This window comes from Aspergillus brunneoviolaceus, assembly GCF_003184695.1.
Source record: "Aspergillus brunneoviolaceus CBS 621.78 unplaced genomic scaffold BO95scaffold_15, whole genome shotgun sequence".
Classification (NCBI taxonomy): Eukaryota; Fungi; Ascomycota; class Eurotiomycetes; order Eurotiales; family Aspergillaceae; genus Aspergillus; species Aspergillus brunneoviolaceus.
The window spans coordinates 1-217,398 of NW_020290745.1; the positions used below are offsets into that span (position 1 = coordinate 1).

General features: G+C 31.1%; 44 protein-coding genes across 44 annotated transcripts; 24 read left to right on the forward strand and 20 right to left on the reverse strand.

The window, feature by feature from the left end:
* Positions 1 to 9,660: 9,660 nt before the first annotated feature.
* Positions 9,661 to 12,473, reverse strand: BO95DRAFT_451108 (tryptophanyl-tRNA synthetase; the record flags this gene model as incomplete). The annotated part of the gene is made up of 9 exons (XM_025588062.1): positions 9,661 to 10,109; positions 10,186 to 10,304; positions 10,352 to 10,467; positions 10,558 to 10,638; positions 10,697 to 10,994; positions 11,275 to 11,276; positions 11,612 to 11,772; positions 11,837 to 12,261; positions 12,451 to 12,473. 9 exons carry the CDS (start codon positions 12,471 to 12,473, stop codon positions 9,661 to 9,663), a joined length of 1,674 nt encoding a protein of 557 aa, XP_025444850.1.
* Positions 12,474 to 13,661: 1,188 nt separating this feature from the next.
* Positions 13,662 to 16,927, forward strand: BO95DRAFT_490655 (ras-domain-containing protein; the record flags this gene model as incomplete). Its single annotated transcript, XM_025590622.1, has 5 exons — positions 13,662 to 15,224; positions 15,279 to 15,516; positions 16,271 to 16,365; positions 16,418 to 16,546; positions 16,602 to 16,927. 5 exons carry the CDS (start codon positions 13,662 to 13,664, stop codon positions 16,839 to 16,841), a joined length of 2,265 nt encoding a protein of 754 aa, XP_025444851.1. The 3' UTR covers positions 16,842 to 16,927.
* A 338-nt stretch (positions 16,928 to 17,265) lies between these two features.
* Positions 17,266 to 19,445, forward strand: BO95DRAFT_440373 (serine--tRNA ligase SES1). The gene is made up of 7 exons (XM_025585947.1): positions 17,266 to 17,528; positions 17,598 to 17,668; positions 17,745 to 17,906; positions 17,964 to 18,385; positions 18,433 to 18,523; positions 18,577 to 18,945; positions 18,996 to 19,445. The coding sequence occupies exons 1-7, from the start codon at positions 17,396 to 17,398 to the stop codon at positions 19,170 to 19,172; spliced, it is 1,425 nt and encodes a 474-aa protein (XP_025444852.1). The 5' UTR covers positions 17,266 to 17,395; the 3' UTR covers positions 19,173 to 19,445.
* A 195-nt stretch (positions 19,446 to 19,640) lies between these two features.
* Positions 19,641 to 21,944, forward strand: BO95DRAFT_383902 (D-3-phosphoglycerate dehydrogenase). Its single transcript, XM_025583437.1, has 7 exons — positions 19,641 to 20,059; positions 20,129 to 20,436; positions 20,484 to 21,073; positions 21,141 to 21,183; positions 21,240 to 21,298; positions 21,352 to 21,433; positions 21,536 to 21,944. Exons 1-7 carry the CDS (start codon positions 19,788 to 19,790, stop codon positions 21,562 to 21,564), a joined length of 1,383 nt encoding a protein of 460 aa, XP_025444853.1. The 5' UTR covers positions 19,641 to 19,787; the 3' UTR covers positions 21,565 to 21,944.
* A 66-nt stretch (positions 21,945 to 22,010) lies between these two features.
* Positions 22,011 to 24,367, reverse strand: BO95DRAFT_408317 (CDC2/CDK family serine/threonine-protein kinase; the record flags this gene model as incomplete). Its single annotated transcript, XM_025584100.1, has 8 exons — positions 23,911 to 24,367; positions 23,775 to 23,856; positions 23,625 to 23,721; positions 23,420 to 23,574; positions 23,342 to 23,369; positions 23,073 to 23,286; positions 22,822 to 23,016; positions 22,011 to 22,758 (listed from the first exon to the last, which is right to left on the reverse strand). The coding sequence occupies exons 1-8, from the start codon at positions 24,018 to 24,020 to the stop codon at positions 22,011 to 22,013; spliced, it is 1,629 nt and encodes a 542-aa protein (XP_025444854.1). The 5' UTR covers positions 24,021 to 24,367.
* A 174-nt stretch (positions 24,368 to 24,541) lies between these two features.
* On the forward strand, positions 24,542 to 25,301 carry BO95DRAFT_471744 (uncharacterized protein). Its single transcript, XM_025589611.1, has 3 exons — positions 24,542 to 24,568; positions 24,626 to 24,717; positions 24,782 to 25,301. The coding sequence occupies exons 2-3, from the start codon at positions 24,628 to 24,630 to the stop codon at positions 24,845 to 24,847; spliced, it is 156 nt and encodes a 51-aa protein (XP_025444855.1). The 5' UTR covers positions 24,542 to 24,568; positions 24,626 to 24,627; the 3' UTR covers positions 24,848 to 25,301.
* Positions 25,080 to 30,376, reverse strand: BO95DRAFT_480185 (putative P-type ATPase; the record flags this gene model as incomplete). The annotated part of the gene is made up of 20 exons (XM_025590133.1): positions 30,028 to 30,376; positions 29,936 to 29,975; positions 29,363 to 29,887; positions 28,969 to 29,310; positions 28,786 to 28,920; positions 28,667 to 28,733; positions 28,470 to 28,601; positions 27,873 to 28,419; positions 27,715 to 27,822; positions 27,351 to 27,660; positions 27,137 to 27,290; positions 26,752 to 27,084; positions 26,609 to 26,691; positions 26,428 to 26,562; positions 26,119 to 26,351; positions 25,941 to 26,064; positions 25,639 to 25,892; positions 25,515 to 25,569; positions 25,424 to 25,494; positions 25,080 to 25,308 (listed from the first exon to the last, which is right to left on the reverse strand). Exons 1-20 carry the CDS (start codon positions 30,108 to 30,110, stop codon positions 25,080 to 25,082), a joined length of 3,960 nt encoding a protein of 1,319 aa, XP_025444856.1. The 5' UTR covers positions 30,111 to 30,376.
* Positions 30,377 to 30,405: 29 nt separating this feature from the next.
* BO95DRAFT_54571 (uncharacterized protein) lies at positions 30,406 to 31,086 on the forward strand. Its single transcript, XM_025592052.1, has one exon. The coding sequence runs from the start codon at positions 30,494 to 30,496 to the stop codon at positions 30,866 to 30,868; it is 375 nt and encodes a 124-aa protein (XP_025444857.1). The 5' UTR covers positions 30,406 to 30,493; the 3' UTR covers positions 30,869 to 31,086.
* A 360-nt stretch (positions 31,087 to 31,446) lies between these two features.
* Positions 31,447 to 33,175, forward strand: nap1 (histone chaperone NAP1). Its single transcript, XM_025585948.1, has 4 exons — positions 31,447 to 31,526; positions 31,591 to 32,298; positions 32,346 to 32,683; positions 32,744 to 33,175. Exons 2-4 carry the CDS (start codon positions 31,650 to 31,652, stop codon positions 32,792 to 32,794), a joined length of 1,038 nt encoding a protein of 345 aa, XP_025444858.1. The 5' UTR covers positions 31,447 to 31,526; positions 31,591 to 31,649; the 3' UTR covers positions 32,795 to 33,175.
* A 727-nt stretch (positions 33,176 to 33,902) lies between these two features.
* On the forward strand, positions 33,903 to 38,975 carry BO95DRAFT_356893 (type V myosin; the record flags this gene model as incomplete). The annotated part of the gene is made up of 7 exons (XM_025582327.1): positions 33,903 to 34,037; positions 34,105 to 34,237; positions 34,289 to 34,478; positions 34,533 to 38,394; positions 38,448 to 38,521; positions 38,591 to 38,805; positions 38,860 to 38,975. 7 exons carry the CDS (start codon positions 33,903 to 33,905, stop codon positions 38,973 to 38,975), a joined length of 4,725 nt encoding a protein of 1,574 aa, XP_025444859.1.
* A 364-nt stretch (positions 38,976 to 39,339) lies between these two features.
* BO95DRAFT_440381 (non-canonical purine NTP pyrophosphatase) lies at positions 39,340 to 40,505 on the forward strand. The gene is made up of 6 exons (XM_025585949.1): positions 39,340 to 39,664; positions 39,743 to 39,816; positions 39,873 to 40,017; positions 40,072 to 40,108; positions 40,177 to 40,238; positions 40,297 to 40,505. Exons 1-6 carry the CDS (start codon positions 39,491 to 39,493, stop codon positions 40,363 to 40,365), a joined length of 561 nt encoding a protein of 186 aa, XP_025444860.1. The 5' UTR covers positions 39,340 to 39,490; the 3' UTR covers positions 40,366 to 40,505.
* BO95DRAFT_408333 (nucleoside triphosphates FAP7) lies at positions 40,045 to 41,226 on the reverse strand. Its single transcript, XM_025584101.1, has 3 exons — positions 40,959 to 41,226; positions 40,716 to 40,864; positions 40,045 to 40,637 (listed from the first exon to the last, which is right to left on the reverse strand). Exons 1-3 carry the CDS (start codon positions 41,139 to 41,141, stop codon positions 40,436 to 40,438), a joined length of 534 nt encoding a protein of 177 aa, XP_025444861.1. The 5' UTR covers positions 41,142 to 41,226; the 3' UTR covers positions 40,045 to 40,435.
* A 127-nt stretch (positions 41,227 to 41,353) lies between these two features.
* BO95DRAFT_408337 (C78 family peptidase) lies at positions 41,354 to 43,740 on the reverse strand. Its single transcript, XM_025584102.1, has 6 exons — positions 42,881 to 43,740; positions 42,320 to 42,787; positions 42,220 to 42,251; positions 42,008 to 42,162; positions 41,733 to 41,937; positions 41,354 to 41,674 (listed from the first exon to the last, which is right to left on the reverse strand). Exons 1-6 carry the CDS (start codon positions 43,361 to 43,363, stop codon positions 41,650 to 41,652), a joined length of 1,368 nt encoding a protein of 455 aa, XP_025444862.1. The 5' UTR covers positions 43,364 to 43,740; the 3' UTR covers positions 41,354 to 41,649.
* A 608-nt stretch (positions 43,741 to 44,348) lies between these two features.
* On the forward strand, positions 44,349 to 46,694 carry BO95DRAFT_440384 (aspartate kinase). Its single transcript, XM_025585950.1, has 4 exons — positions 44,349 to 44,594; positions 44,666 to 44,746; positions 44,872 to 46,121; positions 46,180 to 46,694. The coding sequence occupies exons 1-4, from the start codon at positions 44,446 to 44,448 to the stop codon at positions 46,275 to 46,277; spliced, it is 1,578 nt and encodes a 525-aa protein (XP_025444863.1). The 5' UTR covers positions 44,349 to 44,445; the 3' UTR covers positions 46,278 to 46,694.
* A 1,735-nt stretch (positions 46,695 to 48,429) lies between these two features.
* BO95DRAFT_54907 (forkhead box transcription factor) lies at positions 48,430 to 51,223 on the forward strand. Its single transcript, XM_025592053.1, has one exon. It carries the CDS (start codon positions 48,703 to 48,705, stop codon positions 50,860 to 50,862), a length of 2,160 nt encoding a protein of 719 aa, XP_025444864.1. The 5' UTR covers positions 48,430 to 48,702; the 3' UTR covers positions 50,863 to 51,223.
* A 93-nt stretch (positions 51,224 to 51,316) lies between these two features.
* Positions 51,317 to 52,338, reverse strand: BO95DRAFT_408345 (BUD31 family protein). Its single transcript, XM_025584103.1, has 3 exons — positions 52,051 to 52,338; positions 51,812 to 51,942; positions 51,317 to 51,728 (listed from the first exon to the last, which is right to left on the reverse strand). Exons 1-3 carry the CDS (start codon positions 52,220 to 52,222, stop codon positions 51,585 to 51,587), a joined length of 447 nt encoding a protein of 148 aa, XP_025444865.1. The 5' UTR covers positions 52,223 to 52,338; the 3' UTR covers positions 51,317 to 51,584.
* A 120-nt stretch (positions 52,339 to 52,458) lies between these two features.
* Positions 52,459 to 53,229, forward strand: BO95DRAFT_471751 (Tim10/DDP family zinc finger protein). The gene is made up of 2 exons (XM_025589612.1): positions 52,459 to 52,670; positions 52,755 to 53,229. The coding sequence occupies exons 1-2, from the start codon at positions 52,565 to 52,567 to the stop codon at positions 52,919 to 52,921; spliced, it is 273 nt and encodes a 90-aa protein (XP_025444866.1). The 5' UTR covers positions 52,459 to 52,564; the 3' UTR covers positions 52,922 to 53,229.
* A 13-nt stretch (positions 53,230 to 53,242) lies between these two features.
* BO95DRAFT_512370 (60S ribosomal protein uL23) lies at positions 53,243 to 54,285 on the reverse strand (the record flags this gene model as incomplete). Its single annotated transcript, XM_025591513.1, has 4 exons — positions 53,243 to 53,508; positions 53,566 to 53,852; positions 53,917 to 53,978; positions 54,258 to 54,285. 4 exons carry the CDS (start codon positions 54,283 to 54,285, stop codon positions 53,421 to 53,423), a joined length of 465 nt encoding a protein of 154 aa, XP_025444867.1. The 3' UTR covers positions 53,243 to 53,420.
* Positions 54,286 to 54,545: 260 nt separating this feature from the next.
* On the forward strand, positions 54,546 to 55,981 carry BO95DRAFT_440387 (25S rRNA (adenine2142-N1)-methyltransferase). The gene has a single exon (XM_025585951.1). It carries the CDS (start codon positions 54,658 to 54,660, stop codon positions 55,519 to 55,521), a length of 864 nt encoding a protein of 287 aa, XP_025444868.1. The 5' UTR covers positions 54,546 to 54,657; the 3' UTR covers positions 55,522 to 55,981.
* BO95DRAFT_451125 (putative transporter) lies at positions 55,600 to 57,783 on the reverse strand (the record flags this gene model as incomplete). The annotated part of the gene is made up of 6 exons (XM_025588063.1): positions 55,600 to 55,981; positions 56,054 to 56,220; positions 56,294 to 56,391; positions 56,447 to 56,575; positions 56,630 to 57,570; positions 57,632 to 57,783. 6 exons carry the CDS (start codon positions 57,781 to 57,783, stop codon positions 55,600 to 55,602), a joined length of 1,869 nt encoding a protein of 622 aa, XP_025444869.1.
* A 1,383-nt stretch (positions 57,784 to 59,166) lies between these two features.
* Positions 59,167 to 61,282, forward strand: BO95DRAFT_440389 (translation termination factor eRF1). Its single transcript, XM_025585952.1, has 6 exons — positions 59,167 to 59,227; positions 59,380 to 59,558; positions 59,620 to 59,669; positions 59,732 to 60,860; positions 60,916 to 61,088; positions 61,142 to 61,282. Exons 2-5 carry the CDS (start codon positions 59,438 to 59,440, stop codon positions 60,918 to 60,920), a joined length of 1,305 nt encoding a protein of 434 aa, XP_025444870.1. The 5' UTR covers positions 59,167 to 59,227; positions 59,380 to 59,437; the 3' UTR covers positions 60,921 to 61,088; positions 61,142 to 61,282.
* Positions 61,283 to 61,419: 137 nt separating this feature from the next.
* BO95DRAFT_440391 (prephenate dehydratase PHA2) lies at positions 61,420 to 62,588 on the reverse strand. The gene is made up of 3 exons (XM_025585953.1): positions 62,513 to 62,588; positions 61,551 to 62,447; positions 61,420 to 61,494 (listed from the first exon to the last, which is right to left on the reverse strand). Exons 1-2 carry the CDS (start codon positions 62,567 to 62,569, stop codon positions 61,551 to 61,553), a joined length of 954 nt encoding a protein of 317 aa, XP_025444871.1. The 5' UTR covers positions 62,570 to 62,588; the 3' UTR covers positions 61,420 to 61,494.
* A 220-nt stretch (positions 62,589 to 62,808) lies between these two features.
* BO95DRAFT_357016 (uncharacterized protein) lies at positions 62,809 to 63,933 on the forward strand (the record flags this gene model as incomplete). The annotated part of the gene is made up of 2 exons (XM_025582333.1): positions 62,809 to 63,487; positions 63,554 to 63,933. 2 exons carry the CDS (start codon positions 62,809 to 62,811, stop codon positions 63,931 to 63,933), a joined length of 1,059 nt encoding a protein of 352 aa, XP_025444872.1.
* Positions 63,934 to 80,658: 16,725 nt separating this feature from the next.
* BO95DRAFT_357079 (uncharacterized protein) lies at positions 80,659 to 80,835 on the forward strand (the record flags this gene model as incomplete). The annotated part of the gene is made up of 1 exon (XM_025582335.1): positions 80,659 to 80,835. A coding segment is annotated over one exon (177 nt), but the record flags the coding sequence as incomplete, so codon positions are not given.
* An 8,511-nt stretch (positions 80,836 to 89,346) lies between these two features.
* BO95DRAFT_356944 (uncharacterized protein) lies at positions 89,347 to 89,529 on the forward strand (the record flags this gene model as incomplete). The annotated part of the gene is made up of 1 exon (XM_025582330.1): positions 89,347 to 89,529. A coding segment is annotated over one exon (183 nt), but the record flags the coding sequence as incomplete, so codon positions are not given.
* Positions 89,530 to 95,570: 6,041 nt separating this feature from the next.
* Positions 95,571 to 96,980, forward strand: BO95DRAFT_440394 (uncharacterized protein). The gene is made up of 4 exons (XM_025585954.1): positions 95,571 to 95,604; positions 95,655 to 95,752; positions 96,172 to 96,214; positions 96,268 to 96,980. Coding segments are annotated over exons 1-4 (558 nt in total). The 5' UTR covers positions 95,571 to 95,603; the 3' UTR covers positions 96,684 to 96,980.
* A 176-nt stretch (positions 96,981 to 97,156) lies between these two features.
* On the forward strand, positions 97,157 to 99,161 carry cbf5 (pseudouridine synthase CBF5). Its single transcript, XM_025585955.1, has 5 exons — positions 97,157 to 97,372; positions 97,438 to 97,594; positions 97,657 to 98,288; positions 98,342 to 98,568; positions 98,625 to 99,161. The coding sequence occupies exons 1-5, from the start codon at positions 97,261 to 97,263 to the stop codon at positions 98,940 to 98,942; spliced, it is 1,446 nt and encodes a 481-aa protein (XP_025444876.1). The 5' UTR covers positions 97,157 to 97,260; the 3' UTR covers positions 98,943 to 99,161.
* A 279-nt stretch (positions 99,162 to 99,440) lies between these two features.
* Positions 99,441 to 100,848, forward strand: BO95DRAFT_356939 (FYV10 family protein; the record flags this gene model as incomplete). Its single annotated transcript, XM_025582329.1, has 4 exons — positions 99,441 to 99,494; positions 99,559 to 100,098; positions 100,166 to 100,360; positions 100,417 to 100,848. 4 exons carry the CDS (start codon positions 99,441 to 99,443, stop codon positions 100,846 to 100,848), a joined length of 1,221 nt encoding a protein of 406 aa, XP_025444877.1.
* On the reverse strand, positions 100,813 to 102,506 carry BO95DRAFT_383965 (25S rRNA (uracil2634-N3)-methyltransferase; the record flags this gene model as incomplete). Its single annotated transcript, XM_025583438.1, has 2 exons — positions 100,813 to 101,957; positions 102,323 to 102,506. The coding sequence occupies 2 exons, from the start codon at positions 102,504 to 102,506 to the stop codon at positions 100,975 to 100,977; spliced, it is 1,167 nt and encodes a 388-aa protein (XP_025444878.1). The 3' UTR covers positions 100,813 to 100,974.
* An 866-nt stretch (positions 102,507 to 103,372) lies between these two features.
* gmtA (GDP-mannose transporter) lies at positions 103,373 to 104,947 on the reverse strand. The gene is made up of 4 exons (XM_025592056.1): positions 104,619 to 104,947; positions 104,438 to 104,525; positions 104,000 to 104,371; positions 103,373 to 103,937 (listed from the first exon to the last, which is right to left on the reverse strand). Exons 1-4 carry the CDS (start codon positions 104,859 to 104,861, stop codon positions 103,495 to 103,497), a joined length of 1,146 nt encoding a protein of 381 aa, XP_025444879.1. The 5' UTR covers positions 104,862 to 104,947; the 3' UTR covers positions 103,373 to 103,494.
* A 424-nt stretch (positions 104,948 to 105,371) lies between these two features.
* BO95DRAFT_440401 (thioredoxin domain-containing protein) lies at positions 105,372 to 106,481 on the forward strand. The gene has a single exon (XM_025585956.1). It carries the CDS (start codon positions 105,539 to 105,541, stop codon positions 106,253 to 106,255), a length of 717 nt encoding a protein of 238 aa, XP_025444880.1. The 5' UTR covers positions 105,372 to 105,538; the 3' UTR covers positions 106,256 to 106,481.
* A 226-nt stretch (positions 106,482 to 106,707) lies between these two features.
* On the reverse strand, positions 106,708 to 107,148 carry BO95DRAFT_55480 (uncharacterized protein). The gene has a single exon (XM_025592057.1). The coding sequence runs from the start codon at positions 107,062 to 107,064 to the stop codon at positions 106,741 to 106,743; it is 324 nt and encodes a 107-aa protein (XP_025444881.1). The 5' UTR covers positions 107,065 to 107,148; the 3' UTR covers positions 106,708 to 106,740.
* BO95DRAFT_440403 (SMI1/KNR4 family protein) lies at positions 106,822 to 108,881 on the reverse strand (the record flags this gene model as incomplete). The annotated part of the gene is made up of 2 exons (XM_025585957.1): positions 106,822 to 108,775; positions 108,871 to 108,881. 2 exons carry the CDS (start codon positions 108,879 to 108,881, stop codon positions 107,233 to 107,235), a joined length of 1,554 nt encoding a protein of 517 aa, XP_025444882.1. The 3' UTR covers positions 106,822 to 107,232.
* A 3,118-nt stretch (positions 108,882 to 111,999) lies between these two features.
* Positions 112,000 to 114,126, reverse strand: BO95DRAFT_55528 (proline-rich nuclear receptor coactivator motif-containing protein). The gene has a single exon (XM_025592059.1). It carries the CDS (start codon positions 113,688 to 113,690, stop codon positions 112,293 to 112,295), a length of 1,398 nt encoding a protein of 465 aa, XP_025444883.1. The 5' UTR covers positions 113,691 to 114,126; the 3' UTR covers positions 112,000 to 112,292.
* A 483-nt stretch (positions 114,127 to 114,609) lies between these two features.
* Positions 114,610 to 115,545, forward strand: BO95DRAFT_440405 (SCF ubiquitin ligase complex subunit HRT1). The gene is made up of 4 exons (XM_025585958.1): positions 114,610 to 114,749; positions 114,812 to 114,890; positions 114,952 to 115,022; positions 115,086 to 115,545. Exons 1-4 carry the CDS (start codon positions 114,636 to 114,638, stop codon positions 115,182 to 115,184), a joined length of 363 nt encoding a protein of 120 aa, XP_025444884.1. The 5' UTR covers positions 114,610 to 114,635; the 3' UTR covers positions 115,185 to 115,545.
* BO95DRAFT_408396 (signal peptidase complex subunit 1) lies at positions 115,410 to 115,896 on the reverse strand (the record flags this gene model as incomplete). Its single annotated transcript, XM_025584104.1, has 3 exons — positions 115,818 to 115,896; positions 115,691 to 115,750; positions 115,410 to 115,616 (listed from the first exon to the last, which is right to left on the reverse strand). Exons 1-3 carry the CDS (start codon positions 115,863 to 115,865, stop codon positions 115,410 to 115,412), a joined length of 315 nt encoding a protein of 104 aa, XP_025444885.1. The 5' UTR covers positions 115,866 to 115,896.
* Positions 115,897 to 116,221: 325 nt separating this feature from the next.
* On the reverse strand, positions 116,222 to 117,803 carry BO95DRAFT_471766 (homoserine kinase). The gene is made up of 3 exons (XM_025589613.1): positions 117,204 to 117,803; positions 116,824 to 117,122; positions 116,222 to 116,735 (listed from the first exon to the last, which is right to left on the reverse strand). The coding sequence occupies exons 1-3, from the start codon at positions 117,631 to 117,633 to the stop codon at positions 116,394 to 116,396; spliced, it is 1,071 nt and encodes a 356-aa protein (XP_025444886.1). The 5' UTR covers positions 117,634 to 117,803; the 3' UTR covers positions 116,222 to 116,393.
* Positions 117,804 to 119,991: 2,188 nt separating this feature from the next.
* On the forward strand, positions 119,992 to 124,559 carry BO95DRAFT_451139 (magnesium transporter CorA family protein; the record flags this gene model as incomplete). The annotated part of the gene is made up of 5 exons (XM_025588064.1): positions 119,992 to 121,400; positions 121,480 to 122,006; positions 122,392 to 122,434; positions 122,815 to 123,824; positions 123,886 to 124,559. The coding sequence occupies 5 exons, from the start codon at positions 119,992 to 119,994 to the stop codon at positions 124,557 to 124,559; spliced, it is 3,663 nt and encodes a 1,220-aa protein (XP_025444887.1).
* A 311-nt stretch (positions 124,560 to 124,870) lies between these two features.
* BO95DRAFT_440412 (splicing factor ESS-2 family protein) lies at positions 124,871 to 126,777 on the reverse strand. Its single transcript, XM_025585959.1, has one exon. The coding sequence runs from the start codon at positions 126,674 to 126,676 to the stop codon at positions 125,243 to 125,245; it is 1,434 nt and encodes a 477-aa protein (XP_025444888.1). The 5' UTR covers positions 126,677 to 126,777; the 3' UTR covers positions 124,871 to 125,242.
* Positions 126,778 to 127,593: 816 nt separating this feature from the next.
* Positions 127,594 to 129,921, reverse strand: BO95DRAFT_357040 (uncharacterized protein; the record flags this gene model as incomplete). The annotated part of the gene is made up of 2 exons (XM_025582334.1): positions 127,594 to 129,548; positions 129,657 to 129,921. 2 exons carry the CDS (start codon positions 129,919 to 129,921, stop codon positions 127,594 to 127,596), a joined length of 2,220 nt encoding a protein of 739 aa, XP_025444889.1.
* Positions 129,922 to 134,717: 4,796 nt separating this feature from the next.
* Positions 134,718 to 138,739, reverse strand: BO95DRAFT_408414 (putative RNA polymerase II transcription elongation factor (Ctr9); the record flags this gene model as incomplete). The annotated part of the gene is made up of 3 exons (XM_025584105.1): positions 137,607 to 138,739; positions 134,892 to 137,540; positions 134,718 to 134,825 (listed from the first exon to the last, which is right to left on the reverse strand). Exons 1-3 carry the CDS (start codon positions 138,459 to 138,461, stop codon positions 134,718 to 134,720), a joined length of 3,612 nt encoding a protein of 1,203 aa, XP_025444890.1. The 5' UTR covers positions 138,462 to 138,739.
* Positions 138,740 to 138,933: 194 nt separating this feature from the next.
* BO95DRAFT_440417 (lysophospholipid acyltransferase family protein) lies at positions 138,934 to 140,753 on the reverse strand. Its single transcript, XM_025585960.1, has 2 exons — positions 139,588 to 140,753; positions 138,934 to 139,523 (listed from the first exon to the last, which is right to left on the reverse strand). The coding sequence occupies exons 1-2, from the start codon at positions 140,331 to 140,333 to the stop codon at positions 139,133 to 139,135; spliced, it is 1,137 nt and encodes a 378-aa protein (XP_025444891.1). The 5' UTR covers positions 140,334 to 140,753; the 3' UTR covers positions 138,934 to 139,132.
* An 18,354-nt stretch (positions 140,754 to 159,107) lies between these two features.
* Positions 159,108 to 159,317, forward strand: BO95DRAFT_357118 (uncharacterized protein; the record flags this gene model as incomplete). The annotated part of the gene is made up of 1 exon (XM_025582337.1): positions 159,108 to 159,317. A coding segment is annotated over one exon (210 nt), but the record flags the coding sequence as incomplete, so codon positions are not given.
* Positions 159,318 to 167,571: 8,254 nt separating this feature from the next.
* Positions 167,572 to 169,432, forward strand: BO95DRAFT_408420 (NADH kinase POS5). The gene is made up of 4 exons (XM_025584106.1): positions 167,572 to 167,772; positions 167,831 to 168,016; positions 168,076 to 168,190; positions 168,270 to 169,432. Exons 2-4 carry the CDS (start codon positions 167,869 to 167,871, stop codon positions 169,339 to 169,341), a joined length of 1,335 nt encoding a protein of 444 aa, XP_025444893.1. The 5' UTR covers positions 167,572 to 167,772; positions 167,831 to 167,868; the 3' UTR covers positions 169,342 to 169,432.
* Positions 169,433 to 217,398: the final 47,966 nt, after the last annotated feature.

A 217,398-nucleotide genomic window follows, 5' to 3' on the forward strand; every position in this document is an offset into this window, starting at 1 on the left:
TAAATTAAATAAATTAAATAAATTAAATAAATTAAATAAATTAAATAAATTAAATAAATTAAATAAATTAAATAAATTAAATAAATTAAATAGATAGAATAAATAAAATAAATAAAATAAAAATATTAAATTTATATTATAAAAATATATTTTTTTATAGAACCAAGCTTTATTAGAATATAAATTATAATTTATGAAAATAATAATAATAAAAGTTTTTAACTATTTAATAGATATTTTGAAAATATTAAACTAGTTTAATAATTAGATTTAAATATTTAATTTATTTTATAATATATATTAGTTAGAAATAACTATATTTTTTATAATTTTTTATTTTTCTAATATATTAATCTTTATATAAGATAATAAAGATCAATACTAGTCTAAAATTAATTTTTTATTAGCTAAAATAAATAAACTAATACTAAATATAGAATATATTTTTATATTAGAAAATAAAGCTAGTCGGTAAATATATAAATTAATAATTTTTTTAATCTTATATAATTTTAAAATATTTCAATTAAGTTTCCTATTAGATTTTAATATTTTAATATAATAAATGTTTAGCTATATTTTTTATTTTTTTGTGAATTTTTTATAAATTTATATTGGTAGTTTATTTATTTTATATATTAAATTTAAATGATAAATATTTTTATTTTAATAAATTTAATAATAATTTTTATTTTTATAATAAATTAATTTATATTTTTAATAATTAAACTCTTTAGAATTATTATAAATTTAAAATTTATATAAAAATAAAAGCTGTAGTTTATAAAAAATAAAACAATTTTAATAATATTAAAATAAATTATATTTAAAATAAATTTAGTTAGAAGAAGCTACTAGCTTTAATTATTTTCTAAATAATTGATATAAATATAAAAATATTATTCAAATATTATATTAATTTTTTTAGTTTAATTATTAGTTTTAGAATAATATACTATAAAGAACTTACTAGTAATATCTAATTATTATATTAAATATTTCTAAAATTTAAAAATAAAGTGGTATTTTTTATTTAAAAAAATAAATTAAAATAAATTATATAATTTTTATATAAATTGAATATATATAATTATAACAGCAGCGATATTAATAATAAAATTATATAATAATAAATATTTTATTTTTATTAAATAGTCAATAATTAGTAAAAAAAATTATAATTTCAGTTTTTAAATAAATATATAATAAAATTTATAAATATATTTTATTATACTTATTTCAATACTAGTAAAAGTTTTAAGATTTTTTATTTTATTTTTTTTTTTTAGAATTGTTTTTTAATAAATATAATAGTTTTTTATTTATTATTTTATATATTAATAAATTTTAAATTAATAATATTCTCGGACTAGTAGCTTATAAATATAAACTTTTTTAAAATATTTAAAAATAGATTTACTATGAACTAGGTATATTAACTTAGTTTTAATCTATTTATTATTTAATATTTATAATTAGTTTTTATAGAATAAAAAGTTTTTTTTTATATAATATTAATAATATGTTTAAATAATAATTCTTATTAAGAGCTAGAATTTTTAATATTTTTTTAATTTATTTATCTTTTTTGTAAACTTTATAAAAGAATTTTTATATTTTAAACAAAAATTATAAGTTTTATTTATTTTTAAAAAAAGAATTTTTTTTAAATATATATAATAAATACTAGCTTTATTTTAAATATATTTTTATTTTTTTTAAATTATTCTTTTTTATTATTTTTATTTTTTAATAAGATCGGGGGGTATTAATAAATAAATAAAATTAATATTTTTTTTATTTTAAAATTATTTAATTTATTATAATAAATATTTTTTTGAAAGATTTTTTAATCTTTTAATTAGATTATTAGATTTAATATTATATTTTCTAAATCTATAAATAATTTTAAAATTAAAATATAATAAATATTTTAATTATTAATTTTATTAGCGGTTTAACAGCTTAATAAATATTAAATATTCTAAATTATAATAATTAATAATAATCAAAATTAAAAATAAGATTTTTTCTAGCTTAGATTATTATTTTTTAAAATAATAAATAATAATAAGTAGTTTTTTATTATAAACTTTATAATTATATTCAGTAGGTATACATTTTTTAAAGAAATATATAATTAAATATAAGATTTTATTATTTTTATATTAAAACAGTACTTTTTTTTAAAATATAATTAAAAATATTAATTTTTAAAATAAGATTATAAGTCTAATTCAATAATTATAAAACCAGTTCTTTAATAAAAATATTTTTAAATATATTAAATATTTTCTAACACTTATAAAATTAAATAAATAAAATATTTTTCTTATTAAATATACAAGTAGGATAGTTAATTTTAGAAAATTATAAATAAATTAATAATAAAAATTATTAAAATTTAAAAAAACCTATATATTATTTATATAAATTAAAATAAATTATTTAATTATAATTTTAATTTTTTTAAATTGATATATATTTTATTACAGCTTATAATTAGACTTAAAAACTTAATTTTAAGTATAATAAACTTATACTTAAATAATTTAATATAAAGTTTTATTTTTTTAATTTTTATAAAATTTAGTAAATATATTTAGAGTATTTTTTATAATTATAACTGCGAATTAAAATATATTAAAATAGTTTTTTAAAATATTATTAATATATTACTAGAATATAATAGAAATTTTGATAAATTCACATAATATTATAAATATCTTATATAATTTTAAATAAATTTAGGATATAATGAAATATTTCTAATTATTTTTAATTTTAGCATCATTAAAAGTACTAATAATATTGATTTTTATAAAATATTTTATTTTTTTTAGATTATTTAGAATTTTTTTATAAGTAAGAACGGGTATCTATTTTTGACAAAAATAATATTTAAAATATAATAATTAATATAAAATCTTAAATCTTTTTTAGACTTTTTTATAGATAGTATTAGAAAAATAACTAATAATAAATTTAAATAAACAATTTTTTTTTAGATTTTTTAAAAGCTATTTTTTAAGACTTATAATGTATTTTAAAATATTTTATATAAAAAACTAAACAGTAGGTCTTTTCTGTTTTTTAAAATAATAATATAATTATATTTTTAATATAAAAATAGCTTTTTAATTTTTTAAAAAAAATATATTTTTAGAATTTAGAAAATTTTTAAATAAAATTAGTTTTTTTAATTATAAATATCAAATAATTATGATATATATATATAATATATACAGCTTACAAAATTAAATAAATATTTTTTATTAGAATTTCTAAAACTGTAATATTCTTAGAATAGATTTTTATTAATATATTATATGATATTTTAATTTTTTAGAATTTTAATAAAATATTATAATAGTTCTAGTAATATTAGTCAATAAATTAAATTATATATATAAACTAATCAATATAAAAATTATAAATCTTTAGCTATAAAAAATAAAAATAATTAAATAATAAATAAAATAAGTAGTTAAAAGAAAATATTTTTTTATATAGTTATAGATTTTTCGAATTATTTATATATAATAAATAAAAAAGTCTAATTTTTTTATTAGTTATTAAATCCTATAATTACTTTATGATTTTTAGAAAATATAATAATAATTAATAAATCTTTATTTATCTTTAATTTATTATTTTTAAAATAAAATATTTAATCTTAATTATAATATAAACTAAGACTATTATATTCCCGGGATTTAAAATAATAAGAATAATTATTAAATTAGTTTTTTCAAGTTTTTTTTAATAGGAATTTTTTTAAATATAGTTTTTAAAATAATATATAATTATATTAAAAAGTCGGTTTATTAGTAGTCCAAAATAAATTTATTTTTTTAACTATCTATTAAAGTCGGGTAAATATAAATATTTAAATTATAATAAAAAATAAAATTAAAAAATTTATAAAATTTATAAATAAATTTAATTACTAAAAACAGATTTTATAAGATAATAAGAAAACAAGAAATATTTTAGCAATAAATAAATATAAAAATTCAAAAATAATAAATATAATATAAAAATTAAAAAATAAAAAATATATAAATATTATTTATAATATTTTAATATCAGACTTAAAGCAGTTTTTAATAAGATAATAATTTAATTTATAATAGAAATACTTTTTATAATTATAATAATTAGTTTTTTAACAGAAAAACTAGTAGTATATAATAAATAAACTTATTAAATTATATTGAAAAATAATAAATCTTTTTATATAATTATTATTCCGGGATTTATACTAGTTTTTGAAATTATAAAATATAATATTAAAAAAGATCTCTAAAAATAGTTATAAACTTTAATATTATATTATAAAGCGTAATTATTTCAAGTTTAAAAAAAATAAACTAAATTATAGTAGTTTTTTATAAAAAAAATATTAATTAAAAATATATTCTTAAGATTATAATTAATATACTTTTTAAATATAAAAAAATATTTAAATATATATATATTTTTAATTAAATATTTAAGTTTAATAAAAAATACTGCAAAGTTGCGGGGTTTTATTTCAATTAATATAATTTATTATATATAGTTTTAGTATAATTAAAATTATTCAACAAATAATTCAATAAATATAAAACATTAATAAAATTATTTAAAATATATTTTCTATTTTTAATATAAAATTATATTTAAATATATAATATTTTATCTAAGCAGCTAGTTATGTATAATTTTTAGATAATAATAATAGAATATTAATCAATATTTATATTTATTTTTTTCTAAATTTAGGAGATAAATTGGCGAAAATTAAAATAATTATTTTTAAATGTATTAAAATTAAATAAATATTTAAAAAAATAATAATAAAAAATTTAAACTTAATTAATATACTTATTTTTATTAAAATAGTTATAATATTTTTAATAATAAATATAAATTCTAAAATACATATATAAATATTTATTATAAAAATAATAATCTAAATTGCTTTAATATATTTATTTAAAACTTAGTTTTCTTTTAGAAAACTATTTTATAGATAATAATTATTTTAATTTTACTAGAATTATTTAACTTAAAAGTTAGAAATATGTTTTAAATAATTAATTTATTCTAGATTTTTACAGTGCAGGTATAAACTTAATTATAATAATAATACTATTTTTTTAAATATTTATTAATATATCGGATAAATTCTGTTAGATTATTTAGTATAATTAAAAATTATAGAATTATTAATATCTTATTAGAACTGCTATTTCTAAAAATAAAAATTATATAATATTAAAAAATAGTCTAATATCTGATTTTTAATCTAATTAAATAATAAAAATAACAGCTCTAGCTGAATAATTTTTCACTTACTCTATTATTTTATTTTTTATATATAATATTTTAAGTTTCTTATTTTTTTACATAACTAGATTTAGAATATCTAATAATAGTTTATTTTAATATAATAGTTTTAGTAGTAGTAGTTAAAATCTTAATAAAATCTTTTACTATTATATTAATATTAACTAGTTTAATTAATTAGTTAATTATTAGCTGTAGCTATTAGTTAATCAATTAATTTATTTTTATAAATTTATTAATTAATATTAATCTAGTTCTAATATTTTATTACAGAAGTAGATACTAGACTAAAATCTAATATTATATATATTAATATATAGTTTATTTTTATTTACTAGTTTTTATAAGAAAAATAATAACGAAAATATTTTTTAAGTTATTATATAATTTATATTAAGTTAATAATAGTATAAATATTTTTTTATATAACTACTTTCTCCGGCAGAAATAGTTCTAGATTTTTATTAAAATAAATATTAAGCAGCTGGTTGGCTGTATTATCAATATAACTATATTATAACAAATTTTATAGTAAATAATATAAATTAAAATTATTAAATTTATATATTTCTCTAGTTTTTATAGAACTGTTGTAAATAATTTAAATATTAGATTTTTTTATGAAGATTTTTATTTTTAGACTTAAATATTAGCTTAGACTTATTAATTTTATATTAATTATTATTTTTATTAGATTAGTATACATTATAAATATAAATATAGTTTTTTTTAGGATTTATAATATAAAATATTAAAAAACCTTAATTAGTATTAGACTGTTTATATTTTTAGATTAATATATTTATTTATAAAAAATCAAACCCGCGAAGCAAGTTTTATATTTAATATTAATTTTATAATTCAATAAAAATACTTTTTTAAATTCAAAAATACATAGTTAACTAGCTACTATAACAGTTTATTTAAAACTTTTAAATAATAATAAGTTTTATATTCTATATCTTTTTTATTAAAGAGATATATTATAATAATTATAGATTTTTAATAATTTACTTATACAATTTTAAGTTATTTTAAAAAACTATTTATTATAGATAATTATAATATAATTAGTAATATCTCAAATAAAAATAAATAATATTATAATAATATAATAATATTAAAATAGATTGTAAATATTAGTAAAATAATTATACTATAAGCTATAAATAATATCTACTAAAAATATTATAAAATCTCTTAATAAAAAACTACTTATCTTTTATATTTATTAGTATAAAAATATAATATCTTCTAAATAATATTTATCTAAGAATATTAAAATTATAAGTAATTAAAATAAATAATTTATATTATCTAAAAAAAATAAGAATACTTAAGATTTTTATTTGTATATATAATAAAAATATAATATTTAATAATAAACCTGTAGTATATAATAGTATATTTTTATTATTATATTCATAAATTTTTAATAAAATAAAATAAAATAGCTATTTATTATTATTACTTTTTTAGTTATAGTAAAAATATAATATTCTATTTTATAGGCTTTTTTAATATTAGTAAACTTTATTATAAATATAAAAACAAAATTACTAATAAACTGGTAGAATACTAAATTCTAAATATTTTTATATTTAGTATTCTAAAAACATACAGTCTAGTATAAAACTTTTATAAAATCAAATATATTTTCTAATATTTTTATTACTGTTTAATTAATAATTAGCTATATCTAAATACTAGAATAAAAAATATACTAAAATATAATTAGATTTTCATATGATATATTACTAATATTTTATTAAAAAAATAATATTAAAACAGTAATTAGATTTAAGTTATATATTAAATTCTATAATATAGTTCTTTACCAAAGTTCTAAAATATTTTAGATAGAATATAATAATAAAATAAAAAAGAATTTCTATTAAAGAACAGTAAATAGATTTTAAAAATACTTTAATTTATTAATAAAACTATAGTTATTCATTAGCATCCAAGTAGTATCTAATATAGATTTATATTTACTATTCTAATAGTAGAAATAGGACAGAAATCAAATCAAAATAAATAGAATATTTAAATAAAATAATATTTTGAATAGTTTAGATTATAAAAGAAAAAAGAATAAGTAGTATAAACTAGATAAAATAGTATTAGTATAAAATAAAAGATATAAAATAGGTTACTAATTTAATAGAAATAAAGAATAATATATATAGATTTGATAATCGATTTGGCGAATCAGAATAGAATTAAAAATATTAAGTAATTTATAATTATAAAAACAGATATAATAGATAGAATACAGAAATCTTATAATCAGTAGATGTTTAATATTGAAAAATTAATATAGTAAGTTTAATATTTAATAAAATAGAAATAGTCTAAAAAGATGAGAATATAATAATTAAACCGGTAAGAATCTTAGAGATATATAATATAATATTTTAAATAACCTGACATACTATCATATATAAAAGAATAGTTGATTTTATGAATATATAATTAATTAATGAAAATAAAAAGATAAGAATTAGATAAGCCGAAGTTCTTTTACTTAGACAGTGATTAAGGCGGTCTGTAGATAGGACAGCAGAATAATTAATATGGCCTATATGCCACAAATATTAACTTTGTGATATTAATTTAGCCCCGCTTATACTATATATATAGATTTAAAACCAAAACTTAAAACAAAAATTACTAAATTTAACAGTTTTGAAAAAACTATATATAGAACTATTTATAGTTTTTTGTGATATTTATACTAACACTGATATTTCTATTAATATCAATAAAATTTCTAAAATAGATAAAATTTTGTATTTAATAAATATAAACTTATAAAAGTTCTTATTAGTATCCAAGTCTAGGATTCTTCTACTAATATACTTAAAATATTATAAGATAAAACATAAGCTGTTAATAATATTAAATAAAAAAATTTATATACTTTTCAATATTATAAAAGATAATCTTTTATTAAAACTTTTTTTATCAGTACTGGTATCAACCAAGAGCTACTGTTTAAAAATCTATCACTATATTTAATAAAATTAAAATATTACGAATTTCTATTTATATGTATTCTTTTATATATATTTCTAATATTTTTTATATATATATTTTAATTATACTAACTTTACTAATAACTATTTATATCATTTTTATATATATCTATATAGATTACTCTTTATATTTATATTATTCTCATTTATTTATAAATCTTAGATATTTCAAAATCTTTTTATTATTTTATACTTTCTTTTTTTGCTTGTCTTATATTTATATATATCTTATCTATAAGCCGGAAAAATATTAGCTATTCTAAATAGATATTCTATTATTATTAATTAATTATATCTCTGCTACTTCAGACAATTTTTAATATATTATATATAGTATAAAGAGAAAGAATAAACGAATATTAATTATCTATTGATAAGTCTCATCTTAACTGCCTTCTACAGCAGTCAACATTTACCATCTACTGTAGCTCCGGCTACTTTCTCATAAAATCTAAATAGAAATAGAAAATCAATTAATAGATTTATTATAACTTAAGTATTCGTGCTTTAGCCTGTCACACAGACTAATAACCAGACGCCAGTCTGCTCCATAACAAGAAACCGGCAGTTTGCTAAGAGCGGTATCACAGAGTTGGCAACATTTAAGTAGCTTCTACTTTTTTAAGAATAGATTATTATTATATAGTAATATCTCATAATATCTGCTGTAGAAAATCTATAAATAAGATTATTAAATGAAATATATTATGAGCTATTAACCACACACTTTAAATAAATAAAAATCTTAAAACTTGATTAAATAACAATATTATTAATATATATAAAATAAAAATATCTAATAATATCTAAATAACTATATAATCTGAAAATATAAAAATTATAAAAAAACTACTATAAAAATTATCTTTACTATTATTACCTATTAACCGACTATAACAGTATATATTTACAGATTTTTATTTACTATTTCAAAATATTTAAAAACGCAATATAATATATGCAATAATAGACTAGTTTATTAGATAAATAATATTATATATAATATACCTTTCTTATTTATTAAATTTATTTATATTTTAAATAATGTCTTCAGATATTATTATTTCTAACAGAAAATCTTAGTTTACTTTAAAATTCTAAACAAAATTTTATTGTATTTTTTTTCAAATTAAGTTAAACTCCTCTAAATATACTTTCTTCATTTATGTAATCCTCAGATAATATCTCATACTAAGAATGGAAAACACAGAATTTCTCTATACATGTATATATACACAGCGGCATAGTGTTCCCCGCCTTTGACGGAGCCATTCGGAACAATAGCTTTTCATAGACCTATTACATTCCTGACATGGCTCATAGTCTGTTCGGCATTGGTCCTGGCTGTATGCTTTCCCTGTTCAGCGACAGCATCTAGATACCCGCCCTTGTCCGCAATTAGTTGTAAGTATCTTTCCCTGATAGGCGCAAGCTTGCTCGAGATCTGATTTGCTAGGGTTTCCTTCAGAGCCCTGAGACTAGAAAATCGGTGCTCCGAGACTAAATCCTCGCATGTTCTTCCGTCAAAATGACTAAGAAGCTCTAAGAGATTCGACACACCGGGCCTGCCAATGGGGTCGTACGTTACGCCTGCTTCCGAATCCGTGAGCGCAACCTTGATCTTCTTACGAATTTCCTCAGAGGAGTCGGTGAGAAGAATTCTGGATCGTGGGTCACTATGAGACTTGGACATCTTAAGATTAGGCTCTTTGAGAGACATCACTCGCCTAGCGGGTGCTACAGGGCATTCCATAGTCAGTAATCTTTCTCTGCCGTGGTAACACTTTCATTAGGGAAACCAAAAGCGCCTTACATATAAGAGCCTCCGGAACTGGAAAAACCTGACCATATCGATGGTTAAAACTATTCGCAATATTCCGAGAGAATTCGAGATGTTGCCTTTGATCCTCTCCAACTGGAACGTGGGTAGCTCTAATCGGAATTAGCCAAGATCTGCGGGGTGTTGAATAGCACCAGACCTGTGAACAAGTATGTCCGCTGCTTGGAGAACAGGGTATGAAAAAAGGCCAAGCCGTAACTCGGATCTTGCTGCTTGGCTTTCGAGAGTCGCCTCGTCGGGTAACTGAAGCTTGCTCTTTTCGGTGTTAATGCTGATGCCTCAACGAAAGTTCTTTGCTGCAATGCCTGCAACCCATAGTCTCCGTCTTCCATCATGATTACTCACTTTCCATTGAGTCATTCGAGATAGGTATCCCATAGATGCTATCGTGCATAAGATCCAGAACAGCTCAGCATGTGATTGAACCTGACGGTGGGTTAGTGGACAAGAAAGACATTCAACTGATAAGAGCAGCACAGCGTACGGCGGATTGATAGAAGAGCGTGGAGCGGTTTGGATCTAAGCCCACGGCAATCAACGCGGCGAGCATTTGTTTCCTCCAGCTCCTCAATTGGCAGCGTTCTTGGGGCACTGTGAGCGCATGTAAATCCACGATAGAGAATACAAGTCTTGTCCCATCGCTCGCGGTGTCTTGCAATCGAACCCATTCCTTCAAAGCACCCAAGTAATTACCCAAGTGAGGCACACCTGTAGGCTGGATACCAGAAAAAATCGTGCGGGGTGCATCGGAAGCGCGTTTTGTAGTACAGATGCTAAATGATCTGTTAAGGTGACAGCTTTTCAGCTTTTCGTATCTGATGGGGATCCTGATGGGTCGTCCAGTGCAAACCCGGTGCTCGTTGGCAGCCAATCTGAGATTCTTATTAAGGCAAGAGCTTATATTATACATGTTGTATCAACACCACCTTGTCAAGGCGAGTTGCATATAGACATGGGTTTACATAGCATCGCCCGGGAGCCGCGGAATATACCCGGCTGTTCATCACGTGATTAGAAGTAACTGGTGTCATGTAAAAAGATTTCATTGTATAGGAGCACCACCCCTTGATAGCCCGTGTATTCCGATCCGTGTATTGCGATCAGGCCTTGAACTATCTAGACAAAGGCCACTAAAGGAAACACGGACACGGGGCTACATGAGATGATTGAAGGCCGGGGATCCATCGCAGTGGTTGTCATGTTGGGATTGTATTCTTATTTGCATTTGCGAAAGCTGTTGAGAACCATGCCGAGACAGAATGGTGTGTGATGGTGAGGACTGCAAATTTCTCCCAAGGTCGCTGAGCAGAAGTATCAAAGATTCCATGGCCCGGTAATACAGATCAAAGAAGGCAGCAGCTTGTGTGGAAGTAGCCTTGACGGGTCAGCGCCTGCCGACCTCTGATAAGGGGCTCTTCAGTGTGACCAGGTGGTCTTTGTTCAGAATTTCAACAAGAGAATCGTCCGATTTTGTATCTTGTCTTTGACCGAATTGTGAAAGGAGTCCTTCAAGTGACTTTTCGGTTTCTGGACCCGCTCTGTCCAAGTTCTCGACGACATCTTAGGTACGAACAAATGGTCAGCTCTTACTAATGGTGAAATGCAGTAGAAGGCTTAGACATACCGAGACTGTCGTATTCCCACATGTTTGCTTTCATACCCACTCCATGAAATGCATATTTCCTCAAAAAAGCCAGCCACGCCTGGACAGTCTGTGGATTCCCATCTTTGACCTGAATCAGCCGACGCAGGGTTATACGCTCAAAGTTCTCTTGGCTCTTCTTGTGAACAAAATTGCTTCGGGGCACAGTCCATCTTTCGACAATGCGTGGTAAAGGTACAGGCCCAGAGACCGGAAGACCTAAGTAATATGCAGCTCGTATAGCGAAATCCGAAAAGAATTCAACATTTCGAACGCTGTATGATCTCAACTGTAGATCACACACTGGAAGACCATATTCAGCCTTTCTACGAAGCGGCCGTAGATATACGGCTTGAACGCTTCGGGGCAGCCGTGCCTTGCCACTTAAACTCTCAAGACGCTGCACCCTGTAGATATAGTTAGTCCGTTATTCGATCGACAATTTGCGTTCGAGTGAAAGTCCAACCAATCTTTGGCTTGCAACTGAGGCGATGTAGATGGCTCTGTCGAGTGACCAGAACTAGACTGAAGTAAGCCAAAGAAGCTCGGAAGCGCGGGGAGTGAGTTATAGCCGCTGACATTCGTTCGTCCTTGACCAGACTGGAGGTGCGAGATACATCGGCGCTGGGTGGATTATTTCTTTCCAGCCCAGTCAAGGAGCTAGAGTGGCGAGTTAATATAAGAGGCTAATTATGCTGGTGTCAATAAGTGCTGTTCTTTTGACAGTGTGGCATTGGAGAGTCACCTGTAGTCGCTGGCCTACCCGTGAGAGCAGCCGCGGAGAGAATGTTAGAGACATGAGTACAGCGGTAAACGGTGACACTGGTACATTGAAATCATAAGACGATGCTGTTAAAAAGAGCGATGCATCGGTAATATGCTGGGTTTTCCAGGTCCGGTGCCTTCCCCAAAGGCGGTCGTACTTAAGCTGTCTCCCATTGGCTGTGGATTGACCGCTTTCCATGAGCCGTCCCGGGTGTTGGCTGATGAATCAAGTACGGGGCATGATGCAGCCAAAGATGATCTTACCTGCGCGAGGTAGCCTTATTTCTGTGAATGCACTTCTACTCATTCGGGCTGAGTCAACGCTACTAATCCAACCCCAGGTATTTGAACGCTTTCTGTTGCTCGAACCATGTGAGGAAGTCCTCCCTGGCAACTCTGATGTGCCCGGCTTCTGTTTCAAGACGCAGCTGTTCATTGCTGATCACAACGAAACCTGCTCAAGTACTCGAATGAAGTAGCCAGGCCGAAAATCGCTCAGATGTCTGAGAGAGCACTCCGCCAAAGCAAGTCTAAGGCGCTCCGCCAGTCGGCTAGAAAATGTGCGCCATCTTTCGAGGCTGGGAGTTCATCGAAAACCCACGATGCCAGGAATCAGAGCATTGCGCAAGCGAATAATTCTCTGGAAGCGGCACCAAACAGCAAAAGGACGCGGGCGCATAAGCCCATGCAGCAGAAGAGACAAAGGCTTACCGCCCCAGAGCAGTTGACCTCAATTCAAAGTGCTGGGAACGTTTGTGGTAGTTATGACGCCCGACAGGTTGGTATGGCATGCTCGAATGAGCGTCGCGCTCAGTCGTGCTCGGCCTTCTCTGATGCCAGTGCTGCTGTGGTCGGGAACGAAAAGAATGACAGTCACCATCGCTCTTCCAGCATATCGTCCCTCGTGGCAGGTAGTTCTATTCCTCTGTCTCTGGCGTCGGCTGCTCAAATCGAGTCTGAACGCGAAGCCTCAGTTCACTCGCTAAGCAGATCGCCAATCTCAAGTCATCTCTCACAAATTAGGGACAGACCTGAGAGAAATATGCCGACAGTTCCGTATCAGCAACGAGTGAGGTCAACGCGAAGAAGGCTTGTTGATTCCTTAAGTGCGGCAGAGGAGTCAGTCCTGAATGAGGTATCCGCCTCCGACTCTGAAACCTGTGGCGCAAATACATCTTCCGTGCTAGGAATCCCCCAATCAGAGGCTGGAGCTTTGCAGCTGGACCAATTTCGGGATAAGCAAGGTCCCGTCAAGTCCTCAAGCAATGACAGGGAGGCAGGAACATTGGTTTCAAGCACTCTTTTACGTTCCAGGATAACGTACGCTCGCCAACGCTCGTTCTTAGGAAGTACCTTGAGCACCTCTGACTCTGAGTTACATGGCGCTTCCGCTTCAACTTTGGACGGTGTTGAAGCTAGTGGTTCATCTGCCTCACTCAAACATCGCAGTACACCTTTGTTGTCTGCCGATGGCGAGGAACACGGCAGGCCTGTCCGTAGCATCCATGAGCTGAGGCAGGCTGGGGACAATGCTCGCTTCCAAGAGTCGGTTGAAGCACTATTCGATGATTTTGAAGACCCGGGCAACCCCGTTTCCGAGAGATGCAATGGGCTCATTCAGCTGTGTTCGAAGCTACTCGAACCCGACTTCATGCGTCGATTCTTGGAATATGGCTTCGATGAACGACTAGCTAAAAGCACGGTGAGCGATTTAGACATTATCTCATCTTGTCTAGCACTGTGTGCCTATAGATTGGTCTGTCTCAAAGGGGTTTATTCGTACTCAAATTTGGGAACATTTTGGACAACTCTTGTCGACAAATCTTCATTATTTCTATCAGTGAAAGACGATATAATGTCCTTGGCAGGCAATCCACGATTGCATGTGTCAAGAGCCGTGCGAGCGTCACTCAGGGATCTCATCCCACGATTGACAGCTTCGATGTTCTCAGAAAGCCCGACACTGAGACTTTCTCCACGGCTAGCCATTCTTTCCTGCATCAGCATTTGCTTGACAGCATTCCAAGACAAGTCTCAACCTATACAGCCGATTTCCCGGTCTTTGCTAGATAACCTTATTGGGCTCCTGCCTCCGAACAATGGTAAAGCCACAGCATACCCTCTGTCCTACGACGATTTTCAAACAAAGACAATGACTCTCCTTGTTCTGGAGAGTTACCTAATGCTTCCAGCGACATCAGGCTACGAGTACAATGGTCCTTTCCACAAATTTGTCCTGATGCATGATGACTTCATTCGTCCTGCCCAGGATGACCAAGGCCGACGAATCTTGACGTTATATTTGAGGGTCGTACTAAACCTCACCAACAATGATCCTCTGGCGTGCGAGCAATATGCCGCACCTGAAATAATCACCGGATTTGTTCGACTCATCACAACTGAGCTTTCAGATGCGTCTGCTATCGTCGGCTTCGGCGAGCACGAGTCATTCAACCTCGTCATCTTGGCTCTAGGTGTTCTTATAAACCTGGCAGAACAAAGTGAGAGTTGCAGAGCCTCCTTTCTTGTGCCAACACATGCCTCGCATCCACCCCTTGGGACACTTGTACATCAGTTTTCTCTCAGCATTGACCTCATCAACCATGTAAGTGTTGAAAGTACGCTAGCCAGTAGAGATCACCGCTCATCTAATCACCAGGCAAATTCCCTTTCCGAGTCACATAATAATGTTGCTGTCGGGTACTTGTCAATACTGCTAGCTCTTCTCTGTCTACTTAAGGAAGCATACTTTCGAATTCAGGAATTGCTCATGGAATGTGGTAAGGGGATCGCCTCGGTCATTTCAACAGCGAAAGAATTCTTGCTATATCATCAGAAAGTCGAAAGGGACTCACGACTCGGCGAATTCCAAAATCGCGACAACACATCCACGGCACGTTTGACACATATCATAGAGCAGATAAGCCAACCGTAGAACAAACCCGTTACCATGGTGACAATACCTTCATCCACCATAGCTAGGTGCGGTTTTAGCACCAGGGTCTCGAATGGTGTACAATTTTATTTTATGATAGAGTACTTGCTCGGTACCATAATCATCTCAGGCATAATAATCACTAGGCATGGAAAAGTCTTCAAACATGGCATTATTTTCTGCAGCCAAAACAACAAATCTGGTACTGTAACAGTTAAATGATAATCGATAAGGCGATAAGTTTAACCCAATGCGCTAAATGCCCTTCCCGTCCTGACATAATAGGTATGTGCAGCCGTTTGATTTGTTTGCCACTCTCGGCTGGAGTTCTAATGTCCCGAATTCCATCTTTATGATGAGGGCTGCTGAGACTATAGGGACTTATAGTTTCTTTCCTCATACTAATCCGTTTTGACTATTGCGGGGAATCTGCCACTGCGCTACGCTCCAGAAAGAATCTGTACCGCCCAAAGGTCTTTCTGCGTCAGTATACATCCTGCCTATAAGCGTTAATCTGTACTGCTATTTAAGAGGAAGATGCCCAGTGCTCCGAAGCAGCGGAAGATAGCTATTGTTGGCAGTCGGTCTGTTGGTAAGCATCTGCTATTATTCTTTAATTTCTACTATAATCGCCCCCCAAACTGACCTGTGGTGAACTTGTGACTGTTTAGGTAAATCTTCTCTTACAGTTCGGTTCGTTGAACATCATTTCGTAGAAAGCTACTATCCGACGATTGAAAACACGTTCAGCCGCATTATCAAATATAACGGTCAGGACTACGCAACTGAAATTGTTGACACAGCTGGTCAAGTAAGAAAGACCCATGTAATCTTACTCAATGGCGTGGCTAATCCTGCGATAGGATGAATATAGCATACTGAATTCAAAGCACTTTATTGGCATCCATGGATACATAATTGTCTACTCGGTGTCATCCCATCAATCATTCGATATGGTCAGAGTCATTCGAGATAAGATACTAAATCATTTGGTACTACCCTAGAACCTATTCACTGCAGCTCCATTATACTGATGCAATAACACAGGGTGCTGACCACGTGCCCCTTGTTATTGTTGGAAATAAGAGTGACCTCAAGTCAGAACAGCGTCAGGTGTCCTTGGATGAAGGGCGGCAACTGGGCGAAGAATTTAACTGTGCATTCACTGAGGCCAGTGCTCGACTCGATTACAATGTTGCAAAAGCCTTTGACTTGATGATCGGCGAGATTGAAAGGTCCCAGAACCCATCTCAACCTGCAGGAGGGAACAAATGTTCCGTAATGTGATCCTTCTAAAATCACTAGGTATCACTCGATGGGTAATGTGTCTGGGTGGGGTGAAGATCTGTTCAAATATGCCTAGTCACCTACAAAGCCTCCCTTTGTTCTATGTATGGCGTGTCCTTGGTTTTTTTACTATCTTACATGTTAATCATTTTAAATGAATCTGACAATACTTCAGCATAATACAACAACTCTGCTATAATGACTAGACTTCAAAAAGGTATATGTGAATACTGCATTCCATCTATATAAGCCAAGCATAATCAGCTCGAACATCTGCTCTGCAGTAGAAACTGGGAGCAGGTGGCACTCGGGGAGGGAATGGTGAACGAACTCGGCCTGAAATCAATTTGATGCTATACCCGAATAGTCAGGCCACCTAGAATTTTGCCCCTCATCCTACACGGCAAGAAAGTTCAGCCTTTTTCAAATACCCCTCTTTGTTAGTGTTCGACCACTTTACCATTCACAGATCAGATATACTTTCTCACAATCGAGTCTGTAAATTTTTACGTATACTTGAGCATACTGGACCATTTTCAACATACCGCTCAAAAATGCTTGACCTTGCTGATTTTATCACCGAACGCGGTGGTAACCCGAACAGAATTAAGGACAGCCAGCGCAAAAGATATGCACCCGAACATGTTGTCGATGAAGTCCTCGACCTATATGAAGAGGCAAGAAGAGGTATATTGACACAAATTATCATTTCACCGTGCAATTGGAACTTCTAACTAAGATTACCCCCGCCTACAGCACGCTATGAAGTCATGCAGATCAATTCCCAGCTCAACGCGCTCCAGAAAGAGATCGGAAAGATGAAGAAGGTCGGACTTATCAGTCAATTCCATCATTATCTCCAAATGAAATATCTATATCTAATCAGTGCGAATCATCAAACAGAACAAGGAAGATGCAGGCTCCTTGATGGAACAAAAGGCTGGTCTTGAGCAGCGTAAAAAAGATGCCGAGGAACTTGCCGTCCAGAAAGAATCGCAGAGGGACAAGAAAATCCGAACAATTGGCAACATCGTGCATGATTCAGTTCCCGTTAGCAACAACGAGGTTTGTGTTATCTGTATATCGATGTATCGATAAAATTGAGACTGACTCGCCTACTAGGATGACAACGTTGTGGTCAAATCTTGGGTGCCAGAAAACGTGAAGGTAGAGAAGCGCGATTGTCTGTCTCATCACGAGGTGCTTACACGTCTTGACGGTTTCGACCCGGAGCGTGGTGTCAAGATCGTAGGCCACCGTGGGTACTGCTTGACGGGATATGGTCTCTTCTTAAACCTTGCGCTCATCAACTACGGACTTGAGTTTCTCTGGGGAAAAGGCTATAAACCAAACCAGCCTCCCCAGTTCATGCTCAAGGATATGATGGCGAAGACCGCGCAGCTCGAGCAATTTGATGAGGAGCTTTACAAAGTCACAGAAAGTGAAGACAAGTCCACTGATAAATATCTAATTGCCACTTCGGAGCAGCCTTTGTCAGCATTGCATGATGGGGAGTGGCTTCAGGACAAAGACCTTCCGATCAAGTCAGTACTATGCCAACATGTCCGCATATTATACTAATGGTTCTCAGGTATGCCGGGTATAGCACATGTTACCGCAAGGAAGCAGGCGCGCATGGGAAAGATGCGTGGGGTATTTTCCGAGTTCATCAATTCGAGAAGGTGAGAAATCTGTGATAAGCAACATTGATTGACCAGCACTAATTTTAGCATAGATCGAACAATTCGTTCTCACAAAACCGGAAGACTCTTGGCAGGCTTTTGAAGAGATGATGGCTACATCGGAGGAGTTCTATCAGTCCCTTGGGCTGCCATATCAGGTGGTAGCAATTGTCTCTGGGGCATTGAACAACGCTGCTGCAAAGAAGTACGACTTAGAAGCCTGGTTTCCTTTCCAAGGGGAGTATAAAGAATTGGTTTCCTGCTCCAACTGCACTGATTACCAATCGAGGGCGCTCGAGATTCGTTATGGCATTAAGAAAGCCACCGATGTTAAGAAGTCCTATGTTCATGCTTTGAATGCTACTCTTTGTGCCACTGAACGAACACTTTGCTGTGTTCTCGAGAACTACCAGACCGAAGATGTACGTTGTGATCTGCTCTATACCGTGACCTTCTAGCTAACTATACATAGGGTATCGTTGTCCCGGAACCTCTTAGGAAATATATCCCAGGAATGCCCGACTTTCTTCCATTTACAAAGGCACTTCCTAAGGACAGTACCTCTCAGAAGTCCAAGGCCAAGCAGGCTTCGAAGAGCGCGATTAAAGCGGAAGATGCTTCCGAGAAGTTGCAAAACCTCCAGCTCTGAGTGCTTTCGTCCGGAAAATCTCACTACCTATTCAGATCAAGAAATGATCTTCCTGCCGCCCCAATGCACATGATCGTGGCTAATCCTTAACTTTCAATGTCATAGATATGGAGCTTGAGATGGTTTGGTCTTACACTGGCGGTAGAGCTTGCCTCTAGAATTCGTCTTGCTTTCATTGATTATTTGTGCAATGCTTGACTCCACTTATACATAAGTATACTTCGTAATAGCTTGGCTTGTCTCTGCACAAGCTCTATGCTCCGGTCATACAGGGCTATATTCTGGGTTCTCTATAGAGCTGCAAGTGTTCAGCCTCCGTAGGCAGCAAAGTAGTAGTATGCAATATAATGAGTAGTAGTTTGGTGTACTTCAGGGGGTACTGGAGAAGGAAGGAGCCGGCCCCGCTCTTACCCCTCCAATACGTACTTCTTGTTTGCAGCGATGACTCAAACATTCAATTGCAGATGTGGAACATTGCTAACAGTCCGGTTCCGGAGAACTTAAAAAAGTCGGCTACTTTCCCTTCCCTTTTCTATACCATTAATTGATAGATTTTTTTTCTCGCCTATATTCTTGCTCGGTACCTTCCATTGACGGATAAATCCAGAAGCAATAATGGCAGCATCAGCAAGGGACATCAACCTCTCCACGTCTCCTACGGCCTCATTCCAATCTGCACCGTCGAGCCATGGAGGATCAGCTCTGGGAAGCCGCACCATCCCACTTGCTAATGCGAAACACCTGAAGCCATTCGCCACTGAGGATATCAAAGTACTACTCCTGGAGAATGTCAATCAGACGGGCAGGGATATTCTCACAAAACAGGGCTACCAGGTTGAATTCCTCAAATCATCGCTCCCAGAGGATCAGCTTATCGAGAAAATCCGGTCGGTTTTCCACGGTATATCTGTGCCATCTTGTGAGATTTATAGCTGACCTAATGATAAAATTCGAAGTGATGTACATGTCATTGGAATTAGGTCCAAGACGAAACTCAGCGCTCGTGTCTTGAAGGAAGCCCGGAACCTTATTGTTATTGGCTGTTTCTGCATTGGGACCAACCAGGTTGACCTTCAGTATGCAGCTGAGCATGGCATTGCTGTCTTCAATTCCCCTTTCAGCAACTCCAGAAGTGTTGCTGAGTTGGTGATCGCCGAGATCATTGTTCTTGCCCGTCAACTTGGCGATCGGTCAAATGAAATGCACAATGGTACCTGGAACAAAGTGAGCAACAAATGCTGGGAAATCCGTGGGAAAACACTCGGTATGCTCTCTCGCCCGAGATAGTAGAAGCCGACTGACTCAACTTAGGAATCATCGGTTATGGTCACATCGGCGCTCAGCTTTCAGTTCTAGCCGAGGCCATGGGAATGTCGGTCATATTCTATGATGTAGTGAACTTGATGGCACTCGGTACAGCGCGGCAAGTGCCTACCCTTGAAGGACTCCTTGCACAAGCCGACTTTGTTACCTGTCATGTCCCCGAGCTTCCGGAAACCAAGAACATGATCGGGCACCAGCAGTTTGAACAAATGAAGACGGGCAGCTATCTCATAAATGCTAGCCGCGGGAGTGTCGTTGATATTCCAGCACTTATCCATTCCATGCGATCTGGTAAGATTGCAGGAGCCGCGCTTGATGTCTATCCTAATGAGCCGGCTGGCAATGGTGACTATTTCAATAACGACCTCAATACATGGGGAGCAGACCTTCGTAGTCTCAAAAACCTGATCTTGACCCCGCATATTGGAGGCAGCACTGAAGAAGCACAGCGTGCAATCGGCGTTGAAGTTGCGGAGGCATTGGTGAGGTACGTCAATGAAGGTACAACGCTCGGCGCCGTCAACCTCCCAGAAGTTGCCCTTCGATCATTGACCATGGATGAATCAAATCATGCTCGGGTAAGGCACTTCGTGACCTATGAGTTTATACCCACAATTAAGTATATGTCTAACGTATGGCATACAGGTCATTTTCATTCACCAGAATGTTCCTGGTGTGCTGCGAAAAGGTACTAGATATGCGACCCGTGGTTTCTTGAATGTCTAGGTTGCTGACGCTCAACAGTCAACGAAATTCTCGGGGATCACAACGTTGATAAGCAAATGACCGACAGCAGAGGTGATGTATGTTCACCTCGATCAGTTTGTTTTCAAATCCCTCGACTGACTGAGTGCAGGTGGCCTACTTGATGGCTGATATTAGCGACGTCGACAACTCTACAATCAAAGACTTGTATGAGAGACTTGAGAGCCTTGGATGTACGTATCATTTTGCTCCATGATGTGTTTTTTTCTTCCTCTCAACCGTGTAACCGTCATCGCTAACCATGGCCTTCATTGATCGCTCTTCTGTTTCTTTAGCCCGAATTATGACTCGCATCTTGTATTAAGAAAGCCAGGGTTAAAAAGCACGAGGCTGCTTGTTGCGCCGAACTTGTCGACGCGATCTATCAAGGCTGATTTTGCGTCGGTGCTCTTTCAACAGCAGTATTATACAGAGTGGGGACGAGAAAGCCATGTAAATCACTTCCCACAGTCAATTAGCATGCGTTCATTTGGAGCCTATGCCTCAATGGACTTTCATAGGGGGTCATTTACTAGGCTTCATTCTGAAGCTCGCGCAGCTACTCTGCAACTATTGGCAAAATGTTCAACACCGCCTCACAATTTGATGTATCAACCAGAATTTCCAGTGAGCTTATATATACGTTAGCTTCAGTATATAATGCTTTATTTAAGTTCATACTTCATTAGCCGGAAAACTTTGGGGGTGGATATGCTTTCAATGTTATTTTCAAGTTGGTGTATACACAAACTCATATTTATCGAGAACAGATCATCTGCGATAGAAAGCTCTATCCGTGTCACGGGCACCATCTCTCGCAAAGGGACTCCGGCTCCTTTTTCTGGATAGACTCTCACGTGATTGATCATGCCTATCAGTACTAAGGTTGATGTTGTTATCCCTTTCACGAGAATAATCAACTGCATTTGTGTTAACATGAGCATGGACGTGTGAATCCACATAGATTTCGGGTCGCCCACCTGCACGGTTATAATCTCTTTCGCGTCCAATTCTGCCCATGTTACCAGAGTGCCATTGATGTGCCGATGCAGGAGGTTTGGGGGGTAAGCCACCTCTACGCCAAGGACCTGAATGTGACTCCTCATCCAGCCTAGCTTGTGATGTGTGCGATTCGGCGAGTCGATTGTCGGAAGAACGAGCCTGAGAATGTCCATGGCCCGCACTGGGATGCGGCCTGCTCGAACGGACGGCACTAGGGAGACGGCTACTCTTAGTCTCGGCAACAGGCGGTCTGATACCAGATGCAGTAGTCCAGCTTCCATTTGTGGCCATTGCTATGGAACCTCCAGTGGGTGCAGGAGGCATAACGGCTCTGTTGCTCCGAAATCTTCTTCTGTCAAGTTCGTGAGAATCTTCGAACGATGGCAGCTCACCGGGACGTGCAGGTAGTGGTGGATCAGCAAAATAGGGATGATTTAATGCATCAATGGCATTAATTCTCTTCTTCCAATCAAGCCTCAGAAGCTCCCTCAATAAGGAGACCGCATTGGAGCTTTGACTATGTGGATGTTAGAACCTTGTGGTTGATAGTTCATGTTGAAAAGAAAGGAAACACCCATACTCTCTGAAAACCTCAGACAACCTCCCGGGTCTGTTTCCAAAGCTCTTTACACCATCACATCCAGGAAGCAAAGACCATCCTGGCATTGTCTCTTCGGTAGGTGAGCCGACTAAATTGAAGATAAGGTGAGCTTGGTTGAGATCACTGTTGCCAGCGAGAATCGGTTTCCCTTTGAACATTTCGCCGAAGACACAACTGGCCGCTGTCAGAAAGGTGTTTGACTCATCACGGCAAGTAGAGCGTGCTCTCACCCGACACCCCACATATCAATTGCTGTAGTGTAACGCCGAAGTTGAAGAAGAAGCTCCGGAGGGCGGTACCAGCGAGTCACAACAAGAGTGGTGTAATCTCTTTTTGCTTCTCCGCCACCTTTCCCGGGTTGAGGAGGAGGTTCCTCATATGGGCGAGCCAGACCAAAATCAGCAATTTGAAGAACACCCTTATTGCTGATGAGTAAATTGGCCGCTATGTTACTATTAGCCACCCACGTCCATTCCTGTTCGAACATGGCGAATCTAACCTTTCATGTCGCGGTGCAAGATAGAGTTCTGGAGCAGGTTAGAATCATGACTTTGACCACTGGATAATTCGATTGTACCGCGTGCAGATATTTAAGCCCTTCCAGAAGTTGTAACATATAGCACTTGATCTGGGCTTCAGTAAAACGGACACTCGGATTCTCTAGCAGCCCTGAGAGATCGTGTTCCATGTATGGGGTGACCATATACATGCTTGGCTTCTTTCGGCCTTCCCCTGGAGAATAATCAGTGCGAGCGGATTTTCTATTAATTGCTTTGGCCTACCTTTGCTGCGTTCCACGGCCATCTCTCTGAGGTGTAAGATATTAGTGTGAGACAACATTTTGAGGAGCTTGATCTCACGGAGAGCGGTTATGGGGAACTTCGAAAGGGTAAGTGAGCTTGGTCATATCGCCTAAGACAGTCATTCCTTACCCCATCTCTCTCATTGTGCATAAGGATCTTCTTTAGCGCGACAATGGTATTATCTCTCTTCGACCTGGCTTTGTATACCTCCCTGTCCGGGTCTCAATATGCGACACGAATAAAACAGGCTGCTACCGGTACATACCCGAAGGTACCTTCACCTAATTTGCCCAAGAACTCAAAGTCCCGTATATTGGTACATCCACGAAACCTGGGGCTCCCATTCCCCTGTCTCTCAAGAGAGGTTGCAGCCATTCTCGAGAACAGCTACCCTGATCGACAGCAAGAGAACGGGCCCTAAAATGCGATAAGCCCAGTGCTTGTCTCTTCCTTGGAAACATTCGAAGGTTTGAGTCGACAGATGAGACTTCATGTGTGTGACATGCAAAAGTAAGGGCCTTATGACACTTTGATAGTGGCGATGTGTGTGGTATCGGAGCACGGTATCGGACTTTTAAGCCGGGTAAATTAGAAGAAGCACTCTAATGGAAACTAGACGGTATGAAGGACTTGACGTCAACATGACAAGTTACGCATAGATTTGACTGCCAGAGATGTAAATACCGAGCATTGCGAAAGATCAATAAGTGCTTGTCCTTAATATTGCAGGTCTGACCCTCGGCGGAGTGCCTGGCGCCCGCAAACATTTCAAAGTGTCCTGAGTCACATGACACATGCGTTCCCGTGACGTTCGAAGTGCAGACATCATAGGCATCTTCGGAAGACTCACTCTATCTATCGTGCACTTTCCGGCATAAACTGGGGAGATTGTCCATCACGCTTAACTCCGAGTCAACCAGAAAGTATCTTGTCGTGGAACCCCATAAATTTCACTCAACAAGCTAACGTATGCAATATAGACATGGCGTCAAGTCATCCTATCCATGTTCATCCCGCACGACCTCTGTATCGCTTTACGGCTACGGCGTTGGGAGCTAGCATGTGGTTTTTCGTAAGTGAATTCATGATTCTCATCGTCCTCAGAAAGTCACTAATAATATCCTCCATCATTATAGTTAATGTACAGAGCCAAGAAAGATGGACCCGCCCTTTTAGGCTGGAAGCACCCTTGGGATCATTGAGGGCGCAATGGGCTACTGTATCAACCACTTCGCTGAGAGACAAATACAAATATGAGCCGAACGGACATATCTTGAGATGTATAGTCGAAGAAATGACTGGACCAGCCAAGCGGACTTGTGGCCTCCAATGTCTCAACTCTGGAATCGAGACAAGTTACAGGCTTATTGGAAGCTGCAATAGCTCTTTCTCTTTCTATTCATCAACTTGGACCATTGCCCAGAGAGAAGCGATCTAATTTCGCATTTCCTCGAGTAGCATCTTGTATCGACGGCGTTTCTTCGACTGACCTGGTCGTAGTTTTTGACGTAACTTCCCCACCTTGCGAGCAAGGTTGGGAAAAATTCTTCTTTCTGCCGTCCAAGCAATTAGGAAGCTTCCGCTAACAACTGCGAGCAACTGCCAAGCAAAGTAGTCTGGGAGAGACGTCAATTGCATGACACGTCTGAGCCACTGAGTCGGTCTGAAAAGCATGTAGCATGAAAAGAGTAGAGTCATTAGGACCATGATCAGGTATGGTTCTAAGGATAATCAGCTTCTATCTCCTAAAGTGTTGACAGTCTTTGAATGAGACTAACTGTTTGAAATCATCGGCTTGCGAAATGGCGGTCCGGCGCTGAGCACGACGCTCGACAATATGTATTGGAAGCTAGAGACCAGGAAAAGTACAGTATTTGCAGAATTCTCAATGTTATCCTCTAAGCCCGCGCGGGGAGGGTTGAACCTGGGAAGTGGATCAGCAAATCTTCGGTACATGCATTACTTCGAGAAAAGCATGAATTTCGACGCGTACCAGGGTTGCAGCTGGACATATTTGTATGCCACAAGCTGCGTAGCTACACAAAGGGTAATCTGACCGAGCAATGGAATCAGAACTTTGCGTGAGACGAGGTCGGCGGTAGGCCGCTTGCGAGAAAGTATAGGATGGGGGTCAGTCCATCCCACTTGAATTTCATCAGTATTTGCTTTGATATTGTAGGCGAAATGCAACTTACTAAAGATCGCAATCGGTAGGATCAGAAAAAGATCAATGAAGAGGAACTTATGCTAGTCAGTGACGATACTCGCATGGTCGTTATGGTGTGAAACATGTACCTGGAAATCACCAAGATTTGACGCTGACGCATACAACATGCTCACAGTCGCAAACTGTATGGCCGAGTAAAGACTCATGTACTTGAAGCAACAGAAGCTGGTAACCAAGGCACCTCTTCCTTCCCTAGAAATAGATTTAGCAGCGAGCTCCCTCGACACTAGGCAACATGTTCTTTACCTAATAAGCGTGGGTACACATGAGATATCGAATTGGCGACTGGTGAACGGGGCAGCAACAGAGGCTTCAGCATCGGATAATGATATACCAACGTCAGCAGCTTTCAACGCGCCGCAATCGTTCGCGCCGTCGCCACAGAATCCACAACAGTAGTCGAGGGACTGCAGCTTTTCAACCAGTTCATGCTTCTCATCTGGCGACATTCTTGCGAATACGCTGCCACGCACGAGCATCTATAAGTATGTTTGTTAGACCCGAATTATAGCAGATGCCACTGCCGGCACTAGTCGTCGCTTTATTTACACATACTCTGTTCAGAATTGTTTCGCTGCCGAAGTCAATTGCCCATCGGAAAACTTCGCCACTGACAGCAAGAGAGTAATTATTTAGGTTGGAAACATTGCCAGGAACCGAAAGGTCAATGCTTGCTGCGTTTACATGGGGCTTTCTAAATCAGCGAGAGCCACCAAACAAGACACTTGAGTCATACCATAAGTGTAGTCGAGTCGAGCCTGATTGCTGGGTCATCGACGCTTTCCCAACAAAGCGAAGCACCCGTATCATGTCCATGCCCTATGAGTAGAGTTAGTAGAAATGTACTTAGACAGATCAATCGCAGCAGGAAGAGCTAACCTTGCGAAAAATGAGGAACAAAACAATGTTCATTGCTACTGACCAACCCGCACTCACGAGCTACACTAACTGCCGTGAGTATGTTATCACCTGTACACATGACGTTGCGTATGCCTGCTTGATTAAGTTCAGTTATAGTCCCCGCAGTCTTTGGCTTAAGCTTATTCTCAAATATAATGAACCCGAGAAATTCAAGATCACACTCAGCATCATGACGAGTCATTTTCTGAATCTTCATCCAGCTTAGCTTTGGCGCATGCTTGGCAGCACAGGCAATAACGCGATAGCCTTTGTGTGTATAGTAGCTCAAAAGCTCGTCATAATCACGGGGCACTAGGGAGTTACTTTTAGTAGTGTTTACAATAGAGTGGATTGGGACACTGACAGCTTCCTGGGCGACATATAGCCTTAACACTTTCTGGAGCACCTTTTACGAAAGTGCTTGCTCCAGAATCACCAAATCGGCGTACAATAACACTTGCACGACGCAGCTCTGAGACAAATTCAAAGTTGCGCAATATGCCCAGCTCTACATGTGCCTGTTGACTATCAGCATCCTGCTTTAGTGAGTCGGAACATTATATGAGATGTTGCCATACATGTGGGCCCTGCTCCTGGTGGGAACCAGCAAGGGTGTCAGTGGGCTCTGGAGGTTTTGCGATAGATGGCATGATTCTCTCAGAGTCTGACTGCTCAACATGACTTCCTCCCTCTATAAAAGACCATCCAGTGAACTGAAACATTTTGACATCGAGAGGATCACCCAATAATTCACCATCGACCACTCTCAGAGAGTGGCATGTTGCCATGGTGTAGAGGATATTATCGTGACGAGTGTCCCTCTGTATAGTAGTTCTGTCCGCCAGGGGTGCGGTGTCGAAATAAATGGTAGAAATCAATCCGGAGAAGCTACAGCATAGTCAATAGACGCACAAAGGACAAGTAAATATGTATTTCCCAAACCTCTCATTTTTGTCGGCGATCCGAATCCCGAGTACGTCTAGTCCGTCCTCAGTGAGTGTTCCAGTTTTATCAAAACAGATTATATCTAGCTTTCCGCCCACATTGACCCTAAACAATATTAAACCAAGTCCTCAAGACTATAATCTCAGACTTCTCACCTCTGTGGACTGATGCAGAATATCTTATGATTCTTCAGTCTTGAAAGAGCAAAATTCGTTCCTATACTCAATGTAGCAGGTAGCGCTGGAGGCACGACTATTGTGATCAGATCCAGTGCTCGGACAATAATGAATTGCCAAGGAAGCTTGTCTGTGTTAGCAACGATAAGTTCGGTAGTACAGTTGGATGCCCTTACTCCTAAGCGGATGAAGTTCACAAAAGAAGCAATGAACCCTAGAATAGCGATGATACCCATAACTGAGATATACCGGAATGAATCCCGATAAAACTTGAAGCCCGAGGGCTTAGGAAAGAGCATTGACCGGATAAGGGCGCCTTTAGTTGTGAGAAACCCAGTCCTCACAACAACTGCTAATGCTATAGCTTCATCATCATCAACATTCTGTGGGCGCCGTGCCCTTATTACCTTCGTACCACTAAAAAGAAAGTGCTTTGCAAGGTTGGGATTGATAGAAGGGCCAGTTAGGTTTAGATACTTCAGTGCATCATCCGTAAGAGGAAGTTTGGTGACTGGGACAGATTCACCTGTTATTCATTAGTCCATCTTCTCAAGAAGGCAGACATGTCTTTCAGACCTGTCAGCATGCTTTCGTTGACTATGCAGTCACCAGACAACAGTATACAGTCACAAGGAACTTGCGTGAGGGACGGATCCGAGAATTCGTAGACATCGCCGGGGACAAGCTCTCGGGATGGAATAGATCTCCCTGTAAGTTAAGACATGAGCATATTTCTGGCACGTGGAAGATGAGCCACACATGGCTCCACCTACAGAATCCATTGCGAAGAACACGGGTGTCGCATTCAAATAGTGATAGCTCTCTTAAACGATTCATTGTCTGAAGGAAAATAAGCACCTTTGAAGATAGCGACAGGCCCACGGAAACGCACCGCTTTTGTTTCAATGACAGTAGCACCAATGCTAATGAGTGAAATGAGAAATATGCATACAGCATAATAGTAATATTCATCGAGCGACCAAAGTACAAGGCTTGCCAGCTGGAAGATATAGAATGGGTGAAAAGCCTACAAAGTCAGGGATCGAAGTGGAAAAGCTCAGGGTTCCACACTTACCTCATCCATAAGCAGTTGAAACGCAGGCTTCTGCTGAATGTCAATGAGATTTTTTCCGAATATTTGTTCGCGATCGTCACGATCATCGGCATCCAGCCCGAGTCTCATTCCTTTCACATTTGTCCATAGGGGATCTTTCCACCCATTCACCAGGCAGAATTTATCCTCGAGCGGATTATAAAAGAAGCGAAGATATCTGTAATCGATGCGTTTCAATTGGGCAATGGTGGGGTCATTATCTTCGTCGTATGAATGGCAGTCAGGATCGGCGAAAATCGTAGACAGAGGGCGCCCATAATCTTGACTGTCGACTTGTTGTACTTGAAATCGATTCCATTGATCCTGACACTAGATCAGCAACAGATAGATAGATCTCGGAGGTAAAGCTTCCTACCTCAATCGCAACCCATTTACAAGCACAAAGAGGGGCTGGTTTACCTAGCAGACGGACGCGCCATTTGGGGAACCATCGAAAGAGCAGGTAAGCGAACCCGAACGACAATGCACACAATATGTAATAGAGTACAAGACCAGTGATGCTTGTCGAAAACCCCGCAATCACAATGGTAAGATCTTCTGAGATGATGTGGACTTTCTGGCTTGTTATACTTTCGCCTGTCCAGTTTTGTGCGTACGATGCAACAGATAATGACCGCCGTAGCAGGGGATCTTCAACTGAGCCTCTTGAATAAGATTGGCGCTTAGAGGACCGTATCGATGGATTTGTGTCATTTAAGCCATTCACGGACACATCGTCCATGTCGCTCTCGACGTCCAATGCATCCTCGGGTGGCCACAATGTGTGATCCTCATCGTCGTGAAAATATGTAAAGCTAGTGGTAGAGTCTTTCCGATCTCGACGGTGAGAGAATGAGACAACGCTTGATGGTATACTCTCTGATATTGGACCATCATAAACCTAGTTGGGTCAGTGATACGTAGCGAAACAGTTTCCCTCGCGACATACCTCACTACGAGCCATTTCAACCTCGGATACAATGCTATAGCTAGAAGACCGTTAGCAAGGGAAAAGAGACGATTGAGTCTGGTGTCAAGGACCTGCTTCTCATAGAATTGCGCCGGTTTTCTGCACCGGGCAAATAGACCTCGGATGGCTGCGACTGCCCTTGACGATCCTCCATGTTTATTGATGCGCCCTGCTGCTCTGCTTCTCGGTACTCAATTTGGGGGGGAGGGGGCTGTTTGTCTCGGTGATAGTGTCTGCGAGGCTTGTGATGACAGCGAGCAACACGGAGAATATGTCAACCTAATTCATACCGACAGTTGGTTGGCTGATTGTTCTGGTGGCTACTGAGGGTCTATCTGGTGGTCTATGTGGTGTTGGAACAGGAAAAAGCTGCTTTAGTCATTAAGCGCGTGTTGGATTAAGTCATAGCCCAGCAGTAGTAGAGTCAACGGGGTCTTCCGGAGATAGTTAAGTTCCCTAACTTATTTAGGTACGTAGGCTAAGTTTTTACGTTACTGTACTGTAAGTACTCCGTACTAATGAAAAACATCAATACACATGCTTGTTGCTCAAAACTTCCCTGATAAAGACCACTGCTTAAACTGCAGAACGCCAGACCTACCTTCATCGCTGGCGCTGCCCATGTGTCTCCAAAGAGTCTCTTTTATATCTATGGGCAGAAGGTGGTCTACCAGAATAGCAACAAAACCGAACATGAAAAGGGAGAAAAAGACAGTCGGAGGAGAAGGAGAAGGAGAAGCAGGAGAGAGAGGAGAGAGAGAAGGAGAGAGAGAGGGAGAGAAAAAGATTCTTATGTGTAGCAGAAGTTGTAGAGATCGGCTGGAATTGTTTTTCTGTCTGGCAGTGATACCTACCATAATTTATACCCTAGCACCCCTTAGAAAAAGGCTTCGACGCAATTTTTGTTTTTAGGAATGCCGGAAGGCTAATCTGGATTACTGTTTTCTGTATGAAGGTCAACGTGTTACGGGCACTATTATAGACAAATCAATTATAAAGAACATATAGAAAGTATGTAGAAAGTAAAGTCCAACAAATTACCCGGTACGATCTGCTCTAATTAGCAGCAAATTAGATTTGTGGTTGATCAAGAGTTCCCGTGTAGTTAATGCTAGAGGCGAGAAGATACGTAGTAGAAGTCAGTAACTAACATTTATTGTTGGGAGTACCGAGCAGTCCTCAACAGCCTTCGTCCCGCCAAGCCCCTCGGCCCAAGGGCGCTAATAATCCCACCAAGCCAGTATTCCAGACCTCGCAAAACTTGGGTGTATCAAAATCTTCCTCCACACTCGCCTTTACACACCCTTAAGCCAACTCAGCTTTGTACTCCCCAAAATAGTTTCCTCTGCTTGTCAGATCACGATGTCTGAACCCATCAGGAACAAGAAAGCGGATATTCCGATCGCGCCGTAAGTTTTTTTGACCGTCTAACTGAATCTCAAATTTGCCGCATGCTAGGATTCGATTTCTGATAATACCTGACACCATAGGACACCTCAAAACACTCCAGCTAATAACGCTCCTATCTCTTCCCATGCCCAGCAACCTGGAATTGCCAGCATTAAAGAAGGTAACTGAATGCATGGACTGTCGCCTTCCTTGGTGATTCATCAGACGCTTATTTATCTCCATAGAGTCCCTTGACCATGCTACGGCCGCTTCTCTTTTCGCACGCAATCCGGGTCTAGTCTCCATGATTCAAGGGAAGCTGGGCTCTCTTGTCGGCCGCTCTTCAGGCTACATCGAGTCCCTACCCGTATCCGTTCGCCGGCGAGTTGCTGGACTGAAGGGTATCCAGAAGGAGCATGCTAAGCTGGAGGCTCAGTTCCAGGAAGAAGTGTTGGAACTCGAGAAGAAGTATTTTGCGAAATTCACTCCTCTTTACCAGAGACGTGCTACAATAGTCAATGGTGATACGGAGCCCACTGACTCGGAAGTTGCGAATGGCCGCGACGAGGAGGAAGACGCTGAGGCCGAAGGCGAGGCTAGCAAAGATGAAGCCGATGATTCAACAACAGCTGGAATTCCTGAGTTCTGGCTATCGGCCATGAAGAATCAAATTTCCCTTGCGGACATGATCACTGAACGCGACGAAGAGGCCCTGAAGTATCTCACCGACATCCGGATGGAGTATCTTGATCGCCCTGGATTCCGACTTATCTTCGAGTTTTCTAAGAATCCCTTCTTTTCGAACCAATCCATCTCGAAAACCTATTACTACAAGGAAGAGAATGGGTACGGAGGTGATTTCATTTATGATCATGCGGAAGGCACCAAGATCGACTGGAAAGCGGACAAGGATCTTACCGTACGGATCGAGAGCAAGAAACAGAGAAACAAGAGTATGTCACCACGTGCTGAAATCTCAACTTGTTACTAAAATCTCCAGATACCAAACAAACCCGTGTTGTCAAGATAACTGTTCCCACGGAGTCTTTCTTCAATTTCTTCTCACCCCCACAGCCCCCCACCGATGATGACGATACTGTCGCCACTGATATCGAGGAGCGTCTCGAACTTGACTATCAACTTGGAGAAGATATCAAGGAGAAGCTTATCCCCAGAGCAATTGATTGGTTCACCGGGGAGGCTCTTCAATTCGAGGAACTAGGTGACGACATGGACGAGGATGAATTTGATTTGGAGGATGATGAAGACGATGAAGACGATGACGATGACGATGACAGGGATACTGACCGTGATGTCGATGAAGACTCAGATGAAGAGGTATGACTGATTCAGATCATTGACCATTAACGCATGTTCATATGCTGACACTGTGGGTAGGACGGTACTTCTAAGCCGAAGAAGGAGGCAGCAGAATGCAAACAAAGCTGAGCAGGGCGGCTTGATCTGACGCAGCCATAAGAAGTGTATCTCAGTCACGACCGGACCTATATGCGCTTGGTTGTCTCAGCCGATTCCTTCTACGCCCGTGCGCCTTTTGTTCGATTTCTAATATTGCCTCAAATTGTCTCTCCTATCATATGCCTCTTACTCCTAATCTCTTTTTATGTTCATGCACTAGCAATGTTCTCAGATACAAACATCTTAAAGTCTTAAGTTTCACGGGTCTGCGCCGACGCATGGATCTTCGTTAGCGAATCTCTTGATAATCTTTCCCCTTTAAATTAGGATACTTGCCTCTGTCAATTCCCAGGTTGCTTGGGCAGTCAGAGCTTACTTTCATTCCTGGTGTCTAATTAATTGTTTCCATGATATTGCGAAAATAACCAGCAGTAGCGGAAGAAAGACTTGCCGGAGAAGCTCATTATCAAAAAAGCTCTTTTCTTTGGAACGGAGGTGTTGGGTGGAAGCCATGTTCAGTTCGAGGGGGGTCATCGCAATATCTGTTCACCACACCGCTAATTGCAATAATGGTCGATGTTGTACGTAAGACGGAAATTAGTCGCAGCCATGCTCAATGCACAAGATTGAAACATCATGCTTAGATCAGAACATGCACCTAAGGTTCAGTTCACGGGATAATACGTCATTTCTCTTCACTTTATTCTTAGAGGCGAACAAAAATAGTAGATGTGTATCAACGAAGGCCTTTCGTTAATGATGATGACCCTTGGCATTGGCTTTGACAACTGTGGAGAGTGTCTCGATAAGTGGCGCGGCCGTCCAGGCCCGCCTCAGGGGCTGCGGCTCGCGGCTCGCGGCTCGGGCTCGGTAACGCCAGCTGTTAGCCAGTTCAATAATTTCTCCCTGGAGGAGAGCATGAAGACTGTCTTCTTTCTCAAACAAACCTCCTACGATCTTCCGTGTGTCAAGGCTATGATTCTCTGACGTCTGGATTGAACTCGATTATCTCCGTTTTTTGTTTTTCGCTAGATGCATGCGACATCGGCCATCCATACAAGATTGTCGAAAGTCTTACACTGGTTTTCTGGCCCAATCTTGTTCAGGATATCGTCTTGAGTGTCAGCAAAGTTGTTAAATGGCTCACAACTACGAGGTGGGCACGAGGGCCTGGCATCCCGATCCGACCGAGGGCTGGATCGCGTCTGAGGTGAAGGAGAAACATGTAGATGGAGACAAGGTGCAACTCATCTTTTCCACAGAAAATGGAGAGGTACGTTACCATTGTTCGCATCTTTGCGAGTCATCAATGCGGGCGGCTAAATTCTCTCTGGGTTTAGACAAAAACCTTCGAAACCAGTCAAGCTGAATTGCAGATTGACAACAACCCGAACTTGCCTCCGTTGATGAACCCTGCCATGCTGGAGGCCAGTGAGGATCTCACAAATTTGTCGCACCTGAATGAGCCTGCTGGTAGGTATCAATCTTGCAGCCATAGCGCAATGGTAACTGAAATCCGTGAAGTCCTCCAGGCTATAAAATTACGTTATGCACAGAAAGAGATTTATACCTACAGTGGTATCGTCCTTATTGCTACGAATCCCTTCGCCCGGGTCGACTCCCTCTATGTTCCGCAAATGGTGCAAGTATACGCTGGCAAACACCGAGCATCTCAAGCACCTCACCTGTTTGCCATCGCCGAAGAAGCATTTGCGTAAGAGCCGATCCTTCGTTCGATCTGTCTCCCCAGCTCACATAATCTGCGCAGCGATATGCTACGAGATGGTAAGAACCAGACCATTGTCGTTTCTGGAGAGTCAGGGGCCGGAAAAACCGTCAGTGCAAAGTATATCATGCGATATTTTGCAACCCGCGAGTCCTCCGATCAGCCTGGCAAGTACACCACAAGTCGGGCCGATGCAATCAGTGAGACCGAAGAGCAGATCCTAGCCACCAATCCTGTCATGGAGGCTTTTGGAAACGCCAAAACAACACGCAACGATAATTCTTCGCGCTTCGGAAAGTACATCGAAATCATGTTCGATGACAAGACCAATATCATAGGTGCGAAAATCAGGACTTATCTCCTGGAAAGATCTCGCCTGGTGTTCCAACCTCTCAAAGAGCGGAATTACCACATCTTCTACCAGTTGGTAGCCGGCGCAACGGATATAGAGAAGCAGGACCTTGGTTTGACTTCGATTGAAGATTTCGATTACCTTAGTCAGGGCGGGACGCCGACGATTGATGGCGTTGACGATCGCACAGAGTTTGCTGCGACCAAAAAATCCCTGAGTACCATTGGCGTGCCTGAGAAGACTCAAGTGGAGATCTTTCGGGTCCTGGCAGCCTTGCTTCATCTCGGAAACGTCAAAATTACTTCCACAAGGACTGACTCCAACTTATCATCTTCGGAGCCTTCTCTTATGCGAGCCTGCGATATGCTGGGAATCGATGCCATCGAGTTTGCAAAATGGATAGTGAAAAAGCAGCTGATCACGAGGGGCGAAAAGATCACGTCTAATCTCACACAACAGCAAGCAATCGTCGTGAGGGACTCTGTTGCCAAGTTCATTTACTCGAGTTTGTTCGACTGGCTTGTTGATAAAATCAACCGTGGTTTGGCTACTGACAATATCTTGAGCAACTTCAAGTCCTTCATAGGCGTCCTGGATATTTACGGATTTGAACACTTCGCAAAGAACTCCTTCGAGCAGTTCTGCATCAACTACGCCAACGAGAAATTACAGCAGGAATTCAACCAGCACGTCTTCAAACTTGAGCAAGAAGAATACATACGCGAACAGATAGATTGGACATTCATTGACTTCTCAGATAACCAGCCTTGTATTGATTTGATTGAAGCGAAACTGGGTATTTTGTCTCTTCTGGACGAAGAGTCTCGACTACCCATGGGCTCAGATGAACAATTTGTGACGAAACTTCATCTTAATTTCGCCGCGGACAAACAGAAATTTTATAAAAAACCACGTTTTGGCAAATCTGCGTTCACGATCTGCCATTATGCTGTTGATGTAACATATGAATCCGACGGGTTCATAGAGAAGAACAGGGATACTGTGCCTGATGAGCACATGGAAATTCTGCGCAGCTCATCTAATGAGTTTGTGAAAGAAATTCTTGATACCGCTGCCGCTGTTCGCGAGAAGGATTCAGCTTCTATCTCTTCCAAGCCTGTTGCTGCGCCTGGGCGCAAGATTGGAGTTGCTGTCAACCGCAAGCCTACTCTTGGTGGTATCTTCAAGTCGTCATTGATTGAGCTTATGAACACGATCAACTCGACAGATGTTCACTACATCCGCTGTATCAAACCGAATGAGGCCAAAGAACCCTGGAAGTTTGAAGGTCCAATGGTTCTCAGTCAATTGAGAGCTTGCGGTGTGCTTGAAACTGTCCGCATCAGTACAGCAGGATACCCAACACGCTGGACTTACGAAGAATTTGCTATAAGATACTACATGCTTTGCCATTCGTCGCAATGGACGTCGGAGATTAGAGATATGTGTCATGCCATTCTACAGAAGGCTCTTGGTGACGGCACTCAGAAAAAGCAAGACAAGTATCAGCTAGGCCTGACAAAAATTTTTTTCCGCGCTGGTATGCTTGCTTTTCTTGAAAACCTCCGCACATCCAGGCTCAATGAATGCGCAATAATGATCCAGAAGAACCTGCGATGTAAGTACTACCGGCGCAGGTATCTTGAGGCTCGTGCCTCTATCCTTACAACTCAAGCTCTGGCGAGGGGCTTTCTTGCGAGACAGCATGCGGCTGAGATACGCAAGGTCAAAGCAGCTACAACCATCCAACGGGTGTGGAGAGGGCACCGGGAAAGGAGGAACTACACTCGGATTCGCGCCAATTTCGTACTTTTCCAGTCAGTCGCAAAAGGATTTCTCTGCCGACAAAACATCCTGGATACAATACATGGCAACGCAGCGAAAGTAATACAACGATCATGGCGTTCTTGGTGTCAGTTACGCGCGTGGAGGCAGTACCGCCGGAATGTTATCATCATTCAAAATCTCTGGAGAGGCAAGCAGGCCAGGAAGCAATACAAGAAGCTTCGGGAAGATGCAAGAGATCTGAAACAAATCTCCTACAAACTCGAGAACAAAGTGGTAGAATTGACTCAGTATCTTGAATCACTGAAGCGTGAGAACAAGGCTCTGAACTCACAATTGGAGAATTATGAGACTCAACTGAAATCTTGGAGAAGCCGTCACAATGTCCTTGAAAACCGTTCTAGAGAGCTACAGGCCGAGGCCAATCAAGCTGGCATCACTGCTGCTCGATTGACCGCTTTGGAAGACGAAATGAACCGGTTGCAGCAAAATCATAATGATGCGCAGGCAACAGTCAAGAGACTTCAGGAGGAGGAAAGGATATCACGAGAGTCAATACGTTCTGCAAACCAAGAGCTGGAGCGACTACAGCAGCTGAATAGTGAAGCAGAGGACGAGAAAGCTTCGCTTCGTCAACAAATTGTGGAACTCGAGGAACAGCTCGAGATTGCAAAACGAACCGTTCCCATAAATGGCTTGAGTGGTGATCAACCGAACGGTGGGCCAACCCCACCTCCTGCGACCGGCTTGATCAACCTGGTGTCCTCGAAAAAGCCCAAGCCTAAGCGACGCAGCGCTGGTGCTGAACGGATTGACACCGATCGTTTCAGTGGAGCTTACAACCCGAGACCAGTCTCCATGGCTATCCCGAGTTCTGCAATGGGACGTCAGCCATTCACTGGCAATACATTCTCTCCAGGACTGGATTCTGTTGAGGTAGAGCTTGAGAATCTACTATCTGAGGAAGATGAACTCAATGAAGAAGTGACGATGGGCCTGATTCGCAACTTGAAAATCCCACTACCCAGTTCTACACCGCCTCCTACAGAGAAGGAGGTTCTTTTCCCGGCATACCTTATCAATCTTGTAACCTCAGAAATGTGGAACAACGGATTTGTGAAAGAATCGGAGCGCTTTTTGGCCAATGTCATGCAGTCTATACAGCAGGAGGTCATGCAGCATGACGGCGACGATGCTGTTAATCCTGGGGCTTTCTGGCTCTCTAATGTACACGAGATGCTCTCGTTCGTGTTTTTGGCCGAAGATTGGTACGAAGCCCAGAAGACCGATAATTTCGAGTATGACCGCTTGCTGGAGATCGTCAAACACGACCTAGAGAGCCTAGAGTTCAATATCTATCATACCTGGATGAAAGTGCTGAAGAAGAAGCTCTTCAAGATGATCGTACCGGCGATCATCGAATCCCAATCACTTCCGGGTTTTGTCACAAGCGAGACAAACCGATTCCTTGGCAAGCTTCTTCCATCTAACAACAATCCTGCGTATAGTATGGATAATCTCCTCAGTCTCCTGAACAATGTCTACAAAGCGATGAAAGCTTTCTATCTTGAGGAGTCTATCATCACTCAAACGGTGACCGAACTTCTTCGACTCGTGGGTGTTACCGCTTTCAATGATCTTCTTATGCGAAGAAACTTTTTGTCTTGGAAACGTGGGCTACAGATCAACTACAACATTACTCGCATTGAGGAATGGTGTAAGAGCCACGATATGCCTGAAGGAACACTGCAGTTGGAACATCTAATGGTAAGCATGTCTGGCCACTATTCGATATGAGAGGATACTAACCCAATCCAAAGCAAGCAACCAAGCTCCTACAGTTGAAAAAGGCCACCCTGAATGACATAGAGATCATACAAGACATCTGTTGGATGTAAGAACATATTTCCAGTCTTCGCCTTGCTACGCCGAATTCACATGACGCTGACCACTATATATCAAGGCTGTCTCCAAATCAGATACAGAAGTTACTGAATCAATATCTTGTTGCTGACTACGAACAGCCTATCAATGGCGAAATTATGAAAGCGGTTGCGTCTCGTGTCACCGAGAAGAGCGATGTGCTTCTTCTTACTCCCGTTGACATGGAAGACAGTGGCCCGTATGAAATCGCAGAGCCTCGTGTCATCACAGCCTTGGAGACATACACACCGTCCTGTAAGTGAGATTCGAAGGCTGTGGCCGCCGTAAGCCTCACTGACATTTTCAAAGGGCTACAAACACCGCGACTGAAACGGCTTGCCGAAATAGTATCAGCACAGGCAATGGCTCAACAGGAAAGGTTGGATATGACAGAAACGAGCGATGGAGCGATCCCTGGCAAATAACTTGTACATTGGAAATAGCCCTATCACATCACAATGGCCACCTGGTGAAAACTTCAGGGACTAGCAGCTCTGATTACCCGCTCTTTGATTCAGCAAAAGTGCACCATCATCTTTCGTCGATTTTATCTCAAAGCCGATCATCAAGTGCTTTCCCTGCCTTTCTCTCTCACATTCCAAATTTCTCTTCATTATATATTACCATTGCATCAACAATACTGTTATCGATCGAGCAATCAAGATTCTGGTATGCAGATTTGCTCAAGCCGCGAATATTCACCCACCAAGGGACGCTCGGACTTCCGGGCTGACTTCTGGGCATACTTGGGGTTTGGAGCGCAGTAGTACTTGTGGGGTTGTGGAGAAAAGAATTCGTACGTACCCGTCGGCGCTGACCAACATTTTGACAACACTACATTTCTTCCATGTTTCCATGTTCTAGTCGCCAATCTCAACCCAAGAGTCGTCTCACAGTTGATCAAACTAGCCACATTTTTTTCATTGGGAGCATCGCAAACATGGCGCCTCTAAAACAGTTGAATTTCATCACGGGCAACAAGAACAAGTTGGCTGAAGTGAGGGCTATCCTAGGCAGTATAATCCATGTCGATAGCCAAGCGATTGAAGTGCCCGAAATTCAGGGCACAGTCGAAGAAATTGCCAAGGACAAATGTAGACGTGCTGCAGAAGCGGTAAGCAGCGATCTTCTGATAAGTCCGAGGGTGAAAAGATATTAAAACAAGGTTGTTCCTGCTAACGTGATCGAGCAGGTTAGAGGTCCAGTCTTGACGGAAGACACGGCTCTGGAGTTCCATGCGCTGAAAGGTCTACCTGGCCCATACATGTAATGTCTTCAGTGCCTGAAAAGGCTTAAGCGTGACATGCTGATGTATGACCAAGCAAATCGTTTCTTGACGCCCTGGGCCACGAAGGGTTGAACCGAATGCTTGACTCATTCGATATAAAAACAGCAGAGGCCGTCTGTACCTTTGCGTTCTCTGAAGGCCCTGGGTCGGAACCTATCTTATTTCAGGGTAGAACCGAGGTAGGATTGACTAAAACATGCCATCGGGATCTGCAACTGACGCCAGCTGTGAAGGGCGCTATTGTCCGCCCAAGAGGCCCCGCAAACTTTGGTAGGTGTACACAGGGACAGACAGTCTTTAATCTAATCACTTGTGATTAATTCATGCTTCTTTTCTAGGTTGGGATCCGATCTTCGAATACCAAGGCAAAACGTATGCCGAGATGGATAAAGACGAAAAGGTACCCTACGGAATTCCCTCCCCTCCTTTTACTTCATTGGTCGCTAAATCTTGGTTAGAATCAAATCTCCCACAGATACAAAGCTCTAGTCAAACTGCAAGCCTGGCTAACCCGTGAAAGATCCTGATCTGATTCTTCCCAGCTGTGATGGAGCCTGCTTGAGGCGATTGAATTTGACTTTAACATGTCAGTAGTAGTCAGTCTGTATTTAGTGCCTGGCTGCTCTTCCAGGACTCTATCCAGCCAGAGATTCGTGCGCAATTGGATTCTACATCGTCATCCTTTTCACTATTTAACTCAACCACAATCTCTTCGTCGAATGATTCGCGGGCTTCCTCGAGAAGAACACCGAATATTTCCGCATCCAAATTTTCTTGCAGCTTTGCTTGCTTGTAGCCCCTGTGAAAAAATCGAATCATAGTCAGAAACTAGGCTTTCTGTATAAACGAGTTATTGAAGTCTAAGGTTTGGAGGTACCTCGATGTTAGACGGTCATATAGAATGGACGTGGATGGGCAACGTAGAACCACCACGAGATCAACCCAGGACTTGGGGAAAAGATCACAGGCATGCCAATCGATCAAGTAGCCACCTCTCAGCAGTTCCTCTTCGACAGCATCCAGAAGCTGAAATTAAGATTGCTTAGTATGCCGCCAAGTATTGAACAGGCGTGAGATCATAAAAAGGACACAAGATATCGGGAACCTATATTGGACGCACTTTGTCTTCATCAACAACCCAGGTTTGCAATTCCTGGTCGTAGGTGTCGTAACAGCCCCGGTCTTTCGCGATCTGATTGATCGAAAGATGTCGCAAACCAGTCTCCTCGGCCAGCTGTGCACAGTGAACAGTTTTACCTACACCAGGCGTCCCTGTAATGACTATGTTCGGAGTTGTTCGCATGCTGAAACCTCGCTGTGCAGGTTTTAGCACTGAAGCCTGCTGCGGTGGTTGATAGTCATCGCAAGGCGAAATTTCTGGTGGCGGCTCAATTGGTTACTTTGCCTTGCGTCGCGGGGCACAATCGGAACAACCCACCAACCGATTTTAGCCGGGGGGTTCCAAACCGCCGGGTATGTAGTACTCTGTACGGAGTACTTGACAGTATTGCACCGGGGTGTAAACATCCTATTACACTACCATGTGCGGCAGCTTGACTAATGTAATCATCTAGGAAAGAATGCTATCTGGTTTTAGAGATATTCGGTAGTCATGCTTCAAGTAACCGACAGGGTTGTAACGCATCACTGCTAGGGCGATTCAACCGTCTCTGCTGCCCCATTCTCTACGGGCGGAGCTACGCTTCAGAGAAGGTGAGACCGTGCTAGCTAAACCATTGATAATCTGTGATTGAACAGTCAACTCAGATTCGAGACCATCTCTATAGACCTCCGTGGTATATGGCGACCCTTTAAATTTGGCAGGTGACTTGGAGTCTAGGAGAACAAAACTGTTAGTTGGCATTTGTACCGATGGTAGAATGCTGTGACTTACTTGAGAAGTTCGAATGCGGTATATTTTTGTAGGTATGCCGTCCCTCGCCTGTATCCTTTGAGAATCCTGGCAGGGTCGGGGTTCAACCCTGGAGTGTCTTTTAGTCGCCTTATTGCAGGGGGCGCTTTGAACATCGGGTCGAAAACCAATAAGTTTGCGCTTCCATTATCACGAATTTCGAACCCAACAATTGTCATAGAGTGTCCTATATAGGGGCTCTCGCATGTCAGCTCTTGCGCTTGGGACGGAGAATAAAAGGCGGGGGTTGTCCAAACCCTGGTGCTGAAAATAGATGGGTGGTAAGTCGGTAGAAATGACCTTGTCTTCCCTCTCCAGGTTGCGTGAGTCCCGGAAATAGGAAGCAACGTTCATGAACAATGCATCATGGGCTCGCATGCTCTCCGTGGGTCCAATGCTGTTGGCTACGCAGCTATAACTAGTCAGTTTCTTGTATCTGAGGCGTTGGTGAGATGGGCTGACAACTTACAGTATTCCGAGACTTGAAAACAGCGCTTGAGCCTGTGCAATAAAACATCAACCGGACTTTCTTCTTCCCGGATGTGGGAGCTGAAGCAGAAACGTATTACCTCAGGTGTGCCAATATATTTTCTGGTCCCCCGAATGCCACCAGTTTCAATTCTTCCTACACTGTTGAATCCCTTGTCCCATGCATTCTCAATCATATCCTGGAGCTGAAGGATTGTAGGCAGTTCCCCAGAGAAGCACTCATACCCTAGTAATCGAGCGTTTTTGATATAAGTGATTAGCATCTGGATATTCCTGTAGCCACAGAAGCCGCCTTCCCTAGGAATTTTTGAGATTTGGTGTACCATGGAGCTACAGAAGAAGGCACGCTGGACAGATTTATCACGATCACATAACCGGGCAAGCACAGAGATCACGTCCGTCAACTCGTTCTCAAAGGTTTCCGCCTTTCGAAGTGCACCGTTAGAAGAAAGGGTGTTGGTCAAAATCGGCTTGGGACCTTTTTCAAGCACTCTTCGCAACCACGCGGGCATTCGCTTTTCATTCGCATGGGGCCCTAATTCTGACCGCTATAGAATGGTCAGCGAGATACACCGCCCGTGAGACAGATGATCTGTCTCTAAGTATAAAATAATAAAGTAGAGAGCTGATAGGTTCAATACCCCAAGTCGTTTGATGCCTCCAGTAAGAACACAGTTCTCCAGTCCAGCTGACACTGTGAGTGGTTCGGATCCTTTGAGAGAAAGCTTTGGGAGCGATGAAGTGCCAATGCATTGTTTGTGAGTAGTTCTAGCAGGCTCTGACAGTTCATTTGGCGGGCGAGTCGAGTCCTCCTCAAGGGCGATTTCTTCCGCAGCGTGTAGATCAAGGTGAGACGGCAACTCCGCTTCCATAACCGTCTCACCACAGCCGCAAGGGCAGTCGATGTACCCATCGGGTTGGCCGTCTTGAAAGCCCGGCAACGAGAATTGTTGCCGATGTTGCATCACGAGATGATGGTCTGCATACTGACGGTTCGCTCTATTACTAGCTCGTATGTCATTATCGGGGTGGCAAGATTCCACATGTTCCATAACAAAATTGCTGTCGGCATCAGAGAAGGGACAAAAGGGGCATGTCGGATCGCCATCAGTTGGGTGATCCATAGAGAGTCGAATTTCATGGAATAACACTGAAGAGGCGTTTGGCGTTTAGTCAAGGGAATCAAAATTAGGCCAAGGGCAATCTCCTAGCGAACGAGAACCGGAGAGTAATGTTACGCGTTATTAACTAAAGTTACAATTGCTGTCTGTGGGGCCCCGAGCGAACACTGATAAATATGAATTAAATACGGAATCTCGACAGGCTTGAAGCCCAGTGCCCGGCGTCCGACGTCCGGCGTCCACATGCGCAAGATTATGAGACTGGTGAGGGACGACTACCTAGAGAGGTGTGGCGGATACGGAAAATTATCATTGGCAACCAAGATTTTCCAACCTGAGTCTTCGAGATTCACATTCAATTACGATTCCACGTGACATCACCCGCAAATCTAGGTGGGTCTGAGATATACTGGTACAGTACACAGTACTCCGTAGTATACTTCTGACCTAAAGGCGAGTAGCTTGATTAGATGACTAGCCTGAGGGGTCCGAAAAGTAAACAAAGCTTCTGATGCATATACTGTTTGATTGATGCTAGTGCATCAAAGAGGGATTTGGAGACACGGTCAGAGCCAGTAAGTGACCGTGAGCTATTGTTTGGGACGATAGTCAATTCGAGGCTCAGAAAGACCTAAGTACATCCAGAGAACTGACAGAATACATTTGTAGCACTACATTTTAGTGAGGCAGATGACTGAGTCAGTTGGCTCTCTCTGTATACGTGGTTGATTGTCTACCTAGCCGTAGTTGAAGTTGAGTTACTTACTCATAGTCAAGTTGGTTGACTTATAACTTAGTCCACTGAGTAGTTAGTTATAGTTAACTAAGTAAGCTCAAATGCCATGACTAATAAACATACTAAGCAATCAGACTTTTTCCCTCCGATATCGTGATCCGCACAATGGAAGGCGGAACAGCAAAAGGTAAAGAATGATTCGCTCACCTTTGTCAATGCTCTGCTCCGCTTTCGCAGACCCCGCCAGGTGCACATAAAAATGGCTGTCCCGCAACCGGAGCCGATCGCAAGGGCATGTTACTGACTTCTTGATTGCGAAGACCCCAAACCTGTTCTCCTAGTTTTCAGTATGAATGAACCGCTAGTCCTCGAGCAAGAGTCCTCATCCATGGTCAATATCGGCCTCCAGGGCTCTTCTGGCAGCAATTGGGTCGTGCAGAAGTTTGGTGGTACGAGCGTCGGCAAGTTCGCCTTGAATATTATCGACCAGGTCGTTCTGTAAGTGGCCTCAATCTCCTCCTGCCCAGTACAGAGCCCACCATAGAGATTGATTAACCTCTTATATCCAGTCCAAGTCTTTCCGAGCATCGTGTTGCTGTAGTTTGCTCAGCGCGAAGCAGCTCGACCAAAGCTGCCGGTACCACCAACCGGTGAGTCATATTCCTCCCTGAGCAGCGATGGCAACCGCAATTGCCCAAAGTCTCCCATCGTTGTGCCCCCGGGGCAGTCCTCAAGTCTCACCAAGCCAGAGTCTAATCAAGTACTTCATTGTCAGGTTACTCCGAGCAGCGCGGGATGCGGAAGACGCTCTATCTCAGCAATATGCCTCTCTTGTAGAGGCCGTTCGGTTGGAACATATTCAGGTAGTCGGAGATCAAATCCAGTCAAATACACTCAAGTTACGGCTGGTTTCTGAGATCAATGCGGAATGCGACCGAGTACTCAAGGTGTTGGAGGCTGCGCAAACACTTGGTGAGATTAGCGCAAGGTGCATCGACAAGGTGATTAGCACCGGGGAGAAGTTAAGTTGCAGACTTATGGCTGCTTTTCTCGAAGATAGGGGCGTCAAGTCGCAATATGTGGACCTGGCCGAGATTATCAATTTCCCCGTTTCGAGCCAGGGCCTTGACCAAGAATTCTATAATAACCTAGCTGCTGCTCTCGGAAGAAAGATCGAAAGTTGTGAAGATAGGGTCCCTGTCGTTACCGGATTCTTTGGGACTGTACCTGGCGGTCTTCTTGATCAGATTGGACGGGGCTACACTGATCTTTGTGCTGCTCTTGTCGCTGTGGGCATAAACGCGAAGGAATTGCAGGTCTGGAAAGAAGTTGATGGCATCTTCACAGCCGACCCACGGAAGGTGCCAACCGCACGCCTGCTTTCTGCCATCACACCGGCTGAGGCAGCCGAGTTAACGTTCTATGGCTCGGAAGTGATTCACCCTTTTACCATGGAGCAAGTCATCCGTGCCAAAATCCCTATTCGCATAAAGAACGTCATGAACCCGCGGGGAGACGGTACTGTTATATTTCCCGACTCTTCCAGCGAGCTGGAGAAGACGACCCCCGGCCATGATCCAAGACTGTTTCGTACCCGCAGTCCCAGTCTTATGCAGCGGCCGAAGCGCCCCACGGCCGTGACAATCAAACACAAGATCCTCGTCATTAATGTACATTCGAACAAACGATCACTCTCTCATGGTTTCTTCGCAGGAATATTCTCTGTGCTTGATCGATGGAGGCTTTCTATCGATTTGATTTCGACGAGCGAGGTGCATGTTTCAATGGCCCTTCATTCCGAGATGCCCTTGCTGAATGGGACTGGGAGAGACGAATATCAGATCATAGACGATGACCTGAAGGGAGCCATCCAGGACCTTCAGAAGTATGGAACCGTCGATATCATACCAGAGATGGCAATTCTCAGTCTTGTGGGAAAGCAAATGAAAAACATGATTGGAGTTGCGGGACGGATGTTTTCGACTCTGGGCGAAAACAATGTTAATATCGAGATGATTTCTCAAGGTAAGTATCCTTAGACACTTTGCTACTGTCCAATAACTAATCAACACTGTGTCTCAAGGTGCAAGCGAGATCAATATTTCTTGCGTCATTGAGGAGAGAGACGCCGATCGCGCTTTAAACATAATTCACACCAGCATGTTCACCTTTTTAGACTAGACCAAAGCTTTGACGTATGTCTTTCTTCACTTGCTTCATTTGTACTTTCTGTAAAGTGCATCCTGGTCTCTGGCAGTATAAGATATCCTTTGCAAATTTCGGTTCGTGAAAAGCTCGATTCTGGTCCACGCTGATCCTACTCCCAAGTCATGGCTGTTATCTGGGCCCCGACTTGCTTGTTGTTGCTGATTGCGTGTGAATGTTATTGGTCACCTTGTTATCTTGGTTGCGTTTCTCCTCTGCGATCCCTCGATTCATGATGCTTTCCCCCGCCCCCTCTCATACTAGTCCTGTGTTCCTTGCCTTTGTGGTGTGCATGTGTCGGCGCTATGTATTACAAGAGTCTTTTCGGATGATCATGTTTCTACTGCATCTTGTCAAAACAGGACCGACAGAACCTTTAGATGATTACTAAATAGAACTATCATGTTTGTTTTCTTGTCTACTATAACATAGACTGAAGCTTGAAAGATGCGCCAGAGGTCTGTAGGTGTTCTGCTATAGAGCGGGATAAGTGCTCCATTGCCTATAAAACGTACGCACGGGGGGAAGGTCATTGAAATAACTCAGTGCGAATGAATTAAGAAACCATAGCCAACGGCGTAAGCGACTCATTACACACAGCAGTATATATGTACATCTCACTAAATGAACCCAGAGACGGCTGGCCTCGGGTTGATGAAGATCTCAAACTGCAAAATTAATAAATGAAGAAGTCTGGTTCCTCAATAATGCGCCCTTACAGATGCATCGCCCTTGCACCCAAGGACTTAGGTGCAAGAAACACTCCCACAAATGCAGTAATATAGATCAGCCCAAGTGCGGAAGTGGAAGCACAGGGTGTTTTCATAGGACCACTCGTACACACAGGTCCATATATACATAAATACCTTACCTTAAAGAGATCGACTGGAGTCATACAAGTATAAGTAAAGAAGGGATGGGACGCCGCTGGATCAAATCTTTAACACAACCATACTCATGCATGAGTACTGCAGACTGTACGTACGACACAGAACATCCTTACGTAGTCATGCAGGTACTGACCAAATTTCACATCTGAGCCAAGGCTAATCAATGTATCCGTACATGCCTCATGATGGGGCACATTGCTCGCGAGGGTCTACTAGTAGTTACTGTCTACTGTAAAGTTTTACAGTACTGTATGTAATGAATGTATTCCCACTATAAGGTCCGGGCGTTTGGTACTTATCATGTACAGTAACTATGTAGCAAAAGATGTGGTACGTATACAATGTGAGTACGGACCGGACCTTGTGGGGGAGCATAGTATAGAGCAGTACGAAAATGTAGCAGGGCACAGTGCTAGTAGGTATATAATAAGTAATATGAGTACTCCGTACTCCGCACTCCGTAACTATAGCTTAAAACCTCAATTCAAATTCACTGGCAGTGGTCTATATTACTCTAATGACCTAATCGATTGAACTTAAGTGCAAGCGGGTGGCCCACCCCATCACGATCTGCCGATTGCACAGCAAGTGATTGGAGGAGAGCTTGCTCCCTTCTGGCGGCAATGGAGCAAGGAGACCAATCAGTAATGTCCAATCCGTACATGTCTTGAGCGCCAAATTCAATGTGTATCGTCATGTGTGACAATACTGGAGCGCTGGATCCGGGTTATGAACATGTTCTCCGCTGGAAGAGACGCGTCTTCATCACGCGTCAAAACCATACCATACTACCTGACAGGACGCGCAGACTCCCTATCAACAGGTTTGGAGTCATGCTTGTCCTTCTTCCCTTTCATTCTTCAATCTGCTAAGAATTGCTATTCTCCAAATAACTCGCGCATATTCCACTTCCCCCCCCCCCACCTTGCCTGGAGGGACCTACCTTACCAGGCAAAGGCATCTTGAACTTAGAGGTGAGAGCCGCTTTCCCGGGTACCTCCTCTTTTTCGATTTCCTACCGACCTAGTCTTCGTCACCTTGCAATATCTTCGAACCTACGAATTAAGTATCCTCCGCGTCGCTCTCATCCTTGCAGCATCTGGATCATTCACAAAGTAGAACAACAAGTGAAAAGGCATATTTTATTACTTGAGGCTATTGTGAAGCCAAAATATCAGTCACAATCGCGTTTACCCTTCTCGCTGCACCTGATTTGTGCTTGATTATCGCCATATGCTACCTCTACTCCATGAGGTGGCCTGACTGTTAAGTCTCTTAGCACGGATCTTCTCATCCTTCTTCAAGGCGTATGGGCGACGCCCTTGTCTTCTAGGCTTCATTTGGTCGCGATACAACTTGAATGTTAATTGCTTCCGTTATCGGTGCCCTATCGAAGCCCGACGTCTCTGATTCAAGTCCGTCACCATTAATTTATTCTCAGAGACGGCAACGTTTTTGGTGCTCATCAAGCTCCCATTCATTCTCCATAAAAAGTCGCGCTGGCCGCAAATATGAGCTCAACACACTCAGTGTCGACTGTTTCGGGGCCCTCACCACCCCTTCATGGCAGGGTCGTGTCCAAGCCACATCCTCACCTGGAGCCATCGCCTCTACCATTGCAGCCTGTTGAGAATGTTACCTCAACTCAAGTTCGTGAACTGTGTCCGATTCCTCCTGGCTCACGAAGATTGTCACCGACGAAAGCGTATCGAGGATCAGCTGCTTCAATCTCAGGCCGAGGGAAGTTGGGATTTGTCCCGATCACAGCTCCCCCTCCGCCAGCCTTCACGACCGATTCACCCACAAAGCGACCATCTGTTCCAGCGTTCAGTCTGATAACTGCTACTTCATCAATGCCGCAATCTGCCCTTTTCACAACCTTCCCATCAGTCAACCCTGGTAAACGGTCACATAAGGAAACTCATATATTAGATGATACTCCCAGTGACAGTTTTGCTGACTTCCCTGAGCCTACTTCAATGTCCAAGCATCCTACGAAAAGAACACTTTTAGACGCCGCCCCACTTAAGGAACGGGCAGCCAAAAAAATGAAGCGTGAAGACATTACTGCGATGCGACTCCCAGAACCATACGAGATGCCACTGATCGAAGATGACGGCACAAAACCACCGTACAGCTATGCAACCCTGATTGGAATGTCTATTTTACGTGCTCCTAACAGGAAGCTGACCCTTGCACAAATATACAAGTGGATATCTGACGCTTTCTCATACTACAAGAATAGTGATCCTGGATGGCAGAACAGCATTCGCCACAATCTCAGCCTTAACAAAGCATTCATTAAACAGGAGCGACCGAAAGATGATCCAGGCAAAGGCAATTATTGGGCTATAGAGCCTGGCATGGAGGCGCAATTTCTCAAAGACAAGCCCCTGCGCCGAGCGACAATGTCAAGTCTCCCGCTCCCGGCAGCTCCTTTTAGGGATCCGGCTTCCTCCCAGAGCTCAAGTACAACCACATGGGCTGTTCCACCACCGACATTTACTACAACAGCGAAACCCTCGAAGACTGTGGATCTGTCATCTGACGCAACGCTTCCTGCTTCTGACCCCGCTCTCCAAGATGATACAGGCGACGAAAGTGTGAATTGCAATGTTTTGCAGCCTCCAGCTCCTCGTTCTTCTCCTCCCCAACCAATCCACTCGTCACCTCCTGTTATAGCACCTCGCTACTCCCGCCAAGGAACCCCTCCAACTCCTTCCCTTCACAATACATCTTCCAGCATTGTTCACATCAACAGCAAGCGCAAATCGCATGCTATGAATGATAGCGGTTACTTCTCGTCCTTGGAATCTTCTGCCATGCGACCAAACAAGGCCGGGCATATCCTGACCTCGGATTTGGAAATCGATCCCCCTCGCATCAAACGCGGTCGCGCAGAAGAAGAGATTGCCCGCATTCGAAGCTCGTCACATGACGTAAGCCCCGGTCATTGCGCATCGATGAAAGAGCCAGGGGTCATCGTGAATTCCTCTCCACTACGCGGTGAATATGTCAGCATGCTACCTCCTCCAATTACGCCCTTAATCAAGTTCAAGAAACCAGCAAAACCGCCGCCGTCCGTGTCGCCGAACACTAACCTTCGTAACCATCGAAAGAAAATTCAGCAGATGGTGAATTCTCCCATCAAACATCTGGGACTGACGGATGAGGACCTTCCATGGAGTCCTGCCTTCAACATTCAAGACGAGAGCTTTACACCAAGTGACAGTCCAAATACGAGCTTCGATGTTTTTGCAGATCCTGCTACAGACAACTTATCAAATGCGGCATATGGGTCTCCTGAGAAACGCTCGGCGAAGCGTACCCGAGTTAATCCTGGGGGATCCAGCAGTAGTATACTGGCTGATATTACAGCGGTGAGTGTTAACACTCGCATTGGTGTGCCGTCGATTCCCTCCAACAAAAAAAGTCTTCTCTTCCCTGACTCCCCGTCCAAAGCCCCAGAATCAGGGCGCTACATCGACGCCACTCATGATGATTTCTTCGCATTCCATCTTTTCGATGAGAGTCCAGGAGAGGTTGATGGCGTCGACCTCTTGCAGGGATTTCAAAAAATTGGGGATGCAAGCAAGGAAGAGACTTCGCGTCTAAAATCATATGCACCGAGGCCGCAGTTCAATCATCGCAGCAACACGTCCTTGTTTTGATCTTGCACAAGATAGGCTTATATTGGAGAGTCGCCGAGTTAAAAAAAAAAGTGCAATAGGCTCCAACTATGCCAAATTGCGTTGTATGTCACTATTCCAACGATGCGCGCCATCTAACCACTTTGGCTGAGATATTGTCATCCTACGGATGATGATATATTACGCGGACTAGGAACCAAAGTCTCCCTCCTTTATTGTTCTGATTCTGTTGATTTATCTATCCATGATTAAATCGGTGTTTCTGGCGTTCTTCGGACAAAGGGGATAATCATTGCGGCTGAGATGACCTTCTTATGACCTTTACGATGACATCTGATCAGATGTACATGAGCAACATTTTGTTTCACGAACTTTGAGGGTATTATTCTGATTTTGTATGTAAACAACACAAGTCAGTCTGTGGTTCCCAGTTAACGGTCATAATAATTATCCTACTCTATTGAAATTCTTGAACGTCTTGGATTTGGGTATCATAACGGTCGTAGCAGAGCCAACCAAACAAGGAAACAATGCCAAAATACAGCATCGATGACTTCCTTCAGGTCCAGGCATATTAGACAGGAAAAGAGGAAAGACTACATCTCTAAAGACAGGCAACATATTAAACCCGCCCAAACGCCGTATATGAGGCCCGTCCTGTCAGATTATTACCGCTTTAAATAAGTGGTTCGGAGCCGCACGCGCGAAGATTGTTGTCCGACAATTGCCCCGCTGCCATAAGTCTAGTCACTGCTTGCACAGCCTCGACAGCCACAGCTTACACATTGAATCGTTTGGTCTTCCTTTAGTTGCGCTTTCGGTACCCGACAAATGCAGGTTGCATTGAAATTCGTTTCTTTTGTCTGTATGCAGCGGAGGCAACAGAGCTTAACCATACCAAGTCAGCAATGTGAACATGTTATTGCGATGCAAGCCGCATCGAAGGTAATAGGAAATATTAGGGAAAGACCTTTTCGTAGCCTTGCTTTTTCCACTTGGCAATCAAGTTTGAATCGGCATAGTTATTCTTGAGAAGCCACTCGTAGAGTTGTTTCGATATTGCTTCCTTCTCATAATACAGGTCGTATATATATCGAGATCCTAGGTTCATATCACTTAGCCACTAAAGATATATGTCGATTGCGGTCTTGAAGGCCGACTAATGCGAGGAGCTGTAAGTGGGGATAGCAGGACAAGGGGAATGCGCACTTTGATGACTTATCTGAAATATAGGCCACAGCATCTCATGCTTCTTCTTCCCGTCGTGTGATGCATTTTCTGCATCTTTCATCTTGTTGCTGAATTCGAGTAAGGTATCTTCAATATCATCGAAACCCGCCGGAGGTGGCTTGCGGGTACGTGAAGTTCGAATAGGAGGCATACTGGGAGGCACGGCGCAAATGCAGAAAGAGGCGGAGGTGTAAGAGATTGGTATATTACGTAGGACAAGATAAGTAGATGATGTTCGACTTGTCGCGAAATTGCAGAGACAAGCCAACAGATGATTGATGCCTCGAACGGTCATAAGAAACGGTAGTCCTTTTTGCCATCTCACACCGCCATGTGACAGGTTCGAGGAAATGCTTGTGCGGGCTGACTTTGGTTACCAGGAAGAAAAGAGCCCAACCACCCGGTTAGACACCAGCTTCCCGGCACACATCTTCTTCCCAACAATTCTTTCCTCCTATCCTGTTGTCTCTGGCCAAGATAAAAAAAATCCACCATGGATACTCAAACGCAACTCGACATCGCCAAGCTCAATGATGCCGACAGAAAAGAATTGACCCAGTACCTCGCAAACGAGGCACAGAAATCCAACATCCAGCAAAGTAAGTTGAACAGGGAATAGCCATAGTGAACTGAGCGAGCGGGCTTTTTGAAGAATGTCGACTGATTGTCATTACTTCTGCAAGCTGTTCATGGCCTGGCCGATATCTGTTGGAAAAAGTGCATCACCGGAAAGATCTCGTCGGGCCGCCTTGATCACTCCGAGGAAGCCTGTGCGCAGAATTGCGTGGAACGATGGATGGATACGAACTTTGCTGTCTTGAAGCACCTCGAAACCCTGCGAGGACAATGAAAGCTTTGTGTTCGGTATACTAATGTATACAACTGCCTTTCGAGCTCGCTCCATCTAGACAATATTGGTCTGCTGTGTTGGTTTTCCCAATTCTCCACTCACTTGGATCGAGACCTTTCTTTGACAGGAATCCAAAATTGCTATATCCAGGCCACACCAAGGAATTGAAAGCCTCAAGTAGACCTATATACACGCATATCGTACTCCACCAATCCCATGAATTAGTCCTGGACCCGAGAAGCGCCATGCATCTCATGTTCACATCCACCGGAATTTTACATTTAAAGGCTTCTCCACTAAGACGCGGGAGAGTATAACGGGGTATCATCCTGTGTCATCTATACTTGATTACTATATCATGGGTTCGGGTAATGCTTTTCATTTTTTGATTTGATCATTGCATCCTCGTCGAAGCACAGGCAGTTAACTGTATATTTGATATTGATGAACCACCGCACAAAACTAAAAGAAAAACCCGTCCAGTCCCAGACAAACCCATCTAGACGATAGCAAGCTTGGTGGCAGCAATGTCCAGAGCGTCGACGTCGGGAGTAAGACGGGCGTAAGCCTTCTTGGAGCCGTCGGGTCTGGAGAAGTTAGATTTGTCACCGGTCATCTCTTCAAGTGCAGAGCGATTCACATACCTGACAAGAGTGTTGACCTTGACGGTATCGACGTCGTACAGCTGCTTGAGAGCAAGCTTGATCTGACGCTTGTTGGCCTTGACGTCCACGATGAACACAAGGGTGTTGTTCTCCTCGATCTTCTTCATGGCGCTCTCCGTGTTGAGGGGGAAGAGAACGACCTTGTGGGCATCGAGGCGGGGCGCGTGGGGGATCGACTTGCGAGGGTACTTGGGCGACCGGGAAAGCTGAAGGGTCTTGGGGCGGTGGAAGGTGGTCGAGGTGCGGACCTTGCGAGCCTTGTGCGCCTGGAAATCGAAAACGTTCAGCATCAACCAGATCATAGGTGGCTCGGGTGTCAAGGGAACATACACCTGCACCCTTCAGAACTGCCTTGGCAGCAGCACCAGCCTTGCTGCTGGGCTTGGTCTTGCCTGTACAATTCCACATGTCAGTCGCTGTGGTTCACTAAGAAAAATTGTTCATTTCGACGGCCGGCCCGCGAGACAGTCAAAACAGATGGCGCGAGTGCCAAATCAACGCTGAGTTCAATTTCGCCATGTTGCTCCTGCTTTGCTGTGCTGGGATGAAAATCACGTCGATTCCACAAAATTCCACCGGAATGTATCACTCGATGCGCGCAAATTCGGGTTTCGGAATAGGAGAATCCGCAGACTCAAACATCATGGGGTAGTCGCACGAAATTAACCTACCTTGCTTGTTTTCCACCTTAGGGGCCATGGCTGTCGTCCGGCGCTGTCGTGGTGATTGTCGCAGTGTCGAGAGTCGAATTATTTGGAAGGTATTCGCTTAGCGAAAACCCTACGGATGCTGTGTGGGTCACCTGACCTTCCCGTTCTCCAGGCTGCTCAAATATCTTGGCGTCCTCTGAAACAGGCTAGACTTAGCTTTATAACTGTCTCTATTATCACGTGTGATTTGAGTGGCGAAGTTTACTGGTCTGGCCGACTCGCTCCGGCTCGATTAAATTCTACGTATCATGCTTCTACCTAAGCCAGGGCGTTAAGCGGTCAAGTTCTCCTACGTAGGCATCGCGTTCGCTCGTGTATTGCTGTGGGATTCGAAGCGGAAATAGCGAAGCACCCTACCGCCATGATAGACTCCAAAAGACAAAGGCTCAAAAGGCCCACTCTTCTTTCTCGGACTCGCCCACCAACAATCAAGCCAGGCCACGCAAGCCTCTCGTCAAAAGCGACCCGAAACCTCATTCGCTCACATCACAGACTACTCAAAGCACGAACGCAGGCTTCGCAGACCGGCGATGCAGCCTCAGTGGCTAAAATTGATGCCCAGATCGAAGAAAACGGTGGTTTGGAAAGCTACCAACTTGCGAGCAAGCTGGGCCAGTCGTCCACTCGCGGTGGTGATTCCAGCAAACTTCTGGTTGACTGGCTAGCCCCACGACTACAGCCACTGGAAGGCAAACATTACAAATATCGTGTGCTCGAAGTTGGAGCGCTTAGCACCAAAAATGCCTGTTCCTTGAACCAATCGCTTGAAGTCACTAGGATCGATCTGAATTCCCAGGAGGCAGGCATTTCGAAGCAAGATTTTATGGAAAGGCCTCTTCCAGAACACGTGGGCGACCAATTTCATGTTATCAGTCTCTCTCTAGTCCTCAACTATGTACCGGATGCCCTCGTCAGAGGTGAAATGTTGAAGCGCTGCACATCTTTTCTGGTCAAATCGCCACCATCTGGTCTTTGTCAAGATGCATGCTCTTGCTTGTTTCTCGTTCTGCCAGCCGCCTGCGTTTATAATTCTCGCTACCTTACGGAAGCCCGGCTGTACGATATAATGTCAAGCATGGGGTTTATTCTGTCAAACAGCAAGAAAACTCATAAACTTATCTACCAACTCTGGGAATATACTGGTAATTCCAACCCCAGGTCTTTCGCCAAGGAAATGCTGAATCCTGGCAAGGTCAGGAACAATTTCGCCATCATTGTCAAATGACACATCCGTGGCATAAGGCATTAACGCAGAAGAATAAGGCATTAACGCAGAAGAATAAGGCATTCAGTGTCCGGAGCCTCACAATGCAGAAATGGTTTCCTGCGGTATAAAGGACCAGGCAGTCCCAATGAGCGCTAGTATCGAAGAAATGACTAGCAAAGACCAGTTCAGTAGTCGCTCTCGTGGGCTAATCTCTTTGCCGAAGATCTTCAAGTGAAATGCCAGCGGCAGGATAATGCATATTGTGAAGCACAGAGCCGAACCCATCAGCGCCATAATTCTGTCGAATGACGGGAAGAGAACTGCCATGCAAACAATAAGGACGATCACCGCTATACGTATCGCGGCTTTCGAAGCCTCGCGCAGCACAGATTTCATCGCTCCATGCTGGCTTGATTGTCCTTCCGGACGCGGAACAAGTCCACAAAGAACCTCGATGGTAGCCACGAGAGGCCGGCAGCTGCAACGCGTCAATCGAAAGAGCCCTTCTGCGAGGCGCGAAAAGAGTAAGCTAGATATGCTCAACACTTACTTTAAGGGTACCTTAGTAATTGGAATCGTCGCGATAAATACTATCATGCAAATAGATAAGGCACGTGGGAACTCATTTGTCAACAGAATGTTGGCAGTAATCTCATCCCGGACTGTGTCACCAAACATAAGCCAGCCCACAATGGCCATCGCACAATCGAGGGAATACTACAGCGAAACACGGTTGTTAGTTCCAAAAGAGCTTTCAATATTCTTCCCTTATTAATTGTCGTTAGCTTACCGTGAAGGAATACGTCACCACGAGACTCTTGCCGTACTTCTGCGGGTGTCTCATGTCCCGGTAGATATTTGGAAAGACACCATGACCGCCCCACGGTGCTATGAACCATTAGTTGCTCCCATGCATGTTCTAAATGCTCAAAACCAGACTTACACATTATCAGGCCAAAGCTGAGAGGAAGGGTTGCCCACTTATCCGGCAGCAGTGAAGTCCGGGCTGGTTGGAGCAGGGAACCCGGCGCTGTTGCTTTCAGCACCCCATCAATGCATATGATCAAGACAACTGCTCGTGAGGTCAGTATGATATGTCATAAACCTATCAAGGTAGTAGACGTACTAGATGTGCAAGACAGAATGCCAAGAATACTTGTCACACTGAGAAGCCGCAAGGGTAAGAAGTTTAGAGGGATAAGCATGAGCCCACAAATAAATTTCCAATGGAGAATGCTGAGACCTGGCACTAGAGCTTGCAGGCTATCTGCAAAGAGTACAACAAGGGCAACACAAGCCCCTATGAGCTCCAAGCAGAACAACAGACTCGTGACTAAGCGCGCGTGATACCCAAAACTGATATACGCTAGATCAGCGTAAGTGACAAGACTTCGGTCAACATCCAAGCACTTTGCCAGGATTTTCGCTGTATATGCTGTGGTAAATGCTGCGAAAAGTAAGAACGTCAGTCCTATAAGCCAACCCGCTTGTTTCATTGCCAACGGTAGGCTTAGAAGACCGATGCCGATTAATACGTTTACGGAATTGAAAATAGTTTGCGGAACAGTAGATTGCCCAACAACCACACATTCGCGCGTACCATTGTTGTGTTGGACTTGCTTGACAAGTAGTGACGCCCCTTCGGGTTCCACTGCGGTATCACCGCGACTTTTTTGTTCCCTGTGAAGTTGGGCTGCATTCCTTCGCGCTGTTTGACTGATTCGCGAAGAAATTGTACCGTAGGATGTCCCAAGCAAGGGCTCACATCTGTCTGGACTCGTGCTCGGAACCCCCGAATAGACCTGTGTAGCAGTACTGCGGTTTTCCGCACCCCCGTCCGAGCTCAGTAAAGGCCGTGTAGAGCTCACCTCATGGTCGCGCTGATCGTACGACCTGGGAAGACTTGATCGTATAGCATCCCACTCTTCGTCTGCGTCAGCTGTCACGAAGGAGGGGCGACGAGGTAGAACCTCGGGGAAGCATGCGGCTCGCTGCCATGACCGTGCGAAGTTGTCGATGCTATTGACTCCGCCGGCTTGCCGAAAACGCGCGGAGAAGGAGGCCGATCTGGGTTGCTCATTTTAGAGGCTGTTGTTGGCCACCGTAGGAAGCGGGAGCCAAAGTTTACCTTGACCTGGGCATAAAACCCTCATCTTCCGGAGAGCTGCTGAAGCTATCGGTCTCAGATGGTGACGTTGAGGTTGACCTGCCATGAGCAGTGGGCCAATGGTGGCTCGAATCTCCAACCTCATCGTAATCCAACAAAGCGGGTTGTGACATTTTATTCTCGTATGCACTTCAACTTGGATTCTCGTGCTAGTCAGCAAGGTGATATCAGTGCGCTGTAACGGCAATTGCTGGACAGGAGCGTGAAGGAGGCGTGATAGAATATTGATGGCCGTCCAAGTCGGGACCAAGAGCGGCGAACAACGATATGGAAGTGACAAGCCAAAGAGGTGGAGGAAAGAGAGAAGGAAAAGTAGAACGGAAGCAGTGCCCACAGACGCCTTGACTTGTTTGGGTGGAGTGACTTAGTCGGGGCCGATGACTACTTATCAAGACGAGAACAAGGAAGGTGGGAGACCATTCTAGAGTCTGTGTACACAAGCCAGGGTCGTGACCCTCTTATACGCACAATCGTTGAAGCTCATATCGAAATCGACGCAGTCTGGGACTGATAAGCATCAGGCTAGAACCTTTTGCTCAAGCAAGGAAATGGCAAGTCAAATGAATGAGAAATACTCATTGATCAGAGAGAGCTCCTACCGGGGCTTGGGTGACGGAAGTGGAGAGTGGATTGGACGGACACCGGCTATCATGATGATAACAGCAATACTAGTCTAGTCCGTTTAGTCCAGAGTACCTTATCAATATTGATCGTCAGAAGCTGGTGGCTATACTGATACGTAAGCCCACAGAGTCATTTGTTGACTACTAGGTAGTTAGTCCGTCCGAAAAAGAGCGCGACTTGCACACCGCAGGTAATGGATATTCTTGTCCTTGCTCCGTACTTTCCTTAAGATTCTAGTTAAAAGGTACAGTACCTGGTCCCTAGGGGCCTCTCCCATGGAATCGACTTGGCCTGGTTCAATTTATCATTCAGACACCCCAACTTGCTTCTTTGGCCCAGTGGACGGACTACTGCTGCTGCCACTTAACTACTACTACGATGACGACGACGACGACGACGACTACATGACCTTTTCGTTTGTGTTTGAAGACTTTCGCTCCGATCCACGCAAATCCAAAATCCAGTAGATACCTACCTAGGCCTTGCACCTATTCCTACAATGTTGGCTGTGCCCCCACTAAGTTCGTGCATTGTACTGTACAGTACGGTGCATGCCACCCCCTCTGTAAGAGTCAAAGAGGTCTGTCTAGACACTCTTCAAATTGCTGCAAATCCACAAGCTCCAGGGGTTAGCATAAGGTATAGACACTCTCTCAGTTAAGTTCAAATCGGGACAGGTTGTCTTTGCCGCACTATGAAGGGTAATACACGGCGCAGTGCCTACCATATCCTCATGAAGAAGTTCGTGGCTACTGCCAGTGTACTGTTATGTACAATACATACATGCACTCCTTGTGGGAAATAGACGCTTATGTCATCGCCAACAGGCGACTTGCCGACCCATTTCAATCCATTCCCGCCCCCTCCACGGTGCCTGATGAAATTTGCTTAACACCCCGCTGGACTCGGAAGGCACATAGACCAGCTTTAGAGGTACGTATGCGCTTTTTAACCCCTCCCATCCTTTCGCCGGCCGCTTTTAAACCTCACACCCCCGGAATTTGCCTGCTCGCAATCTCCTTTTTCTTCACTTTATTCTGTCCCTATCTTAATCCCGCGATCAGCTTCGCTGATAGTACAATCAGCATTCACCAGCTTTGCCTCAACCTTTTCCTGGACGTGTACTACTGTCGCCTCGCCAACATGAGTGCGGCTCAGCCGAACGAAGCGGAGAAGAACATTGAGATATGGAAGGTTAAGAAGCTCATCAAGCGCCTGGAGATGGCTCGAGGGAATGGAACCTCGATGATCTCTCTAATTATTCGTATGTCCTCCATTTTGGATACTTGACCGTGGTTGCCACACTAACTCCAAGCCGCTCGCAGCCCCGAAGGATCAGATCTCTAGAGCCGCGAAGATGTTGGCCGAAGAATTTGTGAGAGAAGAACTTAATAGGCGATTTGATATGGTGTAGTGCTAATGCGGTACGTCTTGCAGGGCACTGCTTCAAACATCAAATCCCGCGTCAATCGACTTTCTGTCCTTTCCGCCATTACATCCACTCAGCAGCGTCTCAAGCTGTACAACAAAGTTCCTCCCAATGGCTTGGTCGTCTACTGCGGTGAAATTATCACATCTGAGGGCAAGGAGCGCAAAATTAACATTGACTTTGAGCCTTTCAAGCCGATCAATACTTCGCTTTACCTCTGTGACAACAAATTTCACACGGAAGCGCTCAGTGAGCTGTTGGAGTCGGATCAGAAGTTCGGTTTCATTGTCATGGATGGAAACGGCGCGCTTTTTGGCACACTAAGCGGCAATACCCGAGAAATCCTCCAGAAGCTGAGCGTCGATCTGCCAAAGAAGCACGGCCGTGGTGGTCAGTCAGCCTTGCGTTTTGCTCGTCTTCGTGAGGAGAAGCGTCACAATTATGTGCGCAAGATCGCCGAGTTGGCCGTGCAGAACTATATCACCAATGACAAGGTCAATGTTGCTGGCTTGATCTTGGCTGGTTCGGCTGACTTCAAGAACGATTTGAATCAATCTGATATGTTCGACCAGCGATTACAAGCCAAGGTCATCAAGGTTGTTGACGTTTCGTACGGTGGTGAGAACGGCTTCAACCAGGCTATAGAACTTGCCGCAGAGACTTTGAGCAACGTCAAATTCGTCCAGGAAAAGAAGCTTATTGGAAAGTACTTCGAGGAGATCAGCCAGGACACCGGGAAGGTCTGCTACGGTATCGATGACACTCTTAAAGCCCTGGAACTCGGCGCAGCGGAAACCCTCATTGTGTATGAGAATCTCGATATCACTCGATGGGTTCTCAAAAGTTCTAGCGGCTCGGACGTTGTTGTCCATACCTCGAAGGCCCAGGAAGCCAATCGTGAGATGTTCACTGATAAGGAGACTGGGACTGAGATGGAAGTCAGTGAGCAAACTTCATTCCTTGAATGGCTCGCGGAAAATTACAAGGACTTCGGTGCAGCCCTTGAGTTCGTCTCCGATAAATCAACCGAAGGAAATCAATTCGTGAAGGGCTTCGGTGGAATTGGCGCGATGCTTCGATACAAGGTCAACTTCGAACAACTTGCTGATTTTGAAGATGAGGATGAATTCTACGATGGTTTGTATACTACGCCTATTACTCGGTTCACGTTACTAATGCCTTCCCACTACAGATTGACGGTTTAGCAACCTCGCAGAGAGCGAGGATGCACGCCCAGAAGCTCTCGAACCTGATCTTCTGACGGCTCGCCCCGTGATTCGTGAAGGCGGCTCCCACGGCAACCGCATGGCTCTAGTAGCATTTACCATGACATTGCCTGTGCAAGTATCTTGAAGCTGCCCATAGGTATGTTTCGTCATCTCTTAAACATAAATAGTCTTTGACACTTTGATCGTCAGCAGGGCCATCCAAGCTCCGCATTACAACAACCCATGTTATTCGGGCAGTCTTCGATGCCGCCAGGCCTGACCACTGGAAAACAATGATGGCTGTCCTATCGCCTCTGGCGATGCTCACCGATGACTGCCGAGCTTATAACTGATGGGCTTGTGCGTTTAGACTGTTGCTTTCTATGTATCGGAGTTGCTCTCATTTATACTTATACTCTACTTTTTTTCACTTTACTATCTCGTGAACCCTACATTCCAGAAATTTAGGAATCATGCTATTATCATACCTGCCTAGCACGTCCTAATGTGATTTGGCTTGATAACTATCATTGCAAAATAAGGTCTCCCCGTGGATAAGAATACTGCAAAGATGTTACTAGGCTGGGCCCACTTGGAAAGACAAACCTCAATATCTTACCTATACTGCTTCATCTTCGAAGCTTGGTACAAGCTGGTCTGTCCAGGTGCCCAGGTATCGGCAGTATTCGGTGACTTGTTTTAATCCATGTAGTATTCCTGAGACTGCGTCTGCGTTCAGACTGGTAGGGGTCAAGTGTCCTTCAACCAGAAACATATATTTCCAAGCCTTGACCTGGCTAGGTCGTGAATTGATGCTTGTCAAGTTCATACCATGGGTCTTGAATATCAGAAGAGCATCTGCCAAAGCGCCTGCGCGGTCCTGGGGCACCATAAACGAAATCAATGTCTTCTTCTGTGCCGTACCACTAGGCGTCCCAGAGACCTTGATATGCTCGAAATCCACAGCAGCGGGGCGATCGGCCTGTGCTTTCATAAGCACCAGAAAGCGTGTGGTGTTGTTTGCATTATCCTCGATATTTTCTGCAAGAATATCGAGACCATGATATTCTGCGGCAAAGCGACTGGCTATCGCAGCAGTCGGCTCACTTCTGTCTTTCGAGACAATTTCCGCCCCTTTAGAAGTGGACGACACATCCTGTCGTTCAACACCTTTAAGATTCTTCTCAAGAAAGACATCGCACTGACCCCAAGCCTGCGGGTGGGTGTACAGTCTGCTGATGGAGCCATAGTCCTGCTGGTCTGGAAGAAAGTCACCTTTGCGAGTCAACAGACAGTGATGAATGGTCAAATAATGCTCCCCGCACACTTTCACATTGCCATAAAGACCATTGGGATCTGCTAGAAGGTCTAGCGTCTGGACGACAGATCCATTAGTAGAGTTTTCGCAAGGGATGATGGCGTAGTCTGCTTTCTCTTCCTGCACCGCGGCAAAAGCATCCGCGAACGACACGCACGGTAGCAGATCGGCCGAGGATCCAAAGGTTTCAACAGCAGCCTAAAGTCTCCGATACTTAGAACAGCACTCAAATGGGGAGTGGGGTAATAGCTGGTGCTTCTGACCTGATGGGAGAAGGAGGCTATAGGGCCCAGGAACGTGACTCTGATAGGCTGCTCCATTGCTCCGGTTGCTGTGCTTTGAGTTGTATGATTCGGGGGCCTTCTGCCAAGCAGCGCTGGACTTCTGCAGCGGCGGCTGACATAACATGTCTAGGTTAAGTAACTAACATAGTTAACTCCGTAACTGAGCTTGACTCAACTATTCATTAAACCGACAGGCCCTCCGCCCTCTCGAAACCTTTTTTTTCTCCCGTTTCCTCTCCGTTTACCCACGCATGCTGGGTCTGGTGACGCCCTCGATGAGGAGGCACCTCCTCCGCTTCGGAAAGCAAGGACCGCCCGCAGCAACTTGTCGACAGCACTCCTCATTGAGCGAGCGTCTGCATCGGAAACTGACTGCGCATTCATTGCCCCTCACATTTGATTATATTCACCCTCAGCAATCCTTCCTCCTGAATCGGACATTGGTCGATCTCCTTCCCCAGTCAGGCGCGCCGTCGGAGGTTTTCCCTTCCATCAGAAGCCCAATCCGCCTGCCTCCTGGCCATCATCTTGTCTATTTCCCTCCCCAGGTCTCTTTGTCCCAGCTATTGCCGGATGGCACAGACTTCCTGCATTCTCCAGGATATCCTTTTACCAGGCGATTATGGGCTGGCGGTAGTGTCCAGTTCGCAGCTACGGGTGGTTTACTCCTCGATGGCTGCCGGGCTGTCTGCATTGAAACAATTCGAGATGTACTTGTGAGAGGCCAAACTGGTGAGGAGAAAGTGATTGTCAGGATAGAAAGACGAATCGGTAAAATTCGAGAGGGAGAAAATCATAGCCAGATTCGTGATCGAATCTGGAAAGTGGAGGAGGCTGATCTAGGCCATTCTTCCATAATTGAGCATCGGCACCTGATCTTCATGCGCGATAGGACGCCAGAGCAGCTTATTGGTGACAGGGTCAATTTCCAAGAACCTTCCAGAACCATAAAATGTGCGCGAGGAACCGATAATGCGCTAATGCCTTGCCCCTGCTGACAGTGTTTCTCGTGGCTCGAAGCCCCTACAGGTTCTCACTTCCGCCATTCCCTGATACCAAGTCGAGCACTGCTTTTTCGTTTCTCGGCGCTCACTTTCAATGCCCACTCAATACATCTCGATCAGACGTACACCCGGGATCAAGAGGGCTACAAGGATTTGCTTGTTCATGGGCCTTTGACATTAATGTTACTCCTCTCAGTCGCCCAGATTCATATGTCTGACCTGGGTTTCGCCATCAGGGAAATTAATTACAGGAATCTTGCTCCTCTTTTTGTTGGGGAGGAACTAACTATTTGTGGTAAACCCAAGGCAGGGAGCCATGGAGTCTGGGACATGTGGATTGAGGACAGAGACGGAGGACTAGCCGTGCGGGGCACTGTTCAAGGCAGTCCTTTGTAGCCGATGTGGTAGCATCTTCACCTGCTCTGGCTATCTCACGTTATCATCGCTTGCCCAGACACTCATGAAGTAACTAATGTATCTTAAGGCAGAAGCAGCTTCAAATCTGACCATAGCAGGCTTACCGAGGCAATTTATGGTCGCCCTCGGTCGACTGTTCAATGTCGAAGGTCAGCTCTTGTAAATTGGCTAGTATCGATTTCTTCTTGTTTCAGGTATCACGACCAACTTCGAAGTGGCTTTCCCTCAACTTGATATTCAGTGAACCTATTTCTGTCGGGCCTTTCATAATAGGACTCATGGATCGAAGCCAGAGATCGTGCCTGGGGGTGAAGTGTAACAGAACATTTGGGATCTATGAGTGTTTACCTTTATCAGGGCTCCTCTCCAATGCCTCAGGGAAAATGATGGTTAAGTGTGTCCTTGACACATATCAAGAACGATGTCTGGAACTTGGCATGCATTGAGACCTGGGCAACGCTGCCGTCACTAGCATTACCTCGCTATTAAGCGCCCCATGTGACTATTTAAAGTGTAATTAGTGGCAACCTCCTATATATATCCTAATGGATTTTATGCTACGCTTGAGTTATCTCTTCCTCTGCAGTAGACCTGGCAACGAAAATACGACGTGCTTGGGTCAAAATTCTAGGCAGCCTAATTGTGTAACCTTGATATTATCTCTGACCAGATGTCGAGCTATCTGCTAGTTCAACTACTCTCTCCTCTCTTCCATGTGTCTTTTCTCTTTCTCCTTCCCTTCCATATGTAGACGATGGGGTTTTGTACAGTTCACACCCTTACCGCCTACCATACAAGGCCGATATGCCGCCCTTCGCACGTACCGCACCGCCGCAGCCTATCAACACATTCAATGATCCGATAGCTTAATAGCAATCGACACCGGTATATCTACAGAGATATGTTCTAAAAGTTATTAAACTGTGCTAATTATCTTAATATAAACTGGGTGTAATAATATCTTATATAATATAAAACAAAGCAGATTTATAATTTATAATATACTTTTAAAAAAACTTCTTAAAAGTATTAATAAAGAATTAGAAAATTTTAATTATAATTAGTTATTTAGATTCTATTTATCAGCAGAAATAGTATTAATATATTAATAAAAATCCCCGGAATACCGCTAAAATACTAAAAAATTATAAGATTTTTTTATCTAATAGACTTTTTTTTATTTAAAATATAGTTATTTTATAGTCTAATATTATAAAGCAGCTTAAATAAACCTACTAATAAAATAATCAGAATCTAAAAAAGTTTTATTTTTATTTAAATATTTTAAAGTATTACTTCGAATCCAAATAAAATAATAAATATATATTAATTCTTTTTTTAAAACTGGTACTAGAACTTAACTAATATATTTATAAATATATACTAAAACTATCAGATTTCCGGAAAAATAGTATCTTTTATTATTTATTATTAGAATATATTAAACTAAAAAAGAAAACAAGATCTAAAAGTATAAGAATACTATTTAAATAAGATTTTTAGAGAATCTAGACTTTTATAGTCTAATAATAAGCTTTTTTTATTAAAATTTTCTTAAAATAAAAGAAAGTAGAAAAAAAAATTCTTTATTATTATAAATATAATAATAAATATTATTTAACCAACCGATACTCTTATAAAAATAAAAATAAAATTAATTAAAATTAATAAAAAAAATAATAATTAAAATAGTCTTTATATTTTTAATAAATTAATTTAAAATAAAGATTACTACTTGCTTTAATATATTTATTTATTTTAAAAATATACTTAAAATCTACGCAGACTTGGATTTGTATATTAAAATTAATTTTATTAATTATTAATTTATTTAATAATTTTATTTAAATATAGTTTATTTTATAGTCCTACTAATTACTATAATTAATTATTTTATTATAAATATTTATAATATATAAAAAATTTCTATTACTGATATTAATTTAAGAGAAATTATATAATTATTTATAAAATATTATATAGTTATTAATTATAATCTAGATCTTTCTAAAAATTCTATTTTATTTTTAATAATTATTTTAAAAAATCTATATATTTATCTATCTATATAAAATTAATAATAGTAGTATAAAACCTAAATATTAAAAATTTTATTTTTTTATAAATTTATAAAAGCTTGCTAAAATCTTATTTATATTTATATTATAGTTAAACTTTTAAAAAATATCTAGTTATTTAGAAATAAAATCTTCTTAAATTATTTATAAATTAGACTTAATAAAATTATATTCTTTTTTAAGCTTTAAGATTTTATAAATATATTTTTTTTTAGTTATTTTTAATAATTTTTTTATAGATCCTCGGACCATACTATTAATCTAAAAAATAATAAAATTCTATTATATAAATCTATTTATTTTTTATTTTAAGTTAAGCTCTAATCCCTTTATTATTATATTAATAAAAATATTTAATTAAAAAAAAATTAATTTTTTAAAAGTTCTAAAAAAGCCTTTATTCTTTTTATATTAAAGAAAAATAAAGACTTCTAATTATATATAGATTATAGAAAACTTAATAAGATTTTAATTAAAAATTATTATCTTTTATTTTTAATTTTAAAAATTTTAGACAGAATTATAGAAGCTAAATATTTCTTAAAATTAAATATTTAAAATATATATTATTAAATTTGTATTAAATAGATAAATAAATAAAAAATAGTTTTTTAAATCTATTATAGATATTTTAAATATTTAATTATATTTTTTAAATTAATTAATATTCTGGTTATATTTTAAAACTATATTTATTTAGTTTTCTATAATATATTAAATATTTTTTATATTATTTATTTAAATAATATTCTTATTTTTTTAAATAACCGTTTTTCTTATAATCTTTATTTATATTAAATATTAGAATACTTATAAAAAACAGATCTTTATATTATATTAAGATTATATTAGATTTTTAAAATATATTATATTTTTATATTTTATATTAATAGATCTCTGATAGATATCTAATATTTTTATATAACTAATATTAATTATATATTATAAGAATAAAGTATTCTTGAGATTCTATAATTTTTATTAATATTTTATTAAGAATTATTTTTAATTATATTAGTACTAATTTTTCTTTTAAAAGATACCCAAAATAGAAAAAGCCTGGAAAAATAGTATTAACTAGTAAAAAAATAATAGTATTTTAATATCTTTTTTATAGTTTTAAAACTATACTTTTATTAAGATATTTTAATTCTTAATAAAAAATCCGGATAAAAATAGATATTTTTTAATAGAATATAATAGAAATATTATTCCAGCCGGATAACTATAAAATATATTATTTTATTATATTTTAATTAAAAAAGTTTAATAGTATTAAAATTTATTATTTAATCTTAGATTAAAAACTTTTTTTTATTATTTATTTATTTAAATATTAGTATTAATATCTTAAGAAACTATTATATATTATTAAAGTTTTTTTAAATTATTAAAATTTTAAGACTTTTATAAAACAGCTGAAGCTAAACAATTATTAGACTTAATAATATATATATTTTAATAATTATAATTTTATTATTTAATATTAGTCCGGTAGATATAATTTTATTAATCTATTATTCAAAATAAAAAAAGACTTAAAAGTTCTATTTAATATAAAGATTTTAAAATTAATATAATATTAAATAGCTGATAAATTCTTAATAAAATCTTAGCTAGTTTCTATAAAATCCTAGTTTAAATATAATAAGATATTTTTATAGAAAAGTTTTCAACTTAATATTTATATAGTATTAAGCTTCTAATAAGATTAAAAAAACTAAAAAGCTAGTATAGAAACAGCTAATTAAATTATTAGAATAAAAATATTCTATAATCTATATATTAATATATTAGTAGTATTCCGAGTATATAAATATAAAAATTTATTATATTCTAAAATTATTAGAGTAAGCTTATTTTATAATAAATATATTAATATATTAATAATATTCTAAATATATAAAAATAAAAACTTATTTTATTTTAAGATTAATAAAAGGTTATATTTTCTAATTAGAAAAATCTAAAATGAAGATATAAGAATATATTATTAAAAACTTAATATTTCAAAAAATAATTCTAAGTCTAAATATTAGAAAATTAATAAGAATAATTTTATTATATATAAATACCGCTTATATATTTCTATAGAAGAAAGTTATTAGTAATATTTATTAAGTTTTTATTATAATAATAGGCTAGCAGGCTATTTTAAATAATTAAAAATAAAAATCTTTTTTAAAAAAAAAATTTTATTACATAAATTTTTATAAAAATATAATTATTTATATTTAAAAAATGTTTTATATATTAAAAAGTTATATTTATTAGATATAAATTATATAATAAGCTTAAATTACTGCTAATTTTTAGCTAATTTTTTATTAAACTATTTATAGACTTTATTATAAATCTATTTTCTATTATAATAAAAAACAATATTTTAGATATAATTTTTATTATTATTAATAGATTTATAAAATTATATTAATTTTTATTTATTTTATACATTATAACTGCTTCAGAACTTGCTGAACTTTTTTATAGAAAGATTAGACTTTAGTTTAGACTATTTTAAAATATAATCTTAAATAAAGATTTTTTTTATTAATAAATTTTAGTCCCAAGTTGCCTACTATATTTAAATTAAATTTTATTTATTAACAATATTTTAATTTTAATTTAATAATTAAATTAAAAAAATAAATTAGACTCTTAAATAATATTTTTAATATTTTATTAATAAAAATTAATTAAACTAGCTTATTATATTATTTTTTATTTAATTATTTATAATAATATTCTGAATTTAACTACTAGTTACTTTTTTTTAAGACTTTTTTAGATTATTTATTTAATTTTTATTTTTATACTAAGATTAGTATTTTTTAAAAAAAAGTTTCTATAGCTAAAAATTAAATTAATAAGCTAGTTATATTATAAAGAAAGTTATAAAATTACTAGCAAAAAGCTAATAAAATATAAAAAAATATTATAATAAAAAATACCAGCTAATAACTTCTAAAAAAAATCTAATAAAATTGTTTACTAAAAATTTAAAAATTAAAATCTTTTTTTAGAAACTAGTTGCTTAATATATTAGATTTTTAAAGATTTTAACAGCTATTAAAAAAATAGATATATTAAATTTTTTTATTTAACTGCTATACTTAAATTTATAATATTTTTTTATATATTATTATTAAAATAATAAGAATTTAATATAAATTTATAAAACTAGCTCTATTTTTAAATTTAAAGAAGAAAGAGGAGTTTAAAATTAAAAATACTAAAAATAAATAAACTTTTAATAATAAACAGTATTTTCTAGTTAAATAAACAGACTAACTAAATAAAAATAATAAAGAAATTTTAGAAAGATTTATAAATAATATTTAACAAGCTATTTAAAGCTATAAAAAATAAAAAAAATTAAAACAATAGAAAATATTTTATTTTTAAATATAAGAAAAATAACTAAATCTATATTAAATTATTATATTAGATATATTTAAAGTTTAATACTAAAATATATAATTAAAATAAAAAACTTTTATAAATAAGCTAGATTTTTATTAAAAAATTATTAGACTAATCCGGCTAATTAGTACTATTTTTATAAAAAATAAATAATAAAAAATTAGAACTATTTTATTTTTTAAATATAAAAGTCCTAGAGCAAGATCTTATTATTATATATAATATATATTTTATAGCAGATCTTCTTAGAAATATTTATTTAATTTTAATTTATAAAAAAATCTATTATTTTTAGATATTAAATAGAGTATAATCGGATTATCTATAAGAAAGTAACAGCCTATAATAAAAAAATAATAATAAATTAGATTAAACTAATAAATTATCTTACAAATTAATAAAAAATTAATAAAAAAATATATAATAATCTTAGATTTATTAGTACTAATTAGTTTATACTTATAGTAGTAGACCAGCTTGATTATTTTAAAACTAATAATTAAAATTAGAATTAAATAATTAATTAAAATATAAAGTATTAGATTCTAATCCAGATTCTAATTAAAAATAATATAATTAATAAAAAACTTCTAATTCTGATTAAAAATCCGTAAGAATTTAAAAATATTTTTTAATATATTAACTAAAATCTAGTTTTTATTAATCTAATAAATCTATTAAAAAACTATTAAAATATATTTAATAATAAATCTGATTTTTGTTAGAATACTATTTATATATTATAAATATTATAATATTAAAAATATAACTAGATATAAAATTTTTTATATTAATAATATTAAATTTTTTAATACTAGTTCTTAAGTAATATAAATTAAAAAAAATCTTAGATATAATAAATATATCAGCTAAATAACAGTAAATAGTTATTAATATTATATTAAAAAATAGTAGAAATAAAAATCTTAAAAAAATAAATTAACAGACAGATACTAAATAAATATTAAAAATAAGAATAAAAATAATAAAAAAAATATAAATAAAAAGATTTAATAGAAAATTAAGATATAAAAATAAATAAAAATATATTAATTTTTTTTAATTTATATATATACTTTATATCGGATTTTAATTAGATTATTAATAAAATACATATTTTATTTACTATTCTAGAACCTTTTATTTATATAATATATAGTTTATTAAATAATTCTTTTATTATTTGTTGGGCTTCGCGGCCTTAAGAAACAATGATTTATAGATAGATAGTTGTTCTCTTTATTTTAGCTATCTTAATATATATATAAAATTGCCTTTCCGAAGCAGTAAGAAAAGACAGTATTTAAGCTAAAAAAAACTTAAAATATTAAAAATAATACTGTTTTTATTTTATAAGTAAGATACACGCACCAAGTAAAAAACTAAAAAATAAAAATAAAATTTAATATTATAAAAAAAATAGATATAAAAAATAAAAAAAAAGAGTTTATTTACTAAATACTAAAAATTAAATTAATATATATTTACAAGCCGATATAAGAAATTAAAGATTTATTTAATATATAGAAGTTACTAAATATTTAATAGTCTTTATAGAATAGATTTATCTAAAGACTATTTCTCTAGTAGCTTTTTATAAAAATTAATAGTCTTCTATAGAAAAAACTATTTTTTAATATTAAAAAGAATATTCTGTTTATATATTAAGAATATAAAATTAATATTTTTTTTATACTGTGAAGATAGGCCTCTAATATAGTTATATAAAATTTCTAGATTTTATCGGTAATTAAGTATAGAAATGTTATACAATACCTACTACTACAGCAGCCTATATCTACTATTATAGCAGCTGCTTCAGGGTTGATATAGATTTATTAAAATTCTAATCCGAATATCTATATTATTATATTATTTATTTCTTCTTTTTATATAATATATTATTCTAAGATTTTTTAGAGAAGAAGATTTCTTAAGAATTAGTTTTAAAATTAATAAAAGATTATTTTTAATTATTTTACTTGCTTTATCTAACCAGTGTGTTTACTATATTAAATAATTTCTAATAATTTCTAATTCTCTTTTTTTAGTTATTTAAAGAAAAATAATATATTATCTAATAAATCTTTATTAGAATTATCTTAAGATACTTTATTTATTTTTAGATTATATTATCTAATCCAGGTAGATATTTAAAAAATATAAGCTACTATTTATTAATTAAAATAATTAAAATAATTAAAAGAATAGATTGAAATATTATAAATAGAATATAAAAATATTAAATTTTTAATAGAATTATAATAATACTGTACTAGCTCGATCTTATTTTCTAAATAAAAAAAAATTAAATTTAAAAAAATCTTTATTTTTTTTCTTTGGTTTAGTTTATAATAAAGAATAAAATAGATTTATAATTTATTATATACTTTTAAAAAAGCTTCTCGGAAGTATTAAATAGAAAATTAAAAAATTCTAATTATAATTAGTTATTTAGATTTTATCTATCGGCAGAGATAGTGTTATATAATACCTACCGCTACAGCAGCCCATATCTACCACTATGGCAGCCGCTTCGGGGTCGATATAGATTTATTAAAATTTTAATCCGAATATTTATATTATTATATTACTTATTTCTATTTTTTATATAATATATTATTCTAAGATTCTTTAGAAAAGAAGATTTTTTAAAAATTAGTTTTAAAATTAATAAAAAATTATTTTTAACTATCTTACTTATTTTAATTAACTAATATATCTACTATATTAAATAATTTTTAATAATTTCTAATTCTTCTTATTTTTAGTTATTTAAGAAAAAGTAATATATTATTTAATAAATTTTTATTAGAATTATTTTAAAATACTTTGTCTGTTTCTAAATTATATTATTTAATTTAGACAGATATTTAAAAAGTATAAGCTATTATTTATTAATTAAAATAGTTAAAATAATTAAAAAAATAGATTTAAATATTATAAACAGAATATAAAAATATTAAATTTTTAATAAAATTTTAATAATACTATACTAGCTCGATCTTATCTTCTAAATAAAAAAAAATTAAACTTAAGAAAATCTTTATTTTTTTTCTTTAATTTAGTTTATAATAAAGAACAGAATAGATTTATAATCTATTATATATTTTTAAAGAAATTTTTCGAAAATATTGAACAGAAAATTAAAAAATTCTAGCTATAGTTAATTATTTAGACTTTGTTTATTAGTAGAGATAGTACCGATATATTAATAAAAAATTCTTAAAAAACTATTAAAATACTAAGAAATTATAGAATTATTTTATTTCATAAATTTTTTTTATTCGAAATATAATTATTTTATAGTTTAATATTATAAAACAGCTTAAACAGACCTATTAGTAAATTAATTAAAATTTAAAAAAGTTTTATTCTTATTTAAATATTTTAAAGTGTTATTTTAAATCAAAATAAAATAATAAATATATATTAATCTTCTTTTTAAAACTGGCACCGGAACTTAATTAATATATTTATAAATATATATTAAAACTACTAGACTTCTAAGAAAAAATAGTATTTATTATTATTTATTATTAGAATATATTAAACTAAAAGAGAAAACAAGATCTAAAAAACTAAAAATATTATTTAAATAAGATTTTTAAAAAATCTGGATTTTTATAGTCTAGTAATAAGTTTTTTTTATTTAAATTTTTTTAAAATAAAAAAATTAAAAAGAGGAAACTCTTTACTATTATAAATATAATAGTAAAGATTATTCAGTTAACTAATATTTTTATAAAAATAAAAATAAAACTAAACCAGAATTAATAAAAAAAAATAATAGTTAAAAAAGCTCTTATATTTTTAATAAACTAGTCTAAAATAGAGACTACTATTTACTTTAATATATCTATTTATTTTAAAAATATACTTAAAATCTATATAGATTTAGATTTATATACTAAAATTAATTTTATTAGTTATTAATTTATTTAATAATTTTACTTAAATATAACCTATTTTATAGTTTTACTGATTACTATAATGAATTATTTTACTATAAATATTTATAGTATATAGAAAATTCTTATTATTACTAATAATTTAAGAAAAATTATATAATTATTTATAAAATATTATATAATTATTAATTATAATCTAGATTTTTTTAAAAATCCTATTTTACTTTTAATAATTATTTTAGAAGATTTATATATTTATTTATTTATATAAAATTAATAGTAGTAGTATAAGACTTAAATATTAAAAATCTTATTTTTTTATAAATTTATAAAAATTTACTGAAATCTTATCTATATTTATACTATTATTAAACTTTTAAAAAATATCTGGCTATTAGAAGATAAAGTCTTTTTAAATTATTTATAAATTAAATCTAATAAGATTATATTATTTTTTAAGCTTTAAGATTTTATAAATATATTTTTTTTAGTTATTTTTAATAATTTTCTTTTTATAGACCCTCGGACTATATTTGTCATAGATAACCCCTGGAACTATGGCGGGTTGCTAACGGTCTATTTACGCATCTCCTATGTAACAGTTATAACATTAATAACTCCGATTCTTTTTAGTATTTAACTCCTAGAATCTTGCTAGACCTTCGGAAAGTAAGAATTAGTTTTAAAATTAATAGACTGCTACTATTCTATATCTAACTAACTTTTTTTTTTTATAATTCTAATCCTTCTTCTTTAGTAATTTATAGAATATAGTATATTATTATAATTTTTATATTTTAATAGCAGTTTCGAGTTAGAAACTTTTTCTACTGCTGATAGTTTATTATTTTTACTATTAGATTCTTCGATAAAGAACCTTACTGCAGTCAGAGATACTATTAATTAGCTATAAGATTACTAGTAGTTAAAAAAACAAGTTACTAAACTATAACAGAAAATCTAATATAATAATATCGAATTAATACCGACTTGGCAACAGAAAACTTTCTCTTTTTTAAGTAAATCTAAAATAAATATTAAAATTAAAGATATTCCGCAATTTAAACTTTTCTTTAATATTTAAAAATACCAGGAATAGTTCTATAATTTAGATTATAATTTTTAGGGGATATTATCTAAGTTTTATAATAATTACTATAAGATTCTCGAGACTATAAGCCATATAAGCGCGACTTGTTGGTAGAAATAGTACTATTATTTTAAAAAATTATTATTAAAATAAAAAAAAAATATTAGCTATTTATAATCTGTTTTTACTAAATAAATATTTTTTTTTATTTGAAATACTGCTATTTTTAAGTCTGATATAATAAACCAGCTAGAACAAGCTCGGCAGCAAAATAATTAAGATTCTTATAAATTTTATATTTATTTTAATATTTTAGAATAATATTTTTCTAGAGCTACTAAAAAGAAATATAGCTATACTTTTTTTATAAAATTACTTTCTGATTTTAGTTACTATATTAAAGAATATATATACTAACTGCCTGAGGAATAAAACAAGATAATATTTTTTATTACTTATTATTAGAATCTATATATATAAAAATAAAAATATAAATAGAAATCTAATAGATCTAATATATTATAAAAACAGTTATAATTCTATAAGAATACTTAATCTTTTAATTTTAAAACTAATTATTCTAATCCAGTCAGAAAAGTTTTATAATATTTTTTATATAATAATACTAAGTATCTTACTAACTAATATTCTTAAAAAAAAATTAGCTTAAATTCAAGAACTGCAAGCTAGGAAAAATAATATAAAAAAATAGAATAGATTAAGACCAATTCTTTTATCTTAGTTCTATATTATAAAATAGAAACAGCTGATAAGATGTTAATATTAATATAAATATTTAATATTGGGAAAATCTATACAGATATTAATAGTTGTGCGGTATATAATCTGATTAGTATTAAATTTATATAATAATATTTTTTTTTAAAATTTTAGAAATTCTTACTACGGCTTGAAGCTATTAATTATATTTTTATTACCAGCTATAGAATATAGAATATTTCTTTAGATATTACTAATTTAAGAGAAGTATAATAGTATTTTATTAAACTATATATTATTATTATTTAAAATACTTTAATCTTATTTTCTATAACTATTCTGCTTAACTATAAAATTTATTTGTCTTTCTAAAACAAGCAATAATAGTTTAAATTTAGTTAAATCTAGGAATTAAGTTCTTGAAAATTTATTAAGGCTTGCTAAAATTGCGCTTATGTTTATATAATTATTAAAATTCTAAAGAAACTGTGGCTTTTAGATAATAATAAAAAATTAGAATACTATTAAAATAATTCTATTCTGCTAGAACTAATTAAATTTGCCGATATCTTCTCTTCTAATTAATCTAAAATTTTTTTTAAATATTATAATAAGAATTATACTATCGATCTTTTTAAAAGCGAATTATTTTTATTTAGGCTTATTTATCTTTTTTTAAAAAAAGAATTTTTAGTACTTAAAAATTATATTAACAAAAATACTGTTAATAAAAGAATATATTTATTTAAAAGTTTTATAGGGACCCCTATTCTCTTTATATTTAAAAAAATAGAAGTTTACAGCTATATATGAATTATTATAAATTTAATAAAATTATAATAAAAAATTGATATTTATTATTTTTAATCTTTGAAATCCTCGACCGATTAGCTGAATATAAATATTTTAGTAAAATTAATATTTAGAATATTTATTATTGTATTTATATTAAGAAAAAAGATAAATAGAAGACTATATTTTATATATATTATAGTTACTTTAAGTATATAATAATACTGTTTAGCTTAACTAATATATCTGCTTCTTTTTAAAACTATATATATTTTATATTATATAATATTCTTAATATCGTTTATATTATATATTTAAATAATATTCTTATTTTTTTAATAATAAGATATAAATACGTCGAATATATTAAGAAAGTACTAATATAATTATAAGAAGCTAATCTATATATTAAACTATCTAAATACTTCTTCTTTTAACAATAAGTTGAATTTTTTAAATATATTATTTTTTTTACAGATATTATAATAGATTCTGATCGAGTTAAAACTATTGTTTTATAGCCGTTATCTGCTATTTATTATAATATTTAGATCTTTTTAGGATTTTGTAACTTTTACCGCAGATTTATTTATAACTTTTTTTTACTAGTACTATTTTTAACAAATCTTCTAAAAAAAAGTTAAAATAGCAAGAAACTAGAAATATATTATTTATTTCTAGACGAAAGACTGGTATTTTACCGATTTATTAATATATTTCAGACTATTTTTCTTTTTTATTTTTTTAATTTAATTTAATCTATTCGGATCGAAACCGATATTTATAATAAAGAAATAGTAGATATTTTAATCTAACCAGAACTAATAGAATAATACTATATAGTTATTATTTGGTTAAGAAAATTCTTAAATACAGAACTTAACTGGAGTACTCTGAATTAAGAATTTTTTACTATTATCTATTTTTTTAAATATTAGTATTAATATCTCAATAGGGCTTAGTATTTTATTAAAGTTCTATCTGATTATATAAATCTTAGATTATTTATAAATTAATCCTGGCTTAATAGACGTTAAGTATATTAGTATATGATTTTGATTTCTTTTAATTTTATAATTAAATATTAATTAGATAAGAGCAATCCTGCTGATATTTTATTTAGATTATTCAAGCTAGTAAAAAGTTTTTATAATAATAATATTATATAAATACTCTGTGACTGGTTAATATTTATTTTAATAATATCTAAGATCTCGGCAGTAACTAAAATTAGAAAATTCTAGTTTAGATATAATAAGATATTTTTATAAAAGAGATCTAAATCTAATATTTATATAATATTAAGTAGGTCTACGGGCGCTGCCGGTATAGAATCGGCTGACTAGACTATAGTTTATATAATAAACTATAAATAATCTACTAGTATTACAGCTATAAAAAGTATAAGTAAAACTAAAAAGATTTATAAATCTGTTTATAATAATAATCTAAGAAATTTAATTAAAACTCTTTAGAATTAAGATTCTAAATTCTAGAAAAAAAAAATAAACTATTTAAATATTAGAAAATTATAACAGATGGATTATTATATTTTAAAAATAGATTTTATATATTAGAAGTAAAAAGCCTATATTAAAAGCTACTGTAATAATACTATAATAATCTGTTAGCAGATTACTTTAAATAAAATAAAACTAAACAACTTTTCTGCAGAAAGTTTTATTAGATTAGTTTTTAAAATAATATAGAAAACTATATAGTAATATGCTCTATCTGCTAATACTAAACCCTAGCTAGGTATTAACTATATAAAGAACTCGAAAGTCTATCGATTCTATTAAGATTATAAACCGAAATTACTATAGATTTTATTACAGGACTACCCGAATTATACTACTAGGATTATTAGGTAGATTTGATATTAGTAATTATTAATTGTTTTATAAAAATAAACTATTTTATAGCAGTATTATATATAATTCGAGCAGGAAAACTGGCCGAACTATTTTATTAAGAAATTAAACTAAAATATAGAGTCTTTTATAATATAATTATAGATAGAGACTTTATATTTATAAATTAATTTTAATCTAATTTTTATTACTAAACTAAGATTAAAAAATAATTATCGACTGTGTTTCACCCGTAAACCAACAGCTAAATAAAAAGAGCTAATTAAGTTCTCGAATATTATTTATATTACTTTATAATTAAGTATTAAAACTACTAGATAAATTTACTAAATAAGGCAGAATTTATATATAATAATTATCTAAATATTTCTATAAAAATAATTTTTTTTAAAGCTCTAATAGATTATTCTTCTAAGTTTAGACTTCAGATTAAAAATAATTCTATAAAAGTAGGGGTATTATTAATATTAAAAAGACTAGAAAAGCTAAATACTTTATAAAAAAAACTAAAAAAAAACTGGCGAAAAATAAATAAAAACTAATTAACTTACTATAATAGTTATTATAATACTCTATCTTTTAAGCAAGATAATAAAATAATCTATATTTTTAAATAAGAAGATTTAATCAAGCTATCTACTATAAATATTAAATTTAAGAAAATCTCTTAAAAATTAGTCTTAAAATTCGTAGAGTTCTTTAGAATTCTAAAAACTATAGAAAAACAAGTATTTTACCTATATCTTCTTAATAAATATATTTAATTATATAATATCTTTTATATTACTCTGCTAGAATTTTAAAAAGTTAGAAAAAATATTCCCGAAACTTTACTAATACCAGATCTAGATAATAATAAGAAGTGGAAGGTAGAGCAGATACTAAATAGTCTATATTATTAAAAGAACTAATTCTATCTAGTAAAATAGCAGGAATAGTTTTTTAAATATAATTAATAGTTACCGGTAGAAAATTTAATAAATATTTAATAAAAAGTCTATAAATTTAATAATCGGATTGTAGCTTTTTATTCTGTAATATATAGATTAAAATTAATATACAGCAGAAATAATAATAAAACAACTATAAGATATATATAATATATATATAATTTATAATAAAAAAATATAAGTTTGTTGTATTATATGCCTGTTTTATTTATATCTACGCGTATAAACTATAGAAAAAATAATATTAAAAAAAACCCGGATTATATATATTCAGCGGGACTATCAAAATTAAAAAATAATTAAATAAAAATTACTAGTAGAAGGTATTACTGTGTAAAAAATAAATATAAAATATTAATAAAACTATAAACTATAGATAATATTAATAGAAAAAATATTCTTAATATTAGTAATATACCAGTTTTTATTATTATTTCTATTGGTATAAAAATATATAATCTTATAGATTATATTATTCAGACAAAAAACAGCTGTATAATACTAAAATAGATAGCTAGTATTATTAAACAAAAAATAAAAATATTTATATAAGTCTTTGGTTTAAACAGTAAGAGTATAATACTCCGCGATAAAACTATAATAAACAGCTAGATTTTTCTATTAGAAAGTTAATATAATTTTTATAGATAGTTAATATTATTTATAATTATAGCTTTTTTAATAACAGCTGTTATACCGTGCTTAATGCAGTAGGTTTTTTTCGCGTTAGAAAACTAAGCGGCGAGATTAGCGGTTAAAAAACCGAAAAAAATACAAAGAATAGAATCATATTTTTTTTCTATTTTTACCGCCTAAAAAAAGCTTAACTAGTAGAGAATTAGTAATAAATTACTAGTATTATCCAGTATTCCCGACGCCGTCTAATATATGTTTAGCTGGGATTTAAAAGTTTAAATAGAGAGAAACTTATAAGAATATAATTTTTTTTTAACTAGCGCACTGTTGATATTTTACTAATAAAATAATATTAAAAATATACCAGGGCTTAAACTTTTTACTAGAACTATATTTGTAGTTTTTTATACTAGTCTAAAGATATTTCAGGCAAAAAAAATATCGAAAAAAAATAAAATTTTAGTTAAAAAACAATAATTCGCTGTAGAAGATATAATATTATAGTATAAATACTACAGTTACTTGTTAGTATTTTAGTAATACTAAAAAAAATATAAAATATAAATATTATATATATATATTAGAACAAATAAATAAACGCAGAAATAGTAAAAAAATACGAATTTTTTGATATAAAATAAATAATGCTGATAATGTCGAGGATGTTGAAAAAGATATATAGAAGTATATTCATATTATTAATATTATTATTAAAAAATCATAGTGTTTTTAAAGCAGAATAGTATTATTTATAATATATATTTCGAACGGGACTAGCCTGTGACTTTCTGCTATCTACTACTATACTTTTAAAAATAGTTAGCTCCCGTGTTAAAACGGTAGTATTATATTATTATTATACTGCTGAGAACAGCCGCATATAAGAAAAAGCCTAATTATTATAGATAATTTCTAGAACTATAGCAGATTACTAATAGTCTATTTATATATTTTTTATATAACAGTTATGACGTTAATAACTCTAATCTTTTTTAGTATTTAACTCTTAGAACCTTGCTAGACCTTCGGAAAGTAAGGATTAGTTTTGAAATCAATAGACTGCTACTATTCTATACCTAACTGACCTTTTCCCTTTACAATATTATTAATCTAAAAAATAATAAAATTTTATTATATAAATTTATTTATTTTTTATCTTAAGTTAAGTTCTAATATTTTTATTATTATATTAATAAAAATATTTAATTAGAATAAATTTAATTTTTTAAAAGTTCTGCAGAAACTTCTATTTTTTTTATATTAAAAAAGAATAAAAATCTCCGATTATATATAGATTATAAAAAACTTAATAAGATTTTAATTAAAAATTACTATTTTTTATTTTTAATTTTAGAAATTTTAAATAAAATTATAAGAACTAAATATTTTTTTAAACTAGATATTTAGAATATATATTACTAAATTTATATTAAATAGAAAAATAAATAAAAAATAGTTTTTAAAATCTATTATAAATATTTTAAATATTTAATTATATTTTTTAAATTAACTAATACTCCGGCTATTTTTTAAAACTATGTTTATTTAGCTTTTTATAATATTTTAAATATTTTTTATATTATTTATTTAAATAATATTTTTATTTTTTTAAAGAACCGTCCTTTTTATACTTTTTATTTATATTAAGTATTAAAATATTTATAAAAAGCAGATCTTTATATTAAGCTATTAAAATATATTTTTTATTAAAATTATATTAAATTTTTAGAATATATTATATTCTTATATAATATATTAATAAATTTCTAATAAATATCTAATATTTTTATATAGCTGATATTAACTATATATTATAAGATTTAAATATTCTTAGAATTTTATAATTTTTATTAATATTATATTAAAAATTATTTCTTAATTATATTACTACTAATTTTTCTTTAAAAAATATCCAGAATAGAAAGAAGCCTGAAAGAATAATATTAACTAATAAAAAAATAATAATATTCTAATAGTTTTTTTATAATTTTTAAACTATATTTTTATTAAGATATTTTAATTTTTAATAAAAAATCCGGATAAAAATAAATATTTTTTAATAAAATATACTAGAAATATTATTCCAGCCAGATAACTATAAAATATATTATTTTATTATATTTTAATTAAAAAAGTTTAATAGTATTAAAACTTATTATTTAATTTTAGACTAAAAGCTTTTTACTATTATTTATTTGTTTAAATATTAGTATTAATATTTTAAAAAATTATTATATTTTATTAAAGTTTTTTTAGACTATTAAAATCTCTAGATTTTTATAAAATAATTAAAGCTAAATAGCTGTTGGGCTTAATAATATATATATTTTAATAATTATAATTTTATTATTTAATATTAATTTAATAAATATAATTCTGCTAATCTACTGTTAAAAATAAAAAAAACTTAAAAGTTCTGTTTAATATAAAAATTCTAAAGTTAATATAATATTAAATAGCTAATAAATTTCTTATAAAATTATAGCTAGTCTTAAAAAAGTTTTAAATTCTATATCTGCTAGTATATATTAAGTTTATTAAAATCTAAATATAATTAAACCAGTATAAAAACAGTTAATTAAATTATTAAAATAAAAATATTTTATAATTTATATATTAATATATTAGTAGTATTTTAAGTATATAAATATAAAAACTTATTATATTTTAAAATTATTCAAATAAGCTTATTTTATAATAAATATATTAGTATATTAATAGTATTTTAAATATATAAAAATAAAAACTTATTTTATTTTAAAATTAATAAAAAATTATATATTCTAATTAAAAGAATCTAAAATAAAAATATAGAAATATATTATTAAAAACTTACTATTTTAGAAGATAATCCTAGACTAAAATATTAAAAATTAATAAGAATACTCTTATTATATATAAATATTATTTATATATTTTTATAAAATAAAGTCTTTAGTAATATTTATTAAATCTTTATTATAATAATCGGCTAGTAGACTATTTTAGGTAATTAAAAATAAAAGCTTTTTTTAAAAGAAAGTTTTATTAGATAAATCTTAATAAAAATATGATTATTTATATCAGAAAATATTCTATATATTAAAAACTTATATTTATTAAATATAAACTATACAGTAAGCTTAAATTACTATTAATTTCTAGCTAATTTTTTATTAAATTATTTATAGATTTTATTATAAATCTGTTTTCTATTATAATAAAAAATAGTATTTTAGATTTAATTTTTATTATTATTAATAAATTTATAAAATAGTATTAATTTTTATTTATTTTATATATTATAACTACTTTAAAACTTGCTGAACTTTTTTATAAAAAAAATTAAACTTTAGTTTAAACTATTATAAAATATAATTTTAAATAAAGATTTTTTTTTACTAGTAAATTTTAGTCCCGAATTATTTATTATATTTAAATTAAATTTTATTTATTAATAGTATTTCGATTTTAAATTAATAATTAAATTAAAAAAATAAATTAGATTCTTAAATAATATCTTTAATATTTTATTAATAAAAATTATCTAAACTAGTCTATTTTATTATTTTTTATTTAATTTACTTATAATAATACTCTAAATTTAACTACTAGTTATTTTTTTTTAAAAATTCTTTTAGATTATTTATCTGACTTTTATCTATATATTAAGATTAATATTTTTTAAAAAGAAATCTCTACAGCTAAAAATTAAATTAATAAGCTAGTTATATTATAGAAAAATCTATAAAATTACTAGTAAAAAACTAATAAAGTAATAAAAAAATACTATAATAAAAAATACTAGCTAATAATTTTTAAAAAAAAATCTTATAAAACTATTTATTAAAAATTTAAAAATTAAGACTTTATTTCGAAAGCTAGTTTCTTAATATATTAAATTTCTAAAAATTCTAACAGTTATTAAAAAATAAATATATTAAATTTTTCTGTCTGACTATTATAGTCGAATTTATAATATTTTTTATATATTATTATTAAAATAATAAAAATCTAGTATAGATTTATAAAACCAACTCTATCTTTAAGACTTAAAAAAAAAGTTTAAAATTAAAAATATTAAAAATAAACAGACTTTTAATAATAAGTAGTATTTTCTAGTTAAATAAATAAACTAACTAAGTAAATATAATAAATAGATTTTAGAAAAATCTATAAATAATATTCAGCAAGCTATTTAAAACTATAAAAAATAAAAAAAAATTAAAACAATAAAAAATATCTTATTTTTAAATATAAAAAAGATAATTAAATCTATATTAAATTACTATATTAGATATATTTAAAGATTAATACTAAAATATATAATTAAAATAAAAAGTTTCTATAAATAAACTAGATTTTTATTAAAAAACTACTAAACTAATCTAATTAATTAATATTATTTTTATAGAAGATAAACAGCGAAAAATTAGAATTATTTTATTTTTTAAATATAGAAATTCTAAAAAAAGGTCTTGTTATTATATATAATATATATTTTATAATAAACTTTTTTAAAAAATATCTACTTAGTTCTAATTTATAAAAAAACCTGTTATTTCTAGATATTAAATAAAGTATAATTAGATTGTCTGTAATAAAATAACAGCCTATAATAAAAAAATAATAAAAAATTAGATTAAACTAGTAAATTAATTTATAAATTAATAAAAAATTAATAAAAAAATATACAGTAATCTTAGATTTATTAATATTAATTAGTTTATATTTATAATAGTAGATTAACTTAACTATTTTAAAACTAATAATTAAAACCAGAATTAAGTAATTAATTTAAATATAAAATATTAAATTCTAATTCAGATTCTAGTTAAAAATAGTATAGTTAATAAAAAACTTTTAACTTTAGTTTAAAATTTATAAGAACTTAAAAATATTTTCTAGTATATTAATTAAAGTCTAGTTTTTATTAATTTAAAAAATCTACTAAAAAGCTGTCGAAATATATTTAATAATAAATCTAATTTTTATTAAAACATTATTTATATACTATAAATATTATAGTATTAAAAATATAACTAGATCTAAAATTTTTTATATTAATAATATTATAATTCTTAATACTAGTTCTTAAGTAATATAAATAAAAAAAGATTTTAAATATAATAGATATATCAGCCAAATAATAGTAAGTAATTATTAATATTATATTAAAAAATAGCAGAAATAAGAATTTTAAGAAAATAAATTAATAAATAAAATATAAAATAAATAATAAAAATAAAAGTAAAAACAACAAAAAAAAATATAAAAAAAATTTAGTAGAAAATTAAGATATAAAAATAAATAAAAATATATTAATTTTTTTTATTTATATATATACTTTATATTAGATTCTGATTAGATTAATAATAAAATATATACTTTATTTATTATTTTAAAATCTTTTATCTATAAAATATATAGTTTATTAAATAATTTTTTTATTATTATAGTACCGAACTTTATTATTTAAAGAATATTACTAACAGAAATATCTAATTAGAATAAATAATAAAGCTATTTATAATTATATTATTATATTAAATAGTTTAGTTTGGCGGAAAAGTATAATTATTATATAATATTTATTATTATAGTAGTTTATAATTATTATTATAGCAGCTGTGGAAGCCGTTCAAATGATCGAAATCAATCCATTTAGTGCTAAGATACAAGAATTTCAAGCATAAGGAAAAAAAAAGAGGAAGGGAAAAAAGAAACACAAGCCCGTAGCTTATCTGTTGCAGGGCAGCTCGGAAAACAAATAAAATAAATACTATAAAGACAATAAGCAGACTAACTGGATTTGCTGGGTTTTTAGGGTTAAATAGGTCAATTAAATAAATTGGGTCGATGGGGTATTCGGGGTGCTTAGGGTCAGTTGGATATGCTAGGTGTACTGGGTTAACAAGGTATACTAGGTGTTGTCTTCACACAGCTATTTTAGGATTAATATAGATTTATTAAAATTTTAATTTAGATATTTATATTATTATATTATTGATTTCTTTTTTTATATAATATATTATTCTGAGATTTTTTAGAAAAGAAGATTTCTTAAGAATTAGTCTTAAAATTAATAAAAGACTGCTTTTAATTATTTTGCTTGTCTTGTCTAACCAGTATGTCTACTATATTAAGTAGTTCCTAACAATATTATTCGGAAGTACTTATAATACTTATATATAATTAGTTATATAAAGATAAAATTAAAAATTATGGTTGGTTGTATAATCTATAATAATTCAGCTTAGCAAAAAAAATACTTAATAATAGCGTCAAAGAGACGTCTCCGGTAATATAAAAAGTGGTTAGAAGTAAGTAATAAGATATATAAAAAATTAATAAATAGAATAATTAAAAAATTAATAAATAAGAATATAGTAAAATATATAAGATTAATAAATAAAAGATTAAAAAAAATATATTAGTAGTATTATAAATATTCTACTAATAAAATATTTATTTAAAATAAATAAACCAATATAAAGCACTTTTTTGGTAATATTTAATTAAATAAATAATTTTTAGATAGACCGAGAATTATAGCAAAATATACTACTAATATTAGATTTTAAGATCTTAAAAAATAATAATTTATAAATAAATAATTATTTTCTTTATTTTAGCTATCTTAATATATATATAAGATCGCCTTTCCGAAGCAGTAAGAAAGGGCAGTATCCAAGCCGAGAAAAAAGGCTCGAGGTGTCGAAGGCAATATTAATACAGTACCGAACTCTACTATTTAAAAAATATTACTAGTAGGAATATTTAATTAAAATAAATAATAAAGCTATTTATAGCTATATTATTATATTAAATAATTCAGCTTAATAAAAAAATATAATTATTATATAATATCTACTATTATAATAATTTATATCTACTATTATAATAATCTATTCTAGAATTAATATAGATTTATTAAATTTTTAATCTAAATATTTATATTATTATATTACTTATCTCTTTTTTTTGTATAATATATTATTCTAATAATTTTTAGAAAAAAAGATTTTTTAAAGATTAGTTTTAAAATTAATAAAAAACTATTTTTTAACTATTATACTTGTCTTGCCTGTGAAGGCAACACCCAGTACATCTTGTTAACCCAGTATATCTAGTATATCTAACTGATCCTAAGCACTCCGAATACCCTATTAACCCGATTTATCTAATTAATCTATTTAATCCCGAAAACCCAGCAAACCTAGTTAGTCTGCTTACTATTTTTATAATATTTATTTTATTTATTTTTTAAGCTGCCCCGTAATAGATAAGCCATAAGCTTATATTTTTTTTTTTCTTTTTTTTTCTTTTATGCTTAAAATTCTTATATCTTAATATTAAATAGATTAATTTTAATTATTTAAACAGCTTTTATATAATTTTAAATATTTTTGTAATTTTTGTTTCTTTTCAAGTCTCTTGATAAAACTTATAGTTAATTTAATATATAAATAACTATATACAGACTCGGAAACTCTTTCTGTATACATATTATTAATAATAATAAATAATTTTAGAAAACTATAATTATAATTCTTATAATAAAGAAATAGATTTAACTTAATTTTATTAATTCTTTTATTACTGTGGCTGTAGGCTGCACGGTAACTAACTAAATAAAAAAAAAACTAAACTATTATTACAGCTGGAGACTGTATAATAACTAAAAAATTAAAAAAATATATTATAATAGCTTACAACACGCAGGAACCGAAAATAACCAAGTAAAATAGTAAAAAACTAATATTATTAATAAATAATATCTAAAAAATTTTAAAAAAAAATATATCCCGTAAAAAATTTAATAAATTTTATAAAAAAAATCTAAAATATATTTTTAAGATAATACTACAGATCTATAATAAATTTAAAAAATAGATTAAAAGCCTGTCTAATAAAATAAATATTTTAAAAAAAAAATTAGTATAGGCTGAAATAGATAAGAAAATCTTAATTTAGAATTTAGATACTATAAAATCAAAAAAAGATTATATTATTACATAAAAAAATACTACTCTAGTAATATATAAAAATATAAATCAGATATTTATAAATAGCTGAAAAATACTGAAGATTCCCGATCTTTTTATATTTAGTAATAAAAAAAATATTATTTTTAATAATTAAAAGCTTGTGATAAAATAGAAGCTTAAAACTAATATTAATTATTTTAAAAATCTAGCTATTTAAAAAATATATATAACTAGCTGTTGTAAAAAAAATATTAAATAATATTTATTATTTTAACTAAGAATAGAAGCTAACTATTTATTTAAAAATATATTTAATATTTTTATATATTTTACTAATATTTATATTAATCTGAACCGACAGCAAAACATCTGCTTAAAATATATATAACTTAAAATAAATTCTAGCTAAAAGTTTTATAATTTTTATATCTAATTCTGCTATCTAGCAGAAAAAGCAGATATTAATATTAATTTTTAAAAGTTTAATCTTTATTAGAAGCTATCTTCTAAGCTTAAAAAACTAATTTTAGTCGAATTTTATAAATTAAATATTAATTTTAAGTAGTTTATTACTATCTATACCAATATATTAAAAAGTATAAATAAAAATATAAAGTATTATCAACTAATTTTTTTTTAGTATGAAAAATTAGTATAACTATTAATAATCTATTTATTTAAGTTAAAAAAGACACGAAAGAAATCTCTAGATTCTATATAAATAATAAAATATAAGTAGTACTGTTTGCTGAAGAAAAATATTTTTATTATAAAAAATAAAAATATTTAAATTATAATTATTCTAAAAAGAAGCCTTAGATTTAGTTAATCAAAGAAAATATTATTAATAATTCAGAAAAAAACTTTGTTTAGAAAAAGTCTTTTTTTTAGACGAACTTAGTATTAACTATAGATATATTAATTTAAGAAAGTTATTAGAAAATCCGGAAAATAGCTTTATAATTTAGATTTTTATTTTGAATAATATTATAGTAGTATCTGTAAAAATATTAATAAATATTAAAATAAATATTTTTATTTATATTAATATAAATTATATTATATAAATAAAAAAATTTCTAGAAACCACTGCAGCCAGACTTAAGAAATCAAAAAATATTATTAGATTTAATAAAAAGACCGCTATATCTCTTACTTATATAATTTAATTCAATCTGATAATAGACGGATGGTTATTTAAAAAAATATTATTTCTAATTCTAAATCTTAAATCCTATAATATAATATTTCGTAAGATATAATTAGGCGAACAGAACCTATTTTTAAATTATAAAAATAAGTATTTAATATAATTTTAAAATCTTTTTTTATAGAAATAAGTTAAGACTAAATTTTTAAAAACTGTTTTTTTTTAACTAATTAGTAATTAGAAGATAAATTAAGATTATTAAAAAAATATAAAAAAGCAAAACTATAAGATAAATAAAAAAAACAAAAAATAACTAGTTTAAATTCTAAAATAAAGTACTTTTTAAATCTATAAAAAAATATAATAAAATTATTATAATATATAAATCAAAAACTTAAGAAAAAATCTATAAATAATCAGATTCTAAATAGACCGAAAATTATTTTAAATATAACCCTATAATCCTTTTCTACCAAAATTAAAATTATATTAATAAAAATAGTTGAATTTTACAGATATTTAAAGAGATTAAAGATATTTATTATATTATTTATAAAAATTAAAAAAGCTATTAATAATAAGATCTGAAAAAAAAATCCAGCAAGTAAACTAGAAAAAATTAAAAAAATCTTATCTAAATAATATTATAATCTAGCTAATATATTTTTAAAATAAGCCTTAGACATCTTGCTTTTAAACTGTATATATAATTATAAAATTTATTTAAAAAATAATATTCTAATTAGAATCTTTTTTTTATACTAAATAACTATAAAGAAATTAGAAGCAGCTTAAATCTATATTAAAAAAAATCTAAGTAAAAAGTTTATAGTTTCTAGTTCTACTTTTTTTATATCTCCAATTCTTATAGCTAAAAAATTTAAAGAAGAATTAAAACTATATATAAACTATCAAAAACTTAATATTTTAATAAAAAAGAATCTATATCCACTTCTGCTAATTAATAAAATTCTAAACTAACTAAAAATAGTAAAAATCTTTATTAAATTTAATATTAGATAAGAATTTTATTAAATTAGAATATATATAGATTTTGAGAACTTAACTATTTTTTAAATCTATTATAGTATATATAAATATAAGATTTTTTCTTTTAGATTAATAAATAAACCTGCTGCTTTTTAAAGATTTATAAATAAAATATTAAATAATTATTTTAATCTGTTTATAATAGTATATATAAATAATATTTTAATATACAGTTAAAATCTAGCAGAATATAAATTATATATATAATATATTTTTTAAAAACTATAAAAAGCAGGACTGTAAGCTGCTATTTATAAATATAAGTTTTATATTATAAAAACCAAGTTCTTAAAATTTATAGTTTTTATAAAGAAAATTAGTATAGATTTAGAAAAGACTTTTATTATATAAGATTAGACTATTTCTATAATAATTAAAGAAGTTTAATTATTTCTAAAATTTTGTAACTTTTATTAATAATTTATTAAGACTTATAATCGGATTATTAAATTTCTAATTCTATTAATTTATTAGAATATTTTTTTTATATAAAATAGTAACTGCTAAATAGTATTTAAATTATTAAAATAATTTTTTATATTTATACCGGTGTTAAAATATTATAAGCCTTTAAAATCTATTTAAATAGAAATAAATATCTCAGATAAAATAGTTACTAAAATATTAATATAAAAAAATAAAAACTAGTAATATTCTATTATATTTTTTTCAAAAACTATAGTACCAGCTGAACGAAACTATAATATTTATAATAAAAAACTTTTTATAATAGTTTGTTTTTTTAAAGTATAAAGAATAGAATTAAAAAAACTATTTAATATAAAATAATTTAAGATTCTTACTGACTACTAAGTTCTTAAATATTTTATAACCATAAAAAAACTAAATATATAGTAAGTAAAATAAACCAAATTTTTATTCTATTTCTATTTTTAAATCTATTATTAATTAGAAAAAAAAATATTCTAGCCGACGCTTTAATCTGCTAAAACCAAGAAAATATTATTTTAAATAAATAAAAACAAATCCTGCTATAACTAGAATAATTAGATTTAAATATCTATTTAGATAATATCGCACGCCTGGCACCTTTAAAAAAATAATATAAATTATTAATTAGATTTTAAAAATAAATTATATTTTTATTAATTCTGCAGAAGCCTAATATTTTTTTTTAATCTAAAAAGTAATTATAAATTATATAATAGTTTACTGTTAAACAAGTTTCGACTAATAGTTTTAAATATAAATAATATAAAAATATAACTTCTAAATAAAATATATTAATAACTGTTAATAGTTTATTTAGAATAGATAAAAATCCTTAAACTTATAAAATAATAATATTATTAGAATATATAGAACAAAGATATATATAGATATCTAAATAACTATATAATATATAATAGAAAAAACTACTGAAGAGATCTTTTTCCCGGACTATTAAATTTATTACTGATATTTAATTAATTATAGTAATATATTTTAATAGACTTCTACTTTCTTTTAATAAATAGGTATAAATATAATATAGTATATATAGTTATAAACCGGTTTAATAAACAGATAGTTTTAATTTCTTATATAAAAATAATTATTATAAAGAAAATAGCGGTATTATTTCTTAAATATATTTATATATAAATAGAATCTTTTAATATAATTATATTAGATTATAAATCCTAATTCGTCTCTAAATTCTAAATAGAACTATATAGAATCTTATAAATTAAACTTAAGTTTTCGACAGTATACTATTTATAAATAAACAGCTAAACAAAAAATATAAATTAATATCTAGTTTAAAAACATATTTTTTTTATAAATTATTTTTAAAATAATTAATCAAATATATTACTAATAATAGACTTCGCCGCTGCTTATTTATTATATATCTTTTTAGAAATCTTATTTTTTTAAGCTAAATATAGCTATAAACTATAACTTTTATTTAACTAAATAAAATTATTAAAAAAAAAGTTAGAAATTAAAGCTATTAAAACAGCCTGTTAAACTACTCTTTAATTATAAAAAATATAAAACTTCGTAAAAAAATATAGTCTAAATATAAAAATAGTAAATATTTAATATTAACTATTACCGGAAAAACACAGCTTTTTAAAAAAAAAAAAAGTATTCGTGGACTATATAAATTAAAATTAAAACCAGCTATTAAAAAAGTTGGTAGATAAGTAGTATAAATCTTATAAGATTTTAAATAAAGTTAAAAATATATACTGTTTAGATCTTTTATTCTCAGTCTGTATTTATTCTGTTTTTTATTTTAAAAAATTATATTATACAGCTATGCTAGAATCTATACCGAAACAGATTTTAGACTAAATAATTCTAATAATAGTTTAAAAAAAACCGAGTATAAAATTAACAAGATCTTAGTATTATAAATTTACTGAAAATATTTATTTTATTAGATTATCTAAAAAAACTATAATACTACAGATAATATTTAGTATTTAGTTAAAAACTTTTATAACGCGGTTAATTTTCTAAAAAACTTTTATAATATATATTCTAAATATTTAGATTCTTCGAAATATTTTTAAGCTTAGTTTACTACTATAAAAGCCGACGATCTGTTAACAGACTATTTAAATAATAATTTTTTAAGTATAATAAAAACTTCTACTAAAATTACTAGACGCCCAGAAAGAAGACTAAAAAAATATCTATTATTTATAGACAGTTAAAACTAAAAAGAAGAATTATATAAAAATAATATCTAGTATATCTTATTAATCTAATATATTTAGTATATTCAACTAACTTTAAGCACCCCGAATATTCTATTAACCCAATTTATTTAATTAATCTATTTAATCCCGAAAATCTAACAAACCTAGTTAGTTTATTTACTGTCTTTGTAGTATTTATTTTATTTATTTTCCGAGCTATTTTATAATAAATAAGCTACGGGCTTATATTTTTTTTTTCTTTCTTTTCTTCTTTTTCTTATGCTTAAAATTCTTATATCTTAGCACCAAATAGATTGATTTCGATCATTTAAACGGCTTCCACATTGCCTAACCAGTGTGTCTACTGTGTCAAGTAGTTTCTAACATTAATATATATATTCTTATATATAATAATTTAAGTTAAAAAATAACTTAATAAAAAAATTTTATTTTATTTTTTTTAATAGCTCTAGGAAAATATTATTTTAAAATATTAAAATAAGTATAAAACTTATATAGATCTTAATTATCTTTTTATTAGATTTTTTCCAACTGGCTGATAACATCAGATTTAAAAATAATAATATTTTAAATTAAAAATAAAATCTATTTTAAAAATACAGGCTATAAATAGCTAATATTTTTTTATTTAAACAGCAGTTTATTAAAATATTAATATTATTTTTACTAATAAATTATACTTATATAACTTATAGCTTTAAAAATTTTATAATAATTAATATTAAATTTAGCAGATATTCTTTAAAAATTATAATCCAAATTATAAAACTATTCTTATTAATTCTAAATATTAAAAAAAGTTTAAACTGTAGAATATTCTTGATTTTAATAATTATTTTGGAATTATATAAAAAATATAAAAATTTCTGCTGGTAATCTAATATTAGTTTAATATTATTTTACTAAATCTTTTTTATAATTCGGCAGCTTGGTACTATAAATACTAATAATTTTAGAAATAACTAATAATATTTTTAACTATAGTAAGATCTTTTAAGAAAAAATCTAAGATTATAAAAAATAAAAATTCTTTAGAAATAAAAAAACTTTTCGGTTTTAAATTGCTATTTTAATATAATTATTAAAATAATATACTATATTCTATAGGTAACTAAAAAAAATTAAAATTATTAAGAAAAAAAGATTAGTTAGATATAGAATAATAACAGTCTAATAAATTTAAAACTAATTTTCATTCTTCTATAGTCTAGCAAAAAAAAGAATTTAATATATAAAAGGAATTAGAATTATTAATATTATAACTACTATATAGGGAAGATATAAGAGACTTATAGGCGGCCAACTAGGGTGTTGAGAGTTATCCGTGACAAATATACTTAGCCTCCCAGCCTCCCAGGTTCTCTATTAAATAAACAATTTCTTTATCTAATCAATCCTCGCTTGCAGCGATTATTCACATTAAATATAGTAACTACTACTAAATTAAGTCTAGTTAAAATATTTTAAAAAAGTTTTATTTATTTAAATATTAATATTATAAAGCTATTTTTAAGCAGTATAACTTATAATATATTATATTAATAAGTTAATATATATTATTTAACTAAGAAAATTAGTATAGTTTAATCATTTTTGGAATATATTTTTATATTATTATTAGAATTTATCCTAAAATACAAGTTCCTATAGAAAGATTCTTCTTATATTAAGATTATATTAGAGATTCTAGAACTATAAAAAGCTGAAAATATAGAAATATATTCTAAAAGTTATTAAATTATACTAATCTTTTTAACTGAAATATATATATAAACTTATTAATATAATATATTATAAATTATATTATTTGAATATAACTTTATAATACTAATATTTAAATAAATAAAACTTTTTAATATATTCTAAACTAGATTTAATCTAATAATAGTTATTATACTTAATTTTATAAATTATATTTTTTAGAGTAATATTTACTATATCTAGCTTTATAATTTATTTTTTTAGACTATATTTATATTATATAAAATATTATTATACCCAGTTTATATCAAGATAATTATTATAGTTTAATAACTTTTGGGATATACCTCCGTGCTGCTCTTAGGGTTCTTTATTGAGGATTTTTCTTATCCTTTTTATTAGAATTGACAAGATCTGTATTGATATTAGAGTATTTTATTCTGTACTAGAATATTACTATCCAGAGAATAAAAGATTTATGAGGCTTACCGCCTACTATTGAGAGTTTAGTTACATACTTACAGCCGGTGTCAATAGCAGTTATCCGATAATCCCCCGCTTACACTTGTAACTTGGAATTAATTAGACTACTGTGTAATACGGAATACAGTGGGAAGAAAGCAGGTAAATTACTATGAAGTACGCGGCATGGTTGCAGGTCGGCTGTACTGTTTTTTCGGTTCACGTGGAACGAAAACTGCTTAATAAGCAGCCTGGTCACATGATTTCCAAGCGACCCTGTCATCTATATAAACAGAAAATTTTATTTCACGCCATCCTTTTCAATACTCTACTTCTAAGTAATTTTTCTAAATTATTTTTTAAATAGTCAGAAGATATTTTAGAAAAATTACTTAGAAATAAGAGTATTTAAGAATGTAAGAGGAATTTGAATTTTAATAATAAAAAACAGTAATTCATAGGGTTGTGTAGAACGTTTCTACTTATATAAAGGGCTTGACATCACGTGCCGCGGGAACGTTCCACCTGAGCCTAAAAAAACGTTCAGATGACCTGTGTTCACGTACGCGGCGGAGTAACTTAATTTTTCAAGCTGACAAAGCAGAGTGTTGCAAACTACATTCGCAGGTCCAACTGATCTCGTTTACCGGAACGGAAAATTACTCACCGAGCCAAGCTAACAAGTTCCACACAACAACTCTCCCCTTCATTTCAGCTACCTATAAGAACCCCTTCTTAACCTAATTGCGGTCTGTTTCCTTTCCTACATGACAGTTGATACAGTGTCAAACAGAAGACATTTTTATGTGAATGTTAAGAATAGCGCCTTGCAAAACACAAAGAAATATCTGCGGCTGTCTAGTCCCAGACTGAATGACTACATTATGGATCAATTTTGGTCTGCACCTCCTGTCATAAGGTATGTCCCAAGTGAATCTGGGGTTTATACTCACCTTGTAGCCCTGGACAAGAACTAATAATGCAACCAGGACTCTCTCTGCACTTACATTTGCACAGTCTGCTTTGATACATGGTGGATTATTAAATGGCTATTATTGCCTGTTCGAGTCCCGCCTTGTATTCAAATTTCTCCCAGAGATCTGGAGACTCTTCACCTCATTCATGATCACGCGACCACGCCTTTCCCTATTCCTGGATGTTTACTTCAGTACGGTGCCGTCCTGGATCGGACTCAAAGGCGTGCTAACATGCCGTTAGTGTACACTTACGGTAGCTCCCTGGAAACTAGATCACCTAGGTTGTCCGGTCCAGGTGACTTCTTCGTGTATACGATCTTTGTAGCCTCCGTCATAATGGTAAGTCAAGGGCGTCAGTTGTTTTTGTCAAGATGGCTTGTCCACTTGCTGCCTTCCGGATTTTCCGGGCCTCTCAAACCACCCTGCTCTTTCCCAATCTTCACCATCCCCAAACCAAAAACAAACCTCGCATATCTGCCCGCCCAGCGCATTCTAGCTGAAGCGGTTCCTGGAAACGAGGAAGATCACCCCTGCATCCGTATAGTGCCTACCTCATCGATCCTTTCAGGGCTATATTTGTTGCAGGCATGGTGGGACGACCAGTGAGATAGCTAGCGTGATGCAATGGTTTACGCTGGTGGTTATGGTGCCCTACATTCTGCTATATACCTTATTAAAATTTTTGTTCACCAGATTTTGTTTCTTCGTTCCGCTTTATGTAGCCACATCAATTATCCTCCTGTACTAACAAGCCCAAGCTCACTGCAGGCTGCTTGTTGGGAAGCGTAACTTTTACCTCTGGTGAGCCCGTTGTAGCACCGAGCATGCGTGTATCTACTGATCATACTTCCTAGCTCTGATCATGGCCTTCGTTTACACCTTTTCCCAGGAAAATCGTGGTAGAAAGGCGACATTCTTTGTGGTCCAGATACCGGTGGAATTTCTGCCTTGGGCGATGCTTGCATTCACCTTGGTCACTATTGGATGGCCAGCCGTTCTAAGCGATGGCACGGGCATAGTCGCTGCGCATCTGTATGATTTCCTTACCCGTATCTATCCGGCGTTTGGAGGTGGACAAAACTACCTTGTTACGCCGGCATTCATCAGGAGATTCTTTTCCGATCTCACGCCCCGTGGCGATAACCGTACCTACGGTACTGCTTTTCGGCCAGCGGATCAGACCCAGGCCGCCGCTTCTGAAAGCTGGACTTCTGCGTTCCAGGGGCCATGGAATCGAAGAGGTCCGGGCAGACGACTTGGAAGTGACTGAGACGAGGTCGTAACTACCTAGGAGGGTGCAGAAGCAGAAAAGGGAACATGCAGCAACGGTATGCTAGCAGCAGGAGTTAAGAGTACCCTGAAATACAAGGAGCCGTTCACAAAGGGTTCGCAGTTGCTGCGGCTGGGATTGATTCCTGAAGAGAAAGAAAGGCGCTCGTCAAGCAGGTCTGGGGCGGCCAAGCGACACATAATCGCTAGCATGCTACTTATTCTTTAGCTGTGAGGATTAGCAGTCGGGAGCGTACTGTACGGTAATATTTAATATTGTCTTGGAACTCCATCAGAGACAATATTAATATTTATTATCAAAGAAATTCCACCTACGAGCCTGTTGTATCATGGAGAAAAGTCTAGGTCACGGGACATCGAGCCGGAGGGCGAAATTTCTGCGCTAACGGTATTGGTCGCTCCAGCCTTTGCCGCACTTCTAAAAATTCCTAGACTTTCTTCCTCGCTAGTGCCAGAGCAAAAACCTTAGCTCGGGAAGTGCAATTTTTCCTGCGCCATCTTCCCAACGCGCGCACTTACTTGGCTATCTCAAAACCCTTCAGGCCAGACTGTTCACAATGGCGGTTACAGTGGCTAAGGACGAGATGGACTACACGATTAAGCCAGAGGCTAGTGCCTCCAACATCGATACCTCGGAGTGGCCGCTTCTACTGAAGAATTATGACAAGCGTACGTTCACTTCAAACTTGTGAATATCCAGTCCTATGTAGCCCGTGCTGATTTTGCCATGTCAGTTCTTGTCAGAACCGGTCACTTCACCCCAATTCCTGCAGGCTGCTCTCCTCTCAAGCGTGACCTAAAGTCGTACATCAATTCCGGTGTTATTAACCTCGACAAGCCTTCCAACCCTTCTAGTCATGAGGTTGTTGCTTGGATGAAGCGGATCTTAAGGTATTACTACTCGCCTTGCATGACCAGTCGATTCCAAGATACTGAGACTTTTTATTACAAAGAGCGGAGAAAACTGGCCACAGCGGAACTCTCGATCCTAAGGTCACCGGTTGCTTGATCGTCTGTATTGACCGTGCCACTCGCTTGGTCAAGTCCCAGCAAGGTGCAGGAAAGGAATATGTCTGTGTAATTCGTCTTCACGATAAAATCCCTGGCGGCGAGGCCCAGTTCAAGAGGGCACTCGAGACGTTGACTGGCGCACTTTTCCAGCGCCCACCTTTGATTTCTGCTGTCAAGCGTCAACTCCGCATTCGAACAATCCATGAGAGCAAGCTTTATGAGTTCGATAACGATAGACACCTTGGTGTCTTCTGGGTCAGCTGTGAGGCTGGAACATACATCCGGACCCTTTGTGTCCACCTCGGTCTCCTTCTTGGGGTCGGAGCACACATGCAGGAGCTACGGCGTGTGCGCAGTGGTGCCATGGATGAGAACAGCGGTATGGTGACTTTGCACGATGTCCTAGACGCGCAGTGGATGTATGACAATCAGCGCGATGAGTCTTATCTGCGCAGGGTTATCAGGCCTCTTGAGACTCTCCTTACGACATACAAGCGTATCGTTGTCAAAGACAGTGCCGTCAATGCTGTCTGCTATGGCGCTAAGCTCATGATTCCTGGCCTCCTTCGCTTTGGTAAGTGGAGCCTAACGCAATCACGAGTGCAGCAGTGGCTAATGTCCGCAAAGAGGCCGGTATCGATGTCAACGAGGAGGTAGTACTCATGACTACCAAGGGTGAGGCCATCGCTATTGGTATTGCTCAAATGTCTACTGTTGAGTTGTCTACCTGCGATCACGGTGTCGTGGCCAAGGTCAAGCGGTGCATCATGGAGCGCGACCTTTACCCTCGCAGATGGGGTCTGGGACCTGTGGCTCTGGAAAAGAAGAAGCTTAAGTCAGCTGGAAAGCTGGACGTAAGTCTACGATGCCTAATTCACCAATTATTTGACTGTTCTGACTTGGCATGTAGAAATATGGTCGTGCCAACGAGGCTACCCCCGCCAAGTGGAAGAGTGACTATAAAGACTATAGTGCCCCCGAGGAAACCGTCAGTCAGCCTGCCACTGAGTCCGCCATAAATGAGAATGCGGCTTCTGCCGAAGAGCCATCATCTTCCCAGACGAAGATGGAGGTTGATGAAGACAATGACGAAGAGAAGAAACGCAAACGGCATGAGGGTGAGACTGCTGAGGAACGCGCTGAGCGTAAGCGCAAGAAGAAGGAGAAGAAGGAGAAGAAGGATCGAAGAAAGTCCAAGTCGAAGGAAGAGAGTGATGACAGTGACTAGTCACCTCCGGGAATTACATGGGCCTGACTTGAGAGCAAAAGTTTTCCGGATGAGAATTCCCCTTCTGTTCGGAGCCTCCTCTAGGCAGGAATCCTGTAACATACTTGTTTCTTTGTATCGGAGTCCTGGGTTTGAAAAGGTTATCGATCATCAAATACATGTTTATTTGTCTTAGTTATATGACCTAGGTTTTCTTTCAGTTATAGCATCTCATTGAAGAACATTACTTCATTTTAGTTATGCCGACTTGGTTTTGCGAAAGGGTATCGTGACTTGGGCGGTGTCTCTGCCTTTCCCCACGGCCGCCCCTCTCATACCACTTTGAGGACTTTCTCTACCACCCACTCCTATTGTCTCCAGCTTCCTTTGATCACCCCCTCTCCCTTCTTCTTCTTTTTCTTCTTCTTTTTCTCGGGGACCAAAAACAAGCGAGGTTCTATAACACGTGTCTGAAGTAGCAAAGACTTCCTTCGTCTCTGGTGCGGCCTCTGCGACGTCATGGCGGCGGAGCTTACTTCAACCCGGCTCAATGCGGAGAATCATTTGCTCTTGGTAACTGACAGTCGTCTACAATTTGCCAGTGCCGTCTTGGTTTTAACATCTCTTTATGTCACAGGACCAATCCCTCCTTCGTCTTCCCCATGAACTTGCACGTCGAAACTTTAAGTCTTTTCAACGGCTCGTTGAACGGGAGAGGGAACTTGTTCTTCCCGGACTCAAAGAAATCGCTAATGCCTCAATGTCGAATTCCCGAGCGCCCGACCAAGCCATCGCTGCCCTCGACGCTATGATATCCCGGATGCAAGGAATGAAGCGCAAGATGGAGAATCTGCACCAGGAAGAGAAAAGTATTCATGAGCAGTCCCGAAAACGCATTCAGCACCTTGAAAGTCTTCAGCAAATCCCGAGTTTGGCAGACGTCAAGTACGACCAGTGGTCGCGAGTCAGGTTGAATAGGCTCATTGTCGATCACATGCTGCGCTCTGGCTATATAGAAAGTGCACGTCAGCTAGCTCATGAGAAGGGAATTGAGGGTCTAGTGGATCTTAACGTGTTTGTACAGTGTCAACGTATTGCTGATAGCCTGCGTCAAGGTGAGACAAAGGATGCTCTCCAATGGTGCGGTGAAAACAAGGCGGCATTGAAGAAGAGCCAGGTTTGTGGACATGTCTCATTTTCACTCTTGTGCTCATATGACTCGAAGGGTTAACATCAAATCATAGTATAATCTCGAATTTGAACTCCGACTGCAACAATACATTGAATTGATCAGGAGTGGGGACAGGAAAAGATATGTTGAGGCAATGATGCATGCTAAGAAGTACCTCGCCCCGTATATAGAGACGCAATCCGCCGACATACACAGGGCCGCAGGACTACTTGCTTTTCCGCAAGATACTAAAGCTGAACCTTATAAGGTAAAGAAAGAGCTCGTTATCAGCGAAACACGGTCGCTCAACTAACAAATGTGAAGTCTTTATACTCTCTTGATAGATGGAGCCGTCTTTCCGAGCTATTCATTCGCACTCATCATCAGCTATTGTCACTATCATCCCGCCCTCTGCTTCATATTGCACTATCAGCAGGCTTATCAGCTTTAAAGACGCCCTCGTGTCACTCAGCCTACACTTCTTCAAGTTCCAATTCTCTCTCTACTACAACATCCGTCTGCCCCATTTGCTCTACCGAGCTCAACGAACTTGCCCGTAATATGCCTTATGCTCACCATACGAAGAGCTACGTCGAAAGCGATCCGATAGTTCTACCCAACGGCAGAATTTATGGCCAGCAGCGGCTGATAGATTTGAGCAAGAATGTCGGTTGTGTTGACTCGGGAAAGGTCAAAGATCCAACCACCGGCGAGATTTTTGATGAAGGTGAAATGAAGAAGGTATACATTATGTGAAGACATCAATGCTCGATGCCGGATTCTTCAAATGATCGAAGCTCTTCTTGACATTCCCGTGTGATCTTCTCGACTCGATTCATTCGTATACATATCTAGGTTTAGTTATGGGATTTGGTCGTGTTCTTAATCACTGTCACTATCGAAAGCTTCTCTCGTTCGTTTTTTCCTCGCGCCATGATTAGCTTTGGTCGATAGTGCATTCTTCCCAGGCACTGGTTGGTCATCTCTCCTAAGCTCGAATACATATGTTCTTGCATCCCTATCCTCACCTCGCCATCCGCCTCTGCCTCCACGTTTCCCCTCGATCTCGCCCAGTGTCCGTGCATGCGAATAGCCTTGATAGCAAGCCCACGGGAACTTGAAGCTCGTGACCACTCGCAGGCCAGCATGCCGCGCAAGATCCTTGATGTTCCACAAGGTATAGGGTTCCCCCTCGAATATGGTCACCAGAATTCGACCCGGACCAGACGTATGCTGGTCTTCAGCCTGGCCGGCGGCCGTTATTGAACGTAATGGCTTATTAATTTCGGCGACATCGTCGTCATCATTCTGGCTGGTCTCCGAATCTGAACCTTCATAGTCCTCCCACTCATAACTTTCATCGTCATCCACCAGCCCTGTACTGGGCGATAGCAATGGGATGCAGGCCTTGAAGAAAGCTACCAAGAGTTCTTGGTTGGCACGAACCTGTCGATTGACATCGGTGGAGAGACCGCCGACGTGGGGAAAATTGAAGGAGATGATATCCCATTGCCCACCATCCGGGGCGGAAGCGAGAGCTACATTTCTCGCTTGTTGCCATGCCGGACGCCGACGCTCTCGCCGAGACCAGCCATTGCGAACGTCTCTGCCGCCACCCGCAGGGAGACCCAGTTTCCGAGCATCGACGGAGAACAGGACCTTGGGAAGCTGACGTTTTGGACCAAGCGATGGGTTCTTGTCTTCACTCAAGCTAGCTGGGTTGCTGAATGTTGTGAGAATGTCGTGGATATTGAGATCCACCTGGGGGTATTTGCGCTGAAGAGTCTCCTTGGAGTCATAACAAGTAGCCAGGACAGCCTTGCAGCGATACTGACGGATCAGGGAGCGGGCAAAGGAAAAGTCGCCTAGAGAATTTTGATTAATATTTCCTGGAAGTAGATCAGGTGATGCCATGGCGAACAATGGGGAATTCCTGCCGCTTATAACCTGGAACCATACAGTCCATGATAGCAAGCATGTTTCAAGGACAAAGTAGCGCGAAAGTATTCTCGGGCGTGTCAAATCACACTGCCCGCCTCAACCCTCCTTCGTGCCAGGTCATCAAGACGTTGCGGCCTAGCAAAAAAAAGATGCATTCCTGCAACGCCAGCTGTTTAAGCCTTGGAGACACTGGCATAATAGCAAGCAGGCAGCCTTAAGAATGGTCAAGGAAGGAAGGATATGGTGCAAGAGCAATGCGAGATGAACTAGCTGCAAACAACGAACTCACCTTCCCCGACCAACAAGATGCGATCTTTTTTCCCAAAGGGAACGATGGGTCGCCGATGCTGTTTTGGCTGTTGCGAGGTGATCACTCCTGTTATAATCTTTGAATCCTTGCCATCATGCTTAATTGCGGGGGGACCAAGAGGAGGAGTCGTTGTCGTCGTGGACAGTCGAGAAAATGTGTGCATTTTCCGGTGCTTTTTGGGCTGATGGGCTGCTGCCCCCGCGGCAACACCGGAGCCTTTCTGGAGGCGGCCCTTCTTGGCTTTGCCCATTGATTATCCAAACCAATAGAACAGAGAAAAAAAGAGAAAACGAAAGAAAGGCGAGGGAGACACAGAGAAAGACAGGGCTAGGTAGCCACAGAATGTAAAGTAGGGCAATTGATGAATTGATTCGCCGCTCTTGGTCAAGTCGGGATGTGGTTGACTATCAGGAGGTTAGGTATTTTATTGCCTGTATTTATGGTATAGCCACCGCCGTGTAAGTTTGACTGATCTTTCCCCCCCCCTCAAACATGCATTTCTATACCAGGTGAGAAACATAAAAAGTCCCCTATTATCCAAGGTAGAACATTTAGCATGCGACATCGACTCTTCCGACAGCTATACTATTTACCAGGATCTATGACTTTATTAAAATGTGATATAGGACTTTCATATATACAGACTCAAGACACTAAGACACATTGGTTCATTCACCCCCACCCCATGCTGCCTTCGCTTCCCATGGTGGACTTCGTGAAATGAACCCGTGTCAAAGGAAAAGACACGCCTTTAGCCATGCCCCATGCGGATGGAGGAGGAAATTCCGAGAGAAACGGAGATACAACACACTGGTCAAGAAAATGTTGTCGCATCCCCTGCGCACCCTGAAGGTGAAAATGTAAATGCTGGGGATGCCGACTAAAAGTCGAAGAATATTATGCAGCATAGAAATGAAGTTGAAGTGACTGAGTCAAGACGAAAAGGGGCTTTGAAGATGTAAAACGCAACAATGAGCCTTGAGGGCCTCTTGCACCCACTGAATTAGCATGATTTCCTTGTTTCACTCAGTCTAATGATTTGTACACGCTGCACTGTGGAAGTATCACACAAACAGAGCACCGGTCCCGGTGGTCAGCTTGGCAACTCTATCCTAGAGCCAGAACGTTTGTGCTAACAAGCGTAACTCTATTTAAGACCGCAACGAATCTCTCATGCTCTGACTGCTGGCGCTCACGGGAGGATTAGCGGTGGGCAAAACGCCCGTTTTGGGCTTGGCATTCTGCTTGATTTTGGCAATGGCATAGACAATACCACTGACGAAGCCCACGACAATAGCTGAAACACTGGGAAACGTGACTGGTGCATCGAAGAAGATCAATCCAGAAACCGCAATGGGCAGCTTGTTGAGAGCGCCGACCATGGAGTACGTCGTGGAAGAAGTCACACGAACGCACCATGCAGATGTGTATGAAATGAAGACCGTAGACAAGCCCGAGAGAATCATAGCGAAGATAATACTGTTACGGTCGACAGGGGGGAAATTGCGGTTGACGTTCATAGATGACCAATCCTCTAGCAAGCCGGAAAGTACGATCAACACAGGAATGGAGAGAAGGTTGTTATAGAACATGGCTAGAAAGGTACGTCAGAAACAGGGCGGATGCGAGATCATGATCGGAGGGGAAACGACTGACTATCAAAGTCTTTGAAATTTGTGAGCTTGATCCGTTTTCGCATGCCCAATACGTAGGAAGAAGTGCAGAGGCAGTTGATCAGCATCCAGATGTAGCCGGCATTCAATGTCGAAACCGTAGTGGTCGCGTCGGAGCTGCTTTCGACAGCGTGTTTGATGTCTGCCCACGCAGCAATGAGTGAGCTCAAAACCATCAGGCCGAAGGAGAACAGCGTGAGCCCGGTGACAGAGCCACCGAACCACAGAACTTCACCATAGGCGATAAGGATGATGGTCAAATTTTTGAAAATGGTGTATACTGGAATTGAAAGAAACTGGAGCGCCTTAGAGCCCGTGTAGATCATGCCGATCAACAACAGGGTAATTGGGAACCCTAAGTATGATCGAGAATCAGTCAGCATCTGCTTCAACGGGTAGGGCTGCCTTTGGAACTGCATACACTTCCTGGCCTCATCCGCGCTAAAATCACGGTAAGTGATTATGCCGCAGGCTTTGCACGTCTGAATTGCGACGATGCAAACGACGGACTGGGGACAGATAAAGACAACTGCGGTCAGCATCTTCGTACACGCGCTTCGCGCAAATTTGAGTTTCTGGTGCTCAATGCTGCATCGACGTACCTGGATACAGAGGAGGAAGAAATTGAGATTGAAGTCCGTGCCGGAGAGGACATATTTATTCATCACTGTCATCAGGATGGACGATCCGCAGTAAGCTAATACTGGCAGTATTGGATTATTTTGCAAAGAGTTGGATGGGGCGCTCCTTGGCTGAGGCGGCGGCGGCGCCTCGAAACCCTTGTTGCCTTGATCCAGTTTGTCCATCTCAATCGTATAGTCATCTGTCCTCTTTCCGTCGGCCATTTTGTTGACTTGAGACGGAGGGGATTGGCGAGAGCACAATTGGAGAGAGGATGTTCAAATGGGATTCAGATAGTCGCAGTTTGCGGAGTGAGCGACAAGGTGTCGATAGGAGTTGTTTCAAGGAACAAAAAGTCCTTGTAACAACCTTAAAATCAAAGATACAGACAAGTCCCTCAGGTGAATGGCTCTGAACGGAGGAGCAAGAGAAGGCGCAAAAGTAATGATAAGAGAAAGAGAATGGAAAGAGGTTTTGGGGGGGGGCGGGGGAATAAGAGTGGTAATGGTGAGAAGATGGGAGGAATTTGATAAAGGCTGCAGGGTGAAGGAGTGAGGAAGAGTCGGGAAGTGTTGTTCAGCAAAACTCTTGACTGGCTGCAGTGCAGGTGGCAGAGGCCGATCTCTGGTTCCGGATGCGGCAATCTCAATTGGTATTGAAAAGTAATAATAATTTACCAGCTTATGTACATATAACATACAATTACGGTAATACTCCGAATACAAATACAGTCCCCCACAACGGACAATACACGAGCAAACACAGACAATCTTCCTCCCTTCAGTTCGCTTCCTCTCTCCGCTGAACACCTCCAGTATCTCGCCTTGTCTTTTTGTTATTCCCAGCAAGGATACCAATTACATACGCAGATTCGTCAACATTCGCCAAAACGCTCATCTCCATGGCCCATCATCTTACCAGAGACCGGGATGAATCCGACGACGATGCCCTTCTTGAAGCTTTGGAGAACGAAGACGATTCATCGTACCGCGCGCATCGAATCGAACAGCTCAATGCTGAGTTTACTGCAGCCCAGAACGACGCGGCCCGCAGCACCGCAGCTCCTATTGGAACAGTCGTTGAGGATAACCTCTATCCCATTCTAAGAACCGACCAATTACTTCTGGATTTCACAACACAAACCCACCGATGTGTCATTCACTTCGCACACCCAGATTTCGCGCGTTGCAGCACCATGGACGAGCACATCCGGGCGCTGGCTTCTCAGCACCACGAAGTACGCTTTGCGCGGGTTGACGTGCGGGACACCCCGTTTGTTGTAGAAAAGCTCAAGATTCGTGTCCTTCCCTGTGTCATAGGTTTCAAAGATGGGGTAGCGGTCGAACGTGTGGTGGGATTCGAGGGCCTTGGATCAGGTGGGCGCGATGGGACAGACGGGTTCAGCACGGCAACGCTAGAGAAACGACTTCTTTGGAAAGGAATTCTCACCCAAGAGAAAATCAAGGCCACGGGTGACACCTCAGACCAGTCTGACGAAGACAGCGACAACGACAACAATGGGCGAGGGTATGGAAGGCAACGGGCCATCCGGAGCGGTAACGTACATCAACGCCGCCTTGCTGGCGGTGAGGATGGTGAGGATGATGATTGGGATTAGCATTGAATTCGCCTCCAAAATAGGGCCTGGGCGTAATCACCAACGCAAGGTGACTGAGAGTTGAACAAGATGAACCCTTTCCGACCCCAGAAAGCATAATGATGGAAGCAATAGGCCCTTGCATAGTTGACGGATTTGAGTATCCCGAACCATGAACTGTGGTGCTGGGATGCCCGTGTCTGTGAGCATTTGGTGAACAGATGCGCTTTAATCGCAAGTTTCTGCGTCACGCACTAAGCTATAGGACCTTTTATTTTCGCGTGATCAATCAAATGATGGCCAAGCTCATCTATGGTTGTCGCCGCTACAAGCAAAAGTGCTTTCACCCGATGGCTCGAAACATTGAATCAAACGAGCCACGTGTGATCGATGCAAAGTTCGTGTCGGGAAAAAACAAAGATGTTAGCCACCTGCCTTAGTCATTTTGCGCATTTTCATCACGATGGGACGGATGGTCGCTGCAGGCGATCCGACTCTTGGCAGATTTACCATTGAACACTTCCTTGAGTGTTCATGGCCAGGAACCGAGCGATTGAAATAGAAGAATGACTGGATATGACTCGCCGGAAGTGGTCGGATACCGCATCATTGTCAAGTAAGATTACATACAAACATCGTAAAGGCATATAACAGAGAAGAAAAGGCGACGAAAGGATCCACAGACAACTGCCTAAGCAATGACGATCAACAGAAAATGCTGGGACAGCAAATGAGGTAGAGTAAGAAACAAAAGCCAAAGCCATTGGGGCCATGAAGGACAAAGTGAGAAGTTTATACAATGGACTCAGATAATAAATTAATATCCCCATCGCTGGCCAATGGGCCGAGGAGAAAATGGCATGCTCGACAATCGAACAAAAGATCAACCTTCATTAATACTGCGAAAGTATAAAATGCTCATAGTCAGAGCGAAGGCATGATAAGGGAAACGGATTGGCAGAAATACAAAGAACAAAACAGCGCTGCAGAAACGATGTCTAGATAGCTACATTTTTCATCTCGCCTAAGACCTCAGGGTTCAACCCGGCAGCGGGAGGTTGGTCTGACAGTCCCTTGTCTGTTTCTGAAAGTCCATGCTCAGGCTCGGCTCCCAGTGCTTCGTCATTCTCTTTCCCAGATATTTGGGGCGTAGCAATCTCCATCAAATCCTCGGTCTGTTCATCTTTGAATGCAAGTTCTGAGTTACTAGCATCCGCTGTGGTGTGAACAGGACTTGTGGCCTCTTCCGTGACGCGAGCCAGGGGACTTGAGATGCCAAACTGAGTCTTTGGGCTTTGAGTAGAACCACGATTTGAGAAGCGATGCGGCGACCTGCCTCGTTCTTCACTCGGGGTGGGGCTGCCATAGGGGGATGCTTGGCCAGATTTGCCTCCTGTAGTCAGTCCCAAGCCGCTGGGAGTCTTGCGGCGAGGTGGTTTTCGACCATACTTTTGATCAGTTCTCCAGCGTAAAATCTCGAGATAAGGGGGTTCGACATTCTGCGCCTTGAATTCGAGAAGCTTGAGCTCATTGGTTTCTTCGTCCACGTGAACCTTGCCGCCGCAAATATCATCGGCAAACATGGCCAGAAATGCGGCCCAAGACCGAGCGACCACATATTTGCAATCATAGTCACGGCCAAATAGGATGACCTGCCCCCACTTCCCAGCAGGCCCGGGGGCCAGATCAATCGCAATGTGATTGCCGCCCCAGTCGCGAGCCAGAGGAATCCACGCAGGATGAGCATACGCCTTTTGAACAGCATTCGGGGGCTGCGAGTCCTGACGCTCGAGAAGATCCTGTCTCCACATGGGATTTGACGCTTGCGTGGGCGGAACGGCCGAAGACGAGCTGACGACTGCTTTCGGGACCGAGTTCATCATCGAGCTGCTCAAGAATTCTTCATTGACTGTCCTCCAGTTCTTCCATTCCTGGACGATTTCCTCACAGTCAAGGAGCATACATCCGAAGATGATGCCAGTAGGCAAACCCGGGCGCTCCTGCCCATCGTGCATCATCAACGACTCCCGAACCTCTAGTGGCAAGCTACAATCTAGTTCGTGCTCCAATTCGTTGATATCATTCTGTGTACAGCCCTCACACAAGTTATCGAAAAGCTCCTCGTAATTGTGTTCCAGCCATCTGTCAATTTTTCTCCACGAGTGACCAACCGGGGGTGGAGGCGGGGCGCCGTCGTGAAAGCTTTGCATCTGGATCTCCGGAACTCCTTCCACACCGGGGTCGGTTGACTGCCGCTTTTGTGATGACAATGAACGCATACCAGGCGAATAAGGGCGATTCGGAGACCCCGTACCCGTAGGAGATCCAGACCAGCCATTCGAGCCTTTCTGCTGGTCGTCATCGTAAGGGGCAGTTAAATCTGGGCGCGATTCGATAGCACTTGTTGCAATGGACGTGAGTGGCTCGTGTCGGCTTTGACTGAGAGGTACATGTTTGCCTGATCGATAAGGTGAGTCGTGGGATGCATGGCGATCATAGGAAGTCATGGTATGCCAAAAGGAACGCCATGCTGAACCGATGCTATCTAAGCGGTTAGATGGTCTGACAGCAGTAAAGTCGATAAGAGATATGGTTTCGTGTGTTTCTGTCAACCACAAAGAATATAAAGCACTTACGCATTCGCCATTGTGAGAGGCGGGTGGGGAAGGGAGGAAGATGTAACAAGAAGCCGAGTTGCGTGTCCGAACGGATGTTTCTTCGTTGCCTAGATCAGGAACAGCGGAAGGTGACCATTGGCTCTGTGTCTGAGGTTGATGCAGGAAACCGAAGTCTGTCGTGTTGTTCAAGGACTTGAGTTGCAAGATATGTTCAAATGGTGGAGGTGAGTGACGAAATAGAGTGATTGACGGATGAGAGAAAATCGCGTGTTGTAATGGGAAGCTCTTTTCGGGTCGGGGGCAGGGGACGAAAAGGGATGTGGAAGGGGGAGGGTGGGAAAGAGGAAGAGGAAATGTGAGTGTGAGTGTGAATATGAGTGTGAGTGTGTGAATAATTAAGATGAGGAGACGGAGGGAGGGAGGGAAGAAAGAGAAGAGAAGTGGACGGAGTGGGAGGGGAAGGCGGCAAGGAAGGGGGAAGAGGGGCGGAGAGAGGGAGGGAGAGTAGTCAGAGTGTACAAGTAGAATTGCAGAAGAAAAGAAGAGAAGATCTCAAAAGAACAAATCAATCATGAAAAATAGACCTGACCAGTAAGGATTAGGAGATCGGAGAATTGAGAGGAGAACCAACCCAATAAAAATAATAATAAAAATCGATTCAAGAGCCTATTCCAGTGAGCAATGCTTAATATCAGTATTGGAAAGAAGCAACTGAATCCATGGATAAGTACAGAGTAAACTGGGGATGGATGAAGAAAGAGGGAGGGAAGGAGGCAAGAAGAGGAAAGTAAATAGCAACTAAGATAATCGATTAGCTCTGACTTACTCCGTACAGAGTATTTATTTAGTATCGTCTGAGATCTGATTTATATATAACTGCTGTATTCCGTAACTTAGTGATGACTTTGATCATTAGTACCCATTTTATTCATCCTGTTCACCAGGGATATTGTGAGATAGTCTGTGTGCTTACTGCAGTACAGGTAGTCAACTGCTAACTTGCTTAATATGTATCTAAGATGATCACTCTGTACGGAGTAGTGAGCAGAGATTGCCCCTGGAATTGCGGCGGCATCTGGAACCAGGGAAGGAAGGGGAGACTGCTGAAGTTGGCTGGCCGGATTTCCTGCCTTTACTATCTGAAATTGGGGGGCTATCCTATTGTACTATACAGTACAGTACAGTATACCTGCTATAGCTCTCTCTCTTCTTCATCAAACTGCCTAGAAATTCTCTTGAATGCACGTTCTGCGCAAGGGAAGCTCGGGTTCTAAAGAGCGCCACTGCATTCCTGCGCTCTTGTACAAGTATCATAGCTGAATCCGGATATGAGGAACTTGCTATGTAGACACGGTACTTACAGCTAACTGGTACTTACGGAGTGCTCATACCTGGTACACAGCACATAAAGTACCTAGTAGTTAGTTATATCATCAAACCCCTTTAATGCAAATAATTGATACTGACACCAGCAGTCTTTCCCGTACAACCGGTAATGGTATTAGAGATATTTATGTTTTTGGTAGAATTTTTCCTATGTTAGGAGCTACTGGGATTCTTCAGGGCTGATTATATTGACTAGGGAATCTTTTTCTATTCCCTTTATTATGGTTAAGGGGTCTATATTCATATCAATCTCATTTAGAATAACCACATCATGGATTCTATATATACACTAACATAAAGGAGAAGGAGCTGAGAAAGCTCTACCGCTTACTTCATAGGGTCCAACACTGGTTGCATTAGAAATACAACAGGTGTCAATATCAATTTCCCCTAAAGCGGTAATCGAACTCAAGTCCCTACATACCATAAAGGTATAATACGATACAGCACCTATACAAATGAGTACAAACAGTCCCGGCTGACTCATTATTATTATTCTTATGTCCTCCCCAAAATAGTACTGATACAGAGAAGTAACCTACATGCTCCATCTTCATCTTCATCAACTCTTTTTGTGTCTGGCCGCGTAATTTTTCAGTGCAAAGTGGAGCAGAAGCCGAGTGGGTCGTCGGGAACTACTCCGTACGTACCATTTCGCCGTTAGGCTTGGCTTCGTTGTTGTGGCGGCTTCTGTCCGCGTTCTGGACTCTCCTCCAGTCAGGTTAACTAATTAGATGCAGTGGATGACAACCTTGAGGTCATTGGGTGTAATTACGCAGGTACGGACTCTCTAATACCTACTAGGTAGCTATCTTTAGTCTATCGCTACTCCTTGACCTTGTCCTTTCACATTCTCCGCCGGGCAGGGTTAGAGTTTATACATACTCACATATATACATACTCACATATATTCATATGTAAATATATATATATATATATATATATAAAATAGAACATGTCCACGTTTCCTTCCAAATTCCTTTCTGAGTTATCTGCCTCGCTAAGCAGCCAGTGTCCATGAATACTGTCATCTGTTCTGAGTCTTCTTGGTAAGCTCGCCTGATGCCTATGCAACAAGCAGCAAGGGGTGGGGGGTGGCTCCCCCCTCAGCCATGACCCATAGCAACATCACTTATATGTGTCATCACTCATGTATCACGACACGGAGAGTGTTTGAAAATCCCATGATAAACAGCCGGCACATGATCGTGTGCAGAGAGAGCCACATCAGATAACGGGAGGCATGGACGGTGATGAACGTAAATACAGATTAGTGTGTGTCGAGAAATATAGAAGCATAGGAATGATAGAGATTCTGAAGGTTATGCGGGGTCGTGTGTACCAGCAACAACTGCTCCAAAACTGCCCTTAATGAAGATTGCCTCAGCTTCATGACGAGTAATCTAGCCAGAAAGCATTGTGCCACACAATCCCGACATGATATAGGGTGGCCAGAGAATGCGACCATCAGGGCAACACATGAATTGAAAGATGGCCCCCACGACAAGATGTGAGCAAAAGAAACATGACCCAGTGGAAGTACTATAATAACAACAATGAAGTATACCACGCGGTCATCAAGCCTTGCCGGTTCGACACCCAGAGAAAAATACTCGAAAGGCAACCAGACTCCAGGTTTGATGCAAATGGGGTATAACTGATCCCAGCGAGAGTCATAATCCCAGCCATCCACAACATAAAGTTACCAACATGAGCTGCGGTGAATATCAACAAGGAAGGGCGGACTGGTGGGGATAAAGCCAAAACGAAAACCCTTAAGGAACGAGAAACAAGACAAGCAGGGAAGAATAGCTACTGAGCCAGATAGAAAACCGGGAAGGTTGAAGACATGTCAATCAAGTCCGAATGAAAGACATGCAATGATGCGAACACGGCTATTAGTATCGGCCTGGATGCGCTCAGAAGCTGGAGTTGAGCTCAAATCAATCATTGAACAGATGGTACTTAAGATCCGAAGCATCAAAATAAGAATTGATCGGGAACAAATATCAGCACAAGAGTAAAGGCTAGCATTCTGTGACATGTAGATGCAGTCAGGCGAATGAGCTTTGAATGCCACCAGCTGAAACACCGGAGGGCGCATCGAGTTTCAATATACGTCGCAAATCATCCTCCATCTTCTTAGTATCGACAGATTGCGCAGCCGGACTAACCGAAATGGCACGTGACACGGGAGAGTGCTGAGGTGGGGGATAGTACATTGGGTATTGTACGTATTTAGACGGAGACCTTGGCTGCCCGTAGGTATGCGCTTCTCCAGGAACAGTCGGTCTATTCCCAACTTTTGTCGAGAGAACCTCCTTTCGAAGAGGCGAGTATGGGGGCTGGGCTTGGTGAAAAGCGTGGTGTTGCGTGTATGGTATTGGCGAATACGAACCGATGCCAGAAACGGGTTGTTGGTGCTCGGTAGACATAGAATGCGAGTAAGAAGCAGGTGGCCCAGAAGTTGCTCTTAGGGGAGTCGCAAAGTGAGGCACACTATGGTTGGCAGAGGAATGCCCACTGAAGCTTCCATGTTGTTTCTGGGCCGTAACCGAGGCTGAGGACGGTCTCTGAGGGCGAGGGTTGAGCAGCAGGCTCTTCAAAGCCTCTGTCTTAACCTGTCGTTCATTTTCGTCCAGGTGGTCTGTTGACGGAGAGGGTGAACTGGCTGACCGCAGAGCATTCATGCGATCCTTGTAGGATGCAGCGAATGAGGTCCCGATGAGCGATTGACTGCTTTCGGGACCATCCACATCGGCCGTGAAGAGTCCATCGCTAGCGCCAGCGCCGATGGTACTGCGGTTGCAAAGAGCTTTTAAATCGGTTTGTGGGGATGATATTCTCATGATCGACTCCGGGCTATGCGGCTGCTGAGTATTTCGAGCTTCAACTGCAGCTTTGAAGAGAAAATCGAGTGGTGTGGGTTTGCGTCCTTCGTCCTCATAGACCGGACGCACTCTAGATTTGGAGGGCGTACTTTCTGATTCTGGACTGGTATCGAGATTGTCGTTGTCGGCTTCTAGTCCCGAAGAAATGTCCGACTCAGGCAACGACTTGGAAAAAAAGCTTGGTATTGGAAGAGCGGACGGCGCTGGCGATGCATGAAAAGTAGGACCTGCATAATGCGAGCTGTCCTTTGCTTGTGGGGTGGAAAGATTGTGTGAGTGCGATGAGGTATGCCGATGCTCGTTGCTAGAAACAGGAGAGGCCCTTGATGCATCGCGAGGTTTTCTGTTGGTCCGCGCAGGCTTCTTCTTAGACGCACTAGGGTTATAGTTGAAAGAAGAGTCCGTGGCAGTTCCGCCAGGACTCTGATTCCGCGGTGGCGACGAGGGCGGGGTTGCCAGTAAGGTGACCTTCTGAGACAGCGGGGTGGTATTTCTTTTCGAATTCCGACGGTTGTTTCGAGGACCCTTTGGCGTTGGAGGAGTAGGTGATTGGGTTGACATTGTGAAAGGCCTTCGAAGATAGACACAGCTTCGGAAGCGGATATGAGAAAACAAGCGCGAGAGCCAAGTCAGAATAATTAGGCGAGAAATTCGCTGTATTACGCAGTGTGCCCAGCAGCCTGTGCTGGAGAACCCGACACTACAATCTCAAGAGACGACGAAGTGACAATTGCGCAGTGCGATGGTGAGGTGTAGCCCAACCAGTTGGCCTTGGATCGGAGGGTGTGCACGGGGAATATATGCAAGCTTCTGTGTACAAGATCAAGTGTGGAATGAGTAAGAGGATGGTAAAAGAGGAAGTAAGCCAGGGATCCTAGACATGCTCACATTTACACGAGCGATGAAAGACAGAGTAAAGAAAGCAGGCTGGGAAACATTGTAGGAAGTCGTTGAAGCTGGGTTGGGTTCGAAGTGGTTGTTGGACCATGGGAAGGGCGGGAAGAAGAAAGGCTGGGGGTGGGAGGAGCGGGGGTGAACAGTGATGACTCAGCATCCGCCGCCCACCTTGGCTCACTGCGTACAGTAAAGTCGGTCGAGGATCAGGTAGCAAGCAGTTGTTTTCAGTCAGTTACAGTGCGGTTGATACCTTTCCTCTCCCCTTCGAGTCCACAACTTGGTAATCACGAACTATAAGAAGATTTGACGGTTCTCGCAGAAGTGTGAGAAGTGTGTTTACTTGCGTACGTCCTAGTAATCAAGGTGTCTCGCGCTAATTGCCCTGCCTACACTGTACCGTACGTACACCGCAACAAGTTATCAGTTAAACTGACAGGACCTAGTCTAACTAATCAAGGTACCGCCTGCTCTATCAACCGAAACCTACGTAATCCTCCAAGCTGCGCGCCCCTCTTCCGAGCCTCCGCAACTAGAGAAGGCATCATCTGGCCTTCGCCTACAACCCCGCGCTCACTGAACATATAAGGAACGACCCCAACACAAGTGAAAATGGCGGACGTGGAAATGAAAGAGGCGACCACTTCTGGCGCCTCTAAGGCGAAGGAGATGTCCAATGCCACAGATGCCTCCAGTGATGGCAAGAAAAAGTTCGAGGTCAAGAAGGTATAGCCACTTGAAGCCGTTCTCCTATCTGCACATCGGAAATAACACAAGTATTGCTCTAGTGGAACGCTGTGGCTCTGTGGGCTTGGGACATTGTTGTCGACAACTGTGCGATTTGCCGCAACCATATCATGGATTTATGTACGGCTGTCATTCTCCTTTAAACCTGATGCCTGACGTGTCTGACGTGTTATATTTGCAGGCATCGAATGCCAGGCAAATCAAGGTTCATCTACGACGGAAGAGTGTACAGTAGCCTGGGGCATCTGTAATGTGAGCTTATCCTCTCCCCGTTTTTTGTGTACAGAGCACTGATACGGAATTACTCCTGCCAAGCACGCCTTCCACTTCCACTGTATCTCACGATGGCTGAAAACTCGCCAAGTCTGTCCCTTAGACAACAGAGACTGGGAGTTTCAAAAGTATGGTCGGTAGACTCGTATCTGCTGCGATTGGGTCTAGACAGCAGGCTGGCCATGGCTTCACTCGTACATTCTCTAACTGAGTATGATCGGACTGGGAGGGATTGGGTGGCGTTGAGCGGTTTCTTTTGCATTCCGAGCAGTGACTTTCAAATTATTCATACAGATCTAGGCTGTTTGTGAGGGACGCGGACAACCGTGATCGAATCAGGCTCAGAATGAATTGTAAAGTCCACAGCTAAATCTCATGCAACTTTACACCATCTACCATGACCCCTGCAACTCCCATATCTGCCGACGTCGGTGCCAGCCATTTTTCAGGCCTCTTGTTGTACATAGGCCAAGGCGGGATCACCATCAAGCCAGTTGCTACTGTACCCGCGAGTCCAACCCAGAGGGTTAGATGAATGTCTTGCTGAATGTATCCCACAAGGAAAGCAATAGCCTTTCAAGAATACTCGTAAGCGGCCCATGGGACAGACACAGCGACATTGGTGAATCCAGCATGCTTGTACTCACACCTGACATGATGAGAAGGACCGTAGAAAGAAGTTCTGCCATGTGCTGGCCTTGGTAGTCCTGTCAAGGTAGAAAGGACTGGGTTAATGCTCTGTTATGTTTGACTAACGAGCAGGAGTCTACTTACTATTTGGCCTTCCAGAGCATCTTGGATAGGAGCTAGCAGATTGTCCATGGCAAAGTCTGTGGGCGTGCACTTAAATGAGGATAATCAACGCTCACGGTCGGCTTTGACTCTTCGTGGTCAGACACAGCCCCTTCCATGTAGTGACGGCAGCAGGAGTTGAAGTCGTGGCATTATCTCCACCGCCTTTGACTTATCGAGGCTCCGATACAGATAAGCCACCATGTGCGGCGACTTCTATTGTTCACCAGCTAAACAAACAAAAATACAATCAACACCACCGGTGTTTGTTGGTTGAATAGCTACATAGTCGACTCTATAGGGCCTAAGCCGAGGATCGTGCAAGTGATTCTGGAGGCCCCTCAGATAACGGGCTTTTAACCATTATACAGGTCATTAAGTAGCAAGTCCACTTTATGATCCCTGGAACCATTTCTTGTGTGCATGCTTTGCCCCGGTAGATATCTATTTACTCGCAGATTGGCACGCTATAAGACCATAGAATCTTGCTTCAGATCTGTATGCTTATGTGAATTCTTGAGGAAAGCGGCATGCAATTGTGGCATATTGGCACGTTCTTTAGTACTGGATAGTGGCACCGGCCTGGGCAGGCTCGAGCAGCTTCCACTGACAAGTGATGTTATTGGAAGCAAAGCGAGAAATGATACGATCTGCGATCTCCTCGAAATTGTCGGTTGCTAGAGCCAAAATAGTTGGACCCGCGCCTGAAAGGCATATTCCCAAGAGACCAGGTTGGGTACGTGGATTCATTGACTGAAGAATCTCCGTCAGACCCGGAATAAGAGTCTGGCGATAAGGCTGGTGAACCTTGTCTTGCATAGCCAGATAGATCATATCCGGGTCCGGGGGGGAACTGCCCAGGGCGGCAGGGAGCAAAGCAGTGCGTTGGAGGTTGTAAACCTGATTGACGTGGCCAATTAGTGCCGTGATACATCTCTTTGATAAACCCCGTACGCCAGGTGCGAAATGAGGGCCCAGAAAAACTTACCACATCCGCTCGTGAGTAGGAAGTCGGCAAGACGCTTCTTGCGTTGGCGGTTGGCACCACAAAGTCGGGAATGATAGCGATAGCCTTGATTTCCTTGGCCCACTGAAACTTCCTATAGTGACCGATTCCAATAGGAGGCTCGGGGGGCCTCTTCCCGGTATCAACGCCACCGGCGGGGGCGGGAAGGACTTCACTAAGAGGTATTTCCTTGCGCGCTACGTCCTCAGGCTTGAGTTCGTTGAGGTAGGTTCCGACGAAACCTCCGAAGAGCGAGGCAGCAACGTTGTCAGGGTGTCGCTCTGTAGACATAGTCAGCACAATCCCGCTGCCCCGGTAGAGTTCTGGCCACCTCTCTGCACCTCACATCTGGGATAACTCACCTATCATTAAGCAATAATCTAGCATCCGCTCCTTGCTCAGGCCCAGGCGGCCTACTTCATTTCCCAGCATTACACCGGCCACGACTGCAGTGCCTGATGAGCCGAGACCTCGGCCCAGTGGAATTGGGTTTACAATGTGCACATGGGTCTCAGCGGGGAATGCCCTCTGGTCATGGCATCTAAGTACGTATAGAGCTACACGGGTGATCAGATTCACTTCCGGGTCCAGGTCGATCTTCTCGACGCTGTTGCTCCGGTCCTCGTAAGTGATCACACAATTGAGTGGTTGTGGAGAAGAGCCCTTAGAGGTATCAATGGTGACTTGAAGTTCGAGATGAAGGGACAATGCCAGGCCGATCACATCAAAACCAGGTCCGATATTGGCGGAGGAGCAGGGAATCTTTAACGAAAACGAGGTGGGAGAAGCCATTGTGTTCAAAAAGTTAGGCAAGACCAAAAGCCTTGAGCAAGAGAACAAACTTCGGAAATTGGTAGAGGTCGAAAGGATGGCCCGGAAGAATGATAATGGGATCCAAAGTACTTTTGATAGAAGTTGACTCGATTCCAAGTTGCTCGTCTCGGTGACTCTTCATGTCTTGGCGCGCCCGGCCGAAAATTCAACTTCTGGGAAGGAAGGGGACCGATGATCGGCCGAGGTCGGATCCAGAGAAGCTAAACCATGCAGAGTTGAATTGACTATTCCTACAACCTACAGTATCGAGTCAGTCAGCCTACGCTCTGATGCTCTACTACTCTACTACCTTACTCTTTCTCTTACGACCACAATTATTTAATGTATTGGCTACTTCAACAACCATGTAACATGAACCGGGTCTCTCACCCCCAGCAAACGGACCAAAACCATCCCTGTGACCACGAGGGATCAGACTGGGAAACCCCTAATTTCTTTGCCTCACGGAGCAATGAGCGGTAATAAAATCTGTGGAGGGAGATTCCATGATTACTAGTACTCATTATGATTTACGGCCGGGACATCACATGCGACGAATCAACTAATCTACCGGCTAGAACGTGGGCTTCCGTGCTCGGGACGGAAGACATGCTGGAGCTAAATATGAAACTGGTGCCTGATGCCCTCGAGAATGAGAATCTTTGAACAGGAGGTGGGACTCGGGAGCAAAGACATAACTTACAACACATCTGGAGGTCGAGGGCATCTATTGAAACCTCCACTGGGTCTATCTGCTCAGGACAAAGTACAGTACTTTACTGACATGATATTAGGTAATATAAACTCACTTAGTAGTACCAGGACCAGTCATACCATTATGTAGTACTATACTGTATTGTACTGTGCTGTACTGTACTCCGTATGAAACATTCGAAACCACCTCATGGTGCGAGATACCTACGTAGTGTCTCTTGATAGCATGCCTTACTTATGTAGATCCTATGTCGGTAAAAGCTATGGTAGTTTGAAGTGGCAGTTGGTGCCTGGACAATGGAGAGTGATAAGTGAAGTTGTTGAGTACTATAAGTACAATACAGTAACCACACTGACTCTCTCGCTCTGTACCGATCTTTGTGGGGGGTATTGTCTTGTCTGTAAGATATATATGTACATACACTGGTGAGGTTAACTATCAAGTTAAAATTGTATGAGTTGAAGCTAAGGAAGCAAAGAGTGGAATCATCCACCTCCCCATTTCACGCTGACCCAAAACAAAAAGGGAGAAACAAAAAAGGAGGGAGTTATACAAGCTATGGTCATGCGATTACACCCGGGCAGTCCCACCTCAGTGTTATTGTGGCCCTCGAGCGGAAATCTCTGCCCGCCTCCATCGTAAGTAATTTCAGTCCACTGTTCTTTGAGCCCTTGTAAAATAAATCTTGACCAACTCCGGTTTTCTGCCTCCCTCATCCCTCCCTCTCCCCCCTCTCCTTCCCTTCCCCTCCTCGTCTCTGGGCTTAAGACGGAATCACCTTCTCAAGGTGGAGAGTTCAGGATTACCACAACTCACCCCCGTTTTCGTTGATCCCACAGAAGGTCTGTAATGTGTTCCGAAAGGACTTTGATTAGTGGTGACTAACTTTCTGCGTGAAGTTCTCTTGCCGAGTGCACTGTGTCCAACCTAATTCTTGAGAAAAGTCTGGCTTTGCGGCCTCACACAAGTCATTCTAACCGACTTTCCTACAACCCCAATTTCTAATAACACATTCACCCCTTCCTAGTGTTGGTGCCGAATCTAGGATCACCCCTTTCCAGTATCGATCATCAATCTGGATTTCTGACACGCACTCGTGTTCTTCTAGTGTCAAGTCGGACATCTAACGTCATTGCTCGAATCTTGAGGCGAGCTTCGAAGACCCTGGTCAAAGGACTTTCTTTTGTCCAACCACTCCTTCTGCAACCCCCTGAAGCGACAACGCTCCTATTCACCTGATCCAGTCAAGTTGGCGGGCCTTCGCTACAACCAGTCCTCCCTCCCTCACCCTCTTCTGGGCCCTAAGTTCAGGGTCTTCTGCGGGGGCGACACCAGACCCCCCTAATACGATTTTCCAGCAATCCTGAAGCTGGCACACGGACGCGCATCGGTAATGCCAGGCCCTACCGGCGGGTCTGGCTAATGGATGGAGGAGCAATTACTCCTGGGAATTCACCCATCATCCTGTGTGCAATATCGCATTCTTGAGCCCAGCGGAACACGTCGAGAAACAAGTAGCCAGGGCGTTCAATATCAGTCACTTGCAACGCGCATCCAATAAAAAGAAAACCGATCGACTAGTTCCGAAACATAGCGACTACACGGAAATCGATTCCGGCACAATGTCTGAGTCACCGAAGTCCGAGAAATACATGTTTCTCACTAGATACAGCACACCTGTCCCCGAACTCGATGACCACAGATTTCAACTGGATCCGCCTCGAATGGACGCCGCACCCGATGTGCCGCTTAGCCGGCAAAATACCGCGCCGCAGTGTTTGCACCCAGAGACTCCCCAACGCCCAGACCTGCTCATTATACAGGACGCCCTGCGAGAGGCCGGGTCCTTTCGGCGCGACTTTGAGCAAGCAATCGTCGACGACGATCGATCGATTCAAGATCTCACGGCACTGGGACGTCATTTCTCTGTTGATCCCAACGGCAATGTCCGACATGGTCGCACTTACAGCCGCACACATCAGGATTATGCCAACTTGTCGCGCGAATCATCCGTATCAGCTAGATCAACCTCCCCGCCTAACTCGGTCGAGGCGTTCGCAGATCCACGTCGCCGGGAACGGGCGAATACCTTGGAGAGCCACGGAGCTCCTGATATTGAGGCCATTCTTCAACGTACTGTTTCTGGCGGTACGCACCATCGCCGTCCAACGTTCAGCAATGCCAGTGTGATACGTCCGCAGGCTGGGGATACACAACTGGAGCCCACCGATGATGGCTGCGTGCCAACGTTCGAGCAGCCTGGCAGAATCCCAGTCATTGATTACGAAGAGCTGGAAGAATTTGTTGCACTCAGCCAGCAAGTGAAGCCCACAACAAGCAGACGTAAGCATAGTCTGAGCTCACAGAGCAAGAAGCCGCGCATTTTCTACGACCTTCGTGCGGGCGTTCATAACTCCGACAGTGATGGCACGAAACGATCTTCAAGCACAGAGAATTCATCTGATGATATACTGGATTCAATTTCCGCGAAGAATGAGAAGCTATTCGCGGAAGTTTCGAATGAGAAGGAGTTACTTGAGAACATGAAAAATGAGAATGAGCCCACCCGGTTTGGCTTTTTCTCTTCCGAATCTCAAAGTACTGTGCATGCTGCAGAGTTGGGTGACCTGGTCTTGCCTGGGGATACTTTTCGTGATCTCTTCCAGCTTGGCCCGGAAGGTGGCGTCTGGTGGCTTGACGTGTTGAACCCTACAGAAGACGAAGTGGGTGCTTTGTCCAGAGCTTTCTCCATCCACCCTTTGACAACGGAGGACATCCTAACCCAGGAAGCTCGTGAAAAGGTCGAACTTTTCAAGCAGTATTATTTTGTCTGCTTCAGGACATTTTACCAGATGGACAAAACCAGCGAGCAATTCATGGAGCCCGTGAATTTCTATATGGTAGTCTTTCGCGATGGAGTGCTTTCGTTCTCATTTACTGAGAATCCACATGCAGCTAATGTTCGGAAGCGAATCGGAAAGCTTCGCGATTATGTCTCACTCAGCAGCGACTGGATCTGTTATGCCATGATGTAAGTTGGAATCAAATTCGTGGGCTATTATGCTCTTGTGAACTGACGCGTGATGGACTAGCGACGATATTGTGGATAGCTTTGGTCCCGTGATCCGTGAAATAGAGGTCGAGTCGGAAGCTATCGAGGACCTTGTTTTCATTGCCCGTATGGATGATTTTGAGTCCTTTTTACCACGCATTGGTGGCCTTCGCAAAAAGGTCATGAGTTTAATGCGGCTACTGGGTGGCAAGGCCGATGTTATTCGGGGCTTTTCGAAACGCTGCAATGAACAGTACTCAGTGACGCCTCGCGGTGACATTGGCCTATATTTAGGCGACATCCAGGATCACGTCGTAACCATGATGTCTAATCTGGCACATTTTGAAAAAATGCTTAGCCGGTCGCACACCAACTATCTTGCGCAGCTGAATGTGACCAACCTCATGCTGGGTAATCATGTCAACAAAGTCCTCAGCAAGGTGACACTCATTGCCACCATGCTTGTGCCCATGAACCTCATCTGCGGTCTCTTTGGTATGAATGTGGAGGTCCCTGGACAACACACCGAGAGCCTTGCGTGGTTCTTTGGGATCATCGGCGTCATTGGTGCTATTATCATCATTAGTGGAGTGGCCGCACGTCGCTACAAGCTTGTGTAAGGCAGGTATACTCGATTTCCATTACCTGGTCATCGATTGTCTTGATTTTGGAATCATGCTTGTTTGACATGAAACTTTTGCATATCATGGCTTGGCCCCGATCCCTTTGTGTTCTGTGCTATTTGTGCAGTTGTCTGTTGAATTCCAAAAAAGTTTATTGGAGAAGCTGGGAGGGGGGCTTTAGATAGTGTATATATACTATAGAGGGATATATGTGTATCTTATGTGGTCCTAAATGCATCTCCATAAACTCTTTTATCTAAGATAAGCTCATATAAAATCTAGAAGCATTCAAGAGGGAAGGACACGTATGACAAAGGCACGTTGATATCTGGCATTGAATGCTCCAGGTAAACACAGTTCACATGAACTTTTTTTGCTCCAGACAGAGGCGTACTGTACTGTAATATACTGGACTTGTAATGTACACCCCATCGGAACGCTTTCTTCATTCCTCGACAGAGTACTCCGTAGATTGAACCTCTTGTTCCATCTACTACTCGGTAACTCTCTCACGACTCGGCTGGCCTCAGCCGTGAGAGGCAGCACATCTCTTTCGTTTTTGGTTTTCTTTCCCTCTTGGATAACCAATGATTACGTCAATTGTGCCCAGGAAGGACGTGACCACATCTATCCATAATGGCTTTGTCGCACAGGTTTGCGATTGCCGATGCGGTTATTTTCCTGATCGCTTTCGCTATGGCTCTTTGCGCTGGTCCCGTCTCTGCTGACGATGCTGAAGAAGAATTCTCGGCGCAGCTGGCCGTCACCAGCCACGGGACCATATACCTCGGCGATGTCGACACACGGTTTGGGTTCCCACTGGAATCATATAATGGGCTGGAGTTTGAAGAAACTCGGGGACGAGAATTAGACTTGATCCGTCGAGCCCCAACGGGGGTGTCATCCCTAGGAAACAACCAGTACCAGGAAGGCACGCTGAGATTGGGTGAGACTCAGCATTGGTATTACCCTACAGATTCGACCGCTGGCGATAGCAGCAGCACCAACGAAACTACTTCGAAACGGAGCGAAGATATCGCAAAACGATCGACGACCATATATCTGTCCCTGACAGCCTGCTCGAAACCGAGTCTCAACAAATCGGAAGATGCGACCGGTTCCTCGTCCACTGTGCCACAACTGCAGGTCTTCGTCTCGCTGTCCGAATCACTTGAGAAGCCCGGCCCCGACAAAGACAGTGCAGAACAACAGGTGTTTGTCGCGGAGGAGGGCTATATGGGCACGACTCTGGCAGCGGACGGGAATGTGTATATCGGAGTCACCGCTCCCAATAACACGCAGTATTCGGGGTCGTACACGTACCAAATCGCAGTATCCACCGATGCCTTTTTTCACGATGTAAATACCGAGGATCAGCTTCTATACCTGGTGGACTCGGATACAAAAGCCGCACTCTTCACAACGAAAAACCTCACAGACACAGATATTGACGCCCAGGACATCAGCATATGGATGAACAAGACACCCCCGTACACAATGTTTGCCAACAACTTGAACAGCACTGCAGTATCGGGTCTGGAGCGATCCTTTTGTGCCCTCGATCGGCTTGCGCAGATCGGTATGAAGAACGTGGAGCCCAGTATGACTACACGTGGTGACAAGTTCCGGCCCAAGGAGCAACTCTATGCCACTGGCCTGAATAAAAGCTCTACCTATTTAGGGATCCTCGCCCGATACGGCAATTCTACCAGTGCAGGTAATGGGATAATAGGTGGCGGTGGGAAGGTTTGGAAGCCGATGAATTTTTCTACGAAGACAGGTGAGCTCTACAGTCGGACTCTGTTGCCTCCTATGCACAGTCTTTGCTGATAGAAGGACAGAGGACAATTGCGCGCTGGTGTACGACCTTTCATTCTGTTCAGAAGTCGCCTATGCCGTGCCATCGAACTCGTCCGCTCAAACCCCGATTTTACGCACATTCTATGACGACAATGCCGCATCTCTCTACCAAAATTTCAATTACTCCCTCCAACAGGTTCAGTGCAATGCTTCCAGCGAAACTGTGTTTTCCCTCGCTGTCTCCTGCGACAGCTGCGCCGAGGCCTACAAACAGTGGGTTTGCGCTGTAACAATCCCCCGGTGCCAAGACTTTTCGAGCACCGACTCCTTTCTTCAAGTCCGCAATGCGGGCCAGGCATTTTTAAACGGCACCTCCATCACCAACAGTAGTTTATTGACTAATCCTGCCACAAATCGATCACGGAATCCGTTGATCGACACTGACATCCAGCCGGGTCCCTATAAAGAGATCCTCCCCTGCCAGGACGTCTGCCACAGTCTCGTCCGAAACTGCCCGTCCGCTTTAGGCTTCAGTTGTCCCGTGGGGCAGTGGTTAAATTCTTCCTATGGGGTCCGGGACTCAAATGGCGATATCACCTGCAGCTACTTGGGAGCTGCGTACTATATGAGTATGGCGGCGGGTCTCCGTCACGATGTATGGAACGCTTTTTTTGCCCTGACCGCACTATGGACCGCGCTGTGGGCAATTGAATAGACTCCAGACACCGGTGCTGTCCCACGCTGACCGGTTCGCTCTACTTTTCCCTTTCTTCTTTTGGGGGGCTTGAAAGTATATGCGTGAATCAGGCTTTGGGACTCGTTGACCCCGACATCGTGAGAGATCTTGTGTTCTTGGATATATGTGAACATAGATACCCTTCTTGGATTGACATGTGATGTTGCTGAATGTGTATCATTGATGCTGACTTAAGTGCGTGAATTACCTGGAAACCATTTACTTCTTGCGTTATACGAGTATCCTTGGGCTAGGACGCTTGGTTCATTCAAGATAACTTCTGCGTTCCCTTCGACTTCAGGCATCTCAAATTTGATTCAAGCGATGGGGACAGGTTCCTAGTCGCCAATGCAACCTCAAATACGCTAGTTGGTGGCGATCAAGAGCTTTTGCCGAATGAATGCATAGAAAGACGCGTACAAGCACTAGTTGCCTGCATCCCTATGTTGCCGAGAAAAAAAAAACCAAGTCGAGAAGCTGGCACTCAAGGCCAGTAATATATCCTACCATTGATCATAATGGCAACTGACAAACCTCGATGCAAAACGCCGTTCTTTGTGTGATGGTATCTAGTCAAGTGAGAGAGAAACGCTCATAACAAAGGAATTGGACGACACGAGAAATGATAAGAAAATAGAAACGGCAAGATAAGAAGAGCACCATCATTTGAATCTCCTAGGAGTTGGTGTCCACATATTCCTCATATTAGACGACGAACCAGTAAACGAACCACCTGGGCGGGGAGTACTCCCTACTTGATTGAGCAGCTTTTGCCCTGCAGGTGTCAGCATCTTGCCTGCTCTTGTCCCAGGAGTAGCTGCACCTAGTGCCCGCTGCCCAAAGTCGAGTTGCGGACTGCTGGCGAATTTGGGGGTCATTGCCACAGGAGTTTTAGTCTCGCGGGTGACTTTTTCCGCACGTCTCGTCCGTGCCACCCGATCAACCATACGATGGTGAAGATCTTCCCGTCTGCGATTTTCTGTTAGCTGGAACGGATTCGAAACTGCATCACCGCTTCCGAGCAAGTAGAAATCGTCCGTTATGGAGCCATCGCCCCTGGGTGAGGGACGGTCATACTCGGGCTCATCTTCATCCACAAACGCATATCCATTCACTCGGGGTGTTTCCCCGCCATTGTACCCTGGCTCTGAATCAGTCGGGCGAGGACGTCCGGCGATAGCATCCTTGATAGCCGATATCGATGGCGAAGGTGGAGGCACAGTCCCGGAAGTTGGATGGAGAGCCTCATTCGGAAGACGAGTGTTCTGGTATACCACACATTTAGGCGCTGCTCGAGATGCAGCTTCCGCTTTCTGCTGAGCCGTCTCATGAATGTCTTCGACGGATGAAGGCGCAAACATGAGTGAATTCTCCGGACGCATCTTCCATGTGTCGGGCTGAGCAGGTCGAGCGTTCAGGTCGGTCTTGATCAATGCCTGTTTGTTCTGATCTGGGTTACCTCTCTGGGCCGCAATCCGCTTGGCCTCCTGTCGATGATGGGCGATCTGTCGCGCGGTCGGAATCTTGTTCCCGTTCCATAGCCAGGCATATTTCTCCCGATGCTTGGAATTTCGCTTGTCCAATAACCTGTTGAAGGATTCATTGTCCTCGCTAGTGTACTTGGCTTGAAACTCCAGCAACCCCAGCCGACTCACATCTAGGGCTTGGCGCTGTGTTTCGAAAACTGGTATATGGTTTCCTGATGAGAAAGCAGACGTCATCGACGAAGGCGTATCACCGCCCCAGGTCATCGGAGTATCCCCTGACTTTCCAATTCCAATGAACTGTGGTGTCATGGCAGAGCCAGGGCGAGTTCGGACTCTTCCAGGAGTTTGCACCAAATCAGATAGTTTCTTCTTTGAACTTGCAATCCACTCTTGATCCTGCGAGTCTAATGCATTTAAATAATCCTGCTTCACCTGAGCCTCCAGTAGACCAGGAAAGTAATCGCGTGCGATGATTTCGGAGAGAGCGTCGGTGTAAACATCTTCATCAAGCACGGTGGCCGGTCGTTTGATGCGCTTCGGTGGAGGCGGAGGAGGCATCAAGCTGCTGTTGCTTTGACGCTTGACTAGGGTTTGCGAGGACTCGGACATGATTTGAATCTGATAAGTATGCAGGTATTCTTATCTATGGGGAAATTGCGGAGTGCGAGAGATGGATATGAGATGCATGCTGACACGAAAGACAAGAAGTGAGTGAATGTATAGAAAAGAGGCACGGAAAGGAGAGCGAGTGGGCGAAGGCAATGCTTAGAAAAAACCAGGCAGAATGCTATACCGCCGGAAAGCGGTGAGGATCATCGTCATGGCATCTCCAATCCAGCTTGCATCTCGGTAGATAGACTACATATATCCCTTACAGTACCCAAAATCAGTTTTGCTAATACTTGAGTCCAGAATCACACTAACTCATTTGTTTTTCTGGGCCTATCGCCCATGATTATCAATATTCCTTTCGGAAACGAACCCCGATCTCCTTCTCTTCTCGATGAAATGCAACTAGAACCCGATCAACCATCGATGTTGGAGAGAACACAAGCAAAAGTAAAGTTGAGCATACATGCAAGCTGATCGAGTCACGGCCATGGACCCGAAGAAACATTTTTAGATTGAAATGCCGGGTGTTGTCGAATTGAACACCACTCATAACGAAATCCAGATCCCTATACCCAATAAAAGTGGCAAACACCCGATTTCTTTTTCTTTACGACAGAACCAATCGCTGAGAAATGCAAGAGAAGCGCAGATGGACAATGAAAACAAAGAGCATAGCGTGCAGTGTTGGTATGCAAATGTACAAGACAGATTGTCGTCGCAGAAGCCGGGAGAGTAAAAGAACTGAAATCAAGTCTCCGCTAAAACAGGGGTTGAAATCATAAATTCGTGGAAGACGTTCTATGGCAGAACAAATTGAGAAGACACTCAACACACATACAATCTTTCAAATTGGAAAGGCCGGGAAGCTGGGGATTAGATGTGTCGCTTTGTCAGAGTGTTGACCGAACAATATCTCAGTTCGCAGCTGCAGGAAAGAGGGAATAAGACGCTCTCCCTTTACGACGAGGCGCGACTCTAGAAGCAGCCGCGACAGCTAAGGGTACCGCCTCGGCCTCGCTCGTAGATTTGGCTCGGTCGTGGATGGAAGGAATGATGGCAGAACCCGGTCCCATAGGCTCGAAGCTTGCCTCCGGTTCCGCACGGTACAGCATCTGTGCTTCAAGTTCCCGTGCAAGGCTCTTGGTTTGTCTATGGTGAGAGGAGTCTGGTCTCCCATTCGCAGTATATTCGCCCGAAGGGATTTCTTCAGTTGGAATCAGCTCGCGGCTGTTTGCCAGACTGTGCACTAGGTCCGGGACGCTAGCGGTCGAGACGGACGATCGATGCTTGCGCACAATCGATGCCGCGCGGGATAAGATCAAACTCTCCTGGGAATTGCACTTGCTGATTGGGGAGAAGCTGCTGCGAGGGGAGATGGAATGTTCGATAGGCTGAATTACACCTTGCTGCGCATAGAACGAAAAGTGACGATCCGACTCCGCATCTGCTGTCAAGTAGTCCTCATACAAGGACTCTGGGTTCGTTGACTTGCTCAAGGCAGGCCCGAACCTGACAGGACGGAAGTAATCACTGTCTCTCTGGGAAACAGACATCCCGGCGTCATACTCAGCAGTGGAAGGAGCAACAGCCACGTGGGAGCTGACTTCCGAGAATGAGGGAATGAAGTCCCGGTCCATAGCGGATACGGCGATGGCGCTCGGACGATTGAATGAAACCGTGGTTTTGTCTCCATCTGCCGTAGTGTCGGCCTCAACCGTCATATCCGCTCGTGGCTCATCGACGGAATTGCGAGTCCAGTCGAAGTTCGAATTCGATTCGGCTGCATGCTCATAGCAATAGTCGATATCAGCATCCCACGAGTCATAGATGTTCTCAGGAACAGTTCGCGTGGCGACCGAGGACCGTCTCCGGGCAACTTCCGAATTTGTCCGTTCAGTCACTGGTGCTTCTGTAGTGGGTCGGGTTTGGGGGAGGGTAGGAGAGCCAAGTGCCTCAGACAATTTCCTTGCTAAATCCTGAGTCACGTATACAGACAGCTCAGGACCAATTCCGGAAGCTGATTGGAACTCGGCCAATGGGAGCGAGCTGAGCCCCGTGGTTGCCTGAGAGGAATTCTCGGCAATGGGAAATTCAGGCTCGACCATATGCTTCAAGCTCGCAACTGCTTCATCATCACCTTCCTCTTCTTCTGGAACTCCTTCCAAATCTGAGGACAGGGTGGTCAGAGACATGGACGAGGTCCTCACATCAAGACCCTCGTGGCCAGCATCCGTGGTAATCGCATGGGCGGCGGGAATTGGAAACATATTCTGCACGTGTAGCTGGGACCATGAAGCATTTCCATATACATCATCATCGAGATCGTCACCATCCTGCGAATATACGTGCTCAGGGTATGTTGGCTGGCTGGACAAGCCCAAAATCTCATCAATAGCTCGAGGTGCTGGCTCAGGCAACTCAGGAGAAGACGTCAGCCTAGGTGAAGGAGCCCTCGGCGGAGAAGTTGCTTCCCCTAGCCCTTTGGAAAAACTGGGAACAGGTCGTGAGAAGTTTTCGAAGACGCGCGACTCTGGTCGTCTCCGAATGTCGCGCTGCTTAGGACTGATAGACGAGGAGCCACCCGGCGACGCCGGCGGGCTTACTGGTAATGTGTCAGTAGCGACATCGTTGTCAGCAATAGCTGCCCCGAATTGACTGAGATCTTCTGTGGAAAAATCCTGGAAATGCAGATCTTGAGCTTGGATGCCCTTGAGATTAGTGACAGGTCTTTGTGAGGCACGTATAACAGAGAATTCCGTGACCAAGTCAGCCTCGCGAGCCTTTTCGAGGGATTGGAACTGAGATGGGCTTGTGTGGGTCAGGTGGTGAAAGTCGAAAGGGTCTGAGATCAAGCTCTTCAGCTGATCATCTGCGCAGGTCATCAGCATGAGCAAGCCATGCGAACTTTAAATAAGGCTCCCCGCGTGAAACAACGGCCGTGAACGAGGATGAAAGGTAGGCTTTGGAAGGGACTTACGTGCGTCACTCTGTCGTGGCTTATGATGCCGGCTGAAGAGGTCGGAAACTTCAAACCGGGGCTTCTCGCGGTCCACCTCATCTTCCTCGTCCAGCGTTGAAACTATGTGAAACTTACTTCCCCGGCGACGCAGAATGCGACTTCCGCGCGATAAAAGCGATTTCGTTACGCTCTCTGAACGGTCATAGCGAAAGCCAGCCGACGAACCGGCCCGGTCCCCCCGGTCCTCATAGGAGGGCAACGAGGAAGCCTCGACCGAGGTCATTGAGGAACCCGGTGAACGACGAGAGGAGGTGGAAGTTGTGGTATTGCTGCGAGAGCGGCCGCCCAGGACAGACAACCGCTTTGGACTTTGCGCATGTGCGGTAGATCTAGAACGGATGTGAACCGGGTACTGTTCAGGGGAGCCATTGCTGGGCGGTCGGCCATAGGCACGGTCCAGATCCTGCTGAGACATGGTGCGGGCCGGAACAGAGGGACGAGTCGCGGGAAGGAGGTATCGACTTGACTGTGGAGGAAGGATATCTAGATGGTTTTCTGAGAGAGGACAAGGTGCGGGCCAAGCATGTGAATGTGCTGCGGTGCCGAGCAAGTGTTAAGCCACCGATTGCGAAGAATTGACTTGGCTTTGGACCATGATAAGAGCACACAAGAGCTCACGTGCACAGGGGACAATGTGATGGATTGAAGCGGAGTCGCAGAGGAAGAACGATTGGGGGAGTAGGCTAGGGTTTATAGAAGGAGCGGATGAGCGACACGGGGAGAGAGAGGGGGGGGGGGGGTGAAGGAGGAGAGATGAGGAAAAACCCCGTATCGTGCGGCGGAAAGTTTCCGGAGTTGTTTTAGATCGAGGGTTGAAACGGATGCGAGAAACACGTCCAAAGTTTCAGAACAAGAAGAGCACAATTGAGAGGTTGTGAAGCAGCAGGACCGTTGAAGCACCCAGCCCAAGGTAGGTCAAATGACAGAAGAACCGGGCGTAGGAGATAGATATGTGTTTGTAACTGTGAAAAGGAAAGAAGTATGGCACTATGTATGGAAGAAGTTCGAGTGGGTAAGACCAATTTGAAGACACCACTTTTTGTGTAGATATGTACAGTACGAGAAGAACTGCAAATTAAAACGAAGGATGACTGGGGCCGGATTGGATAAAAGAATGATTCAACGTTGATAGATGGAGAGAGGAAGGAGAAGAAGAACTGAGGCTAACGTTATATGGAGAGAGAGGGTTGAAGGGGCAGGAAAAGAAGAGGTGGTGGAGGTGGAGAAAGACGAAGATAAACAATGATTTTAAAAGGGAGAAAAATGAATTCATTACTACCACTACGTACTCTACGCTGTACAGTACTACTCGAATTTCACAACCATGACTAGTCAACTAGACTTACACTAACTAACTTATACTTCGATGCTGGGGAAGTGGGAAAATTGAAGGTATCGTGGGTCTAAGGTTGTAGTCAGGTATTGTTACTTCTTAGGAACTTAACACATCAATACAGTACAGTACAGTACAGTATATAGTATTCTCACGATGTCGTTAATAAACAGGGGGCCGGCCGGGCCTGCTCTAGCCTCCCCTATTGGGTCGACTTGTCCGCCGTCCTAAGAATTAACTACTGACCAGGCACGTACTTCGTATGGCCTGAGTTATTTATAATTTGCGCCATCGTCGGCTGCTACAAGCATAGAGTAAGGTGTCAAGTACGTAGTTGATTTGATTTGGAGTAGATATCTAGTGAATACTAAGTATCAGTCTTTGTTGTAGAATCCATTCATAAATGTTCTTCTACATGTACAATATCCGGTGCGTATGTAAGTATTGTACAGTAGGCCCGCCGCCTTCTGATAATCCCTCAACTGTTGCCCACTCTGACCCACGGAACCCGCCTTCTGCTGGCTCGATCGGCATTCGGCATTATCCTGAGTGTGTAGTCTCGAGACTAGGTCAATTACAATTTATATAACCATGTATAAGTCATGGCCCATGTCAATATTGCATAGCCTTCCCAAACTCCCACTTCCTACGTAAGTCCGTATATACACTAATCCGGACCTCGAGATTTAGGTTTTCGGGTCCCTTTTCTTCCTCCTCTATGCTACGGGCAGAGATAGAATAACGATCCCTCCAGCCCTGGATTATTGCAGGCGATGATCACGCGGGGAGAACCCATCCTTGGGTAAGTATCGGCGGTGGGTTTTGCAGTGAAATTTTTTGGGGGAGGGGGCGGGGGGGTTGCCCTGCACTGCAACAAGAGATGGATACACGAGCTGAGCTGGAAACTGTCCGAACTCCCAAGGAGCACCCAGGTACGTACTGTACGGACGGCCAGTACAGTGAAAGTCCTAGGATCCTGCCACCATAGAGTTTGGCAGACATCAAGTTGAACGGGACATTAGCTCAATGTGACCTTCCATTGATCGTTTGCTTGAAGGCACAGTGAGGGACTCGCATGCATGTATCCACCATGTGTGCGCATTTTCAGCATCTATGTATGAGATTTGTAAGTACTGTACACACTTCCAACTTCCGGGAATGTTAGGTACTTTGCATCGTACAGAATGTGCATATCATGCAATAACTTAGTAGTGGCTGAATGGATAGTCCATCCACCAACTCGACTAGTCATGTCTGTCTACGCATAAGTAGATACTGAGTAGAGAAAGATCGAGGACTCCATTCAGCCCCAGTTCCGACAATACGAGACGTCAGTTCAGGCACCACCGGATCTTCATTCGCTTATACTGGCTGTCGGACCCGTTCCAACGTCCTCTCCACCACTCACCAGAGAAAGTCATGCTAGCCCTAGATTCTAGGTGCTTGACTGGACGCCTGACGGGAGCTTCTCGGCCTGGCTGAACTTTGCTAATGCCTAGCTGTGGGCCTAGGATGTCGAATCGAGTTGAGTGGGATCGAATTGTAGCAGCAGCAGCAGGCATACCTAGCGGATTCCATCGGATGTCCTTCCCAAGGGAACGAAATGTCAACAAGTATCATCTCACAAACGCGGGAAGAGTAGCTCTGTGACCCATGGTTCTGGGAACCTGGATGGAAGCCTGACGGGGCGCCATCAATACCACGACGGGACGTGCTGACAGTTTCCATCACATTCCGCGGGTTGCTGCTGCTGCTGTACCTACGGAAGGAGAGACCAGATACCGTGGTTTTTCCTAGGCTAAAAAGGTGGGCGGGGGCATAAAGATATCCACTTAACGTGGTGGGATGATGGATCAGACTCATCATATTATTATTATCGAATCGACACGCGATCATCCTGGTCGGACCCATCGTAGATTCATGCAATGACCAGGAAGCCGGGGTTCACTCAAAATGTGATTGTATGAATAATAGGGACGGAAGTACAGTAGTTGAAACCGAGAATCGGGGATCTGGATTGTGTGCAATAACTGCAATGAATGTTGCTCTCGTTCCTTATTACTAAAAAATGGTAACTTAGTTAGTATTATTGTCACTTCCTTACCTTATTGCCTCCCTCCGCCTCTTCCACCTTCTTTCTTTCTGCGCTTCCGGCCTCGGACCCGAATCAAAGCCTCGAGTGTCTCACTGTTCTGTCTTAAGGTGACTTCGGCATTTAACTGGAACTACCAGCCAACAGGACTTCAATTGATGGAGATGTAAAAGGTACAAGGTAAACCAAGAGGGGAGAAAAAAAAAGAAACAAAGGAGAAAAAAGCACGCGGAACTCTCCTTTTGGGTGACACCAAAGAAGACTGCATCATGTCAGGAACAGGAAGGACGCACACCGCTTGGGGTACAATACCTGCAGAAGCTCGTGCAGCTCAGGCACGTTCCAGTTCCGATTCTTATTTTCTTTTCTGTTCTTCCCCCCATAAGTATTCTCATACAGTACTCGGTATATGACCCGGCAGCTCCTACAGAAATCGGGACTGATTGCATAGCGTACCAAATCTACGGGGCGTGTACGTCCGATTGTATATCAAATTCACATTGTTAATTATCAATTGACAGTTTGAGCAATCAAACAGTGCTAACATCGATAAGTTAGCTCTTTTCTTATGGTAGAGTATGAATGGAGATTAATTACAGAAGCAGAAAAAATGTATTTCATATACAATACACAATACACTAAGTGTTATTCCTGTATGTATTGTGTTTTGACTCTCATCTCATCGCCCAACCTCAACTGTCATTATCAGCATCAGCATCAGCATCCATCTATCTATCAGTCGGGCCAAATCTGCCACACCACTGTCTCAGATCTTTCAAACTTCAGCCTTCCCGAGTCAACATCCCCCTCCTTTCCTGATCTTCTTAGTTTTTCTACTTTTTACGAACTCGATCCATCTCCCTAGCGTGTTGCACCATCTCATGTTTTGACTCCCAGTTTTGTTGGCTCCATGGTTCGACCTCCTGACGATCTCTGAGGCTAGACCGGACCGGCACCAGGGCTTGCCATTTTTAGCCGTCTCCTCCTCCACCTTGCACGATAGGGACCAACTCTACTCGGGGTACGGAGTAGTTAACTTAACTTATTCGTTCGTTACTAGTTTTATTCAAGAATAATAGACAGCCACGGTGAATTGATGTAAGAATAGCTACATCGTTGCCCGGACCTGCCCTGCCCTACTCTCGTTCGGGTTCCGGGCTGCACCAGCCACTGACTTGAAATCCAAAAGAAAGGGTGATCGATCGGCTTCCGAGTCCATATACCAACCACTCACCAATAATTTGTATAAGCACTAACTCAGATACTCCTCAGGTGCTCTGTAGACCAGCTATGATAGAACTAACTTATAATTGGATTCTTTCAGGCCAACCCTCCATCACCTGAAATGAATGCATAGAAATATCTCTCTGCTTGTGTATATCACCCACAGTAGGCCTTTGTAGACGACAACTTCGCTTAATTAATATAGTCGCGACAACCAAGTTAATACAAACGAGAAAAGACCCTACCAGTAGGTAGGGTAGAAGAGTTGATGTTACAAAATGCAAATGCCCTAATACTACAATTGATTTGTTTCTTGTATTTCCTCGCCCCCTCACCTTGTTCCCAACTCGGTCCAACACGATCACAGACCTCACTCATCATCCTGCATCATGGTATCCTCTGCGTCGTTTTCACTGAACAGCCCGTCATCCCCGTCGTCTCCATGATATTCATCGCCCCCAACAGCAGCTCCTCCGTCCTCGGCCCCAGTACCTGTACCTTCTTCTTCAGGCTCAGCCCCAGATCCTGCGCCCCTTCCAGCCACGGAAGCGCCAACCTCTGCATTCGCATCCTCATCCTCCTCATCGTCGTCATCATCATCAGCCACGCGCCGCGTGACCTTGGCTCGGCGCCGCTGTACCACTTCTTCCTCTTCCTCTTCATCATCCGCCCCCGTGTCGCGCATCGCTTGATCCTCGTCCGCCGGAGCCACTGCCTCGTCGTCATCGTCATCCGAGTCTACGACCATCTCGCTACTCTTGAATTTGCTCTGTACCTTGCCTCCAGCCCGACGCTCGAGGCGCCGACGCTTCTTCGGTGCCGTCTCACCCTCGCTCTCACTGCCGCTGCTTCTCGCCTGACTGGGTGAATCGCCACCATCGTTGATGAAGTCGTCCTCGGTGCCCTTCTTCTTACGCTTCGACGTTGTCCGCTTCTTGCGCTTCACCTTGGCGCCCGTTTCCGACTCGGTAGTCAGCTCCGCTTCTTCGCGAGCACGTTCTTCCTCGGCGCGCTGCTCTGCCAATCGTTGAGCCTCCTCAACCATGCGCTGGCGCTCCTCGGCAACTCGCTGTTTGCGCTCTCGCTCGGCCTCCTGCGCCTTGCGCACCTCCTCCTCTCGGCGCCGGATCTCCGCTTCGCGCGCCTCGCGCGCCTGCTGGAGCTTGGCCGCATTCTTCTCCTCGTAATCCTTCTGGCTCTGAAGGGCACGCTCAAGCTGCTTGATGATCGTGCGACCCATGTTGGCGCGTTGCTCCAAGGCACTCGCCGGATAGGGGGGGTTCTTGGCTTGCGCAATCCGCCCAAATGTTTCCACGGCCTTGTGAAGCCCATCCGCTGCATCCTGCACGTCCTGCACCGTCTTCTGCGTCTCCGGAAGACTGTACGTCAAGGAGGCGATCTGGTTCTGTACGAAGGCGATGTTGAATTCAAGGTGAACCTGGCCTGGCGCAACGGCATGCGCGCGTTGGGCGTAGTCAAGCGCTGTCTTCATGGCCTGTAAGTTCATCTCCTGTTTGCCCTTCAGTAACCAGACACGGCCCAAGCAGGCCAGGATCTGCGCGTCACGAGCCCGGTCGCGGGACAGCGCAGCCTCGTAATGCTCGATCGATCGCGTGAACTGGCGGAGCTCTGCGTAAACGTGGCCGAGGTTTAGGTAGACACTAGCATCGCGCAGGGTATCCCGGACCTTGGAGAAGATGTGAACCGCCGACGCGTGGTCCTTCTTGTCGTCTACAAGCGCAATCGCGATACCCTGCGCTGCGTAGGCGTTCCGCGGATCCAGCTGCAGGGCCTTATCGAAGAACTCCACCGCACGCTCGTACATCTTCCGCCGCTTTTCCTTGTCTTGGTCCGTATCCCGTCGCATGTCACGCGCTGCCGACAGATGAATGTTGCCCATTCCCGTGAGCGAGTACCGGTCATGCTTATCGTAATACTGCAAGGTGTGTTTGTAGTGGCGCTGCTCGTGGTCTTCCGCCAGATTGGCCGCGCGTTTCTTTGACTTGCTCAGATACCAGCCGAACAGGGCCCGTACCTCGAGGTTCGTCGCGTCGGCCTCGTACAGTTTGGCCATCTTCTTGGGTCCCTCTTCCGTTGGGCTCTGGCGCAGAGCGATGTATGTCAATCGCGCGTTGGCTTCTGTGTAGTCGGCGTGACGCTCCAGTAAGCCCCCATATACCTTCTTGGCATCGTCTGGCATGTCGGCCGCCTCATAAGCGCGACCCAGATTGTAGCTGATGGTGGTCACCAGGGCGTCGATGTCGAGCTCACTCTCCTTCTCCTGGGACTTGACGCAGGCGTCCAGCGCTGATTGAAACATAGTCCGAGCCAACTCGATCTTCTCAGCTTGATACAAAAAGCAGCCCATGTTGTTGAGTAATTGCGGAGGTAGCTGTTTGCGAAGCGCAACCTTGATCTGCTCCGCGTCCTCTACTCCTTCAGGGCGTTCCTCTTCAGGGATCTCCGCGAGTTGCATTTCCTCCAGCTGGGTGAGGCATTGCATGCTCTTTTCGGGGGCGATCTGTTCATACAGGCGGGACAGATACAACAAGACTGACTCATCGGGCAGGATCTTCTTGTTCTCGTCCTTCCAGAGCGCACGGACGGACTCCAGAAGCCCGATAGCTTTCTTCACTTCGGCAGACTTGTCGTCTTTGCTATTGGCTGCGAACACTTCCTCCGCGTAGAGGACACCGAGCAAAATCATACTCTCAGGGTTTTTGGTCTGTTGAATGATCTTCTCCAGCCGGAACTTGGCTCCGTCGAGATCTTTGCTGCTGGAAACCTGCATCTGTATACTACCTAGTTTGGCAGGAAGATAGCCGTTCTCGCCACCGCGGGCCTGATCCGCTCGATTGTAATACTCCGCTGCGTGACCGAGGTCGCCTTCATAGTGTGCTTTCCGACCGAGCAAATACCAACCATCACTGGCAATCGGCATCACGTCCGTCTGTTGAATGGCTTTGCGGGCCAGACTCTCAACGGTGCTATATGCTTTGCGTAGAAGGAAGTAGCTGCCAAAAAGAGCGCATGTCATCGGATACTCTTTGTCCAATTTGAATGCTTTCTGCGTGTACTGTGTCATGGCGACTTTGTACAAGGAACCAAAGGCAGGGTCTGTGGTGGAGTGTCGAGAGCTGTCGTATAAATAGTAGACTGCAAGGAGAATGTTGGCCACTTTTGAATCGGGGTTCTATAATGATGTATACGAGTTAGGACTGATATTCTTCTCGCCCACCATGTGATGGAGTCCACTCACCAATGCAAGCGCCCGCTCCCAGGCAGCTTTCGCCTGCTCCTTGAATCCCAATTGCCACAGACAACAGCCGATACCAATGCGGGGATCAGGATCCCGTAGCCCAGGCATCTTCATCAATACTTTCTGATACCCTTCCAATGCTTCTGCATAGCGACCCAACATATACTGCGCACGTGCATGGCCAAGAATCGCCATTGCATTGCGACCACCAAAAGCTTTGGACGACTCATCAAAGCACTTAAGTGCCTGGCGTAACGACTCGGCCCGCTCAGAGGTATCAATACCGCCAGTGCGCGTGGGTCGCAGAGGCTGCATCGACGCGCGCAAGAGGGACAGAACACCGCGCGCCAGAAACAGTGGGGGAAAAGCTGGATTAAGTCGCGAGGCCTCATTCAGTGTAGAGGTCGCTTGTTGTAGGTAGTAGTCCTTGGTCTTAGAATCTGTGTATATTTCGGAGTCGTTCAAGACACGAGGCGCTTGCCGACACTTTAGCATCAACAGCCAGCAGACCCAACTCAAAAGCCCAAGTTTCTCCTTGATCGCCCCGTGACCGACGGAGGCCAACCCTTTGTTGAGGATGTCGATCGCATGATCAAGTTGGTTTTGTTTGGCGTACGCGAGCGCGATAGTCACCCAAAAGTTTTTGGCGGCTTTCTCATTCTCCAAAAGGGTGCACAGCTCGGTAGGATCGTCGGGAAGAACTTCAAGGCTGACCTCAACTTCACTGTCAAGTGTCGACGCGGGAATATCGATCGCAGAAGGAATGTCGGAAAAGCGAAGATTGGCTTGCGATTTCGTAGCCGGTAGGGAGTCGCCGTTGGTACCATTGGCGTGGCCATTATGGAAAGACGCCATAGCTTGGAGATAAGCAATGCCCGGGTAGGCAGGCTGTGGTGGAGAAAGATCAAAGAAGGCGAAAGGTGCTTGACTTAAGAGAGACACAGCTCAGCTCATGTCATGTTCGGAGTCGACTCGGTAGCTTGAACGGGCAGCGCGGAGGAGGTTCTTCTGGCTGATCAAACAAGCAAGAAGAGCACTTTCGAGGAGCGATTTCGAGTCGCAATAGCAATGGAGACGCTGGACACGTGAGTAGTTGGTCGCTCGCGTATCGGAGGTTTGGTCAAGTCGAGGGTTAATACCTGATCAGGGTTGGATGGAATAGAGTTGGAGACAGACGGGAACTGAGGCTGGAAAGGGAGCACCGCCACACGGCCGGGGATGTGGCTAGGGTCGGCCTGGCGTCTCGACTCATGAGATGTCACACCAGTCACTGGTTGGTCTCTAATCTTACTCTCAGTTTGGTCATATTAACATATTAATGCATCAACGTCTGTTAAGCATGGACTGATAACTAGCACTACATGATGCCGGGTCTAGTACACTAATAATGCTCATCATGTCGTCAAGTAAGTATAAGAGTAGGAAAGAAGTCATGGCTCTGAGTGCATCGCTTCATATCATGATAATGTTCAAAACTTCCGACCGAGTTGATTACTCCTCTCACTGCAATGCTCCATTTGACGGCCTCAAAATAGACCGAATAGCCTAGGTAACCTGCACAGTAAAGCAGTGCCCACCAATACCATGAATATTCTGCCTAATTCAGTCCAGTGCCCCAGTCGAACCTGGGTCTCAGCATATCCGGTGGCTGCCGCAGATGTCTGCTCTGGGGTATCAGTGCCAACAACAATAGAGCCTCCCAATTCGGTAGGAAATCGGCCGGTTTCAAAGCATTCATCCAAAAGCTGGTCCTTCTCGGCCCAGCGAGCTCGGATCCAGGCATCAAACTCGCTTTGATCGTCAAGTGGAATGTCCGCTACCGCAAAGCGTCTCCAATACATATTAACAGAGGTCGGTGGTCGACCTTGCAAATACGTTGACCGAAGCGTGAAGTACTTGTCGGGTAAGCTACCTTTTCTGCACGAATGAACAGAGTTGATTAGAGCTTGTGAAGGAAGTATGGAATAGCCAGGTCACTTACGGAGGTCCTTCGTAGGCTACAGTGCAGTCATAAACCCACTCAACGGTGCCCCGCAGTTGCTGCAGGCAGAAGAAGAGGCCAGTCGACCGGGGAATAATTTGATGTTCCAGAGTTGGAAGCCCTTGTTTCGCCGCGTATTCTGCGCTCCGTCGTTTGGTATTTATAGACAGATTCGTTCCCTCGGGAAAGATCAGCAGCCACATGGGATCATACTGTGGCGAACTCGACTGAGATCCCGAGTGCTGCGTCTTCAACTTCTCCAAGCGATGTTGAAGCCGTGGCTTGTCCGAGAGCCACTTCCGAGCCATAAAGATGAAGCCATAGAAAGTCATACCCTGGCCGATGATGGGGATGTATTTGAGGGATTCTTTCAAAATAATAAAGATGCGGCCGTGCATCTGGTTCGTATATGCGACCCACCACAGATAAATCCAGTCCGTATAAACCTGGTGATTAGCGATCATCACAAGTCGCTCTGGGAAATCTGTTCGCAACCGTCCATCCTCCGTCAGGTGAATCTGGTTCCGCACACTCTTGTCTCCGCTAACGCGCACGACGGTTGGACAACCCCACTGTGTAAGAGCCGTGATCACTAGTCCAAACGATTGCTTGGTGTACGCCATGTACGCGTAGTAGTAATCCTTGCTGATCAGATAGAGTGGGGAGCCAATGACTTGTGTTGCTAAGATGGCGACGCAACAGCAGTTGAACCATGTTGCGAGCAAGAGGGAGCGAAAGATTTGCATGGCAAGGCCATGCTTTAGACGTGGCTCAGCATCAGCATAAGCATGAGACTTATTGTTCACAGAAGAAGCTGTCGCATTCACATGCTTCCGCTGACGAAGATCGTGTTCCATGATGGCATAAGCTGAGGATGGACAACCAGGGATCTTGCCTGGACAGTAGGAGTTTTATGGTCGGGACAACCTGAGGTTTATAGTTCCAGGTCAGCATTCCCTCCACATGGTCACGCGGGCTGAGCTGTACAACAAATAGCTATGGTGAGTGAAGAAAAGCGGTGTCGACCCAAACTCACTAAGAGAAACAGGCCCGTTCGGGGCTAGAAATAAGTCCAAGGACGAAACCCAGGATGCCTCCAGGTTTCAAAGCCTCTCAATGATGGCATGGAAGAATCCAACCAGAAAGTATAAAGTACAGACCAGAATAGCCTGGGTCAAACCATGCTCAAACCAGCAAAAGAAAGGCGGTGGTTCCTCATTTCTGGGGTTGAAATGTTATGGGAAACCGCCAATCCAAGGTATTTATACGGGAGCCTCAGCAGTTCCGTGAATCACCGGAAGGGGAAAGCTGAGGGATGACATAACCCGAACTGTATTCACTGTGTATCTTGCATGTAGTTAAGTTAACTAAATCACTCTACCGTATCCGTAACGTAATCGGTAAGCGGGCGGAACGCGCAAGCGAGTAGAACGCCTAACTCATAATTCTGTTTTGTATTAATTTAAAGTTAAATATTAATTTTTTTATACTATTTAAATTATTTATTCTTGATATTTTACTTTTACTGGATACTATATTTATATATAGCTAATTTTATTATATAAAAAACAGCAAGATGGCGTGCAGCAGCAAGATTATTTTTTATTAACTATAAAATTAGACTGTTAAATTTTTAAAACTTTATTTTTTTTATAAGTCTAATAAAAAAACTGTATAGCTTTATAAATTATAATTTTTTTAAGATCTATTAATTAATAATTATTTTATTTTTTTTTAGTCTGATATTCGTCTGCAGCCCATAAATTATAATTTTTTTATTTAAATAAAACTATTTTATTTAATATAATCTTATAGTTTTTAATAATATATAATAATATAGTTTTTATTAACTTCAGAGAACTTCGTGTATATTTATATAATAATTTTTTAATTATAGTTTTATACTTTTTTAATTATCTTATTTTTTTAGATATTTTTAGTATAAAAAAATAGTTATTTAATTTTTAATAAAAATAATCTTTTGCAGGCTATATATCAACTTTTTAAATATTTTATTTAGTTAGAAAAATACTAAGCCGGAAGCTAAAAAGATATTCTATATAAATAATTTTTTAAAAATAAATTCTTAGGCTTTAGAAAATATATTTAAAAAATTAATTTTATTAATATAATAGATTTTTTAGTAAATTAGCTATTTAATTAAATTATTATATATATTTTTTTAACAGCACAAAGCAGGCAATATCTAAAAACTAATAAAAATATAAAAAATATAAAAATATATAAATAAAAATAATATTATTCTAGCTGCAGATTTTATCAAAATAAAATATTAAACAAAAATTATATCTATTAAAAATTAAAAAATTATATTTTTTAACTTACTGTTTCTTAATTAAAAAAATAAAGTAGTATTTAAATTAATATAATCTAATTTTATTATTTATTTAATTATTTAGTAAGATATTAATTTTTTAAAAATAAAATATATTATTTTTATATCAGGCCTCTATATATATTTTATTTTTAATAATAATATATAAAAATAGGATCTAATTTAAAGTATTAATATATTTAATTAATATTATCTACTTGCGATTTTCAGACTGTATAAAAAACAGCTTATTTATATAGTTAGATTTTATTATTATTTTACTAATAGCTACCAAGTCTATAGCAAAGCTAGTTTTATTAAAATTATAAATATTTTTATTTATAATTTTATTTTTAGATATAGTATTTTTAATATAATTAAACTATTTTTTAATAAGCTTCAGATCTTTGTATAGATGTTATATAATACCTACTGCTACAGCAGTCTATATCTACCACTATGGCAGCTTCTTCGAGGTTAATATAGATTTATTAAAATTCTAATTTAGATATTTATATTATTATATTACTTATTTTTTTATATAATATATTAATCTGAGATTCTTTAGAAAAGAAGATTTCTTAAAAATTAATTTTAAAATTAATAAAAAACTATTTTTAATTGTCTTACTTATCTTATCTAACTAGTATATTTACTATATTAAATAGTTTCTAATAATTTTTAATTCTTCTTTTTTTGGTTATTTAAAAAAAAATAATATATTATTTAATAAATTTTTATTAAAATTATTTTAAGATATTTCGTCTGTCTTTAAATTATATTATTTAATTTAAATAGATATTTAAAAAGTATAAACTACTATTTACTAATTAAAATAGTTAAAATAATTAAAAAAATAGATTTAAATATTATAAATAAAATATAAAAATATTAAATCTTTAATAAAATTATAATAACACTGTACTAGCTCGACCTTATTTTTTAAATAAAAAAAATTAAATTTAAAAAAATCTCTATTTTTTTTCTTTAGTTTAGTTTATAATAAAGAATAAAGTAGATTTATAATTTATTATATATTTTTAAAAAAATCTTTTAAAAATATTCAATAAAAAATTAAAAATTCTAACTATAATTAGTTATTTAAATTTTATTTATTAGCAGAAATAGTATTAATATATTAATAAAAAACTTTTATAAACTGCCGAAATATTAAAAAATTATAAGATTATTTTATTTAATAAACTTTTTTTTTTATTTAAAATATAGTTATTTTATAATTTAATATTATAAAATAGCTTAAACAGACTTACCAGTAAACTAATTAAAATCTAAAAAGTTTTATTTTTATTTAAATATTTTAGAATATTATTTTAAATTTAAATAAAATAATAAATATATATTAATTTTTTTTAACTAGTACTAGAATTTAGTTAATATATTTATAAATATATATTAAAATTACCGGATTTTCAAGAAAAAATAGTATTTATTATTATTTATTATTAAAATATATTAAACTAAAAAAGAAAATAAGATCTAAAAAACTAAAAATATTATTTAAATAAGATTTTTAGAAAATCTAAATTTATATAATTTAATAATAAGTTCTTTTTATCTAAGTCTTCTTAAAATAAAAGAAATTAAAAAAAATTCTTTATTATTATAAATATAATAATAAATATTATTTAGCTAACTAATATTCTTATAAAAATAAAATTAAAATTAAACTAGAACTAATAAAAAAATAATAGTTAAAAAAGTCTTTATATTTTTAATAAACTAGTTTAAAATAAAAACTATTATTTATTTTAATATATTTATTTATTTTAAAAATATACTTGAAATCTATATAAACTTAAATTTATATATTAAAATTAATTTTATTAATTATTAGTTTATTTAATGATTTTATTAATTATTAGTTTATTTAATAATTTTATTTAAATATAGTCTATTTTATAGTTTTATTAGTTATTATAATTAATTATTTTATTATAAATATTTATAATATATAAAAAATTTTTATTATTACTACTAATTTAAGAAGAACTATATAATTATTTATAAAATATTATATAATTATTAATTATAATCTAGATCTTTCTGAAAATCTTATTTTATTTTTAATAACTATTTTAAAAGATTTATATATTTATCTATTTATATAAAATTAATAGTAGTAGTATAAGATTTAAATATTAAAAATTTTATTTTTTTATAAATTTATAAAAGCTTTTTAAAATCTTATTTATATTTATATTATTATTAAACTTTTAGAAAATATTTAATTATTAAAAAATAAAGTCTTCTTAAATTATTTATAAATTAAATCTAATAAGATTATATTATTTTTTAAATTCTAAAATTTTATAGATATATTTTTTTTTAATTATTTTTAATAATTTTTTTCTTATAAACCCTCGGACTATACTATTAATTTAAAAAATAATAAAATTTTATTATATAAATTTATTTATTTTTTATTTTAAGTCAAGCTCTAATCTCTTTATTATTATATTAATAAAAATATTTAATTAGAATAAATTTAATTTTTTAAAAATTCTATAAAAGCTTTTATTTTTTTTATACTAAAAAAGAATAAAGATCTCCAATTATATATAAATTATAAAAAACTTAATAAGATTTTAATTAAAAATTATTATTTTTTATTTTTAATTTTAAAAATTCTAAATAGAATTATAAAAGCTAAATATTTTTTTAAACTAGATATTTAGAATATATATTACTAAATTTATATTAAATACAAAAATAAATAGAAAACAGTCTTTTAAATCTATTATAAATATTTTAAATATTTAATTATATTTTTTAAATTAATTAATACTTCAGCTATATTTTAAAACTATATTTACTTAATTTTTTATAATATATTAGATATTATTTATATTACTTATTTAAATAATATTCTTATTTTTTTAAAAAACTGCTTTTTTTATACTTTTTATTTATATTAAGTATTAGAATATTTATAAAAAATAAATCTTTATATTAAGCTATTAAAGTATACTTTTTATTAAAATTATATTAAATTTTTAGAATATATTATATTTTTATATAATATATTAATAGATTTTTAATAAATATCTAATATTTTTATATAGCTAATATTAATTATATATTATAAAATCTAAATATTCTTAGAATTCTATAATTTTTATTAATATTTTATTAAAAATTATTTTTTTATTATATTAATATTAATCTCTTTTTTAAAAGATATTCAGAATAGAAAAAAGTCTAGAAAAATAATATTAACTAATAAAAAAATAATAATATTTTAACAGCTTTTTTATAATTTTAAGATTATATTTTTATTAAAATATTTTGATTTTTAATAAAAGATCTAAATAAAAATAGATGTTTTTTAATAAAATATAATAGAAATACTATTCCAGCCGGATAATTATAAAATATATTATTTTATTATATTTTAATTAAAAAAATTTAATAATATTAAAATTTACTATTTAATTTTAGATTAAAAATTTTTTATTATTATTTATTTATTTAAGTATTAGTATTAATATCTTAAAAAACTATTATATACTATTAAAATTTTTTTAGATTATTAAAATTTCTAAATTTTTATAAAATAACTGAAGTTAAATAGCTGTTAGACTTAATAATATATATATTTTAATAATTATAATTTTATTATTTAATATTAATTTAATAAATATAACTCTATCGATTTATTATTAATAATAAAAAAAAATTTAAAGTTCTATCTAATATAAAGATTTTAAAATTAATATAATATTAAATAGCTGATAAATCTTTTATAAAATTATAACTAATTTTAAAAAAATTTTAACTAAAATATAATAAAATATTTTTATAAAAAAATTTTAAATTCTATATCTGCTAGTATATATTAAATTTATTAAAATCTAAATATAATTAAATCAGTATAAAAATAGTTAGCTAAATTATTAAAATAAAAATATTTTATAATCTATATATTAATATATTAGTAGTATTTCGAGTATATAAATATAAGAATTTATTATATTCTAAAACTGTTAGAGTAAGTTTATTTTATAATAAATATATTAATATATTAATAATATTCTAAATATATAAAAATAAAAACTTATTTTATTTTAAAATTAATAAGAAATTATATTTTTTAATTAAAAAAATCTAAAATAAAAATATAAAGATATATTATTAAAAACTTACTATTTTAAAAAATAATTCTAAATCAAAATATTAAAAAATTAATAAAAATAATCTTATTATATATAAATACTACTTATATATTTTTATAAAATAAAATCTTTAATAATATTTATTAAATCTTTATTATAATAATCAGCTAGCAGACTATTTTAGATAATTAAAAATAAAAGTTTTTTTTAAAAGAAAATTCTATTAAATAAACTTTTCTAAAAATAAAGTTATTTATATTAAAAATATTCTATATATTAAAAAATTATATTTATTAAATATAAATTATATAGCAAGCTTAAATTACTATCAATTTCTAGCTAATTTTTTATTAAATTATTTATAGATTTTATTATAGATCTGTTTTCTATTATAATAAAAAATAATATTTTAGATTTAATTGTTATTATTATTAATAGATTTATAAAATAATATTAATTTTTATTTATTTTATATATTATAATTATTTTAGAACTTGCTAAATTTTTTTATAAAAAGATTAAACTCTAGTTTAAACTATTTTAAAATATAATCTTAAATAAAAAAATTTTTTACTAGTAAATTCTAGTTCTAAATTATTTATTATATTTAAATTAAACTTTGTTTATTAATAATATTTTAACCTTAGATTAATAATTAAACTAAAAAATAAATCAGATTTTTAAATAATATTTTTAATATTTTATTAATAAAAATTATTTAAACTGGTCTATTCTACTGTTGTTTATTTAATTTATTTATAATAATATTTTAAATTTAATTATTAGTTATTCTTTTTTTGAGACTTTTTTAGACTATTTATTTAATTTTTATTTATATACTAAGATTAATACTTTTTAAAAAAAGATTTTTATAACTAAAAATTAAATTAATAAACTAGCTATACTATAAAAAAATCTATAAAATTACTAGTAAAAAACTAATAAAGTAACAAAAAAAATTATAATAAAAAATATTAATTAATAATTTTTAAAAAGAAAGATCTTATAAAACTATCTATTAAAAATTTAAAAATTAAAATCTTATTTTAAAAGCTAGTTTCTTAATATATTAGACTTCTAAAGATTCTAACAGCTATTAAAAAATAAATATATTAAATTTTTCTATCTAACTATTATAATTAAATTTATAATATCTTTTATATATTATTATTAGAATAATAGAAATCTAGTATAAATTTGCAAGACTAATTCTACCCCTTAGATTTTGTTAGGAACTACTTGACGCAGTAGATATACTGGTTAAACAAAACAAGTAAAATAATTAAAAATAGTTTTTTATTAATTTTAAAACTAATCCTTAAGAAATCTTTTTTTAAAAGATCTTAGAATAATATATTATATAAAAAAAAGAAATAAATAATATAATAATATAAATATTTAAATTAAAATTCTAATAAATTTATATTAATCCCAAAGCAGCTGTTATAATAATAAATATAAATTATTATAATAATAAATATTATATAATAATTATATTTTTTTACTAAACCGGATTATTTAATATAATAATATAACTATAAATAGCTTTATTATTTATTCTAATTAAATATTTTTATTAATAATATTTTTTAAATAATAGAATTCAGCGCTGTAATAATAGAAAAATTATTTAATAAATTATATATTTTATAGATAAAAAATTCTAGAATAATAAATAAAGTATATATTCTATTAATAATCTAATTAAAATCTAATATAAAATATATATATAAATAAAAAATTTAATATATTTTTATTTATTTTTATATTTTAATTTTTTATTAAATTTTTTTTATATTTTTTTTTCTTATTATTTTTATTCTTATTTTTATTATTTATTTTATATTTTATTTATTAATTTATTTTCTTAAAACTTTTATTTTTATTATTCTTTAATATAATATTAATAATTATTTACTAGAGTGGATTAACCTGACCGTTATACCTTAACCTTAACCTGACCATAACCTAGCGGTCAGGTTAAGATACAAAAAAATTTTAACCGTACAGTTACAATCAGATTAAAATATAACTATTATTTTAACTGTTTATATCTACTAGTCAGAAAAATTAGATATAGCAGATAGATTAATAACCGCAGGTTAATTAGTAATATATATATTTTTTTTATATAGATAATATACAAAATATAATATACTTTTAATTATAGTATAATAATATTATTTAGATTTAGCTTATCTGCTCGATCTGTTTAATCTATTTAATCTATTTAATTTATTTAATCTGTTTAATCTACTTAATCTCTTTTTCTATAGTCCCGAGAGGTATACTATACTTTAAAAAAATATTTACAGAATCTAGTATAAAAAATATAAAATTTAATATTAAATAAACTAATAAAATTATACTACTTTTTATACTGTTTAGAACAATAATTATAATAGCGAAGAAATTAAAAAGACCGGATCTCTATTTTTATCTAAATATATATAATATTTAAAGATTTAAATAAAACTAGCTTTTTTGTTTTTAATAATAATTTATCTTCTAGATTATCTTTAAGATTATTTATATCCTTATTTTTATTAATATAAAAGATAATAATTATCTTATTCTTTTCTTACTTCTTAAATATAAAAATAATTAAATCCGGATTAAAATTATTAAAAATATTCTAATACTTTTTACTAATAGTAAAATAATTAGTATATATCTAAAGTATTACTACTTTAATTATATTAGAATAAAGACGGCTCCAGTAATAGTAACAGATATCTTAAGAATTATTAAATAAATATTTAATACTAATATTATTAATAGTAACTAAAAGAAAATCTCTAGCTATCTAATAGAGAATAAAAAACTAATTATGGCGGGACTTCTAGTAAACAAGAATATTAATATATTCTATAATATCTAAAATAGTATTAGTTTAATTAAAAATATTTTAATAAATTATATATTTTTAATATCTAGATATACTTTAAGTTCTTTAAATATCTCGGCTGCCGGTAAGAATTTCCGGTATTTAAAAATATTATAAAAGATTTTATCCAGGCCTGATAGTAACCCGAAGATAGTTAATAATATATTAATAGCCGGATTCTAACTATAATAAAAATAGAATATTTTTTTAAAAATAGTTCGGTATTTAAAATATCAGTTAATATTATTATTCAGCTAGATATTCTTTTTAAATTTCTTAAGCTTTAACATCGGGTTTAGAATAATTATAATTATATAAATATAGCCTTCTGTCTGGTAGATATAATAATAGTATTTTTAGAGCTTTTAATATATATTTTGTAAGTTTTTAAAAATCTTTTTTTTTAGAATGCCCGCTTTCTTACCAGTCGGTTAATTAAGTAATCTAAATAATTAAAAAAATTATTATAAATATTATAGATTTTATAAACAGTAGGCCTACTGTTCTCAGATAGATATAATATAAAAAAAAAAAATATAAAAGCTTAAGAAGATATTCTATCTATTTCTATTTAATTATAATAAAATAAAGATAATTAATATTACTATAATTATAATATTAAATAAAACTGTTAATTATTTAACAAAAATTAAGTATCCGGCGAATTATAAAATAGATTAAGTTTCAGTAAGTTTTATAGTTAAAAAAAAAATAGTAGACTAAGTCTAATTCAAGTTATTAAGTAAGCTAAAACTTTTTATAATATTAAAAACTTATATTTATAAATTATACAATCTTCTAAATCTATAATTAAGAATTAGTATTATTAGCTATTATTAAAAAAAAATCTTTAGAATCTGTTTATAAAAGACTAATTTAGATAGTCTTTATTATAGTAGAGACTTTCTATATTAGTTTTTTATAGATAGCTTCTAAAATATATCTTTTTAAAAATTCTTAAAATACCAGAAAAGGCTTTAAGACTTCTATTATAATTTTTTTATATATATTTAATAGTATTGTTTAAGATCTTAATCTAAAGTTTCCGCAGAAGAATATTAACTATAAGCTGAATTATATAAATAAGACAGAATATATAATACTGGCTTTAAATAATTATTATAAAATCGGGATTAAGTAAAGTATTATAAAGCTGAATATTTTAGCTGAACTAAATCCGAAGTTTAGATAAGATTATACTAAATATTAAATTATTATTACTAATATTATTAGTTGTTATATCTAACAATTAATAAAACAGATTATATTTATATAAAACTAATAAAATAATTATAGCTAGATTCTTACTAGTATAAGATCCAGATACCAGTCGAAAGCCTAGTAGAACTTTATAATAATTTATATTTTTTATTAAAAAATATCTAGTTAAAATAAAAAATATTTTTTAATTAAAACTAGTTTAGTAGTTTACTACAACCAATATTCTTCTAATATTTAAAAACTTTAATAACAGCTGTATATATATATCTTTTAATAATTCTAAAAAATATTCTTTAATCTGCGCTTAATTAAAAGAACTTGATTTTTAGCAGAAAAATAAAACTATAAGATTAATTATCTATTTAAATTAAATATACTTAATAGTTTAGAATAGTAGATAATAAACAATTATAAAATATAAAACTTAATTCTGAAAATTCTGTTTATTATAGACTATAAAGATCTAAAAAAAATAATAATTAAAAAAGATTTATATTAAAAGAATAAATAAATACCTGTAATAGCTTTTTATTTAATATCTAACTAATTATTTGCTTAAATACTATTAATAGTATTTTCTTCTTATAATTCTTATAAAGATAGTAGCTTATAGAACTAGTTTCTAAATTTTTAATTTTCGAGTATTATAAAATATAAAAACAGATAATATAGTAGATATAAAAAGTTTTATTAGAAAATAATATATCTTTCTAAAAACTATTTTATATTATTAATATCTTTTTTTAATTAAAGTAAAATAGCAGTTTTCGAGCTTATATACAGACTTTAAAAAAAATTATCTTCTACTACTAATTTTAAAAAATAAAGTATTTTTTTTTATAAGTTAGATATAAAATAATCTTCCGATTCTTTACAACGCGCATAATCTAAAGATTTAAAAAAAAAGAAAAAATCTGGCTTAAAAAGCTTATTTTAGTTTGAGTATTATTATAATTTATAAATATTTAAAAAACAGAAAAAAAAAGCTTGATAATATTCTCTAAAAATAAACCAGATAACTATAATTAACTTATAATTCTAAGACTATTCTGCAAATAATAGATATAAAAAAAAAATAAAAAATTCTATAAAAATAGTTTATTTTATTTTAAAATATATTTTTATATAAATATAATCTATTATATTTTAAATACAGCTAAGATATCTACCGCATCTTATTTATTTTAGTCGGTTAAATTAGTCAGATTAGTCAGATTACTTTAATATTTATAAAAAAGGTCTAAAAAAAACTTATATAAAGTTCTTTATAAAAGATACAGTATCTGTAAGAGCTGTTTAAATAATTAAAAACTAATTTATTTAATACTAAGATATAAGAATTTTAAGTATAAAAAGAAAAAGAAAAAAAAAAGAAAGTATAAAAAGACTTCGGAATATATATTATTATTATACAGAAAAGTCGGTTAAACTGAATAAATAAAATAAGATTAGTATAGTTAATAGCAGGTCTTTAGAATACTTAAAATCAAAAAGATTAAACAGATCAAAAAAATTAATTAAATAAAAAGAATAAAAAAGGTTAATTAGATTAAAAAAATAAAAATAGTAGACTGTTCTTATAGTATTTAATATTTAATAAAATAATTATTAGAAAGTACAGTTGCCGAAAAAAATTATATAAATAATATTATATAGGTTTTTTTTTAAGTTTAATCTATTATACAGATAATTCAGCTCTTTTAAATAAAAATAAAAATATAATAGACTATCTAAGCTGAAGTAAAAAAAAGAATAATAAAATAAAAATAGTATATTTATTTTTAGTAGTCTGATTATTAGTAAATATATAGTTTTTCTGATATTATATTATATTATAATTAAAATATACGGCTTAAACCGAGCTATAATTATATATTTTTATATATATTTCTCGCTGTAAGAACCATAATTTTATAAAAAGCTGAATTTTATTAATATTATTAGAAATCTCTAATTAATTTTTTAAAATAGAGATAAAAAAGATACTAATACTTCTCTTAGTTATTTTTTTTTGATTTTAAAAGCTTATTTTTATATACTTTTAGACAACGGTTAAAATAGTTAGATTAATAACTATTTAATCTAAATATATCTTAACTGTACTAGAGCCCAAATAAATATAATAGACAGATCTTAGTATTAAAAATAATTAAAATAATTAATTGTTTTTTTTTTAGCTATACCGTAGTTAGATATAAAAATTTTCTTAACCTGGCTATAACCTGGCGGTCAGGTATAAAAATTCCAATTAACCTGACCTGACCTGGCCGTTAGCCACTCTATTATTTACTATTATTTAGCCGATATACTTATTATATCTAAGATTTTTTTCGATTTATATTATTTAAAAACTAGTATTAAGAATTTCAATATTATTAATATAAAAAATTTTATATCTAACTATATTTTTAATACTATAATATCTATAATATATAAGTAGTATTTTAATAGAAACTAGATTTATTATTAAATATATTTTAATAGCTTTTTAATAGATTTTTTAAATTAATAAAAATTAGACTTTAATTAATATACTAAAAAATATTCTTAAATTTTTATAAATTTTAAATTAAAATTAGAAATTTTTTGTTAACTATACTATCTTCGATTAGAATCTAGATTAAAATCTAATATTTTATATTTAAATTAGTTATTTAATTCTAATTTTAATTACTAATTTTAAAATAATTAAACTAATCTACTGCTGTAAATATAAACTAATTAATATTAATAAATTTAAAATTATTATATATTTTTTATTAATTTTCTATTAATTTATAGACTAATATATTAATTTAATCTAATTTTTTATTATTTTTTTATTATAGACTGTTATTTTATTATAAATAATCTAATTATATTTTATCTAATATCTAAAAATAATAAATTTTTTTTATAAACTAGAGTTAAGTAGATATTTTTTAAAAAAATTTATTATAAAATATATATTATATATAGTAATAAGATCTTTTTTTAGAGTTTTTATATTTAAAAAATAAAATAGTTTTAGTTTTTTACTATTTATCTTTTATAAGAATAGTATAAATTAGCCGAATTAATTTAATAGTTTTTTAATAAAAATTTAATTTATCTATAAAGATTTTTTATTTTAATTATATATTTTAGTATTAATTTTTAAATATATTTAATATAATAATTTAATATAGATTCGGTTGTTTTTTTATATTTAAAAATAAAATATTTTTTATTATTCTAATTTTTTTTTTATTTTTTATAGCTTTAAATAGTCTATTAAATATTATTTATAAATTCTTCCGAAATCTATTTATTATATTTATTTAGTTAATCTATTTATTTAATTAAAAAATACTATTTATTATTAAAAGTCTATTTATTTTTAATATCTTTAATCTTAAACTTTTTTTAAGTCTAAGAGATAGAGTTAGTCTTATAAATCTATACTAGATTTTTATTATTTTAATAATAATATATAAAAAATATTATAGATTTGACTATAATAATTAAATAAAAAAATTTAATATATTTATTTTTTAATAGCTGCTAGAATCTTTAAAAATTTAATATATTAAAAAACTAGTTTTTAAAATAAATCTTAATTTTTAAATTTTTAGTAAATAGCTTTATAAAATCTTTCTTTTTAAAGATTATTAGCTAGTATTTTTTATTATAATATTTTTTTATTTTTTTATTAGCTTTTTATTAATAATTTTATAGATTTTTCTATAATATAACTAATTTATTAATTTAATTTTTAGTTATAAAATTTTCTTTTTAAAAAGTATTAATCTCAGCACGTAGATAAAAATCAGATAAATAATTTAAAAAAATCTTAAAAAAAATAATTAGTAGTTAAATTTAAAGTATTATTAAAAATAAATTAAATAAAAAATAATAAAATAGACCAGTTTAAATAATATTTATTAATAAAATATTAAAAATATTATTTAAAAATCTAATTTATTCTTTTAGTTTAATTATTAGTCTAAGATTAAAATACTGTTAATAAATAAAATTTAATTTAAATATAGTAAATAATTTAGTATTAAAATTTATTAATAAAAAAAAATCTTTATCTAAAATTATATTCTAAGATAATTTAAACTAAAATTTAATTTTTTTATAAAAAAGTTCAGCAAGTTCTGGAGCAGTTATAATATATAAAATAAATAAAAATTAATATTATTTTATAAATTTATTAATAATAATAAAAATTAAATTTAAAATATTATTTTTTATTATAATAAAAAGCAGATTTATAATAAAATCTATAAATAATTCGATAAAAAATCAGCTAAAAATTAGTAATAATTTAAACTTATTATATAATTTATATTTAATAAATATAACTTTTTAATATATGAAATATTTTCTAATATAAATGATTATATTTTTGTAGAGATTTATTTAATAGAATTTTTTTTTAAAAAGAACTTTTATTTTTAATTATCTAAAATAACTTATTAGCTGATTATTATAATAAAAATTTAATATATATTACTAAAAATTTTATTCTATAAAAATATATAAGCGGTGTTTATATATAATAAAATTATTTTTATTAATTTTCTAATATTTTAATATAAAATTATTTTTTAAAATAGTAAGTTTTTAATAATATATTTTTATATCTTTATTTTAAATTCTTTTGATTAAAAAATATAATTTTTTATTAATTTTAAAATAAAATAAGTTTTTATTTTTATATATTTAGAATACTGTTAATATATTAATATATTTATTATAAAATAAGCTTATTCTAATAGTTTTAGAATATAATAAATTTTTATATTTATATACTTAGAATACTGCTAATATATTAATATAAAAATTATAAAATATTTTTATTTTAATAATCTAATTAACTATTTTTATACTAGTTTAATTATATTTAGATTCTAATAAATTTAATATATACTAATAAATATAAAATTTAAAGTTTTTTTATAAAAATATTTTATTATATTCTAGCTAAAAATTTTTTAAAATTAGTTATAATTTTATAAAAGATTTATTAGCTATTTAATATTATATTAATTTTAAAATCTTTATATTAAATAAAATTTTTAAGTTTTTTTTTATTTTTAATAATAAATTAGTAGAATTATATTTACTAAACTAATATTAAATAATAAAGTTATAATTATTAAAATATATATATTATTAAATCTAACAGCTGTTCAGCTTCGGCTATTTTATAAAAATCTAAAAATTTTAATAATCTAAAAAAATTTTAATAATATATAATAATTCTTTAAGATATTAATATTAATATTTAAATAAATAAATAATAATAAAAAGCTTCTAATCTAAAATTAAATAATAAGTTTTAATATTATTAAACTTCTTTAATTAGAATATAATAAAATAATATATTTTATAGTTATTTAGCTAGAATAATATTTTTATTATATTTTATTAAAAAATATTTATTTTTATTCGGATCTTCTATTAAAAGTTAAAATATTTTAATAAAAATATAGTTTTAAAACTATAAAAAAGCTATTAAAATATTATTATTTTTTACTAGTTAATATTACTTTTCTAGACTTTTTTTATTTTAGATATCTTTTAAAAAAGAGGTTAATAGTAATATAATTAAAAAATAATTTTTAATAAAATATTAATAAAAATTATAAAATTTTAAGAATATTTAAATCTTATAATGTATAATTAGTATTAATTATATAAAAATATTAGATATTTATTAGAAATCTATTAATATACTATATAAAAATATAATATATTTTAAAAATTTAATATAATTTTAATAAAAAATATATTTTAATAGCTTAATATAAAAATCTGTTTTTTATAAGTATTCTAATACTTAATATAAATAAAAAGTATAAAAAAAACAGTTTTTTAAAAAAATAAAAATATTATTTAAATAAATAATATAAAATACATTCAATATATTGTAGAAAACTAAATAAATATAGTTTTAAAATATAACTAAAATATTAATTAATCTAAAAAATATAATTAAATATTTAAAATATTTATAATAAATTTAAAAAACTATTTTTTATTTGTCTTTTTATTTAATATAAATTTAGTAATATATATTTTAAATATTTAGTTTAAAGAAATATTTAGCTTTTATAATTCTATTTAAAATTTCTAAAATTAAAAATAAAAAACAATAATTTTTAACTAAAATCTTATTAAATTTTTTATAATTTATATATAATTAAAGATCTTTATTCTTTTTTAATATAAAAAAAATAAAAATTTTTATAAAACTTTTAGAAGATCTAATTTATTTTAATTAAATATTTTTATTAATATAATAATAAAGGAATTAGAGCTTAACTTAAAATTAAAAATAAATAAATCTATATAATAAAATTTTATTTTTTTTTAGATTAATAGTATAATCCGAGGATTTATAAAAAAATTATTAAAAATAATTAAAAAAAATATATCTATAAAATTTTAGAATTTAAAAAATAATATAATCTTATTAAATTTAATTTATAAATAATTTAAAAAGATTTTATTTTTTAGTAGCTAGATATTCTCTAGAAATTTAATAATAATATAAATATAAATAAGATTTTAGTAAGTTTTTATAAATTTATAAAAAAATAAAATTTTTAATATTTAAATTTTATATTATTATTATTAATTTTATAAAGATAAATAAATATATAGATTTTTTAAAATAGTTATTAAAAGTAAAATAAAATTTTTAAAAAGATTTAGATTATAATATCACGGATAACTTTCAACACCCCAGCAGGCCGCCTACAAGTCCCTTACATCTTCCCCATGTAATAATCATAACATTAATAATTCTAATCCTCTTTAGTATTTAACTCCCAGAACCTTGCTAGATCTTCGGATAGTAAAAATTAGTCTTAAAATTAATAGACTACTACTATTCTATATCTAACTAATTTTTTTTTTTTACAATTCTAATCCTTCTTTTTTAGTTATTTATAGAATACAGTATATTACCGTAATTCTTATATTCTAATAGCAGTTTTAAGTCGGAAACTTCTTCTACTGCTAATAATTTATTATTTTTACTACTAGATTCTTCGGTAGAAAATCTTACTATAGTCAGAAATATTATTAGTCGGCTATAAGATTACCAGCAGTTAAAAAAATAAATTACCGAACTATAATAAAAAATCTAATATAATAATATTAAATTAGTATTAACTTAGTAACAAAAAACTTTTTCTTCTTTAAATAAATCTAAAATAAATATTAAAATTAAAGATATTCCGCAATTCGAACTTTTCTTTAATATTTAAAAACACTAGAAATAATTTTATAATTTAGATTATAATTTTTAAAAAATATTATCTAAGTTTTATAATAACTATTATAAGATTCTCGAGGCTATAAGCTATATAAGCGTAATTTGTCGGCAGAAATAATACTATTATTTTAAAAAATTACTACTAAAATAAAAAAAAAATATTAGCTATTTATAATCTATTTTTATTAAATAGATATTTTTTCTTATCTGAAATACTACTATTTTTAAACCTAATATAATAAGCCAGCTAGAGCAAGCTCGGCAGTAAAATAATTAAAATTTTTATGAATTTTATATCTATTTTAATACTTTAAAACAATATTTTTCTAAAGCTACTAAAAAAAAATACAGCTATACTTTCTTTATAAAATTACTTTCTAATTTTAGTTATTATATTAAAGAATATATATACCAACTGCCTAAAGAATAAGACGAGATAGTATTTCTTACTATTTATTATTAGAATTTATATATATAAAAATAAAAATATAAACAAAGACCTAACAGGTCCAATATATTATAAAAATAATTATAATTTTATAAAAATACTCAACTTTTTAATTCTAAAACTAATTATTCTAATCCAGTCAGAAAAGTTTTATAATATTTTTTATATAATAATATTAAGTATCTCACCAACCGATATTCTTAAAAGAAAAAAAAATCAGCTTGAATTTAAAAACTGCAAGCTAGAAAAAGTAATATAAAAAAATAAAGTAGACTAAAACCAACTTTCCTATCTTGGTTTTATATTATAAAGTAAAAACAGCCGATAAAATATTAATACTAATATAAATATCTAATATTAGAAAAATCTATACAGACATTAATAGTTATACGGTATATAATCTAATTAATATTAGATTTATATAATAATATTTTTTTTTAAAATTCTAAAAATTTTTATTATAGCTTAAAGCTATTAACTATACCTCTATTATTAGCTATAAAATATAAAATATTTTTTTAGATATTATTAATTTAAAAAAAATATAATAGTATTTTATTAAACTATATATTATTATTATTTAAAATATTCTAATCTTATTTTTTATAACTACTCTGCTCGACTACAAAATTTATTTATCTTTCTAAAATAAATAATAGTAGTTTAAATTTAGTTAAATTTAGGAATTAAATTTTTAAAAATTTATTAAGACTTGCCGAAATTACGCCTGTGTTTATATAATTATTAAAGTTTTAGAGAAACTATAACTTTCAAGTAATAATAAAAAATCAGAATATTATTAAAATAATTTTATTCTACTAAAACTAATTAAATTTACCGATATTTTTTCTTTTAATCAATCTAAAATTTTTTCTAAATATTATAATAAAAATTATACTATCGATCTTCTCGAAGGCGAATTATTCTTATTTAGATTTATTTACTCTTTCTTGAAAAGAGAATTTTTAGTACTTAAAGATTATATTAACAAAAATACTACTAATAAAAAAATATATTTATCTAAAAGTTTTACAGAGGCCTTTATTCTCTTTATATTTAAAAAAAATAAAAGTTTGCGGCTATATATAGATTATTATAAATTTAATAAAGTTATAATAAAGAATTAATATTTATTATTTTTAATCTTTGAAATTCTTAACTAATTAGCTGAATATAAATACTTTAGTAAAATTAATATCTAGAACGTCTATTATCACATTTATATTAAAAAAAAAAATAAATAAAAGACTGTATTTCGTATATATTATAGTTATTTTAAATATATAATAATACTGTTTAGCTTAACTAATATATTTACTTCTTTTCAAAATTATATATACTCTGTATTATATAATATTCTCGATATTGTTTATATTGTGTATTTAGATAATATTCTTATCTTCTTGATAATAAGATATAAATATATTAAATATATTAAAAAAGTACTAGTATAACTATAAGAAGCTAATTTATATATTAAACTATTTAAATATTTCTTTCTTTAGTAATAAGTTAAATTTTTTAAATATATTATTTTTTCTATAAATATTACAATAAATCTTAACCAAATTAAAACTATTATTTTGTGGCTGTTATCTACTATTTATTATAATATTTAAATCTTCTTAAGATTTTGCAACTTTTACTGCAGATTTATTTGTAACTTCTCTTTACTAGTACTATTTTTAATAAATCTTTTAAAGAAAAATTAAAATAGCAAGAAACTAAAAATATATTATTTAGTTCTAAATAAAAAACTGGTATTTCGCCGATTTATTAACATATTCCAAATTATTTTTTTTTTTGTTTTTTTAATCTAATTTAATCTATTCGGATCGAAACCGACGCCTATAATAAAGAAATAGTAGATATTTTAATCTAACCGGAACTAATAAAATAATACTATATAGTTGCTATTTAGTCAAGAAAATTTTTAAATATAAAACTTAACTGAAGTATTCCGGATTAAGAATTTTTTGCTATTATTTACTTTTTTAAATATTAATATTAATATCTCGATAGGATTTAGTATTTTATTAAAGTTCTATCTAACCATACAAATCTTAGATTATTTATAAATTAATCCCGGCTTAATAAATATTAAGTATATTAGTATATGATTTTAGCTTTTTTTAACTTTATAATTAAATATTAATTAGATAAAAATAATCCTGCTAATATTTTATCTAAACTATTTAAGCCAGTAAAAAGTTTTTATAATAATAATATTATATAGATATTTTATAACTAGTTAGTATTTATTTTAGTAGTATCTAAGATCTCGGTAATAATTAAAATTAGAAAATTCTAGTTTAAATATAGTAAAATACTTTTATAGAAAAGACCTAAATCTAATATTTATATAGTATTAAGTAGGCCTATAGGTGCTGCCGGTATAGAATTAGCTGACTAAACTATAGTTTATATAATAAACTGTAAATAATCCGCCAGTATTATAGCTACAAAAAATATAAATAAAGCTGAAAAGATTTATAAATCTGTTTGTAATAATAATCTAAAAAATTTAATTAAAACTCTTTAAAATTAAGATTCTAAATTCTAGAAAAAAAAAAATAAATTATCTAAATATTAAAAAATTATAATAGATAGATTATTATATTTTAAAAATAGATTTTATATACTAGAGGCAAAAGGCCTATATTAAGAGTTACTATAATAATACTATAATAATCTGTTAACAGGTTACTTTAGACAAAATAAAACTAAATAACTTCTCCGCAGAAAATTCTATTAGATTAGTCTTTAAAATAATATAAAAGATTATATAATAATATACCTTATCTGCTAATATCAAACTGCAGCTAAATATTAACTATATAAAAAACTCGAAAGTTTACTAATTTTATTAAGACTATAAACCGAAATTACTATAAATTTTATTATAAAACTACCCGAACTATACTACCAGGGTTATTAAATAAATTTAATATTAATAATTATTAATTATTTTATAAAAATAAACTGTTTTATAGCGGTATTATATATAATTTAAGTAGAAAAACTAGCCAAACTATTTTATTAAAAAATCAAACTAAAATATAAAACTTTTTATAGTATAGTTATAAACAGAAGCTCTATATTTATAAATTAATTTTAATCCGATTTTTACTACTAAATTAAAATTAAAAAATAGTTATTAACTGTATTTTATTCGTAAACCGATGGCTAAATAAAAAAAACTAATTAAGTTCTTAAATGTTATTTATACTACTTTATAACCGAATATTAAAACTACTAGATAAATTTATTAAATAAAATAAAATTTATATATAATAATTATCCGAATATTTCTACAAAAATAATTTTTTTTAAAGTTTTAATAGATTATTCTTCTAAGTTTAGACTTTGAATTGAGAATAATCCTATAAAAGTAGAAATATTATTAATATCAGAAAGACTAAAAAAGCTAAATACTTTATAAAAAAAACTAAAAAAAAACTGGCAGAAAATAAATAAAAATTAATTAACTTACTATAATAGCCGTCGCGGCACTCTATCTTTCGAATGAGATAATAAAATAGTTTATATTTTTAAATAAAAAGATTTAGTTAAGCTATCTACTATAAATATTAAATTTAAAAAAACCTCTTAAAAATTAGTCTTAAAATTTGTGGGGCTTTTTAGAATTTTAAAAGCTGTAGAAAAACAAGTATTTTATTTATATTTTTTTAATAAATATGCTTGGTTGTATAATATCTTCTATATTACTTTACTAAAATCTTAAAAAGTCAGAAAAAACATCCCCGAAACTTTACTAATACTAAACCTAGACGATAATAAAAAATAAAAAATAGAATAAATATTAGATAGCCTATATTACTATAAAAAACAGTTCTATTTAGTTAAATAGCAAGAATAGTTCTTAAAATATAATTAATAACTATCTGCAAACAACTTAACAAATATTTAATAAAAAATTTATTAGTTTAAAAAATAAACCGCAGTATTACAAGGCTTAAAACCGGTGTATAAATAAAATAATAACAAAACATCTTTAATACAAATGTGTATATAACAGTTACTAAAATTATAACAAAGCAGATATAGTAAAGTTGTATAATATATTAGTATTATTTATATCTACAAGTTTAAACTTAGTAGTTATAAAAATATTAAACCCAGACTATATTCAACGGAATAAAAATAAGCGGTACTATAACAGTACAAAAATATTAAAATATACTAGAAATACTAGTAAAATAATCCTACTATAAACTATAAATAATAGCCACCGGAAAAGAGTTGCGGAGCTTTTAAATAAAATATTTCTTATTTTTCTACTTATTAGTATACAAACGCGTTATCTTCTAAATAATATCGTCTAAAAATATTAAAATTGCGAGTTGCTAGAGTAAATAATCTGTATTATTAAAAAAAAAATAAAAATACTCGAAGTTCTTATTTATATATACAGTAAAAATATAATACTTAATAATAAAACTATAATATACAGCAGTGTATTTTTACTAAAATATTAGTAAATTCTTACCGGAATAAGCTAGCTACTTACTATTATTACTTTTTTAGTTGCAGTAGAAATATAATACTTAACTTTATAAATCTTCTCCGTGTCAGTAAACTTTACTGTAAGTATAATAATAAAGTTACTAATAAATATATAAAATACTAGATTCCAGATACTTTTCTGCTTAGTATTTTAAAAATATACAGCCCAGCGCAGAATCTTTGTTAAATCGGATATATTTTTCAGTATTTTTATTGCTGTCTAACTAATAATTAATCGCGTCCAAATAATAGAATAGAGAACCTATCGGAATATAATTAGATTTCCGCGCGGTATACTGCCGGTATTTTACTAAAAAAATAGTATTAAAATAGTAGTTAGGCTTAAACTATATACTAAACCCCGTAATATAGTTCTTAACCAAAGTTCTGAGGTATTTCAGGCAGAATATAATAATAGAGCAGAAAAAAGCCTCTACTAAGAAACAGTAAACAGACCCCGGAGGTATTTTAATTTATTAACAAAACTACAGCTATCTATTAGTATCTTGGCAGTATTAAAATATAAATTTATATTTATTATCCCGACAGTCGAAATAAGACAGAAATTAATATTTAACAACGCCGAAATGCGAGTAAAATACAGATAAAGCAAAATAGCAATAGTAAGATTAAAGAATAATAAAGAAGTTTATAAAATATAATCATACTGTTGTTATTATATACAAAAAAATATTATATTCCTAAAATAGAATAATACCGACTCGGAAAATACTAGTCTAGACTTAACCTAATCCCGCAGCAGTACTGCTTTCTGCTACTGTTTATATTAAATTAGTTAAAGTAGCGGGTAAGATAGTAGTATTACACCGCCTATATACTGCTGAGAACAGCTGTATAAAAAAAAAAGCCTAATTATTATAAATAACTTTTAATATTCTAGTAGGCCGTCTATAAGTTCCTCACGTCTTCCCTACGTAACAGTTATAATATTAATAACTCCAACCCTCTTTAGTATTTAACTCCCAGAACCTTGCTAGACCTTCGGATAGCAAGGATTAGTCTTAAAATCAATAGACTGCTACTATTCTATATCTAACTGACCTTTTCCCTTTACATATAATTAATAGCTATATAATATCTTATAAATAATTATATAATTTATCTTAAATTAGTAGTAATAATAAGAATTTTTTATATATTATAAATATTTATAATAAAATAATTAATTATAATAACTAGTAAAATTGTAAGACAGGCTATATTTAAATAAAATTATTAAATAAATTAATAATTAATAAAATTAATTTTAATATATAAATCTAAGTTTATATAGATTTTAAATATATTTTTAAAATAAATAAATATATTAAAATAAATAGCAGTTTCTATTTTAGACTAGTTTATTAAAAATATAAAAAAATTTTTAATTATTATTCTTTTTTTATTAGTTCTAGTTTAGTTTTATTTTTATTTTTATAAGAATATTAGTTGGCTAAATAATATTTATTATTATATTTATAATAATAAAAGATTTTTTTTCTTTAATTTCTTTTATTTTAAAAAAATTTAAATAAAAAAAACTTAGTATTAGACTACAAAAATCCGGATTCTTTAAAAATCTTATTTAAATAATATTTTTAGTTTTCTAAATTTTATTTTCTCTTTTAATTTAATATATTTTAATAATAAATAATAATAGATACTATTTTCTTTTAAAAATCCGGTAATTTTAATATATATTTATAAATATATTAACTAAATTCTGATACCAGCTTTAAAAAAAAGATTAATATATATTTATTATTTTATTTAGATTTAAAGTAATATTTTAAAATATTTAAATAAAAATAAAATTTTTTTAGATTTTAATTAATTTACTAATAGGTTTATTTAAGCTATTTTATAATATTAAATTATAAAATAACTATATTTTAAATAAAAAAAAAGTTTATTAAATAAAATAATCCTATAATTTTTTAGTATTTCGGTAGTTTTCCGGAGATTTTTTATTAATATATTAGTATTATTTTTATTTATAAATAAAGTCTAAATAGCTAACTACAGCTAGGATTTTTTAATTCTTTATTTAATACTTTTAAAAGATTTTTTTAAAAATATATAATAAATTAGAAATCTATTTTATTTTTTATTATAAACTAAACTAAAGAAAAAAAATAAAGATTTTCTTAAATTTAATTTCTTTTTTTTATTTAAAAGATAAGATTAAGCTAGTATAGTATTATTATAATTTTATTAAAAATTTAATATCTTTATATTCTGTTTATAATACTTAAATCTATTTTTTTAATTATTTTAACTATTTTAATTAATAAATAATAGTTTATACTTTTTGAATATCTGTTTAAATTATATAATATAATTTAAAAATAAATAAAATATCTTAAAATAATTTTAATAAAGATTTATTAGATAATATATTATTTTTTTTAAATAATTAAAAGTAAAAAAAATTAGAAATTATTAAAAATTATTTAATACAGTAAATATACTGGTTAGATAAAATAAATAAAATAATTAAAAATAATTTTTTATTAATTTTAAAATTAATTTTTAAAAAATCTTTTTTTCTAAAAAATCTCAGAATAATATATTATATAAAAAAAAGAAATAAATAATATAATAATATAAGTATCCGGATTAAAATTCTAATAAATCTGTATTGATCCCGAAGCGGCTGCTATAGTAGTAGATATAGGCTGCTATAGCAGTAGGTATTGTATAACAGATTTAAAGAAGAAAAAGAAGTTTAAGATTGAGAACATTAAAAATAAACAGACTTTTAATAATAAACAGTATTTTCTAGTTAAATAAATAGACTAGCTAAATAAATATAATAAATAAATCCTAGAAAAATTTATAAATAATATTTAGTAAGCTATTTAAAGCTATAAAAAATAAAAAAAAAATTAAAATAATAGAAAATATCTTATTTTTAAATATAAAAAAAATAACTAAATCTATATCAAATTACTATATTAAATATATTTAAAAATTAATACTAAAATATATAATTAAAATAAAAAATCTTTATAAATAAGCTGAAATTTTATTAAAAAACTATTAGATTAATCCGGCTAATTAGTACTATTTTTATAAAAAATAAATAATAAAAAACCAGAACTATTTTATTTTTTAAATATAGAAATTCTAAAAAAAGGTCTTATTATTCTATATAATATATATCTTATAGTAAATCTTTTTAAAGAATATTTATTTAGTTTTAGTTTATAAAAAAAACCTATTATTTTTAGATATTAAATAAAGTATAGTTGGATTATTTCTAATAAAATAATAGTCTATAATAAAAAAGTAATAAAAAATTAGATTAAACTAATAAATTAGCTTATAAATTTATAAAAAATTAATAAAAATATATATAATAATTTTAGACTTACTAATATTAATTAATTTATATTTATAATAATAAACCAGCTCGACTGCTTTAGAACTAATAATTAAAATTAAAATTAAATAATTAATTTAAATACAGAATATTAGATTTTAATCTAGATATTAATTAAAAATAATATAGTTAATAAAAAACTTCTAACTTTAGTTTAAAATCTATAAAAATTTAAAAGTATTTTTTAGTATATTAATTAAAGTCTAGTTTTTATTAGTCTAAAAAATCTATTAAAAAACTGTTAAAATATATTTAATAATAAATCTAGTTTTTATTAAAATATTATTTATATATTATAAATACTATAGTATTAAAGATATAGTTAGATATAAAACTTTTTATATTAATAATATTAAAATTCTTAATACTAGTTCTTAAGTAATATAAATAAAAAAAGATTTTAGATATAATAGATATATCGGCTAAATAATAATAAATAATTATTAATATTATATTAAAAAATAATAAAAATAAGAATTTTAAGAAAATAGATTAACAGATAAAATATAAAATAAATAATAAAAATAAATAATAAAAATAAAAATAAAATTAATAAGAAAAAAAAATATAGAAAAGAAAATTTGGTAAAAAATTAAAATATAAAAATAAATAAAAATATATTAATTTTTTTCTTTATATATATACTTTATATCGGATTTTAATCAGGTTATTAATAAAATATATATTTTATTTATTATTTTAGAATTTTTTATCTATAAAATATATAGTTTATTAAATAATTTTTTTATTATTATAGTACTAAATTCTACTATTTAAAGAATACTATTAATAGAAATATTTAATTAAAATAAATAATAAAACTATTTACAGTTATATTATTATACTAAATAATCCGGCTTAGCAGAGAAATATAATTATTATATAATATTTATTATTATAATAATTTATATCTATTATTATAGCAGCTGCTTCGGAATTAATATAGATTTATTAGAATTCTAATCCAAATATTTATATTATTATATTATTTACTTTTTTTTGTATAATATATTAATCTAAGATTTTTTAAAAAAGAAGATTTCTTAAGAATTAGTTTTAAAATTAATAAAAAACTGCTTTTAACTATCTTACTTGTTTTGCCTAACCAGCATGTCTACTACGTCAAGTAGTTCCTAATAATAGAACTTTTTTATAATTATATTAATAAAAAAAACATATTTTTAAAAAGTTATAATATTTAATAAAATTATATATCTATTTTTATTTTATTAAGACTTTATCTGAAGCCTTTGATAAGATATTTTATTTCTAGATTAATATAAATATTATTTTATAAATATAGAAAAACCTGAAAAAAAATCTTTATATATTTAAAAAGATAATCTACTGTTCTAATATCTTCTTCTTTAAGAATATTAATTTATATAAATTGGTATATATATTACTTTATAATTTAACTTTTTTAACACGGTTTCAGAGAGTGGTTTATAGAATATTAAAAATATATATTACTTCTTGTAATAATAAAATTTAATTATTTTTTAAAGTCTTAATAGCTAAGAGGATCTTGTCTTCTTGTTCTTTATATTTTTTTGACAATATAGCTATTTTGATGATTAATTTCGTTGATTAAAAGTCTTATATTTTGGTAAAATACGGAAATCACAAGTTAAGTATTCTACTTGCTTGCGCATTCCGCCCGCTTACCGATTATGTTATTTAAACTATTGACACATTGTTAATACGTCAGACTCTCCGACCGCGGGCGGTCTACCGAACGCCGAGTCTGGGGACACTGCAACTCAATACTTTCTTTTTTCCTTCCCCCCTCCCAACCTGAATCTATGACTCCTTTTCTCATTGTCTCCTGCACCCATTCGTGTGTTTGGTATCCCTTCCAATCCGAATATTCCAGGGAAGATATAGCCGACCTACAACGGAGAATGTATCATCTATGAAATCCTGGTCCTTTGGCAATTGTCTAGTACATGGTTTCTGCAGATGCTGCCTCGGAGCAATGAATCTATTTATCTAGAGTGATTATGCCTTTCTCTTCCAACTCACTATGATGCTAATTGAAGCACCGCTTCCCAGGATGCTCTTGGTATTTTCAAGGCATACTTCCCTCTATTATGCATTCCACGATTTTCCGAGTCCCGTCCCTCCGGACCAGATTCCCTGGCCAGCTCTCCTGGATGCGAAGCTTCTGCTTATCTTCGCAGCGACACGAGATCAAAGAGCTTGACACACTACCACAGCGAGTAATACCAGGATATCAAGGTGTGCGTCAATATAGTACGGTGTGCGTGCATTATCACTGACTCGGGATACTCAATTAGAATCGCAAGTAGGCGATCTCCTATCCCTGCAATGGCCGACGCCGCCACGCAACATCCTTGTTGTGAAAAAAAATTGTGTCCCAGCAGTAACAGAATCCCTTGTTGAATTTGCCAAGTACGATATCCGTCCTTCGGTTTTTTGTCGTGCAATTGAGAGGGAAGCTGATCCACACTAACCTCCGCGAGCATTCTAGTCATGCGACATCTACGTATCCTTCAATATCGATCATCCTTGAACCCAAAGTTGCCGAAGAGGTTCATGCATCGCTGCACGCCCCGGCTTACACGACGTCTCTGGATCGCCTTCGACCGGCACTACACAGTAAAGTAGATCTCACCGTTACCCTGGGAGGAGATGGAACTATCTTACATGCTTCATCGCTTTTCGCGACGTGCTACAATGTACCCCCAATGTTATCCTTCAGCATGGGCACGCTTGGGTTTCTCAGTGAATGGAAGTTTCCCGAGTATAAGCGCGCGTTTCGGGAGGTTTACATGTCTGGGGCGGGGGCAGGAGATCGTGCAACCGTGCTAGGCGACGTGCGGCCGACGACGCATGATGAGCCACTAGACCTAGACGTGGGCCCAACGGGCTGGTCATCGGTACGGGGCAAGTCGATGGGTCTGACGCGCGGAGCTCGGATTCTGATGCGCAACCGACTGAAGGTAGGGCTTTTCACAGCGGATGGACAGCCAGTTCGACAAGAAGCATCAGCGAATTCTGTGCCAGGCATCTGGGATCGTCGGGGACTGTATGTCATGAACGAAGTCCTGCTGCATCGTGGTAAGGAGCCGCATCTGGCAGTGGTAGATATCTACGTTGGTGGACGCTTCTTGACGGAAGCTGTAGCCGACGGGATCATCATCTCGACGCCAACCGGAAGCACAGCGTACAGCTTGAGTAGTGGTGGTAGTATCGTGCACCCTCTTGTCCCTGCTGTACTCCTGACCCCGATCTGCGCCCGAAGCTTGAGCTTCCGGCCATTGGTGCTGCCGTCGAGTACACCGATCACGCTCCGTCTGAGCGAGAAGAACCGCGGCCGCGAATTAGAGGTGAGCATTGATGGGGTGAACATGGGTCAAGGGATGACGGCGGGGATGGAAGCGCGGGTGTGGAATGAGGAGATGCGGCACGGCAAGAATGAATGGCAGGGGGGAGTGCCATGTGTAATGCGGAGGATCACCGGTGGGGAGGCGCATGATGGCTGGGTGGGTGGTCTCAACGGATTGCTGAAGTTCAATCATCCATTCGGTGAGGATCGCTAATGACTTTGCTCGATCATTCTGATCCGATGAACACAATCTGAAGAGATATATGGACATAATACAACCATATATTCCGGGAATTGCATTGCCGACGCGAAGTCTTATCACACGTAGTCAAAGAGCGTGGGCCGAGAACCGTAATTGGTTAAATGTAGGTACAAATTCATATAAATGAGCATTTCCTTGGGTTTGACCGAGGGGGGAAGCCGTGGGAAGCAGGGCGAGGTTTCTGTGGGCCGACACATCACATTGCAGGAGACTAAGAAAGGAACAGGTTGATTCTCCTTATCCCTATTCTTGTTTATCATGTACTGTACATACAACCTCTAGATAAGTGATGACTGACTGGACTGGAAAATAGATTGTTATTGAATCGATCACCTTTTTTCTTGTTCTGGACCTAATCTTCGCAGATCCTTTCTCTCTAGCCAGATACTATGTACTGTATACGAGTAAAAGATCAGGCAGGGTCTGATCAGGGTCCGATCAGGGTCTGGTTATTGATGCGAGCTCTCTTAAATATTATAAGTCGTTTGCAGTCACCTATTCCTACTTTCCATGTCTATATACATATATACCCATACACACACTAACATCCAAATGCGAAGACCCATCCACTTTGCCACTTGTGTCGCGTGTGGAATAATATCTAGATCCCTAGCTCCCGAGACGGGTTCGGTGTTTTATTTGTTGTTATTCTGGTACTGGGCACATAAGTTAGTTACTATATATGAGCACATCGGTTCGAATTAGGTTTGAGGTGAAACCACCAACAATCAAGGTTATTGAGTCAACATTGTCCTGCATGCAAGCAAGCCTTGCCTCTGGATAAGAACCTATCTTCTCTTGTATAGTATATATGTACATGTACACACAATAGAGGTACAGTACAATTGCTGACAAGCAGGGAGACTGCATCGACAAAGCAAAGCTAGCCAAAAACAGAAGCAATGAGTGAGAGCCTGAGGAGTCTAGATCATACTAAAGTAGGTTAATATAACGATACTTGCTGTCTAATGATAGACTGAAACAGTGGTTGAGAGGAGGAGGAGGAAGAGGAAGGAGAAGAAGAAGAAGAAGAAGAAGAAGCTCTCTCTCTCCCCACAATAATAAGTAGTAACAAGTAAGAAGTCAATAGTGAAACGACGACTAATCAATTCTTTCCTCTTCTCCCTTGGTGAACTCAATTCATTATTATTCTACGTACAGTAAGTACACTCTACCTACTGTACAGACAGTAAGTACTGTACGTACTTGTTGCTCTCTCTCCGCTTGTCTCCCCTTTCCTCCCCTCTGTCGCACCCTCTCTCCTTGTTCTTCGTTCTTCTCTTCCCTCCTTCCCTTCCTCCTCCTCCCACTCCTCCTCCTCTTCTTCTCTTCTTTATACCTGGTCACTTCTTAACCTTAGCCTGTGTCATTTGACGTGTCTTTCTTTTCTTCTCTCTTCCTTCGCTTTTCCCTCTCCATCCCTCCATCCATTGCCATACAGCCGTGTCTTGCCTGCATCTTGTCCATCGCCGGTGCTCACCCCGCTTGGACTTCGGGGCAGCGACCTCGAGACGTGCCCTTCACGCTCGGTGAGGTTTTCTCAAGGACTTCTTTAAGAGAACAGGTAATCCAGCATAACTCCCCTCCTTTAAAGAGAGTTGGCCATCTCCTTCCATTTCTCCTTTGATTCCCCGTATGTATCGGTCTTCGTCTTCACTAATCTCCTTGCCCCCCTTTTCACATCTTTCAACTACTTCTCCGACATACCTACCCCACGATGTGCTAGCCGTACCCGCGGGTAGTTATTGATGCTATGCGCATGCGTTTTCACCTTCTTTCCTCGTCTCCTCCGCCACCTCTCATTGCCCCTGCATTTGCGATTGTGGAATCCGTTGGTGTTATGCGAGCTTCCTGACAAACCCTGCAGGGAATCGCATCGCAGCCCCCATTTGGCTTGGTCGGACTACTTCTTACCCCCTGCGCTGTTCGCGTGAAGCCCACACCATACACCCCTGACGCCTTCGCCCCTTCCCCCCAAAACTAAAAAAATTTTAATAGTATATAATAGTTCTTTAAAATATTAATACTAATACTTAAATAAATAAATAATAAAAAAAAAAAAATTTAAATTTTAATAAATATTAATAAGCAAGCAGTTCTAATCTACTTATCTTATTAATATCAATATTATTTTTAAATAAGTTTTTAATTGTCTTTCTATCTCTAAAAATAATATTTAAAATAATTCTTAGTATAATATTTCTTTTAGTAATAGTAGTCTTCCGTCTGGTAATATAGCTAAAATTGTTTACTAATATTCTTAAATTGAATATCCGAATATTATCTATTATATTATTTAATTTATGGAATTAAAACCCGAAATTATCGGTTTTTTATTTTTATATAGTAGATAATAAAGTAAAAAAAATTAGTTCAGATGTATACTATAAGAATATTTCTATTTTTTAAATTATTTTAGAAATATAGTTAAGTATTATAAAAAATTTGTTGGAGTTTCGGTTCTTTCAGATAAGGTTTAGTTAACCTTTACTTTTCCATAGAAATTATATATAAAAGTAAGGTGAAAATAACATTAAAATAAAAGATTATAAAATCGAAAAAATCAAAGATTAGATAAATAAGAAAATAAACAGAATGGCGAATTTAATATAAAATTATCTAACTCTTAAAACTAATTAAACTTATTTAAAAAAATAATAAAAGATATTAGACTATTTAAGCTAAATTCTTTGTTTACTAATTTTCTAAATAGAAATCTAGAAATATTTGATAGATATAAAAATAAAAATATAGAGATAGAGATAAATAAAATAGATAAGAATAAAAACTTTTATTTAAATAACTAAATTAAAAAAACTAAGACTTAAAACTTTTATATTTTAATAATTTTCTAGTCTAATATACTTCTATAGTTTTAAAAGAATTGAATAGTTTCTATTAAGACTAGAGTAAACAGACTCGTAAATAAAAAATAAATAAAATATTAAAATAAAAAAGAAGTATATAATTAAATAATTGAATTCTTATTATATTAAATTAGTAGATAAACTGCTAGTATTTTTAATTATTAAATTATTTAATTAAACTATCTATTTTTTTTATTAGTTAAAATTTAGTAAACATTAATAATCTTATTTAAAGCTTTTTATTTAAGCTAGTAATTAGCTATATTAATATATTTTAGACTAGTTTAAAAAGAATACAACTGGTTAGTATTTAAACTATTTAGATATTATTATATAATATCAAAACTAATATTTAAAATCAAATTTTATTTATATAAAGAATTTTTTTTATTAAACAATTTATTTAGCTGAGATAGTTAGGACTCATAATTTAATTTTAATAATTAAACGAAATGAATATATAATAATATTTTTATTTAATTAATTATCAATCTATTAAATACAAAATAATATATTTTATTAAACTAGTATGATCTAAATTATTACTAAAACTAGTGTTACTAACTATATAAAAAACTATTTATTTAGAATTAAAACTATATTTATTAATCAGATTATTTATTTATTTAAATAAAAGATCAGCAAATCTATTATTTTGAAATATTTAGAATTTAAATTGTTTAGATATTTTACAAACACCTCATATAATGTATTTGTTTTTCAATCCGAATAGTAGTCTTATATAGATTTTTTTAATATAATTATTTAGAAAGATAATAACTATATCTAACTAGTATATCTTCAGATTAAACATAATAATTAAAACTAAAATAACTTTTAAAAATCTACCTATAAGTATATTAATATATATTTCTAATTAATCAGATATTTATAAATTATTTTATATATATATATACTTTAGAACTAGTTAGATAATCTTTTTTATTAAATTTATAGATTTATATTTATTTTAGTTAAAGAAACTTTTACTTTGAATATTATATACTAAATATATAATTTAAATACTTAAAATATCCAATCTGCTTTCGTAGAATAATTTATAAAATATTTAAAGAGATATTCATTAGTTAGGTTTATGAAGAAACTATTTTATAATTTTATAATAAACTGTTTTTAAAACTATTTCTATAAATTAAATATTATACTTTATCAACAGATATTCTATTTTATTATTTTTAAAAAGAATTATTGTTTTTAAAAATAGTATTTTTCGAGTATGTAAATAAATATATAAATACTTTATAGTTTTATTATTTTATATTTTTTATTTTAACTAATATTTTTTAGTTTTTGATAATAATTATAGTCAGACTTTTCTATTAAATAATAAATTATATAAGTATTTTTTTCTATAATATAATAGATATTATATTTATCATTTTTTTATATAATTAATATAACTTCTGTTATTAAGTCCGACTGTTTTGAAAAGAAATATTCAATATTTAGAATATTTCTATATCTATAGTAATCCGCAACTATATTTACTAGCTTAAATAATTTTTATTTATATATTTTAATCTATTTTAATACAGACTGCTTATTAACTATAATTAATATTAAGCTTAGCAGATTTATTTTTAATATTATAATTAAATTTATTAAAATATTTTTAAAAGTTATTAATATTAGTTTTATATACTAAGTTAAAGAGTTCATTATTTTAAAAATCTATTTTTTATATAAAGTTAAGAATAATACTTCTTTACCTAATTATATTCTAGCTATTATTTTTTTATTTATTTATATTATTATTATTAAAGTATATTTAGTTAAGAACTTATATCCGAATCTGTTCATTAAAACTAATGTAATAAATTAAAAGAATATGATTATCAATTATAAGAGTTATACTATTTTTATTTATAATTATAAGAATTTTATATTTTTTACTTAAATAATAATAAAATCTGATTACATTAATATTCCGGTATATACTGTTTGATTTATTATTATTGTATTAAATTTAAAAGTATATATTTTAGTGAAGAAATATATATATTAATTTTTATAGATACTAACTATATTTTTGAACCAAAGAATAGTACTAGTATATTATTATATATTTATTTAGGTAATATTAATTTTTTTATCAAAGGTGTTAATAATATTAGTAAGTCTGTTATTTTAAATAGATATATTTATATTAATATTTTTAATAATAATAATTATATAATTATTTATAGTATAAAAATTATATTATTGAGTTTATAATATATATACTGTTTTCCAATATATTACTTTTTAAAATATTAAGATCTTATAAATAGTCTTTTTAGAATTATTATTTTTGTATATTTTAACAAACTAAAAATACCAAAAATAGACTTTTATATATTAGTATTATATATATACTATTAAAGTTCTTATATATACTATTAAAACAGTTAAGAATACTAAATTTAAAAATCATATAAATAATTAAAAAATAATATATCTATTAATTTTAAAGATAATAATTTATATAAACGCACGAATATCTGTTTTTAGGTTTTTTACAGATTAATATTAATAATAATATAGTTTATCTGTTTAAAAGTATTATTATTTATAGTAAAGAACATATTAAAAATATTTTAACAATATTTTTATAAATATTAGATTGTTATAATCTGTATGTAAGTATGAATAGGATTGTAATATGAGGCTTAATTATTTGTAATTATTTAAAGAAACAGAGGCTTAAGACTTCCGTCTGAAGATAGTAGCAGAACTAGTATACCCAAAGAAGTAATAGTATTCTTCTTCTAAGATATATTTGTTCTCGATATATATATAATTAAGGAGAAAAAGAAAACACGGTAATCAATCTTAAGAATATTAATAGACTATAAAGTAAAAAAAAGCAAACTGTCTGAATCAGGGCGAACAGATAAATAGAGATATAAGTAAATAAAAAGTATTAAAGACAAATAAACAAATAAATACCTATTGCTAATCTAGTAAATATTAAATATCTTAATAAGCCCTCGTGATTTCGGCTTAATCTATATTAATTTTATTACTAATATTTTTATTAAGTCTAACTAGTATAGTCTAAGCTTTATTTAATTCTGCTTATATATTATTAATACTTTTTATAAAATTATTAATATAATATAAAGATGCTTATAACTAATAAATTATTAAATATTCAAATATCTTAAAACAGGCTATATATAGCAAATATTATATAATACTATATTTAAAATATTTTTAAAATGTTACATAATTATATTATTTGCTCTAATATCTAAAGGTGAAAAAATATTATTTCTTATATTTACATTTATATTTTAAAAAACAATATCAGATTAAAATATAATTTAAATTATTAATACTGTTGTCTATACTATTTATACTATCATTTATAAATATATTAAAATACTAGTCAGAATAATATTAATATTATTTGATTTATTAAGCTCGGACGAGTCAGATATATATTTATTATATAAATAATAAATATTAAGAATTTTTAGATTATTTTTTAATGTTCGGCTGTTCGATTTATATATTAGAATTAGAAATATTTATAAAATATAAATCTTATTGATTTATAAATAATTAATTAATAACTACAGCTAACCGGATTAATTAATGATTATATATTATTTATAATAATTTAAATTAATAATATAATAATTAATAAAGAAATATTTCATAACAGCTTAATCTAATATAATAATATTATTATTATATTTTATGTTTTTTTTTATATTGCTAGATATTATAACTAGTTTATATATATAAGTTTTTTTATATAGTATATACCAGCTTTTATACTAGATAAAGAAATAAATTATATATAAAAAAAATAATTAAATATCTAAAAAGAATTTTATTAATATAAATTCTATTTTTTATATTGAAATTATTTAAATATCTGGCTGTTTATTAAGCAGACAAAAACTTTTTAATAAAAATATATGTTTAAATATTATAAAATTAAATATTATATAAGAGTCAGATATTATTATTTAAGTTCTAAAAAATAAAACCTTAAAATTATAAATCTATTTTAGCTGTAGAAATAGTAACTTATTTTTTAATTAATAATCACTATAAAAATAGTAGATTATTATATTTTTAAACTCAAAAATTATATTTTTTTTCCATAAAAAAAGCTTAATATTTTGAATAATAGTTTAATATCTATTCAAAAAGATCTTCTACTTTTGTGTTTATAATACTAGATAATATTCTAATAAATAAATAAATAAATAAACAGATAAACAAATAAATAGAAAAATAAAAATAGATATAAAATTAATCTAAAAATATAACATATAAATATAGTAAAATAAAATATTCGGATATTCGGTCAGAGAATAAAATAAGATGTAAATAAAATAAATAAATAATAAAAAAGTATATAAAAATTTTAAGAATATAAAAATAATGTAAAATATAAAGTTATTTAAGTAAGATTATAAAAAAGAAAAAAAATAAATATTTGTTTTTTAAAAAAAAGTTTAGAAAAAATAAGTAATAGAAAAATAAAAAATAATAAGACTAATAAAATAAAAAAAAATATTATTTTTAATATTTAAATTTTTTTAGTAGTTTATTAGTATTAAGCTGGTTGCCTAATATCTATTTATCATATACTAAACTATATTTTTTAAAAATATAAAATATTTTTTTATTCTTATATTATTCTAATAAAAACAGTCCACGCTTGTATTTCTTAAGTTATATTTTCTTTTATAATAATTATTAGCTTTATTTTATTATTTATTCTTAATAAAGAATAGCTGTAATAATTAATATTATTAAAATTTTTTATTACTTAATATAAATGTTAATTATATAAGTAAAATAATTAGATGAACTTTTTAAATCGCTAGAAGTTTAAGCTTATATACTTATTTTTTTATATATTTTAAAATATAAAGTAGTTCGATGTATTAATAATTAAATTTATTTTTTATTATATATATATATAATATTAGTACGATATAATTCTTATAAGTTTAAAAATATATAAATTTTTTTAAATTTAATAAATGTAATATTTTTAGTTATAGTATGACTTTATTAATATTATTATATATTTATATACTTTTTCAACATCTAAGCAGATATAATAATTTTATTTATAAAAAATTAAATAAATAGTTGACTGAAAAAATATATCTTAATTTTATATATTAATTTATATAATATCTTATTAGTAGTCGCGCTTGGCGAGCTATTAATTATTAATATAATAAATAATAAATAATCTATCTAAATAATTTTATTAAGATTTTATATATATATATATATCTAAATATAATTTTGGTTATTAATTTATTTATTCGAATTAAATATTTATCTATAAATAAAATATTATATTATAATATTAGTTAATTTTTAATATTTTAAATATATTTTTTATATTTCGGCTGTAAAACAAAAGTTTTTATTAAAAATAAAAACTATTAACAAGTTCTAATTATTTACTTATAAATATTATATAAATATTTTGTCTTATTTTATAATTTTTTATTTTAAATAAATTAGAAATTATTCTAATTTCTTTATTAAATTTATTTATTATAATCAGATATTAGTTATATTTCTTAGCAAAAAAAATATTAATAAAATTAAATATTATAATATCAAATAATATAAATAATAATATAATCAGCTGAAGATTATTATATAAATAATAATAATAAACTTTATTAGTAGTATATTAAAAATGATATTTTATATATTCAAAATAATTTTTTATTTCTTATATATAAAAAAAGCTTTTAAAATATTTATATATTTATCGAAATCTTAATAGTTATAATTATTTTAAATTATTTTATATATCTTATAAGTAAGCAAATAGAAAATAAAAAGCTAAAGTCTTTGATTAATTTTATTATTATTAATAATTATATACTTTAGTATATATAATGGACTATTTCTCTTCATAAATAATAATATACTGTTTATTTATTTAATTATAAAGAATATTCTATTTATATAAATATTCTTTTAGTATTCAGTCTTAATATCAATTTTAAATTGATTTAATAATTATATTATTAAACTAATATATATAGTAATATATATATTAGTAAGATCTATTTCTAATATCTATTGAAATTAGACTGAAAGGTATATAATATATTTTTATTTATTAACTAAAATAATTTATTTACTATAATATTTATTTTATCTAATTTATAAAAGTTGATATTAAGAATTATTAAACATATCTAAACGTTTTAACTATTTAAAAATTTAGATATTTAAGAATAATTATATTAAAGCTTATTTACTTAGTAATTATAATTATTAAAATATAATTAGTATATATAATAATTAATTTATTTATTACTTAAATTATATAATAAAACTTGCGGAGTATCTGCATAAAGTATAAGGTTTCTAATTATATTGACTAATAATTTTTTTAATAACAATTTATATATAACCAGAAAAAGAAATCAGATATATAAATATTTGAAGTAGTAAACAACTAATATGTTTATATAAGTTAATGATATAATATATTATAACTTTATATTTTATACAAAAAATATTAAGATTAATATATAATCATTTATTATATTAGACGTATACTAAAAATATATTATATCTAAACTTATTTTATACATTAGTAAAGAATTTAGTTTTATAATTATTTAAAATAAATAATATAGTCTAAAAAGAATATTTTCTAATTTTATTCTTGTTACTAAAAAAGTTTTTTAATAGTTTGGTTTTATATTTTTAAAGTAGAATTATATATTAAATACAATATATAATATAATATCATAAGTAATTAGTTGAGTCTAAATAATACTTAAATACTATAAGAATATTCAAAATTTAATTATTTAAATAGCTGCTAATTTATCTGCAGAAATATGTAAACTAAAATTGTTTATTTTTTATCTAAATAATTAGACTAAAAAAGGCTTATAAAAATCTTTATTAATTTAAATTTAATATTTTTTATTTCAAATATCCGAATACTAAATTTAGATATATAAAATATTTGTTAGAAAACTTTGATACAATAATTATATTATCTATATAAGAATAATAAAATATATAAAATATATAAAATTTTTTAAATATAAGATTTATTTATTATTATATATATAAAACAGAGTTAATATAATTTATAATTATAATATAAAATTATTTTTAACTGTTGTTAATAATAATTATTATATACTTATAATATCCGCAATAAATATATTATTAGTAAGAAAGTTTATATATATTTATAATAATAATATATATATATTTTATTAATAATTATAATATTTCTTCTTAGAAAAATACCGAATAAAAATTTAGTTTAGACTTTCAGTTTATTTTTTTAAAATTAATTACTATATAGTTTTTAGATATTAGAATTCGTTCGGATTATTAAAATTAAAAATCTAATATTATATAATAAATATTAAATATACTGGGGGTATATATCTATAAATAAAAATTGTTTTATTTTATTTGTATAGTATATTAAAAATTTTATCAATAATTATTTAATCTTTTTTACTAATTTTATAAATTTATAACTTAGAAACTTTATTCTTTTAATTCTTTTTAATAAAATCTTTATTTATTATTCTTCTAGTATATTAACTATACTAATATTTGAACTATTAATATTTGGCTAGATATTATATTTAATTAATTATAAATATTAGTTATATATACTGTCTTATAGTTTATTATAATATTTTAAATAAAAATTTCAATAGAACAGTCTGCTTAAATATTTTTTATAATATATATAATATTAATTAGCAAAACAATTCTGTATTTAACTAGAATTAGAAAAAAATATTTTTAAAAAACTAAAAAAAGATATATATATAAGTTTACTTATATAAAAATTCTTAATTTTAAAAATACAAAAGATATCTTAGTTTAATATTAAGTTTTTATAATATATTTTTAAATTATAATATATAACTCTTTCTTTTTAATAATAAATAATATTCTGAGCGCGGTTTATAAATATATAAATATTTTTATATTATATAACTTTATTATATTATTTCATATAAAAGTTGGTTTTTATATTTAAATAAAAAAACTAATTTCTTTTAGTTTTATACTTATATTATACAACTCTAAGTTATATAGAATATATTTATAAAAAGACTGTTCGATATATTAGTAGAAATAATTTAATAATAATAATTAGAATAGTACTAATAGTACTTAGGCTTGTTAGTTCTAAGATTATAACTAAAAGATTTATTACTTTTAAAAAATTTATTATTTTTATATATTTTTTATCAGTAAAGCCGTACTCGGCTAATATATATAAATATATTCAAATAAAATCATAAATTTATGTATTTATTTTATTTATTTAGATTTTTATATTATTAACAATATATATTTATATCTGTATATATATTATAAAGTCCTTGTATAATATTATCTAGTATATTTTTATTTTATTTTTGAAAATATTCTAGTATTTATTCTTTAAACCTAAGCCTATAATATTAGACGGTTTTATGATTATTAATAAAATAGTAGTTATATTAAAACTATTTATTCTTCAAGATTATTTTTTAATATACTAAAGACATATATTTAAATATTTATATATTTAGATTAAATATTTAATTTAAAAAAGTTTAAAATAGACTTAGTCCAGTAGTATAAACAGTACAAAATAATCTAACCTTTAAAAAATAAAAGATTTTTATATAAAATAGTAGAGTAGTTTCGAATAGATATTAGAATAAAAAAATCAATATATTAGTAAATAGATATATATTATTTAGCTTTTAATTGTTAAGTAGATATTCTTAAAACTTACTAGAGCAGTAGATATTTATATTAATATTATTTTATATATATATTTACAAATACAATATAAAGTTTATTTATACTTACTGTAGTTGTTTTTACTTTTTTTATTTAATATAGTTATTTTTTAATAGTTTATTTAGAATATTTAAGAAAATATAACAGCAGGTAGATATATAGATATTCTATATATCTATATAAAAAAATTAGCTAATTTACTTAAAATATATAAATTTTCTAGAATGTTATATTTTTATGTTTATTTAGATATTAAAATAAATATAAATATTTAAAATTTAATTTTATATTTAATTTTAATAAAAGAAATAATATTTCAGATACTAAGTCGGCTTTGAGTATATATATTAAAAAATCTACTAAAAATATTTAACTTATTACTTCTAATATTAATTTTAATAAAATATAGTCCAGCGGTTTTTTTGGTTGCTGTATGTTTAATAATTTTTATTGTTCGAGCTAGATAAAATAATCAGATTTATTATAATATTTAATTAATTTATAAAATTTCTTAATAGCTGTATATAGAAATAGTTTATATAAAAACTAATCTAAAAAATGAAGTAAGGTAATTTAAAATATAAAAATAGGATTTATTTTTAAAATATATGTAACTTTCTAAATAATGTTCTTATCTAATTCTTAAACAAATAATAATACTATAGTTATAAAAAATAAAGCTATTTAATAATCTAGTTTAATATAATAACTTACTAATTATACAGATATTATAAATTTAAATACTTAATTATTCGTTCGTTTTTGTTTTTATTAAAAGATATAAAAGAATTAATTACTTTATGTATTTAATTATTTATTTGTTTTTATTTTTAATAAGAGATATAGAAGAATTAATTATAAGATAATTCTTTACTTATTCAGTGCGAGATAATTTTTTCTAGTATATAAATATTTTAATATTTGTTTTAGTACAGTATTTTATTACTAAGGCCTAGTATAAATATATTTGTATATTCATTCGGTAATCTAACATTCTTTTTTAAAAAAAACTATTTTTTCCTAGAAAAGGAAAACCACAGGTTCGGGCAGAACATACTACTATTATTAGATTATTATAATTTATATATAAGTATAAATACAATTATAATATAAGGCTGGATTGTTTATAACTATCTGAAGAAATAGAGGCTTAAGACTTCCGCCCGAAAACAGTGGCAGAACTAGTATACCCGAAGTGGTAACAATAAAACATAATATTTAAATATATTATTATATAATACCTTCTATTACAGCAGTTTACATCTACTATAATAGTAATCTACTTCTGGGTTAATATTAATTTAATAAGCTTTTAATCCGAATATCTATATTATTATATTATCTATTTCTCTTTTTTCATATAATATATTATCTTAAAACCTTTAAAAAAAGATTTCTTAAGAATTAGTTCTAAAATTAAAAATGCTATTTTTAATTATTTTTTCATTTTACTTATCTTATTTAACCAGTATGTCTACTGTATTAAATAATTCTTCTTTAATTTCCAATTTTTTATTTTTTTAGTTATTTAAAAAAATGGTATATAATCTATTAAAATCTTTTAAAATTATCTTAAAATATTTTATTTATTTTAAAAATAAACTATCTAAGATAAATAGATATTTAAAGAGTATAAGCCACTATTTATTAACTAGAATAGTTAAAATAATTAAAAAATAAGTTTAAGTTTTTCAAATAGAATAAAAAAATAATAAATTATTAGTAGAATTATAATAATACTATACTAGTTTAACTTTATTTTGAGAATAAAAAAATTAAATTCACAAGAATCTCTATTTTTTTAGTTTAGTTTATAACAGAAAATAGAGTAGATTTATAGTTTATAATATACTTTTAAAAAAGCTCCTCGGAAGTATTATATTAAGAATAAAAAAATTCTAGTTAGAATTAGCTATTTAGACTTTATTTATCGGCAAAAATAGTATTAATATATTGATAAGAAATCCCCGGAAAACCGCCAAAAAGCTAAGAAATTATAAAATTATTCTATTTACTAATGTCTTTTATTTAAAATATAGCTATTCTATAGTTTAATATAATAAAATAGTTTAAGCAGACTTATTAGCAAACTAATTAAAATCTTAAAAAATTCTATTTTTATTTAAATATTTTAAAGTATTATTTTAAATCTAAATAAAATTATAAATATATATTAATCTTCTTTTTAAAGTTAGTACCGGAACTCAGTCAGTATATTTATAAATATATATTAAAATTATTACATAATTAAAAAAATAGTATCTATTATAACCTACTACTAGAATATATTAGTTTTAAAAAAAGCAGGATTTAGATAAATAAAATAATTATTTAAAAAAAATTTTAAAACATTAAGGCCTCTGCAGTCGAATAATAAGTTCTTTTTTTAAAAAAGAAAAGTGTTCGACTGAGCATTATATGACTATATAGAGCCCCAACCCTACGGGATTAGTACCAAGATACTTTTTTAATAGAACGGTTAGCCGCTTTATTAATTATAAGCCCGGTTAGCCCTTAGCTGATATAATCACCCGTATCCGGCTATTAAAAAATCGAATCCGGCCCTCTCTAAATAAACTCTACTATCTAAATACTAAATAAATAATAGAAATTAATTTAGGGCGAGCGGGAATAGCCCTAAATAAGACTATTAATTTTTATAAACTCTAGTTTTCAAGAACTTATATGATTCTTTTCGAACTACAGGAATATATCGGATTAAGCATTATATGACTATATAGAGCCCTAACCCTACTGGATTATTACCTAGGTACTCTTTTGGTAAAACAGTTAGCTCCTCTGTTAAAAAGTTTTTAACATAAAAAAAATAAAAATTGTTCTATTACTATAAATATAACAGTAAATATTATCTAGTTAATTAATATGTTTATAAAAATAAGAATAAGACTAATCTAAAATTAATAGAAAAAAATAAGAGTTAAAAAAATTCTTATATTTTTTAATAAAATAGTTTAAAATAAAAACTGCTATCTGGTTTCATATATATATTTTTATTTTTAAAATCTATATAAATTGAGATTTATATATTAAAAATAATCTTACTAGCTATTAGTTTATTTCATAATTTTATGTAATTATAATTTATTTTATAGCTCTCTTAGTTACTATAATTACTTATTTTATTATAAATATTTATAAATTATAAGAGATTCTTATTACTACTACTAATTTAAGAGAGACTATATAATTATTTATAAAATATTCTATAAGTATTAACTAAAACCCATATTTTTCTAAAAATACTATTTTATTTTTTCTAACTATTTTGGAAAATCTATATATTTATTTATCTACATAGAATCAGTAATAGTAATATAAAGCTTAAATATTAAAAAGGTTTTTTTTATAAATCCAAAAAAATCTGCTGAAATCTTATTTATATTTATACTATAATAAACCATTTAAAAGATATTTAGTTACTAGAAAATAAAATCTCTTTAAATTAGCCGCGAACTAAAAAAATAAGATTATATCATTGTTAAAATTTTATGATTCTATACATATATTTTTTAAATTATTTTTAATAACTTTCTATATATAAATTTTTAGACTATATTATTAATTTAAAAGAAAGATCCTACTGTATAGATTTCTTTATTTTTTATTTTAAACTAAGTTCTTGTTTTTATATTATTATATTAATAAAAGTATCCGGTTAAAATAAATTTAATCTTTAAAGGATTCTATAGAAGCTTTTATTTTTTTAAATTCAAAAAAACAAAGGCCTCCGATTATATATAAATTATAAAAGACTTAATAAGATTTTAGTTAAGAATTACTATATTTTATTTTTAATTTTAGAAATTTTAAATAAAATTATAAAAGCTAAACACTTTTTAAAATTGGATGTTTAAAATATATATTATTAAATTTATATTAAATAGAAAGATAAATAGAAAATAGTTTTTTGAATCTATTATAAATATTTTAAATATTTAGTTATATTATATAAAATAATTAATACTTCGGCTGTATTTTAAAACTATATTTAATTAGCTTTTTATAACATATTAGATGCTTTTTATATTACTTATTTAAATAATATCTATAATTCTTTAAAAAACTGTTATTTTGTATTTTTTTACTTATATTAAGTATTAAAGCGCTTATAAAAAGCAGATTTTAATATTAAATTATTAAAGTATATTTCTTATTAAAATTATATCAAATTTTTAGAATATATTATACTTTTGTATAGTATATTAATAGATTCGTAATAGATATCTGATATTCTTATAAATAATACTAATTATATATTATAAGATCTAAAAATTTTTAGAATTCTGTGACTCTTATTAGTATTTTATTAAGAATTATTGCTTAATTATATTAGTATTAATTTCTTTAAAAAACATCTAGAAATATAAAAAAACTTTTTAAAAAGATATTAACTAATAATATAAGCATTTTAAGTAGTAAAGGATAGTTATATTAAGAAGAAGGTCCGAGAGAACCAAACTAGCTATAAATAATAATATAATAAACTATAAATATTAAGGGTACAGATAATAACCCAGGCAGGAATAACAGCTGCTTTTAGTAGATAAAAGTTGATAATAATTATAATTACCTACTTTAATAAAAATATATTATTCTTAAGATAATAAACTATATAATATTTAATATACAAAAATAAGAATATATAAATATAAATAACATTAAAAACGTTGGTATAAACAGATAAACTAAAATAAAAAAATATGAATACAAAAAAATAAAAGAATAAAAATTAATAATATTAAAAGATAAGAAATTTAAATAAAATAATAAATATAAAAATTAAATATTTATTAATTTGCTCTTTATAATTATGTATAAGTTCAGGAAAATCAAGGTTATATTTATATATCTACTAGTTATATTTAGAACTATATTGAAACTAATAAATAAAATATTAAATATATATAGATTCTCAGCCGTATTAATATATATACTTATTTAAAGTTTCTTTAATCTTTTACTTCTTAATTATTTTATTAACTATATAAAGTTTTTAAGAATGTCGAATAAAAGAATTAATAAATAGATTATTTTAATATTTTTATTTTTAGAAGCCGGTTCTATTTATATAATAGATATAACCGAATATATATAATATCCTTTTAATAATTTAAAATAATAAAATAAATAAACGATAGATTTAAGAATATAAAAAAATTAGATCACTAATATTCTAATTTTTTTAGGATATTGTTCACTGGGGTGGTTAAAATATTATATGTTTTATAAAAATAAATATATCTTTTTATTGCTGATATTGGAAAATGAAAATATATATATATATAGTTGTACTAATTTTTTATATATATAACAGTATATTTAATAGTTGTTTTTATATTAAAACAAAAAGATATAAAATTTTATATTTTCTATTAATATAGTTAATTAACTGTTTTAAACATGTACTATAGTTTATAGAAATTAATACTATATATAAAATAGTAAGATATTAAGCCGGTAGACAAATAAATAAAATTGTTAAAAAATATCTATAAAAGCTACTTAGCTATAATATATAAAAGTATAACTTTAAATATCTGAATAATATATTTAATATTTTTATTGCTCTAAAAATAATATATAATACTAAAAAACTATTATAATGATAAATCGGAATATAAACTATAAGATAAATCGGTTATAAATTAATAGTTATAATTATTAAAAAGGAATACACAGAATACTCTAGTTATATAATTAAAAATATATAATAATACACTTATTTTAATTGAAAGCTTTCTATTTTATGTTTTTAAAATATATTCTATTTTTTTTATAAATTTATTTATTAAGATAGGCAGCTGGTTGTACTTGTTTATGAAAAGAAAATTGATAAAGTTAAGTATAATAATATAAAAAACATATATATAAATATTATAAATTAAAGTGCATTATATAGCTTATACTTAGAAATCTTATAAAGAAAATATATTACATAATAAATAAAATATTAATAAATTATTAATATTTTTAAGAATATTGAAATACTTATTAAAACTAATCTAATACTAATTATTATAAAGTATAATAGAAATATATTAAAATAATAAATAAAAAAACAAAGCCAGAGATTATCTGTAATAATATTTATTTTATTATTTATTTTATAAATTACATATTTAAGTATATAAAGTAATCTATTATTTTTAATATGTCGTAAAACAGCCTGATTTTTTTATCTTAATACTACTGTATAAAATATTTAATATGTTAATTATTTAAAAATCGGATATATAACTATTTTAATAAATTTTTTACATTTAATAAATAAATGAAATAATATAATATTTTTTAGGAAGCCTGTTTAGAAAACGTATTTATTTAAATTAATATTATATAAATAAGATTTATTATTAACATAAGATAGTCTAGAAAATATATTAATAATAAGATTGATAATACTAAAATAGTAATATATATAAATATAATATTATTATTTAAACTATAATATCTAAATAAAATCTTTATTAAGCTTATTAATATTAACTATATTATATATACAGTTTTAGGTATAAGATTTAACTATAAATATATAGTTTATAAAAATAATTAGAACTTTATTTATATTTATATTCTTAATTATAATATAGAATTTGAAAAAAGTTTATATAAGATAGATAATTTTTATTTTAGTAAATTAATAGTAAGGCTTAATAAATTAAAAAAATAAAATATAAAAAAGAAACCGGTTCTTACTTCTTAGAACTACTAAGTTTAAAAATAAAGTAGTTAGATGTATAATATATTATAATACTTTATTCTGTTAATATACTTGGATTAATAAATAATTATTTGTTCAAATTGAAATAATAAATATCTAAAATTTTATTAAATTATATTATAAGATATTAAAGAAAGCGAGTTTTTTTTTTAGATTTAGCAGTATATATACTATATAGTTTTTTCTAAACATAATCTTTAATTAGGCCGTCTTTTAATAAAATTATTTTATATACTTGAAAAAAACCTTTTCTATATATATTAATATATTTAATATCTAAAGTAACCAGTAAAGCTAAAATGATATTTTAGTTTTATTAGAATATATAAAAAATAAAAATATATAATATTTTAAGCTTCGACTTAAATATAAACAAACTAAATATATTAATATAAGAACTAAGTATTTTAGCACATAAAAATCCTATAAATAATTTTTTAAATTTAAATTTAAAATTAACTGTTTTCAAATAATTGGATATTATATAAATATATTATAAATATTTATTAAAATTAAAATAATTAAAGTAGTCGATCTTATTGTTAAATATTTTTAAATTAGTAACTAAATTATTAATATAAACTTTAATTATTAATATAAACTTTAATTATTAATATAAACTTTAATTATTAATATAAACTTTAATAAAAAATAGACTTTTTTTAAAAAAAACTCCGTATATCTTTAGATACAGAAAATGTTGTTTATTTATTTTATTATAATAATATTAAAGATTTTTAGTTATATTAACTAATAATTACTAATTAATTATAGTAATTATTAATAACCAGCTACTAGTAGAAATATTTAATAGTATTAATAATATTTATATATTTATATTTGCAAAAAAGATTACAAATTTATTTTAGTAACAAATAAAATAAATATTAGAAATAGCTTCGGTATTAGTATTATATAAATTAATAATAATATATTTCTTGTATTTCTATTTTATATTTTTTATATTAGAAAATGAACATTTATTTATTTTCAGATATTAAAATAATACTAATATTATTACTAAATAAAATAACCTAAATATTATACTAATTAATTTAGTAAGTCTTTAAAAGACAAATATTTATATAATTAATTATTCGATATAAGTAAAGCCGAATAGTAGTTATATTAAATAATAAAATATTTAAAAATAGTTATAATTTTAAATTAAATAGGCTGAATATTTAATTTATTTATATTTTTAGAGTTTAATATATTTATTAAATTATGTTTAATAGTATATATATACAAATAATAAACCGAAGAAATATTAAAAGATTTATATTAAAAATTATAAAATACCGGTCCGTGCAAGACAGTAAGCTGATTATATAATAAAATATCTTAGATAAAAAATAGTTATTTATAAGAAAAGTACAGAAAAAAGTTAATATAATTAAAAAACTATTGATTTAGTAGAATATTTAGAAAATTAGTCTTAATATTATATATATACTACTAATATAACTTCTTTAATTTATATAACTTGTTATTATATATTCTATTTTATAATTAATAATTTTATTAGTTTTAGTAATTCTAACTGTTTATAAAAAGTCTATTTTTAGAAAAATAAAATAGCTGGATAGCTTGTTATTGCTAAAATATCTAATATTATAAAAATAATTAGTTTTATAAATATTAAGCTTATGTATATAGCTGTTATATATTATAAGATATTAAAAAATTGATATAATTAAAAATATTAGAATTTACGAAAGTTAGATAGACTAACTATTCAGACTATGTATTATATTAACTATATTAAAAAGTCTAGAATTAGTTTTAAATCAGCTTATTTTTATTTTTTTATTATACTTTTTATTATATTGTTTGTTACAATTTTTATATCTATTATTATATTTCGTACTTTTATTTTACTATTAGAATATTGAATATTTAAAATATTAAAAAGAAGTTAATAGAAATATTTATTTTTCGAAGTTAGAAATATTATTATATAGATCGGGATTGAGATATTCTTATATTATATATAACTAATTAGATATATTGATAATTAAGGTAGATTAAGTATAAAATAATATTTTTTAAATATAAATAAATATAAATCGACCGGTATAAATACTAGTATATATAAAAATATATAATCTAAATATTTAACAGCTTTATAGATATTTAAATAAAAATATGATATAAATTCTTAAAATAATCTATTTTTAAGATTTAATATATAAATAAGATATTTCTTTCTGTTAATAATTTTAGACTGATATTACTATAATATAAAGCTAGCTAGATATGTTTAAATATTTATTTTAAATCTACTTTTATGTTTATAGTTGATAATATTAGAAATATAATTAATAAAAAGATATACATCTTAATAATATATTTTTTATTTATTTTTATAGTAACTGCTTATTAGATTATTAAACAGATAGTTGGATTAGAAATAACTAATCTTATTTATTTTTTCTTATTATAATAATTATTCAGGAATATTAATTACAAAATTATAACTATTTCTATTATTATTAAATTTAGAATTGAAAAGATTTTAAGCATTAATATATTAATTATAATAACTTCTATAATTACTAGCTCGATTATTCTAATAGTTATTTGAGAAAAAGATTACTATTATTATTACTTAGATTAGAATCACTTGAATTACTACCAAACTAATAAAAATAATCTCTATTAGAATATTTATTATTATTAATATGTTAAGATATTAAATATCCATTATTAATATTTTAATATTTCTATTTCTTAAAGTATTTTCTATTTTCTTCTTTAAATATTTAGAGCGTTTATTATCGACCTTTTAATATTTTATATTATAAAAAATAGATTAAAATTAAAGTATTTTTTAATATATTTTATACATATTTTTATTACCTAAATGTTTATTGATATCGGCGAAATAATTATTAGTATTTTTTATTAAGAAATATAGTTAAGTTTATGTACTTATAATTAAAATATATAGATTATTTTAAGATATTTAACGCAGTGTACTCGAGAAACTAATAAATAAATTAATAGAAAAAATAAATAATGAAAAGTTAATATTTATTGAAATAAACAGATTTACTAAGAATAAAATATTAGAATGACTAGTATTAAATAATTTATTAATTTATTAAAAAATAAATTTGTAATAAATCGGCGATAAATAAAATATTTTTATGTTTAGCAGCGTTAGATTATTTATTATTTATTATTTTATTATATAATTTAATTTATATCTGGTGAACAGATGTGATTAGTATATTTAAACATATAATAATTAGATTTAAAAAGTTAAACTATTTTAAAATAGACTATATAGAAATTATTTATTTAAAAATACTAATAGACAGCAGGATCAAGACAGATGTTAATTAAAAATATAAAAGAATATAGTTAATTAGATTATCTATTATTTATAGATTATATATTTTTAATAGTTTTATATAAATACTATATAAACCGGGTTTTTGAATAGAATATTAGTTAAATAATAAAATTCAATACCTTGTTTTTATAAATCTAAATAATTAAGATTCCAAGCAGATGGCTACTAAAATAATCAGTTTATTAAAAATACTTTTCTATATAACTATATAAATTTAATATAAAAAACTATTGTCATTAAGCTAGTATACTTAAAATATCGAAAAATAAAATAAAAATTTTAAATCTAATATATTAGTTTTATTATATATTTTTTTGTAAAATACTTTTTACGCTTGCGATTAGATGGAGGTAATATAAAGATTTTCAGAAAAAATAAAAAAATAAAAGATAATAGAAATTAAAAATATTAAGTAAATGAGTATAAGGAAATTCTAATATTAAATAAAAAAAATAGATTATATAATTATGAAGTCTAAAAAGTACTAAAATAATAATTAACCAATATAAAAAGAATAAAAAAAATAAAAAGTAAAAAGAGAATAAGATTATATAAATAATTAAATAGATAAATAATCCGCGTAATATAAAGATAATATTTAAAAAAAAATTAATATGATTATTTTATAAAAAAAGACAAAAATGCTCTTAAAATATAATGTTATACAATACCTACCGCTACAGCAGCCTATACCTACTATTATGGCAGCCCGCTTCGGGGTCGATATAGATTTATTAGACTTTTAATCCGGATATCTATATTATTATATTATTTATTTCTTTTTTTATATAATATATTGTTCTAAGATTCTTTAAAAAAAGATTTTTTAAAAATTAGTTTTAAAATTAATAAAAAATTATTTTTGATTATCTTACTTGTCTTATCTAATTAGTATATTTACTATATTAAATAATTTCTAATAATTTCTGATTCTTCTTACTTTTGGTTATCTAAGAAAAAATAATATATTATCTAATAAATTTTTATTAAAATTATCTTAAGATATTTCATCTGTTTTTAAATTATATTATTTAATCTAGGCAGATATTTAAAAAGTATAAACTACTATTTACTAATTAGAATAGTTAAAGTAATTAAAAAAACAGGTTTAAATATTACAAATAGAATATAAAAATATTAAATTCTTAATAAAATTATAATAATACTATACTAGTTCAACTTTATCTTTTAAATAGAAAAAAAATTAAACTTAAGAAAATTTCTATTTTTTTTCTTCGGTTTAGTTTATAATAGAAAACAAAATAGATTTATAATTTATAATATACTTTTAAAAAAACTTCTTAAAATTATTAAATAAAAAATTAAAAAGTTTTAGCTGTAGTTAGCTATTTAAACTCTATTTAATAATAGAAATAATACTAATATATTAATAAAATATCCCCGGAAAACTACTGAAATACTAAAAAATTATAAAATTATTTTATTTAATAAACTATTTTTTTTATTTGGAATATAATTATTTTATAGTCTAATATTATAAAACAGCTTAAACAAACCTACTAATAAACTAATTAAAATCTAAAAAGATTTTATTTTTATTTAAATATTTTAAAGTATTACTTTAAATCTAAATAAAATAATAAATATATATTAATCTTTTTTTTAAAACTAGTACCAGAATTTAGTTAATATATTTATAAATATATACTAAAACTACCGGACTTCCGAGAGAAAATAGTATCTATTATTATTTATTATTAGAATATATTAAACCAAAAAAAAATAAGATTTAGGAAAATAAAAATACTATTTAAATAAAAGTTTTAGAGAATCCGGACTCTTATAGTCTAATAATAAGTTTTTTTATTAAAATCTCTTTAAAATAAAAGAAATCAGAGAAAAGAAATTTTCTATTATTATAAATATAATAATAAATATTATTTAACCAATTAATGCTTTTATAAAAATAAAAATAAAACTAAACTAAAACTAATAAAAAAAATAGTAGTTAAAGAAGCTTTTATATTTTTAATAAACTAGTTTAAAATAAAGACTATTATTTACTTTAATATATTTATTTATTTTATAAATATACTTATAATCTATATAGATTTAGATTTATATACCAAAATTAATTTTATTAGCTATTAATTTATTTAGTAATTTTATTTAAATACAGCTTATTTTATATTTTTATTAGTTATTATAATTAATTATTTTATTATAAATATTTATAATATATAAAAATTCCTATTACCGCTACTAATTTAAGAGAAACTATATAATTATTTATAAGATATTATATAATTATTAATTATTATCCAGATCTTTCTAAAAGCTTTATTTTATTTTTAATAACTATTTTAAAAGATCTATATATTTATTTATTTATATAAAATTAATAATAATAGTATAAAATCTAAATATTAAAGATCTTATTTTCTTATAAATTTATAAAAGCTTATTAAAATCTTACTTATATTTATACTATAATCAAATTTTTAAAAAATATCTGATTATTAGAAAATAAAACCTTCTTAAATTATTTATAAATTAAATCTAATAAGATTATATTATCTCCGAGCTTTAAGATTTTGTAGATATATTTTTTTTAGTTATTTCTAATAATTCTTTTTTATAAACTCTCGGATTATACTATTAATCTAAAAAATAATAAAATTTTATTATATAAATCTATTTATTTTTTATTTTAAATTAAGCTCTAATTCCTTTATTATTATATTAATAAAAATATTTAATTAGAATAAATTTAATTTTTTAAAAGTTCTGCAGAAGCTTTTATTCTTTTTATATTAAAAAAAATAAAAGTCTTTAATTATATATAGATTACAGAAGACTTAATAAGATTTTAATTAAAAATTACTATTTTTTACTTTTAATTTTAGAAATTTCAAATAGGATTGCAGAAGTTAAATATTTTTTAAAACTAAATATTTAGAATATATATTACCGAATTTATATTAAATAAAAAAATAAATAAAAAATAGTCTTTTAAATCTGTTATAAATATTTTAAATATTTAGTTATATTTTTTAAAAAAATTAACTAATACTTTGGTTATATTTTAAAACTATATTTATTTAGCTCTTTATAATATATTAAATATTTTTTATATTACTTATTTAAATAATATTCTTATTTTTTTAAAAAAACTGCTCTTCTTATACTCTTTATTTATATTAAATATTAGAATATTTATCAAAAGCAGATCTTTATATTAAGCTATTAAAATATACTTTCTACTAAAATTATATTAAATTTCTAGAATATATTATATTCTTATATAATATATTAATAAATTTCTAATAAATATCTAATATTTTTATATAACTAATACCAACTATATATTATAAGATCTAAATATTTTTAGAATTTTATAATTTTTATTAGTATTTTATTAAAAATCATTTTTTAATTATATTACTATTTACTTCTCTTTTAAAAGATATCAAAAATAAAAAAAAGTTTAAAAAATTAATATTAACTAGTAAAAAAACAGCAGTATTCTAACAGCTTTTTTATAATTTTAAAACTATATCTTTATTAAGATATTTTAATTTTTAATAAAAGATCCGGATAGAAACAGATACTTCTTAATAAAATATAATAAAAATATTATTCTAGTTGAATAACTATAAAATATACTATTTTATTATATTCTGATCAAAAGATTTAATAATATTAAAACTTATTATTTAATCTTAGATTAAGAGCTTTTCGCTATTATTTATTTATTTAAATATTAGTATTAAGATTTTAAAAAGCTATTATATACTATTAAACTTTTTTTAGATTATTAAAATCTTTAGATTTTTATAAAGCAGCCGAAGCTGAACAGCTGTTAGACTTAATAATATATATATTTTAATAATTATAATTTTATTATTTAATATCAGTCCGGCAGGTATAATTCTATTAATCTATTATTAAAAATAAAAAAAGATTTAGAAGTTCTGTTTAATATAAAAATTTTAAAATTAATATAGTATTAAATAGCTGGTAAATTTTTTATAAAATTATAGCTAGTTTCTAAGAAGTTTTAGCTAGAATATAATAAAATATTTTTGTAAAAAAGCTCTAAATCCTATACCTGCTAGTATATATTAGATATATTAAAATCTAAATATAATTAAACTAATATAAAAATAGTTAGCTGGACTATTAGAATAAAAATATTCTATAATCTATATATTAATATATTAATAGTATTCCGAGTATATAAATATAAGAACTTATTATATTTTAAAACTATTAAAATAAGCTTATTTTATAATAAATATATTAATATATTAACAGTATTTTAAATATATAAAAATAAAAACTTATTCTGTTTTAAAATTAATAAGAAATTATATTTTCTAATTAGAAGAATCTAAAACAAAAATATAAAATATATTATTAAAAACTTACTGTTTTAAAAGATAACTCTAAATCCAAATATTAGAAAATTAATAAAAATAACCTTATTATATATAAGTACTATTTATATATTTCTGTAGAAAAAAATCTTCGGTAATATTTATTAAGTTTTTATTATAATAATTAACTAGCAGACTATTTTAGATAATTAAAAATAAAAATCTTTTTTAAAAAAAAGTTCTATTAGATAAATCTCTATAAAAGTATAATTATTTATATTAGAAATTATTCTATATATCAAAAAGTTATATTTATTAAATATAAATTATATAGTAAGTTTAAATTATTACCGATTTTTAGCCGATTTTTTATTAAACTATTTATAAATTTTATTATAGATCCGCCTTTTATTATAATAAAAGATAATATTTTAGATTTAATTTTTATTATTATTAATAGATTTATAAAGTAATATTAATTTTTATTTATTTTATATATTATAACTATTTTAAAACTTGCTAAACTTTTTTATAGAAAGATTAAACTCTAATTTAAACTATCTTAAAATATAATTTTAAATAAAGATTTTTTTTTACTAGTAAACTTTAGTTCTATATTATCTATTATACTTAGATTAAACTTTATTTATTAATAATATTTTGATCTTAGACTGATAATTAAACCGAAAAAATAAATCAGACTTTTTAGTAATATTTTTAATACTTTATTAATAAAAATTAACTAAACTAGTCTGTTTTATTATCTTCTATTTAATTTATTTATAATAATACTTTAAATTTAACTACTAGTTATTCTTCTTTTCAGACATTTTTAAGTTATTTATTTAATTTTTATTTTTATACTAAGATCGGTACTTTCTAGAAAAAGATTTTTATAACTAAAAATTAAATTAATAAATTAACTATACTATAAAAAATCTATAAAATTACTAGTAAAAAACTAATAAAGTATAGAAAAAATATTATAATAAAAAGCACCAGTTAATAATTTTAAAAAAAGAATCTTATAAAACTATTTATTAAGAATTTAAAAATTAAGATTTTATTTCGGAAGCTAGTTTCTTAATATATTAAATTTCTAAAAATTCTAGCAGCTATTAAAAAATAGATATATTAAATTTTTCTATCTAATTACTATAGTCAAATTTATAATATCTTTTATATATTATTATTAGAATAATAGAAATCTAGTATAGATTTATAAAACTAACTCTATTTTTTAAATTTAGAAAAGAAAAAGAAGTTTAAGATTAAAAATATTAAAAATAAATAGACTTTTAATAATAAATAGTACTTTCTAGTTAAATAAACAGACTAGCTAAATAAATATAATAAATAAATTCTAAAAAAATTTATAAATAATACTCAGCCAGCTATTCAAAACTATAAAAAATAAAAAAAAATTAAAACAGCAGAAAATATTTTATTTTTAAATATAAAAAAAATTAAATCTATATTAAATTACTATATTAAATATCTTTAAAAATTGATACTAAAATATATATTTAAAATAAAATACTTTTATAAATAAGCTGGATTTTTATTAAAAAACTACCGGACTAATCCGGCTAATTAGTACTATTCTTATAGGAAATAAAGAATAAAAAACTAGAACTACTTTATTTTCTAAATATAAAAATCCTAGAAAAAAGTCTTATTATTATATATAATATATATCTTACGGTAGATCTACAAAAAATATTTATTTAGTCTTAATTTATAAAAAAACCTATTATTTTTAAATATTAAATAAAATATACTCGGATTATCTGCAAGAAAACAACAGTTTATAATAACAAAATAATATAAAATTAGATTAGACTAATAAATTAGCTTATAAAGTAATAAAAAATTAATAAAAAAATATATAATAATCTTAAACTTATTAATATTAATTAGTTTATATTTATAGCAGTAAACCAGCTCGGCTGTTTTAAAACTAGTAACTAAAACTAGAATTAAATAACTAATCTAAATATAAAATATTAGATTTTAATTTAGATTTTAATTAAAGGTAATATAATTAATAAAAAACTTCTAACTCTAGTCTAGAATTTATAAAAACTTAAAAATATTTTCTAATATATTTATTAAAGTCTAGTTCTTATTAGTCTAATAAATTTACTAAAAAGATATCAAAATATATCTAATAATAAATCTAATTTTTATTAGAATATTATTTATATATTATAAATATTATAATATTAAAAATACAGCTAGATACAAAACTTTCTATATTAATAATATTAAATTTTTTAATACTAGTTCTTAAATAATATAAATAAAAAAAGATTTTAAATATAATAAGTATATTAGTTAAATAACAGCGAATAGTTATTAATATTATATTAAAAAATAATAAAAATAAGAATTTTAAAAGAATAAATTAACATATAGATATTAAATAAATAATAAAAATAAGAGCAAAAATAATAAGAAAAGAAATATAAAAAAACATTTAATAGAAAGTTAAAATATAGAAATAAATAAAAATATATTAATCTTCTTTATTTATATATATGGTTTATATCGGATTCGAATCAGATTATTAATAAAATATATACTTTATTTATTATTCTAAAATCTTTTATTTATATAATATATAGTTTATTCAATAATTCTTTTATTATTACAGTATTAAACTGTCCGGTAAGTATAATTGTATTAATTTATTATTAAAAATAAAAAAGAATTTAAAAGTTTTACCGGATATAAAGATTCTAAATTTAATATAATATTAAATAGCTGGTAAATTTCTTATAAAATCTTAGCTAGTCTTTATAAAGTCCTAGTTTAAATATAATAAAATATTTTTATAAGAAAATTCTAAACTTAATATCTATATAATATTTAGTTTTTAAAAACATTTAAGTAAGTAAAAAGCTGGTATAAAAATAGCTAACTAGACTATTAGAATAAGCTTATTTTATAATAAATATATTAGTATATTAGCAGTATTCTGAGTATATAAAAATAAAAACTTATTCCATTCTAAAATTAATAAGAAACTATATCTTTAAATCAAAAGAATTTAAAATAGAAATATAAGAATATATTATTAAACCTTACTATTTTAAAAAATAATCCTAAATTTAAATATTAGAAAAAGAATAAGAATAATCTTATTATATATAAATATTATTTTTATATTTTTAGAAAAAAGCTTTCCATAAGATTTATTAAATCTTTATTATAATAACTAGCTAGTAGACTATTATAAATTATTAAAAATAATTCTTTTTAAAAAAAGTATTTTTAAGTAAATCTTCATAGAGATATAGTTATTTATATTAAAAAGTACTTTATATACTAAAATATTATATTTATTAAATATAAATTATATATAAAGTTTAAATTGCTGTTAATTTCTAGCTAATTCTTTATAAAACTATTTATAAACTTTATTATAAGTCTGTTTTCTATGATAATAAAACATAATATTTTAAGTTTAATTCTTATTATTATAATTAAATTTATAGAATAATATTTATTCTTAATTTTTTATTAATTATTACTGCTCTAAAGCTTACTAAATCTTTTTATAAAAAAATTAAACTTTAATATAAATTATTTTAGAATATTATTTTTTATAAAGATTTTTTTACTAATAAGTTTTAGTTCTGAGTTATGTACTATACTTAAATTTAATTTTATTTATTAATAATATTTTAATTTTAGACCGATAATTAAACTAAAAAAATAAATTAGACTTTTAAATATTATGGTTAATATTTTATTAATAAAAGCTTATTTAACTAGTCTACTTTATTATCTTCTGATTAATTTATTTATAATACTATTATAAATTGAATCATTAATTATTCTTTTTTTAAAATTCTTTTAGATTATTTGTCTAATTTTTATTTTTGTACTAAGATCGGTACTTTTTAAAAAAACATTTTTATAACTAAACATTAAATTAACAAGCTATTTATACTAAAAAGACAAAGCTTTATAGCTACTAGTAAAAATAGATAAAATATAAAAAAATATTATAATAAAAAGTATCAGCTAATAACTTTCAAAAAGAATCTAATTAAGCTGTTTATTAAAAATTTAAAAATTAAAATCTTTTTTTAAAAACTGATTTTTTGATATATTAGATCTCTAAAAATTCTAACAGTTATTAAAAACTAAATATATTATATTTTTGTTGTTTAACTGTTACAATTGAATCTATAATACTTTTTGTATATTATTATTAGAATAATAAAAATCTAATATAGATTTATAACACCAGTTCTATTTTTTAGATTTAAAAAAAGTTTAAAATCAAAAATATTAAAAATAAGTAGATATTTAAAAATAAATAATATATTCTAGTTAAATAAATAGACTGGCTGAATAAATATAATAAATAGATTCTAAAAGAATTTATAGATAATATTCAGCAAGGTATTGAAAGCTATAAAAAATAAAAAAAAAATAAAAATAGTAGAAAATATCTTAGTTCTACTTATACAAAAATTAATAGAATCTATGTTAAATTATTATGTTAAATATAGTTAAAGTTTAATACTAAAATATATAATTGAAATAAGAAATTCTTAGAAATAAACCATATTTTTATTAAAAACTACTAAACTAATCTAATTAACTAGTACTATTCTAATAAAAAATAAATATTAGAAAACTAAGAACTTTTTATTTTTTAAATATAGTAAGTCTAGAGGAACTCTTTATTATTATATATAATATTTTTTTTATAGTAAACTTTCTTAAAAAATATTTATTCAATTTTAGTCTATAAAAGAGATCTGATATTTTTTAAATATTAAATAGAGTATACCCGGATTATTAGTAATAATATAGTAATTTATAATAAAAAAATAATAAATAATAAGACTAAATTGATAAATTAACTAATAATTTAATTAGAAATTGATTTAAAAATATATAATAATTTTAAACTTACTAATACCAGTAAGTTTATATTTATAATAATAAACTAGTTTAATTATTTTAAAATTAATAGTTAGAGCTAAAGTCAAATAGCTAATCTATATATAAAATACTAGATTCTAATTCTAATATTGATTAAAAGTAATATAATTAATAAAAAGCTTCTTATATTAATTAAAAGTCTAACTAAATTCGGCTATATCTTTTATTATTTTTGTAAATATATTTTTTATTAACTTAAAAGACTATTAAAAAATTATTAAAATATATTTAGTTATAAATCTAATTATAAATAGAATATTATTTATATACTACTAGTATAACAATATTGAATATATATCTAAATATAAAATTCTTAATATCAATAATATTGAATTTTTTAATACTAGTTTTTAAGCAATTCAAATAGAAAAAGAATTTTAGTATAATAGGATTATTGGTAAGATAATAATATATAATTATAAATATAATATTAAAAGACTATTAGAATATCATATTATGAAGAAAGAATTAACAAGTAGATACTAAGTAAATAACAAGAATAAAGATAAAAATGATATAGAAAACGAATATAACAAAAATTTAATAGAAAATTAAAATATAAAAATAAATAAAATAATAAAAATATATAAAACTTTTTTATTTATATATATAATATATATTAGATTCTAATCAGATTATTAATAAAATATATACTTTATTTACTCTTTTGAAACCCTTTAATTTATATAATATATGATCTACTAAACTAACGCTTCTACTATTATGGTATTAAATTTAATTATTTGAATAAAATATCACTAATAAGAATATTTGATTAAAATAAATAGTAACACTATATCTAGCTATATTACTCTACTAAATAGCCCAGCTTAATAAAAAATATAATTATTATATAATATTTTTTATTATAGTAGTTTATATCTACTATAATAATAATCCGTTTTAGAAATAAAACTAATTATATATATTTTATGTTTTTATTTTATAATAATAGATCTAATAAACTAGTAATAATCTATAATTATTATTATACTATTTTTATATTTTATAATAAATTATATTGATCTATTTTTTATATAATAATAGAAAATATAAAAGCCGAGCTATTAAAGCCTATAAAACTATAATAAAGTTTTTATTTAATAATAAAATATATAAAAATATAAAATCCTAGTCTACTATAGATAGAATCTGCTTAAATTCATAATCTAATATATGAATATAATAATATAATAAAAGATATTTTACTAAGAAAAAGATATTTTATAAAGCCTTCTATTAATGTTTCTAAATATTATATTATTTATAAAAAGAATATTATATTAAAATATATTAAGCTTTCTAATAATATATTTATTTCTACTAATTAAAATATATTAAGCTTTCTAATAATATATTTATTTCTACTAGATATAAACAGAATATTAATATTAATAAATTTTATATATCGTAAGCTATGCTATAATAATAAATCTTAATAAAAAAACTAATTTTTAAGGAATATATTTAAATATAAAATATAATTTAATTCTAATTAATAATGTCTTTATTTTAAGTTTTAAAAATATTAAGTTTTATTTTATTAATAGAAATATTTATATTATAAATATTAGCTCTATATATACTATAAGTAAGTATGTAATTTTTAAAATATATTTTTTAAAAATAATAGTAGCGTAAAAAAATATTAGTTTTCGAGTTAAATTATTTAGTATTAAATATTAATAAAGCTATATTATTATTAGAATATTTATTATAAATAGTTCTAAGTTTAAAATAAATATATTTATTAATACTGATATAATCAGCTGTAAATATATTTTATTTAATTATTACTATTAAAATTATATCTAAAAAATTATAAAAATATACTAATTGATATTAAAATATAGGCTAAAAAATATATTAATTTATTTAACTAAGTATAGAATAATACTAGTATATAATATAATATATATATTTATTTATTTTAGAATAGAACTACTAAAAAATATAAATTATATATTTAAATTCTATTTATAAAAAAGTCTTATAGTTTATATATATATTTAATTAATTTAGATTTTACTTTTATACAGGGTATAAATTAAATATTATATAATATTATAGTAGCTAGATATAATTTTAGATAATAAATGTATTATAATATATTAAATAAAGAAATATATAATAAAACTAGCTTATTATTCTAATAAATAGAATTTAAAGTATTTATTATATTATATAGAAAATTTAGAGATATTAATTTAATTAGTTTTAATAAATATTAGTAATAATATTTTGTTTATATTCTACCAAAAGATATATACTAAATTTATATTAAAAAGTAATTAGTATATACTGTTAATTTTAGAAATAATAAAAAAATTCTAATTAAAAAAACATTAATTTTTTTTAAATAAAAGAAAAAAATATAAAAATATTAATAATATTAAAATAATAAGCACGAAGACAGTAAACCAAATAATAAAAATATAAAAGATTAGCTAAAAATTAAAAGTTTGTATATTTGGCTTTAAAAAATACTATTATACTATTAATAAATTAAATTTTTAATAATAAGAATTCTAAAATTATTTATTATTTTATAAAGATAATTAATAAATTTAATGTATAAAATGGATTAGATAGATCTAATACTAGAATATTAAATATATTTAAAGACTAATAGCTAAAAATATTAATAAAAAAATACTAAACTGTCTAAGCTATATATAAATTATATTAATAAATAAAAATAAAAATAATTAATGAAATATTTGATTTTTTATATATTTAAAAAAAGGTATTTCTTATTGAAAGTTATATTTTTATAATAAATCTAATATTTATGATCCAAAGAACTGTAATTGATCTTATCATTAATATAAAAATAATAAAAAATATATACTAGTTAAGCTATTAAAAATTAAAAAAAAAATTATATTAGATTTTTATTTAGTTTTATTATAAAATAATATTATTTAAATAGTAGCCGGTTGTATTTATATTATAATAACTACTATTTATAAAAACTTTTATTAATAGTTTATTAAATATATATATTATAATTATCTTACTATTATTATATATTAAAAATAAGAAGTATCTTATATTATAATTATAGAATTCATTAACTTAATATTATATATTCAAAAGTAGATGAATATTAATTTTAAAAAGTTTTGTATCTTCTATAAAATATTTATTAATAATTTAATAAGTTTATTAATTATTTAGACTAAATACTTAAATATTTTAAGAAAATAAATATTAAGCTTAAGTATATTAAAACTTTTATAATATTCTTAACTATATAGCTATTAGACTAACAAGTTAATATTTTAATTTTTGTATTTTAAAAAAAAGACTAGCAGTAATCTAATTCTTTTTAATTTTTAGTATACTATTAGTTTTAAAGTATTATCATAGAATTGTAAATTATTTAAGATATAAATATTATAATATATTATATATATATAACTATTTTAAAATAAAAAATAATATTCCTTAAAAACTTATTAAGTTAAAAAGATTAAAGCTAAAAAATATATTTTGATAATATTATATAAATATTTATATCCGAGCAGCTGGTAGTATTTAAAATATTTAAGTAAAATTTAATATAAATATAAATAGAATACTAGTATATTTCCAATCCGAATAATAATTATATATTGATTTAAATATTTTTTATAAAAGATATAGTATTATATTTTATTATATTAACTATAATAAGTTTTATAAATTATTAAAATTATTTTTATATATTTAAATATAACGAGTTTTATTTTTAGTAGATTATTTATAGTTTATAAGTATAAGTATTAGCTAATAGAAATTAAAATATTTTATTTTATATAAATAATTTATAAAATAAAATATTATTTGAAAGTTATATAGACACTAACAATAATTTATATAAATTATATAAGTACTGTAGAACTTATTTAAAGAATAATATTTAATATAAAAATATTAAAATAGCTAAATCTTTATTTTATATCAATATTTTAGTTTATATAAAAATACTATTTCTAAGTCTATTATAAATCTAGAAAAATAAATAATCTAATAAATATATTATTTTGTTTTTTAGTTAAAAATATATTATATATATATTATTTAATTTTAATAGTCTTTTTGAAACCGAGCTGATAATTATTTAAAATAATAAAATATTAAGTTTATTTTTATAGAACTTTATATACTATTATAAAATGTAGAAGAATATTAGTTTAATAATTATATTATTAGATAAATTTAAAAACTATATTTATATAATACTTTTAAAGAATATCAGCGCTATATATATTATTTAAACTTTATAAAAAATCTAAAAAAGTATTTTTATATAATTTAAAAATAGTTTATTTTATATACTTCAAAAAATTATAATATAGTATAAATATACTAAAAACTATAACTATATATATTCTATTCTTTTTTAGTAATTTTGTTATATAATATATGATAATAATAATTAAAAAATAGTAATAAATATCTTATAATACTTAAAAACTTTATATTATATTAAAATTATATATTATTAGATCAATATATATACTGCTGCCTGGACTGTTTTCATAATTATATATAGAAATATAAACTATTTAATAATTTCTAGCTAATTATATTACCGGCTATTTCTTTTCATATATTAATAATTTGTTTTATTATAGATTTATTTTTAGTTAAATATAAATATATAATATTAAAAGATATAATATTTAAAAAATAAGTATATAACGCTTTTTTAGATATATAATAAGTTTATAATATTTATAAACAAACTTATAAAATAAATTAGTTTAATATTTAATTATATTAAATAGTTTAAATTTCTATTAAGATTCTAATTAGTTTTATATTTTTATATCTGACTGTAATATATAATTTTTTAATAATTTTCAAACTAGTATATTTAAGAAATTAAATATTATATAATTTTATTTTATAATATATTATTTGTAAACAGACGGATAAATAAAAAAATAAATTAAATAATTAAACTTATATTAAAATATTTATATTTAATATTACTATATCTAATAAATAGAATTTTTATTTTTAATAATTAATTAAATTAACAGCTTTAATAGTACAGCTACAAAAATAAATCTATATATATTTATATACAATATATTATTTACTAATCTATAAATATAAACTAGATAACTTTTTAAAAACCATATTTTAAAATATATTTAGATATAGAAAAAATATATAAATTTACAGCTATTTATATAAAATAAATTTATAATACTAGTTATTAGTTTATAAAGTTTGATATAAATAATAAAATCTATTTTTAATTTTATAGAAAATATAATCTTTTAATAAATAAAAATATATTAAAAATAGTTAAAAATAAGCTACACTATTAATATACAGGTCTATTATAAATTCTTAAAAAAGTAGAAAAGGTTATATATTATCTAGAAACTTTCTAAAATTAATAGATTTATTTAATTATTATAATAATACAGCTCGAACCAGCCCCTAAAACTAAGAATTTATATAATCATTAGTATATTAAATTATCTTTAATATAAGAAGATATAACAAAATAGAAAAATAAAAGTAAATATAAAATTGAGTATATTTTAATAAGCAGACCAGCGCGCGGTTAATTCTAAACTAATAGTTTTAAAATAATTAAATATCTAGTTTAATTTATAAAATATAGTTCTAAAAAGACTAAATAGATTAATAAGATAAAATATTAATATAACAGATTTACTAAGAGAATTTAGATAACATATTTAATTTATAGTAATAATATATTTTCTGTTACTTTTGTTTCTTTATATATTTTTTTATATATTTCTTTCTCTATATATCTTTACTTTTATATTTTTTTGTATATTCTACTTCTGTTGTTTTTACTTTTCTATATAATTTTTTATTTATTCTTTTTTATATACTTTTATATATTTTTATTTTAAATATTTTCAGCCAAGCTTTTTTATTTTTAATTTTTATATTTTTTTTATATTTTTATATATATATCTTCCGTCTCCACGCATCCGACTTTTTTATATTTTTAGTTTATATATGTCTAGAATAACTGGGCTATTTTAAATTTCGGGTATATATAAGTATTTGGAAGTTATATATTATAATTGTAAGTATAGTATAAGAATTTATTTAATATTTTTAAGATATTTATTATAATATAAACAAAAATTAATTTTAATTTCAATATTATACTGCTTAAAAAAGCCGCTAAAAATAATCATATTGAATAAAAAGGATTTTAGTAAAAAATATAAATAAAATAGTTTATTATCTCCGGTCTTTAAAATTCTACTGAAACTAATTAGTTTTTTTATTAAGTATAACTTATTAACATATAGATCTATCTAGTAACTAAATTATTTTCTAAAAATATTTTTATAAAGTATAAAATAGATTTTATAGTCTAAAATATTTTTTATTCAAGCCGAGTTTCTTTTAATCTAACTATTTTTTATTTAAGTATATAACCTTTATTTCTATTTTATAGTCTATAGAGATTTTGTTTTATATAAAAGAACAAAATATTTATAAATATTTTAGCTTTTATTAGACTAAAAAAACTATATCGAAATATATTTAATATATAATATTATTATTATTAGCTATATATTTATAAAAATTAAAAAATATTAATAAAATAAAAAATAAAAAATAATTTAATATTATTTTTATTTATTATAATTTTTATAAATTTAATTTATTTACTAATATACAGAACTATTAGACAAATAAATATATAACTAATAGATAGCTTTTATGTATAAATAATTTTATTATACTATTGATATATAATGATAATAAAAAGACTATAATTGTAAATTAATTAAATTAAATTTTATATTTCTACTTAATAATATACTATAATAAGCTGTTTGTTCCGGCTTTTAAAATATTTTATAACTATATCTTATAAATAATTTAGAGTATATAGTTAAAATAATAAATATTAAAAATATAATATAGATATTTATTAAACCAACTGTATTCTCAGCTGTTATATTATTTTAATAGTTCTAAATCTTATACTAACTTTAGTATCTACTGTCTCTGTTTTTATACTTTTTACTATTATTTTTATTATTTTATATTTTTATATTTTTATAAACTTTTGTATCTGTTTTTTTATTATATTTATTTCTAACTTTTATAATTAACTTTTATATAAGCAGTATAACTGTCTATTATTTTAACAGTTTTTTTATTATTTTTATACTAACTGTATAAGTTATATATACCGGTATAAATATATCTCTTTTTATATCTTTATTATATCTTTTATATAGATACTAGTTATACATATAGATATAAATATACTTTCTTCTATACTAGCTATATATGTAGATATAAATATATTATTATTTTTTATCTGATCTTAAGTATTTTTTAGAAAGTATTTATACAGTATATTAAAAATTAAACCGGCTAATAAAAAGCTTCAAAAATAGAAGAAATTCATTGTTTTCAGTTTAGTATTAAAAGTCAGAATTATATTGATATATTCCGGAGTAGAAGCAGTTTTATAAAAGAATAGTTTAAGATTTTAGTCCGAGATTTATAAAAAAAATAGAAAGTATAATAAGATTTATACTAATATTAATATAAATATTAGTAATATAGAAGTTATTAAGTTTATATAGAAAAAGAATACTAAGAAAGCACAGCACCAGAAAGATATATATTATAATAAATCTTATATATTATAAATAATTTTAGAGGCTGTAATCGATGTTTTTAAATATAAAGATTTTATATTATATATAATTATTAATATATAATATAAAACTATAAAGTTTCTTAATAAGCTCGAACTCGTCTTTCGAAATATTATAAATAAGAAAGATAAAGAGAAGCAGACAGTTATATAAAGTATTAAAAATAAAAAAGAATTTATAAAAAGTATCGAAAACAATACTAAAAACAGTAATAATAATAATAAAAGTTATTACTTAGATAAACTAATATTTTAAGCTACTGAGGATAATACTGATTTAAAGATTATTTATTAATATTTTTATATTTTTATGTTTTTTTATCTATATTTTATGTTAGGAACTACTTGATGTAGTAGACATGCTGGTTAGGCAAGGCAAGCAAAATAATTAAAAATAGTCTTCTATTAATTTTAAGACTAATTCTTAAGAAATCTTCTTCTCTAAAAATTTTAGAACACTATATTATATAAAAAAAGAAATAAATAATATAATAATATAAATATCCGGATTAAAAGTCTAATAAATCTATATTAATCCCGGAGCAGGCTACTATAATAGTAGATATAAGCTATTATAGCAGTAGATATTATATAATAATTATACTTCTCTGCTAAGCCGGACTATTTAGTATAATAATATAGCTATAAATAGCTTTACTATTTATTCTAATTAGATATTCCTGCTAGTAGTATTCTCTAAATAGTAGAGTCGGCGCTGTAACAGTAGGAGGATTACCTGGTAGGCTGCATATCACGTAGGTGAGAGATTCTGGGGCAGTGAATAGAGCAATTAGGAATTGTTAGAAACTACTTGACGCAGTAGACACACTGGTTAGATAAAATAAGTAAGATAGTTAAAAACAGTTTTTTATTAAATTTAAAACTAATTCTTAAGAAATCTTTTTTTTTAAAAAAATTTTAGAACAATATATTATATAAAAAAAAGAAATAAATATTATAATAATATAGATATCCGGATTAAAAGCTTAATAAATCTATATTAATTCTAAAGTAGGCTGTTATATTAGTAAATATAAATTATTATAATAATAAATATTATATAATAATTATTTCTTTTTGTTAAACCGGATTTTTTAATATAATAATATAACTGCAAATAATTTTATTATTTATTTTAATTAGATATTTCTACTAGTGGTATTTTTAAATAATAAAATTTAGTATTATAATAGTAAAACAATTATCTAATAAACTATATATTATATAAATAAAAAGTTTTAAAAGTAGTAAATAAAGCATATATTATATTAATAATCTAATTAAAATCCGATATAAAGTATATATATAAACAGAAAAAATTAATATATTTTTATTTATTTTTATATCTTAACTTTTTATTAAATCTTTTTTTTATATTTTTTTTCTTATTGTTTTTATTCTTATTTTTATTATTTATCTAATATTCATCTGTGAATTTGCTTTCTTAAAATTCTTATTTTTATTATTGTTTAATATAATATTAATAACTACTTGTAGAGTGGCTAACGGCCAGGTCAGATCAGGTTAATTAGAATTTTTATATCTGACCGCCAGATTATAGCCAGATTAAAAAAATTTTTATATCTAACCGCAGTATAGCTAAAAAACGGGCGGTTAACTATTTTAATTATTTTTAGTATTAAGATCTTTTTACTATATCTGTTTAGGCTTTAGCACGGTTAAGATATATCTAAATTAAAGCAGTTATTAATCTTACCATCTTAACTATTATTTAAAAGTATACAGAAACAAGCTTTTTAAATTAGAAAATAATAACTAAAAAAAGTATTAGTATCTTCTTTATCTCTATCTAGAAGAATTAATCAGAAAATTCTAATAATATTAATAAAATTCAGCTTCTTATAAAACTGTTGCTTTTATAATAAAAAATATATATAAATATATATAATTATAGCTTAGTTTAAGCTGTATATTTCAATTATATTATATAATAGCTAAAAAACTATATATTTATTACTAATTAAACTATTAAAAATAAATATACTATTTTTATTTTATTATTCTTTTTCTTACTCCAGCTTAGATAGTCTATTATATTCTTATTTTTTATCTAAAAAAGCTGAATTGTTTGTATTATAAATTAAACTTAAAGAAAAACCTACTGTTAAATTACAAGCTGGCAGATATAAATAACAGTAAATAAAATAATAAAATAAATAATAAATTAACAGTATTTTAATAATTTATTTTTTTATTTTTAACTAGTTATTTAGTTAGGTTATTTTTAGATTTATAAACAAGACATAGCTTAAAGAGCTATAAAAAGATTTAAAAATAAAAAGATTTTTAAGTAGATTTAGAATTATATAATAGGCGGTCAGAGGCGGCAGGTTTAGTAGATTAAATAAATTAAACAGATTAAATAAATTAAATAGATTAAGCAGATTAAGCAGATAAATTGGAAGAATTAGAACTGTACTATAATATCTATATAATATTATTTATATAATCTTTTTTAGTAACTGTACTTTTTAATAACTACTTAATTAAATATTAGATATTATATTTCTTAAAGGGTTTATAAAAGCCTTTTTTAGGCTTTTTTTATTAATATAAAAATAATCTAACTAATCTGATCGACCTAATCTCTATAACTCTAGGCTTAAAATATAATTTTCTGCTTATTAGGCCTTTTAAAATAAATAAAATATAGTAAGCGCTTTAACTGTATTTAAAATATAATAAATTATATTTATATAAAAGTATATTTTAAAATAAAATAAACTATTTTTATAGAATTTTTTATTTTTATTTTTCTGTATCTATTATTTACAGAGTAGTTATAAAATTATAAATTAATTATAGTTATCTAGTTTATTTTTAGAGAATACTATTAAGTTTTTTTTTTTTATTTTTTAGATTTTTATAAACTACAATAATACTCTAACTAAAATAAACTTTTTAAGTTAGATTTTTTCTTTTTTTTTAAATCTTCAGATTACACGCGTTGTAAAGAATTAGAAGATTATTTTATATTTAATTTATAAAAAAAAGCTTTTTATTTTTTAAAATTAATAATAGAAAATAATCTTTTCTAAAGCCTGTACGCAAGCTTAAAAACTACTATTTTATTTTAGTTAAAAAAAGATATTAATAATATAAAATAGTTTTTAAAAAGATATATTATTTTCTAATAAAATCTTTTATATTTATTATATTATATATTTTTATATCTTATAACACCCGGGAATTAAAAACTTAGAAATTAGTTCTAAAAGCTACTATTTTTATAAGAATTATAAAAAAAAAATAATATTAATAATATCCAAGTAAAAAATTAATTAAATACTAAATAAAAAACTATTATAAATATTTATTTATTTTTTAAAAATAAATTTCTTTTAATTATTATTTTTTCTAGGTCTCTGCAGCCTATAATAAACAGAACTTTTAAAATTAAATCTTATACTTTATAATTAATTATTATTTATTATTTCGAACTGTTAAGTATATTTAATTTAAATAAATAATTAATCTTACAGCTTTTTTTTTACTAAAAATCAAGTTCTCTTAATTAAGTACAGATTAAAAAATATTTTTTGAAGTTATTAAAAGATATATATATAACAGTTATTATAGTTTTTAGATATTAAATAAATATTAATTATAGTAGACTACTAAACTAGTTTTAATTAGAAAATATTTCTTACTTTAACTAAATATTTTTTAATAAAAAATATAAATTATTATAAAGTTTTATTAGGCTTCCGACCAGTATTTAGATTTTATATTAATAAAAATCTAATTATAATTATTTTATTAGTTTTATATAAATATAACTTATTTTATTAGTTATTAGATATAATAACTGATAATACTAGTAATAATAGTTTAATATTTAGTATAATCTTATTTAAATTTTAAATTTAGCTTAGCTAAAATATCCAGCTTTATAATATTTTATTCTTTCTTAATTTTATAATAATTATTTAAAGCCAGTATTATATACTCTATTTTAGTTATATAATTCAGCTTGTAGTTAATATTCTTCTATAAAAACTTTGGATTAAAATCTTAAATAATATTATTAAATATATATAGAAAATTTATAGTAAAAGTCTTAAAATCTTTTCTAATATTTTAAAAATCTTTAAAAAAGTATATTCTAGAAGCTATTTATAAAAGACTAATATAAAAAGTCTTTACTATTTATAATAAAAACTATTTAAATTAATTTTTTATAAACAGGCTTTAAAAATCTTTTTTTAATAATAACTAATTTTACTAATTTTTAATTATAAATTCGAAAAATTATATAATTTATAAATATAAGCTTTTAATACTATAAAAATTCCAGCTTATTTAATAACTTAAATTAGACTTAATCTACTATTTTTTTCTTAATTATAAAACTCGCTGGAACTTAATCTATTTTATAATTTATTGAATACTTAATTTTCATTAAGTAATTAAGAGTTTTATTTAGTACTATAATTATAGTAATATTAATTATTTTTATTTTAATATAATTAGATAGAAATAAATAAAATATTTTTTTAAATTTTTATATCTCTTTTTTCTTTTTATATTCTATTTATCTAAGAATAGTAGACCTATTATTTATAAGATTTATAATATTTATAATAATCTTTTTAATTATCTGGATTACTTAACTAACCGACTAGTAAGAAAGCGAGTATTCTAAAAAAAAAGATTTTTAAAAACTTATAGAATATATATTAAAAGCTTTAAAAATACTACTATTATATCTACCAGACAGAAGACTATATTTATATAATTATAATTATTTTGGACCCGATATTAAAGTTTAAAAAATTTAAAAAAAATATCTAGTTAGATAATAATACTAACTAATATTATAAGTACCGAATTATTTTTAAAAAAATATTCTATTTTTATTATAGTTAAAATCCGGTTATTAATATACTGTTAACTATTTCCGGATTACTATTAGGCCTAGATAAAGTTTTTTATAATATTTTTAAATATTAAAGACTTTCACCAGCAGCTGAAATATTTAAAAAATTTAAAATATATTTAAATATTAAAAATATATAGCTTATAAAGATATTTTTTATTTAACTAATATTATTTTAGATATTATAGATTATACTAATATTTTTATTTACTAAAAGTCTTACTGTAATTAGTTTTTTATTTTTTATTAAATAATTAGAGATTTTCTTTTAATTGCTATTAATAATATTAGTATTAAATATTTATTTAATAATTTTTAAGATATTTATTATTATTATCAGAGCTGTTTTTATACTAATATAATTAAAATAGTAATACTTTAGATATATACTAATTATTTTACTATTAGTAAAAAATACTAGAATATTTTTAATAATTTTAATCCGGATTTAATTATCTTTATATTTAAGAAGTAAAAAAAGAATAAAATAATTATTATCTTTTATATTAGTAAAAATAAGAATATAAATAATTTTAAAAATAATCTAGAAGATAGATTATTATTAGAAATAGAAAAACTAGCTTTATTTAAGTCTTTAAATATTATATATATTTAGATAGAAATAGAGATCCGGTTTTCTTAATTTTTCTGCTATTATAATTACTGTTTTAGATAGTATAAAAAGTAGTATAATCTTATTAGTTTATCTAATATTAGATACTATTTTTTATACTAGATTTTATAAAAATCTTTTTTAAAATTGTTAGGAACTACTTGACGCAGTAGACATACTGATTAGATAAAACAAGCAAAATAGTTAAAAACAGTCTTCTATTAATTTTAAAACTAATTCTTAAGAAATCTTCTTTTTTAAAAAATCTTAGAACAATATATTATATAAAAAAAAAGTAAGTAATATAATAATATAAATATCCGGATTAAAATTCTAATAAATCTGTATTAACCCCGAAGCAGCTACTATAATAGTAGATATAGACTACTATAACAGTAGATATTATATAATAATTATACTTCTCTGTTAAGCCGGGTTATCTAATATAGTAGTATAACTATAAATAGCTTTACTATTTACTTTAATTAAATATTTCTACTAGTAGTATTCTTTAAATAGTAAAGTTTAGTACTATAATAGTAAAAGAATTATCTAGTAGACTATATATTCTATAAATAAAAGATTTTAGGGTAGTAAATAGAACATATATTTTATTAATAATTTAATTAGAATCCGATATAAAGCGTGTATATAAATAAAAAAGATTAATATATTTTTATTTATTTTTATATCATAATTTTCTACTGAATCTTTTTTTTATATTTTCTTTTCTTATTGTTTTTGCTTTTATTTTTATTGTTTATTTTATATCTTATTTATTAATTTATTTTTTTAAAACTTTTATTTCTGCTACTTTTTAATATAATACTAATAACTATTTGCTGTTATTTAGCTAATATATTTATTATATTTAAAATTTTTTTCTATCTGTATTACTTAAGAACTAATATTAAAAATTTTAATATTATTAACGCAGAAAATTTTGCATCTAGCTGTATTTTCGATATTATAATATTTATAATATATAAGTAGTATTCTAGTAAAAATTAGATTTATTATTAAATATATTTTAACAGCTTCTCAGTAGATTTCTTAAATTAATAAGAATTAGACTTCGGTTAATATTCTAGAAAATATTTTTAAGTTCTTATAGATTCTAGACTGGAGCTAAAAGTTTTTTATTAATTATACTATCTTTAATTAAAATCTAGATTAAAATCTAATATTTTATATTTAGATTAGTTACTTAATTCTAGTTCTAGCTACTAATTTTAAGACGGCCGAGCTGGCCTACTATTATAAATATAAACTAACTAGTATTAGTAAGTCTAAGATTACTGTATATTTTTTTATTAATCTTTTATTAATTTATAAACTAATTTACTAGTTTAATCTAATTTTTTATTATTTTTTTATTATAGGCTATTATTTTATCGCAGATAATCCAACTATACTTTATTTAATACCCGAAAATAACAGATTTCTTTTATAAACTGAGGCTAAGCAGATATTTTTTAAAAAGATTTATTATAAAATATATATTATATATAATAACAAGATCTTCTTCTAGAATTTTTATATTTAGAAAATAAAATAGTTCTAGCTCTTCGCTGCTTATCTTTTATAAAAATAATATTAATTAGCCGGATTAATCCGATAATTTTTTAATAAAAATCTAGCTTATTTTTAGAGATTTTTATTTTAATTATATATTTTAGTATTAATCTTTAAATATATCTAATATAGTAATTTAATATAGATTTGGTTATTTTTTTTATATTTAGAAATAAGATATTTTCTGCTGTTCTAATTTTTTTTTTATTTTTTATAGCTTTAAATAGCTTGCTGGACGTTATCTATAGATTTTTTTAAAATTTATTTATTATATTTATTTAGCCAGTCTGTTTATTTAACTAGAAAATACTATTTATTATTAAAAGTCTGCTTATTTTTAATATCTTCGATCTTAAACTTCTCTTTTTTTTTTAAATCTAAAGAGTGGAGTTAGTCTTATAAATTTATACTAGATTTTTATTATTCTAATAATAATATATAAAAAATATTATAAATTCGACTATAGCAGTCAGACAGAAAAATTTAATATATCTATTTTTTAATAGCTGCTAAAATTTTTAAAAATTTAATATATTAAAAAGCTAGCTTTCGAAATAAAATTTTAATTTTTAAATTTTTAGTAAATAATTTTATAAGATCTTTCTTCTTAAAAGTTATTAGCTAGTATTTTTTATTATAATATTTTTTTATTACTTTATTAGGTTTTTGCTAGTAATTTTATAGATTTTTTTATAATATAGCTAGTTTATTAATTTGATTTTTAGCTGTAGAAATCTTTTTCTAAAAAATACTAATCTTAGTATACAAATAAAAGTCAGATAAATAATTTAAAAAAATCTTAAAAAAAAATAACTAGTAGTTAAATTTTAAATATTATTATAAGTAAATAAAACAGAAGACAGTAAAATAGACTAGTTTAAATAATTTTTATTAATAAAATATTAAAAATATTATTTAAGAGTCTGATTTATTCTTTTAATTTAACTATTAGTCTGGGGTCGAAATACTATTAATAAATAGAATTTAATCTAAATATAATAAATAACTTAGAATTAAAATTTACTAGTAAAAAAAAATCTTTATCTAAGATTATATTCTAAAATAGTTTAAACTAAAGTTTAATCTTTTTATAAAAAAGTTTAATAAGTTCTAAAGTAGTTATAATATATAAAATAAATAAAAATTAATACTACTTTATAAATCTATCTATAATAATAAAAATTAAATTTAAAATATTATTTTTTATTATAATAGAAGATAGACCTGTAATAAAGTCTATAAATAGTTTAATAAAAAATCGGCTAGAAATCGGCAGTAATTTAAGCTCGCTATATAATTTATATCTAATAAATATAACTTTTTAATATATAAAGTACTTTCTGATATAAATAATTATATTTTTATAAAGATTTATTTAATAAAACTTTTTTTTAAAAAAAGCTTTTATTTTTAATTATCTAAAATAGCCTACTAGCCGATTATTATAATAAAGGCTTAATAAATATTACTAAAGATTTTATTTTATAGAAATATATAAGTAGTATTTATATATAATAAGATTATTCTTATTAATTCTCTAATATTTAGATCTAGAATTATTTTTTAAAATAATAAGTTTTCGATAATATATCTTTATATTTTTATTTTAGATTTTTTTAATTAGAAAATATAATTTCTTATTAATTTTAAAATAAAATAAGTTTTTATTTTTATATACTCGGAACGCTGTTAATATACTAATATATTTATTATAAAATAAGCTTATTCTAATAGTTTTAAAATATAATAAATTTTTATATTTATATACTCGGAACGCTGCTAATATATTAATATATAAATTATAGAATATTTTTATTTTGATAGTCTAATTAACTACTTTTATACTAATTTAATTATATTTAGATTCTAATAAATTTAATATATACTAGCGGGTATAGAATTTAAGATTTTTTTATAAAAATATCTTATTATATTCTAGCTAGAACTTCTTTAAAACTAGTTATAATTTTATAAAAGATTTACCAGCTATTTGATATTATATTAATTTTAGAATCTTTATATTAGACAGAATTTTTAAATTTTTTTTTATTTTTAATAATAGATCGGCAGGGTTGCGCCTACCGAACTAATATTAAATAATAAAATTATAATTATTAAAATATATATATTATTAAATCTAACAGCCGTTCAGCTTCGGCTGTTTTATAAAAATCTAAAGATTTT

Bases quoted from the DNA above. Each gene is read 5' to 3' on its own strand.
- BO95DRAFT_440373 (XM_025585947.1), top strand. From the start codon at position 17,396: ATGCTTGACCTTGCTGATTTTATCACCGAACGCGGTGGTAACCCGAAC. The intron at 17,529-17,597 runs GTATATTGACAC...CCCCGCCTACAG, and splicing joins ATATGAAGAGGCAAGAAGAG to CACGCTATGAAGTCATGCAG. The intron at 18,946-18,995 runs GTACGTTGTGAT...AACTATACATAG, and splicing joins AGAACTACCAGACCGAAGAT to GGTATCGTTGTCCCGGAACC.
- BO95DRAFT_383902 (XM_025583437.1), top strand. From the start codon at position 19,788: ATGGCAGCATCAGCAAGGGACATCAACCTCTCCACGTCTCCTACGGCC. The intron at 21,184-21,239 runs GTACTAGATATG...GACGCTCAACAG, and splicing joins TCCTGGTGTGCTGCGAAAAG to TCAACGAAATTCTCGGGGAT. The intron at 21,434-21,535 runs GTACGTATCATT...CTGTTTCTTTAG, and splicing joins GAGACTTGAGAGCCTTGGAT to CCCGAATTATGACTCGCATC.
- BO95DRAFT_471744 (XM_025589611.1), top strand. From the start codon at position 24,628: ATGGCGTCAAGTCATCCTATCCATGTTCATCCCGCACGACCTCTGTAT. The intron at 24,718-24,781 runs GTAAGTGAATTC...CCATCATTATAG, and splicing joins GAGCTAGCATGTGGTTTTTC to TTAATGTACAGAGCCAAGAA.
- BO95DRAFT_54571 (XM_025592052.1), top strand. From the start codon at position 30,494: ATGCTTGTTGCTCAAAACTTCCCTGATAAAGACCACTGCTTAAACTGC.
- nap1 (XM_025585948.1), top strand. From the start codon at position 31,650: ATGATTCAAGGGAAGCTGGGCTCTCTTGTCGGCCGCTCTTCAGGCTAC. The intron at 32,299-32,345 runs GTATGTCACCAC...TAAAATCTCCAG, and splicing joins CAAGAAACAGAGAAACAAGA to ATACCAAACAAACCCGTGTT. The intron at 32,684-32,743 runs GTATGACTGATT...CACTGTGGGTAG, and splicing joins ATGAAGACTCAGATGAAGAG to GACGGTACTTCTAAGCCGAA.
- BO95DRAFT_440381 (XM_025585949.1), top strand. From the start codon at position 39,491: ATGGCGCCTCTAAAACAGTTGAATTTCATCACGGGCAACAAGAACAAG. The intron at 39,665-39,742 runs GTAAGCAGCGAT...GTGATCGAGCAG, and splicing joins GTAGACGTGCTGCAGAAGCG to GTTAGAGGTCCAGTCTTGAC. The intron at 40,239-40,296 runs GTACCCTACGGA...AATCTTGGTTAG, and splicing joins AGATGGATAAAGACGAAAAG to AATCAAATCTCCCACAGATA.
- BO95DRAFT_408333 (XM_025584101.1), bottom strand. From the start codon at position 41,141: ATGCGAACAACTCCGAACATAGTCATTACAGGGACGCCTGGTGTAGGT. The intron at 40,865-40,958 runs GTGCGTCCAATA...TCTTAATTTCAG, and splicing joins GGGTTGTTGATGAAGACAAA to CTTCTGGATGCTGTCGAAGA. The intron at 40,638-40,715 runs GTACCTCCAAAC...ATTTTTTCACAG, and splicing joins TATGACCGTCTAACATCGAG to GGGCTACAAGCAAGCAAAGC.
- BO95DRAFT_408337 (XM_025584102.1), bottom strand. From the start codon at position 43,363: ATGGATCACCCAACTGATGGCGATCCGACATGCCCCTTTTGTCCCTTC. The intron at 42,252-42,319 runs GTAATACGTTTC...TTTATTGCACAG, and splicing joins AATATATTGGCACACCTGAG to GCTCAAGCGCTGTTTTCAAG. The intron at 41,675-41,732 runs GTAAGTCACAGC...TTGTTCTCCTAG, and splicing joins ACCGCATTCGAACTTCTCAA to ACTCCAAGTCACCTGCCAAA.
- BO95DRAFT_440384 (XM_025585950.1), top strand. From the start codon at position 44,446: ATGAATGAACCGCTAGTCCTCGAGCAAGAGTCCTCATCCATGGTCAAT. The intron at 44,747-44,871 runs GTGAGTCATATT...CTTCATTGTCAG, and splicing joins GCTGCCGGTACCACCAACCG to GTTACTCCGAGCAGCGCGGG. The intron at 46,122-46,179 runs GTAAGTATCCTT...CTGTGTCTCAAG, and splicing joins TATCGAGATGATTTCTCAAG to GTGCAAGCGAGATCAATATT.
- BO95DRAFT_54907 (XM_025592053.1), top strand. From the start codon at position 48,703: ATGAGCTCAACACACTCAGTGTCGACTGTTTCGGGGCCCTCACCACCC.
- BO95DRAFT_408345 (XM_025584103.1), bottom strand. From the start codon at position 52,222: ATGCCTCCTATTCGAACTTCACGTACCCGCAAGCCACCTCCGGCGGGT. The intron at 51,943-52,050 runs GTGCGCATTCCC...ATATGAACCTAG, and splicing joins ATTTCAGATAAGTCATCAAA to GATCTCGATATATATACGAC. The intron at 51,729-51,811 runs GTCTTTCCCTAA...GGTATGGTTAAG, and splicing joins AAAAGCAAGGCTACGAAAAG to CTCTGTTGCCTCCGCTGCAT.
- BO95DRAFT_471751 (XM_025589612.1), top strand. From the start codon at position 52,565: ATGGATACTCAAACGCAACTCGACATCGCCAAGCTCAATGATGCCGAC. The intron at 52,671-52,754 runs GTAAGTTGAACA...TACTTCTGCAAG, and splicing joins GAAATCCAACATCCAGCAAA to CTGTTCATGGCCTGGCCGAT.
- BO95DRAFT_440387 (XM_025585951.1), top strand. From the start codon at position 54,658: ATGATAGACTCCAAAAGACAAAGGCTCAAAAGGCCCACTCTTCTTTCT.
- BO95DRAFT_440389 (XM_025585952.1), top strand. From the start codon at position 59,438: ATGAGTGCGGCTCAGCCGAACGAAGCGGAGAAGAACATTGAGATATGG. The intron at 59,559-59,619 runs GTATGTCCTCCA...AGCCGCTCGCAG, and splicing joins GATGATCTCTCTAATTATTC to CCCCGAAGGATCAGATCTCT. The intron at 59,670-59,731 runs GTGAGAGAAGAA...TACGTCTTGCAG, and splicing joins AGATGTTGGCCGAAGAATTT to GGCACTGCTTCAAACATCAA.
- BO95DRAFT_440391 (XM_025585953.1), bottom strand. From the start codon at position 62,569: ATGGAGCAGCCTATCAGAGTCACGTTCCTGGGCCCTATAGCCTCCTTC. The intron at 62,448-62,512 runs GTCAGAAGCACC...CGGAGACTTTAG, and splicing joins TAGCCTCCTTCTCCCATCAG to GCTGCTGTTGAAACCTTTGG.
- BO95DRAFT_440394 (XM_025585954.1), top strand. The intron at 95,753-96,171 runs GTAAGTCAAGGG...AACAAGCCCAAG, and splicing joins TTGTAGCCTCCGTCATAATG to CTCACTGCAGGCTGCTTGTT. The intron at 96,215-96,267 runs GTGAGCCCGTTG...CATACTTCCTAG, and splicing joins AAGCGTAACTTTTACCTCTG to CTCTGATCATGGCCTTCGTT.
- cbf5 (XM_025585955.1), top strand. From the start codon at position 97,261: ATGGCGGTTACAGTGGCTAAGGACGAGATGGACTACACGATTAAGCCA. The intron at 97,595-97,656 runs GTATTACTACTC...TTTATTACAAAG, and splicing joins TGGATGAAGCGGATCTTAAG to AGCGGAGAAAACTGGCCACA. The intron at 98,569-98,624 runs GTAAGTCTACGA...CTTGGCATGTAG, and splicing joins AGTCAGCTGGAAAGCTGGAC to AAATATGGTCGTGCCAACGA.
- gmtA (XM_025592056.1), bottom strand. From the start codon at position 104,861: ATGGCCGACGGAAAGAGGACAGATGACTATACGATTGAGATGGACAAA. The intron at 104,526-104,618 runs GTACGTCGATGC...ATCTGTCCCCAG, and splicing joins TCTTCCTCCTCTGTATCCAG to TCCGTCGTTTGCATCGTCGC. The intron at 103,938-103,999 runs GTCAGTCGTTTC...GTACCTTTCTAG, and splicing joins AAATTTCAAAGACTTTGATA to CCATGTTCTATAACAACCTT.
- BO95DRAFT_440401 (XM_025585956.1), top strand. From the start codon at position 105,539: ATGGCCCATCATCTTACCAGAGACCGGGATGAATCCGACGACGATGCC.
- BO95DRAFT_55480 (XM_025592057.1), bottom strand. From the start codon at position 107,064: ATGGGGATATTAATTTATTATCTGAGTCCATTGTATAAACTTCTCACT.
- BO95DRAFT_55528 (XM_025592059.1), bottom strand. From the start codon at position 113,690: ATGTCAACCCAATCACCTACTCCTCCAACGCCAAAGGGTCCTCGAAAC.
- BO95DRAFT_440405 (XM_025585958.1), top strand. From the start codon at position 114,636: ATGGCGGACGTGGAAATGAAAGAGGCGACCACTTCTGGCGCCTCTAAG. The intron at 114,750-114,811 runs GTATAGCCACTT...GTATTGCTCTAG, and splicing joins AAAAGTTCGAGGTCAAGAAG to TGGAACGCTGTGGCTCTGTG. The intron at 114,891-114,951 runs GTACGGCTGTCA...TTATATTTGCAG, and splicing joins CAACCATATCATGGATTTAT to GCATCGAATGCCAGGCAAAT.
- BO95DRAFT_471766 (XM_025589613.1), bottom strand. From the start codon at position 117,633: ATGGCTTCTCCCACCTCGTTTTCGTTAAAGATTCCCTGCTCCTCCGCC. The intron at 117,123-117,203 runs GTGAGTTATCCC...CTATGTCTACAG, and splicing joins AGATTATTGCTTAATGATAG to AGCGACACCCTGACAACGTT. The intron at 116,736-116,823 runs GTAAGTTTTTCT...CACGTCAATCAG, and splicing joins CCTACTCACGAGCGGATGTG to GTTTACAACCTCCAACGCAC.
- BO95DRAFT_440412 (XM_025585959.1), bottom strand. From the start codon at position 126,676: ATGTCCGAGTCCTCGCAAACCCTAGTCAAGCGTCAAAGCAACAGCAGC.
- BO95DRAFT_440417 (XM_025585960.1), bottom strand. From the start codon at position 140,333: ATGCAAATCTTTCGCTCCCTCTTGCTCGCAACATGGTTCAACTGCTGT. The intron at 139,524-139,587 runs GTAAGTGACCTG...TCATTCGTGCAG, and splicing joins GTAGCCTACGAAGGACCTCC to AAAAGGTAGCTTACCCGACA.
- BO95DRAFT_408420 (XM_025584106.1), top strand. From the start codon at position 167,869: ATGCATTCCACGATTTTCCGAGTCCCGTCCCTCCGGACCAGATTCCCT. The intron at 168,017-168,075 runs GTGTGCGTCAAT...ATACTCAATTAG, and splicing joins AGTAATACCAGGATATCAAG to AATCGCAAGTAGGCGATCTC. The intron at 168,191-168,269 runs GTACGATATCCG...CGAGCATTCTAG, and splicing joins TCCCTTGTTGAATTTGCCAA to TCATGCGACATCTACGTATC.